Source organism: Hemitrygon akajei, chromosome 14, assembly GCF_048418815.1.
Source record: "Hemitrygon akajei chromosome 14, sHemAka1.3, whole genome shotgun sequence".
Classification (NCBI taxonomy): Eukaryota; Metazoa; Chordata; class Chondrichthyes; order Myliobatiformes; family Dasyatidae; genus Hemitrygon; species Hemitrygon akajei.
This window is the reverse complement of record NC_133137.1, coordinates 88,726,839-89,015,196: the sequence shown is the minus strand read 5'-3', so window position 1 is coordinate 89,015,196 and position 288,358 is coordinate 88,726,839. Positions and strand designations below refer to the sequence as shown.

At 44.4% G+C, this 288,358-nt stretch overlaps 2 protein-coding genes across 8 annotated transcripts in view; one reads left to right on the top strand and one right to left on the bottom strand.

Moving 5' to 3' along the window:
* Positions 1-27,113, top strand: part of pfkfb3 (6-phosphofructo-2-kinase/fructose-2,6-biphosphatase 3) — a 92,961-nt gene extending 65,848 nt beyond the window's left edge. For 2 of the 6 annotated variants that reach the window (XM_073066536.1, XM_073066533.1), the window contains exons 3-17: positions 603-699; positions 2,391-2,457; positions 4,206-4,280; positions 5,846-5,902; positions 6,017-6,141; positions 7,640-7,847; positions 9,137-9,283; positions 10,279-10,383; positions 11,507-11,636; positions 12,788-12,850; positions 12,986-13,050; positions 17,520-17,696; positions 18,781-18,803; positions 21,581-21,631; positions 25,182-27,113. In XM_073066536.1, the coding sequence (XP_072922637.1) occupies positions 603-699; positions 2,391-2,457; positions 4,206-4,280; positions 5,846-5,902; positions 6,017-6,141; positions 7,640-7,847; positions 9,137-9,283; positions 10,279-10,383; positions 11,507-11,636; positions 12,788-12,850; positions 12,986-13,050; positions 17,520-17,696; positions 18,781-18,803; positions 21,581-21,631; positions 25,182-25,188 (1,397 nt within the window). In that variant the 3' untranslated portion in view covers positions 25,189-27,113. Of the gene's footprint in view, positions 1-602; positions 700-2,390; positions 2,458-4,205; positions 4,281-5,845; positions 5,903-6,016; positions 6,142-7,639; positions 7,848-9,136; positions 9,284-10,278; positions 10,384-11,506; positions 11,637-12,787; positions 12,851-12,985; positions 13,051-15,966; positions 16,026-17,519; positions 17,697-18,780; positions 18,804-21,580; positions 21,632-25,181 lie in introns of those variants that run through there. The other 4 variants (XM_073066535.1, XM_073066534.1, XM_073066538.1 and 1 more) reach the window with 4 other exon arrangements.
* Positions 27,114-134,787: 107,674 nt separating this feature from the next.
* On the bottom strand, positions 134,788-258,518 carry prkcq (protein kinase C, theta). 2 transcript variants are annotated; one of them, XM_073066531.1, is made up of 18 exons: positions 258,426-258,518; positions 208,807-208,944; positions 197,231-197,430; positions 190,262-190,322; positions 175,163-175,325; positions 173,808-173,839; positions 173,634-173,719; positions 170,179-170,308; positions 163,295-163,404; positions 161,908-162,007; positions 158,465-158,622; positions 157,091-157,264; positions 150,275-150,366; positions 146,884-146,946; positions 143,614-143,752; positions 142,376-142,564; positions 140,940-141,068; positions 134,788-139,909 (listed from the first exon to the last, which is right to left on the bottom strand). In XM_073066531.1, the coding sequence occupies exons 2-18, from the start codon at positions 208,919-208,921 to the stop codon at positions 139,757-139,759; spliced, it is 2,094 nt and encodes a 697-aa protein (XP_072922632.1). In that variant the 5' UTR covers positions 208,922-208,944; positions 258,426-258,518; the 3' UTR covers positions 134,788-139,756. The 2 variants fall into 2 exon arrangements, with proteins under 2 accessions (XP_072922632.1, XP_072922633.1); XM_073066532.1 differs by lacking the exons at positions 190,262-190,322; positions 197,231-197,430; positions 208,807-208,944; positions 258,426-258,518 and adding an exon at positions 181,524-181,637.
* Positions 258,519-288,358: the final 29,840 nt, after the last annotated feature.

The window sequence follows — 288,358 nt, the reverse complement described above, 5'->3', positions numbered from 1 at the left end:
AATTAAGCAGGTCAGGCAGCATCTGTGGAGGGAAATAAACCGTTGACATTTTGGGCTGAAACCCTTTTCCGGGATTGGTGGTAGAGACAGGTACTGTAGGGACATTTAAGAGATGCTTGCACATGGATAAGAAAAATAGAGGACCTTGTGGGTGACGAGGGTTAGATTGATATTGCAGTTGGTTAAAAGATCTGCACAGCACTGTGAACTGGAGCGCCTGTGCTGTAATGTTCCATGAAACACTTTAAATCGCTGCTGATGGGGTTAATTTTGCGCTGTTGTCTGTAAGGAGTTTGTACATTCTCCCTGTGACACGGGCTTTCTCTCTGGGTGCTTTAGTTTCTTCCCACAGTCCAAAGATGAATGGTTAGAGTAGTAAGTTGTGGGCATGTTCCCAGCACAATCCTTGAACTATGGTCATTGATACAAAGGACACATTTCACTGCTTCCATATATGTGCGACAAATTATCTAATCTCTCTCTTTATCTATGTGCCAATAACCAGGGTCTATAAACTGTCCTTGTGACACACTCAGTGAGCAGGAGATTAAGACCCAGGGTACATTTCTTTGCTTCACTAATAATACTCTTCTGTTGTACAGTTTTCAACGTTGGCGAGTACCGTCGGGAGGCTGTAAAGTGGTATCGGTCATATGACTTCTTCCGCCATGACAACGAAGACGCTATGAAAATTCGGAAGTAAGTAGGCTTGGCGGCCTGGATCTTCAAGCATTGCGTTTGTTGGTAGCTTAACACAACTGAATTAAGCCCAAATGTGAATGGCAGTTGTATTAGATACAGGAAAGCTTTATTTAATAAAAATGTGTTTTGCCAAATTCCCATGGGGAGCCCAGCCTCCTCTTAGTGGACTGCCTATACTTGCTGCCTCAGTAAAGCAGACAGCATAATCAAAGACAATCTCTCTTCTCCTCTCTCCCATTGGGGAGGAGATACAAAAGCCTGAAAGCGCTTACCATCAGGCTCAAAGACAGCTTCTACCCTGTGGTTAATGAGATTACAGAGCAGTTTTCTACTACAGTAGGAATGTACTCTTGACCGTGCAATCTACCTCGTTGTGGCCCCTTTGCACCTTACTGCCTGCCTGCCTGCACTACCATCTCTGTAACTGTAACACTGTTCTGCATTCTGTTGTTGTTTTACTTTGCACTACCCCAATTCACAGTTTGAATAAATTGATTGGCTTTTCTTGAGTGATGCAGCATGGGAGCAGGCCCCTTCGGCCCATTGAATTCATGGCGCCCAGTCACACCCGTGTGACCAATTAACGTACTAATCTGTACGCATTTGAATGTGGGAGGGAGCGAGCCCCTGGACAAAACCTACGTAGTCATGGGCGAACATGCAAGCTCCTTGCATTTAGTGGCAGAATTGAGCCAGGCCACCCGCTCTGTATTAGTGTTACGTTAATCAATGTGCTACCTTGCCACCCCTAAAGCAGGGCAAGCTTTTCCACTGTACATCGGACAGTGGGGAAGGACCACAGTACAGGGTTCATCTGCTACTGGAGACGGGTGAGTGGATTGAGGAATTATTGTAGTGGTGTACCAACCCAGAAGACCACAAGAGTGGCAACAGTCCTATTGGCTTTAAGGAATGTAATAGAACACTATGTAACACATTGAATATGAATGTAAGAAAGAAAGGCATCGCTTGGTTATTTTCGTAATTTTTTAGATTATGAATAAAGTTTATTTGGATTTTAAAAAGCATCTTGTCAAACAGCTAACAAAGATGCAATTTACTTTCAATCCTGCTGTCAAAACCTGTTTCAGTAATTACCCAAGTGAATTTGAGTGTTGAAGATGGCATCCGACCGGATCACTGCAAAATGACAGATTTTTGTGGTGTAGAAGTTGGGGAATTAAACTAACATCCTTGCAGTGGAGTGACTGAATTGTGATAGAAAACTGGCAGAGTAAGCATGTTTCTCGTTTTAAAATTTGTGGAGCCTGTTTGAGTACAGATCCCACATTATCTCCCTCTACACTGTACTTGACTATTGTCCTGTGTTTGAGTTCCTGCCGTTCTTTTTCTTTTGACCCAATATTTAGAGGAAGCTCTCAGATATTTTGTGCAGTTGTTGATCATGCTCGGCAAACAGCCAGAAGTTCCAAATTGACCTTATTAGGGTTGGATCTGCCTTGCACCAACTCTTTCAATAGACATTCGCATCCCGTGGTGTAATGCTAAGGAAGGAAATGGACTTTTTTTTTCCCGTGAAAGGGCCACATTGTTACAATTGTATGTTTGCTAGTACTATAAACCCAAGAGTGATCCTGTGTCTTTTTGTTTGGGAAGGGTCTTTTTGAAATCTGCATTGCTGCTATGTGCGCCATATTGGGTCTGACTTGTCCTTGTTGTTTTTGCAGGCAGTGTGCGTTGGCAGCCTTGAGAGATGTGAAGGCCTATCTAGCAGAGGAAGGTGGCCAAATTGCAGTAAGTCCGTCTCCTTACTTGACAGATTGGGCAGGGTGATGCTGCTTGTAAAATGTAAAGGCTGATTTATACTTGTGCGTCGCATCTACGCAGTAGGTGTTGCGTACCCTATGCCGTAGGGTGACATGCACCCCTCCAGAAAAGTTACTCAGGAGCCGTGACGATGCAGACCGCAACAACTGTGATTGGTCCGCTTGGTAGCATCACATTTCCGGTTGCTGCTTCTCCGCCATGTCTGTAGGCTGTGCGTACACCGATACGAAATAGATGAAGCAAATCGCCAAATCTACCTGCTGACATGCGAAAGTGTTTGAAATGCATTTCCTCGTCCATGTTTCTCACAAAGAAACTCAACACAGTGGCTTAGAAACCCCACCGCCAACTAGCATTTTGGCGCACACCAACACATGCTCGTTACGGCGTAGAGCGACGCAGAAGTGAAAATCAGGACTACAGCATAGGCTGCGGTGTAGCCCGTACGCACGAGTATAAATCAGCCTTTAGAGCCCTCACCATCTAGGACATTCCTGCTTCTCATTACTACTGTAGGGAAGGAGGTACAGGAGCCTGAAGATGACACCCAGAAGTTTAAGCAATGCGTCTTCCCCTCTTGAATCAGATTTCTGAATAGTCAGTGAACCCACAAGCACTAGACTATTTTGCTCTGTTTGCACAAGATTTTTTATATTTCTGTAACTTACAGAATTGTATGTAAATTACAGCATTTTGTGTATTGCCCAGAGCTGACAATGCAATGAATTTCATGACCTGTGTCAGCCACGAGCCTGATTCTATCACCCTACAGGAGGGCATTCCACAGCACCGGATCCCCTCCAACAAGACGACCAAGGTGAAGAGTCAGAATCGGATTTGTCATCGCTGATGTATGTCATGAGGTTTGTTTTGCAGCAGCAGTACACAAAATCACCATGAGTTACATGTGAGGAAGCTTCCCAGCTTCCCCTTTCTGAAGTCCACAATCAACTCCTTGGTATTACTGATGACTGCAAGGTTGTTGTTGGGTTACTAATCAAACATGCTGTCCAGTATGCTTCCTGGACACCGTCTGAGATTCTGCCAAAAGCAGTTCTGTTATCGCCAGATTTATGGTTGGAATTTGAGCTTTGCCTGGTGACACTGAGCATAAAGGAGGGTCATTGCGTGAGTGTAGAGTGGCAGCCTCCTGTTCAATCTGAGATGGAATAAGGATAATTCAAGATGCTGTGTAGAGTGGCTTAAATGTGCTGGTGATGGATATGTCTGGAGCTTAGAATTTATTAATTAGCTCTTTAGTATGAAGTAGTTGAAATTTGGAAGTTTAATCATTGAACTTGATCCATCATTTGGAGCTGAAACATCTGCAAATGTTTAGCTAGGCTCCGTGACCAACCAAACTTCCTAATAGTCAACCCGAGCTACTGACATTCTGCAATATTTCAAACTAGTTGGAATGTTATGGCTAGCTTGCCTTGTAGCTGTTTGGGCTGTTAATATTCATTGGCTTGCGTTACATGTTTGTACCTAATTCCAAAGTAATGATTTGCTCTGTTGTGCTTTAAGTGAAGCAGGTAAAATATGGAACGGATGCCAGCATTTTATTGGATTGATTCAAGGCTTTATGCTTGGTTGGAGTCGTGGGACTCCAGAGTTGCCTTAAGTTCCTTACTAACAATCCTCGCAGGAAAAATCAATATTCTGAGCAAGATGGTAATTGGATGGCTCTAATCAAACTGTCTTAATTTAATCAGGTTTTCGATGCTACAAATACCACCAGAGATAGACGGGCGATGATCCTGAACTTCGCGGAGGAAAACGGATGGAAGGTTAGTGCTGGCCGGAGATGATACCGAATTTCTAAAGCTGACACTGTGGCCAAAGCTCAGGTCTTGGAAATCTGGAGTGTTGGATTTGAAATGAGGGTGCAAATTGTAACTCCTTGCCTGCGTACAAAATTTAGTGTTTCTGCAGCATCTCTTTGAAAGTTAAAGTAGCAAATACGGCAGCCAATTTGCACACAGCAAAATTCCAAAAAGCCAAGAAGTTGATTAGAGCAAGTTTTGGGTGAGGACACTGGTTTTGGGGGGTTGGGGGGGGGGGGGGGGGGGAATTCCACTGCCTTTCATCAGCATTTGGCATCCTTAAGTGAGGAGGCGGGTCTGGGTTTAATACCTGGTCTGAAAGACGTCAGCTGACAGTGTAGAGCTGCACTGAAGGGTGGACCTTTGTGCGGCTTAAAAGCATGGTAGCCTAGTGCTTAGGTTAACGCTGTTTACAGCGGCAGCAACACAGGTTCAGTTCTGCCAGTCTCTGTAAGGACTTCGTGTGTCTCTCACATGACAGTGTGGGTTTACTTTGGGTGCTCCGGTTCCCTCCCGCAGTCTAAAGATGTGCAGATTAGTAAGTTAATTGGTTAGTGTGGGCTTGTTGGACTGGAAGGGCCTGATGCTGTGCTCACTCTGTAAATACAATTGCACAAGGCCCAAATAGTGCCATTCTCCTTCTGCTCCCAGCTGTGGCATGGAGTTCTCCCTCTTGATCATTAAAAAAAAAATCCTTTATTGAAGCTTAATTGTCATTCAACCACACACATGAATACAGCACAATGAAAATGTTCTTCTGGGGCCAAGGCACAAAAGGACATATATAGCCCGTAATTATGAAAGCAGAAAAAATGTCTATTTTAAAAAAACAAATAATCGATCTCTGGCATTCCAGTTGTCTGTGCAAGCTCTGAATGATGGACCCAAGCTGTAGATTTGTAGCCAGTGTTGCTGATCGTATGCTTAGTAACTATAGCCTGTGTGAGGTGCGTATTCTCAGTGTACGCACCTGTTGGTAGGTTGATCAGGGTACAGTATCTAAGAAACACTTGGAATGGTACGTAGAGAGTTGTGGTTTGGAGGGATGTGGGCAGAAAGCAGGAAATGGGGACCAGCACGGATTGGTTGGGTTGAAGGGTGTGCTGTGGTGGTGGGGTGGATTAATGGGTGGAGGTGCTTCGGAAAGAAACAGTCGGTGTGGGTGCTGTATAGCCTCACCCCTGATGGGAGTAGGGCACACAGCCCATAATCAGGGTTGGTGGGGTCCTTCATGATAGTGCTGGTGTTTTTCCAGCACCTTTCTGTATATGCTGTACGTCCTTAATGGATATTCCGATGCCGTTGATGCATCAGGCAGATTTAACTATCCATTAGAGAGCTCTCCTGTCTGCCGCAGCACAGACTCCGTTACCGCACAGTGATGCAGAACGTGAGGGTGCTCTCCACTGCGCATCTGCAGTGACTATCTCTTCTCGGCCCTCTTCAGAAAGTAGAGGCATTGGTGAGCTTTCTTGATTTGATGACAAACTTAAAGGTTGAAGAAATTCAATGTTTTTCTTTTATTGTAGGTGTTTTTTGTTGAGTCTGTCTGTGATGATCCCAGTGTGGTGGCAGCAAACATCATGGTGAGTGGGCGCAGAGATTGCTAGTTAACAGTGATTGTGCAGATGTTGGGTGGGCTTTTGAGGAAGCCTGGTTTTAATGTCTCCCCATCTAAGTTGATGCTTTGCTCGCTACAGGATGTGAAGGTGTCCAGTCCAGATTATATGGATTGTAACAGGGCGGATGCAATGGAAGACTTCCTCAAGAGAATCGAGTGCTACAAAGCAACCTATCAGCCTTTGGACCCAGACAACTATGACAAGTGAGTCCAATGCTGAGTTGGTCCTTTTTAACAGTGTGTCTGTTCTTAAACTTGTGTCCAAGTAAAATCAGAATTGGGTTTCTTATCACTGATATTTTTTCATAGCGGCAATGCAAGGCATAAAAAAAAATTAAGTTACAACAAAAATAAACTGGTGAAAAAGAGGATTAGAATGGTAGTGTTCATGAATTCATGGACTGTTCAGAAGTTTATGGCATCAGGGAAGGAGCTGTTTCTAAAAAGTTGAGTGTGGGTCTTCAGGCTCTTGTACCACCTCCTTGGTGGTGGTAGTGAGAAGAGGACATGTCTGGGATGGAGGAGGTCCTTTATGATGGGTGCTGCCTTCTCTAGGCACTGCCCCTTAAGATGTTCTCAATCATGGTGGAAGTTTGGAAGTTGTACCCACAATGGAGCTGGCCAAGTTTACAATCCTCGGCAGCCTCTTTCCATCCTCTGCATTGGAATCTCCATACGAGCTGATGATGCAACCAGTCAGATTGTTCTCCACAGTACATCTGTAGAGACTTTGACATAGCTAATCTCCCCAAACTCCTAATGAGGTATAACCACTAGCATGCCTTCTATTCTCAAACCTGCATCCAAAGCTGGTTCACAAACGAGAAATCCGCAGATGCTGGAAATCCAAGCAACACGCACACAATGCTGGAGGAACTCAGCAGGCCAGGCAGGTCCTGCTGAAGGGTCTTGGCCCGAAACGTCGACTGTACTTTTTTCCCCCATGCTGTCTGGACTGCTGAGTTCCTCCAGCATTTTGTTCCAAAGTTGGTACTCAGTTGTAGGGGTGGCCTTGGAGTGTTGTTCCATGCATTAAGATGGAGGGAGTACAATTAGTGGAGATGGCTAATGAATGCTGCAAATCCTGCAAGGTTTGCATAAGTCGCATGGTCATGTAGCAATTAGTACAATGCTTCATAGCGCCAGCGATTACTGATCAGGGTTCGATTCCCACTGCTGTCTGCAAGGAGTTCGTGTGTTCTCCCCATGACTGCGTGTTTCCTCCTGATGTACCAGTTTATGGTTAGTGAGTTGTTGGCATGCTACGTTGGTGTCAGAAGTGTGGCATTGTTTCCTGCATTGCTTTCAATGTTTCTATGTTTAGCGTACATGTGACAAAGCTATTGAAGGGTTTGGTAATTAATGCTGAATCAGAAGTATTTCCAAAGTTTAAAGTAAGTGTATTACAAAATACACGTATGTTGCAATATACTCTGAAGATTTATTTTTTGTAGGCATTTGCAGTAAAATAAATACAATAGAATATATGAAATTCTGTGCTGTTAGCTATGTTCAGATGTTTAGTATTCAGTAAATCTCGCTATACTGTGAAGAATTGATCTGGTATGTTTGTTTCAACACTGTAAATGCTGGTAATTAAGTACTTTAATAGTTTAGTAGAGCTGTGGTTAGCGTAATGACAATAAGGAATTGTTTTGTCAATTGTTAACTTTCCTTTCCCTCCCTTGGCATGTCATATTAGGGATCTCTCGTTCATCAAGGTGATTAACGTGGGCAGGCGATTCCTGGTGAACCGGGTTCAGGATCATATTCAGAGCAGGATAGTCTATTACCTGATGAACATTCACGTCCATCCTCGTACAATCTACTTGTGTCGTCATGGGGAGAGTGAATATAACCTTAAGGGCAAGATTGGTGGCGATTCCGGGCTCTCTTACAGAGGGAAGAAGGTATGTGGCTCGACCTTCCTCGTGTATACACGTAGTCGTGGAGCACTGCAGCACAGAAATGTGGTCTTCGGCCCATCTATCCATGCTGAGCTGTTATTCTGCCTAATCCCATCAATATATAACTGGGCCATAGCCCTCCCATCCATGTACTTACCGAAACTTGTGTATTACAAATGAACCCACATCCACCACTTCCACTGGCAGCTTGTTCCATACTCTCACCACCTCTGAGTGAAGTTCCTCCTCGTATTCCCCTTGAATATTTGACCCTTCACCCTTAGCCTGTGACCTCCATTTTTTGTGTTGCCCAACCTTCATGGAAAAAGCTTGCTTGCATCAACCCCTATCTAGACCTTCAATTTTTTAGTACCTCCATCAAATCTCCCCTCATTCTCCTGCGCTCCAGGAGAATGCTGTTCAGATCCACAAGTTAATGTTATTAAAGCGCGCTGGATATTTAATACGTTCTAATAATCAATGTTTCAAATTGTTGAAAAGATTGCTTTGCACAACTTGCTAATAAAATTTACAATAGTAAGTAACACTGTTTTTGTATGCAAGCACTTGCTTTGTCTTTTGTCAAAGATGGGTTGAACATACTTTATATGCCACACACACAATGCTGGAGGAGCTTTGCAGGTCAGGCAGCATTAATAGAAGGGAATAAGCAGTCAGTTTAGGACCAAGACCCTTTATTGGGACTGGAAAGGAAAGTGGGGGGGGGGGGGGGTTGCAGAAGCCAGAGTATGGTGTGATAGGCTAAGCAGTATAAGCTGGCGGGTGGGGGGAGGAGAGGGAGGGGGCTGCTCTGAGAAGCTACATGGTGATCAGTGGGTGAGTTGAAGGGCAGAATAAAGAATCTGGTAGGAGAGGACTGTGGATTACGGGAGGAGAACCAGAGGGGGAGGTGATGGGCAGATGAGAAGAGAAGGGGCAAGAGGATAACCAGAATGGGGGGGGGCGGGGGGGGAACGGGAGAAATAACTGGAAGCTAGAAAAATTGATGATTGTGCCTTCAGGTTGGAGTTAACCCAGATGGGACATGTGGTGTTGCTCCTCCAACCTCATTATGATAGTAGAATTTGCAATTTGTTTACGACTTTAAATTTTGAGATTTCTGTAAGTAGTATTCAAAAAGCATAATTTAGATGTTGGCTACTGTGTTCAGCCAGTTTGTTGCCCAATCTCTCTCTGCAGAGAGATGCATGGTGTTTGTTCACTTTAAAACAAATGAGGGTTTTACGAATTTTCTAGTGACAATGGGAATCTTAACCTTCCCCCGCCCCCAGTTTTCCACAGCGTTAAGAACGTTTTTGGAGGAGCAGAACCTGAAGGATCTGAAGGTGTGGACCAGCCAGTTGCAGAGGACCATCCAGACGGCCGAGGTGTTGGGAAGCCATTATGAGCAGTGGAAAGCACTCAATGAAATAGATGCTGTAAGTTGCATTTAACCTTTAATCTCCTCCCAATTTGTATGGGCCCTTTTGGGGCTTGGATCATTGCTTGGAATTCTTGGAAATTTGACCTGTCCTAGGTGACCTTCACCTTTTTTTTTTACAGATATACTAGAGAAAGCATCATATCTGCATTATGACAATAGTCTGAAATTAGAGCATTGTAGACAGTCCAGTCCATCACAGAAACTAACCTCCCTCATTGACTCCAGCTATACTTTCTGCTGCTGTAAGAAAGTAGCAAGTGTAGTCAAGGACCCTCCTACCCAGTCACCCTCGTCTGCAACTCTTGAATGGATCTTTTATGCAATGTGGATGAGCTCATGATCTGTCTTGGACCTTGCACTTTGTCTATAACTGTAGCTCTAAATTCTGCATTGTTTTATCCTTGTGTATTACTGTGCTGTACTTGTGCATGGAGAGATCTGTCCAGACAGTAAACAAGCAAGTTTTTTTTTTCTACACCCCAGTACATATGACAATACTAAACCACTAACCAATTGATATTGACATACCTCACACTATCGTAGCACCTCTCAGAATTGTAGTTGTGTTGGGGGTTATCTAAGCTGACCTGGTTTTCTTCAGAACAGGTTTAAATGTGCTGTACATGAAAGACAGACAATTTCCTTTCTCAAACCCAAGAACAATCAGTAGATTGTGGAGTCAGTCAAGACTATGCATTGTTTGGTTTATATTTGGCACCAGGCTTGGTGTTGTCCACTGTTTGTGCTTTGGCTTTCATAACTCTTGCATAGCTTCTGATAAAGGCCAATATGCCTTAGTTCTGTCTGCAACTCCTGATTGTAAAGGAGCATCAGAACAGCTTAGTATGTTGGGAAGAGTGAGCAGCAACATATTGTGACGTTTGGTTTTCTGCACTGGGAATGACTCATCTGTGTCCAATGGACATGATTTGGCACAGTCGGGACTTGGGCTTCTAGGGGAGATGTGACTGAATGTATTTCTGATTTCAGGGTGTATGTGAAGATATGACCTATGAAGAAATCAAGGAGCAATATCCTGAGGAATACTCCCTCCGTGAACAAGACAAATATTATTACCGTTACCCAACGGGAGAGGTGAGTCTAGCTAGCAGTAGCATTCTGGAGTTGACTGAGTGGATTAAAGTTGTGCAGTGAAAGAAAATGAGTGGATTCTCCTCCTCCCTTATTCCACTGTCCTCTATCAGGATCCTTCATCCCTTTTTCCCCTTCCATCTATCATCTCCCAGCTCCTCACTGAATACTCATCCCCTCACCCACTCACATTCCCTCTCATCTGGTTTCACCTATCACCTGCTGGTTTGTACATTCTCCCTCCACCCTTCCTTTCCTATCCCGATGAAGGTTCATTCTCCATAGATGCTGCCTGGCCTGCTGAGTTTCTCTAGCATTTTGTATGTGTTACTCTGGATTTCCAGCATCTGCAGGATCCATTGATTTGGAAATGCAGCATGGAACAAACTCTTTTAGCCCAGCGAGCTGCATGGCCCAGCAATCTACTGTTTAACTCTAGCCTAACCACTGGACAATTTGCAAAGACCAATTAATCTACTGACCAGTACATCTTTGGACTGTGGGAAGGAACCAGAATGTCTGGAGGAAACCCACATGGTCACAGGGAGAACAAAAAATCCTTACAGACAGCACCGGAATTGAACTTCAAGCACAGCAATGCCCCAAACTGTAATAGCATTGCACTAACTGCTGCCTTACCATCGTGCCCCTGCTGTGTCACTGTTTTAATGCATTACTACTGAAATACATGGCTTTGCAAGCTTATGTTCTGAACGCTGTTCAAGAGCTGATGTTTGTAATTTCCATGATGAATACATTAAATTTTCCGAATACTCTGCTTGCGTCCCTATCAAAGGTGGTGAAAGGTGCTCCCTCCCTCCCCAAGCCTGCAGATCACCCTTGGGCTAGGTGTGGCACCTGCTTAGCCCCACCCCTGATCAGGCTCACGTGAAGCCATGTGAGCAGCTGGTGCCTATCACAAGTCCTGGCAATGTGACCACTGATGCCAGGCAATTTCTGAAGCGTGTTGATAATCTTATGACATGAGGCATGATGACGATGCACACTCTGCTTAACCCTTAACTAGCTGTAGCTTCAGAAACCTGATCTCTATTTGAGGATGTTCGTTTGAAAGTGGTAACTGGGTCACATTTCTGGTTTTAACTGTGTGGCTTTCTGTTTCCAGTCTTACCAAGACCTGGTGCAACGCCTGGAGCCGGTTATTATGGAACTGGAGAGACAGGGCGATGTTTTAGTCATTTGTCATCAAGCAGTCATGCGCTGCCTTCTCGCGTACTTCCTGGATAAAAGTGCAGGTTGGTGAATAGGGCAGTATTGTACATTGAGGTCCTTCTTAATTCAGAATAATGATTCTGTATCAGGGTTTATTATCACGGGTGTATATTGTGAAATTTGTTTTGTAGCAGTAATATAGTACAAGACCTAAAATTAAGAATTTATCTTAAAAATGGTACCCTCAGGAAGAGCCTCAGCACCCACACCTCAAGTTCATGAATAGATAATTGCCCCTCAACCATCCAAGTCTTGAACCAGTCTTGGACCATTTCACTCGCCTCATCACTGAACTGTTCCTACAGCCTGTGGACTCTTCATCTCATGTTCTTGATATCTATTGCTCGTTTGCTGTATTTGCACAGTTTGTCTTTTGCACGTTGTCTGACCTGTCTTCTTTCATTAGTCTATCGTGTTTCTCGGATTTGCTGTGTATGCCTGAAAGAAAGCAGTTCACAGGGTTGTGTATGTTGACATATATGTACGTTGAAACTTTGAATTTTTGAACTTCTGAATTTGGATTCCATGCTGCCTGTCAAGTACTGATTTGTCCCAACAGGGGTTAGGGTCAAACCCAGATCTCTGGAGCTGTGAGACTGTGGCTGCCCCAGCTGCAACAGTACCATGCCAGGAATCTTGACCTCGCAATCTTCTGTATGGCTTTGCCCCTAATTTCCCTGCACTAAACGTTCTGTACTTGTTACATTATTCTGCATTCTGTTGCTGTTTTACTCTGACCTCGATGCACTGATGTATTGATCGGTATGAGCAACATGCAAGATGCGCTTCCCACTATCCGAGTACACATGGCTGTAGTAAACCAATTCCAGATTAAAGATCAGCTTTGTCATGTGTACATCAAAACGTAGTGAAATGCATCGTCTGTCCGAGGATCTGCTGGCAGTGCAGCAAGTGTTGCTGTGCTTCTGGTGCCAAGGTAGCATGCATGAAACTTGCTACCCTTACCTGTACAAATTTGGAATATGGAAGGAAACCTACACAGTCACGGGGTGAACGTACAAACTCCTTGCATCGGTGGGAATTGAACCCGTCTTGCTGGCACTGTGATGGTGCTATGCCAATCGATGTGCTACCATTGCCACCTTGACTTGAGGGGCATCTGAAAGTGTAAGAGTTTAGCAGTATGTTCACTGTCTGATTGTTCTCATTATAGATGAACTGCCGTACCTCAAGTGTCCTCTTCACACTGTACTGAAATTGACTCCATTTGCATATGGTGAGTTTGGTGCTCTACAAAACATTATAACTCTAATTGCTCGGCACAGACTAGACGGCTGAAGGGCCTGGTACTGTGCTGTATTTTTCTTTGACATTTGTACTGAATCATGGGATTAATTTTCTCTTCAATTAGGTTGCAAGGTTGAGTCTATTTTTCTGAACGTGGAGGCAGTAAACACACACAGAGATCGGCCAGAGGTGAGTGTTCAATTTACTGGGTATACAGCACTCTCTACTAGCGAAGTAACAGATTAGCAAACGCTGGGTGGATTGAACATAATCTGGATTACACCAGCCTGGAGTCAAACCTAGTTCCCCTTATGCAGGTTGATGTTTGTTTGGGATGAGAATGGGGTTTAAAACAAGTTCCGCAAAACTTTCTGTGAAAAGCATCAGCTTTGTCTGCGGCTGGCTTGACTAACTTGGGTAATGCACATGTAATTCAACAGCATTATGATGAACTTTGGAGAAAAGTTTGTAATTTTCCCCCTGGGTGGAATATTAAGGGAGAATGCTTGTCATCGTTTAAAGTTCAAATTAAATTTATGTCACCATACACACCTGAAATTAATTTTCTTGTGGGCATTCAGATACAAATAAACAACAGAATCAATGAAAAACTGCCCAAAAGCAACCAGTGTGCAAAAGATGACAAATTGTACAAATACAGAAAACAAACTTAAAAGTTTAAGAGTTACTTTATTGATGCCAAAGGAAATTAGTGTCACAGTAGCATAACAAGTGCACAGATATAAATATTAGAGAAGTAGAATGAAAAATGAGTTGTTTCGAACAGTCTTAGCAGGAGGGGGTCATCGCTTCCCTGGCTGCTGATAGACCCATTACAGTCTAATGGCCAAGCGTAAGAATGACCTCATGTATCGCTCTTCGGAGCAGCGCTGTTGTCTTAGTCTTTTGCTAAAAGTGCTTCTCTGTTCAGCCAAGCTGGCATGCAGAGGGTGTGAAACTTTGTCCAGAATTGCCAGGATTTTCCGTAGGGTCCAGAAGTTAAGAGTCCTTGAAAATGAGTCTATAGGTTGTGGAGTCAGTTTAGTGCTGGGCTGAATGAAGTTTCCAGGCTAGTTCAGGAGCCCGATGATTGAAGGGTAATGACTGCTCCTGAAACTGGTGGTGTGGGATCTAAGGCTCCTGTACTTCCCAATGGCGGCAGTCAGAAGAGAGCGTGACCTGAATGGAAGGGGGGTGGGGTCCTTGCTGTTTATTCCTCTCGCCTTTCTGACCGACAGCTGGATGGGTAGTTTGTTGAAGAGCCACAGGCTCTGCAGTTCAGCTAGGCCAGCAGTTTCTAGTGGGTGGCGTGGCTTGTACTGAATTAGGAAATGGATAAGGATGGAGAGTACTGCCACTCGTTAGTATTCCCCCTACCCACGGTAGTCTGACTTCCCCACCCCTTGGTTAGGACTTTATTCCCTAGAAGGTATACAGAATTGAGGGTTATAGTTGAGGTAAATGCAAGCTTTTCCACTGAGGTTTGGTGAGATTGGAACTAGAGGTCATGGGTTAAGGGTGAAATGCTAAAGGTGAACATCACACAGGGTGGCGAGTGTGGCACAAGCTGCCAGTGGAAGTGGTGGATATGGCTTCGATTTCAGCATTTAAGAGGAATTTAAATAATGAGTGTGAAGTGTGTGGAGGGCTATGGTCCAGGTGCAGTGGATGGGACTAGGCAGGATATTTTGGCATGGATTAGATGGGCTGAAGGGCCTATTTCTGTGCAGTATGTTCTAGACTTTAAAAAAATATTTATATTTACACATACACGATGGAAGATGTCAGCAGGTCGGGCAGCATCCATGGAGGGGAATGAGCCGTTGATGTTTCAGGTGGAGACCCTTCATTGGAACTGGAAAAGGGAGGCAGAATAATATGTGTGAAAGGAAAGGAGTACAAGCTGGTAGGTGAGACCTGAATAGGGGTTAAAGTGGGTATGTAGGTGCTGGGAGGTATTGGGTGGAAGAGGTAAAGGGTTGAAGGAGAGAACTGGAGGACAGTGGTTGACAGAAGAAAGGGAAGGAGAAAATTGAACAATTTATTTTAGTATTGAATTAAAATTATTGAAAGGCCATGAAAGAGGGAAGGTTAGATTAATCTTGGAATAGGTAAAGTCAGCACAGCATCATGGGCTGAAGGGCCTGTACTATCCTATGTTCTATTAAACTGTTTTGTGCTTAAAGCAGTTGATGTTTTGGGAGGTAATGTAGGATGTATGGTTACTAACAGACTAACATTGATCAGAATAAATGTTCATTTTTTTCAGTATGTGAGTAGGATGCACACTGTTCATTTTTGAATTAAGAGTCCTGTCACTTCTGAAAGTAATTGGTTGGAGTAAAGATCATACTTGAGTACGAAGTCGGCTAGTTTGTTCCCAAAGGCACCCCAAAAGAATTTGCTTTTTTTCCCTCGAGAGTTTTTTGTGTTGCTGCCTTGGTGTGTTTTAATTACAGGCAGGTCCCAGGCAGCCTCCCTGTAGGTAAAATTTACCAGGTATAATCTGTGCTGTGCTACCAAATACACTTGATGGCTCACCTTGTCCTGCCTGCTCCCCTTCTGTATGGGGTTTAGGCCAGTCCAACAGTGTCTCTTCAAAGCACAAGCTCTGATTCTAGGAATGAGTTGTGTTGCTTCCCTGTCCAAGCACTGAAATGTTTACTGCCCAAAACCATGCACATCAAGTGTGTTTTCTCCCCTCTCCAGGGAGATGAGACTGAAGCTGGTGGGAGGTTGCTGAGCTGGAGGAACTCAGCGAGACAGGCAGCATCTGTAAAGGGAAAGTTAATAGTCATTCAACCATACACGTATGTAGCTAAATGAAAGTGTTCCTCTGGGGCCAAGTTGTGAAGCACGTACATCCAGTCACACCTAACCTGTATGGTCACGATTGTACATTTAGTCACAAAAAAGATTAACTGAACTCCTTGAGTGGCGTGGGCTGGAGATTGATGGTGCATGGGATATTGTATTGGAGCCACATTACTGCAAGAACAAGTGCACAGCAGGTAGTTGATACATGGGAATGAGACACTCCCTCGGGGCTGGGTTAGTCACGGTGCAGAGTCTTGCCCCAAACTTATTATCCCTTTTCCTCACTAGATGCTGCCTGACCTGAGTTCTTCCAGTATCTAAGTTTTGTCCTGTAGAAAAACAACAATGTACGTATAATCTACCTGTTTTAAGCTTAAACTTAAGAGTAGATCTTGCACTTTGTGGTAATATTATACACGTTAGTTTAATTTTGTATTGAGTTTTTAAGTTTGATTCTGGACAGTGTTTTGTCTCAGTTGTCAGCAACTATATAAAGCTCGAGTTTCTAGTTTCCCATTATGTAGGGCAGCGAATCAGACGCCAAATTCCCCAGATGCTGGCAGTGTTGGACATAAAAACTGAGGATAGTTTGAGTGAGCTCTCGGACTTTTTTCCTTTGGGGCAAAGGAGGATGGGAGTTAACTTGACTGAGCTGTGTAAGATGAGAGGCACGGACTGCACAGCCAGACTTTTTCCTTGGGCAGAAATAGCTAACACAAGGGGGTATAAAAGTATCGGGGTTTTTAAAAACACAAAGCATGGAATGAGTTGCCAGGGTGGTGGCAGAGGCATATACATTAGGGACTTTTAAGGAACTCTTGGGTGCATAGATGAAAGAAGAATGCAGGGTTATGTAGGAGGAAAGGGTTAGATTGATGTTAAAGTAGCTTAGAATATTGGCACAACATCGTGGGGCAAAGGGCCTGTATTGTGCCGTACTGTTCTGTGAACTCAGCATGTTGGGCAGCATCTACGATCAGGCATAGATACTATCTGATTTGCTGACTTCCAGCATTTTGTGTGTTACTGAATAGTGTAGGTTGGATAACAGCTTAACATGGAGTAAATATAGGTGGTTTGGGCATTGGGCTGTACCTGAGTGAAAAGATTGATCCCAGTTGATCCATTCTTTGCTGCCATAATTGGATTAAGTCACGTCACATTGAATAGAAGAACACTGATCTACTTGCCCGTGACAGGGTAAATGTTTTCACCAGGGAGGAATATTTGGGAAGGGAAAACTAGAACATTTTGAAGCCCAGCCAAAACTGTTAATAGAACTGATTTTTGAACTACAGTTTGCTTTTTGCGAAAGTGCTTCCCAGTGGTTCATTCAGTAACTTTTATCGACCGAAGCTGTGCTCAGGTGGGGGAGCATTGCAGTTGTCCAACTTCTATCCCAGTTGGAATGAAGTCTGTCAGACAAAACTAATGGCCACTCTAGTGAATGGCTCGTGCTGAAATTGTCAATTTTTATCCCACCAGAAAGGCTGTGAGTGACATTGGGGGAGTTTTGGTGGTCATGTGCAGTCTTCATTCTTGAGGTTGTAATGTTTTTAAAAAACAAAAAAACAAAAACCCTTTCCCCAAAAACTCCAGACTGGGCTGCTTTGAGTCGCCATAGCGGTCCATAAATGCAGCTCCCCTTTTGCACTATTTATTTATTTTATTATTGTAGTAATTTTTGTCTTGTACTGTACTGCTGCCGCAAAACAACAAAGTTCACGACATATGTCAGTGATAACAAACCTGTTTCTGGGTTTGTTACACTTGGTTTATGAAATGCTCCTGTTGTAATTCAGCTTTTTTATTTTTTGCGTTTCTCCATTCACTCCGACCAGGACGTTGGTAAGAAGGGATCAAACCCACTCATGCGGCGCAATAGTGTAACTCCTCTAGCCAGCCCAGAGCCCAACAAAAAGCCGAGGATTGAAGGCCTTGAGGACCATGTGGCCTCCTGTTCCTCATCCATGCCCGTCTCTCTGGCATCCGACGGGTCCACACCCCTACCTGGACAAGTTAGTCGACTTCCTTTCCATTCTGCCTGTTGCTGATCCTACCGCTACCTCAATCTGCAGGTTTTTGTGTGTGCCTTTGCATCTAGTGGTGCTATGCTCCATAATCATAACTAATCTTTCAATGGAAGTGCTGTGCTTGCTGCCTTGGCAATTGCAGGGTTAATCTTGTAGTTGTGTTGGCTGGAACTGTGCTTGCTTTGTAGTTTATGCCTGGGACATTCATAATTGTAATATTTTTGTAATTTCAGTTTCAAAATTATATTAACTGGCTTTGTTCTAATTAAGAATGTACTAACAGATTTTCTATTTGTATTAAAACAAGTCACTGAATGTGTATTCCTATAAATAGTGCCATGTGATGTGATTTTTGCAGTTTTTTTATTGCATGTTGGTGTAATTTTAAAACAACTTTTTGGAAAATTGCAAATGTTGCATTTGAATTATGGAACTTTGTGTACTGAAGCTGTCATTGTTTGGATCTCTACAAGCTGTGTCATTGATTATTAGGGGAGTTCCTAGAGGTGAACTGAGCGCCAATGTGTACGGGTTACACCCACAACAGCACCATGAGGAATGGTGGTAGTGAAGAGTAGGGCTACCATTGTCCCAGTAAGGGTACACTGTTCTGATGGGGGTCATTTGCCACAAATTGGTCTTGAACATGGGAGTAGTCAGGCTGACATAGGGGGATATCCTTGTGTTGTGTTTTGACTTCAATCTGCATCTGGCGCAGACCCACCTTTTTGGAAGGTGGAAGAGGAGGGGTGGCTGGTTAATGCTTTCTTTCAAAGTACGCATTGCCTGCATTTCCTAGTTTGAGTGCTGGTCTTTAGAAAGTCTCAAGTTTAATTCAGTCTACGGTAAAATAGAACTGGTTTCACTTCTTAAGCTTTAAGAAGCAAAACCATTTTGAGTGACATCTCAGACTAGTCTGCTTTTCCATTATGCTAATAGCAAGCTGCTTAATGCCTGTAGCAGGTAGATCCAGAGAAAAATGCACCACATTTTGGTTGAGCTGTCTTACTTTGCTTTTTAAATTAAATTTTGTTCTCATTTCTTTTACACCTCCACTTTTTATCTCCAGCTTTTAATACAAAAGGCTTATCTGTAAGTATTTCTCTTTTCTCTCTAAGTGTCAGTGCTACTAATGTATGGGTCTGACTGTCTTACTGCTTGTAAATACTTTTGGAGATGGGAAGTACATTTTGGATCACAACTCATTGGCAAGTTTGCTTTTGAAATAATATTCTTTGCTGCTATTTCAATTCATTTTTGAGCAGGTTTAAGGCATGCTTCATTAGTTACAAAGGGTAATGAATCTCACAGGTAGTCAAAACTGCCAACTTGTCACCAGCAGTAGCCACCACCATCAGGGACATGTATATAGGATACCAGGGAAAAGGTAATCAATATCATGAAGGACCCAACCACTCTGCTCATGGACTACTTGTCCCACCCTCATCAGGGAGGAATCTATGTAGCATCTATGCCAGGAGCAACTCACTCAACTTACTTTCCCCAAGCAGTAAGGCTGATCAACACCCCCAGCCACTAACCCACCCCTCGACATGGCACGAACAGCACTATTTTATAATTTCCTGTGAGTCACCTTATGTACAGACACTACATGCTTAGGGACACATTACATAACCTAAAATCAATATTTATATAAGCCATCTTCTGTTTGTATATTCATTGTTTTTGTGTTGCATCAGATTCGGAGTAACAATTACTTTGTTCCCCTTTACACTTGCTTACTGGAAATGACATTAAACAATCTTGACGCTTAATTTCTACAAGCTTTGAAAAGAATGTTTTGCCATCACACATTTACTGCAGTGAGGGTGAATGACATTGTCTAAAATTTTTCTAACCCGTGCTGCAGTTTGCAAACTTTTTTTAAGGAACTGCTTTGTGATGGGTTGGAGCTAACTAACTTTAAACATTTGAAGTCGCTTTAAAAAGGAAGCTGAGCACTGAAATGAAAGTTGGTAGAAGTTTAGAAAAGCAGGCTTGGGTGATGTGCACTGTCTTCATCAAACTTTAAGAACTTCAGAATGGTACTCTGTTTTTAAAAACTGGAACAACCGATGTTTTCATATAGTACATGAAATACAATTGGATTATTTAATCACATACAGAGTGTAGTTATCAACCAGATTCAATCAAATTCTTAATTTGTGGTCCTACCCCATTTAAATTTAAATTTTTTTTCTAATGTGTATAAAATCTAACAAATTTGTTCCTCTTCAGTCATCTGCTTTATGTCCATTGAGGCATAGTTTTAAAATTGAGTTGGCAAATAATTCACTGCTTACTTTCAGTTAAAATTTGCATTCTTTTTAATGAGCATTTATTTCTACTGCATTTCCAGGACCTTTTTGGGGAAGTGAAGGTGGTAGTGGGGAAATGAAAGTCTTGCTTTTGTGTGTCTGAAAGTTTTCCTGTTCAATCAGAAGGTTCTGGGTTTGAATCCTTGTGTTGGGACTTGAGCAAGTGGAGCTGTCGGGAGTTCAAAGAATACTGCAGTCAGAGGTGCTGTGCTAATAAACCAGGGTCCTTCAATTTTTCTTCTGTCCATTTTAAATTTTGAAGAGCCATCCCTGATCACTTGACCAGACACCATCACAGCAGCAGGAGCTTGCTATGCACATTTGCAAAATGCACTGAAGTGACTCCATGCGGAGTTTCTAATTGACTGCACAAAACTGTCCTGAGTTGTAGAAAATAATAGAAACAGAAGTCCTTTGAAAACTACTTACTAATATCATGTGCTCTAGCTTAAAACTGTCCTTCCAGTCACCCTGCCTTTTGTAACCTTTTCTAATGGAGAGTAGATGGTTGAGATGCAAACTAAGTTTGATGGTCTTTGACCTCAAATACTACTTAACATGTCAGACTTTTAAAATTTTCTGTTCACCTTGACCTTTTATCTAGCATTGTGCCCAGAATGGTCCTTGTATGTAACTGCGTTTCACACTGCTTCAGATCATCACTTAGTTTTCTGATTAGTTACAACTCAGATTGGTTGATTTCCAGATGAGGGCTGAGATGCAAGTTGGCTTTTGTAGATTTGCCCCGATGTTTTAATAATTGGATCGGTCCCTTGATGTGAATGGCCAACGTTACATGACTTCAATCTTTGGTTGGCCAGGATTCCCTAAAGGCTAACTTGCAGGTTGAGTCGAGGGCAAGGAAGGCAATTGCATTATTACCCTTCATTTTGCAAGATGTAATGCTGAGGCATAGAGGCATTGGTCAGACTGCGCTTGGAGGATTGTGAGCAGTTTTGGGTCCTTGTCTAAGAATGTGCTGGTTATGGAGTGTCCAGAGGAGGTTCATGAATGATCTTGGCAATCTGTTGGTGTATGCAAAGTTGTTTAATGGCTCAGGGCCTTCATTTGCCATTTGGAAGAATATGGGGCGTTCTCATTGAAACCTATCAGATATTGAAAGGCCTAGATAGAGTGGATATGGAGAGGATGTTTCCTATAGTGGGGGAGTTTGGGACCTGGGGGCACCACCTCAGAATACAAGGACATCCCTTTAGAACAGGTGAGGAGGAACTTCACAAGCCACAGATTTCGGAATTCATGCACAGATGGCTGTGGAGGCCAAGTCTTCAGTTTAATTTAAAGCCGAAGTTGGTAGGTTTTTGATTAGTGAGGGTATCAAAGGTTGTGGGGGAAAAGATAGAATGGTGTTGAGAGGGGGGAAATGGTGGAGCAAACTCGATGGGCCCAGTGAACTAATTCTGCTCCTATGCTTTGGTCTAACTGCACTTCTGAGAGCTGTATGTTTTATTGCACGCTGACACTTATTTCTGATTTTAAAAGATCTCCCTCTCCTTTTCTCTCTACCCACCTCACAACTTCTGCCTGCAGACGAACTGTATTTCATTATCTCAAAATTTTAGCCTTGCTAATCCTTCAAAGGTAAAGAGCTTTAATCCCTGCTGTCCACACACTCCGTTGCTATAGCGATCTAGCTCTCACTTCAAGGTCGGGTTACTTGAAAATGAAATCCTTCACTGGAAGATGTTTCATTTTTTTTTGCATTGTAGGGGACCAATAGAGGCGCTGCTATCAAACCAGCTAAGCCATGCTGATTATGCTATGCTCATGATACAATGGGTTGCTATGTGCGTGTCTTTGGATCTGAATGTACATAGAACATTGAACACTACAGGTCCGTCAGCCCATGAGGTTCTGATTTTTTTTTAAAAAATCAGTTCTAAAATCAATCTAACCATTCCCTCCAACGTAGTCCTCCAGTTTTCTATCTTCCATCTGCCTATCTAAGGCCCTCACATAACTGCCCCTGCCACACCCCTGGCAGGGCATTCCATGCACCCACCACTGTGTATATTAAAGAAAAATGCCCCTGACATCCCCCCATATTTTCCTCCAATCACCTTAAAGTTAAGCCCCTGATATTAGCAGTTTCCTGGCTATTGTATACTGGAAGGAAATGCCAGGCAGCTGAACCACCCAGGGGCTAATCTTCGTAGTACTGACCCGCTGTCAACTTTCATAAACCGTTGTCCCTATTGAAGCTGTCTGCTATCTGACTACTCCTGTGGAGTTGGTCCGAATCATAAACCCCACACCACTAATAGTTGTGATTAAAGGCCAACTTTATTTATCACGTGCATTGAAACACAGTAAATGCATTTGCATCAGGGAGCAGCACAGTCTGCGAATATGCTTGGGGCAGCCTACTGGTGTCGCCGTGCTTCAGGTGCAAACATATCATGCCTGTGACTTGGTGTTTAGGGTTAACCTGAACTCCAACTTGTGCATCTTTGGATTGGTGGAGGAAACCAGAGCACTTGGAGGATACTTGTGTAGACATAGAAAGAATGTATTGATTCCTTACAGCAACAGGAATTGAACCAGAGTTGCTAGAACTCTAAAGCATTACTCTGACTGCTGTGCTTTTGGGAGTATTTCTTTTACAAATGCATTTCCCTTGGCCAGCTTCTGAAATGTGGTTTCCAGATTGAATTCATCATCAGCTATAGAAATACCCACCGTTGGAGTTCATCCATTTTAACTTCACATTTAAGGTCTACTTTCAGTAGTAAAGAAGCTGTGATGTAATATTAGTCCTGATGAAGGGTCTTGGCCAGAAACATCAACTGTTTATTTCCCTCCCTCCCCCAAATGAATGCTGGCTTACTTGCTGAGTTCCTCCAGCGTTTTGTTTGCTGCTTTGTGATCTTCAGGGCCATGAATCCCAGGCTGAGATCTTTGACCAATATGATAGACTGAATGTTATCTCTTGTGCTGCACGTTCTGTCTCATTCATAGACTCTGCCCTCAAGGGAAAGGAGTTGTGGGTTGTAATAGTGCCGTTTTGACACTGTTTTAAGATTCGTACTTGAATCACATGGTTATTAAATCTTTGCAATGCCATTTCTAGTAATGGGCAGAATTTGTATCCTCTGAGATATCATACTTAGATCTACAGGTGATTCATTTTGGCTTGTAGCAGACATGGTGAGACTGATTTCTGCTGAGTGAAGAGGTGTGATTCATCAGGTGTAAATAGTGAGTTGGTGTGAGGGTTTTAATTTTAGATTTAGAGGTACAGAATGGTAACAGGCCTTTCTAGCCCAAATGAGGCTGTGCCTCAGTTTCTTCTGACCAATTAACCTACTAACCCACATGTCTTTGGAATGTGGAAGGAAATTGCAGCACCTAGATGAAACCCACATGGTCACAGAGTGTACAAACTCCTTGCAGAGAAGTAGAATTGAACCCTGGTTGTTTGTACTGCAAACAGTAAATGCTATGCTACAATGCTGCCCGAATTAATGCCATTTTAGAAATGGACAGAAATGCAGTATTTTTTTTGGCTCATGCAGATGCTATGAGACTTGATTTTTATTTAACAGTCCTGTGAGTGAAGAGGTGTTCCATCAAATGTAAATGGTGAGTTGGTATGAAGGGTAATGTAACCAGTCTCTTGCTGACATTTGTTCTGCTGTTGATTTGGGATTTTTTTGTCTGTCCCTATCACTGGTATGTGAACTCCCCATGCAGGAAGTTGGAGGTGGAACAGAGTTAAATGCAAGTGGGTGTTGTGAGTTTGTAAAGGTAATGCACATCTGCTGACATCAGTGGATGTGTATTTGAGGCTGTGTAGAGAGAGTGGGTGCTGTATTGTGCATCTGGAATAAGTAAATGATGGTCCATTCCTGTGGAGGGTTCAGTAATCAATTAAGCATCTAGAGATGTACAAGATGAGGCATGGATCAAGTGGACAGCCAGAGATGTTTTCCCAAGGGAATATACAAGTGGCCTAATTTTAAGATGATTGGTGGAAAATGTAGAGGGAATGTCAGAAGTAAGTTTTTAAAAAAAAAAATAAAATAAATAAAAATAAATTATTAGTGGTGAGTGCTTGGAATACCCTGCCAGAGAGGTGGTAGAGATAACTACATTAAGGACACTTAAAAAAAAATCTTAAATACGCATATGAATGTTAGAAAAATGGAGGATTGTGAAGGAGTGAAATGTTAGATCTTGGAGCAAGTTAAAAGATCGGCACATAGTGGGCCAAGTGGCCTGTGCAGTGCATATTCAAATTCTATTGTGGTTTCTGGGATAATTCAAAATTAAATCTAGAAGATAAAGTGGGTGCATTAATCCTAACATTGAAGCCACTCAGATCATTTGGTTGAAGAATGGAATCAGTCAGCCTTGTCTGACCTAGATGGCTGGTTGATGCCTAACTTCAGAAGGCAGTAGGAATATGGGTAATGATGTCAGGAGGCATCAAACTGTGGTAATATGAGTATTACTGAACTTGTAGGTTGTGAGAAAGGACGTTTAGCATTGTTGTCCTTCAGTTAAGTCATTATTTTGCAGTCGTACAAGTTGTTGGTGAGGCCCCACTTAGAGTAATATGTACAGTTTTGGTACCCTATTGGTGGAAAGTACAGGAAAGATATTAGGATGTCAGGACTGGAGGGGTTAAGTTATACGGAGAGGTTGACCAGGCTAGGCTCTTGTTTTATTATTTTTGTTTGGAGTGTATGAGAATGAGGGGTTGCCTTACTGGTTTAAAATTGAGTTTAATATTAAGGTTGTTGAAAGTGGAAAGCACCAGGTCTTCCCCAGGACAGGCAAAACTAGAGATTTGGGTTTCTTAAGTCTTTCCCCTTACCCCAAGGGGCAACTCGTCACAGGGTGTTGAGTGTATGGAGCAAGCTGCCTGTGGAAGAGGATAAGTTGGGCTATTCAAGAGGGGCCAGGCTGGAAGGGATACAGAGAGAATGCAGGAAATTGGGACTGACTGAGTTGAGTGACTGTTCCATTGCTTATGGGATTAATCTGCTCTGAATACCATTGCAACAAATATGCTTCATTTCAATAGCTGTCTAGTTGGTTTGCATGCATGCAGCTTTCTATGCATTTTATTTTTTGGATACAAACAAAATGCTTGTATTTCATTCTCAATGTCATCTTGTACCCACAGAATGTAAGTGAGATGCCGAGATCTTCCGAAGCTGTGGTAACCCTCTCTGTCCAAGACTGAAACGCTTGTTTGCTTTTGGAGGTTGCATACTGCTTTAAAACCAAGCCCCTAATGTCAAGAGACACTGGACTCCTTGTTCTGGATATCAGCTGCTTGGATGCGTTGGAGAAGAATTTTGGATTTAACATGAGATCTTTGACCACTCTTAACATTTACTGAATGTCTTGCTACTGTAATAATGTGCAAGTGCTTTTACTGAACAAAAGTTGTTCTTCTGGTTGTAAATAGCTAGGACATCTCGTTGGAGGGATATATTGAGTTGTGTATACATAATGTAAATAGTTACAGGAGGGTTTGACTCTATTTTGCTGTTTGTCATGAAATGTACAGTCTTGTGTGCAGGAACACCTGTTCCTGAAATGTTCACTACAATATCATGGAGGCGTTTGAGAGGCCAGTTTAACTTCAGAATGCTGGAGATCTGGACTTGGCATACAGCTAGTTAAATGAATTATGCACATATTTATGGAAAAGCTAAGGTTGCCATGTGACCAATTCCGTTTTTGCTTGTGTGTAATTTCCTTACCTTTTCGTGTGAAATGTGGATGTTAATTGTTACAAAATGGCTCCAGGCAAGACAGAACCTGGAACTGTTGGGAGTGTGAATGAACACTGATGTGCTGATGTAAAAGTTTACACATACCAGCCGTGGCAGAAATCGGGGATGTGAAACACCTATATGTAAATGGACTTCAGCTTTCTTGGAACTGAAGAGTTCTCATTCCAGAATAATGAAAGTGAAGGCATTGTTCCTACTGACTGAAAAGGAACTAAGATCTGGGCAAGTGGACGGGACAATGATTTTTTTTCTCTCTCTAAGCATATCTGAACTGAACTCTGGCTGTATAATCTGGTAAAAACTTGCATCTATTGCCTGCTGACACCTGGTAATGAAAAAATGTATAAGCTTGATATTCATGTTTTCCCCCGTTACCACCTTGGCACAAGATGTAGGGTTAATAAGCTTTCCTGTTACTCGGCTGGGCTGCACTGAGATTTAGCAAAACCTGAGACTGATGCTGTCCAAACACGTGTTCTTCACTACCAAGAGGGTCACAACCAAATGCTATAGGATGGCAGAGACCAGTTATGTGGATGTGCGCAGTCTGTCAAGTGATAGTGCAATTATTGCAGAGCACCAGAGGATTCTAGCATTACCAAAGGACCTATTTTCCACCCTCTTGTCACCGTGCTGAACTCATTTTTCATTAACTCCGACTGTTTCGTTAGCTGACAAGGGCATGGTGTGACCACAGTGCCTGGTGTGTTTATCTTGCACAGAGGGAGTTGAGCAGTATTGAGGAGATTGAAGGTTTTGAGAGGGTGGGAGATGAAAATGCACTTGATCTAAAGCCTACTGGAGCTCCTTCTGACAAGCCACCAGCAAGCTATTTATGGTTCATTCCTTCAGTGATAGAAGCATTGTTGCACACTTTTATTTATCTGTGTTTTTGAGTTGGGGATGTGGGTAGAAAGAGTTTGGATCAGGATCAAAAAAGCAATGTTAATTCAATTGAGTGCAGCTTTAGTGGATTCTGGGATTAGTATTCACTAAAGTGTCTACAGCAATGTACTCATTCCAGTCAAATGGTGTCATTATTTGGATGAGTGGATAAGAGTGGAAAGTTGGTATGATTTTTTGTTAATTCTGTTAAGTTTTATGTATTCTGTTGTACTGTCCTAACATGCAAATTTATTTAAGTTTCAGAACACAGGGGAACATTTCCCTCTTAACAGCTTGGCATGTTGTATGTGATTTTTTTTCCTTCTGAGGAAGTCGGCTAGATAGCATCATAGTAAAGACAGGGTACAGTTTCTGAATATGCAACATTTTGCATTTGCTGGACCAATAATAAAATAAGTTTAATTAAAGCAGTTTCATGCTTCTTTGGTGCAGAAACAGATTTCACTAGGTCAGTGAATAAAAAGATTTGATTTTATGCTCATAACGCATTGTTCCATTATCCAAATATCTGACTGTCTTCAATAGACAATTGAACCTCTTGGTTGAAGAGTTCCAACAGTCTGCCACTTTGGATGAAGAAACTTCTCTCAGAACCAAACTGGTTGACCCCTTCCTTTCAATCTGTCTCTAACCACCACCCCCCCCCCCCTTCCCCTGCCCAATTCCAGCCATCCTGTGTAGGTTTAGTTCAATCCCTGCATCTACTGTTTTTAAATTTATTGAGATATGGCACAGAGTAGGCCTTTGAGCTGAGCTCAGCAAACCCCAAATTAACCCTAGCCTAATCATGGGACAATTTACAAAGAGCAGCTAGTACATCTTTGGACTGTGGGAGGAAATCGGAGCATCTGGAGGAAACCACATGGTCACAGGGAGAATACACAAGCTCTTAACAGACAGCAGTAGGAAATGAACTGCAGGTGTTGGCACTACAAAGCATTGTGCGAGCCTCTACTCTGACATGTTGTCCTGTGTGAAGCACAGTAAGAGTTTTTAATACTTCAGGAAGTCACATTTCATTCTTCAACTCAAGCACATAACCTTGGTCTGCTTAATCTTTTCACCATCTGATGATTGGATCTGGTGAGCATTGGATGAAATATAGCAACTGCAAATTTATCAGTCTATGCGGTGACTACAAGGTTTATTTATTTTTATTTAGAGATGGTGTGGAGTCAGCCCTTTGAGTCAGCAATTCCATGGCCCTAATCATGGGGCAATTTACAATGACCAATGAACCTACCTGATACGTCTTTGGGCTGCATTCCATGGGGAGGACATACAAAGACTCCTTTCAGATCAGCACTGGAATTTAACCTCTGGAATGCCCTGAGCTATAGAAGTGTCACAGCCTCAGTATAAAGAGATGTCCCTTTAGAACTGAGATGGGTAGGGATTTCTTCAGCCAGAGTGTGGTGAATCTGTGGAATTGTTGCCCCAGACAGCTGAGGAGGTCAAGACATTGGGTGAGATTGAGGGGTTCTTGATTGGTAAGGGAGATGAGAGTTATGGGGAGAACAAAAGAGAATAGGGTTAAAAAAATGAATAACAGCCATGATAGAATGGCAGAGCAAATGCAATGGGCCAAGTGTTCTAGCTCTGATTCTATGGTTGCCATGGTAACAATAATTAGTGTGAGGAGGCTGATGGGGTGGTAGGTGAGGACAAGGGGAACTCTATCCCTAGTGGTTTATTCCTCTTCCCACCCAGACAGTCCTTCCAGATGAGGCAACACTTCACCTGTCAGTCGGCTGGTGTGATGCACTGCATCAGGTGTTGCCGGTGTGGCCTTCCAGTGGTGAGACCTGACGCAGACTGGGAGACCATTACGCTGAACACCTGCGCTCCGTCCGCCAGAGAAGGTGGGATCTCCCAGTGGCCCCACATTTTGATTCCATGTCCCATTCCCATTCTGATACGTCTATCCATGGCCTCTACTGTAAAGATGAAGCCACGCTCAGGTTGGAGGAACAACATCTTATATACCATCTGGGTAGCCTCCAACCTGATGGCATGAACATTGATTTCTCTAACCTCCATTAATGGCCCCTCCCCTTTGTACCCCATCCCTTATTTTCTCTTTTCTCTGTCCCTCTCACAATCACTCCTTGCCTGTTCTCCATCTCCCTCTGGTGCTCCCCTCCCTTTCTTTCTCCCGAGGCCTCCCGTCTCATGATCCTTTCCCTTCTCTAGCCTTGTATCCCTTTTGCCAAACAAATTTCCAGCTCTTAGCTTCACTCCTCCCCCTCCTGTCTTCTATCATTTTGGATTTTCCCCTCCCCCTCCCACATTCAAATCTCCTACTATCTCTTCTTTAGTTAGTCCTGACGAAGGGTCTCAGCCCGAAATGTTGACTGTACTTCCTATGGATGCTGCCTGGCCTGATGCATTCCACCAGCATTGTGTGTTTTGCTTTTATAGAGTAGATTATCTTTATTCATCACACATACACTGAAACATGGTGAAATATGTCAGTTTGCATTAGATCAAATCAGGATTGTGGCTGGGTGCCAACATAGCATGCCTACAGCTCACTAAACCTAATTGTACATCTTTGGATAAAAACACAAAATGCTGGCAGAACTCAGCAGGCCAGACAGCATCTATGGGAGGTGGTAATAATGACGTTAAGGGCCAAAACCCTTCATCAGGACGTTTCGGCCCGAAGCGTTGTTACTACCTCCTCCCATAGATGCTGTCTGGCCTGCTGAGTTCTGCCAGCATTTTGTGTTTTTATTTATTTCCAGCATCTGCAGATTCACTTGAGTTGCCTTTGTACATCTTTGGATTTGGAGCATTCTGCGGAAACCCATGTGGCGACAGGGAGAACGTACAAACTCCTTACAGATAGCAGCAGGAATTGAACCCCAGTCTTACAGCTGGAGCCGTAAAGAAATTGCCCCTACTGCTACGTTACTCAGCTGCAATATAATGTCCCAACAATTACTGTACTCAAAGCCCTGACGCAGGTCGTGTGTGCCAAACACCTTCACTTCCTTGTCTACTCGTTTCACCACTTTCTGGGATCTGTGCCTCCAGGGTAAACTCCTTGAAGCATTAGCAAACTGTGTCCCATGTTCTATTCAATGGACAAGTGACTTCTTTGGAGGAGTTCAGAACACCTGACAGACAAGTTATAGAACATGGGCAACTTCTAATAAAGGTGTTCCAGTTGACTCGGCCTGTGCCTTAACAACAGTAATCATGGGAGCGTGATTTCAATTTGCTTACTGGTTTAGTTCATTGATAAAGGCAGGTCCCTGCTGATCTGACCTTGATTAAGAATACTGAACTAATGATTCATGTCGCGACTGTTTAAATAAGTACTGAGTATTGTAGAACTGAAAGTCATTGAGTATATTGCCTTCAAGATTACACTATATTATAGTTTCAGTCTGTTTTCAGAACCCCAATCTGGTTTACTATCACTGATGTATGTCGTGAAATTTATTGATTAGCAGCAGCAGTACAGTACAAGACACAAAAAAAATACTCTGTTAGGATAATAAATAGTGCTAAAGAGGAATAGTGAGGCAGCGTTCATGAGTTTGCAGACCGTTCAGAAATTTGATGGTGGAGGGGAAGAAGCTGCTTCTGAAAGGTTGGGTGCGTGTCTTCAGGCTCCTGTACCTTCTCCCTGATGGTAGTGATGAGAAGACAGCATGTCCCTGATGGTGAAGATCTGTAATGGTCGAGGCCTCCTCTGGAGGCATTGTCTTTTGAAGATGGGCAGGGTCGTGACTGTGATAGGACTGGCTGAGTTTAAAGCCATTTCAGTTTTTCCTTCATTATTGTGTGGTTTATACATCTGGTTATTTTTGAAATAGTATGAAACCCTTTTATATGAGGTGTCAGTTGACGGGATCTCTGATGACGCAGAACTCCTTTTGGGCCCAGTTTGAGCTCGTGTCCTGTTCTTCTGCTGTGACCCCACTTTAAAGTGGGTTGCTCCTGGATGCTGTGCATCTTCTGCACAGAATTTGGGGATGGAAGGCAGATTAACCTCCTCAGGCTAAGAAGTGAGACATCAGTGAATGGCTCCTTGTTTCATCTGCAGTAAAGCAAGGGAGAGCAAGAACTGCATTTCTGTAGCGCCCTTCTATGACCATTGCAATCAGCGAAGTTCACCCAAAGTTTGGCCACTGCCACCGTGTGCATAGCAAGATCCCACAGTGTTCTGGTCCTGACCGGGTAATTACTGAGGGAGGCTGAGTATTCTGCTCACATCGACATGTCTGTCCACGGCCTCTACGCACCTTAAAGTGATGTCCTGTGGTACTAGCCATTTCTTCCCTGGGGGGAAGGCGCTGACAGTCCACTCCATCTCTGCCTCTTATTATCTTTATACACCTTATTCATGGGACTTCTCACCAATACTTCATTTGCTTCACTGCCCAAGGTCAAATCAATTCACTCTTTCACCCAATCGACTGCAGTCTGCTGCTTTGTAGTGATGTTAACATTCAATTCCTAATTTTATAATTCATGCGCTCCCATCTTTTCAAAACCAGCATCAAAACTTAATGCTTCTGCTTTTCCCAAGTGACTGTCTATCAACTGGAAAATGCATTTCTGCAGCTGTAGTTATGTGTGAGATTCATTCTTGTCTGCTAAACCTGTTCCAGAGTTTCTCAGTTAATAATTTAATCCTAATTAACTTTATCCTGTCTTCAAAGAATCACAGTGATAGTTTTAAAGCAAAACACAGTTCATTGAGAATATTCAGATTCAGTAAATTATCACATGTATGTGGAAACATACAGAGAAATGCGTTGTTTGTGATTATGACCAACACAAACCAAGGATGTGCTGGGGGCAGCCAGCAAATGTTGACACACATTCTGACACCAACACAGCACACCCACCACGTTCAGCAGAACAAAGCAGTGATAGCAATGATGTGAGAAGAGCAGGAAATCAAGCCCCTTTCCTCCCACTCCCTCACACATGCAGACAGGCCTCCAACTCTAGGACAAGACTGCTTCCGGGCCTTCAGCCTCACAGTCACTGGGCCTCTGACTCACAGGCTCGCATTATAGGTTGGGGACAAGCAACGGCAGGTTGTGCGGACTGCACTCTCACACATGCCCCTCTGCATTGAAACATTGATCAATAAATCACTTCCTCCAACAGCTCATTCCTTATGCCCTCTGTCCTGTGCAAGACGTTTCCCCCTCAGGTTGCATTCACATATTTCCCCTCTCACCTTAAAGCTATGCCCTCTAACTTTTGATCCCCGTTCCCTGAGCAAAAGGCTGCGTGCATTCACCGATGGAGCCTGTAAAAGAGTGGTGAGCACTGCCCAGTCTGTCACAGGATGTTGAGCATGGAATAAACCCATAGAGTGTAGGAGCATGAGGGCAGATTTGACAGAGGTATGGCAAATGATGAGGGATATAAATAGGGTAAATGCAAGTGGGCTTTTTCCACCGAGCTTGGGCGAGACTATATAACCATATAACAATTACAGCACGGAAACAAGCCATCTCAGCCCTTCTAGTCCGTGCCGAACGCTTACTCTCACCTAGTCCCACCGACCTGCACTCAGCCCATAACCCTTTATTCCTTTCCTGTCCATATACCTATCCAATTTTACTTTAAATGACAATACCGAACTTGTCTCTACCACTTCTACTGGAAGCTCGTCCCACACGTGGAAGTGGTGGATGCGGGTTCGATTTCACCATTTGGATAGGTACGTGGAGAAGGTAAAAGGGCTGAAGAAGGAGGAATCTGTGAGGAGAGGAGTGTGGACCATGGAAGAAAGGGAAGGAGGAGCAGCTCCTGATACTGCCTGACTCACTGAGTTCCTCCAGCATTTTGTGTGTATCGCTCTGGATTTCCAGCATGTGTTTATAGGTATGGAGCGAGACAATGGCATAGTTGAGGGGCGGGGAATGGCAGGAATGCTTGAGTTTCTCCAATGCCTCCTGTGTAAGTTCTGAAACAAGAAAGGAAGGTTTTTGAGCAAACACTTGGCCAAAGAGGGGTGCTTGCAGGGATATCCAAAAGGAGGGGACTCTGGAGCTGTATATGAAGACAAAGTGATAGTGATGTGCATGAATTAGACATAGGTCAAAGTCATCAGAAATGATGAAAAGAGAGAGATGAGAGATGAAATCACTAAGACCTTATAATCAGTGGAAGGTCACATTCTTTAGTGCATAAGAATGTGACTATAATTACCTGTAATCTAGCATACTAAAATTGTGGACTTGTTTAGTGCCAGATCTTCTGTTAAATTACCACTGTCTGACAGTCTAATTGATAGTCGCAGTTGTGTACACAGCAGCTGTAAAATTGCCTTACACGGTGGAGTCACATTGCAAACCTGCCACTCACCCTGAGATTGAGTCCTGCCCTCTGCCTCAACTCTCTAATTGATGGCTTGCAGTCTGAGGGGCTCTTTAGTACCACGCCGATCTCAGGGTCATGGAGTTGTGAAGTACACGGACAGGGCCATATCCCATTCCCCACAATGTCTGTACCCCTTTATGCCTTGCCTACTTAAGAATCTGCCTGTTACACGTGATTGGATGTGATCCCGCCACCTCCTCTAGCTTCTCCGTGTAAAACTTGACCCTTCAGTTCTGGCGGAGATGGAAATGGACATCTCCTGCGTCGAGGCCATTTATCTGGACTGAAGGAGAGGTGGCGAGATAGCCGGTAAAAGAGATGGAGGGGGGAGTTCTGACAAAGAGTTTCAGCCTGAAACGTAAACCGTTTATTCCTCTCCACATCTGCTGCCTGACTTGCTGAGGTCCTCCCCTAATGAGTAAACAAAGAAATAGATACGGTGAAGAGCAGAATGGTGCAAATATTCAAGACTGTTTCTGTCGTTCTTCAGTACAGGAGTGGAAAGGAGAATGGATCCAGTGAGGCATAAAAAACACACTAAGCATAAAGAACACAATAAAAAACAAAAGAAGGAACACTATGAAACACAATGTGCAAGTATTTGTTATATTGAATAAAATGACACTAGATGATGTGTATGTACTGTTTGATGGGGTTGGTGGGATGGGTTAATGGGTGGAGGTGTTGCTCAGCTTGATGGCTTTGGGGAAGTGACTGTTTTTGAGTCTAATGGTCCTGGCGTGGATTCTGCATAACCTCTTCCCTGATGGGAGTGGGACGTACAGTCCATGAGCAGAGTTGGCAGGATCCTTCAAGATATTGCTGTATTTTTCCCCCTGACATCTTTCTCTATGTATGTCTTTGATGACAAGTAGGCTGGTGCCGGTGTTGCACTCAGCAGTTTTACCCAACCGTTGTAGTGCCCTCCTGTCCGCCGCAGTACAGTTTCCTTACCACGCAGTAAAGCAGCATGTTAGAATGCTCTCCACTGCACCTCTGTAGAAGCTCTGTGTGCATTGACCATCTCTCTTCAGCATCCTTGAATATTATGGAGTAAACTGAAGTAGTACTGAAAGAAATGGTGAAATGACAGCGATGGAGTTACTGAGAGAAGTAAAACTAAGAATCATAAAATGTAGCAGCACCTTCAGGAAGGGGATGTGAAAAAGATGGCTGGTTCAGGAGCTCCAGTAACACTGGGGAAGAGGCTTTTCTCAAGGCTGGTTACCTGGGCTTTCAGGATCCTGTATCTTCTCTCAGAAGGTAGAAGAGAGAAAGGGAATGGTCTGTGTGGCATCCTTGATGAAACTGTCAGCCTTTCTGAAGCAATGCACCATGAAGGTGGACAAGATGAGCTTGTGATGGACTCGGCGATGTTTACTACTCTCTGCAGGTACTCTTTTCCTCACATCCGAACTACTAGAGGCAGAAGGTAGAGGGGGTAGAAGTAGGACTCATATGCAAATGTTTCTTCCTGAAAGAAATTAAAACAATTAAGCATTGAAAGATCAATATTGACTATGTCAATGAGTCAATTAATTATTCAAAGTGCTGGTACATGTCTGATCAAAGGTGAGGTGGTGATCATCGGGCAGGAACGTGGGATTGAGATCACATCAGTTCTAATCTCTGTGAGTTATAGAACAGTCAGAAAGGATTGTATAACCAAATTCTGCCCATATATCATATACACGTACTGGCCATTTACCTCTGTAGGTCCCATTTAAATCCTCACTCACTTCCTCTCACCCATGACCCCTCACTAAATTCACCTCTCAAGGACCCTGCAGTTGTCCAAGGTGTTGGACAAAATTTAGTAACTAACTATTTTAAAAATTCAAGATCAGGACCAGATAACATTTAAATAATTTCAATTATTTGGAAGGTGGCAATTTATTTTAATAATTTAACGATTTGATTGAAGCCCTTAGGAAGAGTGCAAATGTTTGCAATGGCTAATGCTTCCTTGTAATGCTGAGGTGACTAAGCTGTTTACAGTATGTGCTACTTCAAGTGCCTCTGTAGCTGCAAATCTGTAAGCGATGCAAACAGAGTTAGAGTCATTGAGCAATACAGCCCATCTGGAACATGCCAAACTATTACTCTGCCTAGTCCCATTGACCTGCACCTGGGCCATTGCCCTTCATACCCTCCCATCCAAGTTTCTCTTAAATGTTGACATTGAACCTGCATCCCTCACTTCTGCTTGCAGCTCATTCCACACCCTAACCACCATCTGAGTGAAGGAGTTTTCCCTCAATTTCACCTTAAATATTTCATCTTTGACTTCCGGTAAGATGGCGATTGCTTAGCTGCTCCGAACTTTTGTTCCGTTACGGTCGCTATCTTTGCACTAAATGTCTCCATTTTTTAAACCTTAATTAGGAACATTTTCGGTATCTCTTACTTGCCTGTGAACGCATCTAACTTACAATGTCTAGCAAGAGTTCTAAATCTGGGAGAAAGGAAGCTACGGCTCCCTCAGACGAGACCCGGGCTGCGCTCAGTCAGCTCCGAGACGAAATTTTAAAGGAATTCAAAACCGCTTTCAAACAGTTGGAAGACAAACTGGATCGGATCAACGATAAAGTGGACAAACATGCTGAACACTTACCTCGCATCGATTCGACTTCTGAAGATTTAGCAAGCCGTGTTCGATACTTGGAGACTCTCTGTTCCAGCTTAGAGGGAAAATGTAACAAACTCCTTTCCAAAATGGTGGATCTCGAAAATTGCAGCAGACACTGCAATCTTAGAATTCTTGGATTACCAGAGGCCACCGAACAGGGATCAACAGTGAAGTTTTTCGCCAAGTTTCTCTGTGAGATATTCGGGAAAGATTTGCTTCCGAACCCGCCCGAGCTCGAACGGGCACACAGAGTTTACGTTCCCCCCGGAATTCTGGGCTCCCGCCCGCGACCAGTAATTTTGTGCTTCCATCAATACCAAGTAAAACACAGTCTGATTGTGGAGGCACGTCGCAGAGGTTCTATTTCTTTCCAGGATACAACCATTCGCTTTGTGGAAGATTTTGCACCCCAGACCTTAAAGATGCGCACTGAGTTTAAAGGCGCAATGAAAGTGCTTTTTGATCGTGGTTTTAAACCCTCTCTTTGTACTCCTGCTGATCTATGAATCAAGCTTAATACTGGAAAATACAAGTGGTTTAAATCAGCGAAGGAAGCTGAAGCATTTGTGGCAAGTCTTCCGGCTATCCAGTCACCTTCGGAACCCGATCGGACCTCCTAAAACGGTGGATAAGTACTTCTCGTAGTAAAATTATTTTTTCTGGACTCAGACTTTACGTGAATCATTCTGACATTATTCATTGAAACTCTAAGGGCTGTCGACAATCTCTCCCTGGATTTGGTGTGTGTGTAATCTATTTTATTCTTGTATAACTTTATCTACAGAGTTCTACAACTGACTCTAACTTGTTTTGGAGGTTTGAAGTCTTTAGTGAAGGCCTCCCTGTTTGTTGGTTCACAGTTTAATTGCTGATTTATTTTTCCTTTTTGAAATATTTATTTATTTATTTATTTTTCCTTTCTTTTCTTCACCCTTTTTTCTAATCTCTGAATTTTTTTCTCCCCTCTCTGTAAATGGTTGATAAATACTCGTCTTGAATTTATAATTTTCCCTTTCTTCTTTTTTTTAACCTTTTTTTTCCCTTTCTCTTACTTTATTCTTCTATAATTTTTCGCGGGTAGGTTAGTTTTGGTTTTCTCCCGATTTTCTCTGTATTAAGTTTTATATTTCTGCAGAAGGTGTTCTAATCTGTAGTTATGTTTTCTAGTGCGTAAACTAGTTACTATTTGCTATAGTATTTATACGGAACTGCTGTTAATGACACAGATCTGGAAGTTGTATTTGGGTTAATTTTTTTGGTAGAGCTAGTAGGTAGTAGCTAGTAAAACAAGTAGGTTTTGGTAGCCGTCTAGTTTTGGGTTGTGTGGGTGGGGTGGATTTTCCAGTTCCAACATCACTCACTGTATTTATTGTTTCTCTTTATTGCTCAGGACACGTTTATGTTTTGATTTTACGAATCTATGTTTACATCTCTGCTCCCAGACTGCTATTGTACTGCTTGACTTTTTATATGTCTGCTGCCTTTTATGCATTAGTAATTGATAATGGCTAGTGCACTTAAATTCGTGAGCTGGAATGTAAAGGGACTGAACCACCCTGTTAAAAGGAGGAAGGTATTCTCACATATCAAACAACTCAAAGCTGACATTGCTTTCCTTCAAGAAACTCATATTCGTTGTTTTGATAACTCCCGGCTTCTGTCAAAGTGGGCGGGCCAGCATTTTCATTCATCCTTTGCCGCTAAAGCTAGGGGAGTCTCCATTCTTATTAACTCAAATATTCTTTTCGAACTCCATAATAAAACTTCTGATACAAATGCCGTTTTATTATTGTTTCTGGTAAACTATATAACACTAAAGTTGCACTAGCAAACCTGTATGCCCCCAACTTTGATGATGTTAACTTTTTTGAACGGTTTTTTTCCTCACTACCAGACTTAAACTCATACTCTCTTATACTGGGTGGTGACTTCAACTGTTGGTTGGATCCTAATCGGGATCGATCGTCCTCTGTTACCAGATCACCTACTAAATCTGCCTTAGCTATCCAATCGTTTCTCTCTAATTTTGGTATCTCTGATATATGGTGTTTCCTTCATCCTACAGAGAGAGATTATTCTTTTTTCTCACATGTTCACCATACCTTCACTAGAATTGACTATTTCTTACTCGATAACCAACTTATTCCATTTGCCCACTCTTGTGACTATCAGAGTATACTGATTTCTGACCATGCCCCAATTACTCTCTCTCTGAACTTTCCTGGTCTCCCTCAGAGGAATAAACACTGGTGGTTTGATTCAACTTTATTATCGGATGATGATTTTAAAAAATTCATTAAGGATCAGATAACCTTTTATTTTAACACTAATACATCACCTGAAGTGCCATCCCAGATTGTCTGGGATGCCATGAAAGCATATCTGAGGGGTCAAATAATCTCTTACACAGCAAATCTCAACAGAAGATCCCGTGCAGATTGACTAGACCTCATTAACCAGATTAAAGAATTGGATCAAATATATGCCCAAACTAAGAACCCTGAATTATACAAGAAGCGTGTTGAACTCCAAACTAAATTTAACCTTCTGTCCACTCAACCTATCGAACGCCAACTTCTCGAAAGCAAGAGTTGCTTTTACATTCATGGGGATAAGTCTGGTAAACTCCTAGTCAATCAGCTGAGGCGCTCCAAAGCCAAACAACATATTACAAAGATCCGGAAGGAGAACGGAGACTTTACATCGGATCATTTAGAAATTAATGACGCATTTAAAAATTTCTATTCTCGGCTTTATTCCTCTGAATCTCTGAATGACAATATCTCTGTTGATCAATTTTTACAGAATCTGAATATCCCTTCACTTTCATCTGATTTCAAAGCCAAACTCAATGCGCCTATATCATCAGAAGAAATATCTTTTGCAATTTCTGCACTGTCCTCAGGGAAATCTCCTGGACCTGATGGATTCCCTGTAGAATTTTATAAATCATTCTCTTCATTTCTTTCTCCTCAGTTACTTTCAGTATTATCTGACTCGTTTAATTACGGCAAATTGCCACCCTCTTTCAATGAGGCATCTATTATTCTTCTTTTAAAAAAGGGCAAAGACCCAACAGAGTGTTCCTTGTATAGGCCGATCTCTCTGCTCAATGTTGATGTAAAGATCTTAGCTAAAGTTTTGGCTCATAGACTAGAAACCGTTATTCCCTCCATTATCTCTGATGACCAAACAGGCTTTATTAAAAACCGTCTCCCTTTTTTTAACATCCGGCGTTTATTCAATATCTTATACTCACCTTCAACTGGGATTCCTGAATGTGTTATTTCCCTCGATGCGGAGAAAGCATTTGATCGTATAGAGTGGAACTACCTTTTTGCAGTCTTAGAAAAATTTGACCTCGGCCAAAGTTTCATCTCCTGGATCCAATTGCTGTACCTGTGTCCTACTGCTTCTGTTTTAACTAATTTTCAGAAATCCCAAGTATTTAATCTTAAACGTGGCACCCGTCAGGGATGCCCCTTAAGTCCCCTTCTCTTTGATTTGGCTATAGAACCTCTGGCGATAGCATTTCGAAACTGTCCTGAATTGACCGGGATTTGGAGAGGGGGTGTTGAGCATAAAGTTTCTCTCTATGCTGATGACTTATTACTCTTTCTCTCAAATCCGTCTACGTCCTTACCTCTAATGTTTTCACTTCTTGACCAGTTTAGCCAGATCTCTGGCTATAAACTTAATTTACATAAGAGTGAACTTTTCCCAATTAATAAAGAAGCACAAGAACTAACATTTCGTGATCTCCCTTTTAAAGTAGTCCATAATCAATTTACTTATCTTGGAATTACAGTCACAAGGAAGTTTAAAGATCACTTTCGTGAAAACTTTGCCAATCTTTCATATGCTATAAAACAGAATCTGGTACAATGGTCACCTCTATCTATGTCTTTGGTAGGTCGTATTAATGTTGTTAAAATGTATGTTCTCCCCAAATTTTTATACTTATTTCAATCTATCCCAATTTTTATTCCTAAATCTTTTTTTGATTCCTTAGACTATTATTTTGTCATATTTGTGGCAGAATAAGTGTTCTAGAACTAATAAAATACATCTCCAAAAATCTAAAAAAGAGGGTGGCATGGCTTTACCTAACCTTCATTTATATTATTGGGCAGCTAATATACGTTGTGCTACCTTTTGGTCTTTCTTCCACGGCCAACCTGAGTGCCCTAACTGGGTGACAATGGAGTTGGGCTCCACTAAAGAATTATCTATCTCTGCACTTCCTGGCTCTGCACTCCTTAGTAGTCTGCCCAGATCAATAGCTAATCCTCTCGTTAGACACACTTTGCGTATATGGGCTCAGTTCAGGAAATGCTATGGCTTCCAGGGGTTCTCCGTTTCCAGCCCTGTCGCACATAATCACCTTTTTTTACCTACTACGTACGATTCAGCATTCCATGTTTGGTATAGGAAGGGCATTAGACAGTTTGAAGATCTTTTCATTGATAATCGCTTCGCCTCTTTTCAGCAGCTCTCTGTTAAGTTCAATCTGCCTAACGCTCATTTTTTCAGATATCTCCAAATCCGACACTTTATTGCTCCTTTAATTCCTGACTTTCCTGAAATGCCTGCGAAAAATGCTATGGACCTATTTCTTTCCATCAAACCACTAGGTAAAGATTTAATATCAATTATCCGAGATAAACTAGCAGCCTTACGATGGGCCCCTGTGGATAAAATTAAAATGGCCTGGGAGCAGGATTTAAATATCTCCTTATCCGAGGAGATTTGGGACTCAGTTCTCAAATCGGTTAACTCAACCTCTCCTTGTGCTCGCCATTGCCTTTTACAGTTTAAGATTGTTCATAGAGCCCATATGTCTAAATCTAAACTATCTCGATTCTACCCTAGCATTAGTCCGCTCTGTGATAAATGCAAGAGGGGCGTGGCCTCTCTCATCCATATGTACTGGTTCTGTCCTAGTTTGGAGAAATTCTGGAAAGATGTCTTCACTACGTTATCATGTATTCTGAATCAGCGCCTAGAACCAAACCCCTTAATTGCTCTGTTCGGTTTTTGGGGCGAGACAGATTTATGTCTGGGTCCGACCAAATGCCGAATATTTTCCTTTGCCTCTCTCCTGGCTAGACGCTTGATACTCCTTAGATGGTGAGATGTTGCCCCGCCCACTCATGCGCAATGACTTAACGACATTATGGCCTGCTTGGACCTCGAAAAAATTCATTATTCAGTTCTGAATTCGGATCTAAAGTTCCATGAGGTCTGGGGACCTTTTATCGAGTACTTTCATAACCTTCCTCTTGACTAGGGTTTTTTTTTCTTTTTCTTCTTCTTTTCGGTCCCTTGCTTTCAGCTCCCTTTTTTTTTCTGGTAGTGCTTTTTTGTTAATTCTCTTCCTTTGTAGCATATTGTTATTGTATGCTTAATTTTGCACTGTATTAATGTTCCTCATTGGGATTTGGGGTTTTTAATTTGTAAAATGTTTTGAAAAACTAATAAAAAAACTAATAAATAAAAAAAATATTTCATCTTTTACCCCTAACCTGTGATCTCCAGTTCTAGTCTTACCCAACCTCAGTGAAAAATGCCTGCTTGCATTTATCCTATCTATACCACTCATAATTTTATATACCTCTATCAAATCTCTCCTCATTCTCCCATACTCCAGGAAAAATAAAGCTATTCAACCTTTCCCTAAGTTCAGAGATTCAAATGATTTCTTCAGGAACAGAACAAACCTGAAGGCTGTAATGTTACTTGAACATCAGCCCAAATTTCACTTGGACCCTGTACGTCTGTGACTTAGCGCAAGTTTGTAGATGGTACCACTACAGAGGATTGTATCTCAAACAGTGATGAGTCAGAGTACAGAAAGGAGATAAAGAGCATAGTGACCTGGTGTCATGACTATAATCTTCCCCTCAATTTCAGCAAAACTAAAAGACTTCAGGAAGGGGTGGTGCACTTGCTCCTGTCTACATTAATGGCGTTGACGTGCAGAGGGTTGAGAGCTTCATGAGTCTGCTGTGGTCCAATCACGTAGATACCATGATGAATAAAGCTCACAGATGCCTCTACTTCCTCAGGAGGCTAAAGAAATTTGGCAGGTCCCCGTCGACCCTTACCAATCTTTATCAATGCATCATGGTTTGGTATGGTAATTACTCTGCAAGTGACCACAGGAAACTGCGGGAAGTTGTGGCGAGAGACAGCTCAGCTCATCACGGAGACCAGTTTCCTCTCCATGGACTCTGCCTACACTTTTCGTTGTCCCAGTATAACACCCAGTATAATCAAAGACCTCACCCACCCTGGACCTTCTCTCTTCCTCCTCCTTCCAAAGAGCAGAAGATGCAAAAACCTTAAAACATGTACCACCAGGCTCAAGGACAGCTTCTATCCCGCTGTTATAAGACTGTAGTTAGCTATATAAGAAGATGGACACTTGACCTCATAATGACTTACACTTATTTTTTACCTGCACTGCACTTTCTCTGTCACTGTAACACATTATTCCGCATTCTGTTATTGACTCACCTTCTTCTACTTCAAAGACTCACTGTATAATTATTTTCCTTCTGCTCGAACAGTATGCAAGAGAAGCTTTTCAACATGTGACAGTAATAAATCAAACCCGAAACCTAAGTGCTTCACAATAAGTCCTTTCATATTTAATTTCACCATTTCCTTATCACAAGTCCTTGTTGCTTCATTGCTACACACAATGTTCCCTGAGGTCAAGAAGTAGAGAATAGATGTAATTCCAAGCAAGCATAATTCAGCCTGAAGTGAAAATAAGTGTGGCCACTTTCTATTAGCTAATATGAAAGTTTTGTCACAGTCGGTACATATGAGTCAAATTCATAGTGTTACTGATCCCCATTTGGCCTCTTCACGCCTATGCTAGCTCTCGGGACAATCCCATTAACTCCATTCCAACCTCCATCGAGGATGCTCTGAGAGATACAGAACAGTAATAGGCCCTTCTGGCTCAACGAGCCTGCGCACCCAATTACACCGATGTGACCTATTGACCCACTAACTTGTACGTGTGTGGAATGTGGGAGGAAACCGGAGCAGCTGGGGTAAGCTCACATCGCCACAGGGAGAATGTACAGACAGCGGCAGAGTCGTACCCGGGACTCTGGCACCGTAAAACATTACCCTACTGTGTGCCTTGAAAAGGTGACACCCTCGCCACTGGGCACATGCTCTCTCCTTATTACTGAGGCATTCATACTACTATTATTTCCATAAGTATTGCATTATTTCTTCAGTTTGGTTTGAAATGTTTAAAAAATGCTGCAGTTCTTGCTAACTAAGGACCCTCAGCATCCAGGACATGCCTCTTCTCATTACCACTGTCTGGGAGGAGGTACAGGAGCCTTGAGACGCACATTCAACATTTCCAGATCGGCTTCTTCCCCTCTGCCATCAGATTTCTGATGGGTCCATGAACACCACCTCACTATTCTTTTGCACGGTTTACTTATTATTGTAACTTGTAATAATTTGCTAACCCTGCACTGTACCGCTGCCTCAAAATGACAAATTTCATGGCATGTGTCAGCGACAGGAAACCTGATTCTGATTCTAGTTCTGGAGTTAAAGGTAGAGTCATGCAGGATTTATCTCGGTACAGTGAGACCGTGGCAACCATCAAACACCCCATTCACACATATCCTGCACACTGATCCCACTTTGTTCTCCTGCTATCCCCTTCAACTCCCCCCAGATCCCGGAGGAGGAGTAGTTGGAAAGGCACAGAGAACCACGAGTCCAAGTGTGGGAGCACATCAAAGCCAAATCAAATCCACAGGAGGAGCCGCCCCACAGGTCGCAGAGTCCATGAGCCCCACAACGGTCCCATTAAATACAAAAATTAGCTGTATTTGCCACAAGTACGTGGAAACATACAGTGAAATATGTCATGCATATAAAGGACCAACACAATCTGAGGATGTGTTGGGGGCTTCTGGCACCAACATAGCATGGCCATAACTTTAAGCAACACACACAAAATGCTGGTGGAACGCAGCAGGCCAGGCAGCAACTATAGGGAGAAGCACTGTCGACGTTTCGGGCCGAGATCCTTCGTCAGGACTCAGAAGGGTCTCGGCCCGAAACGTCGACAGTGTTTCTCCCTATAGATGCTGCCTGGCCTGCTGCGTTCCACCAGCATTTTGTGTGTGTTGCTTGAATTTCCAGCACCTGCAGATTTCCTTGTGATGGCCATAACTTATACGTCTTTGGAACGTGAGAGGAAACAGGAGCACCCTGAGGAAGTGCACGCGGCCACGGGAAAAACGCACAGACTCCTTACTGAAAGTGGCAGTAATTGAACCCCAATTGGTGAATGCTGGCTCTGTAAAGCGATGCACTAACTGCTACGTGGCTGTGCTGCCTACAGTCAAGAAAAACGAGATGAACTGATGTGAGATACGAACTCATTTCGATGTGAATAAATGTTGTAAAATGTTCACTTTATCACAAGGAGCTTAAATAAATTGATACTCATTGCAAAACCACAATTACAGAGAGCTCTAACCCTTCCAATTTATTTTCTTGCGGTTTGTAGCTTTTTACATGAATATTACAAAATACCCAGGGTTATTTTGAAACATTTTCTTGCAACGTTTTGGCTTTTAGCTTGATTACCCCTGTGTTAAAAGTTTCAAAAGTGAATTAAAGATATGCTTCCTGATTCTTGGTTTCTGTCCATGAGAATCCTCATGAAATCAGGGCTGCTGAGTCATGCAGGACAAACAAGGAAATTCCATCTGTGGTCAGTGTTGGGTTTTTGAAGGGAAATTTCTCCAGACTCGCTGGTGAGTGTGACTGTTTTGTACACAGCCAGCGTACTGTTAATGCAGTTTTCTGATTTAAAGGGCAGGAAGCATCTCGAAGATTAGGTTGTTGATGTAAACACAAACAATTCTGGAAATTTTAAGCTACACACACAAAATGCTGGGGGAAACCCAGCAATTCAGGTAGCATCAATGGTAGGGAATTAATAGCCGACATTTCAGTCCAAGACCCTTCATCAGGACTGGAAAGGAAGGGGGCAAAAGCCGGAATAAGAATGTGGGGCGGAGGTGAGGGTGGAATACAAGCTGGAAGGTAATAGGGGAGACCAGGTGACGAGAGAAGGTGCATGGGTGGGGAAGGGAGGATGAAGTAAGAAGCTGTGAGGAGGTAGGTGGAAGAGGTAAAGAGCTGAAGAAGGAGGAATCTGATAGGAGAAGACCGTGGACTGTGGAAGGAAGGGAAGGAGGAGGAAAACCACAGGGTGAAGATGGGCAGGTGAGGAGAAGATGGTGGGGGGGGGGGGGTGGCGGGGAGAGTGAAACCAGAATGGGGAATAGAAAAAAGAGAGAAAATTGTGTTCGGTTCTGGTCGCCTCATTATAAGAAATATGTAGAGGGTGCAGAGGAGATTTACTAGGATGCTGCCTGGATTAGAGTGTGTGTCTAATAAGGATAGGTTAAGTGAGCTAGGGCCTTTCTTTGGAGCAAAGAAGGATGAGAGGTGATTTGATAGGGGTGCATACGATAATAAAAAGCATTGCTAGAGTGGATAGCCAGAGACTTTTTCCCAGAGTGGAAGTGGCTAATATGAGGGGGCATAATTTTAAGTTGGTGGTAGGAAGATACAGCAGAGTTGTGAGGGGTAGATTTTTTTAATACAGAGAGTGGGAAGTATGTGGAGTGCCCTACCAGAGGTGGTGGTGGATGCAGGTATATTGGGGACAGTTAAGAGACTCTTAGACAGGCAACTGGATGATAGAAAATTGGAGGCCTATGTGGGAGGGAAGAGTTAGATTGATCTTACAGTAGGCTAAAAGGTTGGTGCAACATTCGTGAGCCTGAGGGTCTGTACTATGCTATACCGTTCATTTAAATTTTGAACCAAGTGGAAAGAACAGTGTAATCCTTGTGGAAATAATGATCCCAGAAATGCTTCCAATAAGGTGATTCACCAGTCCTTGCATCCTCCTCTATTTGCAGTCCAGCCACAAGTCGCTACAGGAGACAGAAAAGCAAAGCCATCTGGTTCAACAACAACTACTTTCCTTCAACCACCTGCTTCTTGAACCAACTTCAAAACCCTGATCACTACAGTTCAGCAAAACTATGATCACTTAGCACTACAGTGTGCAGGTTTTTATTCTGAGTGTGTTCTTTCTTGTAAAAATTGTGTATGATTTATGTTTATGCTTTTCTGGAGAATGCTGCTTAAATGATGCTATTCCTACTACAGGTAATCTGTGCTTGCATGAATTTGTGCAGGATCTCCTGGTGGCCACCCATTTCAGTTTGACTTTCCACTCCCATTCTGACGTGTCAGTCCATGGCCTCTACTGCCATGAGGTGGCCAAACTCAGATTGGAGGAGCATCACCTCATATTTCATCTGGGCAGCCTCCAACTTGATGGCATGATCAACAATTTCTCTAACCTCCAGTGATTTCTCCCCTCTCCCCTTCCCTCTTTTTCTATTCCCCTGTCTGACACCCTTCTCACCTCTTATCTTTTCCTCACCTGCCCATCACCTCCCTCTGGTGCCCCTTCTTCCCTTTCTCCCATGGTCTGCTCTCTTCTTCTATCAGATACCTTCTTTTCCAGTTCTTTCCCTCTTCCATCGATCACCTCCAGGTTTCTTACATCATTCCCCTTCCCTCACCCACCTTCCTCATTGCCACCTATCACCTGCCAGCTTGTTCTCCTGACCCTTCACCCACCTTCTTATTCTGGCCTCTTCCTCTTTCCTTTTCAGCCCTGATGAAGGGACTCAGCCTGAAATGTCAAATGTTTATTCCCCTCCATAGATGCTTCCTGACCCGCTGAGTTTCTCCAGCATTTTGTGTCTGTTTCTCTGGATTTCCAGCACCTGAAGGATCTCTTGTGTTTACTGTGTCAGTCCTATAATTTTTTTTTCTTTTAAGCTTATAAAGTAGCAATGCATAATTAAGATTGATTAGCTTTACTTGTCACATGTACCTCGAAACATGCAGTGAAATGCGTCGCTTGCATTGGGGAAGTGCTGGGGGCAGCCCACAAGTGTCGCAGGATTGTGGCTTCTTCCCGCTTCCCTTCCATCCCTGAGAAAACATCTTGGTCAGAAACGTTGACTGTTTATTCCTCTCCATTGATGCTTCTAGACCTGCTGAGTTCCTCCAGAGCTTCGTGTGTGTCCTGCAAGTGTCACCACACTTCCAGCCCCAACAGAGCATGTCCACAATTTACTAACCCTAACCCATACACCTTTGGAAGGTGAGAGAAACTGGGGGAAACCCATGTGGTCACAGGAAGAACGCACAGACAGTGTCGGGAAATGAACCCTGATCTTGCAGCTGGCTCTTCAAAGCATTGCACTAATTGATAACTAAACCCCTGCCTTGGGAACACTGATGCGTCAGATCAAGTGTCAGTAACTGGCTGCCAGACCCCCTGGTGTTAGTTTTCACTCCTGTAGTCCATGTGTCCGCCTCTGCTCTTTACAGAGGGCTGGTTGGTTGCACGTAGCTGTGAAGCAGAGACAGGCTAGAGAGGAACCTGTGCAAAGTCACATAGGCACATAGCAAGGCTGCCAGAGGAAACCACAACGGGTAAGTCAGCTGAGTAGACAAAACAATCTGGCCAAAGACCAACACTTGACTTTCGTGCCTGTGGTGAACTTGGCAATGAAGTCGCACAAGGGAGTAGAAATCTGAATATTCCGTCTTAGCCATTGGGGGTTAGGCTCACAAGCAGAATGATTTTATACCATGCTTTTATTTGGTTATAATTTTAAACATCTAGGAGACTTGGAAAGCAAAGCCTTGCTCAGGCGGTGTTGGTGTGATGAAGGCTCTGGACACAGACTGTTAGTCACGGTTGTTCAGCAGTGAAATCGGAAGAAATAAGCTTAGAGTCATAGAACACCACAGCACAGGAACTGGCCCTTCGTCCCATCTAGTCCATGCCGGTCTGGTCTTTTGCCTAGTCCCATCTACCTGCACCTGCACCATAGCCCTCCAAACCCCTCCCGTCCATGTACTGCAGAGAGAATCATGGGGGTCTCTCTTCCACCCATCTGAAATATTTATCAGGAGTGTTGCATACGCAGGGCACTTAGCATTGTCAAGAATCCCTCCTATCTGTCCCACAATCTCTTTGAACACCCCCTAGCATCAGGCAGGAGGTACCGTAACATCAGGTTAAAGATTGTTAGGATGGGAAAGAGCTTCTTTCCCCAGACCATGAGACCGCTGAACTCATTGCCACCACCCAGATCTCATCACTTATGAAGCACCAGTGGCATTATACTGTTCACTTTTTAACTTGTGTCATAAATGCACCTTCTGCAAAATAGCAGTCTTCTGGAATATTTATTATTTGGTAACTTATTTGTGGAAATATTACTTTATGTGTTGCCTGTGAGTTAGAAGTACTGTGTTGTGCACTTTGGCCTGGAGGAACGTTTTGTTTGGTGGTGTACAGCTGAATGACAGTACACTCGAATTTGAACTTGCGCAAACTTCTGTTAAATGTTGCAATTGAATTTGCATATTCCACTTCCGCTGGCAGCGGTGTTTTCCCGTCAGATTACCCTTCAACGTTTCACCTTTGATCCTAACTATGATCTCCTACACTCCAGGGAATGAAGCCCTAACCTGTTCAACCTTCCCTATAACTCAAGTCCTCAAGTCCCGGCAACATCCCTGTAAATTTTCACTGCACTCATTCAAGCTGATGGTATTAATTAATGTGTACTTATTCTTATTACTACCATTGGGAAGGCGGTACAGGAGCCCGACAACCTACACTCAACAGTTTAGGAACAGCTATTCCCCTCCGCCATTAGATTAGTTTATTTTTGTAATTAATTAGTAATTGGTAAGTTATTAGTAATTTATTAATTGTAAGTAATTTTTATGCCTCGCATAAACATCAAATTTCACGGCATATGTCAGTGATAATAAATTTGATTCTGACTCTGAAGTAGAAGTATCTAAATTGGACAGCTTTAGAGTTTTTATGGTTCTGTTAGGTCAGAATCATCAGGGACCCTCACAACCCAGTTCATGCTCTCTTCTCACTGCTGCCATCAGGAAGAAGGTGCAGGAGCCTCAGGATCCACACCACCAGGTTCAGGAACGGTTATTGCCCCTCAACCATCAGGCTCTGATCCAAAGGGAATAACTTCATTCAACTTTACTTGTTCCATCACTGAATTGTTCCCACAACCAATGGACTCAGTTTCAAGGACTCTTCATCTCATGTTCTCAATATTTATTGCTTATTTATTATTATTCTTTCTGTCTGTATTTGTAAAGTTTATTGTCCTTTGCACTCTGGTTCAACACCCAAGTTGGTGTGATCTTCCATTCATTTTATTCTGATCATTATTCTTTTACGGATTTAGTGAGTATGCCTGCAAGAAAGAAATCTCATGGTTGTAGATGATGACTTAAAAGTACTTAGATAATAAATTTACTTTGAACTTTGAATGTATGGATCAGAAGCTGTACTGTTCATGGATTCATGGACTGCTCCGTAGTCTGATGGGGAGAGGAAGAAATTGTTTCTGAATTGTTGAGTGTCGTCTTTAGGCTCCTGTACCTCCTTTCCAAAGTTAGTAATGAAAAGAGGGCGAAGGCCTTTAATGATTGATGCTGCCTTCTTGGTGTACTGGCTCTTGAAGATGTCCTTGATGCCTGTGATGGATTAGGCTGAGTCTATAACCCTCTGCATCATTTGTGGTCCTGTGCACTGGAGCCTCCATACCGGCCTACGATAAAAGCAGTTAGAATGCTCTCCATTGTATATCTATAGAAATTTGTAAGAATCTTTGGTGGCACGTCAAATCTCCTTAAACTTCTAATGAAGTAGAGCCACTGGCAAGCCTTTCTTTATGATTGCATCAATGTGTTGGGCCCATGATAGATTGTCCGAGATGTTGATGCTCAGGAATGTGACTCTTCTCATCCTTCTCTTTGCTGACCCCTCAATGAGGACTTGTGTGTGTTCTTCCGACTTCTCCTTCGAAACGTCCACCATCAGTCTTGTGGTCTTGCTGATGTTGAATGTGAGGTTGATGTTGTGATTCCGCCCAACCAGCTGATCTACCTCACTCCTGTTCGCCTCCTTGTCACCATCTGAAATTCTGCCAACAATAGTTACGTCGTCAGTGCCTGAGCTGTGTCTCGTCACACAGTCTTGAGTGTAGACAGAGCAGAGCAGCAGGCCAAGCACACATCGTTGAGGTTTTGACAGTCAGTGACGAGGAGACATTAATACCAATCTGCACTGACTGTGGCCGCCTGATAAGGAAGATGAAAGATATGGATACTGATGAGCTCTTTTCAGAGTCTTAATAATAAACTGCTGTTAAACCCTTTAATAGTCCCGATGAAGATTCTCGGCCTGAAATGTTGACGGTTTATTCCTCTCCAAAGATGCTGCCTGATCTGCTGAGCTCCTCTGGCATTTTGTACTTGTTGCTCTGAATTTCCAGCATCTGCAGAACCTCTTTTGTTTGCCTTCACTACTACTTGTGTCATTCAGCTTCTCCTGGTCTCCCTCCTGTAACACACCTTTCCTTCTCTGCAATTTGACACTTGTTAGCAAAGAGAGGGTGAATGATCACTGTTTTTTTTTCCATGGAGGGGGATTAAGAACTAGAGGACATAGGCTTAAGATGAAAGGGGAGGAATTTGATTGGTACATGAGGGGGAGACATTCCACACAGAGGAATATATGGAATATGGAACAGGTTGCCAGAGCAAGTGGTTGGGGAAGATACAATAGTAACATTTATGAGGCATTTGGATAGGCACGTGTGTGGGAAAGGTTCATAGGGCAACAGGTCAAATGTGGGCAAGTTATAAGAGGCCGAGGGGTGAGCTTATAGAGGTTTATAAAATCACGTGAAGCATAGATAAAGTGAATGGACACAGACTTTTTTTGCAGTGGAGTGTAATGCTAGAGAACATTACATGGAGAAGGCAGGAGAATGGGGTTGAGAGGGATAATATATCAGCCATGATCAGAGTGGATTTGATGGGCTGAATGGCCTAATTCTACTCCAATGTCTTATGGTCTAACATAGGATTAAATTAAGAGGGGAAAGATTTAATAGGACCTGAGGTGGCAACATTTTTAAAAGAAAAGTGTGGTAGATATATGAGGCAAGGTGCCAGGGAATGGTATAATTGCATTGTTTGAAAGACATTTGCACAGGTATGTGGACAGGAAAGGTTGAGGCAGAGAGTACACCAAAGACAAAGTCGGACTAGCTCAGGAAGAAATCGTGGCTGGCATGGATGAGTTGGGCTGAAGGGCCCGTTTCTATCCTTTATAACTCTGAATCTGTAACTAATCGCACTTGCATCAGGAATAGAAGCAGGTCCATCAAGCCAGTGCAGACCTTGGCAACATTCACACCGGTGTCTTGGTCCCCAGGGCATAACTTCACACTGTGTAAACCCACTAAGTCATGTCACTGTCTCTTAGCCCTAGCCTCTCCTTTGACACTGTGTAAGAGAGAGAACGTTATCACATGTGTCAGCCGATAGTGCCTTTTCTTTCCATTCCCAGATTGCTGCACATGTAGCATGTACACCTCAGAGAAACATACACTCAGAGGCTACTTTATTAGGTACACCTTAGTTTTGCAAATATCTAATCAGCCAATCATGTAGCAGTAACTCAATGCATAAAAACATGCAGACATGGTCAAGAGGTTCAGTTGTTGTTCAGACCAAACATCGGAGTGGGGAAGAAATGTGCTCTAAATGACTTTAACTGTGGAATGATTGTTGGTGCAGATGGGGTGGTTTGAGTATCTCAGAAACAGCTGATCTCCTGGGATCTCCACGCACAACAGTATCTGGAGTTTACAGAGAATGGTGCAAAAAGCAAAATAGTGAGTGGCAATCCTGTGGGCAAGAATGCCTTGTTAATGACAGAGGTCAGAGGAGAATGACCAGACTGGTTCAAGCTGACAGGAAGGTTACAGTAACTCAAATAACCACGTGCCATAGCACTGGTGTGCAGAAGAGCATCTCTGAATACACAGCAAGTTGACGGGCTGCAGCCGTAGAAGACCACAAAGATAACGCTCAGCAGCCACTTTATTAGGTACAGGAGGTACCTAATGCAGAGGCCACTGAGTGGAGATATGAGTGCAACATGGCAGGTGCAGAATGACTCCAGAGTTTTGTGGAATGCTGTTGCATGAATATTGCTGCAATGAAGGAAGTGAGGCTACCTGAACTGTGGCCAGCGTTCGTGGCAGGAGGATTGATTGTGCAGAAGTCACACTGAGAGGTAATTCATACATTACTTACAGAGTGAATTGTGGTAGTCAGAGGTGTTGCAACTGATTGCTTCAGTTATTAAACAGCACCACTGTGTAATGTGGGCTGATAACTCACCTGTGACATCACAAGCCCAGGTATTAATAACTCAAACGTCTGACCACAGATAATTCCTAAAATAAAACGGTTGAGTAAGCCATGTAAACCAGGACTTGCGGCAGTTTTTGAGGGAAATGGAGCAAGATATAATTGGAATCAGGTTTATTATCACTGACAAATGTCATGAAATTGATGGTTTGCAGCAGCAGCACATTGCAAAATGTTAAAAATTTTGCTAAGTTGCAATAGGTATTCAAGCTTCAAGACTGCTTATCGTCAATCTTCAGTTCATGAGTGTAAAGGAGAACAAAATGATTGTTATTCCGGATCCAATGTAGTATAAGAAACGCAATAAGCCTGAAGACGATAAGAAGAAAACAAAAAAAGCCCACAATAAATATAAATATAAAAACAATCCTATAAACACAAGACACAAGTCAGAATCAGAATCAGAATCAGGTTTATTATCACTGGCATGTGACGTGAAATTTGTTAACATAGCAGCAGCAGTTCAATGCCATATATAATATAGAAGAAAAAATATAAAATAATAACAATAAAGAAATAAGTAAATCAATTACAGTATACATATATTGAATAGATTAAAAATTGTGCAAAAACCAGAAATATTTATTAAAAAAGTGAGGCAGTGTCCAAGGATTCAATGTCCATTTAGGAATCAGATGGCAGAGGGGAAGGAGCTGTTCCTGAATCACTGAGTGTGTGCCTTCAGGCTTCTGTACCTCCTACCTGATGGTAACAGTGAGAAAAGAACATGCCCTTGGCGCTGGAGGTCCTTAATAAAGGACGCTGCATTTCTGAGACACCGCTTCTTGAAGATGTCCTGGGTACTTTGTAGGCTAGTACCCAAGATGGAGCTGACTAGATTTACAATCCTCTGCAGCTTCTTTTGGTCCTGTGCAGTAGCCCCTCCATACCAGACAGTGATGCAGCCTGACAGAAGTAACAGTTGTATAGATAGACTGACCTTATGTACCTAAATTGTTGCTAGGTGATGTGTTTGTAGTGGTGGTGGGGAATGGGTGGGTGTTGATCAGCCTGACAGCTTGTGGGAATTAACTATTTTTATATATTTATTTATTGGCGTACAGCCCAGAATAGGCCCTTCGATCCACGCTGCCCAGCAAATCCCTGATTTAATCCTAACCTAATCACGGGACAATTTACAAAGACCAATCCCGAATCTAGTGGCTTTGGCCTAGATGCAGTGCAACACATACAAAATGTCAGAGGAATGCAGCAGGCCAGGCAATGACTGCGGGAAAGAGTGAACGGTTGATGTTTCAGGCCGAAACCCTTCATCACGACTCAGTCCTGATGTCCTGACTGAACCCAGATGAAGGGTCTCGGCCCTAAACGTCAACTATTTACTGTTTTCCACAAGTGCTGCCTGGCTTGCTGAGTTCCTCCAGAGTTTTGTGTGTGTTGTTCTAGATTTCCAGCATTTTCTCTTGTTTATAGATGCCGGGTAGCCTCTTTCCTGACGGGAGTGAGACGAACAGTCCCGCAGTAGGGTGGTTGGGATCCTTCATGATATTCCTGGCCTTTCTCCGGCACCTTTATATATAAAAAAAATAAATAAGTAGCTCAAAAGAGAGCAAAGATAGAGAGACAGTGTTCGTGGTCCCTTCAGATGGCGGAGGGAAGAAACTGTTCCTTAAACTTTGAGTGTGTTTCTTCAGGATCCTGGACCTCCTCCCTGGGTGGTGGAAGTCCTTAATGTTGAATGCTGCATTTTGAGGCATTGCCTTTTGAAGATGCCTTCGATGGTTGGGAGGCTGGTGCCCACGATGGAGCTGGCTGAGTTCACAACTTCCTGCAGCTTTTTCCGATCCTGTGCAGTTGACCCTCCATACCAAAAGGGATGGGGGCAGAATTAGGCCATTCGGCCCATTGTATCTGCTCTGCCGTTCATTCCATCATGGCTGTTTCATGATCCCTCTCAACCCCATTCTCTTGTTTTCTCCCCATAACCTTTGATGGCCTTACTAATCAACAACCTATCAAACTTTGTTTTAAAGACACCCAATAACTTGGCCTCCACAGTTGTCTGTGGCAATGAATTCCCCAGATTCACCACCCTCTGGCCAAAGAAATTCCTTCTCATCTCTGTTCTAAAGGGATGTCTTGTATACTGAGGCTGTGTCCTCCACTCCTAGGCTCTCCCACTATTGGAGACATCTTCTTCACCTCTGCTTTATCTTGGCCTTTCAATATTCTGTAGATTTCAATGAGATCCCATGCCATTCTTCTAAACTCCAGTGAGTATAAACATAGAGCCTTCAAACACTCCTCATACTCTTTGTTAACCTTTTCATTCCTGGGTTCATTTTCATGAATCACCTCAGGGCACTCTCCGATGTTAGCACATCCAAATTGAAGTTTTAAGTTTAATTATCATTTTACCATACATGAATATAGCCAAAAAAAAATTGTATTCCTTTGGGGCCAAGGTGCAAAACACATTATCAACAAACCACAGCACACTGCGCATTGCACAAATAGCACATGTGGTTATGATTTCAGTCAGAACATACAGTCACAAAGAGAATAAAATAACATAGCCCAAGTTCCTGAGTGGCATGGATTTAGATTGTCCTGGTCTAGTTTGTTCTTCCACTGAGCGAATACTGGAGGCAGCAAAGATGGGAAGGGGGTGAGCCCCCAAACAAGCACAGATTCCAGCACACATGACAGAGACCCCTGCTCTCTTACCAACACTGTGTCTGAGGCTTAGTCCTTGCCACAACCAAAGTAATACATCTCCCCCTGCCATCGGTCTTACCAATGAACCAGTGAATCGGACTTGCACTATTCTATGTTACCAATGTCCAACAGGATCTTATGATCCCAATAAAAATGTTCAATTGCACACAATCTCCGCACAACAGTATGCACCAAGTCCAGGCGGCAGGACAACAGTATGCAGTAAGTGTAGCCCCATCGCTGTTGAATAACCGACTGATCGGATAGATCTGCCGTACTTGACGTTTGATAGATAGATAGATAGATAGATAGATACTTTATTCATCCCCATGGGGAAATTCAACTTTTTTTTCCAATGTCCCATACACTTGTTGTAGCAAAACTAATTACATACAATACTTAACTCAGTAAAAAATATGATATGCATCTAAATCACTATCTCAAAAAGCATTAATAATAGCTTTTAAAAAGTTCTTAAGTCCTGGGTCCTGGAGGTTTGTGACCTGCAATGAATAAAAACACTTACAAGACAATTAAATGCTGCATTGATAGGACCCAGAGTGGCCGCTGCTTCCGAGTGTGTCACCAACTTGTCACCGAGTGTGTCTTAACTGTAATACCACGGGCTCAAATTTTGTTTATCAGCTTAATGTGCAATGCACCTTGTTAAAGGTCTTCTGAGACCTCCATTTAAACAACATGCACTGACTCTTTGTCTATACTGCCTGTTATTTCCGCAATGAATTCCAATTGATCTGTCAGGGAAGATTTCTCCTTAAGCAACACCTTCTCAAAGGCCTTCTGAAAATCCAAGTACACAACATCCACTGATTCTCCTTTGACTATCCTGCTTATTATTTCTTCAAAAAGTTCCAACAGATTTGTCAGGCAAGATTTTCCCTGACGGCAGCTTATCTTATCATGTCTCTCTATGTACCCTGATACCTCATCCCTGACAATCAGCTCCAATATCTTCCCCACCACTGAATTCAAACTAACTAGCCTATACTTTCTTTCCTTCTGCCTCTCTCCCTTCTTGAAGAGTGGAGTGACATTTTCAATTTTCCTTTCCTTCAGAACCATGCCTGAATCAATTGATTCTTGAAAGATCACTACTAATGCTCCCACAATCTCTTCAGCCACCTCTTTCAGAACCCTGGGGTGTACACCGTCTGGTCCAGGAGACTTATCTACCTTCAGTCCTTTCAATTTCTCAAGAATCTTCCCCTTAGTAATGGCAACTTCACCCTCATTCTTCTAAACTCATATTCAGTACAGGCCCAGAGCCATCAAATGTCCCTCATACACTCCTTTTGATCCCAGGATCATTCCAATGAAGCTTTACTGGACCTGCTCCAATGGCAGCATATCCTATCTCAGATAAGGGGCCCAAAACTGCTCACAATACTCCAGGTGTAGTCTGACCAATTCCTTATAAAGCCTCAGTTTTACATCCTTGTTTTTATGTTCTAGTCCCCTCAAAATGAATGCTAGCCTTGCATTTGCCTTCATCACCACTGACTCAACCTGCAGTAAATCTTTAGAGGATCCTGCACAAGGACTCCCAAGTCCCTTTGCTCCTTTGATTTTTGAATTTTATCCCTCTTTAGAAAATAGTTTATACCTTTTTCCATACACTTTCCTACATTATATTCCATCTGCCAATTCGTTGCCCATTCACCCAGTCTGTCTAAGTCCTTCTCCAGAATCCTTGCTTCCTCAACGCTACCTACCCCTCCATCTATCTTTGCATCATCGGCAAATTTGGCCACAAAGCTATCAATTCCATCATCCAAATTATTGACATATGCTCAGTGGCCATTTTATCAGGTACACCTGCTCATTTCTGCAAACATTTAATCAGCCAATCATGTGGTAGCAGCTCCATGCATAAAAGCACACGGACATGGTCAAGAGGTTCAGTTGCTGTTCAGAGAAAGCATCAGAAAGGGGAAGAAATGTGATCTAAGTGACTGACTATGGAATCAGATGGGGTGGTTTGAATATCTCAGAAAATATTGATCCCCCTCCTGGGATTTTCACACACAACAGTCTCTAGAGTTTACAGAGAATGGTGTGAAAAACAAAAAACATTCAGTGAGTAGCTGTTCTGTGAGTGAAAATGCCTTGTTAACGAGAGAGGTCAGAGGAGAAAGGCCAGACTGGTTCAAGCTTACAGGAAGGTGACAGTAACTCAAACATCTGCACATTACAACAGGAGAGCATCTCTGAATGCACAAATCTTGAAGTGGATGGGCTACAGCAGCAGAAGACCATGAACATATGTTCAGTGGCCATTCTATTAGGTACAGGAGTGATGCACCATCAATAACTCACTCTGAGACGTAAAGGCTAGGTATCGGCTTTTATTGACTGGAAGAAGGAACAAGCAGTGATTGACCACCATACTACATCCTGGAGACAGAGAGGCCGGGCTCAGACCTCAATCACCTTTATACAGGGGTCTGTGGGAGGAGCCACAGGAGCAGTCAGCAGGGGGCGTGTCCAGACAGGTATATGTAGTTCACCACATTCACCCCCCCTTTGTTGGAAAAGAGTCCCCATGTGGCGAAGTTTCTTACAAGTATATTTACAGGTTAAGTCTATCAGGTGGTCGAATCTGTCGCTGCGATCTATGTAGCACCGGCTGTGATTGCACAGGTGCCGGTGGTGGTGATTGCACAGGTGCCGGTGGTGGTGATTGCACAGGTGCCGGTGGTGATGGCACAGATGCCGGAGGTGGTGATTGCACAGGTGCCAGTGGTGGTGATTGCACAGATGCCGGTGGTGGTGATTGCACAGGTGCCGGTGGTGGTGATTGCACAGGTGCCAGTGGTGGTGATTGCACAGATGCCGGGGGTGGTGATTGCACAGATGCCGGGGGTGGTGATTGCACAGATGCCGGAGGTGGTGATTGCACAGGTGCCAGTGGTGATTGCACAGGTGCCGGTGGTGGTGATTACACAGGTGCCGGTGGTGGTGATTACACAGATGCCGGTGGTGGTGATTGCACAGGTGCCGGTGGTGGTGATTGCACAGGTGCCGGTGGTGATGGCACAGATGCCGGAGGTGGTGATTGCACAGGTGCCAGTGGTGGTGATTGCACAGATGCCGGTGGTGGTGATTGCACAGGTGCCAGTGGTGGTGATTGCACAGGTGCCAGTGGTGGTGATTGCACAGGTGCCAGTGGTGATTGCACAGGTGCCGGTGGTGGTGATTGCACAGGTGCTGGTGGTGGTGATTGCACAGGTGCTGGTGGCGGTGATTGCACAGGTGCCGGTGGTGATGATTGGACAGGTGCCGGAGGTGGTGATTGCACAGGTGCCGGTGGTGGTGATTGCACAGGTGCCGGTGGAGGTGATTGCACAGTTGCCGGAGGTGGTGATTGCACAGGTGCCGGTGGTGGTGATTGCACAGGTGCCGGTGGTGATGATTGGACAGGTGCCGGTGGTGGTGATTGCACAGGTGCCGGAGGTGGTGATTGCACAGGTGCTGGTGGTGGTGATTGCACAGGTGCCGGTGGTGGTGATTGCACAGGAGCCGGTGGTGGTGATTGCACAGATGCCGGTGGTGGTGATTGCACAGTTGCCGGAGGAGGTGATTGCACAGGTGCCAGTGGTGGTGATTGCACAGGTGCCAGTGGTGGTGATTGCACAGGTGCCAGTGGTGATTGCTCAGATGCCGGAGGTGGTGATTGCACAGGTGCCAGTGGTGGTGATTGCACAGGTGCCGGAGGTGGTGATTGCACAGGTGCTGGTGGTGGTGATTGCACAGGTGCCGGTGGTGGTGATTGCACAGGTGCTGGTGGTGGTGATTGCACAGGTGCCGGAGGTGGTGATTGCACAGGTGCCAGTGGTGGTGATTGCACAGGTGCCGGTGGTGGTGATTGCACAGGTGCCGGAGGTGGTGATTGCACAGATGCCGGAGGTGGTGATTGCACAGGTGCCGGTGGTGGTGATTGCACAGGTGCCGGAGGTGGTGATTGCACAGGTGCTGGTGGTGGTGATTGCACAGGTGCCGGAGGTGGTGATTGCACAGGTGCCGGTGGTGGTGATTGCACAGGTGCCGGTGGTGATGATTGGACAGGTGCCGGTGGTGGTGATTGCACAGGTGCCAGTGGTGGTGATTGCACAGATGCCGGTGGTGGTGATTGCACAGGTGCCGGTGGTGATGATTGGACAGGTGCCAGTGGTGGTGATTGCACAGCTGCCGGAGGTGGTGATTGCACAGGTGCTGGTGGTGGTGATTGCACAGGTGCTGGAGGTGGTGATTGCACAGGTGCTGGTGGTGGTGATTGCACAGATGCCGGAGGTGGTGATTGCACAGGTGCCAGTGGTGGTGATTGCACAGGTGCCGGAGGTGGTGATTGCACAGGTGCTGGTGGTGGTGATTGCACAGGTTCCGGTGGTGGTGATTGCACAGGTGCCGGTGGTGGTGATTGCACAGGTGCCAGTGGTGGTGATTGCACAGGTGCCGGTGGTGGTGATTGCACAGGTGCCGGAGGTGGTGATTGCACAGGTGCCAGTGGTGGTGATTGCACAGGTGCCGGAGGTGGTGATTGCACAGGTGCCGGTGGTGGTGATTGCACAGGTGCCAGTGGTGATTGCACAGATGCCGGAGGTGGTGATTGCACAGGTGCTGGTGGTGATTGCACAGGTGCCGGTGGTGGTGATTGCACAGGTGCCAGTGGTGATTGCACAGGTGCCGGAGGTGGTGATTGCACAGGTGCCAGTGGTGGTGATTGCACAGGTGCCGGAGGTGGTGATTGCACAGGTGCTGGTGGTGCTGATTGCACAGGTGCCAGTGGTGATTGCACAGATGCCGGAGGTGGTGATTGCACCGGAGACGGAGGTTGTGCTGGTTCCGGCCTAACTGGAGGTGTCAGCCCACTAGGCGTCAGTGATCCCTCACGCGTGTGCGAGGTGCCTGGTATATAGGTGTACGAGACGCCCGGTATATGAGTGTCGTGAGGAGTCTCTGTAGGGCTTGGTATGCGCGGTGTCACCTCGGGTACAGGGTTCATAGTTACCGTGGAGTGTTCGGGGTAGTGGTCTGCTGCTCCGGCAGGCGCCAGGTCGCGGACGGAGACCGTGTCCTCTCGCCCATCAGGTAAGGCCACGTAGGCATACTGGGGGTTCGCATGTAGAAGGTGAACCCTCTCGATCAGCGAGGAGTATTTATTACTCCTCACCACCTGGTATATATGCGTCAAGCTGCGTGAACCTATTGATGGTTTGACTATAGTCCACGACCATCCTATTTTTCTGCCTGGTCCGAACAACAACCACCTGGGACCTCCAAGGGCTTGTGCTTGGCTCAATGATCCCCTCCCCGAGCAGCCGCTGCACCTCTGACTGAATGAAGGCCCTGTCCCCCGCGCTGTACCTCCTGCTTTTAGTTGCCACCGGTTTACAGTCGGGGGTCAGGTTGGCGAACAGCGGTGGGGGAGGGATCTTGAGGGTGGAGAGGCTGCAAGTGGTGTCGGTAGCGCAGCTATCGGCATGGTGCTGGGTGGGATGTGTGGGTCGGTGTGTGTGTGTGGTCAGTAGCGGGGTATGTGACGAAGTCCCACCAAACTGAGGATTCCTGACAGTGAGTGGTGGGAGGGGCCCATCATATGCCATAGTCACACTTTCAAGGTGGCTCTAGAAGTCCAGCCCCAATAGCACAGGTGCGCACAGTTGAGGCATGACCAGTAGCGCAAAGTTCTGATATTCTGTGCCCTGCACCACCAATGTCGCTACACAACCGCCCCGGATGTCTGTGGAATGCGACCCAGAAGCCAAGGTGACCCTCTGACTTACCGGCCGTGTCACGAATCTGCAGTGTTGCACTGTGTCCGGGTCAATAAAACTCTCAGTGCTGCCCGTGTCAAACAGGCAGCTAGTCCTGTGTCCCTCCACCAGGATGTCCATCATTGACCTTGCAAGCTGGTGTGGGGCGCTTTGGTTGAGGGTTACGGAGGCCAGAGTTGAGCCGTCTTGATGCCCGGTAAACACCGGTGGGTCGGGGGGGGGGGGGGGTCAGCAGGGAGCGTGTCCAGACAGGTATATGTAGTTCACCACAAGGAGGCCCCTAATGAAGTGACAGTGAGTGTACATGAAGAGATGTGGTCCCAATGCCAACCCCTGTGGAACACCACTAGTCACCAACAGCCAATATGGAAAGGCCCCCTTTATTCCCACTTTTTGCCTTTTGCCCGTCAGCCAAACTTCTATCGATGCTAGTATCTTTCCTGTAATACCACGGGCTCAAATTTTGTTTATCAGCTTAATGTGCAATGCACCTTGTTAAAGGTCTTTTGAGACCTCCATTTAAACAACATGCACTGACTCTTTGTCTATACTGCCTGTTATTTCTGCAATGAATTCCAATTGATCTGTCAGGGAAGATTTCTCCTTAAGGAAACTATGCTGACTTTGGCCTATTTTATCACATGCCCCCAAGTACCCCGAAATCTCATCGTTAATAATGGACTCCAAAAAAGTTCCCTTTCATAGGCTACTAGTTTATAATTTCCTTTCTTTTGCCTCTCTCCCTTCTTAAAGAGTGGAACGCTGTTTTCAATTTTCCATTCCTCTGGAACCATTCCAGAATGTAGTGATTCTTGAAAAATTGTTACTAATGCCTCCTCAAAAATAGACTAATAGACTCAAGGACACCCCTCCAGTCTCGACCCTTCTATCATCTCTCCCATCAAGCAGAACACACAAAAGTTTCAGAGCACATGCTGTCAAGCTCATGGACAGCTTCTACCCTGCTGTTATCAGACTCAACATCTGGTGAGACAATGGAAAACTCCAGCTAGGAATCACCCCACGGACTGAAGATCTCTCCACACCTGAGGTGTCCCAGTGCCAAAGAAGAGACAAAGTGAGTGCCCCCTCTGACACCATAATCCATTTATCAACGGGAAGAGAGAATCTGATGGCCTAGATCATTAGACAATGTATCTTGGAGGCGGTTTGATGATGACCTGGATTGCATCTGGAAGCTACATTGGAGCCCCTTGCTGGAGCTGGAGCAGGCGAGAGGAGTTGAGCTGGCGGTCAGGAGCAGATGGGCAGCGACTTGGCCACCACTGCTGACCCGTCAACTGGAGAGTGTAGTGGTTAAGGTTTGAAACACTCTATGAAGGGCGGGCACCACCTGGCAACATCTGCTGTCGGCTAAAGGCTACAGTTACCTCATCAGGTAACAAGAGAGCACCCTGGTGAAGGATTGCTATACTTGCCCTGGGGCCAGTGCAGAAGGTTCACCAGATTGAGTCCTTGATCGAAGGAACTGATATATCACAGTAAAACTGATCGGAATGTAGATAAACTCTTATCCATAGGATGGCACAATAGTGTAGTGGTTAGCATAACACTGTTACAATGCCAGCCAGCGATCAGCGATTGGGGTTCAATTCCAGCCGCCGTCTGTAAGGAGTTTGTATGTGATGGCGTGGGTTTGCTCCAGGTGCTCCAGCTTTCTCCTACAATCTAAGACGCACAGGTTAGGTTTTAGTAAGCTGAGGGCATGCTATGTTGGCACCAGAAGTGTGGCGACATTTTGCAGGCTGCCTCCAGCACATTCTCAGACTGCGATGGTCGTTGATGCAAATGACGCCTTTCACTGTATGTTTTGGTATTTCGACGTACATGTGGCAAATAAAACTAATCTTTTAATCTTTGAAATGTACACGATTCTGCAGACTTGACAGAAAGTTGCTGAGAGGTTGTTTCCCTTGATACAAAGTCAAAGTTTAAAGTTCAAAGTAAATTTATTATACAGGCAGTCCCCGGGTTACGAACAAGATCCATTCCTAAGTCTGTCTTTAAGTCGAATTTGTGAGTAAGTCAGAACAGGTACATACGGTTCTTATTTAGCGTCGTTAGTCAAATACTTTTTTTCCCTCTTTCGAAATGTACGTCCTTTCAGGCATTTTTTTCCAAAATAAGCCAGTCTCGTCTACATTAAATATTTGGTCTGGCAAATAACCTCCCTCCTCAATAATTTTTTTTCAACATTTCAGGAAAATCACTCGCAGCACTTACGTCAGCACCCACTGCTCTACCTTCCACTTTAATATTATGTAAATTTGCCCTCACTTTGAAACGATTGAACCAACCCCTACTCGCAACAAATTCTTCACCACAATCACCTTCACTTGTTGCATGTGTAGCTTTTAAATCATTGAAAAGGCTTTGAGCCTTTTCTTGCACTAAAGTAAGGCTAATAGGCATATTACGCTGATTTTGATTGTCTAACCAAATTATCAATAGCCTTTCCATGTCAATAATCAAACCACTGCGTTGCTTAGTAATAATTGTAGCTTTCATCGGGGCAGGGCCTTTCACATGCTCCATTATGCTCACTTTATCCTTTAAAATTGTTCTGATCCTTGACCGACTATAGCCTAACCCTTTTCCAATGACTGATGGCGTTTCACCTCTTTCAGATCGCTTTATTATTTCCACCTTATTTTCAACCGTGATCGTTTTCCTTTTCTTTGATGCATCACCAGCACTTGCATCGGATTTACGCTTTGAAGCATAGTTACAAGGGTAAATAAGAATTTTTTAAAATATTATAGGCTTTATGGCAGTCCATTCGTAAGTACGAGTTGTCCGTAAGTTGGACATTCTTAACCAGGGGACTTACTGTAAACGTAACCATATATAACCCTGAGATTCATTTCCTTGCAGGTAATTACAGGAAAATAATGAAATACAATAGAATTTATGAAAAACTATACATGTTTTCTGTACTAATTCAAACATCAGGAATACATGTATAAGTATAGAAAAACTTTGCATATATGTATTAGAAAGTTATTATGGCATGTCGTGCCAACACATCACTGCAAATTCCTAATATAAGTAAATGTATATGGTGAATAAAGTTGATCCTTGATCCTCAATAAAGACTGACTAACAGCCAATGTGCAATAAGAAGAGAATAGTTTAATAATAATAATAGTTTAAGATGGGGTTGAGTACAGCTCTGCTTTCAATGCAATAATTCCAAGCAAACTCATCACCGAACTCTGAGACAGTTCTCCCTGCAGCTGTCTTCTGCTTGGAACTCTCTACCCAAGAATGCAGTGCAGAGTTCTTGAATGTACTCAAGGCTGAGACTGACAGAAATTTGGAATTTAAGGGAGTGGGGAAGTCGTGTAGGAGCTGAGAATACATTAGGCATGATCCAATTGAATGGGCAGAGTTGGACTGAGGGGTCAATTATCATGCTCCTGATCCCGAGTCTTGGTTTTCCCCAAGTGCTCACGTCCTAATGAGTCCTGAGGGGCTGAGAGTTTAATTCAGATGAGTGCGAGGTTTTACATTTTGTGGAGACTAGGACATTTATAGTGTAAGGGCCCAGAACAGAGAGATCTTGGAGTTCAGGTATGTGGTTGACCCCAAAATGGAGTCACAAATAAACAGGGTTGTGAAGAACTATTTTTTCATGTCAGCTTTCATAGTCAGGACACAGAGTGCAGGAATTAAGAGTATCATGTTACAGTTGTATAAGATCTGCATTTGGAACACTGTGTTCCCGTTTGGTTACCCTGATAGAGGAAATATGCTGCTAACCTGGAAGGAGTGCAGAGATTTATCTGCATGTTGCCAGGACTCAAAGGACTGAGTTATAGGGAGAGGTTGAGCAGGTTGGGACTTTTCCATTGGAGAGTGGGAAAATGAGGAATGATCTTACAGAGGTGCATAAAATCATGAGGGGCATAGGTTGGAAATGGAATTGATTAATTTTTGTCACATGTACAGTGACAAGCTTGTCTTGTATACTGTTCATACAGATCGAATCATTACACAGTACATTGAAGTAAAACAAGGTTAATTAATAATAACGCAGAATAAAGTTGTAACAGCTTCAGAAAAAGTGCAGTGCAGGTAAACAATAAGGTGAACAGTCTTAATGTGATGGACTGTGAGGTCAAGAGCCCATCTTACCGTACCAGGCAGCCATTGGAGGCAGTCTAGTAAAAGTGGGGTCGAAGCTGTTGTTGAGCCTTTTGTACCTTCTGCCTGATGGGAGGAGGAAGAAAAGCGAATGTTCAGGGTGGGTGAAGTCTTGGATTATGTTGGCTGCTTTACTGAGGTAAACGGAGCCCGTGGAGAAGAGACTGTATCCATGGTGACCTTTGCACTATACAACATTGTGGATCTTGAAAGTTATTGTTATTGTTCTTTTTTAGTATTTGCACATTGGCAGCTTGTCAGTCTTTGTGTGTAGATTTTCACTGATTCTATTGTAATTCTTTGTTCTACTGTGACTGCCCTGCAAGTAAATGAATGGCAGGGTAGCGCGTGGTGTAGAAGGTTGGAAAGAATACTGCTCAATGTACATCAGTTGTAGGTATGGGCTGAGAAATGGCAGATGGAGTTTAACCCAAATAAATATGAGGTGTTGCACCTTGGTAGGGCAAATGCGCAAGGAGACTTTTGAGGGCAAGATCCTTAACAGTGTTACTGAGCAGAGGGACCTTGGGATCCAAGTTCATAGCTCCTTGAAAGGGGCTACACAGGTCGATGAGGTGGTTAAGAAGCCTTTTAGAATGCTTGCTTTTATTAGTCTAGGCATTGAGTTCAAAAGTCCAGAGGTTATGTTGCAACTTTATAAAACTCTGGTTAGGCCACTTCTAGAGCATCACATACAGTTCTGATTGCCCCATTATAGGAAGGATGTTGCAGCTTTGGAGAGGGTGCAGAAGGGCTTTACCAGGATGGTGCCTGGTTTAGAGGGCATGTGCTATCACGAAAGGCTGGATAAACAGAGAGTACCTGTTTCCCAGAGCTGAACTGTCTAATACTAGAGGGCATGCATTGGAGGTGAGAGGGGGTAGGTTCAGAGGGAACGTGAGTTGTAAGTTTTTTACTCAGAGAGTGGTGGATGCCAGGAATGCACTGCCTGGTGTAGTGGTAAAGGCAAATATATTAGAGGCTTTTAAGAGATGTTTGGATAGACACATGGATGTAAGGAAGATGGAGGGATACGGACATGGTGTAGGCAGGAGGGATTTGTGGTTGGGTGTTTTTTGATTTGCTTTTTAGGTGGTTTGGCATAACATTGTGGGCTGAATGGCCTGTTCCTGTGCTGTACTGTTCTATGTTCTATGACATATACAGTATGTACCTTGTTAATAAATTTACTTTGAACTTTGAGGAATCATATCCTTAAAGCAGATTCAGTGTACAGTGTACCCCTCGACCCCACCCTGCCGTTTCTGCACTATATTACTCCATAACTCTAGTTGAGTCATCTTGTGATTCCACTACTGATACTTTATTTTGGTGTAACCATTGGAGCTGGTTTTGTATCAAAAGCATCTGACTCAGAGACAAGCTGCACTTAATTTTAGCCCGCACCAGCAGGAAAAACAACACATAAAAATTATTTCCTGCAAGCATTTCCATTTTGCACTGTAAAAGCTATTTAAAATGATGTGTGTGGCATTACGCAGTCTGCCCCCTGACCTGTTGTACTGGGAGATCCGATCCCTGCTGCTCTCCACATAGGTGCCTTCAAATCATTTCACCTGCCACTCAGCTTGGGATTGGCTCTGGGGCCACGTGATTTTCAGTTGCGATCAGAAGCCATTCTTTCTGGGAAATGTATCTAAAAACCACAGTGTCCGTTTGATAACATTACGTGCCTGCTTTTAACTGAAGTTTAAGAAGTTTCCTGTCTCAGACTAATTCCGTGGAACTTAATGGACTGTGTTTCAAAATTATGTGTAAAATAGAAAATGCATGAAACCTGTCAGCTATTGTAGGTCAAATATGATGGCAGAATATATTATTAATGGTAAGACTCTTGGCAGTGTGGAGGATCAGAAGGATCTTGGGGTCCGAGTCCATAGCAGACTAATGTTGCAGCTATATAGGACCCTGGTCAGACCCCACTTGGAGTACTGTGCTCAGTTCTGATCACCTCACTACAGGAAGGATGTGGAAGCCATAGAAAGGGTGCAGAGGAGACTTACAAGGATGTTGCCTGGATTGGGGAGTATGCCTTATGAGAATAGGTTGAGTGAACTCGGCCTTTTCTCCTTGGAGCGACGAAGGATGAGAGGTGACCTGATAGGGGTGTATAAGATGATGAGAGGCATTGATCGTGTGGATAGTCGGAGGCTTTTTCCCCAGGGCTGAAATGGTTGTCACAAGAGGACACAGGTTTAAGGTGCTGGGGAGTAGGATGATGTCAGGGGTAAGTTTTTTACTCAGAGAGTGGTGAGTGTGTGGAATGGGCTGCCGGCAATGGTGGTGGAGGCGGATACGATAGGGTCTTTTAAGAGACTTTTGGATAGGTACATGGAGCTTAGAAAAATAGAGGGCTATGGGTAAGCCTAGTAATTTCTAAGGTAGGAATATGTTCGGCACAATTTTGTGGGCCAAAGGGCCTGTATTGTGCTGTAGGTTTTCTATGTTTCTGGGATTTGGTGCATTTGAACCTCCCTTACAAGGGAAAGAATATGAGACCATGAGACATAAGAGCAGAATCAGGCCATTCGGCCCATTGAGTCTGCTAGGCCATTTCAGTATGACTAATTTGTTTCCCCCTGAACCCCATTTTCCTGCCTTCTCCCTGAAACCTTTGACATCCTTACTAATCAAGAACCTGTCAACCTCCACTATAAATATACCCAGTGATTTGGCCTTCACAGCTGTCTGTGGCAACAAACTCCAGCAATTCACCACCCTCTGGCTAAAGAAATTTCTACTCATCTCTGTTCTAAAGGACATCCTTATTTTCCGAGGCTGTGCCTTCTGGTCCTAGACTCGCCCACTACAGAAAACATCCTCTCCACATCCACTTTATCTAGGCCTTTCAGTATTCCATATATTTCAACGAGATCCCTTTCATTTTTCTAAACTTCAGAGAGCATAGGCCTAAGAGCCTTCAAACTTTCTTTATACATTAACCCCTTCATTCCTGGGATTATTCTCGTGAACCTCCTCTGGACCCTCTCCAATGCTAGCACATAGATATGGTGCCCAAAACTGCAAGTGCATATAACTAATGCCTTATAAAGCCTCAACATTACATCCTTGCTTTTATATTCTAGTCCTCTTGAAATGAATGCTAACATTGCATTTGCCTTTCTTAACACCAACTCGATCTGTAAGTTAACCTTGAGGGAATCCTGCACAAGGACTCCCAAGTCCCTCTGCAGGATTCATTTGAAGCCATTCCATGGTTGCTCTGGCAGAGTGCTCTGGGTCATTGTCCTGCTGAAAGGTGAATTTCCTCCCCAGTTTAAGCTTTCTGGTAGAGGCTAACAGGATCTCTCTGTATTTAGCAGCATTCATCTTCCCATCAATCCTGACCAGATTTCCATTCCTTGCTGCTGAAAAGCATCCCCAGAGCATGATGCTCCTCCCTCCACCACACCTTACAGTATGGATGGTATTACCCGGCTGATGCACAGAATTAGATTCATGCCACAGGTACCACTTAGTGATGAGGCAAAAATGTTCCACTTTACTCTCATCCAACCATAAAACTCTTCCATATCTTTACAGGAGCTTCCAAGTGATGCTTTGAAAACTCTTTACGGACAAAGGTATGCTTTTTTTTTTAGCCAGGGCTTCTTTCTTGCCACTCCTCCATAAATACCCTTTTTGTGCAAGGCCGTGGAGTTTGTGCAGCCATGAACTCAATCTCCAGTTGCAGCCACTGACCTCTGCAGCTCCCTCAGAGTGACTGTTGGTGTCACAGTAGCCTCTCTTACAGGTTCCATTCTTCTTCGGTGACAAAGTTTAGAGGGGGGCCTGACCAAGACAGTGTGGCTGTGGTTTCATAATTTTCCACTTTTTCAAAGTCTGCACTGAGCTCTGAGGTATGATCAGTGCCTTTGACATGGTCTTATATCTTCCCCAGATCTGTGCTCCTCTATTACAATTTCTCTGACTTGTCTTGAATGCTTTTTTTCTTCATTTTGGTTTGGTCTGTTGAAATTCTACCATACTGTTGGATCTTAAGGGACAGGGGGTATTTACAGTATTCTTATGAATTCATTAAAAACAGGTGATCCTCCAATTTTCTACATCAACAAATTGGGTGAGTTGGTGAGGTAAAATTTTGAGGAAAGTTAGCGTAGTAATTACAAAGGGGATGAATACATTATCAGCCTCACAATTCTGGCTTTTAATTTTTAGTAAATTGTTGACAGATTTTGCAATTTTTCTTTCGATTTGACATGATGCACAATTTTTCGTAGATTAGCTAAAAAAAAAAATCCTCCTTCAATATATGTTAAATTTAGACAATGAGACCGTCAGAAGTGAAAAGGTTGTGGGGGCACTGGAGAAGAGGCTGTGTGCTTAGCCTCTAATCTGCTTGCTTTACACCTATGATGGTGTAGCACCGCTCCAATTCCAGATTTTGGTTATTGTCTTTTGCACACTGATTGTCCGCCCTTTTAGGTGGTCTTTCGTTGATTCTAATATGGTTATTGGATTTATTGAGGATGCCCACAAGAAAACGAATCTCAGGGTTGCTTACGGTGACATATATGTACTTCGATAATAAATGTACTTTAAACTTTGAAGAGGAACAGGTCCTTCTGCCCACAATGTTGTGCTGTACCAGTTAAATTAGCAAATGGCTAACTAAACTACTTCCTTCTGCCTACACAATAACCATATCCCTCCACTTTCCTCACGTGCCTATCTCAGGAGGTTAAGGCATTGGCATGCCTTTTTCTCCATTATGTCTACGTGCTGTGCCCAGGACAGCTCATCTGAGATGTTGATGTCCGAGAATTAGGATCTGCTATCTCTCCTCAGCTCTGAGCCACTAAAGAGAACTGGCACTTGGTGTCCCAACTTTCCCTTCCAGAAGGAAATGATTAACTCCTTGGCTTTGTTGACAGTGAGCACTAAGGCTTCACTCAACCAGATGTCTATCTCACTACTGTAGGCAGACTCACAGGCAAACCTGTGACTTGGCCAACAATTCTAGTGTCATCGGCGAATTTATACATTCAAAACTCAAGATTGTTATACTTCAGCACACGAGTGTAAAGGAGAATGAAACGATTGTTACTCCAGATCCAATGCAGCATAAAAAATACAAAAATGCGGAAAGAACACAACCCCCCCCAAAAAAAACACAATAAATATAAAAGCAATCCTATAAAAGAGAGTGTACAAGTAACTGTTATATACATAGAATGATTGAATGTACATAGTGATGCTAAGTGAGGAATATGTGGTGGTGGTGGTGGGTTGGGTTAGTGGGTGAATGTGTTGATCAGCCCGATGGCTTGGGGGAAGTAGCAGGTTTCAAGACTAGTGATCCTGGCGTGGATGCTGCGTAGAATCTTCCCGGAAGGGAGTGTGGCAAACAGTCCATGAGTAGGATGTGTAGGATCCTCGTTGATATTGCTGGCCTTAATCCGGCACTTTTCCGGATCAGGTTTTATTATCACTGGCACGCGTCATGCAATTTGATAACTTAGCACCTTCCTGTACATCCCGTACGTCCTTGATGGTGGACAGGCTGGGGCCGGTGATCCGTTGGGCAGTTTTAACTACCCGTTGTAGCGCCCTCCTGTCCGCTGCACTGCAGTTTCCACCGATGACAGGGCGCTCTCCACTGTGCACTTTGTTTTACGTGCTGCGTGTGATACATGTTTCGTGGGTGCCCAGAGGAACACTGTTTTCGTTCGGTTGTATATCTGAAAAGTCTGATGACAGTAAACTTGAACTTGAATCCGTAGAAGGTCTGGAGTGTTGCTGTGCATTGTCTAACTCTCTTCAGACTCCTCAGAAAGCAGAGGCATTGGTGAGCTTTCTTGATAGTTCAGGTTGTATTCTGGGACCACGAGAAGTTGTGTGTGACGGGAGCTCCCGGGAGTTTGAAACTGGTGAACGTTCCCGCTGCAGTGCCATGGTATTGCAGCTGCACTTAGTTGCACCGTTGTGGCTGTAAAGAGGTTGGGGGGGGGGGCGGTTGCAAATCATGCACCTCTGAGGTGTACATGCGTTAGAGAAGATGCGTTACTGATCTGTACTGGTTCAGGTCTGTCAATGTTTCCAAGATGGTGCTAAGTTGTACGGGGGGGGGGGGGGTATTCTCTGTCGAGGTCATGGCTCAGAATTTGTTGCTTTTTTAAAATGTTCATAGTGATAGTTTTAATACAGAGAAGGGAATTAGGGGTCAGGTTAGGACTTAGGGACAGGGAGGTGGGGGTTTAGAGGTCAGGCTGGAGTCTAGGCCTCCGCTCTGCACTCCGTATCTGAAAGCCAGTGACGTTGATGTGCGACAAAGAACATCCATCGATGGATGTTGGGCCAGCAAATATTGTGGACGAGGGCTGGTTACCACCCCACCCCCCCCAAGTCAGAATGTCACTCTAGGTCAGCAGGTCCTGGGATTGGAGGTCCCTGTGGGCAGGAGGCATGAGGGCCAGAGACCCCATAGATATACAAGTTGGCGAGTCCGAAGTATGAGGCCTAGAGTACAGTGTCCTGCCATTGGTGACTCCTGGTTGTTGATTCCCAAGACTGAATGCCAACTGGAAATCCAGAAGTTGGGGCCTGATCAAAACCCTGAGTCTGTGAGTTCACCGGGGACGTCAGAAGCCTGATGAATACAATTCAGTGAGTAACCTGGAGGCTAGAGGCCCAGGGACCGTCTAGCTTGGGTTTGAAGGGAAGGGGCCTGGTTTGGTTTTGCTGTTCTGTTGCTGTTGTTGTTACTTGTGTTGTTCTGCTGAACGTTGTGACTCTGCTGACGCCCCTGGCACATCCTTAGGTTGTGTTGGTTGTTGATGCAAATGACACATTTCACTGAATGTCCTTGTGTAACTTGTGATAAATAAACGAATCTGGTTCTGAGAAAGTCAAGAAAATAGCAGCAAAGGGAGATACGGAGACTCAGGACCAGGAGCTTGGTAATAGATTTGGAGAGGATGATAACATTGAATGCCAAACGGTAGTCGATGGATGCAGTTATCCAGATAGTCCAGAACAGAGCAGAGAGCCAGTGAAATAGAACCTGGTGTTGACTCGTTGGTGAGATAGGCAGAGGAATCGATCGGGCCATAAGACCATACAACATTAGGTTATTTGGCCCATCGAGTCTGCTCTGCCATTTATTTGATCATGGTGGATCCATTTCCCTCTCAGCCGCATTCTTCTGCCTTCTCCCCGTAACCCTTCACACACAGACTTATCACAAATCTGTTAACTTCTGTCTTAAATACACACAATGATTTGGCCTCCACAGCAGTATGTGGCAATGAATTCCACAGATTCACCACCCTTTGACTAAAGAAATTCCTCCTCATCTCTGTTCTGAATGGGTAACACCCTGTTCTGAGGTTGTGTCCTTTGTCTGAGACTCCCCCACTATAGGAAACTCCCTCTCCACATTCACTTTATTGAGGCCTTTCAACATTAATTAGCTTTCAATGAGATCACCCCACCTCATTCTTCTAAGGAGCGTAACGACATTTGCAATTTTCCAGTCCTCTGGAACCATGCCAGAATTTAGTGATTCTTGAAAGATCAGTACTATTGCCTCTCACAATCTCTTCAGCTGATTCTTTCAGAACCCTGCAATGTAGTCCATCTGGTCCGGGTGACTTACCCACCTTCAGACCTTTGAGCCTTCCAAGCACGTTCCCCCTAGTAGTAACAACCGCACTCGTCTCTGCCCCCTGATGCTCTCAAACCTCCGGCATTGGCATGCTGCTAGTGTCTTCCACAGCAAAGACTGTCACAAAATATTTATCCCGTTTGTCCGCCATTTCTTTGTACCGTATTTCTACCGCTCCAGCATCATTTTCCAACAGTACAATATCCACTCGCCTCTCTCTTTTCTCTTTATACATACGAAAAAGATTTTGGTATCCTCTTTGATATTATTGGCTAGCTAACTTTTTCCTCCTTATGGCCTTTTAATTGTCTTCTGTTGGTTTTTAAAAGCTTCACAATTCCCTAACCTCCCAATTTTTTTTATTACATGCCCTCTCTTTTGCTTTTACATTGGCTTTGATTTCCCTTGTCAGCCACAGTTGTGTCATCCTTCCTCTAGAATACTTCTTCTAATTTGGGATGTATCTATCCTGCACCTTCTGAATTGCTCCCAGAAACTCCAGCTATCGCTGCCCTGTTGTCATCCCTGCAAATATCTCCTTCCAATCATTAAACACAAAGTACACTGCAGATGCTGCGGTCAAAGCAACACGTAAAACACGCTGGAGGACCTCAGCAGGTCGGGCAGCATCCGTGGAAATGAGCAGTCCATATGTCGGATATGTCCATACATGGCCTCCTCTACTGCCATGATGAGGCCAAACTCAGATTGGAGGAGCAACACCTCACATACCGTCTGGGTAGTCTCTAGCCCCTTGGCATGAACATTGAATTCTTCAACTTCTGGTAATTACCTTCCTCCCCCTTCCCCCATCCCAGTTTCACTCTGCCTCCTCCTCCAGCTGCCTATCACCTCTCTCATGATTCTGCCTTCTAATACACATAGTGCTTTCCCCTTACATTCCTTCTTCACCTTTCCTGCCTATCCCCTCTCTGCTTCCCCTCCCCCACCCCTTGATCTTTCCTCTGATTGGTTTTTCACCTGGCACCTACCAGCCTTCTCCTCCCCACCCTCCCCCCACCTTCTTTATAGGGCCCCTGCCCCCCTCCCTCTTCAGTCCTGACGAAGGGTCTCGGCCCGAAACGCTGACTGCTCGTTTCCACAGATGCTGCCCGACCTGCTGAGTTCCTCCAGCGTGTTGTACCTGTTGCCCTTCCAATCATTGTTGGCCAGCTCCTCACTGATACCTCTGTAACTCCCTTTACTCCACTGTAATGCTGATACGTTTGACTTCAGCTTCTCCCTCTCAAATTGCATGGTGAATTCTACCATGTTATGATCACTGCCTCCTAAAGGTTTCTTTACCTTAAGCTCCCTAATCAAATTCGGTTCATTATGCAACACCCAATCCAGAATAGCTGCTCCCCTATTGGGTTCAACCGCAACCTTCTCATAGGCACTATATAAATCCTCTCTTGTGAGACCAAGAACTGGCACCAGCCTGATTTTCCCCATCTGCTTGCATACTGAAGTGCCCCATGATTATTGTAACTTTGCCCTTTTGACATGCATTTTCTATCTCCTGTTGTAATTTGTAGCCCACATCCTGGATACTGTCCTATATATAACTCTGATCAGAGTCTTCTTACCCTTGCAGTTTCTTAACTCTATCCACAACAATTCTACATCTCCAATCCTGTATCACTTCTTTCTAAGGATTTGATTTAATTTTTTTTTTTAGCAGCAGAGCCACCCCAACCCTTCTGCCTGCCTGCCTGCCTGTCATTTCAACACGATGTGTGTCCTTGGACGTTAAGCTCCCAACTATAATCTTCTTTCAGCCACAACTCAGTGATTGCCCACAACGTCACACCTACCAATCTCTAATTGTGCTAAAAGATCATCTACCTTATTCTGTATACTGCGTGCATTCAAATATAACACCTTCAGTCCTGTATTCATCACCCTTTTCAATTTTGTCCCCCTATTTCACTGCAACTCATCTCACTGACTGCTTGTCCAACCTGACAGTCTCACTACACACTGCCTCTGCTTGTGTACCAGCTGCCCTCTCCTCAGCCCTGTCACTCGGTTTCCCGCCAAATTAGTTTAAACTGGACCTAACTATACTAGCAAACATGCCTGCAAGGATATTGATAAGAACACAAAATGCTGGCAGAACTCAGCAGGCCAGACAGCATCTATGGGAGGAGGTAGTGATGACGACGTCACTACCTCCTCCCATAGATGCTGTCTGGCCTGCTGAGTTCTGCCAGCATTTTGTGTTTTTATTTATTTCCAGCATCTGCAGATTCACTCGTGCTGCAAGGATATTGGTCCCCGCTGGGTTCAGGTGTAACCCATCCCTATTGTACATGTCATACCTTCCCCAGAAAAGATCCCAATAATCCAGAAATCTGAAACCCAGTCCCTTGCACCAGTTTCGCAGCCACACATTCATCTTCCAAATCATCCTATTCTAACCCTCACTGGCACGTGGCACAGGCAGCACTCCAGAGATTGCTACCCTGGAGGCCCTGCTTTTTAGCTTTCTACCTACCTTAAGTTCCTTCTTTAGGACCTCCTCCATTTTTCTACTTATGTCATTTCTCCATGTCTTCGTGAAACACAGAACAGTTTTTTTCTGCCTTCTCCCTACTACCTTTGACACCTTTACTAATTAAGAATCTATCAACCTCCACTTTAAATATACCCAATGAGTTGACCTCCTCAGCTGTGTGTGGCAATGAATTCCACCAGCTCACCACCCTGTGGCTGAAGAAATTCCTCCTCATCTCTGTTCTAAAGGGATGTCCTCGTCCTTGAATCTCAATCCAGGTAATTTCTGAGGTTAGAGTTGATGCACATCACAACTAAGCTCTCAAAGCTCATTACCACAGTGGGTCTGGCTCCACCATCTGCCCCAATAAACACCATTATCATCTATAATTGTTGACACCTTCTAAATGTGATGTCACCACCAGAGATGCTTTACCTTCCCTCTTCAGCCTCTTAAGGCCTTTTTCCCCTCTACTACTCTGGTTTTCTCATCCACCTCCACCCATCAATATCCTTCTCGTAGCAAGTTCCCACGCAACTGGATCATGCTAACAGTATCAGAGGCACAGGTAGGTAGATAGAGTGTTTTTCACAGGATGGAAATGTCCAAAGACTTGTGGGTTTGTAAGTTGTGGACATGCTGTTTTGCTGCTGGAATCATGCCCACGCTTGTGGGCTGTCCCCAGCACGTGTTTGGACTGTGTTGGTCATTGACGCAAGTGACGCATTTCACTGTATGCCTCAATGTGGCAAATAAAGCCAATCTTTAAATACTAGAATGCAGAGGTTTTGGGTGGAATGGGAAAGTTTAAAGGAATTTACTGCGCAAGTGTTTTTACGGGAAGCATGTGAAGGCTTTGCAGGGCACGTTCAACAGGATACTGCCTGGATTACAGGACATTAGATATGAGGAGAGCACAGAACATACTGTAGAACATAGAATATTGAACATAGAATGTGGAACCTGGAACATAGAACACAGAACAGAACAGTTCAGGCTTTTCATTCCGTGATGTTGAGCCAGCCTTTTCCAAGTTCAATCTAATTCTTCCCTCCCACATAGCCCTCCATTTTTCTATCATCCATGTGCCTATCTAAGAGACCCTCAAATGTCCCTAATGTATCTGCCTCTGCCGCCACCCGGTCAGCAGTGTTCCACACACCCACTGTAGGCGGCGCGGCACGCGGCCTTTCAGATCTGGTGCTACTTTAATGTAGTTTTTAAATTTAATTTTAAGGCACAATTAGGGTTTAGGGCAATGGACAACAGAGCCACTATCTACCATCGCCAGATACTGCTACAATACAGAGGTCGCCCAAAAACAAACCTTCATGAAAATCCGCTGGTTGGATTGCGTGACCTCGGCTTGCTGAGGGAATCGGGCCTGCAGTCCTGGGAGTCGCCTGACGCCGGGGGCCGGAGGTGGGGACATCGTGAGCGGTGTGCGAGGAAGCGGAAGCGAGGCGAGCGGGCAGGAGTCCGTGCCAGGAGAAAAGCAAGCCCTAGCTGGCCAGCTCTCCCATCCATTCTGCTCTCCAATGGACATTAGATTGGACTACATCTGTGGCAACGAAATACTCGGTGCGAGGACAGAAACGGATGGAATCCCAGACGCCGCCATTCGGCTGTTTATTTATGTAACAGAATTTCCCCCGAGCCATCGGACTACCAACCTACTGCCCTCTGCTGTGCTTGTTGACTTGTTTATTATTTATTGTAACACGCACAACACGCTGGAGGAACTCGGCAGGTCGGGCAGCATCCATGGAAATGAGCAGTCAACGTTTCGGGCCAAGAGCTGAAACATTGACTGCTCGTTTCCACGGATGCCGCCCCACCTGCTGAGCTCCTGCAGCGTGTTGTGCGTGTTGTTTTGACCCCAGCATCTGCAGTGTACTTTGTGTTTGTTATTATTTATTGTAATGCCTGCACTGTTCTGTGTACTTTATGCAGTCCTGGGTAGGTCTGTAGTCTAGTGTAGTTTTTGTGTTGGTTTACGTAGTTCAGTGTAGTTTTTGTATTGTTCATGTAGCACCATGGTCCTGAAAAACGTTGTCTCATTTTTACTGTGTACTGTACCAGCAGTTATGGTCAAAATGACAATAAAATGTGACTTGACTTGACTTGACTTGACTTTGTGTACAAAACCTACCTCTGACATCCCCCCCTATAATTTTCCTCCAATCACCTTAAAATTAAGCCCTCCCCCTCTTGTATTAGCTACTTGGGGTGGGGGGAATAAGAGTCTCTGGCTGTTTACCCTATCTATTCTTCTTTCAATTTCAATTTCAAGTTTAATTGTCATTCAACCATACATGAATACTAACAAAAACATCTAAATGATAAAGTGTTACTCTTGCGGTCAAGGTGCTAGAACACATTATCGGAATGAAGAGTTGTGATGCCGCCCTCCTCCCTTGACACCACGGCTTGATGCCTAGTCAAGTCGATAAACCCGTGCAGAATATCAGTAAAATATAGCGATGCAGAATATGCATGTATATAGTCCTGACCCTCCCCCTCCCCCAGCCCACCAGTATCAGCTGTCGACCTGCCCCAATGCCCCAACATCCGCTAGGCAACAACGCGGCTTTGAGGTCTAGTCTTCGCATACAGAATATTAGTAAAAACACAACCAAACAAAATTATATGTACATACAGAATACATGTATATGTAATTAGATCTTATAATCTTATTCTCTTCTAGCAAGTAGATTCAGATTTTTATCACATACACATCGAAACATAGAGTGAAATGTGTTGTTTGTGTTAACAACCTAATGACCCAAGGACGCGCTGGGGGCAGCCCGCAAATGTCACCACACCTTCTGGCGCAAATGTAGCATGTCACAGTGCACTTTGTATTAGCGCTAAGCGTCTGAATCCCGGTCTGAGCATGTTGCTGAAGCCTGAAACGAAAAGGGAGGGTTCAGAATGCCCAGCAAATCAGTCGGCGTCTGTGGAGAGAGATTGACTGAGTTTAAATAGCAGATGCATAACCTTACAGCAGAACTGATGTGTTCTGAAGCAAACAGAAAAGGAAAAAGATCTGAATGTGTTGAATTCATTATGGAGTCCCAAATGCTTCAGGGTGCCCAGATGAGATGTTCCTCAGGGTTAGGTTGGGCTTCAGGGGGCCACAGAGACAGAGAGGTCAGAGTGAGAGTGGGCTGGGGCATTAAGGTGACAGGCATTGAAAGAGTCACTGTGATATGGCAGTGAAACTGGTCTTTCAGCCCAACTGACCATGGTACTAGTCCCATGCTAGTCTCATTTGTTTGGCCTGTATCCCTGTAAACCCCTCCTATCCATGTACTTATCCAAATATCTTTTGTACATTATTATATCTGCCTCAACCACTTTCTCTGGGAGTTCATTCCATATATGCACCACCCCTTATGTGAACAAGTTGCTCCCTTACGTCCCTTTTAGATCTTTCACCTCTCTTCTTAAGTCCCACTTGGTGGTGCGATAATATCGGTGCCGGACTCCGGAGCGAAGGTTCCCGAGTTTGAATGCAAGTTGGGCTGAGTGTTGAGCTAGCAGCTCGGCCTCGCAAAAAGAAGAATAGCTTGCTGTGGAAACAACGCCATGATGGTGCCCCGATAACTCCACTGCCGAGTTAAGGCCTATTCTTCTTCTCACATCTGAAGCCTGTGCTGTCTAGTTTTCAGTTCTCCTTCCCTGTGTGTTCAGCTTAATGTGGACTGCACAGGGCTGCTCTGCAAAGCAATCACACAATTTGCATTTGGTTTTTGTTTTGTGCAGAGGAGGCCGCAAACGCAATACCTGGGACTGGCGGAAATGCAAGTGAACGGTTGCTTCACCTGGAAGGACTGTCTGGATGGTTGGTCGTGGGGAGGGGGGAAGCAAATTAATGCGTGCTGTATCCTCCGTGGTTGCACTGGGACCACAAGGTGCATGCTTTAAGACCGAAATAGAAGCCAAAAATGCTGGAAGCACTCAGGCCAAGACAGCATCTGTGGTGAAGGAAATAGCCAATGTGGTTGAGAATTTTCGGTTTCCCTTCTCTGTTCTTATTTTTTTCATGAACCTTTGATTTATTTACTAAGATAAAGTGCAGAGTTGGGCCCTTCTGGTCCTTCGAGCCTGTCATGGTCTGGTCCGTTGACTCCGAGTCCGAGTCCAGGCTCCGTGTCCAAGTCCTGGTCCTGGTTCCATGTCGAAGTCTGAGTCCAAACTCTGTGTCCAAGTCCGAGTCCTGGTTCCGTGTCCAAGTCCGAGTCCCGGCTCCGTGTCCAAGTCCGAGTCCTGGTTCCGTGTCCAAGTCCTAGTCCTGGTTCCGTGTCCAAGTCCTAGTCCAGGCTCTGTGTCCAAGTCCGAGTCCTGGTTCCGTGTCCAAGTCCGAGTCCTGGTTCCGTGTCCAAGTCCGAGTCCTGGTTCCGTGTCCGAGTCCCGGCTCCGTGTCCAAGTCCGAGTCCCGGCTCCGTGTCCAAGTCCGAGTCCCGGCTCCGTGTCCAAGTCCGAGTCCTGGTTCCGTGTCCGAGTCCCGGCTCCGTGTCCAAGTCCGAGTCCCGGTTCCGTGTCCGAGTCCCGGCTCCGTGTCCAAGTCCGAGTCCAGGTTCCGTGTCCAAGTCCGAGTCCAGGCTCCGTGTCCAAGTCCGAGTCCCGGCTCCGTGTCCGAGTCCCGGCTCCGTGTCCAAGTCCTAGTCCTGGTTCCGTGTCCAAGTCCGAGTCCCGGCTCCGTGTCCAAGTCCGAGTCCTGGTTCCGTGTCCAAGTCCTAGTCCTGGTTCCGTGTCCAAGTCCTAGTCCAGGCTCTGTGTCCAAGTCCGAGTCCTGGTTCCGTGTCCAAGTCCTAGTCCTGGTTCCGTGTCCAAGTCCTAGTCCAGGCTCTGTGTCCAAGTCCGAGTCCTGGTTCCGTGTCCAAGTCCGAGTCCAGGTTCCGTGTCCAAGTCCGAGTCCAGGCTCTGTGTCCAAGTCCTGGTCCTGGTTCCATGTCCAAGTCCGAGTCCAGGCTCCGTGTCCAAGTCCGAGTCCAGGCTCCGTGTCCAAGTCCGAGTCCAGGCTCCGTGTCCAAGTCCGAGTCCCGGCTCCGTGTCCGAGTCCTGGTTCCGTGTCCAAGTCCGAGTCCTGGTTCCGTGTCCAAGTCCGAGTCCCGGCTCCGTGTCCGAGTCCTGGTTCCGTGTCCAAGTCCGAGTCCTGGTTCCATGTCCAAGTCCGAGTCCTGGTTCCGTGTCCAAGTCCGAGTCCTGGTTCCGTGTCCAAGTCCTAGTCCTGGTTCCGTGTCCAAGTCCGAGTCCTGGTTCCGTGTCCAAGTCCGAGTCCAGGCTCCGTGTCCAAGTCCGAGTCCAGGCTCCGTGTCCAAGTCCGAGTCCCGGCTCCGTGTCCAAGTCCGAGTCCCGGCTCCGTGTCCAAGTCCGAGTCCTGGTTCCGTGTCCAAGTCCTAGTCCTGGTTCCGTGTCCAAGTCTGAGTCCAAACTCTGTGTCCAAGTCCGAGTCCTGGTTCCGTGTCCAAGTCCGAGTCCCGGTTCCGTGTCCAAGTCCTAGTCCTGGTTCCGTGTCCAAGTCCGAGTCCAGGCTCCGTGTCCAAGTCCGAGTCCAGGCTCCGTGTCCAAGTCCGAGTCCCGGCTCCGTGTCCAAGTCCGAGTCCTGGTTCCGTGTCCGAGTCCTGGTTCCGTGTCCAAGTCCGAGTCCCGGCTCCGTGTCCGAGTCCTGGTTCCGTGTCCAAGTCCGAGTCCCGGCTCCGTGTCCGAGTCCTGGTTCCGTGTCCAAGTCCGAGTCCTGGTTCCGTGTCCAAGTCCGAGTCCTGGTTCCGTGTCCAAGTCCGAGTCCTGGCTCCGTGTCCGAGTCCCGGCTCCGTGTCCGAGTCCGAGTCCTGGTTCCGTGTCCAAGTCCGAGTCCCGGCTCCGTGTCCAAGTCCGAGTCCTGGTTCCGTGTCCAAGTCCGAGTCCCGGCTCCGTGTCCGAGTCCTGGTTCCGTGTCCAAGTCCGAGTCCCGGCTCCGTGTCCGAGTCCTAGTCCTGGTTCCGTGTCCAAGTCCGAGTCCTGGCTCCGTGTCCAAGTCCGAGTCCTGGTTCCGTGTCCAAGTCCAAACTCTGTGTTCAAGCCCAAGTCCAAACTACATGTTCAAATCCGAGTCCCGGCTTCGTGTCCAAGTCCAAGTCCAGATTCCGTGTTCTAGCCCAAGTCCAGGCTCCATGACCAAGCTTCGGGTCCAGGCTCCCCTAGGTTGTTTCCAACGTTCACGTAAGCATCTAATCCTCGCTTCCCGGCCTTCCTTGCAACTATTAATAAACTCTCTTCTGTAAATGCTACCTACGTGTCGGAGTCCGCTTGCAACATCCAGGCAACAGAACGGTCCAGCCAAACACGGACCCAGCGGACACAAACACTGTCTTACAACCTCTCACTAACCAGAGCCTCCTACTGGAATTCCGTCCAGCAAGCAACCTGTAGGTTTGATGAGAGTGACTAAGAGCTCCCAGGTATCAAATGAGAAAATTGTGCAATTACACCATCAATTAGAAGAAGCCAATGTGTTGTTAAGAACTAAATTATACCCTTGAGCTGGGATTAAGGAACTGTCACCAATTGAGCAAGAAAAGCATTCACTGACTTTCACAAATGAGGGACCTGTGTCTATCAGTCGTTGTGGCCTCCTCCAAACCCCTTCCACCCGCCCGGGTCGTTGACAATCCAGCCAAGCCTGTTGGATTGCCTGGAGGCTCCCATTGGGGGGGGGGGTACTGTCACGGTCCGGTCTGTTGACTCTGCGTCCAAGTCCAGATTCCGTGTTCAAGTTCAAGTCCAGGCTCCATGACCAAGCTTCGGGTCCAGGCTCCCCCAGGTTGTTTCCAACGTTCACGTAAGCATCTAATCCTCGCTTCCCGGCCTTCCTTGCAACTATTAATAAACTCTCTTCTGTAAATGCTACCTACGTGTTGGAGTCCTGCACTTGGGCCTGCTTTCAACGTCCAGGCAACAAAGCCACCCAGCAACCCCTAGATTTAATCTCAGCCCAATCAGGGGACAATTTACAATGACCAATTAACCTACCTACCAGTACGTCTTTGGACTATGGAGGAAACCGGAGCACCTGGAGGAAACCCAGGCAGACACGGGGAGGGCGTACAAACTTCTTACAGGCAGTGGTGGGAATTGAACCCTGGTCATTGGTGCCATAAAGCATGATGCTATTGTGCCACCTAATTGTCCTTATAGAGTGCTGTGGGTGACTTTCTCCCATGGTCCACTTCCCTCTCCAATCAGGTTCCCTCTTCTTCAGGCCAGTTTCATCTCTCAGCTTCTCACTTCATTCCCCCGTCCCCCCACCCCCTCACCTGCCACCTTGTATTCAATCCCCTCCCCCCCCCACCTTTTACTAGCTTCTTTCCCCTTGCTTTCCAGTCCCGATGGAGGGCCTCAGCCTGAAATGTCTATTGACGCTGCCCGACCTGCTGAGTTCCTCCAGCACTTTGCATGTGTTGCTGTGGATTTCCAGCATCAGCAGAATCTCTTATGTTTTTGTTGGTGACTGTAGGGTAGAAAGAGAAGTTTGGCTTGCTGTGTGTTGGATATGCTGTGTCTATCAGACTTCACCATCTAGTTTGCTTTGTCTATAAGACGTTGTGCCCATTTGATATCCTTGGACTGACTACCAATTACTGAAATACTATCACATTCTACTGGAATAAATCACGTAGATATTCTGTATTTTTGAGAATAATTTCAACAAGCGATAAATTTACAGCAATAATATTGTAAGGTGCCCGCAGCGCTGGCATTCATAGAAAGTCTGGATGCTTAAGGCCGCAGCGTGGAAGGTGAACCGTGTTCTGCAGTGTGAGCGTTCAAAGTGATAAGATGATTGAGATTCTGAAGGTCATCAATCTCTCTGGCCACCATAAACACCAACACAAGAGATTTTGCAGATGCTGGAAATCCAGAATAGCACACACAAAATACTGGAAGAACGCAGCAGGTCAGGCAGCATTTATAAAAATGAGTAAACAGCTACGTTGAGGGCTGAGAACCTTCCTCATGTCAAGCAAAACACAGCTAGCTCTCTGTAACCTTTGTCCTGTCAGAAGTAGCCACCGGGGCTCGGCGTTAAGGATTCGCTCACTCATTTATTGCTAGCATTCATCTCCCATCCCAAAGTCCTTTTTCAACAGTAAATTTTAATAATAGTAATAATAAACGATTACCTGTGAACCCGGGGTCGACTGCTCCGTGCAAGATTAAAATTAAACGAGGACGAGAGTGGATAACGAATGGGTGTTGAGTGCCATCTGCCTGCTCTTGACCAACCTCTCCCTCCCGCTGCTGTCTCGGGTCCCACTCAGTAAGGTTTGATCCCCCTCAGCGGCATGTGGCTGTGGGCTCATTTTCACGGGACGTTTAATGTTTAACGCGGCTGTGGACTTGCTTTCGTCCACGCTCCACGTGCTTTTGTTTACTCTTTATTACTTGCGCGATCTGACTGAGGCGCTCCGGCGTGGAATTGGCTCTGTGGCTGTAGCCTGGAGCCACACTCGGTGACTCTGCGTGCCCCTGCATTCTGAGGATGTTTAATGTTTGCCGCGCTATTTGCTCGCATTTTGTATGCACGATTCATTCTTTTTTTTTGCATTGGGTGTTTGATGCTCTCTGTTGTGTGGAGTTTTACTTCAGGCGGGTTCTATGCGGTTTCTTTGATTCGTGGCTGCCTGTGAGGAAACGGATCTCAGGGTTGTATACTGCATAAATACAGTGCCCGCAAAATGTTTTCACCCCCCCGCGGAACTTTTCATGTTTTACGACACTAAATCACAGTGGATTTCATTTGGCTTTTTTGATGCTGATCAACAGGAAAAGACTCTTTCATGACAAAGTGAAAACAGATCGCTACCAAATGATCTAAGTTAATTGTGTTTTATATTTGTAATTAATTTAGATCGCTTTATAGAGATCTGTTTTCACTTTGACAAGGAAAAGTCTGTTTTTTTTTGTTGATCAGTGTCAAAAAAGCCAAATTAAACCCACTCTGGTTCAATGTTATAAAACAATAAAATATGAAAACAATGAGAGGGTGGGTGAATACTTTTTATAACTTTTTATAAACACTGCACTTTGATAATAAATGTAGGTTGAAGCTTTGAAAAATATACAAAAGAGTAAACACGGTGCAAGCATATTTTATATTCTCAATATCATATGGAAATGCATTCAGTTTCATTTTAAACCATAGCACCGTTACCACTCATGTCAAATAGCTCATTAACCCATACGGCTGGCGGGGAGTCAGCAACATTCCCCACTCATGAACGGAGAAGAAACTGGTGGTCTTGATTATTTTGGGGCAAATTTGAACAGGTGGCAGTGAAGTGCCTTGATTTAAGATTAAGAGTCAATATTGGCTTTATTTGTCACATGTATTTTGAAACATCAAAACATACAGTGAAATGCATCATTTGCATCGACAACCAACACAGTCCGAGCATCTATTGGGTGCAGACTGCAAGTGTGCCAACAAAACATGTCCACAACTCATTAACCCTACTCTTTACACCGTAAAGAATCATGTTAATTTAAAAAGAAAGCCCTCGGATAGAAACTTCCTCCGTTTCACCATCCTTTTACTTAAGTGATTGACCCCTTACGTTGAGGCTGTAACCCTTAGTTTAAGACGGCCCAGGCAGGGAATAATCATCAGTACACTATCGAGTTTATGAAACCCAGTAAGAATTTTGTCAACAACCATAGTCCTTCCATATTTATAGGAACGTAATCATCTCTTTATAGCAGGACAAGATGGTAATGTAGCGATCGGTGTAACACTTCACAGTGTCAGTAATCGGGGGGTTGTTACTTCCTCTGCCTGTAAGGAGTCTGTACTTTATCCCCGTGACCTCTGTGTTCTCCAGTTTCCCCTTACGTTCCAAAAGACAAGGGGCTAGTAAGTTGTTGGCTTGCAGTGATGGCGCTGGAAGCATGGGGACGCTTGTGAGTTGCCCCCAGCACAATCCTCAGGTCATTGACGCAAACAACGTTTCTTCACTGTATGTTTCGATGTACATGCAACAAATAAAGCTAAAGATGAAATTAAAAACTTGCTTTATTTAACACCTGTGCATCAGCATATGCAGTGAAATGCGTTGCTTGTGTCAAATCCAATCTGTGAGTACTGCGCGGGAGGCAGCCTGCAAGTGTTGTCATGCTTCGAGCTTGCCCACAACTTAACCGTACGTCTTTGGACTGTAGGAGGAAACCGAAGCACCCAGAGGAAACCCACGCGGTCATGGGGAGAAGGTACAAACTCTTTATAAAGAGCAGAGGGGGATCGAACCCTGGTCTTACAGCAGGTGCTGTAAGGCTTTGTAATAACCACTACGTTACCACGTCACCCGACTTTAAGAATTAGCTAATCATTACCTTTAAGAATTTACCTGTCTTATTTAAAATCCTTCCATTCTAATACAGGATTCTGACACAGTTTGCAAACTATGTTTGCCCCAGGCGAGACTGACAATTAATACCCACTTCTACATCTGAAAATGGAAGCAGTTAGTCAATGAAGGAAATGCTTGGACTTGGCACTGATTTGAAGCAAGTCAGCATGCCTTTCAATAAAACAGACGGTAGGGACTAACATATGTCAGGCACAAAGGACCCATTCAGGGCTGCTCTGCTGTGAATGCTAATGGAAAGCAAGCCCCACAAGGCAGTCCTCTGAACGGCTGTCACTTTGTTTTAGTTATAAGTAATTTCATTTATGTGACTTGTCATTCCATAGCAGCTCAACAGACTCAAGCCCAAGTGCCATCTTGGATCTTGTCTGTTGGCATCAAGTTGTATACGACATAAGACATAGTAGCAAAATTAGACCATATTCAGCCTACTGATTCTGCTCCAATATTTAATCATGGCTGATTTATTTTCCCTCTCAACCCCATTCTCTTTCCCATATCCTTTGCGGCCCTTACTAATCAAGAACCTAAAAAACTGCTTTAAATATGACCCGTCTGTGGCAGAGAAAGCAACAGATCCACGTCCCTCTGGCTACAGAAATCCCTCCGCATCTCTGTTCTAAAGGGATGTCCTTGTATTTGGAGTCTGGGTCCTCTGGTTCCAGACTCCCCCACTGCTGGAAACATCTTTTCTCTGTCCATAGAGTCTGGGCCTTTCAATGTTCAGCACATTACCACAAGATCTCAAATTTCACGTCACATGCCGGCGATAATAAACCTGATTCTGATTCATTCTTCTAAAACTCCAGTGAGTGTGTGCCAAGAGTCATCACATGCTCCTTATGCATTAACCCTTTCATTCCTAGGATCATTGGACCCCCCTCCAATGACACCCTTCCTTAGGTATGGGGCCCAGAACTGCTCACAATACTCTGAACGCGGTCAAACCAATGCTTTATAAAGCCTCAGCCTTACATCCTTGCTTTCATGCTCTAGTCCTTTTGGAATGAGCTCCAACAAGGTGAGCTGCTATTAGTCATTTCTCTTCTTTCAGCTACGTTCCTTGGGTGACACTGATGACAAGTGCTAAAGGGAGGTGCAGAGTGCTTCACAACTTCATTGGGAAGAAGATACTGGAGCCTTGGGTTCCACACCACCAGGTTCAGGAACAGTGATTACCTTTCAACCATTAGACAACTGAACCAGTATGGATAACTTCGCTCACCTCAGCACTGAATTGATCACTAAAAAGAACCAGTGAACTCACCTTCAAGGACTCTACGACTCATCTTCTCAGTATTATTTATGTACTTATTTATTTATTATTGCTTTTTTTGTATTTTCGCAGTTTGTGTTCCTTTGCACATTGCCTGTGTGTAATTTTTCACTGATTCTATTGTATTTGTTTGTTCTTTGGTGAATGCAGGAGAATGAATCTCAGGCTGGTACAGTACACGGTGACGTATTCATACCTTGATAATAAATTTATTGTGAATTTTGAACTTTGAAGATCATTTTGGCCAGAGTTAGATACTGTTTCAACGTGCCCTAGACCTGAGTTGATTGGTGACTTCCAAGACCTTCCTACTCCTGTCTGGTTTGCCAGGAATCACACAGGAGCTACAGCAGGCACGACGGAGTCCGAACATTTTGAGTTCACGATGCGCTCCAGAGATTTTAGCTCAATAAACTCGATGAACCCTCCCATGTAATACCAAGAAAATGCTGCACTGGTGGAGGTGCTGTCTTCTAGAAGAAACATTAAACCAGAGCTTTGTGTGGATACAAAGGATCGCAAGACACAGCTTTGAATAATGGGGGGTGGGGTGGATATCTCTGGCCTGTACTTAAAGTCCAATCAGCACCTTTGAGATCAGATTATTTAAACATAAGCGTGTTTTTAGATTGTAGGATCTTCTGTCTGTCTCATTGTACATTGGCTGTGTGCCCTTCTGAACGTTGTGGGCATGCTACTGTTTTTATTTGGATAGAGGTAAAGTGCAAAACAGGCCCCTCCAGCCCAATGAGCCGCAGCACCTAGCAACCCCCCTATAGCCTAATCACAGGACAATTTACACAGACCAATTAACCTACAAACCAAGTACGTCTTTGGACTGTGGAAGGAAGCTAGAGTACCCAGAGGAAACCCATGGGAGAACTCGTTACAGACAGTGCTGGAATTAAACACCCCCCCTCCTGAGCTGTAATGACATCGTGCTAATCGCTATGCTACCATGGCAACACTTACAAGTTGGCCCCAGCCCACCCTCAGACTGTGTTGGTTGTTAATGCAAAAGGCTCATTTCACCACATATTTTGATGTACATGTAACTAATAAATCTTATCTTGTATTTACTTCCCATCCAGATTTCCTATGTATGAAGTCACCACACTCTGTCTCACATCCAACTAGTTCCTTGATGGAAAGACTGTTGCGGAAATTATTCACCCTCTAAGATCAGCAGTCCCTGAGTTACTCGAATCTCAGTCGTCGAGTTGTGGTAGACATGTTGATGCGCCATAGAAACCATCCTATCCATCCATCCTATCACGGCTTGGTATGGCAGCTGCTCTGCCTGTGACAGCAAGAAGCTGCAGAAAATTGTGGATAGCTCTGCATGTCACAGGAACCAGCCTCCCCTCTGTGGACTCTGTCTACATTTCTCCCTGCCTCGGTAAAGAAACCAGCATAATTAAAGCCCCCTCCCACCCTGGACATTCTCTCTTCTCCTCCTCCCATCGGACGAGAAGATACAAAGGCCTGAAGGCACGTATCTCCAGGCTCAGGGAGTTGCTATTCCACTATTATCAGACTCTTGAACAGACCCCTTATATGATAAGATGGACTCTTAGCCTCACAGGCTACCTCGTTACAGTCTTTCACTTTAATGTCTACCTGCACTGCACTTTCTCTGTAGCTGTCACACTCTATTCTGCTTTGTTATTGCTTTACCTTGTTCCACCTCTAAGCATTGTGTAATGATTTGATCTGTACAGACACTATGCAGGCCAAGCTTTTCAATGTATCTTATTACATGTGACAGTAATAAACCAATTGTAATACCCATGATTCAGAGGAATGGTTATCAGGGAGAGGGATTTCACAAGGTTAGCCAGGAGAAGCCAAGGTTGTTGTTCTTGGGATAGAGAAACTGGAGAGGAGATTTGAGAGAGGCACCTGCCCTGATGAAGGGCCTCAGCCCGAAACATCGACCGTTTACTCTTTTCTGTAGATGCTGCCTGCCTGACCTGCTGAGTTCCTCCAGCATTCTGTGTGTGTTGCATCTGCAGATTGTCTCATGAGTTGGTGGTTGGTGTGGACTGGATGCCCCAGAGGGCCTGTCCCCCTGCTGTGTTTCTCTCCGTGACCCTGTATGTGAGAGCTGGTCTCTATGTGAGACCATGTATGTGAGACATGTATGTGAGAGGGACGCCTCACGTCTTAATAAGCTGGTAAGGAAGGCGGGCTCTGTCGTGGGCAAAGTACTGGAGAGTTTAACATCGGTAGCTGAGCGAAGGGCGCTGAGTAGGCTACGGTCAATTATGGAAAACTCTGAACATCCTCTACATAGCACCATCCAGAGACAGAGAAGCAGTTTCAGCGACAGGTTACTATCGATGCAATGCTCCTCAGACAGGATGAAGAGGTCAATACTCCCCAATGCCATTAGGCTTTACAATTCAACCGCCAGGACTTAAGAACTTTTTAAAAGCTATTATTAATGCTTTTTGAGATAGTGATTTAGATGCATATCATATTTTTTTACTGAGTTAAGTATTGTATGTAATTAGTTTTGCTACAACAAGTGTATGGGACATTGGAAAAAAAAGTTGAATTTCCCCATGGGGATGAATAAAGTATCTATCTACACATTGCAAGAGACCACAGATAAGGTGAAAGAAAGACTATGAGGGATACTATCTAAAGATAATTTCAATTATACTGAGTCAGCTCAAACTTACTGTTACGTACACAGATACAGTAAGTTATGGGTATGATGAAATACTTGCTTACAGCATGGACATAGGCACAGACAACACACAGAACATAAAAATGTACAAGTTATACATAGATCATACCAAACTATCAAGAAAAAGACTGTGCAAAACAAGACGCTACTGCAAAAAGAAACTCAGAGATGTCCATTGGAGTGCAAGAGGTGGTCTGTAGTGTTTCGTTGCCGAGGTAGGGTAAGGGTTTTATGAGAGGTATAGATAGGGTAAACACAAGCAGGCTTTTCCCACTGAGGTTAGGAGACCATGGGTTAAAAGTAAAAGGTGAAAGGTTTAAGGGGATCCATTTCACTCAGAGGGTGGTGGGATGGTGGAACGAGCTGCCAGCAGATGTGGGTTTGATATCAATATTTAAGAGAAGTTTGCATAGGTACGTAGATGTGAGGGATATGGAGGACTATGGTCCAGGTGCAGGTGCAGGTCAATGGGACTATGCAGACTAGTAGTTCAGCAGATGTCTAGATGGACCAAAGGGCCTGTTTCTGTGCTAGGGTGTTCTATGACATTATGACGATGTTTGGGTTTTATCATGAACGAAATTTGCCAATAAAGAGTTAAAGGTGCTTCATTCATGCAAATAAGAATCTGCTTTTCCCTTGGCAACACACTGAGCATGTGCGGAGAGTACAGCTGAGCGCAGCAGAAAGCCCCCTGAGGCTCCCCAGTCCAGTCCTGCCTTCACTGGGGTGCACCTGAGCAACTCAAAGGCTGTGAACCCTTACAGAAATTCTAGGCAGCTCCAATGCTTTCAAAATCCTGTTAGGCAGGAAGAGAAGCCTGAAATAATACGCAGGGATACCAATCACATCCGAGGCACCTTACAGAATTTAACCCATTTAAAATAACTCACCCCATTTAAGTAGAGCCAGGGTGAGGGAAACCCTGGAAGCATGTTAAGCTTTTGCTTGTTCGTTGCCTTGGAGTAAGATTGGGAGTTCTTGGGCAATACGTGTCTCCTGGACACTGTACGAAGAACATAGAACACAGAATATAGAACAGTACAACACCGCACAGGCCCTTCGGACCACAAAGTTGTGCCAGCCTACAGTGTATAAACCTATGATAAATCTAACTTTTCCCTCCTACACATTCCATAACCCTCCATTTTTCTTACATCCATGTGCTAATCAAAGAGCCTCTTAAATGCTCCTATTGCATCAGCCCCTAGCACCAGGCCCTGCAGTGTCTTCCTTCCTTTACCATTCCTATCTCTGACATATATGTATCTTGACAATAAATTTTACTTTGACTTTGAACTCATCTCCCCTCAACTTGAGTGCGCGTCCTCCAGTATTAGAAAATGGTACCAGCTGTCTGCTCTATCTACTCCTCTCATAACGTTGTAATCTTCCAGCAGATCTTCCCTCAGCTTCCACTGCTAGAGAGAAAACAACACAAACTGGTCCAGCCTCTCCTTAAAGCACACACTCTCTAATCCAGACAGCATCCTTGTAAACCTCTCCTGCACCCTCTCCAAAAACTTCAACAGAGCACAGGGAAAGAAGTGATGGTGGGAGTGGTTGCAGTCCTGAGGGCTGGCATTGACTCGATAGGCTGAATGGCTTCCTTCTTTGTCGGAAGAAAATACGATTTCCCCCACAACGCATTCCAAAATTTAGGGATGTGCTCTGAAGGTTCCCTCCTGCAGAGAACTCTCTCTAGATCAAGCTCTCTGTGTTTAAAACATAAGGGATGTAAGTTTTTGTAGGGTAAAAAATAGTTTATCTAATCCATTGAGAAAGATTTTACACTTCACTGAGTGGCAGTGAATTAAAGGCGGGATTGTTATAGCATCCTGCCTTCAGTCACCCAGAGCTTGGTATGTGGTTACAGTTCCTATTGAAGGTAATGTCTGTCTGCTTTCTCTGACAAATCCTCTGCTCAGTCTGCTTAATCACCTAAGTACACAGCCACAGACATTTCCAGTTCAGCAGTAAGGTGTACGTGTGGTTGATCACATCGCACTGGAGGCCGGCCTCTGCGTTATTCAGACCACACTGCTTCCAGTTGGAAACGAGAAACCACTCCTTTCCTCTTAACCTCTCGTGTGCTGAGCTCCTGTGCAGCCAGCCTGCTCCGCACTCTGCCCCGAGGATGCACCGAGATGAGCTCAAAGACGAACAATGTGCTTTATATGTTTCTTGCGGGTACAGCAAAACATACAGGGGGATGCACCGTTCGCGTCTGAGGGCGCGCAACACAGTTGTGAGGGGTAGGGAGAGCTATGGTCCGGGAGTGAGTCGATGGGACGAGGCAGAGTCACAGTTTAGCACGGGTTAGAAGGGCTGAAGGGCCTGTTTCTGCGCTGCCGTGCTCTGTTGCTGTAAGCAGCATGCAAGCGGCGCCATGCTTCTGACACCAATGCAGCGCACTCACAACTCACCAACCCTAGCCTGTACATCTTTGGAACGTGGGAGGTAACAGGGAGAAAACCCACGTGGTCGCGGGTGAACGCACAAACTCCTTACGAACAGCGGTGAGCGTCATGGGTGAACGCACAAACTCCTTACGAACAGCGGTGAGCACCAAAGGCTGAGTCACCGGCACTGTGAGGTGCTGGGCTAACCACTACACAACCATGCCACCCACATACTGTATTCAGTCAGACCAGCAGAAAAACACATTCAGCTAATTCCTTTGAGTCGGGTAAGACTCCCGGAAGCGACGGCTTACCGGTCGAGTTGTATTCGGCTCTGTGGAAGCGGATGGGCCCCGACCTGCTGGAAGTGTACAACGTTACGCTCCTGGCAGGCAGCATGTCAGAATCCATGCGGAAGGGCATCATCACCCTCATCTACAAGCAGAAGGGGGAGAGGGAAGACATTAGAAATTGGAGGCCCATCTCACTCCTGAATGTGGACTACAAGATCCTGTCCAAGGCTATCACCAACAGGGTCAAGTCTGCACTGGAGCAGGTGATCCACCCGGACCAAACCTGTGCTGTACCGGGCAGGAAGATCTCAGACAGCCTCGCGCTGCTGGGGGACACCATCGCCTACGTGCAGGACAGGGGGGTGGACGCCTGCCTGGTCAGCTTGGACCAGGAGAAAGCCTTCGACAGGATATCGCACACGTACATGGCGGATGTACTCTCCAAAATGGGATTTGGGGCTGGAATCCGGAATTGGATCAAACTGCTCTACACGGACATCTGTAGTGCAGTCCAGGTCAACGGGTGGGAAACAGACAGCTTCCCCATCAGGTCTGGAGTCAGGCAGGGCTGCCCTTCCTCCCGTCTTGTTCATGTGCTGCATAGAACCCTTTGCCGAAGCCATCAGGAGGGATGGGGGCATAAGAGGGGTGACGCTGCCAGGCAGTAGAGGGACCCAAGTCAAAACCTCCCTGTACATGGATGACGTCACCGTCTTCTGCTCCGATCCGAGGTCAGTTCGCAGGCTGATCAACATCTGCGAACAGTTCGAGCAGGCGTCGGGGGCCAGGGTCAACCGCACGAAGCGCAAAGCCATGCTCTTCAGCAACTGGCCCGACCGATCCAGTGTCCCCTTCACCATCACGTCTGATCACGTGAAGGTGTTGGGGATCTGGTTCGGAGGGGCCGAGGGATGCAACAAGAACTGGCAGGAGCGGACTGCCAAGGTGAAACAGAAACTGGGACTGTGCGGAGGGCGCTCCCTATCAATAGCGGGCAGGAACCTGGTCATCAGGTGTGAGGTGCTGTCAGGGCTGCTGTACTTGGCTCAGGTGTGGCCAGTCCCCCGCTCCTTCAGCTCGGAAATCACCCAAGCCGTCTTCAGATTCATCTGGGGATCCAAGATGGAGTGGGTCAGACGGACCACCATGCACAAGTCATATAACCATATAACCATATAACAATCACAGCACGGAAACAGGCCATTCCGGCCCTCCTAGTCCGTGCCGAACTCTTAATCTCACCTAGTCCCACCTACCCGCACTCAGCCCATAACCCTCCACTCCTTTCCTATCCATATACCTATCCAATTTTACCTTAAATGACACAACTGAACTGGCCTCTACTACTTCTACAGGAAGCTCATTCCACACAGCTATCACTCTCTGAGTAAAGAAATACCCCCTCATGTTTCCCTTAAACTTTTGCCCCCTAACTCTCAAATCATGTCCTCTCGTTTGAATCTCCCCTACTCTCAATGGAAACAGCCTATTCACGTCAACTCTATCTATCCCTCTCAACATTTTAAATACCTCGATCAAATCCCCCCTCAACCTTCTACGCTCCAATGAATAGAGACCTAACTTGTTCAACCTTTCTCTGTAACTTAAGTGCTGAAACCCAGGTAACATCCTAGTAAATCGTCTCTGCACTCTCTCTAATTTATTGATATCTTTCCTATAATTCGGTGACCAGAACTGTACACAATATTCCAAATTTGGCCTTACCAATGCCTTGTACAATTTTAACATTACATCCCAACTTCTGTACTCAATGCTCTGATTTATAAAGGCCAGCGTTCCAAAAGCCTTCTTCACCACCCTATCTACATGAGACTCCACCTTCAGGGAACTATGCACTGTTATTCCTAGATCTCTCTGTTCCACTGCATTCCTCAATGCCCTACCATTTACCCTGTATGTTCTATTTGGATTATTCCTGCCAAAATGTAGAACCTCACACTTCTCAGCATTAAACTCCATCTGCCAACGTTCAGCCCATTCTTCTAACCGGCATAAATCTCCCTGCAAGCTTTGAAAACCCACCTCATTATCCACACCTCCTACCTTAGTATCATCAGCATACTTACTAATCCAATTTACCACCCCATCATCCAGATCATTTATGTATATTACAAACAACATTGGGCCCAAAACAGATCCCTGAGGCACCCCGCTAGTCACCGGCCTCCATCCCGATAAACAATTATCCACCACTACTCTCTGGCATCTCCCATCTAGCCACTGTTGAATCCATTTTATTACTCCAGCATTAATACCTAACGACTGAACCTTCTTAACTAACCTTCCATGTGGAACTTTGTCAAAGGCCTTGCTGAAGTCCATATAGACTACATCCACTGCCTTACCCTCGTCAACATTCTTCGTAACTACTTCAAAAGTGCACTTTCCAGTACACTTACCATGTTACGACTTGCCTCCTCTTGCTGAAAAGTTTTTTTATGAAATTTATGGTAATTTTTCGAGGAGAGTGACGGGCGGTGTGTGCGCGCTCCAGAGCCGAGTCCCTGGACAACGGGGGCAAAAACGTCCCCAATGTCGCCCTCACCCTGATGGCTAGCTTCGTGTGTGGCTGCATCAGGTTGTGTGTGGATCCCAGGTACGTGGGCACCAAGTACCACTATGTGCCCAGGTTCTACCTGTTGCCCTGGCTACGAAGGATGGGTCTGGCCCCTTTCCCGCGCAACACCCCTGTCAGCTGGTCGTTGCCGCCATACCTGTCCTTCGTAGTGAAGTTCTTTCAGGCCAACGCCTTTGACCACAGGGCCATCAGGCAGTGGTCAGCACGTAAGGTCCTGCAGGCACTGCAGGAGAAGGACGTGATGGACACAGTGGAGTGATTCCCTGAGCAGACCGTCCAGTTCATCTGGCAAAATGCCTCATCGCCAGACCTCACCAACAGGCACCAAGACCTCGCCTGGCTGGCGGTGAGAGGGGCCCTCCCAGTCTGATCCCTCCTGTACGCCCGGAACATCGTCTCCACACCCCTCTGCCCACGGGAGGACTGCAGTGAGGGGGAGTCGGTGACCCACCTCTTTGCACACTGTGGGTTCGCGGAGAAGGTGTGGAGGAGGATGGAAGGGGCAGTGTCGAGGTTCATCCCTAGCAGCTGCGTAACAGAGGACTCTCTGATCTACGGGCTGTTGCCGGGGACGCACACGGAGACCAACATCCGGTGCCGCTGGATCATCAACTCGGTGAAAGACGCTCTTTGGTCGGCCTGAAACTTGATGGTCTACCAGCACACGGAGATGTCCGTGGGAGAATGCTGCTGACTGGAATTTAGAAGATTGAGGGGGGATCTTATTGAAATGTATAAAATTCTAAAGGGATTGGACAGGCTAGATGCAGGAAGATTGTTTCCGATATTGGGGAAGTCCAGAACGAGGGGTCACAGTTTAAGGATAAAGGGGAAGCCTTTTAGGACCGAGATGAGGAAAAACTTCTTCACACAGAGAGTGGTGAATCTGTGGAATTCTCTGCCACAGGAAACAGTTGAGGCCGGTTCATTGGCTATATTTAAGAGGCAGTTAGACATGGCCCTTGTGGCTAAAGGGATCAGGGGGTATGGAGAGAAAGCAGGTCCAGGGTTCTGAGTTGGATGATCAGCCATGATCATACTGAATGGTGGTGCAGGCTTGAAGGGCCGAATGGCCTACTCCAGCAACTATTTTCTATGTTTCTATGACTGGCACATTCTCGGCTGCAGGAGTACGTGCTGAGGGACGCAGTGAAACTTGGTGCATCACCGCAAGGGCCCAGTGGGGAAGGACCACAGTCTAGGGTTCTTCTCCCGCGGGAGTTGAGGGGTGGGGGGATGGGGTGTATACCCCTAAACAAGTGTATGTAAATATGAGGTAACAGAGTGCCACCTGGGTGGCAAAAGTGTGGAGATGTAAAGACCATAATGGAAACACTTGTAAAGAACTGAGAGTCATTGAATGGTTTATTGTACATAATTTTATTTTTGAATAAAGTATATTTTGTTTAATAAAAAAAAATTCAGCTATTTGTGGAAAGGCTATTGAAATGCAGATTCTGTCGGACTGAACTGTGCGGCCCATTCTTTTATTTAGGGTGTTGTTCCATGCAATCCTGATATCAGGGTTCTGGGAGGGGTTGTCAGGGTGTGAACTACTGAAAAGTTTTGAACACAGTCTCAGTGCATAGGGCTGGTCTCCTGCAGGAGGTATATTTCCTGACCCTGGGCCCTGCAAATGCTTGAAGCTCTCTCGCTCTCTCCCCAGAAAGCTGTGGATGTCAGTACTGAACGTGTTCATCGCTGTGATTTGAATATGGGCGGTCAGACAGCAAAGTGGATTAGTTTTCATCTTGCCCCGGGTGTGTGTGTGTGTGTGTGTGTGTGTGTGTGTGTGTGTGTGTGTGTGTGTGTGTGTGTGTGTGTGTGTGTGTGTGTGTGTGTGTGTGTGTGTGTGTGTGTGTGTGTGTGTGTGTGTGTGTGTGTGTGTGTGTGTATGGTCAGTGTTTCAGCCTGTAGCTGTGTGTGATTTCTCATCTGCGTGTGAGTATGTATTTAAAGATCCTGTCACTTCTGTTTTATGCTCCTGTTTACAGGATGAGTTCTTCGAGCTGTCAGAAGGAGGCTTCGTTGATGCACAAGGAGGTCAGAAATCTCAGATCGCAGTCTGATGGTTTTGTTATGCCTAACAGATCATATTGATTGTAGCGCAGGAGAAGGCCGCTCTCGGTGGTGAGAGCATTCCAGACCTGTGACCTCTAACCCCCAGAAGAACAAAGATGGTGGGTGCAGAGTGCCCCAATCTACAGATTCCCCCCCAAACCTGGAAACACATGATCCAGACTCTCCATCGCTGGTACCCCCTCCCCAACACCACTGAAGGCAGTGCCAGTTTGAGGAAGATCACTCCCTCCTTTTCAAGAGTAATTGGGGATGGGCAACAAATGCTGGCCTCATCGGTACTGCATGTGCCTGTATGTGGAGTATTAGGCACTATACCAAAGCCAGTTTTTCAGACAATGCCTCTTCTACACCTAATCCAGTTTAGGGCAAGTCCCTTCAAACGTAGACTGACTGAGACAGACCCAAGTGTTCCCCTCACCCCCAGTGTGACAGGCAACGCACAGTAGTACAGGTTTAATGTGTAGCGGCAAAGTCAGAAGGGTGACGGATACAGGACTGAAGCTGTTATATTTGAATGCACGCAGTACACAGAATAAGGTAGAGACGATCTTGTAGTGAAGTTACGGATTGGCAGGTATGACTTTGTGGGCATCACTGAGTCATGGCTGAAAGAAGATTATAGTTGAGAGCTTCATATCCAAGGATACACACTGCAGGTAGGCAAAGGGGGTGGGTGACTTGGTAAAATATGAAATCAAATCTTTAGAAAGAGTTGACATAGGATTAGATGATATAGAATCCTTGTGGGTAGAGTTAAGAAACTGCAATGTTAAAAGACTCTGATGGGAGTTATACACAGGCTTCTGAACAGTAGCCAGGATGTGGGCTACAAATTACACCGGGATAAAGAAAAGGCATGTCAAAAGGGTAATGTTAGGGAGATTTCAAGATGCAGCTAGATTGGAAAAATCAGGTTAGTGTTGGATCCCAAGAGAGAATTTGTAGAGTACCTCCAAGGTGGCTGTTTAGAGCAGTTTGTGGTTGAGCCCACTAGGCGATCAGCTATTCTGAATTGTGTGTTGTGTAATGAACTGGATTTGGTTAGGGAGTTTAAGGTAAAGGAACCCTTAGGAGGCAGTGACCATATGCTAGAATTCACTCTGCAATTTGAGACGGAGAAGCCAAAGTCAAATGTATCAATATTACAGTGGAGTAAAGGGAATTACAGAGGCATGAGAGGGCAGCTAGCTAAAGTTGATTGGAAGCTGACACTAGCAGGGATGATGGCAGAGCAGCAGCGGATGGAGTTTTTGGGAGCAATTCAGAAGGTCCATCCCAAAGAAGAATAAGTATTCTAAAGGAAGGATGACACAATCGTGGCTGACAAGGGAGGTCAAAGCCAATATAATAGCAAAAGAGAGGACATATATTAGAGCAAAAATTAGTGAGAAGATTGAGAAACTTTTAAAAACCAGCAGAAGGCAACTAAAAAAGCCATAAGGAGGGAAAAGGAGGGGGTAAGTTATCCAACATTATCAAAGAGGATGGCTCCAGAGGACTGGAAAATTGTAAATGTCATTTCACTCTTCAAGAAAGGAGGGAGGTGGAAGAAAGGAATTATAGGCCAGTTAGTCTGACCTTCGTGGTTGGGAAGATGCTGGAGTCGATTGTTAAGGATGTGGTTTTGGATATTTGGAGGCATACGCTAAAATAGGCCAAAGTCAGCGTGGTTTCCTTAAGGGAAAATCTTGCCTGGCACATCTGTTAGAAATCTTTGAGTAAATAATAAGCAGGATAGAATTGGTGGATTTTGTGAACTTGGATTTTCAGAAGGCCTTTGACAAGATGCCACACGTAAGGCTGCTAACAAGATAAGAGCCCATGGCATTATAAGACAGATTCTGTTACAGATAGAACCCAGGATGTTACCTGGGTTTCAGCACTTAAGTTACAGAGAAAGGTTGAATAAGTTAGGTCTCTATTCATTGGAGCGTAGAAGGTTGAGGGGGGATTTGATCGAGGTATTTAAAATGTTGAGAGGGATAGATAGAGTTGACGTGAATAGGCTGTTTCCATTGAGAGTAGGGGAGATTCAAACGAGAGGACATGATTTGAGAGTTAGGGGGCAAAAGTTTAAGGGAAACACGAGGGGGTATTTCTTTACTCAGAGAGTGATAGCTGTGTGGAATGAGCTTCCTGTAGAAGTAGTAGAGGCCAGTTCAGTTGTGTCATTTAAGGTAAAATTGGATAGGTATATGGACAGGAAAGGAGTGGAGGGTTATGGGCTGAGTGCGGGTAGGTGGGACTAGGTGAGATTAAGAGTTCGGCACGGACTAGGAGGGCCGGAATGGCCTGTTTCCGTGCTGTGATTGTTATATGGTTATATGGTTAACCTTGGCTGATTGGCAGGAGGCAAAGAATGCGAATAAAGGAGTCTTTTCTGGTTGGCTGCTGGTGACTAGTGGTGTTCCTCAGGGGTTGGTGTTGGGACTGCTCCTTTTTACATGGTATGTCAATGATCTGGATGATGGAATTGATGGCTTTGTGGCCAAGTTTGTGGATGATATGAAGTTAGGTGGAAGGGCAGGTAATGACAAGGAAGCAAAGAGGCTGCAGAAGGACTTAGACAGATTAGAAGAATGGGCAAAGAGGTGGCAGATGGCACACAGTGTTGGGCAGTGTATGGTCATGCGCTTTGGTAGAAAGAATAAAAGCATGGACTATTTTCTAAGTGAGCAGAAAATTCAAAAATTCAAGGTGTAAAGGGGCTTGGGAGTCCTCATGCAGGATCCCCTAAAGGTTAATTTGTAGGTTGAGTCGGTGGTGAGGAAGGCAAATGCAATGTTATCATTCATTTCAAGGGACGAGAATATAAAAGCAAGGATGTAATGCTGAGCCTCTATAAGGCACAGACGGGGCCTCACTTGGAGTATTGTGAGCAGTTTTGGGTCCCTTATCTAAGAAAGGATGTGCTGACATTGGAGAGGGTTCAATGGAGGTTCACGAAAACAATTCCAGAAATGAAAGGCTTATCATATGAAGAATGATTGATTCCTCTGGGCTTTTACTTGATGGAATTTAGAAGAACGAGGGGGGATCTCATTGAAACCTATTGAATGTTGAAATGACTAGACAGAGTGGACATGGAGAGGATGTTTCCTATAGTGGGGGAGTCTAGGACCAAAGGGCCCTCAGAATAGAGGGACGTCCATTTAGAACAGAGGTGAAGAGGAATTTCTTTAGCCAGACAGTGGTGATTGTGTGGAATGTGTTGCCACAAGGCAGCAATGGAGGCCAGGTCATTTGGTGTACTTATGGCAGAGGTTGATAGGTTCTTGCCTAGTCAGGGTGGGAAATGTTATGGGAAGATGTCAGGAGGATGAGGTTGAAAGGGATATGGATCAGCCATGATGAAATAGCAGAGCAGGCTCAATGGGCTGAATGGCCTAATTCAGAATCTGAGTTTTATGGTCTAACACTTGAGCAGTTTTGGGCTCCTTATCTAAGAAAGGATGTGCTGGCATTGCAGAGGGTCCAGAGGAGGTTCACAAGAATAATCCTGGGAATTAAAGGCTTAATGTATGAGGAGTGTTTGATGGCTCTGGGCCTGAACTCACTGGACTTTAGAAGAAGAATCAGCGATCTCTTTGAAACTTACTGGATAGTGGAGAGGGTATTTCCAGTAGTGGGGAAGTCTAGGACCAGAAGGCACAGCCTATTATATAAAATACACTTCATTGTGACTTTGTGATGGTATGGTCTTGATGAACAGTAAACAGAAATGTTCATATAGTATTTCCCAAACCTTGTGATCTTTACTACCCAAAAGGACAGGTATTTGGGGGCAGGGTTATACTGCCACTTGCAGGTCCCCCAGTATTTACGTGGAGCGCTGCCACAGGAAAGCAGAATCCATCATCAAGAATGCCCACAACTCCGAACTGATTCTGCAACCTACAGACTTATTTTCATGGACTCTATACAACTCATGTTCTCAATATTATTACATATTTTATTTGCACACTTTGTCTTCATAGGCACATTGGTTGGTTGTCAGTCTTTGTGAATATACATATTTTTTATTATTATATTCTATTATACTTTGTTTTCCTGTAAATTCCTGCAAGAAATGCAGGACCTTCCCCAGCAACCTGGACGTCTTCAAGGAGCGATGCTGCAAGAAGGTGGCATCCATCATTAAGGAGTCCCATCACCCAGACATGCCCTCTTCTCGTTGCTCCCATCAGGGAGGAGGTACTGGAGTCTGAAGGCACACACTCAATGCTTCCCCTCTGCCATCAGATTCCTGAATGGACATCGAACCCGTGAGCAGTACTGTATCTCACTACTTTTATTTTCAGTTTTGCACTACTTATTTCGACATAGCAACACAGTTCGCAACTTATGTTATTGATATTAAAACCAATTCTCATTCTGAAAATGAATCTCAAGCTAGCATATGGCAACAAGTGAGTACTTTGATCATAAGTTTTACTTTGACTTTTACTGCTTTGACTTTGAAGTCACGCAGTCACTTGATACAGCCTCACCCTTTGTCATAGACTCATAGAGTCACAGTGTAGTACAGTGCAGAAACAGGCCCTTCCGCCCAATTGTCCAAGATGATCACCCAAGCTAGAGTAACACACAAAATGCTGGAGTAGCTCTGCAGGTCAGGCACCATCTATGGAGAGGAATAAGACAGACAGACAGACATACTTTATTGATCCCGAGGGAAATTGGGTTTCGTTACAGTCGCACCAACCAAGAATAGTGTAGAAATATAGCAAAATAAAACCATAAATAATAAAATAGTAATAAGTTAATCATGCCAAGTGGAAATAAGTCCAGGACCAACCTATTGGCTCAGGGTGTCTGACACTCCGAGGGAGGAGCTGTAAAGTTTGATGGCCACAGTTAGGAATGACTTCCTATGACGCTCAGTGTTACATCTCGGTGGAATGAGTCTCTGGCTGAATGTACTCCTGTACCTAACCAGTACATTATGGAGTGGATGGGAGTCATTGTCCAAGATGGCATGCAACTTGGACAGCATCCTCTTTTCAGACACCACCGTCAGACAGTCCAGTTCCACCCCCCACAACATCACTGGCCTTACGAATGAGTTTGTTGGTTCTGTTGGTGTCTGCTACCCTCAGCCTGCTGCCCCAGTACACAACAGCAAACATGATAGCACTGACCACCACAGACTCATAGAACATCATCAGCATCGTCCGGCAGATGTTAAAGGACCTCAGTCTCCTCAGGAAATAGAGGTGGCTCTGACCCTTCTTGTAGACAGCCTCAGTGTTCTTTGACCAGTCCAGTTTATTGTCCATTCGTATCCCCAGGTGTTTGTAATCCTCCACTATGTCCACACTGACCCCTTGGATGGAAACAGGGGTCACCGGCGCCTTAGCCCTCCTCAGGTCCACCACCTGCTCCTTAGTCTTAATAATAAATAGTTAACATTTCAGATCGAGAATCTTCATCGGGAATGGGGCAGAAGCCAGAATAAGAAGGTGGGGGCGAGGAGTACGAGCCGGCAAGTGACAGGCGAGACCAGGTGAGGGAGAAGCTGGATGGGTGGAGGGGGGGGGGGGGCGGATGAAGTAAGAAGCTGAGAGGTGATAGGTGGAAGAGTAAAGGACTGAAGAAAACACAACCTGATGGGAGAGGAGAGTGGACCATGGGAGAAATGGAAGGACGAGGGACACCAGAGAGAGGTAATGGACAGGTGAGAAGAAGGGAAGGGATGAAGAGAGCCAGAATGGGGAATGGAAGAAGAGAGAAAAGGCATTTTGCTCCTATCCTTCTAAATCTTTCCTATCAATGTACTTATCTGAATATCTTTAACTGTTTTGTTGTATCTACCTTAGACTCTGACAGCTTGTTCCATATGCACACCACTCCAAATTAGAAGTTGTTCAATAGTGATTTGTATCTGATCTCTTTGTAACTATTCCTGAAGATGGTGAATTGCTGCTACAGAAACCCAACCTTTGATGCTTTCAAGATGACTGTCATCAGACCCTCCCCTATGGACTCATCACCTCTTTTCAGAGTGTCAAGGTGTTCCAGACCTTGGAACCCTGACAACTGAAGACATGGCTTCTAATCTAGAGAAGTCCTTGGCTCCAGTGTTGTGAAGCTACACAAATAATGGTGATTCTATTCAATAGTGAATTCCAGAGTTTAGAACAAAAAGACCATAAGACATAGGAGCAGAATTAGGCCATTTGGCCCATTGACTCCACTTTACCATTTATTTTCCCTCAACTCCATTCCCCTGCCTTCTCCCCATAACCTTTGACACCCTTACTAATTAAGAACCCATCAGCTTCTGCTTTAAATATAACTAATGACTTGGCCTGCACAGCTATCTGTGGCAATGAATTCCACAGATTCACCACCCTCTGGCTAAAGAAACTCTTCCTCATCTCTGTTTTAAAGAGCATCCTTGTACTCTGAGGCTGTGTGCCCTCTGGTCCTAGACAGCCCCACTATAGGAAATATCCTCTCCGCATCCATTTTATATACGCCTTTCAACATTCGATAGGTTTCAAAGAGATCTCTCCCTCATTCTTCTAAATTCCAGTGAGTTCAGGCCCAAAGCCATCAAACGCTCCTTATACATTAACTCTTTCTTTCCTGGGATCATTCTCATGAACTTCCTCTGGACCCTCTCCAATGCCAACACATTCTTTCTTAGATATAGGACCCAAAACTGCTCACAATATTCCACCAATGCCTTAGTGCCTTGACACTAAGATTCCCACCTCCCTTTGCTCCCCATTTAGAAAATAGTCTATGCATTATTCCCTCTACCGAAGTGCAGTTTACCTTCATATTTCATCTCTCTCCCCCCCCCCCCCCTGCCTTATGTTTTTTTTTTAGTTGTCTTCTGTTGGTTTTAAAACCATACAGGTTAGGTGGAGGGGCAGTTAGTGTTGAAGAAGCATGAAGTCTGCAGAAAGTCTTAGACAGATTGGGAGAATGGACAAAGAAGTGGCAGCTGCAATATAGTGCAGGGAAGTGTATGGTCATGCACTTTGATAGAAGGAATAAAACCTAAAACTATTTTCTAACCAGGGAGAAAAGTTTTAAAAAATGAGGTACAAAGCATTTTGTGCAGGATTCTCTAAAGGTTAATTTGCAGATTGAATTGGTGGTGAGGAAGGCAAACGCAAGGTTAGCATTCATTTCAAGAGGACTAGAATATAAAAGCAAGGATGTGATGCTGAGCAAACACGAGGAAATCTGCAGATGCTGGAAATTCAAACAACAACACACACAAAATGCTGGTGGAACACAGCAGGCCAGGCAGCATCTATAAGGAGAAGTGCTGTCGACGTTTCGGGCCGAGACCCTTCATGAGTGTTGACGAAGGGTCTTGGCTCAAAAATTCGACAGTGCTTCTCCTTATAGATGCTGCCTGGCCTGCTGTGTTCCACCAGCATTTTGTGTGTGTTGATGTAGTGCTGAGGTTGTAAAGGCTCTGGTTGGGTTTCACCTGGTGTATTTTCAGCAGGTTTGAGCCCCTGATTTAAGAAAGGGTGTACTGACACTGGAGAGCGTTCAGTGGAGGTTCACAAGAATGATTCCAGGAATGAAAGCATTAAAAGCTATTAAACGCTGAAATGCCTGGACAGATTGGATGTGAACAGGTTGTTTCCTTTGGTGGAAGAGTCTAGGATCAGAGGGCACATCCTCAAAATAGAGGGACTTTCATTTAGATGAGGAGAAATTTCTTTAGTCAGAGGGTGGTGTGTCTATGGAATTTATTGCCAAAGGTACCTGTGGAGGCCAGGTCACTGGGTGCATTTAACACGAGGTTGATAGCTTCTTGATTAGACATGGTGTGAAAGGTTATGGTGCGAAGACAGGAGTACGGAGTTGAAAGGGAAGTGGATCAGCTGTGATGAAATGCGGGAGCAGGTACAATGAGGCAAATGGTCTAACTCTGCTTCTATTTCTTGTGGACTCATGGTCTATCTTTGTGTCGTCCATAAACGGCCACAAAGCCGTCAATAAAGTGAAAAGAAGCAGTCGCTGACAACTGAAAGCATGTCTTTGAATTCAGAGATGTCCTAAGCACCAGGGTTGTTGAGGTCACAATCAGAATCAGGCTTATTATCACCGGCATGTGGTGTGAAATTTGTTAACTTAGCAACAACAGTTCAATGCAATAATATGCAAGAAAAAACTAAGTAAATCTATTACAGTATAAGTATATTGAATAGATTAAAAATTGTGTAAAAAAACAGAAATACTGTATATTAAAAAAAGTGAGGCAGTGTCCAAGGATTCAATGTCCATTTAGGAATCAGATGGCAGAGGGGAAGAAGCTGTTTCTGAATCACTGAGTGTGTGTCTTCAGGCTTCTGTACCTCCTAACTGATGGTAACAGTGAGAAAAGGGCATGTTCTGGGTGCTGGAGGTCCTTCATAATGGACACTGCCTTTCTGAGACACTGATCCTTAAAGATGTCCTGGGTACTTTGTCCCTGGGTCACAATCAATTACGATTTTATTCAACAGTGGAGTAGGAGTAGGAGAGGGGAGCCTTAGTGACATGAGTAATTTGCTCCTTCCTGTATTTTATGAAATTGAACATATCCTACGACAGATATGACAAATACTTGGGGTTTCGTGGCTGGCCTTTATCCGACGTGCCAAGGATGCGGCCTAAGGCTCAGCTCGCCTTCAGAGGCCTGGGATCTCGTGGCTCTGGAGACGGGCGGATCAAAGATCAGTGTCCCGGCAGGAAATCGGTGTGTTGTGGGAGTCGCTAGATCTCCAGCCGTGTGCCCAGACACCCGAGATCTTTGGGCACAGAGCTCAGAAAAAGCGATGCAACGGACTTTAAACATCGTAAACCAGCGAGTTGTTTTGTTATGTCTCCCCGCTCGCTGTGAAATGGAGACATCTCCTTCTCCCTTATTAGGGAGAGAGAGAGAGAGAGAGCCTGTGGTATGTCGAATACCGGGTGAACGAGTAGTTTTGGGGTACTGCAAGTCTGTGTCTTTGCTGTTGCTTTGCTGCACACTTGAGTACTCTATGGGGGGGTGCCGATGCTATTTTTTTTGCTGGTGGGGGGGAGGGGGATCGTTGCTTGCTGCTGCTTACCCGTGGGGGGGGAGCTGGGGGAGTGAATTTAGGGTTCTAGCATTTAACTGTCATTCATTCTTTGGGGGCACTCCTCTGTTTTCGTGGATGGCTGTGAAGAAAAAGCATTTCAGGATGTATATTGTATACATTTCTCTGACACTAAATGTACCCTTGAAACCTTTGAAATTAAGCATGCATGCTGGAGGATCGTAATTCCTTCTGCTCAGGCTGAAGCAGTACTGAGCGGAGCTGGAGTCCATGGGCTGCGAGCGAGACAGCACCCAGTGCACGGGCACAGCCTGTAGAGACCATGTCAGGTGCCGGGAAATGGAGTGTAATGAATCTGTGATGATAACGTGATATACTTCATTGAGAAGGAAGCTGTAAACCCTGGGGTCACTGTCTCACACTTTCTATTTTAATTTGCTATGCACTGGATAAATCCCTTTTCTTACACTTATAGATATCAGAAATGAAGAGATTAGCTTTATTTGCGACGTGTACATTGAAAAATTCAGCCGAATGTGTTGCTTGCATCAATGACCAACGCAGCCCGAAGAGGCAGCCTGCAAGTGTTGCCACGCTTCCGGCAGCAAAGAACACACCATGTCTGCAACTTCAAACACGAGAAAATCGGCAGACGCTGGAAATCCGAGCAACACACACAAAATGCTGGAGGAACTCAGCAGGCCTGGCAGAGTCTACGGAAAAGAGTCGACGATTCGGGCCGAAATCCTCCGGCAGGACTGGAGAAAAAATGCTGAGGAGTAGATTTAAAAGGTTTGTTTGTGATTGTTCTCTTGTCTGTGATTGGATTACTACTCTGGGAAGTCTCTTCCAGGGATGCCCACCCTGAAGAAGTTTAAATCTTCCACCTTCTAAATCTACTCCTCAGCTTTTTTTCCTCCAGTCTTGCAGAAGGGTTTCAGCCCGAAACGTCGACTGTACTCTTTTCCGTAGATGCTGCCTGGCCTGCTGAGTTCCTCCAGCATTTTGTGTGTGTGTCTACAACTTACTGACTCCAACCCGTATGTCTTTGGAATGTGGGATCCAGTGGAAACCCACATGGGTACTGGGAGAACGTACAAACTCCTTACCGACAGCGTCAGGAATTGAACCCCTGTCACTGATTACTGGCGATGTAAAGTGTTACGCTAGCCACTACACTGCCTTGCCACTGACTTTTGTCGCATGTATTGAAATATAGTGAAAATCTTCACATTTGTTTATTTATTTATTTAAAGTTGTGACATGGGACAGGCCCATCCAGCCCACCGAGTCAAACCACCCAGCAACCCACCTATTTAAGCTTAGCCTACCTGTGTGCTTGCTATCCAGACAGATAACGCGGACGACGAAATGGAAGTCCGGAGGTTGAGGCCTGTTGGCCAGAGTCCTGGGCCTGCGATTCTCTGCGAGTCCACTGTGGCTAGACGCGGGTCTGCATGTCTGAATCTGGATCCATGTCTTCTGGAGGCTGGAGTCCAAGGAAGATGGCCTTTCTTGGGGTTAGAGGACTGTGTTTGTGTGTGGGTGGGCGTGAGCTTGTTTTGCTTGTTATGCTCTGTGCCGTGCGGCTGAGTGTGCCTTGTTGGTGCCGGAATGTGTGGTGACACTTGGGTGTGCTGGTCGGTACAGCCAGTGACACATTCCACTGCATATTCTGATGTACACATGATAAATAAGCTTACATCTTGAATTTATGAATATGGAAGCTGGGACCTCATGCTACAGCTCTGTAAAACATCAGTTAGGCCACACCAGGAGTACTGTGTGCATTTCCAGCCACGGCACTATAGGGAGGGGATGCTATTGCACTGGAGAGGGTGCAGAGCTGACTCGTGGGCAGTACCATATAAACACACTCCAAGGGTCGTCACCTTGTCGTGGTAGAGAGGCCCGTGAGTTCTTGAGATCCTGAGAGCAGCGCTACCAGCCGTTTAACCATCCGGAGCTTAGCTTCTGTTAGGGTCAGTAAGGTCAAAGGGGAGATTCCAGTCAAAGGGCGTTCCAACCAAGGCTGTCAGAAGATAATGATACGTCGCAACTGTGGTGAAGGTGGAGGAAGGCTGCAGCAGTGCAGGGCCCACAGTCATCACACGTTCCACGCCACAGGATCCTGACCCTGATCTGTCAAGACTGTGTGGTGGGAACTTAAAGCAAAGTCACGCAGAGGATTCTCTGCTAAGGGAATGCACCCTAACATCCCAGAAAGAGCCCCTTGGGAGAATCTCTAATACAACAGCAGGCACCTGGAAGCCCTAGAACATTGCCACGGGGGATCCTTACGAAAGATCATCCGGAAGGACAGATGCAGTAACTCCAACGTACTGGTGGAGGCCAACGTGAACAGCGTCTCCACCGCGATAAAGCAATACCAGCTCCAACGGATGGGTCACGTCTTCCGGATGTCCGACTCAGACAGATCCTTTCCTCCCAGTTGAGGGAAGGCCAGTGAGCCTCTGGTGGGCAAAGGAAACGCTTCAAAGCAAACATCAATATCAGCCTGAAGATATCCAACACTGCATCTGAGAGCTGGGAAGACATTGCACTCACTAGATACACCAGGAGGAGATCTGTTCAGCAGGGAGATGTGCCTAATGAGAGTGACCCCTGTTACGTTGCAGAGAACAAGCAGTGGCTGCGAAAGGAGGGGCTGAACCCAGACGCTCACCACAGCCACCACTTACACTTGCACACACTGCACCAGAGGACGTGGATCCCGGACTGCTCTCTACAGACACCCGGGGACCCAGCAGTAGGCAACCCCTTCGGGAGAACCTGGTACTCGACTCGAGTGATTGCACTAATCCTTACACCATATTAAAAAAAAGGCCAGCTCGTGAGCCAAAGCTCTCAGCTGTAATCTGCTAAGCTCGTCCCTCTATAAAAGGGAGCTTGATTCAAGTAGTCGCTCTAATAAACAGGCAGTGGTTCATCGTTTATTTATCAGATTAGTGCTTAGAGTGCATTAAGAAGAAAAAAATAAAACCCTAATGCTACTGTCCTCAGATTTCCTTCTTCCTGAAGCCATTAAATCATCTGCAAAGCCTTTGCCGTTCTTAGTAAATGTTCTCTTAAAATGACCAAGGATGAAGGATCAGCTTTATTCACTATATACCGTACATTTACACGTGTTAGGAGTTTGCTGTCAGGGCTGTCATGCAACAGGAAGCAACAACGTTCAACAATTATAAAGCTATCTGAATCAGAAGCAGGTTTATCATCACTGACATATGTTATGAAATTTGTTGTTTTCCCGGCTGTAAGACAGCACAATACATTAAATATATTATAAATTATATTAGACCATAAGGCATTAGGTCATAGGAGCAGAATTAAGCCATTCAGCCCATCGTTTTCTCCGCCATTTTATCATGTCTGATCCTGGATCCCATTCAACCCCATCTTCTTGTCATATCCTTTGATGCCCTGACTGATCAAGAAACGATCAACTTCTGCTTAAATGTACCCGTTGACTTGGCCTCCACCACAGTCTGTGGCAGAGCATTCCACAGATTCACTACCCTCTGGCTAAAAAAAATTACTCTTTACCTCTGTTCTAAAGGGTTGCCCCTCAGTTTTGAGGCTATGCCCTCTAGTTCTGGATACCCCCACCATATTAAGAAATATATATAATCAATTAAATAAGTATTGCAAAAGGAATAATAACTTCAAGGTAAGTTCATTATCATTGAGGTCACCATATACAACCCTGAGATTAATTTTCTTGCAGGCATTCACGGTAAATGCAAGAAACACCATAGAATCAATGAAAGACCAAACAACCAATGTGCAAAAGACAACACTGTACAAATACAAAAAAAAATGTAATAATAATAAATAAATAAGCAATAAATATTGAGAACATGAGATGAAGAGTTCTTGAAAATGAGACCATAGGTTCTGGGAAGAGTTTAGTGATGGGACGAGTGAAGTTATCACCTTTGGTTCAATAGCCTGATGATTGAGGGGAAGTAACTCTTCCTGAACCTGGTGGTGTGGGTCCTGAGGCTCCTGTACCTTCTTCCTGACGACAGCAGCAAGATGAGAGCATGTCCTGGAAGGTGGGGGTCCTTGATGATGGATGCTGCTTTCTTGTGATGACGTTCCAATGGTGGGGAGGGTTTTGCCCATGATGGACTGGGCCGTATCCACTACTTTTTGTAGACTTTTATGTTCAAGGGCATTGATGTTTCTATACCAGGCTGTGATGTAATCAGTCAATATGCTCTATAGAAGTCTATAGAAGTTAGAAGTATGGATATAGAATAAAATGTTCATAAATACAGCATGTATTTGCAATGTAAAGAACATCATAAGATGTGGTTTAAAGTGTTTACAGTGCAGTGCAGTGATGAGGGTTGTAGATAGAGGGATGGGAGGGAGCTAACCCGAATGATTGATCTAATCAACTGTCTGGCTGAAGAAACTTTTAAGATGACGTGAAGTTTTTGTTGTAATAACCCCATAGCACTTTCCAAAAGGGAGCTTTTGGAAGATTTCCTGAAAGTAAATGAGAAGTTGTCTGAAATAGCTTCAATTATCTAAAAGATGAAATGTCCTTGCGGGCACTGTTATCCCCCACAAATACTTAAGGCAATGTTTGTGCTCTGCTTGGGTTTTTAATCACGTTGTTTTGGCTTCATCTCAGACATTCGACTTGCGTTTAAACAGAGCCTGTCGTGTGATCAGGGAATTGCAAAATTAATGATCTTTCTCCCTTAGAAAATAGATAGTGCAGGCTAGATCAGTAATTACCGCTCATTGAGAAAATGTTGAGAAGATGGAGGTAAGCCACCTTGAACCACTGTCGTCCTATATTGTTATTGCTGAGGAGAAAAGGGTTAAAAGGGACTTGAGGGCCAACTTATTCACATGGAGGGTGCCGAGTGTATGGAACAAGCTGTCATATGGTTGACTTAGGTTAATATCTATCTATGTGTCTATCTATTTATTATCTACCTATCTATTCATTTATTTATCACAACATATAGTGTAATGAGTTGTTTGCATTAACAACCAACACCCAAGGTTGTATAGAGGGCAACCCACAAGCGTCGCTACACTCTCTGACTAGCATATGCACTGCACTGAAACCACGCTCCGTTAAATATGATGTTGGAAAGGCAATAAAGAACATCTTGTTGCGTTCAGATGTCTTTCTGCAACCAAAAGTCTTGATATGAGTTTTTGAATGTGGGCTTCAGCTGAAAGCCATTTTGCAGCGAGATCAGATCATTACAAGTGTTCAGGAATGGATTTATTACCCAATCTGGAATTTGGATTGAGAGAAGATCCCGGAATCTCCCTGGCTTGTCTTTATGCAGCTCACCGAGATGAGCACAGTATCCTTGAAGATCATCATCTGGTATTCTTTCTTTATCTTCAAAATCAGGGAGGCTCGGAAACTGGAAAAGGTCGTGACAGCCAATGTTGCACTTAAATGTGGAGATGACTGATTTGACTTTGGTAAGATTTACACCATTTCCTTGCAATTGAAGATTGATTTAATTAAACTTTGCAAGTAACTCTGACAAATATGCAATGTCATGCCTAATATTCTTGGGCTGAGTGCTAATGTAGGATTCAAGTCTTCAAATAATTTTATCACAGTTTCAAAAAGAGCATAAAAGCATTTCAGGAAGTTTCCCTTGACAGCTATCTGTGTCTAACAGCAAACTCTTCACCATTCTCAGTACAAAGTTCTTGAAATAGTCGAGAATTGGGAAGCAAGGGGCTTGATTTGATTTGCTGCTGTGATAACAGTATTTAATGATTTGTGCAGCTGATCACTTGGGTTTTTTGCAGCAAGATGTTGAAACAACACCGAAACCCTCTCGGCAGGACTGTTGAAGGGTTTCCCCCCGAAGCGTCGACTGGTACTCTTTTCCGAGATGCTGCCTGGCCTGCTGAGTCCCTCCAGCATTTTGTGTGTGTTGCTGCACCTCAGGCCGGCTGTCGCTGCTTCCCCTGGTGGCCACCCATCTCCCCATAGCTTTGGCATGACCACTCCTAAGTATAACATCGACCACATTTTCCACACGGCAGATTCCCCAGCTGTTGTTCCAGCTGTTCAGTATGGTAGACAGAAGCTGCAGCCAAACATACTCCCTGCAGATATAGTCAGCAGGGACTTTGGGAATGTGTCTGATCGCCGGCATGCGACAGCAGGACTACTGTCCCAGCTCTCATATTCCTTATCCCTAATCCCTTCTACTAAGAAAGAAGGAGAAAGATTTATTTATCACACGTACATTGAAATGTGTCATTTGCATTAATGACCAACACTGTCTGGGGATGTGTTGGGGGCAGCCTGTAGGTGTGACCATACTTCTGGTGCCAACATAGTATGCTCACAACTTACTAAGCCTTACTAACATATATGTTTTTTTGAAACGTGATAACAAGTTGGAGGAAACCCAAGCAGTCACAGGGAGAAGGTACAAATTCCTCACAAGACAGCATGGGAATTGAACCCCACTCGCTGGTGCTGTAAACCATTTAGCTAGTTACAATGTCACCACCTGTCACTTCACGCCCTCCTCACAAGCCACAAGGGTTTGGGGCAATGAAGTCAAAGTGCGGCCACTGTTGAGAATTAGCCTTCAGTGAGGAGATCGGGAGTTTATCATAAGGCCATAAGACGTAAGGGCAGAATTAGGCCATTTGGCCCATCAAGTCTGCTCCGCCATTTACTTTCCCTCTCGACCCCATTCTCCTGCCTTCTCCCCGTAACCTTTGATGCCCTTACTAATCAAGAAGCTATTAACCTAAGCTTTAAATATGCGAACAATATATGTCTTTCATGGCTGGCTGCGGCAATGTTTTCCATAAAACCACTTCCCCCCAGCTAAAGAAACTTCTCCTCACCTCTGTTCTGAAGGGACACCCTTCAACTCTGAGGCAGTGGATGCTGTCTGCATGGATTTTAATGAGGCACTTGTCGAAGTCCCACACGTGAAGCTAATCCAGATTAGGATGCATGGGAACCATGGTGAGTTGGCTGTTTAGATTCAGAGCTGGCTTGATAATAAAAGATGGAGGGTAGTGCTTAAAGGGACTCCTTTCGCTGGAGATCTGTAACCCTTGCTTGCTCAACCTACTCTCTAATCTAGGCAGCTTCCTGGTAAATCTTCTCTGCATCCTCATCCTTCCTATAATGAGGTGATCAGAAATGAACACAATATTCCAAATGTGGTCGAACCAGGGTTTGATAGAACTGCAATATTAATTTGTTTTGGTGTTTCTTTGGAGTTTATCTTGGTGAATGGTACAGTCTATCCCCAGATTATGAATGCTCTTACATACAAATGAGCTCCCATAATGATACTCCATTTAAAACTCCAACGCGTGTACAAACATTCATTGCTGCAAACAGAACTAGTTTCCTCTCTTCCTCCACTTTTAGTAATTATTCCTTTCTTATCAGTGTTAGATCAGATTAGATTAGATTCAACTTTACTGTTATTGTGCCGAGTACAGATAACAAAGCCAATGAAATGCAGTTAACATCTAACCAGAAACGCAAAGAATAGTGTTATTTACAAAATAACTGCGAATAAAAAGTAAGTGCTACAGCACACAAATATAAAAGTACTGATTCAGTACAATGTGGGTGCAATACTGCTTAGCGCTGTGATGTGAGGTTCAGCAGGGTCACAGCCTCAGGGAAGAAGCTCTTCCTGTGCCTGCTGGTGCGGGAGCGGAGGTTCCTGTAGCACCTACCCAATGGGAGGAGAGTAAAAGGTCCATGGTTAGGGTGAGATGAATCTTTGATAATGCTTTTCACCCTGCCCAGGCAGCGTTTATGGTAGATGTTTTCAATGGTGGGCAATTGGGTGCCGATAATCCACTGGGCAGTTTTCACTACATGCTGGAGTGCTTTGCGGTCCGATACGGGACAATTGCCATACCACACTGAGATGCAGTTGGCGAGTATGCTCTCAATGGTACAGCGGTAAAAGTCCGTCAGTATCCTGGGACAGAGGTGAGCTTTCTTGATGCTCTGCAGGAAATAAAGACACTATTGCGCCTTTTTGTCAGGATGGAGGAGTTCAGGGACCAGGTGAGATCCTTAGAAATGTGGACACCAAGGAATTTGAAGCTTGATACACACTCCACTTTAAGATAGTGCACAGGGCCCATATGTCAAAAGATAAATTAGTGTATATTTTTTCTAATATAAGCCCTATTTGTGACAGATGCAACGCAGAGGTGGCTACTCTAACTCATATGTTTTGGTCCTTTGTAAACTTGAATAATTTTTGGAAGGATGTGTTTAGAATATTATCAAAAGTTATAGGTGTGGATTTACAACCCAATTCACTCACGGCAATTTTTGGGATTATTCCAGAGGAAACAGGTTGAGTTTCTGTTTCCACTCAACATGTGATAGCCTTTTCAACTTTACTGGCTAGGAGAGCTATCTTGTTATACTGGAAAGATTCTAATCCACCTACTGTTTTTAACTGGCTCTATTATGTCCTGTTCAAATTTGGAGAAAATTAGAAGCCGGACGTTTGATATATCTTTTAATTTTGAGCAAGACTGGTGACCCTATATTCAATACTTCCATGTTATTTAATTTTTTATTTTTATTATTTTTTAAATTTTATTTTGTATAAGGAAATTTTTTTCCTTATCCGTGAAAGTTTGGAGGTGACTGGAAGGATGTTTTTTTTTCCTTCTTTTTTCTTCTAATTTTATCCTCAAATGGACTGCCCAATTTTTCTTTTTTAGATTAGTTTAGCGGTTTAAAAAAAATTTCCAATCTTTTTTTGATATGATTTGTCAAGAGAAGTTGTGGTTTCTTGTTTATATTATATATACAACAGCGTAATACTATATCTAATTGACTTTGACAATATATACTTTTTTGCTGTTTATACGTCCTTTGTATTATGTGTTTGTTTAAACTTCTCCTCTGATTTCTAATTTTTTTTACTGGAAAATCAATAAAAAAAGATTGAAAATGAATGATACACACTCCACTACAGCTCCGTTGATGTAGATGGGGATGTGAGTGTGGCTCCTAGCATGCCTGAAGTCCACAATGATCTCCTTGGTCTTCTGGGTGTTAAGGGCCAGGTTGTTATCGGCACACCATGTGGCCAAGTACTGGACCTCGTCCCTGTAGGCCATCTCATCATCCCCTTTGATCAGGCCAACCACCGTGGTGTCGTCTGTGAACTTGATTATGGAGTTAGAACCATGTACAGGAACACAGTCATGGGTGAAAAGGGAGTGCAGAAGAGGGTTCAGCACACAGCCTTGAGGCACGCCGGTATTCAGCGTGAGAATGGAAAAGGAGAGGTTATCTACTTAACAGATTGGGGTCTGTTAGTCAGAAAGTCCAAGGTCCAGTTACAGAGGGATGAGCGGATACAAATCTGGCTAAGTTTGATGATCAGCTTGGAGGGAGCTTTTAATGCAAAATTATGAGGGCTATAAATAGGGTCAATGCAAGCCGGCTTTTTCCATTTAGGTTGGGTGCGACTAGAGCTAGAGGTCATGGGTTAAGGGTGAAAGGTGAGATGTTTGAGGGCAAGATGAAGGGGAACTTCTTCACCCAGAAGGGTGATGAGAGTGCAGAACGAGCTGCCAGTGGAATGCAAGTTTGATTTCAACATTTACAAGAAGTTTGGAGAAATACATGGATGAGAGGAGTATGGAGGACCATGCTCCAAGTGTGGGCCGACGGGACTAAACAGTTCAGCGCAGATTAGCTGCACTAAAGGACCTGTTTCTGTGTTGTTCTGCTCTATGATTCGAAATCAGAAATAAACAAGTAAATAAGAAATAAACAAGTAAATAAGAAATAAACAAGTAAGGCTTGGTCATAAAGGCTGGTTTAAAGAAAATCCTTAAAAGAAGGTGGAGAGGTGTAAGGAGTAAATTCTGTGAGGGATGTAGATGGGAAGAGTGAAGGGCAAGAGAAAGTTATAAAATAATGGGAGGCATAGCTAGGATAGACGGTCAGAGTCTTTTTTCTGGGTGGAGATATCAAATACTACAGCATGTGTTTAAGAGGGGGATTATTTAAAGGAGATGGGGTTTTCACACTGAGAGTGGTGGCTGCTCAGAGTGGCTGTGGATGCAGACAGAATGGTGGTGTTTAAGGGGCTGACAGATACGTGAACGTGCAGGGACATGGATTATGTGTGCAAAGACTGATGCAATAACTGCCTGACGTAAACTGGAAAAGCTGGTTGTCTGAAATGGTTGAAATTGGCGTTAAGTCCGAAGGTTGACAACCTGCATGATGATGAGCTGCTTTGTCTCGAGCTTCGAGGCGAACACACTCTAGGTTGGAGTCATTCCTTACACAGAGGAAGATGGTTGCTGTTGTTGTTGGGGAGACGATCGTCTCTGCTCTAAACCACAGCTGCTCCTCAGGGCAGCACCCTGGGTCCAAATATCTTTAGGTGCAATCATGAACGTTGTGGCCCTACTTCATCAGGAAATTCCGTATGTCATCAAAGACCCTTCACGTTTCCAGGGAACAGTCTGACTGGCTGCATTACCATCTAGTCTGGAGGCTCCAATGCACAGGGTGACAAGAAGGGTATGGACTCAACCAGCTCCATCGTGGGCTCAGCCTCTCCACCATCAAGGACATCTTCAACAGACGATGCCTCAGAAAGCCGAAATCCATCACTAAGAACCCTCGCCATCCAGGAAGTGCTCTCTTCTCATTACTACCGTCGAGGAGGAGGTACAGGAGTCTGAAGACCCACAGTCAATGACTTATGAACAGCTTCTTCCTCTCTGCCATCAGATTTCTGAACAGTTCACGAATCCACAAGCACTTTTTATTTGTGTTTCGCTTTATTTACTAATTTATTGTAACTTTAAAAAATGTTTTGCAATGTACTGCTGCGATAAAACAACAGATTGCACTCCATGTTTCAGAGATAATAAGCCTGATTCTGATTCTGACGCGCACAGACTGCAATATTTTGTTCTGCTTGTCATCCATAACGATTATTTCATCACATCGGACCATTGAGGTATTACAAGGGAAAACGATAACAGAGTACAGAATCTACACTCCGTGGCCACTTTACTAGGTACACCTGCTCATTAATGCTAATATCGAATCAGCCAATCATGTGGCAGCAACTCAGTGCATAAAAGCACGCAGACATGGTCAAGAGATTCAGTTGTTGTTCAGACCAAACATCACAATGGGGAAGAAATGGGATCTAAGTGACTTCGACCTCGGAATGATTGTTGGTGATTGAAGGTGGTGTGACTGTCTCAAACATTAATGACCTCCTGGCATTTTCATGCACAACAGTCTCTAGACTTTACAGAGAAACAAAAACAACAAATAAACATGCACTGAGTGGAAGTTCCATGGTTGAAAATGCCTTGTAAAATAAGAGAGGTCAGAGGAGAATGGCCAGACTGGTTGAAGCTGACAGCAAGGCGACAGTAACTCAAATATCAAGCAGTGGTGTGCAGAAGAGCATTTCTGAGCCCATAATGTTGAATCTCGAGGTGTATGGGCTCCGGCAGCGGAAGATCACTGGGTCCCACTCCTGTGGCCACTTTATTAGGTACAGGAGGCTACTGCGTGCTCAGTGTACAATGGTTTTGCAATTACAGTGGAAGTGCAGTTTAGGCAGACACTAAAGAGAGAGGGCCACGGTGAGGTTTGATCGAATCGCAGGTTTAACAGAATAAGGGTCGCAATGTAGTCATTATCTCGGTGGTTATCTGCATCTGCTCTAATGACAGCCATTGCCATTCCAGGGACCGTATGGATGAACCACGGGCAGACAGCACCACCTACTGTCCATTACATTGACACGCAGGTTTGTGTAATTCGGAAACAAAATGCAGAGGGTTGTCGACATCAGGCACACAAGCCTTCCCATCATCGAGGACATCAAGAAGGCAGCATCCATCATAAAGGATCCTCACCACCTGAGGATACTACCCCGTCCATCACTGGTAAAACCCTCCCCAACACTGAGCACATCTATAAGGAGCAGTGTTGCAGGAAATTAGCAGATATCAAGAATCCCCGCCATCCAGGCCTTGCTGGTTTCTCACTTGTCATCAGCAAGGAGGTACAGGAGCATCAGGACTCGAATCAACAGGTTCAGGAACAGTTAATACCCCTCAACTATCAGGGTCTTGAAACAGAGGGGATAACTGCACTCACCCCAACACCCCACAATTTATGGACTAACTTTCAATGAATCTTCATTTCATGTTCTCTATATTTATGGCTTATTAATTAATTATTATTATGATCTAATATTTGCACAGTTTGTTGTCTTTTGCATATTGGTTGTTTTTCCATCTTGTTGTATGTTTTATCCATTGAGTCCATTGTCTTTCTTTGTACTTACTGTGAATGCCCAACAGAAACTGAATCTCAGGGTTGTATATGGTGACATATATGCACTTTGATAATAAATTTACTTTGTACTTTGAGGACTTTTTGAGACCCCAAAGGTGATAACCTTCTACAAAAAATTCTCTCATGTGCCACGATAATTTTGAGTAGAGATTATCATTGATTAATGAATTAGTAACTTTTTAAAGGTAAAAGGATAAGTATGTTCCCTTTTTATGTGTATTCATTGTTTTATTATTAATACAAGAATAACAAAGACAGCTTGAAATAAATGAAGCATTTCAGAAACGTTAAAAATTTTAAATTATTTTTTTAATATTAAAAAATTTAAGAAGGCATTTGAAAAATAACATTATTCCTAAATATTGTTGGTATTTGTACCTCATATAAACCATAAGAAATGTGAAGGTAAAATCATAGGCTTTGGTGTATATTCATATTGATATGAAGATTCATATTCGCATTCATAAAAGATCAAGGAAATGAAAATAAACACATTTTCCTCTCAGCGAGGCTCTGGTTGCTGCACTAACGATGACAAATATTTTACATGGGGCTTGCATTTGGTTGTTCTCAGAGCACTAGTTTCATCAGCAGCTCTACTCCTATACGGGGAAGACATGGCCCACCTGGAGGAAGTCCGTGCTGCGTGAGATCGCCCCCTGCTGTCTCACAGCGAACAAGCGGCAGCTGCGAAAGGAGAGGCCGAACAACCAACAGACCCAAACACTCACCACAGCCACCACTTACTCTTGCCCACACTGCACCATAATATCTGGATCCTGGACCCACCTACAACCTCCTGAAGACCCACCAATAGACAATCTCCCAGGAGACATTATACTCAACTCAATACTATATCCATATCCGCTCCTATAATTAGACTGGACCAGGTTTTCACTGAAAACCATGATGCCCAAGAACATGTTGAGGAAAATACTGTTAATATTGCCATGCAAGATTTTTATGACAGTTATGGCAGAAATTATATGCGGTATTTACCGACGTTATCACTGAATATCCAGTGTTCACTCATAAATGCTAGAAGAAAAAAATATAACAGAGCAAAGGCGATGTTAACTGGCCCGACCATTTTACCATCCAAATCCTGATGTGCACACTAGGTACGTGAGGATTTCAAAACGCGTCGTCCAATGTCACATGTTCTCACAATCGTCCAGCTGGCGTGGGATGTCCCCTCCGAAAATATCTTACTGCTCTCAGGTTGTAAAAATCATTCACTGCTACATTTACAGGAAAAGATAATCATTATTTATCTTTTTATTAAAAAATCCAGGGGCGGCACTGTCTGCTCACGTCGACAGAAGATTTGCACATCACCTCGGGCACGTGTGCCGCAGATTCGCCACCCCAGACAGACCGCGCGGGTCCTTTAAGAAACGCTGCTTGTAGTACCCAGAACTGCCACAGTATGGCGATCAAGTAATATCTTTGCTCTATGATCTGACATACTGTGGACATGTTCACAGATCATGATAAGGCAGAAAGAAAGTTTAAATAAGTAATTTAATGAGATATAATTCTATTGGGCCATGAGGTCTAAAAATAAATGAAGAGCTTATTATCCAATTACGAGAATTGGTGACATTTTAAATCTGGAGTATTTAATTATTGTAATAGAATGCCACTTCAAAAGAGCTCTGTCACCCTTTGTCGCAGGAGTATGCTGGCAGAATCCAATTTGGCCCTGCTGTTAGAAGTGCACAGTGGTAGAGCCAATGCCTCACATCTCCAGAGATCTGCGTTCGATTCTGACCTCCGGCGCTGTCTGGGTGGGGCTTGCATGTTCTTCTTGTGAATGTGTGGGTCTCCCCACGTGTCCCATGATGATGTGCGGCACCCGTGCTGTAGGATAACTGGCCACTGTAATATTGCCCCTATTGTGTAGAATCCGGGGGGGGGGGGCGCATGGCAGGGTTTTGATAAGGATGTGGGGAGATTAAAGTAAGATTAGTATAGTATTAATGTAAACTGGCAAGCTCTGAATGGGCTGAAGGGCCCTTTTCCTCACTGTGTCACTTGACGACAGAAACTCCTTCAATCCTAAGCCTCACTTGGAACCTAAACTTCGTCTAGAGCCTGTATCTTGTAGGAAGAGAGGTGTTCAAAGTACAATATTAATTAAATTAAATCTAAGATGGTTTATTATAGTCATGTGTATTAAAATACAGTGTAAAACTTTAGCATGCTGTCTGTGCAGATCATTTCATCCCATCAGTGCAAGGAGGTAGTGCAAGGGCCACAGCTAGAGAGAACGTACAGATAGAAACTACATAGATAGAAGCTAAGCTGCTGGTCTGTAAAGAGGTAGGTTGTGAGGTCTGGACTCCATTTTATCACACTTGGGATCCATTCAGTAGTCTTGTAATGGCGCTGTCCTTAAGCCGGGTGTTACATGCTTTTGCATCTTCTGTCTGACGGGTTGGGTCTTTGATGAAGTTTGGCTGCTTTACTGAGGCAACGAGAAGTTTGGGCAGTCAACTGCAGCTATTCCCGGTGAAGGTATATCTGCTGCAGGTGCTTCTCTGTTTGTTCAAGGTGCTGGTTTGATCTTTTGTACCGCGCAGGAAATTGCTTGGGAACCAGTCGATCAGACAGATGGCTTCCCGAGGCAGGGCCTGCTGCAGGTACAGCCGACGGTGAGGAGGGATGTGCCCATGATGAACCGCTCTCTGCAGCTTGCATCGAAATTGCCGGACTGGACCGCCATGCAACCAGTCAGGATACTTTCACCGGAGTTTGGTGACAAGCCGAACCAGGAAGTAAAGGTGCTTGTATCTATTAACAGGCCACATCGATGGGGCCTGAATGGCAACTTCATGGACTGGGCAGTCAGAGCAAGCTGCTGCAGAAAGTGGTAGGTACATTAACAACATTAAAAAAAACATCTGGACAGGTACAGTATGTGGGTAGGAAAAGTTTTGAAGGTTATGGACAAATGGGACTAGGAGAAATGGGAATCATGGTTAGCATTGACCAGATGGGCCAAAGAGCCTCACAATTAACCTTGATATGATCTTGCACTTTATCATTTTCCTGTACTGCACTTTTTCAAAAACTTCTACACTTTTTTCTGCATTGTTATTGTGTTAACTTACTCTAGCTCAATGCCCCGTGTAATGATTTGATCTGTATAAAAAATATGCAAGAGACGTTTTTCACTGTATCTCAGTACATGTGACAATAATGCCAATACCCTCAATCAGGGAGGAGATAAAAAAGCCTGAAGGCAGGTACCACCGGGCTGAAGAACTGCTTCTACCCTGCTGTTATAAAATTCTTAAATGGCTCCCCATTATGATAAGATGAACCTTTGATCTCCATGCTGGATAACTCCAAGTGGCTGAACCATGTGGCCTAGTTTGGAGTTCACAAAACACTGAGCTTGGCAAAGTCTGTCTGATTGCGAGCTCACTCTCGAGGACACCTCATCTCATATTCTCGATATTTATTGTTGTTTTATTTATTAATTTTGTTTGTTTGATTTTCTTTTTGCTATTGCACAGCTCGTTGTCTGTTCCACATCTGTCTTGTGTGCGGTTACTCATTGATTCAGAATCAGAATCAGACTTTAATCGCCAAGTACCTATGCACATACAAGGAATTTACTTCCGGCAGATGTTGTCTCTCTGATCATAACAATAATAATGATAAATATAAATGAAAATATAGATTATACATACAGGTAGTGCAATCCAAGTAATAGTTAGCTGACAGTTAACCGGCAGTTAAATGTTCAGCAAAGTGACCGCAGTAGGGAAAAAACTTCTCCAGTGCCTATTAGTCTTAGTCTGGAGGGATCTGAAGCGGCTACCAGACGGAAGCAGATCAAACAGTCCGTGCGCAGGATGGGAGGAGTCCTTTATGATGTTCCCCGCCCTCTTCTTCAACCTGGAAGAGTACAGGTCCACAATAGAGGGCAGGGAGGCTCCAATGATGCGCTCGGCAGTCCTCACTGTGCGCTGTAGTCTGGTTCTATCCTGCTTGGTGGCGGCTCCAAACCACACAATAATGGAGGTGCACAGGACAGACTCAATGACTGCAGTGTAGAACTGCAGCAGCAATTCCTGAGGCAGACCGTATTTCCTCAAGAGTCGCAGGAAATACATCCGCTGCTGGGCCTTCTTCAGGATGGAGCTGATGTTCTGCTCCCACTTCAGATCCTGAGAGATGGTGGTTCCCAGGAACCTGAAGTTCTCCACAGTGGACACAGGGCTGCTGAGGATTGTGAGGGGAGACATAGCGGGGGGATGTCTCCTGAAATCCACTATCATCTCCTTTGTCTTGAGCATGTTCAGCTCCAGATTGTTCCGACTGCACCAGAGTGCCAGTTGGTCCACCTGCTGTCGATATGCAGACTCATCACTATTCTGGATGAGTCCGATGACGGTAGTGTCGTCTGCAAACTTCAAAAGCTTCACATAGGGGTTGGAGGAGGTGCAGTCATTGGTGTAGAGGGAGAACAGCAGTGGAGAGAGGACACACCCCTGGGGGGCGCTGGTGTTGGTGATTCGAATATCCGAGGTGACCTGTCCCATCCTTACCTGCTAACTTCTGTTGGTCAGGAAGCTGTAAATCCAATCGCAGAGGTCAGGTGGCACAGTAAGGTGAGACAATTTGGAGCAGAGGGTATGAGGGACGATGGTGTTAAACGCCGAACTGAAATCCACAAACAACATCCGCGCATAGGTCCCAGGACGATCCAGATGTTGCAGGATATAGTGCAGTCCCAGGTTGACTGCATCGTCTACTGACCTATTTGCCCGGTAGGCAAACTGCAGGGGATCCAGCAGGCTGCTGGTGAGGGTCTTCAGGTGGTTCAACACCAAGCGTTCAAAGGATTTCATGACTACAGATGTCAGTGCGACAGGTCTGTAGTCGTTCAGTCCTGTGATGGTGGGTTTCTTGGGGACCGGGATGATGGTAGAGCGCTTGAAGCAAGTCGGAACCTCACTCAGCTCCAGAGATCTGTTAAGGAGCTGAGTGAAGATGGGAGCCAGCTGATCAGCACAGGCTCGTAGACAGGAGGGGGAAACCCCATCTGGGCCTGGAGATTTTCGGGTCTTAAGTCGCTGGAACAGTCAACATACTTCTCCTTCGCTGATTCTAAGCTGTGATCCAGGGGGGCTGGGCAGAGATGATGGGGAGGTGATTGCAGAGATTGGGGGATGAGTGCCAGTGAGTGATGGTCAAGGGAAGGCAGGAAGAGAGACCGAAGAGGGGGGAGGGACAGGTGTAAGATGGACCCTCTCAAATCTACAGTAAAAGGTATTAAGGTCGTCAGCCAAAGCTTTGTTAACCTCAGCAGGGGGGGCAGGGCGTCTCCTGTAGCCAGTGACCTCCTGCAGGCCTCTCCACAGCGACAATGAGTCGTTAGCTGAGAAATTATTCCTCAACTTTTCGGAGTAGAACCGCTTGGCCACTCTGATTTCTACCGTGTTTCTTTGTGTTTACTGTGAATGCCCGCAAGAAAATGAATCTCAGGGTAGCATATGGTGACATGTATGTAGTTTGATCATAAATTTGCTTTGATCTTCGAACTTTGGTGTGGTTATTTTGATAGCTTTACCTTCATCTCTACTGATTAAAATCCCTCTATTGTATTATTACCGGTAATTTTAATTTAATTAATAGTATTTTTTTATGTACTGCACTGCCATAAATCAACAAATTTCATTCCATAAGTCGGTAACAGTACTCCTGATTCGGAAGGAGCCTCTGGTGTGTGTTGTTGGTGGAGGCTGTCCACTAGTGTCTGTTTTATTGCAGGGCCCACAGCACGGCCAGAAAAATATTATTGAATGAGGCAGCCACAAGCAGCAAGGATCATGAGGATCATTTCTGTGATCCTCTTTGTTGAGAGCGAGTCACATTCTGGGGCTGGGATTCCGCTGAGTCGCATGTTACACAAGCTCTAGAGTGCTGAATCAGCGGGATTCCGGCACGTGGCGCATTGTTTCCCTGACCTTCCCTGTACTGCTGAATTTTGCCTTGGCATTGCCTTGCCTTGGAGCGGGAGTAAGGAGTGCTCGTGATCGACAGACGACTGGAGATCGGAGGGTCAGCCGTTGTAGGTAGGCCGAGACCCTCGGACCTACCTGGAGAGTACCTGAGGAGGAAGGTAAAGCTGCGCAGGCGCGGGTGACGTCAGCGGTGAGCGTGGGCTTTAAAAAGCGACCCACTTTCCGGAGCGGGCAGCGGAGTGCGCAGGAGCAGAGTGCTGGGCTTTGGCTCAGCGGGCTTCGGCAAGAAGAAATCAGTGAGCCTGAGTACGTGCTTTTCATTTATCGTGACTAATCTGGGATCAGGTAATGGGGGAGACAGTTAGAGCAGTGGTGTGCTCCGTATGCAGTATGTGGGAGGTCAGGGTCAACACAGTTGTCCCTGATGACCACACCTGCAAAAGGTGCATCCAGCTGCAGCTCCTATCAGACCGAGTTAGGGAATTGGAGCAGGAGCTGGATGAACTACGGATCATTCGGGAGGCAGAGGCAGAGATAGATAAGAGTTATCGGGAGGTAGTCACACCGAAAAGACAGGAGGTAGGCAAATGGGTGACAGTCAAGAGAGGCAGGGGGAGCAGACAGAGAGAGAAGAGCACCCCTGTGGCCGTTCCCATCAAAAATAAGTATACCGTTTTGGATACTGTTGGTGGGGATGACCTACCAGGAACAAGCTGCAGTGGTCCTGTCTCTGGCACTGAGGTTGGACCCTCGACTAGGAAGGGGAGGAGGGAAGAGAAGAGAGCGGTATTAATAGGGGATTCTATAGTCAGGGGGGCGGATAGGAGATTTTGTGGGAAGATCGGGAGTCTCGGATGGTATGTTGCTTCCCTGGTGCCAGGGTCCGAGACATCTCAGATCGGGTACAGGTTATTCTCGAGAGGGAGGGCAAGAATCCAGATGTTGTGGTCCATGTAGGGACCAATGACGTGGGTAGGATGAGTGAGGGGGTCCTGTGTAGGGAGTTCAGGGAGTTAGGTGCGAAGCTGAAGAGCAGGACTTCCAGGGTAACAATCTCAGGATTGTTACCTGTGCCACGTGCGAGTGAGGCGAGGAACAGAAAGATTATAAAGACTAATACGTGGCTGAGAGGATGGTGCAGGAGGGAGGGCTTCAGGTTTGTAGATAATTGGGCTTTGTTCCAGGGAAGGTGGGATCTGTTCCGAAGGGACAGTTTACACCTGAACTGGAGCAGTACTAACATTCTTGCAGGGAAGTTTGCTAGTGCTTCTTGGGGGGGTTTAAACTAAATTTGCAGGGGGCGGGGATCCAGAATGTGAGAGAGGATAGTGAGAGGAAGAATAAAGGACAGGTGGGGACTACACGGTTCCGGAATATTAAGTGTGTAGTAGAGAAAGGTGAGGCGGAACAAGTGATAAGGAGGACACATGTACAGAGGGATGGTCTGACGGAACATGGAGTTAAATGTGTTGAAAGAATAAGTAAATTTAAGAAGGACAACAAAATTCTAGGGGCGTATAGCCTGATGGGAGTTCGGGGAGCTGGGTTAAGCACAATAGGCAGCGATTCAAACAGAGAGAGGAGAAATGGGCTAAAAATTCTATATCTGAATGCACGAAGTGTCAGAAATAAGGTGGATGAGCTTGAAGCCCAGGTGCGAATGGGTAACTATGATGTTGTTGGGATAACGGAGACATGGCTGCAGGGAGATCAGACCTGGGAAATGAATGTACAAGGGTATACGTGCTATCGTAGGGACAGAAATGTGGGCAGAGGGGGTGGGGTGGCCCTGTTGGTGAGGAATGAGATTCAGTCCTTTGCAAGGGGGGACATAGGGTCAGGAGAAGTAGAGTCTGTGTGGATAGAACTGAGGAACAGCAAGGGCAAAAGGACCCAAATGGGTGTTGTCTACATGCCACCAAACAGTAGCATGGATATTGGGTGCAAGTTGAATAGGGAGTTAACATTGGCATGTGGCAAAGGTAATGTCGCAGTAGTTATGGGGGATTTCAACATGCAGGTGAACTGGGAGAATCAGATTGGTGCTGGACCACAGGATAGGGAGTTTGTAGAGTGCCTACGGGACGCATTCTTGGAACAGCTTGTACGAGAGCCGACCAGGGACAAGACTATTCTGGATTTAGAGTTATGTAATGAACAGGATTTGATAAGCGATCTTGCAGTAAAGGAGCCATTAGGAGGTAGTGATCACAATATGATAAGTTTTTATCTGCAATTTGAGAAGGATAAGGGCAGCTCGGAGGTGTCAGTGTTGCAGTTGAACAGGGGAAACTATGGAGCCATGAGGGAGGAGCTGGCCAAAGTTGACTGGACGGATATCCTAGCAGAAAAGACAGTGGAACAGCAATGGCAGGTATTCTTGGGAATAATGCACAAGGTGCAAAATCAGTTCATCCCCCAGAGAAGGAAGGATTCAAAGGGGGGAAAGGGGCCTCAGTGGTTGACAAAGGAAGTCAGAGATGGCATAGCATTAAAAAAAGGAAATATGACAGAGCTAAGGTGAGTGGGAGGACAGATGATTGGGAAGTTTTTAAGGAACAACAGAACTTAACTAAAAAGACAATACGGGGAGAAAAAATGAGGTACGAACGCAAGCTAGCCAGGAATATAAAGGAATATAGCAAAAGCTTTTTTAGGTATGTGAAGAGAAAGAAGATGTTTAGGAACAATGTTGGGCCCTTGAAGAATGAATTGGGTGAAATTGTTATGGGAAACAGAGAAATGGCAGAAGAATTTAATGAGTACTTTAGATCTGTTTTCACTAAGGAAGACACAAGCAATCTCCCAGATGTATGGATGGGCCAAGGACATAGGGTAACAGAGGAAATGAAACAGATTGACATTAGGAAGGAAACGGTGATGAGAAGACTGATGGGACTGAAGGCTGACAAATCCCCAGGTCCGGATGATCTGCATCCTAGGGTACTAAAGGAGGTGGCCCTGGAAATTGCGGATGCATTGGTAATCATTTTCCAATGTTCCATAGATTCAGAATCAGTTCCTGAGGATTGGAGAATGGCTAATGTTATCCCACTTTTTAAGAAAGGAGGGAGGGAGAAAACAGAGAACTATTGACCTGTCAGCCTGACATCGGTGGTGGGGAAGATGCTAGAGTCCATTATTAAGGATGAAATAGTGGCATATCTAGATAGCAGTGATAGGATTGGGCCAAGCCAGCATGGATTTACCAAGGGTAAATCATGCTTGACTAATCTGTTGGAGTTTTTCGAGGATGTAACCAGGAAGTTAGACGGGGGAGATCCAGTGGATGTAGTGTACCTCGATTTTCAGAAGGCATTTGATAAGGTCCCACATAGGAGATTGGTGGGTAAAATCAAAGATCAGGGCATCGGGGGGAAGACATTGACATGGATAGAAAACTGGTTGGCAGATAGAAAGCAAAGGGTAGCGGTGAATGGGTGTTTCTCGGAATGGCAGGTGGTGACTAGTGGGGTGCCACAGGGCTTGCTATTGGGACCACAGCTGTTTACAATTTACGTCAACGATTTGGATGAATTTGCTGATGATACTAAGCTGGGTGGCAGGGTGACATGTGATGAGGATGTTAGGAGAATTCAGGGTGACTTGGATAGGCTGGGTGAGTGGGCAGATACTTGGCAGATGGCGTTTAATGTGAATAAGTGTGAGGTTATCCACTTTGGGAGTAAGAACAGGAAGGCAGATTATTATCTGAACGGTGTAGAGTTAGGTAAGGGAGAAATACAAAGAGATCTAGGAGTCCTTGTTCATCAGTCACTGAAGGTGAATGAGCAAGTGCAGCAGGCAATGAAGAAGGCTAATGGAATGTTGGCCTTTATTACAAAGGGAATTGAGTACAAGAGCAAGGAAATCCTCTTGCATTTGTACAGAGCCCTGGAGAGACCACACCTGGAGTATTGTGTACAGTTTTGGTCTGCAGGGTTAAGGAAGGACATCCTGGCTGTAGAGGAAGTGCAGCGTAGATTCACGAGGTTAATTCCTGGGATGTCTGGACTGTCTTACGCAGAGAGGTTAGAGAGACTGGGCTTGAACATGCTGGAATTAAGGAGATTGAGAGGGGATCTGATTGAAACATATAAGATTATTAAGGGATTGGACAAGATAGAGGCAGGAAATATGTTCCAGATGCTGGGAGAGTCCAGTACCAGAGGGCATGGTTTGAGAATAAGGGGTAGGTCATTTAGGACAGAGTTAAGGAAAAACTTCTTCTCCCAGAGAGTTGTGGGGGTCTGGAATGCACTGCCTCGGAAGGTAGTGGAGGCCAATTCTCTGGATGCTTTCAAGAAGGAGCTAGATAGGTATCTTATGGATAGGGGAATCAAGGGATATGGGGACAAGGCAGGAACCGGGTATTGATAGTAGTTGATCAGCCATGATCTCAAAATGGCGGTGCAGGCTCGAAGGGCCGAATGGTCTACTTCTGCACCTATTGTCTATTCCTCTCCCTGCTCTGCCAGGAGCAGTAGCGTCAATCTCAAAATGTGAATAAGGCTATTCTGCCCATTATATCTGTGCTAGCACCCTAGCCTAATCCCATTCCTACACTTATGCACCCATCTTACATACTGTACATCTGTCAGTTCACCCCTCAGTCCCCTGGGTGGTGGTGGGGGGGGGGGGGGATCTTATTGAAACCTACCAAATATTGAAAGGTCTAGATAGAGTGGACATGGAGAAGATATTTCCAATAGTGAAATAGTCTTGGACCAGAGAGCATAGCTTCAGAATGCAAGGATGCCCCTTGAGAAAGATGAGGAGTAACTTCTTTAGCCAGAGGGGAGGGTGGTGATCTGTGGAACTCATTGCTTCAGGTGGCTGTGAAGGCCAAGTCATTCAGTACATTTGAAGTGGAGGGTGAAAGGTTCTTCATTAGTAAGGGCACCAAAGGTTATGGGAGAAGACAGGAGAATGGGGTAGAAGGAAAATAAATCAGCCATGGTGAAATAGTGGACTCAATGGGCCAAATAGCCTAATTCTGATCCTATATCTTGTGTTTCAGGGAAAATAAATCCAGCCTAGTTTGCACAAGAACGCAATACTGACCACTGATCTCCATGTGGAATACTCTCCACCTACTACCACCCTAGCTGGCCAGTGGCGTAGTGACATCCACACCGGACTTTGAGGCATAAGGTCCTGGGTTTGAATCCGGCCGGCTCCTTGCAGACTTACCTTCCGTGCTGGGTTGAGCGTTGAGCTGGCAACTCGGCCTCATGAAAAACAGTCAAAATCTGAAGAAACAACAAGGTTGCCGCCCGAGGCACCACAAGGGGTGGAAAGGATCAACAACAACTACTACCCTCTGCCTTCTGTGGACATACTTTGTCAAATGCCTTACTAAAATCTATATACATCACATCCACCACATGCATTCATTAATTTGTCTCATCATCTCCTCTGCAGCACCCTCATAAAGTCATAAAGCCATACTGATCATACTGATCCCTCATCGTCGAACCTAGGGCCAAGGCTTGGGCCTACTCTGACTGCTTTGGGAGTGGATCTGGGCCTCACTCTGGTTCGGAATACTGTTGGCTTGCTTTTATTGTCTGCATGATTTGTGTTTTTTTTCCCCCTCTTTCTCTTTACAGAGGCTTTTAGATTTTTTTTATTTGGGGGTTTCTTGCTTTGTGGCTGCCTGTGACAAATCTCAAGGTGTATAATTGATACATTCTTTGATAATAAATTTGCTTTGAATCTTTTGGATGGATCTAGAAGCTTTAGAGAGTATGCAGTGGAAATTTACCGGGATACTGCCTGGAGATGGCAAATATAGAGAAATGTGTTAGGAAAGCGACAGTAACATCATGAAGGATCCCCAACTCTGCTCATGGACTGTCTGTCCCATTCCCATCAGGGAGGAGGCTACGAAGCATCCACACCCTGGACCACCAGACTCAAACACAGTTACTTCCTCTAAGCATCAACCCCTCCAGCCGCTAACCCACCCCGCCACACCCCAACCACCACTACTTAATCTTTCCTGTTGGTCATCGAATCAATCTATGTATGTAACCTATCTTGTGTATTTATTGTTTTTTAAATTATTGTGTTCTTTATCTTAATGGTTTTTTTGTGCATCATCAGTGCCAGAGGAACAATTATCTTGTTCTCTTTTATACTTGTGAACTGGAAATGACGTTAAATAATCTTGAAAGCCTCTCTGAGGGTTTCTGAAATGCTCCTAATGTATCTGCCTCTACCACTGTCCCTGGCATTGCGTTCTATGCACCCACCACTCTCTCTGTAAATCATTTTCCTCCGACAAACCCGTATACGTTCTTCCAATCACCTCAAAAAGTTGTGCCCCGTCATATTAGCCATTTCCGGCCTGGGAAAACGGTGGCGGCTGTCCTCACTACACAGACCTCTTATCACCTTGTACACCTCTATCAAGTCACCTCTCATCCTCCTTTGCTCTAAAGAATCATGCATGTGTCCAAACTGAGTGTGGTGGAACGTGACAGAGGTCTCCCCATCTCCGCAGCGGCTTGGATTTCAGAGTCCCGTTGATCGGCAAGTCCTGCTGCTTAGTGTAATGTAAACTCTTTTTATAATGATTGCCGAAGCCTGGATGGAAGAGCAGTCAAAAGCAGAGGGGTCACAAGTAAAGGGTGATAGAATTAAAAATGTAAAGGTAGGGTGGAAATGAGGAGAGGGTTCCTTTTCCCCTCAGAGGGTGGTTGAGCCCACAACTCGTTATCTGAAAGTGTGACAGAGGCAGAAATCACCCTCTGATCAGTACATTGTATGTACTTGGAGAGCTGTGATCTGTAGGGGCTCTGGTCCAGTGTGGAAACAGGGATGAGGCTGTGGGAGCCTTTGTCAACTGGCACCGGCACGAAGGACTGAATGTCTCCCTACTGTGTTGTGGATTGTCTGTAGTTCTATAAAACACCATTGACAGCTCAAACTATTGGCCAACATGCACAACATTCTGGTGGAACTCATCAAGCCGTGCAGCGTTCAACAGAGCGGACTGGACAGTCAATTTTTCGGGCTAAGACCCTTCATCACTCACCTGTATAGATTCTGCCTGACCTGCTGAGCTCAGCCAGCACTTTGTGTGTGCTGCTCAAGATTTCCAGTGTCGGCAGAATCTCGTGTTCAAACAGTCGGTGGTTCTTCACTGTGGTTCACACCGCTGACCGACACTTTTGTTAGGAACCCGGGCTTGGAAAGAGAGAGTGAGGAGCAGAGGATCGGAGGGGATGAAAGGTGTGTGTGTGTGTGTGTGTGTGTGTGTGTGTGTGTGTGTGTGTGTGTGTGTGTGTGTGTGTGTGTGTGTGTGTGTGTGTGTGTGTGTGTGTGTGTGTGTGTGTGTGTGTGTGTGTGTGTGTGTGTGTGTACGCCTAATATTGGATAACTCGATTTTCATGCCACTGGGTCCCATTTTTGTTCCCCTTCCCACCCATCTGCAGCCCACCCCCTTCACCCCTTTTTGTTCCTCACAACCCCCCCCCCCCCCATCCAGCTTCATACTCAGCTTGCACTCCCACTACCTCCCCACCCATCTCCTTTCTGGTTTGAAATGTCATTCACCTCTCCTCTCCCCTCTAATGGTTCCCAGTCTCACCTCCTTTACTCTTCTGTATCCTGCCCTGGTACTCCTGTCCCTCTTCCTCCAGCAGCTGCCTCCATCCTCACACTCCTCTTCACCTGTCTGTTTATGTTTATTTTCCTCTTCCCCCTCTCTTGCTCTCCTGCCACCATCTCCCGACTTCACCCCGCTCCCCTCCCCGACCTCACACCCCTCCTCGATCCACCAATCACCTCAGGATCCTGTCTCACCCCATCCCCTTCTTTTCCTGGCCATTGCCCCACTCCACTCTCAGCCCCGATGCAGGGTTTCAGGCCAAAACGTCGACAGTTCCTTTCTCGATGCTCGACCCGCTCGGTTCCTCCAGCCTTCCCGCACTGTTCTGGCACTCCTGCCACTCTGGGGTTTTATATTAAAAAATACAACAATGGAGGGGCACCCGTCCCCTCCCTCTCCAGTGGAGGAGAACCTTATGCCATGGTCTTTCCCCACCGAGCCCTTGTGGTGGCTGCACCAAGCTTCAGTGCATCCCTCAGCACGGACTCCTGCAGCAAGGAAAGGCGACACAGGCCCTCTTATCTTTCCCCACACCCTCTTTATAAAGCCGCAGTCTGCAAAGAGGGGACAGTCATCCAGCAGGCAGCTGACTCTGGGGATGATGCTCCGGGCATGCAGGAAGGATTTGACTGGGAGGGCCCCTCTCACTGCCAGCCGGGTGAGGCCTAGGTGCCTGCTGGTGAGGCCTAGCCTTGAGGTAATCTGCCAGCTGGTCTGGACAGCCTGCTCGGGAAACCACCCTACTGTGTCTGCAGGACATTCCATGCTGATGGCCTTGTGGCCAACTTTGTCGGTCCGGAAGAACTTTTCAATGAAGGACAGGTAGTGCGGCGCCATCCAGCTGTCTGGAAAGTTGTGTGGCAATGGGGTGGGGTCACACCCATCTTTTGCAAACACCGGGGACAGCACGTAGTGGTACTTGGTGCCCACGCACTTACGTTCTACACACAGCCCGATGAATCCACACACAAAGGTGGTCATCAGGGTGAGGGCAACATTGGGAACGTTTTTTGCCCCCATTGTCCAGGTACTTGTGCATTGTGACCCATCTAACCTGCCCCAGCTGGGATCCCCAGATGAAGCTGAAGACAGGTTGGGGGATTCCCAGGCTGGAGGTGTTGGGCCTCAGCCTGAAAGCACCTTACACCCGATGACCAGGATTTTCCCAGTTCCCAGATGAGAGCACTCTCCCCTCAGTCCCAATTTCTGTCTTACCTTCCCAGCCCACTCTTATTGCATGCCTCAGCCCCTCTGAACCAGATCCCCAGCACCTGCATGTAATCAGGCACGATGCCCAAGGGGGCACTGGGCCGGTCAGGCCCGTCGCCGAAGAGCATGCCCGCACCCTTGGTGCTGTTGACCCTGACCCCTGACGCCAACTCAAACTGGTCACAGATGCTGATCAGTCTGCAAACTGACCTCAGATCCGAGCAGAAGGATCTGCTCATCCATGTACAGGGAGGTTTTCAGCTGGGTCACTCCACTGCCTGGCAGTGTCACCTCTCATCCTTCCTGATGGCTTTGCAAAAGGTTCTACACAGCACAGGACGGGGGAGAGTGGGCGACTCCAGACTTGACGAGGAAGCTGTCTGTTTCCCACCCTTTGATGGGACAGCACTACGGATGTCTGTGTAGAGCAGTTGGATCCAGTTCTTGATTCCCTCCCCAAAGCCTATTTTGGAGAGTGTGCCCATCATGTCAATGTGTGATATCCTGTCAAAGGCTTCCTCCTGGTTCAAGCTGACCCAGACAGGCATCCACCCCACCCCTCTGTACATAGGAAATGGTGTTCCCTAGCAACACGAGGCTGTCAAAGGTCTTCCCGCCAGGTCCAGGTGGGTCACCTCACAACAGAACAGACTTGACCCTGTCGGCGATGGCCTTGGACAGGATCTTGTAGTCCACATTCCAGAGCAAAATGGGTCTCCAATTCCTGATGTCATCCCTTTCCCCCCTTCTGCTTGTAGATGAGGGTAATGATGTGCTTCCCCATGGAGTCTGACATGCTGCCTGTTCAAAGGTTAGCATTGTACACTTCCAAGAGGTCTGGGCCCATCCAGTCCCACAGAGCCAAGTCCAACTCAGCTGGTAGAATCCTCATATATTAAACCTTCCATTCCTGGTAACATTCTTGCGAACCTCCTCTGGACCCTCTCCAGGGCCAGCATAAACTTTCTGACATATCGGGGCCAGAATTGCTCACAATATTCCGAATGTGGTCTGACCAACATCATATAAAGCCTCAGCTGTACATCCTTATTTTTATATTCTAGTTCTCAAAATGAATGCTATCTCAAACAATAATGAGGTGGCCTACAGGGGAGAAGTCATCCCTCTGACACAGTGGTGTCAAGGAAACAGCCTCTCCCTCAATGTCACAAAATCAAAGGAGCTGGTTGTGGACTACAGGAGGAATGGAGACGGGCTAAACCTTATTGACATCAATGGATCTGGTGTTGAGAGGGTAAACAGCTTCAAGTTCCTCGGCATCCACATCACCGAGGACCTCACGTGGTCTGTACCCACCAGCTGTGTGGTGAAAAAGGCACAATAGCACGCCCTTCACCTCAGACAGCTGAGGAAGCTTGGTATGGGCCGCAAAATCCTAACAACTTCCTACAGGGGCACAATTGAGAGCATCCTGACTGGCTGCATCACTACCTGGTATGGGAACTGTACCTCCCTTAATCGCAGGACTCTGCAGAGAGTGGTGTGGACAGCCCAATTCAGGACATTTACAAGGACAGGTGTCTAAAAAGGGCCCGTAGGATCACTGGGGACCCAAGTCACCCCGACCACTATCTATTCCAGCTGCTACCATCCAGGAAGTGGTACCGCAGCATAAAAGCCAGGACCAACAGGCTCTGGGACAGCTTCTTCCACCAGGCCATCAGACCGATGAACTCATGCTGATCTGACTGTACTCTATATTACATTGACTGTTCTGTTTATTATAAATTACTATAAATTGCACATTTAGACAGAGACGTAACATAAAGATTTCTACTCCTCATGTATGTGAAGGATGTAAGAGATAAAGTCAATTCAATTCAAAACCAGGACAAATATACAAATCAAGAAACACAGGTAGGCATTATTATCATTTTCCAACACAATTTTAGTTTGTACAAGTCTATTGAGGTAATTATACACCTGATGTAATTATATCATACAACATCGACACTTCACTGTTAGGGGTGAATGCAAGTGCAAGATATGAGCATGCAGGATGCCAGTGATGGAGGCTGGAATGCTCTTTTATATATTAAAGACCAAGTGTCCGTAACAAATAACCCTAGACAAAGAAGAAAATAGTTTCAGATGGAGAATTTAACTGCAGATATACTTACACAAAAATATACGCAGCTTTGTGTTATGAGATTTTTTTAAAAGTTATAAATTGAATTGAGATTTCCAAAATGTTATTTCTTAGGTTATTAGAGTGAGCAGTCAGCGGTGGCTCATGATTTTATTGAAACCCCTGACCTTTGCTTTTCCCCTCCAGAGAGCACGGAAACGGTTACAATTCACAGTCTAACTAGATTCTGCTATACTGTATTTTGAAGTGTGACTTCGACCTTGGTGTGTAATGCTTTCAGCACTGCACATTAACATCTCATAACCCATCTAAAAATTTCTACTTTGTTTCAGAACAAACTGAATTGTGGCACATTATAATACCTTCATTTAATACCTCAGACCTATTCAATCCCATGGTGCACCTCTTATATTGACCAAGGCAATATAACGCCAGGGACGTTAATATCTACCCAATATATTTAAAAAGATAGCTTCCGAATCCACAAGTAGAATATATGACCCAATAAAGTCCTTTAATATTCCTTTTGTTGGCCTAATGGAACAACAGAGATAACCTCCAAAATCACATAATGTCTCATAACTTGCTGCATTTCCATTCTAATCAAATCCAAATGGATTCAAAACAGATGGTCTCGGAAAAAGTTATGACTTGCACCCATGTTGAAATTTTGTGTTAATAGAAATCAAGTATATTAGTATTTCAAAGGTGTCAAATGTCCAAAAAAAACATTAACAGAGGAAATTTCCTTTCTGCAACTTTTTGCAGATTTAGTGACACAAACAATAATTACTTTGCACAGTTTGTTCATTAAGGTATCTGAATCTTTTTTACTCTCTCCAGGTTAATACAATCAGACCACTGAAAGCTTCCAACATTGGTGCATCGCTTGGAGACCCTTGGTATCGCAGTACACAGAACATTGCATCTTCCCTCTTTGACAAAGATCTCCAATTAGCCCTATCCCATCTGATTCACCCTCATACTCCTGTAAGTTTTCCCATTACATTATCCAACTTTCTTTGCACATTGGAATTCTAATTCCAGAACAAGATAACACATCTCAGTTGCTCGAAGTGAACCTTTCTCTTTATTACAAGTTGACGTCGACAGGTTAGTCACTTGACCTGATACGAATGCTCCCACAAACCAAAGCTTTCATTACTGTAATACCATTTCTTACTGTCAGCATCAGCTTGTCATAAAGATGAAGGTTGCTCTGAAGATAAACCAGACTTCTTGCAAATTCATTCTGTCTACAGAAGGCTCAGTCAACATTGATCCAAGAATGATACGTGCCAACAATAGCAGTCTTTCCTGACTTAGCCTGCCCAAGTTCAGTTCTGGTTGACTCACTAGAGGAAGAATGTGAAAGCTTTAAGCAGGGTGCAGAGGAGATTTTCCAGGATGCTGCCTGATTTAGAGAGTATGCCTTATAAGGACAATCTTAATAAGCTGGAACTTTTCTCTTTGGAGTGAAGGAGGTGGTGACTTGATAGAGTCAGAGAGTGGACAACCAGTGCCTTTTTCCCAGGGCAGAGATGCCTGATACAAGAGGGCATAATTTTGTCATTAGAGGAAAGTAAAGCTGGATGTCAGAGGTAGTTTGTTTTTACACAGAGAGGGGTGGGCAAATGGAACATGCTGCACGGGGTGGGGGCAAAGGCAGATACATGACGGACATTTAAGAGACTCTTAGATAGGCACATGGATGAAAGAACAATGGAGGGCTAAATGGAAAGGAAAGCTTAGATTTATCTTAGAGTAGGGTCAACTCAACATCGTGAAGCGAAGGGCCTGCACTGTGCTGTCATTTCTTTGTACTAAGCTGAGGGTATTCCTTTAAACTAATGCAGATCTGGTGGTGTAGAACCTTTAGCCAGAGGATGGTGGATCACTGAAATTCATGGCCAAGGATGGCTGTGGAAGACGAGTCAATGAGTTGATAGGTTCTTGATTAGTTAGGGTTTCAAAGGTTACAGAAGAAGGCAGGGGAATGGAGTTGAGAGGATACTAAATCAGCTATGATAGAATGGCACAGACTCGATGGGCCAAATGGCCCAATTCTGCTCCTATATCTCATGGTCTTTTTAAGCAATGCCTCCTTGAAAAGAGCCTTTACTTTTCTTGAATATCCTAAAGTTGAGATCTGTAATAAGAGTGGAAAGAAGGGGAGGAGGAGAATTGAGAAAAACCAAGCAGTTTGTTTGTCTTCTGAATACCCATAGATCGGAAAAAGGAAAAAAATACATAAATAAGGATTTGCATTAATCTCTGCTGGCACTGAATTAAGCTCGACTTTGATTGTAAAATTCTCAGCTTTGCTTTCAAATCCCTCCACAGAGTTAGTTGATCCCATCTCACCACCTCAATCTCTGAAATCTCACCCAGTTGTTATTATTTAGAGATACAGTGCAGAACAGCACCTTCCAGCCCATCGAGCCTCACCGCCCAACAACCCACCTAGTTAACCCTAGTCTAATTGCAGGACTATTTACAATGGCCAATCAACCTACTAACCAGTATGTCTTTCAGCTGCTGGAGGATACTGGAGCACCCGGAGGAAACCAACATGGTTCACGGGGAGAACGTACAAACTTCTTACAGACAGTGCTGGAATTGAACTCTGAACTCCGGAATGCCCTGAGTCCTGTCATGCTCCAAGATCTCTGCACCCTGTAAATTCTGTCCTCTAGATCATCCTTGATTTCGCTTGCTCCACAACAACTGGCCATGCCTTTAGCCATCTGCCTCAAGATCTAGAGTTACCTCCCTCCACCTCTCCACTATCAACACGTGTCTCGACCAGGATCCTGATCTTATGCTTGATGACAAATTTACGATTACAGTCCTCCTGGGACACTCTGGGTAGTGATGCCAGTGGGTTATTTGACGTGGGGCAGAAGAGGGCTGTGTGTGGAAGGTGAGCTCAGCACTGTGGCAAGTGAGGCGGAATGTCCGGGCCTGGAGTTTGGGGGACAATTCAGCAAAAGATTATTGAAACTAACAAAAGAAAATTTGCAGTATAATGATGAAGTTATGACCTAAATAACTCTCACCAGAGTAAGACTGAGTCTGTAAGAAAACTTGATTGAACTATTGTCCATGACCCTTTTTTATAGGGTGCCTGAAACTCAAGTTCATGGAAAGCCAGACCCCTACACAGGATGATCCCAATTACATCCCCCTCTTCAAGCTAATGCTCAGTACATACGTTTCTCTTTTTACCTAACTCCGTATATATTTCCAGTGCTTGACTCATTGGAAAAGCCGACCACAGAATGTCAACACGCTTGGACTTCTTTTCAAACTTTCGGACTCCATCCAATCTCGATTGCTAGAATGGCCCCCGTGAATTTTCCTGTTCTATTGCCATTGACAGGGCAGTGTTGAAGGAAGTTAACAGAACCATGCCAGCCACAGCTCATCATAACTAACTGATTAACCACCCCACTGGTAGAATACACATGAAACACTGAGACTTCACGTGTACAGGGCACACCAACACAACCCATGCAAATAATACCCCAAACACTTCAACAACAAACACCACCCCCATGAGTTTCTATAACACAGACTTATAGATACCCGCAGTTACTTCTACACTAGACACACACATCTCTTACACCATATCACACAGAGCAACACACTCCACACAAACACACACAAATCCAATTGTCCCCCCCCCCCACTACACCATACACATGTGGAAATACCTGCACAACCCCCCACACAGACATACAATCACGCACACACACCTCACACATCAACACACTCTCCCTCACAGTCACATACACACACACACACACACTTCTACACCACATAAACACATACATCTGCATCACAAACAAGCACACATCATGCACGCATACATGCACGAATTCCCACACGCATGTAACACACACGTGCACACGTAGATCTCCAAACTACGTAAACACATTCTGTACCTCTGCATCTCATACACTCGCACAAACAAAGCCAGCTGAAGGACAGATCCTGACACAAACATTTGGTTGAACGGGATACCAGTGGGGATGGAGGTTGAGTTACTGGAAACAGATCTGGTGTGTTGAGGTCAGGGTGGTAAATGTTGCCAAGCTTTTCATTTTGCTGACTCAGCAAGGACAATCACTGTGACACGTAGTGGGTCCACCCACACCAATTAGGAACTCCCGCTCCAGTTCACTGAGACCTGTGCACAGCTCGTATTGTTGGTCTGCCAGCTCAGACACAACCTTGTGAACTATGTTGATGACTTTGGCATAAGTTCAGCATAACACTTGGGAGGAAGCATTGCCACATGCCCACAGCTCAAGAATGAGGAAACACCTTCCAAGAAACAGCAGTCCTGCCTCATCGCGTGTCCACATGAATACTTTTAAACACAAAATCAAAAACTAAACATTTCTACATGCAGTGATAGCCCAGTCCTTCAATAACTGTGCTTGAAGATTATAGACACCATGATTAGATACAAGTATCTTGTAGGTTTAGTCTAACAAACAGTTAGCTTGTCTTCTCGGATACTAGGGATGATGTGCTCACAAAATGGGTTCCAATGCACGTGTCCAGGTACACTTGGGTATATTTAACAAATGTGATACCACTAATTCATGCCACATGTTCAACACAGAACCTTGCAACAACTGATTCCAAGAGCATGCTGTCTTCAAGTGTGAACAGAGAACTTCAAACTCTTCAGTGTTACAGAAGTAAGATATTCTATGAGATCATTTAATCTTCATCAAAGCATTCTCTCCATCTTGGGGTTGGTGAAGGAGAAATTGTTGAACATGTTTTGATCCATACTGTTGATGAGGGTCCTGTCTGCACACGACAGTCTTGGCTTCTCGTTCAAGAATTCCTTGTCAAAGTTGCTGCAGTCACTTGTTGATTTCTGTCAAGGGGACAATGAAAGCATGGAGATCTGAAAATCCTCATTTCAATAACTAATCAGAATCAGACTTTAATCGCCAAGTACCTATGCACATACAAGGAATTTACTTCCGGCAGATGTTGTCTCTCTGCTCATAACAATAATAATGATAAATATAAATGAAAATATAGATTATACATACAGGTAGTGCAATCCAAGTAATAGTTAGCCGACAGTTAACCGGCAGTTAAATGTTCAGCAAAGTGACCGCAGTAGGGAAAAAACTTCTCCAGTGCCTATTAGTCTTAGTCTGGAGGGATCTGAAGCGCCTACCAGACGGAAGCAGATCAAACAGTCCGTGCGCAGGATGGGAGGAGTCCTTTATAATGTTCCCAGAATTAGGGCAATAACTGGTAGTACAACATGTTAGGACTAGAATTCTGGAAAGCAGGATTGAGCATAGGAAGGATATAGGTTACAATGGAACAATGATAAGATGCAGAGCTGGGTTGAGACATGGCAGATGGACTTCAACCTGGAAAACTGTGAAGTGATTCACTTTGGAAAGTCGAATCTGAAGGCAGATACAGGACTAACGGCAAGAATTTTAACAGTGTATTAAAACAGAAGGAACTTGGGGTGCACGTTCTCAAAGCTGCAGTGCAAACTGAGAGAGTAGTTAAGAATTTGGATGGTGCATTGGCCTTCATGGTAAAGGCAGCTGCATTAGGAACATTTAAGAGACTCTTAGATGCATGGAAGAAAAATTGTAGGGCTAGGTGGGAGGGAAGGGTTAGATTGATCTTAGAGTAGGTTAAAATGTTGGCACAACAGTGTGGGCCAAAAGGCCTGTACTGTGCTGTAGTGTTCTATGCTTAGAGAAATAAAGAGTTTCTTATGTTTTGGGGAATAATTGTGAACCTTATATAAAACCGTAGTTTCTATGTCCTGTTTAAACTTACTAAAGTCATGATGTGGGGTGGGAGTAATAACTGTGGAAGGGGGATAAAATTATGTGCCAAAGGTAGGCACAATTGAAGACTGCACTTACCACAGTAGGTTTGAATGGTGGTTCCACTTCCCTGTTTTCCAGCGCCTGCCAGTTAATATCCCGGAAAAAGGAATGTTGACGAATATTCCCCTTTATTCCCAATCTTCTCTCAGGCTCCCTGACAAAGAGCTGAAAGAAGCAAACTGGTCACTGATCATGTAGCTTCTCACCATGAACCAAGGTACATTCAGGCAAACATGTTTTCCTCTCAATTTACTGAAAATTTCTGCTTCATCATTTGACCGTTCATGTGCGTAATAATCTGTTTCAATGGTTTTTACTGTAACTCTGTTCATAATAATGGGCAACATGCTTTACAGAACCAGCGACTGGGGTACAGTTCTTGCTGCTGTCTGTACGGACTTCATACCTTCTCCCCGTGATTGTGTGGGTTTCCTCTAAGTGCTCTGGTTTCCTCCCAGATTCCAACTGTTTAGGTTTAGTGAGTTGCCGGCATGTGCTATGTTGGAAGATGAAGTGTGGTGACACATGTGTGCTGCCCAGCACATCCTGAAACCCTGTTCATTGTTGACACAAACAGTGCATTTCATTGCATGTTTTGATGTACATTTGAAAAAAACCTGATCTCTTTAATTCCCTTTACCTATTACTGAAGGCCAGAAGAAGGCATCTAATCTGATCTTGGCTTCATCCCAGAACTCCACAGTCCAAAAATCCACCTCAGCTTTGAATATATTCTGGTCTTTGGTTAGAAAATTCCCTAGAGTCACCATCCTCTGAGAGAAGTAAGTCCTCTTGCCTTTCAGTTTTAAATGGGTTCCTCTTGTGTGCCTACACGAGGGGAAACATCCATGCAGTATCGAGACCAGAGTTGAATTGTTGGTTCACTTCTGTCACCTCATTGTAGGAGGGAAATGGAAGCTTTAGAGTGAAAGAGAAGGAAAATAAATCAGCCATGATCAAATGGCAGATTCTTAAGGGCTAAAGAAGGCCATGAAGATCAAAGAAGCTCTTCTTCTTCAAGAAAGAACAGGGGTAATGTTCATCTGCTGGATATTACTTCCTCCTCCAATAGCCAAAACTCTACTTTGTTCATTATCTATCTCTGTTTATGGGTACTTACTAAGCACAAATTGGTTGCTATTTCCACATCAAGAACACCTACTTCCCTTCAGCCACTTGGTGCTTGAACCAATCATTTGGTTTTGAACCCACTGGCAAAATGCTAATCACCACTCCAGGTAGCAACATTATGTCCACTCTCATTTATTTTGCACTAAACTGGACAATTCTTTGGTTCTAATCGCTTTTCATTTCCTGTAAAAATTGTGTATGTTTAATTTGTTTCTCTTGCGAATTCCATTTATCTGATTTTACGTACCTATGATGTTGCTAAGTTTTTCACTGCACCTCTGCATACGTGTACTTGTGCATATGACAATCAACTCAGCTTCAAAATTTAAAAACATTCTTACCCTGACTAGGATGTCCTTGGCTTCCTTGCCCATACTGCGTGGGTAGATGGGATCATCTGTGCGGATGGATTGGAAAAGTTCATCTTCATCCCCACCGTGGAATGGTGACTGGCCAATCAGCATCTCGTAGAGAAGAACCCCAAAAGACCACCAATCCACTGACATGCTATACTTCTGTCCAAGTAGGATCTGCACAGTGAGAACAGACGGACGCACTCAGAACCAGGAAGAACATGCTATGCTTCACTGCAGCGTTATCAATTCCTGGGACTCAAAACGCTAAGCAGGGGTTCTATCTGAAGCATTTAAGCTCTATGTCTTGGATTTGGCCCCGCGGGTTGGGCATTGTCTGCGAGTCAAACCAGACCTTAACAAAGCCAATCTGAATATAGCCAACACAAATCCAATATGACCACAACTGTAAGACTCTAAGATATAGGAGGAATTTTTGGGCGATTTGGCCAATCGAGTCTGCATTACCATTCTATGATTTATTATCTCTCTTAACCTCATTCTCGCCGAAACCTTTGGTGCTCTTACTAATCAACCTCCAATTTACCAGTGTGGCACGGTAGCGTAGAGGTTAGTACAAATCTTTACGGTATCAGTGACTAAATTGAACCATTGACTCTACTGACACCCATCACCTAATCTCTTTCTCCTCCCCCACCCCCTTTATTCCATGCTCCACCTTCCTCATCTTCAGTTCTTCAACTCAATCATTGCACAACCCCCTCCATGCCCCACTCATCAGGCTCACCCATGTCATCTGGACCCAGCCCCTTTCTGACTGCCTCTTGCTGCACCCCTTCCCACCATCATTCCTCTAACTTTCAGTACAGACAAAGGTCTCAACCATAAACATCAACAGTCCCTTTCTCTCTGTTTCAGGCCGAGGCCTTTTGTCAGGACAATTTATTCCTCTCCATAGATGCTGCCTGACCTGCTGAGTTCCTCCAGCATTTTGTGTGTGTTCCTCAAGATTTCCAACATCTACAGAATCTCTTGTGCTTTTGATTTGCTGGCAAAATACTGTACGTCTTCATTATGCAATGAGTAATTTATACGCAGATTTCACAGAGAATTTCTCTGCATTTCTCTTTTGTACCCACACCTTCTGGTTCATTCAGCCTTTCTTCAGCAGCAATCTTTTCCATATTTATTCTGATAAACTATAATACCTTTTGGGAAGAATGTCGCTAGTTGTAGCCAAAATGACTGCATGGTAAGAGACTGACCTCCGGTGCTATATAGTCAGGTGTTCCACAGAACGTGCTGGTCCGTGCATCGTTGAGAATGTTCTCTTTACACATGCCAAAATCTGCGATTTTAATGTGGCCGTCCCCGTCCAGCAGAACGTTGTCCAACTTCAGGTCCCTGGAAGTGAATTGGGAAGTTTTGTGCTGAGCAAGTAAGATGGATATCTGCACACCAGTGGATATGGACATGCGTACACGAGAATGTCTTTTGCTCCAAACATACGAACTTCGTAGGTTCATGATCATATACCCTGTAGTCAGGGGTGTACATAGACATATACTTAAAAAATCATCTTGCATTTATATACTCCTTGATCTTCCAGTTTATCTTTTCATGGATCTTGCACTTTCTTTACCAGAACTGCACCTTTTCTGTCCCTGTTACATTATACCCTGCATTCTGTTTTCTTTTTAACATGGAACACTACAGCACAGTACAGATCCTTTAGCCCACAATGTTGTGCTAACCTTTTAACCTACTCTAAGATCAATCTAATTCTTTCCTCCCACATAGCCCTCCCTTTTTTTAATCCTCCATGTGCCTATGGGCCGGCTGGTGGCACAATGGGATCAGTGCCGGACTCCGGAGCGAAGGCTCCTGAGTTTGAATCTAAGTCGGGCCACCCCCGAGCACGCTTTCCATCCGTGCCGGGTTGAGCGTCGAGCTAGGCACTCGGCCTCGTAAAAAAAAAAGAGTCGAGTCAGGAACGTTCCTATCCTGACCCGGTTAATCCGAAAGGAGACCAATCCTGACGCCATGCGCCAGTCAAGAATGGCTGACTGTCTGGTGCGACACGCTAAACAAAAATCCAAGGGTTTCTTAAATATTCCTAATGCATCTGCCCCCACCAGCACATCGGCAGGGCTTTCTACACACCCACCACTCTCTGTGTAAAAAAAAAACCCTACCTCTGACATCCCGCCTATATTTTCCTCCAATCACATTAAAATTATGCCCCCTCACTTGGGAAATAGCCCCTGGCATTCCACTCGCTCTATGTCTCTCATCATCTTGTACATCTCTATTGCTATATTGCTACTTCATGTACTTATGTGTGGTATGATCTGTCTGGGTTGCACACAAAATAAATCTACCCGAGTCACTTCAGTAAGCAGATCCATTTCAAGGTGAGCACTGCGGGGCGGTGCTCCAAATTCCCATATAATAACAGCAAGACCTCCCTACACCTGTAATCAAATCCTTCTGTAATAAAGGACAGCCTACGGTTTGCCTCCCTAACTGCCTAGTGCATCGGAAGATGAAAGATTGGCTTTATTTGTCACATGGACATCGGAACATACAGTGAACCATGTCGTTTGCGCCAAATCAAATCATTGAGGATTGTGTAGAGGTGTGCTGATAGTGCTAAGCCACACTTCGGACACCAACATCGCATGCCAGCAACTCAATAACCCCAATCCATACGTGTTTGGAATATGGGAGGAAACCAGAGCATGTGGAGGTAATCCACACGGTCACAGGGAGAATGTACAAACTCCTATAATCCCTACGTTGGCTTGTGTGGAATGATACCAAGTTGGAAACAAGATAATATTCCTGGAACATTGACGTTTTCTAATCCGACAACGTTTCAAACATACTCTGCTTGCTGTTCTGTTTTGTGCACTCCAGTTTTGGCATATTATATTTCAGCTGCACAACCTTGCACGCTGATTTGGCTTATCCAGATCTCCCCTGATGCCCCTCTGCACAATCCTCTGTGCTCACGATCCCACCCTAGTTTAGCATCGTCAACAGACTTGAAAATCAGTCTGCTCGGACAAATAATGGATGTCGGTTCCTGATAGCTGGGGCCCAGGCACCAATCCCTATGCTGGTCAGATCTTGCTCACTGAAACATGACCCATATAGTCCCTCTATAGTTGGGATGTTATGTCAAAGTTGTATAAGATGTTGGTAAAGTTGAACTGAGAATACTGTGTGCAGTTTTGGTCACTTACACAGAAGAAAGATATCAATAAGATTGAAAGATGGCGGAGAAAATTTACAAGGATGTTGTCAGGACTTGAAGACCTGAGTTATAGAGAAGGTTGGATCGTTTAGGATTTTATGCCTTGGAGCACAAGAGAATGATGGGAAATTTTATAAAGGTATACAAAATTCTGAGGTGCATAGATAAGGTAAATGCAAGCAGGCTTTTTCCCTTAGTGTGGGTGAGACTAGATTCAAGGCAATAGGTTTAGAGTGAAAGGTGGAATGTTTGAGGGGAATTTGTGAGGGGAATTTGTGGGGGGACATCTTCACTCAGAATGGTGTGCAAGTGTGGAATGAGCTGCCAGTGGAGATGGTGGATATAGGTTCGATTGTGAAGAGAAGTGTAGATATTACGTGGATGAGAGAGGTATGGAGGACTATGGTCTGGGGGAAGTAGGTGGTTCCAGGCAGAAGACCAGACTGGCAGACCAGATGGGCCAAAGGGCCTGTTTCTGTGCTGTCACGCTGTATGACTCTTAAGTTATATGTTTATATATTTTCTGCAGGGACCTCATCAAAAATCTTCTGAAAATCTAAGTAGACAACATCCCTTTTGTATTTTACATCACATGACCTTTAAGACCACTAACAAATTCATTTGATTGGTTCCCCTTTATCTATTATATTTGACGTGTCCTTGACAAACAGCAACAAATTAATTAAATATGACCTCCCTTTCATAAATCCATGCTGACTCTTTCATCTTCTTCACTGTGCGTTCTGATACCATATCCTTTATAAATTATCTAATTCAATGAACACTTTTAACATAATTTTAACTCTAACATAGAACATAGACCAATAAGGCAAAATACATGCCCTTTGGTCCATGATGTTTGCTGACCTTTTAGCCTATTAAAGATCAATCTAACTTTTCCCTCTATTTTTCTTTCATCCATGTGCCTATCTAAGGGTCTTTTAACTGTTGCTAATGTATCTGTTTTTATCACCACTCCTGGTAGGGCGTTCCACACATCTACCAGTCCCTGTGTAAGAAACCCACTGAGTTTTCCCCCTGTACTTTCCTCCAATCACCATAAAGTTATGCCTGCTGGTATTAGTCATTTCTTCCCTAGAAAGGAGTTGCTGGGTGCCCACTCAATCTATGCCTTTTATCTTCTCATTCATACTCTTGGTCTATGGTTAGCAATAGCTTTGCATAAACAAGTTTCTCAGCTCAGGGTGCTTGACTGAATCTACAACTAAAATTCAGAACTTATGCAGAAAAATGTGCGTCCTTGGGCCTCAATTACCTGTATATGATGCCCCTGGAATGAAGAAACTGGAGACCACAGATGATTTCAGCTGCATAAAACCTGCAATGAGATTGGGAGTACAGTTAGACGAGAAGCTAGACTGGACTGCCAACACAGATGCCTTGTGCAGGAAGGCACAGAGTCAAATGTACTTCCTAAGAAGGTTGGCGTCATTCAATGTCTGTAGTGAGATGCTGAAGATGTTCTATAGGTCAGTTGTGGAGAGCACCCTCTTCTTTGTGGTGGCATGTTGGGGAGGAAGCATTAAGAAGAGGGACGCCTCACGTCTTAATAAGCTGGTAAGGAAGGCGGGCTCTGTCGTGGGCAAAGTACTGGAGAGTTTAACATCGGTAGCTGAGCGAAGGGCGCTGAGTAGGCTACGGTCAATTATGGATAACTCTGAACATCCTCTATATAGCACCATCCAGAGACAGAGAAGCAGTTTCAGCGACAGGTTACTATCGATGCAATGCTCCTCAGACAGGATGAAGAGGTCAATACTCCCCAATGCCATTAGGCTTTACAATTCTACCGCCAGGACTTAAGAACTTTTTAAAGCTATTATTAATGCTTTTTGAGATGGTGATTTAGATGCATATCATATTTTTTTTACTGAGTTAAGTATTGTATGTAATTAGTTTTGCTACAACAAGTGTATGGGACATTGGAAAAAAGTTGAATTTCCCCATGGGGATGAATAAAGTATCTATCTATCTATCTATCTATCTATCTAATTCCATGAAAACATTTCACGTAAACAATTTCTGAATTTAAAGAGCAAACATGAGGAAATCTGCAGATGCTGGAAATTCAAACAACACACACAAAATGCTGGTGGAACGTAGCAGGCCAGGCAGCATCTATAGGAGAAGGACTGTTGACGTTTCAGGCCGAGACCCTTCGTCAGGACTAACTGAAAGGCTCAGTTAGTCCTGACGAAGGGTCTCGGTCCGAAACGTCGACGGTGCTTTTCCTATAGGTGCTGCCTAGCCTGCTGTGTTCCACCAGCATTTTGTGTGAATTTCTGAATTAATATGTTTTATTCAATCATCAGATCCTCTGCAACTGATCTTCAACAGCCACTGGTGACTGTTATCTCTGACTGCAGATGGTAATTTACTTTATAATTTACTTAATCCCTGGGGTTCAAACCAAAGAGAGTCAGAGAAAATGTTACCCATGGTTTCTGAGATAGAGAGAGATTAAATATTAGCTTTTGTGTCACAGGTACATCGAAACATGTCGTATGTGTCAAAACAAATCTGCGTGTATTGTGTGGGCCTGCAGCTGTTGCCATGCCCACAAGTTACTAACCCGAACCCGAATGTTTCTGGAGTGTGGGAGGACACCAGAGCACCTGGAGGGAACCCACACAATCACAGGGAAAGAGTACAGACTCCTCACGGACTACGGTGGGAATTGAAACGCCATCGGTGACCTCTGGAACTGCAGTAATGTTATACTGACCACTACACTATCGTGTGGCTCTATTGGCGCCAATCTCCCTTCTGAGTTTGAAGGTCACTGAACCATTAATCTGGTCATGCAGCACTGAAGGAGAGTGGCAACATCAGTGATACTGTCTTTTGGAATAAGATGTTACACCAAGGCTCCATATTCAGTGGGTCTAAAAAATAATCAGCAGGCTAAGTTTGCAGAAAAGCTAAGGAGTTATCCCTCGTGCCTGAGCCTATGTTTATCACTGATTGATCATAATTTAGTATTTACTGTATACAACTTCCTGTTCATTTCCAAACTGATAACAGTGATTCCATTTCCAGAAGCACACTTTAAACCCCTCTGGTCTTTGTAAAAAAAAAAATGTGGAAGAAATACAAAACATGTGCACGGGAAGCGGTTGAGAGAACATTTGCTAAACCGTTTCTGTCTTCCCAAGCAGCTTATTGGTTGGTTACATAATACCACAAACCTCCTTGCTATTGAGGAAGAGCGCCTCAGGAAAGGAGGCATCCATTCAGAACATGCCCCTTCTTGTTACCACTATCAGAGGGGAGGTACAGCAGCCTGAAGACACACATTCCACACTTTAAGAACAGATTTTTCCCCTCCATCAGATTTCCGAGAACGGCCCATTAACCTACCTTGTTATTTTAGACTATTTATTTATTTTGTAACTTAAAGCAATTTTTATGTCCTATACTGTACTGCTGCCACAAAGCAACAAATTGCACTGACTTTTTACAATGTACGTCTATAATAATAAACCTGATTCTGATTTTTATCACAATACAGGCCCTTCAGCCCACGATGCTGTATCTACCTTTTAACCTACTCCATGATCAATCTAACCCTTCCCTCCCACATAGCCTGGATTTTCTATCATTCATGTGCCTATCTAAGAGTCTCTTAAATGTCCATAATGTATCTGCCTCTACCACCACCTCTGGCAGTGCATTCCATTCACTCTGTGTAAGGCCAGCCCCTAATGTTCTGCCTATGCTTTCCTTCAATCACCTTAAAATTATGCCCTTGTGTATTAGCTATTTCAGCCCTGGGAAAAAGGCGCTGGCTGTCCACTCGATCAATGCCTCTTGTCATCTTATATATCTCTATGAAGTTATCTCTCATTCTCCTTCACTCCAAACAGAAAAGCCCTAGGTCGCTCAATCTTTCCTCATCACACATGCTTTCTAATCCTGGCAGTATCCTGGTAAATCTCTTCTGCACCCTCTCTAAAGTTTCCACATCATTCCTATGAGTTAACCAGAAACAACAGTCCAAGCAGAATTTTATAGAGCAGCAGCATTACCTCATGGCTCTTGAAATCAATCCCTCAACTACTGAATGCCAACACATTTACCTTCTTAACCACCTTATCAACTTGCACAATAACGGATCCATGGAACTTTACGTTTGTTGAGTTCCCTCTCACTGGTGAATACCGAAGCAAAGTATTCCTTAAGGACCTCCTGTTCCAACTCCAGCTACATGTCTTACTGATGAGAAACTGGTGTGTATAAAACAAGTGAAATCTGGGAGTATTTGATGCACCTTAGTGCTGAGTTTCATTGTTTCAAGGTTTTCTGTTGCCAAGAGTGATAAGGCTGTTCAAGTATGTACTGGGTTTGTAAATTCCTTCAAGAATTCAAGCAAGGCCTTAGGATAATGATCTGGGTGTGGTAGAACAGTGGATGGGTTACTGGATTTTTTTGCAGCCAGGGATGGAACCCACTTTGGAAACTGAGGAATTTCGTTAACCCTGGAATGAAATATTACTTGCAAACAATAGTTTCACACCCACTCAGGTCCTTTATAGAAGGTCTAAATGTGACTCCAGACCACCACAAGGTTGACACTTATCTGCCAGCCCAATGGACAGACACACCGGCATAGTCAGAAATGACATCAGAATGAAGATCTAACTCACGTTGCCCTTGGCACCTCAAACTTCTGGCAGCTTTGGATGTGAAACATCAGGTCCCCACCATTCAGATACTCCATTACGAAGAACAGGTTCTCCTGTGAAGAGGGAAGATCAGAGATCGATACACCATTCCAAAACAGGAGGAGTACAAAACGTTCCGATCAAAACGCAGAGGTTCCATTAATCTCATAGTCACAGAATCATACAGCAGTACAGCATGGATACAGGCCATTTAGCCCGACCAGTCGATGCCAACCACAGTGCCCATCCAGCTAGACCTAATCTCCTGAGTTCAGTCCATACCTTTTAAGCCTAGCCCCTCCATGTGCTTCTTAAATACTATTGTACCTGACTTATCTTGATCTGGATCTGACAACTCATTACAGAGATGCAGAGAGGTGCAGTATGAAGCAGCCCCTTTATCAAAAGGATCTGTACCAACCACCGGCCACCCACTTACAATAATCCTACATGAATCCCATTTTATTCTCCCTGCATTCCCATCAACTCCCCCCAGATTCTATCCCTCACCTACACACTAGGAACCTTTTACAGCAGGAAATTATTCTCCCAACCTGCACCCACTTGGAACGCGATTAGAAAGGTGTAGGGAGCTCTTGCGATCACAGGACGATTGTTCAAACTCCACACAGACCATGCTGTGGGATTTAGGGATATGTGGTCTCAGATCCAACTGGAGTTGTCTGCCTTGGCCAAGGTGATTCAAGTGTGTGTTAACCATTGCTCTTAATGGGTGAAGATTAGGGTCTGTTTCTGTCCCATAGGGAGTCAATGCTGAGACGTTACTCACCTGGAATTGGCACAGGTTCGTTGTGTGGCAGCAGTACAGTGCAAAGACATAACATTGCTCTAAGTTACGGAAGTAAATAATAGTCCAAAATAAGGAATAATAAAGGAAGTGTTCATAGACCATTCAGACATCTAATGGCGGAGGAGGAGAAGCTGTTTCCTAATTGTTCACATTCCCGTACCTCCTCCTTGAAGGGGGCATGTTCTGGATGGTGAGGGTCCCTAGGGATGGACGGCATCTTTGTGAGCTTCCACCTCTCAGGCCATCTCGATGGTGGGGAAGGTTGTGGCCATGGTGGAGCTGGCTGAACCTGCAACCCTCTGCAGCCTTTTCCAGTCCGGTGCACTGGAGCCTCCCTACCAGGCTGTGATGCAACCAGTCGAAACGACCTTCACTGTACATCTATAGAAATTTGGTTGAGCCTTTGGTGACATGCACAATCTCTTCAAGCAGAGCCACTGGTGTGCCTTCATCATGACTGCATCAATGTGTGGGGCCCAGGATGGATCTTCTGACATGCTGATGCCCAGGAACTTGTAGCTGCTCAACCTTTCCACCGCTGATTCCTTCAAAGAGGACTTTGGTGTGATCTCCTGACACCTCCTTCTGGAAGACCACAATCAGTTCAGAGAGAGTGTGGAGGAACCAAGTATTCCTCACCTGCTGGAGCAGTGTGCCTTGTTGGGGCCATTTCACAGAAAGAGACCCTTCACCCCAACATAACCATGTACACTGTACATGTACTTATATTCCATCAAGTACATGAAATATAAGAGTCAACTACATCCCTCTGAGATGGTGGACTATTTTGCCGTACCACTGAGCTGAACTTTGACAACAACATGGCAATTTCTACATTCATTTAACCTGTAGAATTTAAATTCCCCACAGCAAGATCTGAACACCGGACTCCTAATGAATTTCTCAGGGTTCTGATAGTGGCTCAGAATCCCAGCCTTTACAGAGTTGTGTCCTCAGTGATAAAGTCATTTTATACATCAAAATGATAAGAAATGATGAACAGTGAAACAACACAGAGATGAGGAGGAATTTCTATATCTAGAGAGTGATGAATCTGTAGAATTCATTGCCATAGAAAGCTGTGGGGGCTGAGTCATAGGGTATATTTAAAATGGAGGTTCTTGATTAGTAAGGATGCTAAAGGTTAAGGGGAGAAGGCCGGAGACAATAAATTGGCCACAATAGAATGGGAGAGCAGACTCGATGGACCAAATGGCCTAATTCTGCTCCTATGTCTTAAGGTCGTAGCTGATCAAAAAGAGTAGCTCATCCATCCAATGAAAGGGAAGTCAGCTGCACTTTTACATGTCATGCAAGAAAACAAAGTTTACCAAACAGTGCCAGGTATCCTGCAAGATCTGGACAGTTTGTGAGGTTGTGTTGAACAAATAAAATCTACTTTGCAATTACGGTCAGATTTCCTTTATTTCCCCACAAATTCAACATAATTATCCATTATTCAATCACTCCCATGTTTCTAGTGATCCCTACATAACTGCTCTGTAGGTTCTTATTGTACTTTATGTCACAATTTTCACTTATCTCATGTTGCTCATGCTCATGCTGTTATATACGTGCTTCATTACTCCCTACATAATCATTCACATAAAACTCTGTTCCAGTGACGAAAACTAGTGTTCAGATTCACCGTGGCATCAAGCTTTGTGTCACTTATCCGTCTGGGCTATATATTAGATAAACCAATGAACATAGCACTATCATCTCTGAATCAAGCTATGGTTCGAATGCAGTCAGAATCTACAAGGAGCGCTGGTACAAGAAACCAGCATCTATGAAGGACCCACACCACCCAGCCCATGCTCTTTTCTCACTGCTGCCATTGGGGCAGGAGGTACAGGACTCAGGTCCCGCACCACCAAGTTCCAGACCCGTTATTACTCCTCAACCATCAGGCTCCTGAAACAGCATGGACAACTTCAACTCAACTCTGAAATGATTTCACAGCCCGTGGACTCCCGCTCAAGGTCACTGCTGCTCACATTCTCAGTATTATCTACCCTTTGTACTCGCACAGAGCGTCTTGCTTTGCACACTGGTGGCTTTGTCAGTCTTCGTGTGCAGCTTTCCATTGATTCTACTGAGTTTCTTTGTTCTACTGTGAATGGCTGCAAGAAAAAATAATCTCGGGGTAGTGTATGGTGAGACATACGTACTTTGTTGCTGTTCTGCTGAACGCTGTGGACATGCCATGTTGGCACTGGAATGTGTGCTGGCACTTGCAGGATGCCCCCAGCACATCCTTAGGTTATGTGGGTTGTTGGCGCAAGTGGCACATTTCACTGTATGCTTTGTATCACGTGTGATAAAGAAATGAATCTGAATCTGCGGTCTGCACTTGAGGTGCATGTGACAAGAAAGGGGACGCCAAGCGGGGGCTGGGGGTTAGTGGAATCCAGTGACTGGCAGTGCCACGGGCAAAAAGGTTAATGGGAGAGGTCAGAGAAGCAAGGCCAGACTAGTTCAAGCTGACAGGAAAGTGACAGTAACTCAAATAACCATGTGTTACAACAACGGAATGCTGAAGAGCATCTCTGAATGCACAAAACGTTGAATCTTGAAGTGGAACCAGAAGATCATGGATTTACATGTAGTGGCCACTTTATTAGGTAAAGGAGGTACCTAATAACGTGGCCACTGAGTGTGTGATATAAATGACAGCACCCTGTAGAATCTTATGTGGAAATGGAACGGGCAGTGCACAGACGGAGCAGATGTAATCAAATAGGTAGAAAGTGCTTCGTTGTTTGAAAAATGTCCTCGTCTATAGAGGATAGAATCCAAATAGATTGCGTTGGTTATTGTTTTAAAGTGTTACTATAAGTAAGCAGCTTCATTTTATTACAAACTGATTCCACTTGCACGTTTCTCTCCATCACAGCGCAGGGAAATTTTGGTATTATCACTTTGACCTTTGATTGTTATCGTGGATGGCAATTAAGTCATTTCTGTGGGTGTGAGTTATCTGAGAAAGCAACTGCTGTCTGTCTCTTTGCCCTTCTTTATGCACAGGTGTGCAAGCCGAGCAACAGGATCAAGGGGGCGACTCGCTCGCTGCGGCTACTCGGGCTCTGATCAGCCCTTTCAGCCACAGGCTATTCACAGGTCGTAGTCTTACAGCACGGGAATAGGCCCTTTGGGCCAACTGGTCCATGCTGGCGAAGATTCCCAAATACACTCAGACCCCTGATTCCTTACAACGAGGTCATTCAATTCTTCAGTGAAATTTTTAAAAAAACGGCAAAAATCCTTTCCAAGCAAGAGTTAAAACTTTTCAAGAGCAGCCACCATTACAGTAAATGTTCAATCAGCCAACGAGAGTGCTTTACGTACGCTCAGAGCCACTCACAGCCAATCACATATTAGTTCACGCTCTGCCTCCCCAGCGTGTGTAAGCGTTCTTGCTCCCTCGCCAAGTTATTGCATTTTCTTCACCCATCATGTCTGGAAGACGGCCTGCAATTTCCGGCGGGGGCTGTACATCGAAGGTGTCTAGGAAAAGCATCGGCATGGACGTGAAACTGCGAGTGATTCAGCGTTTGGAAGCTGGTGAGCGTCAGGTTGATGTTGGCGCCTCTTTGCAATGGGCTGCATTGACGATCAGAACAATTATAACAAAATGCAGACAAGATAAAAGCTTCTGCGACGATGACTTCTAAGTTGTCACCAATGAAGATTCCAGGAGCTATTTGTTTGAAAAAAATGGAAAATAGAGCTAAATATATGGGTGGATGACCAAACACAATGAAACGTGCCCCTAAGCCAGCAACTTCCTCTGGTGCTGCTCCACTGATGTACAGGTTAGGCCTATCTGCGTGTTTGTCACTCCATGAGTTACTGTGTATAAATAATATATCATGTATCTCAGGTTTGATTTTTTAAAAATCAGGTGCATGTGTCCAATTACATAACGTTATAATGACCCCGCACAGCACTGCCTTACATAGCGCTCCAACTCCGCGGAGTGTGTCCTCAGCATTAAGCAGGTCTGGCTGTATGCTGGTCCCATTTGCCAGCAATTTTCATAGAGGGCATACTTAAAAAGAGTTGCCTCAAGAAGACAGCATCCATCACTAAGGACTCTTACCACTGAGGACGTGCCCTCTTCTCATTATTACCATCGGGGAGGAGGTACAACAACCAAAGGACCCACACTCAATATTTTAGGAGCTTTCGGTTTCACCAGGACCACTCAGTTCCAGGTGGGGACCAAGGGCTGAAGTTCAGAGAACATCATCAAGGCAAGAACATCATCAAGGATGCTTCGTCAAGGAAACATCAAGGCAACATTTTAAGTAGAGAGACTAGGTCTACGTACAAAGAGCATCGAACATTGCAGCCTAGGTCTACATAGACAGAACATAACATCACAGTAAGGTCCTTCAGCCCACTCTAAGATCAACCTAAGCCTTCCCCTTGACGTAGCCCTCCATTTTTCTATCATCCATGTGTCTATCCAAGAGTTTCTAAAATGTCCCAAAAGATCTGCCTCGCTTAATGCTTGTCAGAGCATTCTGCACACCTACCAGTCTCTGTTTAAAAATACTACCTCTCACACCCCACTATACTTTCCTCCAATCACCTTAATGTTATGCCCCTGGTTAGAAACATTACAAGGCAAGGTACAGAGAACGTTTAGAGGGTGAAATGTGGCCACGCGTGCCAAACCACTACCAGGAAAATACCAATTATCAGTTAGAAAATCAAACTAGCTACCTTTGATATTTATAAAGATAACGATTAGCTTTACTTGTCACATGTACATCGAAACACAATGAAATGCGTTGTTTTGTCAATGACCAACACAGTTCGAGGATGTTCTGAGGACAGCCCACAAGCATCACCACACTTCCATCACCAACATAGCATAACCTAACTTACTAACCTTTATGCCATTATATTTAACACTCTTCCCATCACTGAGTCTCCTACCATCAATGTACTGGGGAGTGGGGTTACTGACCTGGGAGACTCACCAAGTTGAAGTCCACCAGCCCTTGCCCACGGGACTCACTGACCTCAATCATTGACCCCGGGGATTCGCTGGCCTTCATCCTCAGCGCCTGTCACCATGCCTTTAATCCTCAGTGATCACTGGCCTTTGAACACACATCACTCTGATTCCTACCTCTGACTCCTGTCCCTAACTCTTCAACACTTCATTTACTGCCTGCAACTTCTAACTTTCCTCCATCTGTGTCGCTCGACCTTAACCTGACCCATAACTCCCAGCACTGCCTCCAAAATCTTCCCCACGAATCTAAACTAAGTCTGAGCCATGACTTCAATGGACATTGCAGCTTAGCACTATTCTGACTGGATGTTCACTCCAACTCTGGCGCATGGTTACTGCAGTGAGCAGTAAAATTTTACTACAATTCACTGCAGTTACCCCACCTAGTCTGACAGCACCCCCCATACCTGGGACCTAACCACACAGAAGGACCAGGCAACAGATGTATAGGAACACCACCTCCTTCGGTTTCTTTACCAATTCACACACCCTCTTGATCTGTAAATATATCTCTATTCCTCTAGTGAAACTGAATCATTAGGTGAGCTTAGGGGGCAAGCGTAATGCTCCACCACACCAGCAGTCAGGGTTCAAATCCCATCGCTGACATTCTCCCCATGACTGTGCAAGTTTCCTCCGGGTGCTCTGGTTTCCTCCCACATTCCACAGATGTATGGGTTAGGTTTAGTGGCTCATAGAAGGCTACGCTGGCACTGGAGGCATGATGCCACTTGTGGGCTGCCCCCAGCACGTTCTGGGATTATGCTGGTCGCCGACACAAGCAACCTGTTTCACTGTACGTTTTGTTGTAAGTGACAAATTAAGCTAATCTTCAATGTCTCTTTAATCCTGGAAGTGCCTTCCCCAATGCACCGTAGAAGCCATTTACCGGAAGGACAGCAGGCGTTCCAGAAGGCTGAGCAACTTTAAGAACGAATTAGTAAGGGAATCCTACCTTCGTTTGGAATGTGCAGTAGAGATGTGTGAGAAACGGGTGTTCCCAAGCAAGAGACAGAACCCGTTTCTCGACCATGGTGCACTCCACGTCGTCGTCCATCAGCACCACGTCCTTCTTTAGCGCCTTGATGGCAAAGAACTGATTCTTGCCCTTTAGCTCTGCGAGAAAGACCTGTCAGGATCACGACAGGTACAAGAAACATTATGAGTTTGAACAGAGAAGATAGAACATCACAGAACAGTACCGTCCCTTTGGCTCACAATGTTGTCTCGACCTTTTAACCTACTCCAAGATCAATCTCCCCCTTCCCTCCTACATAGCCCTCCACTTTTCTTTCATCCATTCTTTCAAGAAAAAGATTCTTGCTAAGAGTCTCTTAAATGTCTCTAATGCATCTGGCTCTACCATTACTCCTGGCTGTGCCTTCTTTGTGTGAAAACACTTAACTCTGTCATCCCACAATACTTTTCTCCAATCACCTTAAGTTTATGCCCCCTTGTAGTAGCCATTTCTGCTTTTGGAAAAAGTCTCTGGCTACCCACTCAATCTATACCTTTTATCATCTTGTACACCTCTACAAAGACACGTCTCATCCCCCCTCACTCCACAGAGAAAAGCCCTAACTTGCTCAACTTCTCATAAGACATGCTTTTCAATCCAGGCCCCGTCCTGGTAAATCTGCTCGGCATCTTCTCTAAAGCTTCCACATCGTTCCTCTAATGAGGTGACCAGAACTGATTGGGGAGGGCTACTTCTCAATTCTTTTGTGGATGAGAATGGTTCAGCACAGGAATAGGCCCTTCATCTCACTGTCTATAGTCTAGGAGCAGAGGACAAAGCCCCAGAATGGAAACACATTGCTTCAGAACAGAGATGAGGAGGAATTTCTTTAGCCAGAGGATGGTGAATCTGTGGACTTTTTACAGCTGCGGTTGATACGTTCTTGATTAGCGAGGGTGTCGAAGATATCAAGGAGAAGGCAGGAAATGAGGTCGAGATGAATAATAAATCAGCCATGATGAAATGGCAGCACAGGATTGATGGGCTGAATAGCCTAATTCTGCTCCTATGTCTTATGGTTTTATCTGTGTTGATCATGATGGTAAGCTAAACTAGTCCCACCTGCCTGCACACAGTCTATATCCCTCTGTTCCCTGCCTGTTCATCTGTCTGTCTAAATCACTCCTAAAAATTGCTGTCGTATCTGCTTCTATCACCTTCCTTGGTAGCGAATTCCAAGTTTCCGTTAGAGATGTGACCAAGGATAGAATTGGACAGCAGACTCGATGGGCTGAGTGGCACACTAGTTCTTATACCTGTGAATCCTTTGTAGGCTGCGACTGACGGAATGAAGTACTTTTATTTTCTTACCTTTCCAAAGCTGCCTTTCCCCAACATTTTGTGCAGGGTGAAGTCATCGATGGCAAACTTTCGCTGGTCGGCCCCGGGTGGTTCTTCGTAGATGGGAGAGTCCGGGGGACTGCTCTCTCCCTCTTCTGTTGGTGTTTCCCAGCTGATACCTTGCACCTCTGGGGTCAGGAGTGAGGAAAGGGGAAAGATTAGCTTTATTTGTCACAGGTATACGAGTGGTGGGTGCGTGGAAAGCCCTGTCAGGAGTGGCAATGGAGGCAGACACACTCGGGGGATTTAAGAAACTCTTAGGTAGGCACGTGGATGAAATAAGAGTGGAGGGCTATGTAGGAGGAAAGAGTTAGATTTATCTTAGAGTAGGTTAAAAGGTCAGCACAACATCCTGGGATGAAGGGACTGCACTGATTGGCAATGTTGTATATTCTATGAATCATTGAAATATACAGTAGAAGGTTTTGTTTGCATCGAGGACAAACACAGTCAGGAATGTGCAGGGGGTAGACTGCAAGTGTTGCCATGCTTCTGGTGTGAACACAGCATGTCCAGAACTTACTAACCCTAACCTGTATGTCTTTGAAATGTGGGAGAAGAACGGAGCGCCTGGAGGAAACCCTTGCGGTCATGGGGAAAGCAAATTCCTTACAGTCAGTGGCAGAGACTGAACCCTGAACACTAATGCTGGAAGGTGTTATGCTAACATGCACAAGGATCAGAATTAGCTCGCTATGCAGGGAGCTGCGTTCAGATTCTTGTTCCGTCTCAGAGAGCTGGTCAAGGGCACATCTTCTTAAGGCATATCATGTCAACAACCGTACACTTGGAGTTGTTAGGAGGAGTAAAATACTCCAAACAATGAATTCTCTAACTTCCGTTAATGCCCCTCCTCCCCCATCCCTAATTTTTCTCTCTCTTTCCCCTCTCACAATAACTCCTTGCCTGTTCTCCATCTTCCTCTGGTGCTCCCCTCCCCCTTTCTTTCTTCTAAGGCCTTCCATCCCATGATACTCCCTCTTCTCCAGCCTTGTATCCCTTTTGCCAATCAACTTCCCAGCTCTTAGCTTCATCCCTCCCCCTCCTGTCTTCTCCTATCATTTTGGATCTGCCCCTCCCCCTCACAAATCTCTTACTATCTCTTTTTTCAGTTAGTCCTGACGAAGGGTCTCGGCCCGAAACGTCGACAGTGCTTCTTCCTAGATGCTGCCTGGCCTGCTGCGTTCCACCAGCATTTTGTGTGTGTTGCTTGTATGGAAACATGATGTTTTAAGTTTTCATTGTTCTTCCTGAGACAGCCACTCGAGGGAGACAAAGGACGGTAACTCAGTGGAGAGAATGCATCCCCTCACAGGAGACAGTCAACCCAGAACGTCCTCTCCACCCACCCCCATCATCGGCAACGAGAGAAGACGCTGTCCCAAAGCAGCCGGCCGCACTAACGCACACCTATAGGGAAGGAGACCCGTCAGGAGGTGGCTGCTATTAAGCTACGTGATTTGAAGATCGGCCAGTGACCCACTATCAAAATTAGAATCAGGTTTAATGTTACTGACGTGGCACGCATTGCTTCGTGGCAGCAGTACAGTGCAAGACATCAAAGATTTAAGACTCTTAAAAATTAGTTTCATGTACATTGAAACGCATAGTTTGCGTCAGTGATTAACACGGATCGAGGATGTGCTGTCTTCTGGCAGCAATGTGGGATGCCCAAAACTTACCAACCTTATCCGTGCATCTTTGGAACGTGGGCGGAAACCGGACTATCCAGAGGAAACCATGTGTCACAGGGAGAATGTGTGAAGTTCTCAAAGGCAGCAGCTGGACTACTCCGCCACCCTTGAACTTAAAGGTGTAAAAGTTACACAGGAGGAACAGTGAGCCGGTGTTCTCTTGTGCACAATTGTTTTGTAACTTAGTATGTTCAATGTACTGCGGCCCCAAAACAGCAAATTTCACAATGTACGTCAGTGACAACAAACCTGATTCGGATTCCGAATTCGTGGACGGTTCAGAGCCTGACTGCTGGAGGGGAAGAAGCTGTTCTTAAAATGTTGAGTGTGGGTCTTGAGGCTCCTGTACCTCCTTCTCTGATGGTAGTAGTGAGAAGAGGACATGTCCCACGTGGTGACGGTCCTTCACGGTGACTCAAGGTAATTGCAGATAGTAATGAAAACTCGGGAAGTGATTTAGGAAGGTTGCTGCTAAAGCAGACATGATGTTGTGTTGACCTTTTAAACTACTTGAAGACCAATATAGCTCTTTCCTCCCACATGGTCATCCCTTTTAATTTCATCCGTGTCCACGTAAGAGCCTCTTAAATGCCCCTAATGTATCTGCCTCCACCACCACCCCTGGCAGGGTGCAGCACAGACCCACCACACTCTGTATAATTAAACTACCTCTAATATCCCTCTTATACTTTCCTTAAGTCACTTTAAATTTATGCCCTTTTGCATTAGCCATTTCCGCTCTGGGGAATAAAGGTGCTCCACTTATGCCTTTTATCATTTTATTCACCTCTAACAAGTCACTTCTCAATCTCTTTCACTTTAATGAAAAAAAAAAGCCCTAGTTCGCACAGCCTTTCCTCATGAGGCACGTTTTCTAATCCAGGCAGCATCTTGGTAAATCTCCTTGGCACCCTCTCCACATCCTACCTGTAATGAGGCCACCTGAACTGAATAACCATGTTATTCCTTTTGTCTGTACTATTTATTCATGTTATTTAATTAATGTATTTTTGCAATTTACAGTAATTTTATGCCGTTGCACAGTATAGCCGCCACAAATTTCACATCATATAAGTCAGCGATTATAAATCTAATGGTATACATTTGTGTTATCAAGGTGTATGTGCCTCATGTGTTTCTCTAAGACTGTTATAGCTAGGGGTTGATAATCCCACTACTTATTAAGTGCTCCCAATGGTGTACATCTCAAACAGCCTCTGATAACCAAATCCAGTTTCTATTTTATCACGTGTGGATTAGCTACTAAATCAAACAGAACCCTTTCTACTGACAGGAGAAGGGGCAAAGGCAGGTTTTCTGGTGCCTTAAAACCGTGGTTGGCAGCTCTTCCAGGATGAGGAAAACTCTAATCTCAAGCTTCTGCTGTCTCGTGGATATACCCATCATGGGGAAGGCTTTGGGAGTAAACCCTGAGGAAAGTCCCTAAGGTAGTCCTACTTTGAGTTCAATGCTGACTGGTAACTCCTGGGAGGTCGTTGGTGCCAAACCGTATCGGCCTCTGCCGTTCCTTTGGATTCTTCAGTTATGTGGAGGGGGGGTGCCTGTTGCATGGGCAATTGCTTGTTCCTCATATCGTACTGCGCTAGCTTCCGTATTGACTGAACATAGACATCCATTGTCAACCCCTCTCTCCTCTCTTACAAGTAACGTTGGTTCCAGACCCACCACACAGAGAGTGACAAGGCCCAATTACATTACCTTTCACAGAAGTTACAGTCTGCTGAGTGTCCGCTGGTTTTTTGAAAACACTAATAGGTCCTTCTCGACTTATGTACTCGTTGTCACGCAGAGTGCGGGCCTGCATTTAAGAGACACAGAAACGGGACATTAAAAGTTCAGTGGTTTGGTCACTTGGATTGGAATGTTCCTTGAAACTTTGATTTCCTGCGCCTGGTATCTGCAGTCCCCGATGTGTCATTTCCAACCAAAATGGCAACTTTAAAACATGCGAAGGAGATGTATGGGATCCCTAATACCCCCAGTGGCCAGCTTTTACTGAAACCACCCCATCTGGGACCAACAATCACTTGGTCAACATGGTCAAAGTCACTCAGATCACATTTCTTCCGGTCTGATGTTTGATCTGAACAACAACCGAACCTCTTGACCGTGTCTGCATGCTTGAGCTATGCAAGTGCACAGACAGGTGTACCTAATAAAGTGGCCACTGAGAATAAACCCCTTATTTCTCAGGAAGAACTACTTTCTCACCCAGTCTCAATAACCTGTCCATTCACCCAGTCTCAGATTGAATCCCAAAGCTGGATTTGTCTCTGCAGCCCTGACCGGGGCAAGGAACTTTGAGACCAACAGGCCTGGGAGAAAATGGTCAACCATTCTCCGTGAATCAAACAGATCACACAAAATGCTGGAGGGACGCAGCAGGTTAGGCAGCATCTATGGAGGGGAATAAACAGTCAATATTTCAGGGTGAGACCTTTCATCAGTCCTGCATACAGCAGGCAGGACATTAACTCTAACTAAATGCTTAGAATTCCTCCCCTGCTGTCATCACTAACCATGTGATAAGGGATCCTGACCCGGAATATTGTCCGTCCATTCCTGTCCACAGATGCTGCCTGACCTGCTGAGTCCCTCCAGCATTTTGTGGATATATCAGCCGGAGCTGTTCCCTTCTCCGCAGATGCCGCCTGACCTGTTGAGCATCTACCACATATTTCCGATTTACTTAAGCTGCCTTCGTTTTAATGCGCTCTCGGGATTTACAAAACACCAGCTGGAGAAATTGGTTTCTCATCTTCGCTCTACCTCTTTTTGACCTGCTTTCAGTTTTGCTATTATGGAAGGAGCTGTTCTTTTGTAAACGACCTTTCGCTCGCAGAGCAATAATCAACTGAACTTAGTTTTGATGGTCCTGGTGAAGGGTCTCAGTCCAAAATGGTGGCTCTTTATAGCTCTCCATAGGTGCTGCCCGACCTGCTGAGTTCTTCCAGCATTTTGTGTGCCTTCTGAAGATTTGCAGCATCTACAGAATCTCGAGCTTTCGACGGGACTTGCTTTGCATTTGCTGACCTTCTATTTGGCACAGAGTTGAGAAGCCGAGAAACAAGCAGCGATTCCGTACCTGTTGTTCACTCTCTATCTGGGCCAAGGCCTCAGCCATCATCTTCTGATTCACCCCGCACAGGTTGGCCACTTTGTTCTGACACTTGTGGTGGACGTTCATTCCACATTCTGACAGAGAGAAGAGCAAACGTCAGGGCTGTTGTGTTAATAACACTGGTACAGGGCAAGGGCTGCTTTCTAAGATACTCTGTTCTGCTGGAACTTTCAGACAATCCACAGGAGTTAGAAGCAACTGTTGGATGTCTATTGCCACACTGCTCTTTAGCTGTATCAAGAGCCTCTACTTCCTCAGAGGCTAAAGAAGTTGAGCATGCCCCCATTGGCCCACACTAATTTTAATCAACGCCCATAAACTCTACCATCCCTGGATACACCACAGCCTGGTATGGAAACAGCTGTGCAAGTGACTGTAAGAAACTGCACAGAACCGCGTACACAACCCAGTCCATCAGGGAAATCAGTCTATGGACTCTGTCTATGCTACTCCCTATGTTGGGAAAGCTGCCGATATAATTAAAGACCCTATCCACCCCAGATATTTTCTGTTCTCCCTTTCTTATCGGGCAGAAGATACAAAAGCCTGAAAGCATTTATCACGAAGCTCAAGAACGACATCTGTCCCGCTGCTATAAGCCTTTTGAATGATCCTCTAGTACAAAGAGATGGACTCTTGACCTCACAATCTACCTCGTCATAATCTTGCACCTTATGGTCTGCCTTTGCACTGCACTTTCTCTGTAACACCTCACTCTGCATCCTGTTACTACTTTACCCTTGTACTACCTCGATGTGCTGATGTGACGAGGTGATCTGCAAGGACGGCATGCAAAACAAAGATTTTCACCGTATCTCAGAGCATGTCAGAATCGGATTTATCACCGTCATGCCATGAAATTCATTACTGAACGGCAGCAATACAATGACAAACATGATAAATAAATATAAAAAAACTGAATTACAGTATATATATTAAATCGTTAAGTTAAAATAAATTGTTCCAAAAAAAAAAAAACAGAAATCAGTAAGTAGTGAGGTTGTATTCATGGGTTTAATGTCCATTTCGAAATCAGATAGCAGAGGGAAAGAAGCTGTTCCTGAATCGCTGAGTGTGTGCCTTCAGGCTGCTGTAATAATTCAAGCAACCAAATACCCATCTCCCAATGTTCTGTTTGGTTAACTTCTATGGACTTGCATTTCCAAGTTCATAATAAAGAGAGGACACATTCACACTCCATTAGTGCTGGTGATAAAAGACCGAGTTTCCCATTTTCCATAAACCTTAAACTTGAACATGATGTGAACTGGAGCTTGCTTATTTTTGCTCCATGCACTGAGATGTAGTGAAAAGCTCTTGGCTGTATACATTCAGATTACGTCACTTGTTCATTCCTAAAGCTGATATAGATCAGTGGCAGATATGGGTGGAGAAATGGAAGACGGGGATTAATCCAGGCAAGTGCGAAGTGTACATTGGGAGATCAAATACACACCATTTATGGCAAAACTCCAAACATGTAGTCATGTACAGAAAGATCTTAGGGTCCATATCCATAGCTCTGTGAAAGCGCCTGAACAGGAGGCAAAGGTGGTGTTTGGCATGCTTGATTTTATTAGTCAAGGCACTGAGTTCAAGAACCAGCTTTATAAAACTCTGCTTAGGTTGCATTTTGAGTATTGTATTCAATTTTGATGGCTCAGAAGCATGTGGAGGCCTTGGAAAGGGTGTGGAAGTGTTTTATTGGGATGCTGCTGATATGTACTATAACAGGAGGTTGGACAAACTTGTTTGATTTCTCTGGAGCGGCAGAGGCCCAGGGGAAATCTGATAAAAGTTTGCAAGATTATGAGACGCATACACAAAAGTTGATAGCCCGTATTTTTTCCCCGGGTGGAAATGTCCAAGACTAAAGGGTATGCATTTAAGGTAAGGGGGGAAAATTCAAAGAAAACAATAGTGATTCTTGAAAGATCATTACTAATGCCTCCACAATCCCTTTAGCTACCCTGGGGCATAGTTCATTTGTCCTAGGTGACATATCTACCTGTAGACCTTCCAGCTTCTCAAGCACCTTCTCCATAGTAACAGCAGCTGCACTCACTTCTGCACCCAGACACTTTCAAATTTCTGGCATACTGCTAGAATCTTCCACAGTGAAGTCTGATGCAAAATACTCATTATGTTTATTCACTATTTCTTTATCTCCCAGTACTACCTCTCCAGCGTCATTTTCCAGTGGTCTAATATCCAAATCTCGCCTCTCTTTTACTCTTTATACATCTGAAAAAGCTTTTGATATTCTTCCTGGGATTTTTGGCTCGCTTACCTTCATTTTTAATCTTTTCTCTTCTTATGCTTACTTTAGTTGCCTTCTGATGGTTCTTAAAAGCTTCCCAATCTTCTAACTCCCCACTAATTTGTGCTCTATTGTATGCCCCCTCTTTTGCTTTTATGGTGTCTTTGGCTTCCCTTGTTGGCCATGGTGGCATCATCCTCCCTTCATCTTTGGGATGCATCTATCCTGTGCCTTCCAAGTTGCCTCCAGAAACCCCAGTAATTGCTCTTCTTCCATCGTCCCTGCTGGTATCCCCTTCCAATTAACTCTGGCCAACTCCTCTCTCACGCATCTGTAATTCACTTCACACCGCTGTAATACTGATACATCTGTCTTTATCTTCTCCCTCTCAAACAGCAGGTTGAATTCTATCATATTATGATCACTGCCTACCAAGGGTTCTTTTACCTCAATCTCCCTAATCAAATCTGGTTCATTACACAATACCTAACCCCGAATTACTTTTCCCTTAGTGGGGGTAACCAGGGGTTGCTCTAAAAAGCCACCTTGTAGGCATTCTACAAATTCCCTCTCTTGGGATCCAGCTCCAACCTACCTGCATTCTGAAATCTCCCATGACTGTCGTAACATTGCCCTTTTGCCATGCATTTTCTATCTCCCATTGTAATCTGTAGCCCACACCCTGGCTACTGTTCCGGGGTCTGTATATAACCCCCACCAGGGTCTTTTTACCTTTGCTGCTTCTTAAATCTACACACAATGCTTCTACATCTTCCAATCCTTTATCACCTCTAAGAATTTGACTTCATTTTTTTTAACCAACAGACCTACCCCACCCCCTCTGCCTACCTGCCTGTCCTTTCGATACAGTGTGCACCCTTGGATGTTAAGCTCCCAACTATGATCTTCTTTCAGCCACGTCTTAGTGATGCCCACAATGTCAAACCTGCCAATCTCTAACTGTGCTACAAAATCATCTACCTTATTCCGTATACTGTGTGCATTCAAATATAACACTTCCAGTCCAGAATCCATCACCCTTTTCTATTTTGCACCTATGTTACACTTCATCTCATCCCACTGACTGCAATGTCACCCTTTCATCGTCCTGTCCTTCCTAACAATCTCACCAGACACTTCATCTACTTGTATACCAACTGCCCTTTCCTCAGCCCTATCACTCCGATTCCCATTTCCCTGCCAACTTAGCTTAAACCCTCCCCAACACTCTAGCAAGCCTGCCCACAAGAACATTGGTCCCCATCGGGTTCAGCTGTAACCCGTCCTTTTTTAAAAAAAAAAGACAGGTCATACCTTCCTTAGACGAGATCCTAATGATCCAGAAATCTGAAACCCTGCCCCCTGCACCACCTCCTCAGCCACTCATTCATCCATCCCATCATCCTATTCTTGCCCTGACTAGCACGTTGCACTGGGAGTAATCCAGAGATAACTACTTTGGAGGGTCTGTTTTCAGCCTTTTCCCAATGATGAAATAGAGGCTGACAGAATTTGGAACATAGAACATTATAGCTCAAAATAGGTCCTTTGGCCCACGATGTTGTGCCAACCTTTTAACATACTCTAAGATCAATTTAACTCTTCCCTCCTACATAGCCCTCCATTTTTCTACCATTCATATGCCTACCTAAGAGTTTCTTAAATATTGATAATGGATCTGCCTCTACTATCATCTCTGGTAGCAAGCTCTACACACTTACAACTCTCTGTGTAAAAAACTTACCCTTGACATCTCTAAACTTCTCTAATTACCTTAAAACTATGTTGTCTTGGTACCGCTGGACAGATCATCTACAACTGAGCTCCACCCGGAGTAGATGCATCTCTGTGACGCGGCTACACCTGTCCTGTGTTTTACTCTCCCTGAACCTGAGGTAATCCAGAAGTCTGAACTTGTCCCAAGTCCGTCACTCATACAGCCCTCCCCATCACAGGCAGCATCGACAGGAGGGGCTACCATCAAGGATCCCCAGCATCTGGGCCATGCCATCCTCTCACAGCTGCCTTTGGCCACGAGGTACCTTTGATTAGCAAGGCTGTCCTTTGGTTACAGGGAGAAGGGGTTTGAGAGGGACTGAACGGCGAACAGACTCGATAGGCTGAACGGCCTGAGTGGGCTCCTATGTCTTATGGTTTTACAGCCATCAGATTCTTGACCTCACCTGCACAACCTTAACTCTACCTCAGTAACAATACCTCTTGTACTAGCGTGGACTTGCCTCTGATTAGGGCTTGTTTTGCATACTTTATTCTTCACTGTCCCGTAAGTGTATCAGTTAGGTTCTGTATACTGTCTAAACCTGTATGTCTGAGATGCATCTGCAAGTTTGTCACTGTAACTGTACTTGTGCACACAACAATGAACTGGAGCTCGCCACTGGCATTGTTCAGTGACCTATGCTGCCTCCCAGCTAAGCAGGGGCTCAATTTAAAGATCTTCAGCCATCTTTTCAAATCTTTGACTGGCTTGTCAACGCTTACCTCCATGCCTACAGAAGCCCGGGCATTTGTGGATCAGGGGTAAAATTTTCACGTTCTATATGGGAGACTCGAGTTCAATTCCCAGCCAATGCGATAGGATCTCTTTTGAACTTGCACTTTGTTGACCTGTACTGCACTTTCTCTGTAGCTATTACACTTCATTCTACATTGTCAGTTTTACCTTTTCTAGCTCAATGCAGAGTGTAATCAGCTAATCTGTATGAACAATATGCAAGACAAGCTTTTCACTGTATCTTGGGACATGTGTGACAATAAGACCATAAGACATAGGAGCAGAATTAGGCCATTCAGCCCGTCAAGTCTGCTCTGCCATACCATCATGGCTGATCCTAGATCACACTCAACCCCACACACCTGCCTTCTCCCCATATCCTTTGAAGCCCTGACCGATCAGGAAACGATCAATTTCCACCTTAAATATACCCATGGACTTGGCTTCCACTGCGGTCTGTGGCAGAGCATTCCACAGATTTACTACTCTCTGGCTAAAAAAAAATCTTCCTTACCTCTGCTCTAAAGGGGTATCCCTCAATTTTGAGGCTCTGCCTTCTAGTTCTGGATACCCCCACAATAGGAAAACATCCCTTCCACATTCACCCTATCTAGTCATTTCAACACGGTAGGTTTCAATGAGATCCCCATGCATTCTTCTAAATTTCAGTGAGTACAGGTCCAAAGCTGCCAAATGCTCCTCATATGTTAACCCCCTTCACTCCTGAAATCATCCTCATGAACCTCCTCTGGACTGTCTCCAACGACAACACATCCTTTCTGAGATATGAGGCCTAAAGCTGTTGACAATACTCCAAGTGCGGCCTGACTAGGGTCTTATAAAGGCTCAGCGTTACAGAATGCCTCTCCAGAGCTTGCTGCTCCCAACCACTTACCACTCTCAGTCAACAACACAGAACCATATCAGAATCAGATTTATCACTCATGTAAGTTATGATTTTTTTTTTGCAGCAATTGCTATTGTACTGAGCAAGAGCCTTTGGCTCTCTTGCACAGATGAACCAGTAGGCATAATAAACCAATACCAATAGCTTCCATCACGCAGAAGGTATAAAAGCCTGAAAGCATGTTATCACCAGGCTCAAGGACAGAGTCTATCACTGTGTAAGATTATTGAACAATCCCCTGGCATGGCAAGATGGACCCTTGACCTCACAATCTACCTCATTGTGATCTTGCACCTGACTGTTTACATGTACTGCACTTTCTCTGTAGTTGTTACACTTTATTATTTTAGAACATAGAGCACTAAAGCACAGTAAAGGCTTTTCAACCCACGATATTGAAATAGGTTAAAAGGTCAGCACAATAAGGCCTCCTACATTGCCCTGCATTTTTCTATCACCCACGTGCCTGAGTTTCTTAAATGTTCCTAATTTATCAGCCTCTACCATCACACCTGGCAGGGCATTCCAAACACCCACTATTCTCTGTGTAAAACCCTACCTCTGATATCCCCTCTATGCGTTCCTTCAATCACCTTGAAATTATGCCCCCCCCCACCCCCGGTATTAGCTATTTCCACTCTGAGAAAGAGTCTGGCTATCCACTCAATCTATGCCTCTTATCAACTTGTACATCTCTATCACATCACCTGTCATCCTCCTTCACTCCAAAGAAAAAGCCCTAGCTTTCTTTTACCTTGTTTGACCTCAGTGTACAGTGTAATGATCTGACCTGTATCACCAATATACAAGACAAGCTATTCCACAGTTCCTTGATACACGTGATGATGAAAAACCAATTCCAATTTCAACTCTTTTAGGGTATCTATCTAATTCTGGCTTCATTATTTCTTTAATATCCATGGTTTGCCACCTGTGCCCGAGTCTTAAGCTCTGAATTCTCTCCCTAAACCTTTCCACTTCTCTTTCTGCATCTTGGCAACCTTCTGCCACAATAATGTCACCTTGCCTTGCCGTTAGCTCCATTATATCACGTCAAGTTCCTGTTAAAGGGAGCTGTGAAGGAGAGGCTGGGAGCAGCAGAGGAAAAATTCCCAGTGGATTGCAGACAGGAAGTGAGGTGTTCAAGGCGTGACCTGTGCATTTACCTTCGCACTTTAACCCTTGCCTTGCAAGGCCCCACAGTAGCGTTCCACAGTGCTCACAGAAAGTTGGGCTCTTGTAGTTGTAGACTTTAAACCTGTGCGGCATATCAATTTTAAACCTCTCCTTGTGAAACTGGAAGGCAAAGGAAAATATTGGTGGTTAGTGCAAAGCCCTGATGAAGAGAGAACATGAGTTGAACATAAAGTGGAACGTTTCACAGATAGATAAGGACAAGATAATATTTGGGCTTCTACGGCTGACTCAAGCAGTTGTGTTAGCTACCGAAAACACGGTAGAGTCATTGGAAACACTGAGCTGTCTTATTAAGCTTGATTTGAGAATCCTAACACGAGTTAAAGCTTCCACTGCCAAATGTCACGGACTGTTGATTGAGAAAATACTTTCCAACCACTCGAACAATCTAGTTCCACTCCCACAAGCTAAACACTGCCATCTCAATCGCTGCAGAAAGAAGACACCAAGTGTAATGAAAATCTGCAGAGAGGGAGAAAGTCTTGAGAACCCTTAGTGGGTCAAGTCAGCATCAATGGAGACAGAAGTGCAGACAATACTTCAAGCTGATGAACTTAACCTCCCTTGTTTATAAATGCAGTGACCCTCCAATGCTGCCTATTAATCTGTTAACTGTGAGTTAAAGTTTACTGACTTGGAACAATGCGCCTGTCTACGTCAATGGTGTTGACGTTGAGATGGCTAAGAACTTTAAGTTCCCTGGAATGAACTTCACTGTTAGTCTAAGATGACCAAGAGAGCTCACTAATGTCTCTAAAAAAGAAATTCAGTGTGTCCCCATTGATCCTTACCAATGTTTACCAGTTCACCAGAGAAAAGCCTGCTATCTGAATGCACAAGTCACCTAGTTGTAAATGAATCTGAAGAGTGTTGTGGACACGGCTCAGCGCGTCTTAGGAACCAACCTCCACTCTATGGACTCTGCCTATACTTCTTGCTGCCTCAGAAAAGCAGCCGGCATAATCAAAAATCCCATCCACCCCGGACATTCCCTCATCTCCCCTGTCCCATCGGGCAGAAGATACAGAAGCTTGAAAGCACGTACCACTAGACTCAAGGATGCCTTCTATCTCACTGCTTTAGACCCTTGAATGGACCTGTTGTACGATGAGATGAACTCTTGTCCTCGCGATCTTGCACTTAATTGTTAACCTGCACTGCACTTTCTCTGAAGCTGTTACACTTGATTCTGCATTGTTAATTTTATCTTGCTCTACCTCAATGTGTAATGATGGGATCTTCTGAATAATATACAAGACAAACTTTTCACTGTATCTTGGCACAGGCAACAATAATAAAACAATACCAGTACCAACAGCATCCCTGACAGTGTGTTCCAGTCACCCACCACTCCCTGTTTTAAAAACCTACCCCCGTCATCTTCCCTAAACTTTCCTCCACCCAGCTTGAAAGGATATCTTCTGGTATTAGCCATTGTCTGCCTGGCAGTCCAACCTATCGATACATGTCTAACAAGTCAACTCCCTCCTCCTTCACTCCAAAAAGCTCTCTCAACCTTTTCTTTTGTTTCTTTGTTTGTTTTGTATTACATAAAGTGCAGTGACCATAACACAAAGGAGCAGAATTAGGCCATTTAGCCCATTGAGTCTGCTCTACCATTTCACCTCCTCATCTTTGTTTCAAAGCAGGGGTTCGCAACTTTTTTAATGCCGTGGACCAAGGGGTCCATGGATTTCAGGTTGGAAACCCCTGTTCCAAAGGGATGTCCTCGTTCTGTACTGGAACTGTGAGGTGAAGGCTTCCAGTTCAATTGCATTTTGCTGGATCAGTGTGGAGACCGAGTCGGAATGTGCATGATAAAGGAGCACCCTTTCGAACAGACTCATTCAGCCCCACGGTCACAAGGATCGTTACAGGCAATCTTCCCTACCAAATGCAATAAGCATATATAACAGTTCATCTCTGTGTGACTTGAGAACACATAAGGCTCTGCCTTATTATTTCATACATTATTATTGCATATTGGTAAATTATTATTGTGTATGTTATTATTTGTTCTTTATTAGTTAATATTGTTATTATTATATTTACTATTATTAAATTTATTATTTTTCCTAATTGTGTTTTTAAATGTTGCTGCTTGGGGTCCTACTTGGGATGAATAAAGTATTTATTATTATTAATTCACATCACCTTTGAGAAATAATTGCTGGTTAACATGTAGGGTGGGTGTGTGCGTGTGTGCGTGCGTGTAGTTTACATGCTCTCCTCATGGGTGCCCCCTATTGGGCATGCTATGTTAGTGCCAGAATGTGTGTGCTGCCCCCGGCAAATAGAACCATAGAACACTACAGAACAGAAACCAGGCCCTTCGGCCCTTCTAGTATATGCCGAAATCTTATTCCACTAGTCCCATTGACCCGCACCCAGTCCATAACCCTCCAGACCTCTTCCATCCATGTGTCTATACAATTTATTCTTAAAACTTAAGAGTGAGCCTGCATTTACGATGCCAGATGGCAACTTGCTCCACACTCCCACCACTCTCTGAGTGAAGAAGTTCCCTCTAATGTTCCCCCGAAACCTTTCCATTTTCAGCCTAAAGCCACGTCCTCTCATATTTATCTCTCCTAATCTAAGTGCTGTGCTGTGGAGTTCATATACATCTCTGGTCAAAGACCAATATATTCTTGCCTCTGAATGGGTTCAGTATTCTGGAGTTTAGGAGAAAGATGAGCGGTTTCTTTAAAATATATGAAATTCCTGAAATACAGAGTAAATGCAATAGGAGTGACTTCCCAGGCTGGGTTATCTAGACCTCGGGTCACAATCTCAAAATCAGGGCTCGGATATTCAGAGCAAAGGTCAGAGGAAATATCTTCACCCAGAAAATAATGAGTATTTAAAATTCTGCACCAAGAGGGCTATACAGGCTGAGTCATGACAGAGAGGTGGATATATTGTTGGATATTAAAGGAAAGAGTGTGGCACTGGGTAAATGATAAGCCGTGAGAGTTTTGAACTGTGTTGCAGGCACAGCAGGTCAAATGAGCAGCTCCTGCTCCCACATCTTATGTTACAGAACAGACTGCTAGAGATCATCACATCAGATCATTAATGCAAAGGACGCATCTCACCCAATGCGCTAATGTACATGTGATCAATAAATGAACTCAAATTTGAGTCTGGGTCCTCCAGTTTCATCTCACATCTCAAAAGCATACCAGTTAATCAGCTAACAGGCTGCTTGAAATTGTTCCTAGTGTGTAAGAGAGCGGTAGAATCTGAGGGGACAGGAGCGCGGACAGATCAGTGTAGGACTAGAGCAAGTGGCGATCAATAGTTAGTGGTTCATTCCTCAATGACTCTGTTTAGTTTAAACTCCAGGTGAAAAACATCCCATCATTATGCCTTACTAATTCTAACACACAAGACTTTCTCACAGCTGGGTTTGAATACGTACAATTGTCTCCCTGCTGTTCACAGCAGACCCTGTGCACTTGGCGATGATCTTATCAATACACTTCTTGTGAATCGCAGCATTGCACTCTGGAAGGTGGAAGGACAGTGGAATTAGACCATCAGAAACACTATCCAAACCTTTCCTGGAAATACTCAGAAGCTGAAAGCAACTTACGTCTGCACTGGTATCCTTGTTTATTCAGCCCCCTAAAAGAAACAAGAATAGGTAGATTTTAACTTGTCGGTACATAAACCACAAGAAGTTAGGACCAGGAATAAATGGGGTTGGTTCTTCAAGCCTATCCCACCATTTGATACCAATCACAATCTAGTCCAGGCCTCAGTTCTCAATTGCCACCAACCCACTGATCTTTCAAAAGAAGAGCAGGTCAAAGGAGCAGAATTAGACCATTCAGCCCATCGAGTCTGCTCTGCCATTTCATCATGGCTTGTTTATTAAACCCTTCAACCTCATTCTCCTACTTTTTTCCTGTCACCTTTGACACTTGCTGATCAAAAAATAAACCAATATACCAATGACCTGGCCTCCAGAGCCAATGAATTCCACAGATTCACCACCCTTTGGCTAAAGAAACATCATCTACCTCTTCTTTAAATCCCTCTCATGATCTAGACTCCGCAACCCTCCGGGGTAAACAGTTCCAGAGATTCACCACCCTTCACGAGTAAACGCATAGAACTGAATAATAGACCACAGGACCAGGCACTTCTGCCCACAATATAAATGGTAAACTAAGCAAATCTCTTGTGCCTGCACAATGTCCACATCGCTCCATTCTAAAATTCATGGTGGCATGGTAGCGTAATGGTTAGAGTAAGGCCATCACAACACCAGCGACCCGGGCTCAATTCTGCTGCTCTCTGGAAGGAGTCTGTACGTTCTCCCCATGACAACATGGGTTTCCTCTGGGTGCTCTGGTTTCCTCCACATTCCAAAGGGTTAGTAGATCAATTGGTCACGATTGTAATTGGGCAACTCTGTCTTATTGGGCCGGAAGGGCCTGCTACCATACTCTCTCTCTCTCTAAAATAGAAAGAAAATTAAATTAATCATGCCTATCTAAGAACTCCTTCAACGCCTCAATTATATTTGCTTTCATTACCATCCCAGGTACTCACCCTTCTCTGTGTAAAAAGCAACTTGCCCTGCACACCTTTGAATGTATCCCCTCTCACATTCAAAGCATGCCTTCCAGTATAAATATTTTGATCCTGTGGAACAGATCCTGGCTATCTTCTACACCAACACCTCTCATATCTTATAAACTTCTATAATGTTTCCCTATGAGTTCTTGTTGTCCTTAGTTTTAAATGACTCCCTCCGTAACATGCAGCAGTGTCCCCTCCTCTGAGACTTACACTAGTGAAAGCATGTCAAGATCCACCCTGCCAAGCCCCCGCTCTCTTCAGCTGACCCCGTGAACTTAAACCAACCTCTGCCCCTTTACACCGATCAACCGGAAGGTTCATCACCGCGTTTACGATGTAGTGCAAGTGAAAGAGGTGTACCAAACAAACTCGTGGCAGACGGAACAGAAGGTGGGCTGTGGGAAGAAGGTGGCGATGAACTCGTGACACTTGACATTGTGAACTTTGGCCTGTTTGATGGCTCCTCTTCGTTGGCGCAGAGCGAACAAGCCTTCAGTTTCACTTTCCCCATTCTCCTTGTTTTCTGTTGGGAGAAACAGACACAGCGTCACACCACCAGCTTCAGGATCAGATATTACCCCTCAACCAGAACCAGAGGGGATAACTTCACTCAACCCAACACTGAACTAGTTCCACAACTTATGGACAACCTATGGACTCACTTTTATGGACTCTACAAGGAAACAGCATTATGAAGGACCCTTTGCACCCCTCATACAATCTCTTCTCCCTCCTGCCGTCTGGGAAAAGGCTCTGAAGCATTCGGGCTCTCATGACCAGACTACTTAACAGTTTCTTCCCCCAAGCTATCAGACTGCTCAATACAGGAAGCCTGGACTGACACCTTGCCCTACTGTCCTGTTTATTAATTATTGTAATGCCTGCACTGTTTTTGTGCACTTTATGCAGTCCAGTGTAGGTCTGTAGTCTAGTGTCGCTTTCTCTGTGTTTTTTTTAATTACGTAGTTCAGTCTAGTTTTTTGTACTGTGTCATGTAAACCATGGTCCTGAAAAATGCTGTCTCATTTTTACTATGCACTGTACCAGCAGTTATGGTCGAAATGACAATAAAAGTTGACTTGACTTGACTTGATGTTCTCAATATTTATTACTTTAAAATTATTTATTCATTATTAGGTTCCTTATGGTTGTCAAGGTTGTCTTAGCCGGGGGGGGGGGGGGAGGGGTGAGCGGGTAAATGAGTTCCCACTACCTTTTTAGATGCTTCCAATGGCGTGCGTCTCAATAGCCTCTGATAACCAAATCCAGCTCTTGACTTCATGTGTGGCTTAGTTACTAAGCCCGGTGGAATCGTTTCTACTGACAGGAGAAGAGGCAAAGGCAGATTACTGGAGTCTTAACACCAGCCGCTCTGGATAGATGGGGCTCATCAGCTGAGGTTACCATCTACAGAAAGGAAGACTTTGATCTCAAACCTCCAATGCTTTGCAGCTGCACCTACTCATGGGGAAGGCTTTGGGAGTAAACCTCGAGGAAAATCCGGTGCTGGAGTCTCTAAAAGTTCTACGTTGAGTTCAATGATGACTGGCAAATCCTGCGATGCCACTGGTGCCAAACTATACTGGTGTTTCGTTAAATTCATCAGCGACATGGAGAGGGTGCATGGGCAACAGCTTGTTCTTTATACCCTACTGCCCTGGCTCGCCTATACAGAGACAACCAGGATACACCATTCAATGGTCGGCCTTGACCAATGGAAGCTTCTTCTATTATTATTTTTTTCTTGCTTTTGCATTTGCGTAGTTTGCTGTCTTTTGCACAATGATTATTTCTCTGTATTTGTTTGGTGTGCTTTCATTGATCCTATCGATTTTTTTTTCACATTTACTGTGATCACCCACACACAAAAGAAGAGAGAATCAGGGTGACATATATGCACTTTGATAACACATTTACTTTGAACTTTGAGAGCTGGAGCTTAGGTTTTGGAGGCAACTGTGTAGCGTAAGACTATAACCACAAAGGAGCAGAACTAGGCCATCCAGAACACCGAGTCACTTCCACCATCATGGTTGATATTTTATTCCTTTCAACCCCATTCTCCCCACAACCTCTGACTAATCAAGAACCTATCAATTTCTGCTTTAAGTATACCCAATGACTCAGCCTCCACAGCGTCTGTAGCAACGTATTCCACAGATTCACCACCCACTGGCTAAATAAATCCCTTCTGATCTCTGTTCTAAAGTGATGCCCTTCTATTCTCTGGTTTTAGACTCTCCCACCATACGAAGCATCTCCTCCATGTCCACTCTATCTAGAGGGTGATATTGCGAGCCAACCTCCCCCTCAGTGATAATCACACACAGCCAACTGCGGGAATCAGGCCACTGGGAAAGCTGGTACTCAAAAGCAAGAAGTGCAATGTTCAAAGTAAAACTTTATCGAAGTACCTGTATGTTATCATATACTACCTTGAGATTCATCTTCTTGCAGACAAATAAAGAGAAACAACACAACTTACGAAAAACTAAAGACCAATAAACAGCGTTCTGCCATTACACACAAAGCTGGGAGAACACAGTGAGTCAGGCAGCATCAATGGAGGGAAATGAACAGTCGACACTTCATTCCATGCCATCTTTTTGCAGTTACTATAGGGCAGGGGTGTCAAACTCATTTTAGGTCACGGGCCGGATTGAGCAAAATGCAGCTTCATGCGGGCCGGATCAGTCGGACGCGTGCGAACGCAGCTTTCGTTGCCTCCGTTTTTTCAGCCTGCTCTCATGTGTCTCAGTCTCTGCTATAACTACAAAGTGTTTCACTTTACAAATTCCGTTTCTTATGAAGAAGACTGCCGAATAAACACTAAAAACCCTGAAAACCTGGTACCTGAATAAACTCAGCATTAGCCATATCATACGCCATAGGCGCTTCGATTACTGGGGCCAGCTTTCATAGTAATTAGATATTATCTCACGGGCCAAAGATAATTCCACCGCGGGCCGGATTTGGCCCGCGGGCCTTGAGTTTGACATATATGCTATAGGGCCAGGAGGTACAGAAGCCCAAAGTCCCACACTACCAGGTTCAACAACAGCTACTTCCCTTCAACCATTCTCTTTTTGAACCAACTGGTACAACTTTAGTCACTACAGTTTCACAACACTTTGATCGCTTGGAACTAAAATGGACTGTTTTCTCTTTGTCTAATTGCTTTCTTGTGTAGAGATTTTGTTTTATTTTTGTTCTGAATGCTGCCTGTATGTCCTTGTAATAATGCTGTATACAAGGTTTCAATTGAACCTGTGCAGACATGTGCTTGTGCACGTGACAAGGGTGGCTCTGTAGCGTAGGGGTTAGTGACACACTCTACAGCACCAGCTGTAAGATCGGGATTCAACTTCCACTGCCGTCTGTAAGGAGTTTGTATGTTCTCCCCATGACTGTCTGGGTTTCCACTGGGTGCTCAGGTTTCCACCCACAGGTTCCTTTTAATTCTTTCCCACTACCAAAACCTAAACCTCATTGTTTTGGTCTCCCCCATCCTGGGTAAAAATAGTTACCGCTCACCTTGTCTGTGGGTAAGATGAATTTCAGGGTTGCATACTTGCATACGCAGTTTGATAATAAAAGTATTTTGAATCTTTAAATCTATGCTCATCATATTTTAAAACATTTCTACAATATCTCCCCTCATTCTCTGAAATTCCGAGGAAGAAAAACCCAGCCTGGTCAACCTCTTTGTATAACTCAGGCCTTCGAGTCCCAGAAACATCCTCGTAAATCTTCTCTGCAGTCTTTCCAGTTTAACCACATCTTTCCTATAAAAGAGTGACGAAAATACTCCATAGTATTCTGTGTACATACAACTTTACAAGTCACATAGAACATAGAACAGTGCAGCATAGGAACAGGCTCTTTGGCCCACAATGTTGTGCTGAAATTGCTAAAAAAAAATTAAATCAAACACACCCAAAAATGAATCCCACCCTACCTATACAATGTCCCTATCCCTCCATCTTCCTCACATTCACGTGTCGATCTATAAGACCATAAGACAAAGGAGAAGTCGGCCATTCGGCCCATCGAGTCTGCTCCGCCATTTCATCATGAGCTGCTCCAATCTCCCCTTTAGTCCCATTCCCCCACCTTCTCACCATAACCTTTGATGCCCTGACTACTCAGATACCTATCAACCTCTGCCTTAAATACACCCAATGTCTTAGCCTCCACTGCCGCCCGTGGCAAAAATTCCATAGATTCATCACCCTCTGGCTAAAAAAAATTTTTTGCATCTCTGTTCTGAATGAGCGCCCTGCAATCTTCAAGTCATGTCCTCTCGTACAAGACTCCCCCACCATGGGAAACAACTTTGCCACATCCACTCTGTCCATGCCTTTCAACATTCAAAATGTTTCTATGAGGTCCCCCCTCATTCTTCTAAACTCCAAGGAGTACAGTCTAAGAGCGGTCAAACATTCCTCATATGTTAACCCTCTCATTCCCGGAATCATTCTAGTGAATCTTCTCTGAACCCTCTCCACTGTCAGCACATCCTTTCTTAAATAAGGAGCCTAAATGTCTCTTAAAAGCCTCTAACGTATTTGCCTCTACCACCATACCAACACATTCCAGGTATCCACCTTTCTAGGGTTGCCAGCATAGTGGATGCCTGAGAGTTGATCCACCTGCCAAGTGTCGGAGAATGAGGTTGAAGGGTTTAATAAACAAGCCATGATGAAATGGCAGAACAGATTCGATGGGTCGAATTGGTCTAATTCTGCTCCTTTGACTTATGCTCTCTTATAGACGAGGGATTTCACTGGCAAGTAAATGCAAATCAGAAATAAATGCAGATGCTGGAAATCTAAAATATAAGCCGAAAATGCTGGACATACTCAGGGGATGATGATGTGCCTGTGGCAAGATGTGGCCTGGTTTGGTCAGCGCTTTTATTTCAGCTATAAGATTAGAACGGGGACACAGGGGCTTGTTCTTCTTGGAGGAAAGAAGAAGTGACCCCATGGGTCCTATTGCCCCGCTCTACCTCCATAACCTGTAACTCCTCATCTCTCCCATTTGTTTGAGAGAAGCAGAGGTTTATAGTTTTGGGCAAAAGATATCAAGGATAAACTTCATTCACCATATACATGTTTTAGCAGTTTGCTAGGTGTGTTGGTCAGGGCAGGACATGCAACATTAAACAAAAACAAGAACATTAAACAATTATAAAGAAAGTTGGAGGTTAAACTACAAATTTGGAATAAAATGTGCATAAATACATAAATCCCAGCATGTATTTGCATTGTAAACAGCATTATAACAAGAGCTTAAGGTGTTTATTGTGCAATGACAGGGGCAGTAGACAGAGCGGGTGGGAGCTAACTAGAATGGAAGATTAGATTAACTGCCCGAGAATAGAAAATTATAAAATGGTGTTAAGCTTTTGTTTTAACAGACCTGTAGCACTTTGGAAAAAGACCGTTTGCAGAATGGGTAGTGCCCACAATGACTTCCATGTCCTGGACACATACAAGTCCCTGCAGTGATGGTTGACTGCAGCCAATGATCTGTGCTGCTGGCCTGACTGTTCGCTGGTATTTTTGCATATTGTGGGAGGACAGCAATGGCTGGTGTGAGGGTGCTCTCTGTGACGGCACCAGGACGGTCCGGGGAAGACCGAATTTTACCAGCTGCCAAGGATATCAGTTGGGAATGAGAAATTCACTGCAGACTCTGAGAAGCAATCAGAAGGAAAGTGGAGAGGTAATAAGTTCTGGGTCTCTACGGATAGATCGAGGAAAGGGATTGTTCTTCCAGGAGTAACACACAGAATCCTGGAGGAACTCAGCAGGCCAGGAAAGAAATGGACAGTCAATGTTTTGGGTTGAGACCATTCATCTAGACTGAAAGACAGGGGAGATAGTCAGTATAAAGAAATAAATTGGTTTATTATTTTCACGTGACCCAAGGTACAGTGAAAATCTTGTCCTGCATACCATTCATACAAATCAATTCAATATAATGGTGCCTCAAGGCAGTACGAAGCAAAGCAATAACAGAATCTCAGAACCAGAATCCGAATCAGCCTTATTAACACTGGCCTATGTCGTGAAGCTTGTTGCTTGGAGGCAGGAGTACAGTACAATACAGAAATATTACTGTGAGTGACAATAAGCAATATATATTTTAAAAAGTAGAGCAAAAAGAGAGGTAGTGTTCATGGATTCATGAACCATTCAGAAATCAGATGGCGGCGAGAAAGAAGCTGTCTCTAAAACATTAAATGCAGGAGGAAGTGTCAGAGTTACAGGGACAATTAGCTGCAAGGTCACAACCAAGGGAGACCCTGAGGTCAAAGTCCGTCTTATCATATTAGGTGGAGGAAGAGCTGGCAGGTGAAAGGTGGATCTGGGTCGGTATGTGAGTGGGAATGGCGTCAGAGCTGGGAGATGATAAGAGGTGTAGAGTGAACCTGGATCACTGGCACTGCAAGGCATCAGCTCCACTAACGGCACCAGCGTGTGGCAGTGCTTAGCAATTAAATTACCCCCCCCCCCCAGCGCAAAATGCATCCAAGTATTCCAGGAATCTCATTGAAAGTAGATAGTTCGTGGCGGGGGTAGGAAACATTTAGAACCACTCCTTCCACAGCCACAGACAGAGAGCCATACCACTCTGATCCCACTTTCCAGCTGATGAAACGTTAACACTCTGCTTGAGGCACGCGCACGCGGAAAATCCCTGTCATTCTCACCCATTCTGCTCCGGGCCAACTTCGGATCCAGCACCATTTTCCCTCGGATCTCACTGGATTTAATTCCAATGTCCACTCTGCTGGTGTGCTTTCATCCCGAGGCTTGGCTTGCTAAGATTCATTTGCGTTACATCAGACATCTAAATGGCAATTTTTCCTTTTGAAGCATAATTGCCTCTCTTTGTTTGTATAAGGGAGGAAGCAAGGATTCTAGAATTATTGAATACAGGACTGTGGAGGTATGCACAGATTGTGGCTCTGTTACCATAGCAACCAGATGGCTTAAATTACTTAAAATGTTGGCAATTTAAGGGAGTTTCCTGGCATACACTTAAAACAAATGGCACACTGGGTATTTTGTGATGTTTTGAAGGGACAAGGCTGCTTTACTTGGTAAATTAAATACTGCTTCTGTTTGGTTTAGAGGCCTCAGTGCTGATCTTCCACCCCGTAACTGCAAACCACAGGTTGATTCAGCACTCCTGGGCTGAGAAAGGTGATATTGCTGATATTGGCCCTAGGAAGGAGCCAAGTTGTTAAGTACGGCCATTGTTAGAATGGGAGCGTTTATGGTTCAAAGGCTCCAGCTGAGAGGATTCAGGAGATCACAAAGATCTCACTTAGAAGTAGTAGTTCAAAGTGCAAAGCAATTTTATTATCAAGATACGTATGCCACCATGAGATTCATTTTCTTGCAGGCATTCACAGAATAAAGGAATACAACAGACTCAATGAAAAACCGCACACAAAGACTGACAAACAACCAATATGCGAAAGAAGACCTTTTGTGCAAATACAAACAAACAAACAATACCGAGAATGAGTTTTGGAGTCCTTGAAATTGAGTCCGCGCGTCTGTAGGTTGTGGGGTCAGTTCAGAGTTGAGGCAAGCGAAGTTATCCACCCTGGTTCAAGAACCTGACGGCTGGAAGCTAATACCTGCTCCTGAACTTGATGGTGCGTGGGACCCAAGGCTCCCGGTGCTCTTCCAGTGTGCAGCAGTGAGAAAAGGGCATGGTCCTAACAGCATGGGTCCTGGGTGATGGATGCTGCTTTCCTGAGTCAGTGTTCTCTGTAAATGAGCTCAAGCAGAGCAGGCGAGCCAGAGATTATCAGCCACGATCATAGTAAAGAACAGAGCAACCTCAAGCACTCTGTTCTTACTTCCGACAGAGTGCTGTGATGCTGTTGAACTTTTGTTGCCATAGTCCCACGTACGTACAAGAAGAAAAAAAAAATACCTGAAAATTAATTCCTAGTCAGCAAAGAACCTGTACATCATAGCCCATCTGTGACATTTACCTCGCGGTCTTTTATTGTCACAGGTGGCTGTGGAGGGGAAGTAATCGGGTTGACAGGTTCTTGATTAGTAAGGGTGTCAAATGCTATGGGGTTGAGAAAACAAATCAGTTATGATGGAACAGCAGAGCAGATTTGATGGGCTAAATGGCCCAATTCTGCTCCAACAGTACTGTGTAAAAGTCTTAGGCACATACAGTATGTATGCATACAAATATGCTCCATATTTGTCAATGTGGAGCAGAGAGAAAGAGTTTGCAAATCTGCGGGAGCAAAGCTTGCTGGGAATGGTGAGGGTGGAGCATTGTGGGAGATATGTGGGACAGATGGCAGATGGAGTGCCAGGGCAGGAGATAGCAAGGATGCAGACACACCCAGCCTTGTGACACCAGGCAAGGGCACTCGATTCCAAAACAACTGGTTTATTGATCATTTCATCCCTTCCCCTTTTCCCAACCATGATTCCGCTCTCCCTGCTCTCTTCCCATTCTCAGTCCACAACAGAGACCCATATCAGAATTAGGTTCATCATCACTCACATATGTCATGAAATTTGTATTTTTTTGTGGCAGCAGTACAGCGCAATACATAAAATTACTTCAGCACTGTGCAAAAGTCTTAGACACCCGAGGTGGAGAAGGGGAGAATGCTATTACCGAAGGGTGGGAGGTGCGGGAGTCTTGGGACCCATGCCACCAGGTTCAAGAGCAATCCTTGCCCTGCAGACATCGGGCTCCTGGACTGGCCTCACTCACCTCAGCTCAGAACTGACTCCGCAGCCGTGGACTCACTTTCAGAGATGCTGCAGTTCACGTTCTGTGTACTATTTGTTTATTTTTTTTTTAAGTTTTTGCATTATTTGTCCTCTTTTTCTTGCTGGTCTTCGTTGTTGTGTGTGTGTGTTTTTTATGTATTCTATTGTGTTTCATTGTGTTGTGAGTGACTGCAAGAAGGCGAATCTCAAGCTTGTATATGGTATACATACTTTGATAAGAAGTTTGAACTTCGAATGTTCTCGGAGAGAGTTTTCAGCAGTTTTAGGTTGAAGGCGGGATTAGCCCAAGCTAACAGAGTTTGAGATGGATAAATATCGAGACAGTACAAGAAGGGGCAAATAACAGAGCAGAAAATAATTGGAAACAAACAGTGAGCTGGTTACCAATCTGTTAAGTGGAAAAAAAGGTGTTAATGAAGGGCTCTAATAAAACAGAAATGTCAAGTACGACCGTGTGCGTGGACCAACGTGTAAAGACAAAAATTTCACAATCTGAAGGAAACTTTCATAGGCAAATTCTCAGAAAGGTGCATGGAACTATTTGAAATGCATCAATAACACTCTCAGAACAGAGCAATTCAAAACATGTTTTTATGGACAAAGCTTTACCAAAGTGTGGAGACAGGTCATTCAATGCTCTAAGTAAATTTACTATCAAAGTACGCAAATGTCATAATATACCAAACTGAGATCCATTTTCTTGCAGGCATTCATAGTAGAACAAAGAAACAAAGTAGAATCGGTTCAAAGAAAAATGTATTATCAGAGTACGTACAACCCTGATTTATTTTTCTGCCAGCATACTTAGCAAATCTATAGAGCAGTAACTGTAAACAGTAAACCTCAAGAAATTTAAACTGTAAACAAACTGTGCAAATGCAGAAATAAATAAATAGCAATAAATAATGAGCATGAAATAGCAATATAACAGAATCCTTAAATGAGTGTAGCTATCCCCTTTTGTTCAAGAGCCTGATGGTTGAGGGGTAGTCACTATTCTTGAAGCTGGTGGTGCAAATCCTGAGGCTCACGTGCCTCTACCCGTTGGCAGCAGTGAGAAAGGAGCATGGCCTGGGTGGTGAGGATCTTTGATGATGGATGCTGCTTTTCTACAGCAATGTTTCATGTAGACGTGCTCAGTGGCTGGCAGGGTTTACCCATGATGCACTGGGCCAAGTTCACTAACTTTTCCGTTCAAAGGCGTTGGTGTTCCGATGCCAGGCCGTAATGCAGCCAGTCAGTACACTTTCCACCACACATCTATAGAAGTTTGCCAAGGTTTTCGATGACATGCCGAGCCCCCACAGACTCCTGAGGAAGTAGAGGCGCTGTTGTACTTTCTTTGCAATTACATTTATATGCTGGGTCCAGGGCAGGTCTTCTGAGATGGTGACTCTCAGGAATTTAAAGTTACTGACCCTCTCCATCTCTGATCTTCCAATGAGTACTGCCTCTTGGACCTCTGGTTTCCCTCTCCTGAAGTCTAAAATCAGTTCTTTGGTCTTATTGACATTGACTGAGATGTTGTTGTTATTTCACCACACAGCCAAGTTTTCAATCTCCATCCTGTATGCTGATTCATCACCTCCTCTGATACAGTCCACAACAGTGTTGTCGTCAGTAAACTTGTATATGGTGTTGGAGCTGTACTTAGCCACACAGTCATAGGTATAAAATAAATGAAAATCTATATACAACAGGACAAACAACCAGTGTGCAAAAGACAAGGAACTGTGCAAATACAAAAAGAAAAAAAAAACACAAACAAAATAATAATAAATAAATATCGAGAACATGAGATGAGTCCTTGAAAGTGAGTCCATAGGCTGTTGTAATAGTTCAGCGTTGCGATGAGAGAAGTCGAGGGAAGTCATTGACAAATGCAGTCACTTAGAACCACAGAACATTACAGCACAGAAACAGGCCCTTCAGCCCTTCTTGGCTGTGCCAAACCATTTTTCTGTCCAGTCCCACTGACCTCCACCTGGACCATATCCCTCCATATACCTCTCATCCATGTACCTGTCCAAGTTTTTCTTAAATGTTAAAAGTGAGCCTGCATTCACCACTTCAACTGGCAGCTCATTCCACACTCCCACTACTCTCTGTGTGAAGAAGCTCCCCCTAATGTTCCCTTTAAACTTTTCCCCCTTCACCCTTAACCCACGTCCTCTGTTTTTTTTCTCCCCTAGCCTCAGTGGAAAAAGAATGCTTGAATTCAGTCTATCTATACCCATCATAATTTTATACACCTCTATCAAATCACCCCTCATTCTCCTACGCTTCAGGGAATAAAGTCCTAACCTATTCAACCTTTCTCTGTAACTCAGTTTCTCAAGTCCCAGCAACATCCTTGTAAACCTTCTCTGCAATCTTTTAACCTTACTAATATCCTTCCTGTAATTAGGTGACCAAAACTGCACACAATACTCCAAATTCGGCCTCACCAATGTCTTATACAACCTCACCATAACATTCCAACTCTTATACTCAATACTTTGATTTATAAAGGCCAATGTACCAAAAGCTCTCTTTAAGACCCTATCTACCTGTGACGCCACTTGTAGGGAATTATGTATCTGTATTCCCAGATCCCTCTGTTCTACTGCACTCCTCAGTGCCCTACCATTTACCTTGTATGTTCTACCTTGGTTTGTCCTTCCAAGGTGCAATACCTCACATTTGTCTGCATTAAACTCCATCTGTCATTTTTCAGCCCATTTTTCTAGCTGATCAAAATCCCTCTGCAAGCTTTGAAAACCTTTCTCACTGTCCACTACACCTCCAATCTTTGTATCATCAGCAAATTTGCTGATCCATAACTTCATAACTAAGTTTCACTGCTGGGTGAAAGGGACATACCTGTACCAAATGCATCTTCTCCAGGAACCTCCGCACCCTGGAGAGGATGACACACAGTGAATGAACAGAGATGAGGAGGAATTTCTTTAGCCAGAGGATGGTGAATCTGTGGAATTCATTGCCACAGATGGCTGTTGAGGCCAAGTCATCGGTGATACTTAAAGCAGAGGGTGATAGGTTCTTGATTAGTAAGGGTGTCGAAGGTGGGAGAATGGGGTTGAGAGGGATAATAAATGAAATGGCTGAGCAGACTCGATGAGCGGAATGGCCTAATATTGCTCCTATGTCTAATGGACAAATGAACTTCCCTGGTTCTCTGTGTCAGCTGAGTTAGAGCATCTGCCAATGTTATATTGGAGAACAGGCATCGAAAGCATCAATGGAATGACCATTCAGTCTGATATCTCATCCCAGTCTCAGCTGTCCTTGCCGTGTGACTGAACAGATGCACATCAGTTAAATTGGTAGTTTGGATATCAAGGATTCCATTCAGGGCCTGGGGCTGTAGAAAAGTCGGCAGCCTTCATCCCAAGACGGCGCTGGTGATATACGGTGATGTCTTTCACAAAACCACTATATATTCTACCAGGAACATTTCTTCTGGACTACGATCACTGCAATCCGCAGCCTGTAATTTCCCTCTAAGTGACATATTTCTGAACCATGTACACAAACCGGTGATCTTATGATCTTCTAATACTTTTTATTTGCATGGTTTGTCCTCATTTGCACATTGGATATTTGTCAGTCTTGGTTGTTTGTTTTTTGTGGATTCTGTTGTGCTTCTTTGTTTTGTGAGTGCCTGCAAGGAAATGATTCTCCAGGTTGTACATACTTTGATAATAAATTTACTTTGTGCACTGGCACGTTTTATGAGATGATTGTTAAAGTCCAAAGTACATTTGCCCCAAAATATTGTGGATCCTGCCTGACCTGTTGAGTTCCTCAAGCTTCTACTATATTGCTTTAAATAACAGCTGGACCATGTCTCTGCTCAATCTGGAAACCAATTCTTATGACTCATTTTGACATTTCAACTGTGGTGTGGCTTCCTGCACTTTTACAACTGCACCCTAGGCAACCTTGTGAAACAGCAATTCCTTCTCCATTGCTACACTCTGGCCTTGATACTTAATTCTCCAACTTCAGGCATCACTTCTGTGTCAGAACTGGGCATTTCTGCTAGTATATTGTGAGCAATTTTGGGCTCAGTGTCTAGGGAAAGATGTGTTGGTCTTGGAGAGGGTCCTGAGGAGGTACTCAAGAATTATTCAATGAATGAAAGCTTTTGGTGTCTTTGTTCCTGGACTAGATGTGGTTCAGAAGAAAAAGCTCGAAGTAAATTTATTAGATTCATTTTCTTACAGGCATTTACAAGACAAAAATATATGCAATAGAATTTACAAAAAGCTACATATATAAACAGACAAAGACCGACAAACAACCAAGGTACAAACTATGCAAATTAAACATAATTTTATTGCGGAATTTTATTGAAAACTAACAGATACTGGAAGTCCGAGATAGAGTGGATGAGGTGAGGTTGAGTTCATTAATAGGTGAATGAATTTGTGGAATTCATTGCTGCAGACGGCTGTGGAGGCCAAGTCACAGTTTGAAAGGTTCTTGATTAGAAAGGGGGTGGGGGGGGTTAAGGTTCCACCAGCTGTGCTAACCCTGCCCTTCTTCGGGGTGAAATTATTCTTGGAGTTCCTTTCAGTACACAGGCCTCCAATATGTAGCTTGGTCTGCAATTATTTGCTTTCACAATGCCTCATGTATCTAGTTGAGGTCAGAATCACAGAGGGGAACACCAGGGAGGAAATGAATCCATTCTCTTAAGGGGAAGCAAATAATTTCCCCAGCATTCCAAAGTTCTGCCCGGCAGCCACATTGAACTCAACTGGGTTGCTGTGAGCACTTTAAACCCTCTTCGGAATGGAAACTAGTGTGGCCACTTCGGAATGGAAACTAGTGTGGTCTTCTGCTGCTGTAGTCCAGCCACTTCAAGGTTCGATGCGTTGTGCATTCAGAGATGCTCTTCGGTACACCATTGTTGCAATGTGTGGCTATTTGAGTTACTGTTGCACTCCTGTCAGCTGGAACCAGTCTGACCATTCCCGTCTTCTTTCATCAACAAGGCATTTTCGCTCACAGAACTGTCACTCACTGGATGTTTTGTGTTTTATTTTTGCACTATTCTCTGTAAATTCTAGAAACTGTTGCGCGTGAAAATCCCAGGAGATCAGCAGTTTCTGAGATACTCAAACCACCCCGTCTGGCAACAAAAACCATTCCACAGTAAGAGTCACTTAGATCACATTTCGTCCACATTCTGGTGTTTGGTCTGAACAACAACAACTGAACCTCTTGACCACGTCTGCAAGTTTTTATGCACTGAGTTGCTGCCACATGATTGGCTTACTAAATATTTGCATTAACGAGCAGGTGTACAGGTGTACCTGATGAAGTGGTCACTGTGTACAATACACCCGGCGGTGAGATTTGGATTGTGAACTTCCTCTCTTATTCTCACTTCATCCTTTTGCCTCTGGAATGCAGCCCCAGACCTCGCCTGTTCGGGAACTCCCCCCCCCCCCCCCCGCTTCTAACTGCACCACCCATTCTCGCAGCCTACAGGCCGACTCTATATTTACACCTTCCCTAAACGCTCGCGCAGAGCTCCCCTCAACCCCTGCCTTACACAATGTCAAAATCAAACTTAACCGTTTCTCGATTTATGGTAATACGCACAAGTATCAGAACTAGAACTACAGGTGATAGGTTGAGGGTGAAATGTTCAAGGGGAATCTGAGGGGGAACTTACTCACTCAGAGTGTGGTGCAAGCGCAGATTTAATTGACAGAAGTTTGGATAAGTCCTGGGATTTTGTGCTGTCATGCACTGTGACACTAAGTGCATCTTTCCACAGATACAGTGTTCAAACTTACCTGTCGCAGCATCACAGGCACACAGCATTGGAGACACAACATCCACAAAACATGTTAAATATAAATTATTCAAAACTCATACAAGAAAGAACACGATCACAAAAGGAAACATCAAAGTGCACTGCGGTGCAAGGTGGTCATAGTCTTGCTCTGCTGAGGTAGTGATTCGTGTTTTGCTGGTTGGTTTATAAACCACATTTGAAGGGAAGTATCTGCTGTTGAACGTGGTGATGTGGGACTTCAGGCTTCTGAACCTCCTGTCCAACGGTAGCTGGAGAAGAGGGCACGGTCCAGATGGTGGTGATCTTTGATAGTCGACATTGCCATCTTGAGGCAGCACCTCATGTAGATACTTCTGATGGTGGGGAGGGATAAGATTGAGAGAGTCTAGAGAAAACTTAGAAGGAAGTCGCTGGGACTTCATGGCCTCACTTGTTGGGAAAGGTTGAATAGGTCAAGACTTTATTCCCCGGAGTGCAGGAGAATAAGGGGGCACTTGATGGGAACTTCTTCACTCAGAGGGTGATGAGAGTGTGGAATGAGCTGCCAGAGGAAGTGGTAGGCGCAGGTTTGATTTCAACGTTAAGTTTGGATAAGTACATGGATGGGAGGTGGATGAAGGATTATGGTCGGGGTGTGGGTAAATGGGACCAGTCAGCATAACAGTTTGCCATGGACTGGATACTGAAGGGCACGTTTCTGTGCTGTAGTGGGCTATGACTCTACTTGAAGATGTCTCTTTGACCCACTCTGCTTTCAGAGTCCAAGTAAGCAGCAGGGAGCCTTGATGTTTCAGGTTGTGATGTGACACGTCTTGCCCAGTACAAGTAACAACAGCAGCAGTCACTTACCACTTTGCTCCAGGAAGTACTTCACGGTCATTAGCATCCGGCCCCGCGGCTTCAAATCCAACTATATTACCAAAAAAAAACAGAGTGAGAAGATTCAATGTGGGAAGGAAAAGATGATTAAAATATTAAGCGCTTTTCGCATATTTCTGCAGATTTAAAAATACCAGAGGGTAGAGAAAGGGAGGAAAGTTGAATTCTTAGCTGCTTAGGAATCTCCAAGTCCAGCCAGTTGGCCTAATATCCCCTTTTGTGCCCTGTTTGCCAGAGTTTTGATCTGATAAAGTGCCTCAATATACTTGAAATTACAAAGGCTGCTATATTAATAAAATAATTGAAAAGTAAAAGACCGCAGATGATGCAAATCTGAAACAGAAACCAAATATGTTGGAAATACTCAGTGAGTCAGGCAGTGTTTGTGGAGAGAGGAGCTGTGTTAGGTCAAATGTAAGGAGACAGTACACTGTTAATGGCAAGACCCTTAAGCAGAGGGATCTTGTGGTCCAAGCCCAAGCTCCCTGAAAGGGTGGTTAAAAAGGCATATTGCAAAATTGCCATATGCTTTCTTAACTACTTGTTGAGCCACTGAGCTCAAAAGTCAGGAAGTTATGTTACAGACTTATATAACTCTAGTTAGGCCACATCTGGAGTATTGCATACATTATAGGAAGGATGTCAAGGCTTTGAAGAGGATGCAGAAGAGGTTTACCAGGATGCTGCCTGGATTAGAGGGCATGTGCTATAACGAGAGATTGGACACATTTCGATTGTTTTCTCTGGCAGAGGCTGAGGGAAGATTTGATAGAGGTTTATAAGCTCATGAGAAGAATAGATAAAGTAGACAGACGGTATCTTTTTCACAGGGTTGAAATGCCTAATACTAGAGGGCATGAATTTAAGTGAGGGGGTAATTTTAAGAGAGATATGAGGGGCAAGTTTTTTGTTTTTAACACAGTGAGTGGCGGGTGCCTGGGTACTGGCAGAGGCAGATACATTAGGGACTTTTAATTAGGTCGGCACTGAATGTGAGGGAATAGAGGGATATGGACATTATGTAGGCAGAAGAGATGAGGTTAATTAGACATTTGATTGCTAATTTAATTGGTTTGGCACAACATTGTGGGCTGAAGGGCCTGTTCCTGTGCTATACTGTTCTACATTCTAACATTTCAGGTTGGTGACTTTTCATCAGAAATAGGAAAAGTTACAAGACATTGGGGTCACAGAAACAAACGGGTCTGTATTTGCTGGAGCAACACAAACTTGCTGGAGGGACTCAGTAGGCCAGACAGCATCCGTGGAGGGAAATGGACAGCTGACATTCTGGATTGCGACCCTTCATCAGGACTGGAAAGAAGGGAGACAGTCGCAATAAAAAGGTGGAGAGATGGGGTGCAGCAAGAGCCGGCAAGTGATGGGTGGATGCAGGGAGGGGTGTAATAGGGTCCGAATCAGGTTTAGTATCACCGGCACGTGCTGTGAAATTTGTTAACTTAGCAGCAGCTGTACAATGCAATACTTGATAATATAGCAAAAAGTAAAAGAATATATATTTATGTTAAATAGTTAAATTAAAAATAGTGCAAAAACAGAAATAACATAAAAACAGCAAGGTCGTGTTCATGGGTGCAATGTCCCTTCAGAAATTGGGTGACAGAGGGGAAGAAGCTGTTCCTGAATCGCTGAGTGTGTGCCTTCAGGCTTCTGTACCTCCTACCTGATGGTAACAATGAGAAGAGGGCATGCCCTGGGCAATGGTGCTCCTTAATAATGGTCACTACTTTTCTGAGGCACTGCTCCTTGAAGATGTCTTGGATACTACAGGGGCTAGTACCCAAGATGAAGCAGACTAATTCTTCAAGTTCTTGTAGCTTCTCTCCATCCTGTGTAGTAGCACACCCCCCCCCCCCCCCACTGTACCAGACACTGATGCAGCCTGTCAGAATGCTCTGCATGGCACATCTGCAGAAGTTTGAGTGTTTTCAGAGAAAAGCCAAATCTCCTCAAACTCCAAATGAAATATAGCTATTGTCCTGCCTTCTCTATAGCTGCACTGATATTTATTTATTTTTAATTTATTGGGACCAGGTTAGATCCTCAGAGATCTTAACACTTGAAAGTGCTCACTCTCTCCACTTCTGATCCCTCTATGAGAATTGGTTCGTGTACCGTCGTCTTAACCTTCCTGAAATTCACAACCAGCTCTGAGGTCTTACTGACATTGAGTGCCAGGTTGTTGCAGCAACACCACTCCACTAGCTGGCATATCTCGCTCCTGCACGCCCCCTCATCACCACCTGAGATTCTGCCATCAATGGTTGTATCATCAGCATGTTGAAGGATGGCATTTGAGCTATACCTAGCCACACAATCATGGGCAGAGGGAGAGTAGAGCAGTGGGCTAAGCACATATCCCCGAGGTGCGCTGGTGTTGATCGTCAGTGAGGAGGAGATATTTTTACCAATTTACATAGATTGTGGTCTTTTGGTTAGGAAGTTGAGGATCCAATTGCACAGGAAGGTACAGGGCCCAGGTTCTGTAGCTCATCAAACAGGACTATGGGAATAATGGTGTTAAATGCTGAACTATAGTCAACGAACAGCATCCTGACATGGGTGTTTATATTGTCCGTGTGATCTAGGGCTGTATGAAGAGCCATTGAGATTGCATCTGCTGTTGACCTTTTGCAGTGATAGGCAAATTGCGATGGATCCAGTAGGCAGGAGGAAGGCGAGGGATGGGAGGAAGTGGGAAAAATGCAAGGAGCTGGGAGGTCATTGAAGGAAGTGATAAAGGACTGAAGAAGATGGAAAATGATAGGAGAGGACGGTGGACCATGGAATTAAAGGAAGGAGTTGAGGAAAGGAACTGGAGAGGGTATGTGGGTGATGGGTAGATTGAGAGGGCAAGGGAGGAGAATGAGACAGGGATAATGGGGGCTGTTGGAATAAGCGGGGAGGAAAAGAGAGACAGAGAGGTGTGGTTACCAGAAGTTAGAGAAACCGATGTTCAAGCTGTCACATTGGAGACTATCTGCTTTGCTTAACAACAAATACAAAATGATGGAGCAACTCAGCGGGTCTCGCAGCATCTTTGGAAAAATTCAAGATTCAAGATTGTTTAATGTCATTTCCAATACTCAAATGTAAAGGAAAATGAAATAATTGTTACTAAGGATCCGATGAAGCACAATATGATAAAGAACACAATAATAAAAAACCCACTATAAATATAAATAAGATAGCATATATGCATAGATTTATTGTGCATCTACCAAGCGATGCTAGGCACGGGAGTGCCCATACATAAGATGACTGACAGGAAATGATAAAGTAGTTGTGGTTGGGCTGTGGAGGGGTGGATTCGTGGGTGGAGCTGTTGATCAGTCAGTCTGCTTGGTGAGAGGAATTGTTTTTGAGTCTGGTGTCATAAAGGAGTAAAGAGTCGACACTGAGGCCTGACACACTCGATCAGGACTTCCGCATCTGCAGAATCTCCTGTTTCTGATTGTCGAACATTGTTTAGTCAATGATGATGACCTTGAACTTCTGGTTTTCTATCATGCTAATTCCCCATTTCATCTCCCAGCGTTTAGCTTTCAATAATATTCCAGTCAAGCTGAACATAAGCTTCAGGTCACAGCCCTCTCTGGGATGAAGAGCCTGTTGTATACTCTATGAAAGTATGAACCCATGTGTCAGAATTGGCCTGTTCCGATCCAAGGCTATCAACTTGCAAAGGTAGCTCACTTATTCTCTCCCCACAGCCATGATCAAATGGCAGAGCAGACTTGATGGACCAAATGGTCTTATTTCCAGTGCCGGCTGTTATTTCGGATTTCACACAAGTGCAGTGCTTTGCATCTCCCTGTTCCAGCAAGACTTTCTTTTTGTTCCCGTGCTCTTTCTGCACTAACACCTCCTCCAGCTCTGATTCAACAGCCTTCACAGTCCTTACTCATCCAGTATCTTCTGGTCTCCACCCTGCTCCCCAGAGACCCATGTGTTCTCTCCACCCCTCCCTATTCGGTATTAGGATTCCTAACAGTCCCTTGTCCTGATGAAAACCTTATTCCTTTCTCCACGGATGTTGCCTGCTGAGCATTTGCCATTTATATAAATATATTTATTGCCTAATCACCTTCCTCCCACAAACAGTTGTTCCGATGGAAGGAGAAGGGAATAGCTGTCTTGGAGCAGCTGAATGACGTGTCTGGGACAGTCACTCTCTTGCTGATTTATAAACAAAGTAGAATTTATCAGACCAAAACTTCAGTTTGTTTAAAGCCCAAACTGCCATCTAAAAAGAGTCAAAAACCATACATAAGCTTTAATGGAATACATTTTTTCTGAAAACCACCTTACAGATGGCCATAAATTGACTGTTACAATAAACAATATTGGCTACTTCATTCACTGTGAGAGAGCACTGGCTCCATGCTATATCAACTAGTATTAATTGTTAACACTCTGCTCAGTGTAACTGGCACGGCGTTATTGATTCATACTGGCCAGTATAAGCTCCAAATATAATGGTCCATATCTGTGGTTACAATATACACACACATACCCCATCCCCCAATTCTCTCGCCCTCCCTCCCTCTATGTATGGTTACTATATACACATATATCCAGTCTCTCTCCCTCCCGGTCCTTAACTCACGCGTGTGTGTACACACACACACACACACACACACACACACACACACACACACACACACACACACACACACACACACACACACACACACACACACACACACACACACACACACACACACACACACACACACACACACACACACTTTACAGAAACTGGAGGTAGGAGCCTCTCTATTACCTTCTCTGTCTGTGAACTAACACTCAGGAGTAGCTCTTTCTGCCAATTAATTGAGTTTTACAGATTCTATTGTGTACAGTATTCTAACACATTTAAATTATACTGAAAACAGCAGCGGACTCCTGATTCATACAGTACACTGTCGCGTCCTAGTTGATTTAAACAGGCCACAAGCATTCACACTCTTCATTCATATATTTTACCTTCCTGCCTCTGTTCACTCACACTGCGTGTGTTTCATGATCTACGCTGGCTTATGGCTAAGCAATGCCTTGATTTTCAAATTCCCATCATAGTTTTCAAATCCTCCTCTTGAACTTTGCTCCCACTGACCACTTTGTGCATCTTCAGCATGTTGCTGGGGGATATTGTTGGCTCTAACATTTATTCCTTACTGAGTCATGAGGTCATAAGAGATAGGAACAGAATTAAGCCATTTGGCCGATCGAGTCTGCTCTACCATTCCATCAAGGCTGAATTATTATCCCTCTCAACCCCATTCTCCTGCCTTCTCCCCACAACATAAGAACATAAGGAATAGGAGCAGGAGTAGGCCATCTGGCCCATCGAGCCTGCTCTGTCATTCGATAAGATCATGGCTGATCTGGCCACGGACTCATCTCACCTACCCGCCTTTTCCCTACAACCTTTAATTCCTCTACTATGCAAAAACCTATCCAACCTTGTCTTAAATATATTTACTGAGGTAGCCTCCACTGCTTCATTGGGCAGAGAATTCAACAGATTCACCACTCTCTGGGAAAAGCAGTTCCTCCTCACCTCCATCCTAAATCTACTCCCCTGAATATTGAGGCTATGTTCCCTTGTTCTTATCTACCTACCACTGGAAACAACTTTCCTGCCTTATCTTATCTATCCCTTTCATAACTTTATATGTTTCTATAAGATCCTCTTTCATTCTTCTGAATTCCAGTGAGTACAGAACCAGGAGACTCAGTCTCTCCTCATAGTCTAACCCCCTCATCTCTGTAATCAACCTGGTGAACCTCCTCTGCATCGCCTCCAAAGCAAATATATCCTTCCTCGAGTAAGGAAACCAGAACCGTACACAGTACTCCAGGAGCGGCAACCTTTGGTGCCTTTGCTAATTAAGAACCTATCAACCTCCACTTTAAATTTATCCAACTACTTGGCCTCCACGGTTGTCCGTGGCTATAAATTTCACAAATTTCACCAACTTCTGGCTGAAGAAATTCCTCATGTCTGTTCTAAAGGGATGTTCTTCTATTCTGAGGCTGTGCCCTCTGGTCCTAGACTCCCCCACTGGATCCGCTCCACATCCATTCTACCTCGGCCTTTCAATATTCCACAGGTTTCAATGAGATCCCCCCCCCACCCCCCACATTCTTCTAAACTCCAGTGAGTACAGGCCCAGAGTCATCAAACACTCATCACACTGTACGTTAACCCTCTTATTCCTGGGATGATTCTCATGAACCTCCTCTGGAGTATCTCCCACTCCAGCACATCCTCTCATAGTTAAGAGGCTGGAAAAACTGCTCACAGTGCAAACAGTGCATTCTGACCAAACCCTTATAAAGCCCTGGCATTACAGAAAGACACAATTTGTAAACAGCCTATCAGCCACCCATTTACGCTCATCCTACATTAATTCCATTTTATTATATTCTCCCCACATCCCCATCAACTCCTCTCAGACTCTAACCCTCACCTCACTAGGTAGGGCCAATATACAGTGGCCAATTAACCTCCCAAAGCCACACCATCAGGATGTGGGAGGAAATTGGAGCACCCAGAGGAAACCCATGCGGTCAGTGGGAGAACGTGCAAACTCCACACGGAAAGGACCTTGAGGTCAGCATTGAACGTGGGTCTCTAGCGCTGTGAGAAGACAACAGTCCATTAGCTGAGCCACTGTGCTGTCCCAACGACTGCCCCATCTAGCTTCAGACTTAAGCTTCCCAATTTGTAAATGCGCTCTTGGAAAAGGTCAAGACTCCTATGAGTTTTGTAGCATTACCCTGCTCTCAGTAAAGGCCTCTCCTCACCTCACCCGACCTGTCCTTCTCATTTGGAAGATGAGCGAAAAGCACTGATCTACTATCAATAAATTTTTGCAATAATTGTAAAGCAAATCATTGAAATGTTACCCAGACATCAGCTTTTCCTTGGTTGCGTTTACATTTCTCGGCCAGGGAATTCAGTTCCACTGTGGTCTCAGAGATCAGCTCCACTGTTTTGTCCTTGATGACAATGTGCATGACGCGGCCCTTGTTGATGTGGGCATCGAAGGTGCTGTTCCAGGTGGGGTACATGGTGGGCTTCTTCTGCATGAAGATCTGACCCTTCTCTGTGGAGAGATTGGTACACATTAAGAGTGAGCAAAGCGTCAGGTGCACAGCCCAGGCAGGGGACTGACTATAGTCTTTAAACCAGAGGAATGTTTAAGGAAGATTTATGAGGCAAACTTTATTCACATAGTTTTTTGGCTTATTGTAGTCTCCTGGAGTTGCACAGAATGGAAACAGGTCCTTTGGCCTAACTGGTCTCCATGATGACTATGATTCCCATCAATGGCGGCATGGTAGCATAGCGCTTAGCCTAATCCTCTAGAGCACCAGTGATCCGGGTTTGTTTTCGCTGTCTGTCTGTAAAGAGTTTGTTCATTTTCCCTGTGACTGCACCGGTTTCCTTCGGATTCTCTGGTTTCCTCCCCCAGAGACGTACGAGTTAGTAAGCTAGTTGGTCACGTGGATGTAATTGAATGGCAGGGACTCGTTGGGCTGGAAGGGTCTGGTACTCTGCTGAATCTCTGAAATTAAAAAATAAATTCATCTGAGCTAGTCCCATTTGCCTGCATTTGGCCCACACCCCTCTAAACCTTTCCTATCCATGTGCTTTTGAAGTGCTGTTAGTTTATCTACCTCAACCATGTCCTCTGGCAGCTGATTCTAAATACAGATCACCCTCTGGGTTAAAAAGTCACCCCCCCCACCATCATGTTTCTTTTAAATCTCTCCTCTTTTCTCTCTGTTCTCTAGCTCTTGATTCCCCAAACCTGGAAAAAAGGACCGAGTTCTCCCACCCCATCTATGTCCCACATGATTTCCCAGACTTCTATAATATAACCCCACATTCTCCCACGCGCCAGTGAATGACGTCCCAACCTGCTCAAACTTCCTCCATAACTCAGACCCTCGAGACACAGAAACACTTTTGTGAATCCCCCATCCTCCTTCCAGCTTACTGCAACTGTTCCTATAGCAAGGTGACCAATGTCGAATGCAGCCTCACCAATGTCTTGTTCAACTGCAATATAACTTATCCACCTGCTTGTCTATCTGTGATGCCACTCTTAGAAAACCATATACTTGTGCAGCTATATCTCTCTGTTCTAAAAAGCATCCAAGAGCCCAGCCATTACTGTGAAAGTCTGGCCCTTATCTGTCGTCCCGAAAATGCAACGTCTCGCACTTATTCAATGCCAGTGTCACAATTGTACTAAAATACTTTTGCTTGTATACCATCTAGTTAGATCATGCCATATAGGAGTACACGTAGGGTAAAAAGGAAAATGGAATACAGTATATACAGCTGAAGGGTCTCGGCCCAAAACATTGACTGTTTACTCTTTTCAATAGATGCTGCGTGGCCTGCTGAGTTCCTCCGTATTTTGTGTGTGTTGCTATAGAACATAGTGTTACAGTGGCAGAGGAAGCAGAGTTCAGGTAGACAAATACAGTGCAAGGACCATGAAGAGGTAGATTGGGATTAGCATATGAAGGGTTTGTTCAAGTGTCTGATAAATCAGCATAGAAACTGTCCTTGAGCTGGGTGGGGCGTCAGAGAGAGGTGGGGGCATGGTATGTGCTGCCAGAGGAGGTGGTGTAAACAGATATGTTAGCAATGTTAAGGAAGGCATATGAACAGGTAGGGGAATAAAGGGATATAGACCCTATATAGGCAGATGGTACTGACATCATGGTTGCTACAGACATCATAGACCAAAAGGCCTCTTTCTCTGCTCCACTGTTCCATGGTCCTTGTTTATTTCAAGCATAGACCTTATTCATGATAAAAAATATATACAAAAGGAAGAAACAATGCAAAAGCATTAACATACATTAGTGTAAACATTAAAGAGAGAGAAAGCAAAATTTCAAACAAACATTGCACCATTGCCATGACATGGAGCACTGACATGATACCCCCTTCATTGTCTGAGGGGCTTCCCCACCCAGCTCCTGCCTCTCCATGTTTAACTGCAGAAGGAGTCCAGACTGTGCCTTTGCATTGACTCCCCTGAACCTCAGTGTTTCTCAGCATGAACGCCTGCAGCCTGGGTTGTGCCAGCATCCCTCTTCTCTCCTCTCACATTGGTCAGTAGATAGAAAAGCTTGAAAGCATTTACCACCAGGTTCAAGGACAGCTTCTACCCCTGTGTTATTGGCCTATCAAAATGAACAGGAGGGCTCTGGGGAGTGTTTTAGTACAGAGTGACCTAACAGTATAAATACATGGTCAGACTCATACCACTGTGGAAAAAGCTCCCCTTTAGATCCTTTCTAAGCCTCCTATCCCTCAACAAATCTTTGCCTCTTTTCTTAGATACCCCTACTATGAGAACTAGCATTTTACTATCTACCCCATTCATTCCCTTCATAGTTGTATATACTTCCATCAAATCACTCTTCAGTCTCTTCCATTCCAGGGAAACACACCTAGCCTATCCGGTCCTTTTTTTAAAAAAAAAAGCTGAACTGCTCCGATTCAAACAACACGCTGGTAAATCTCCTCTCTGCTCTCTCCACCACCTTAAGAGCAAAGAGACAGTGTAGCAGTTGGCATAACGCTTTACCTCACCAGTGATCACCGGTCAGGCTTCGAGTCTTGCCGCTGCCTCTGAAGAAATTTATATGATTTCCCAAAGACCGCGTTGGTTTCCTCCGCGTGCTCCTGTTCCCTCCCGCATTCCGAAGACGTGTGGTTAGTGTGAGGGTCAATGAGCTGTGGGCATGCTATTATGACATTGGAAGTGAGGTGACACTTCTTTAGACTGTGTTGGTCTTGTGACGCATATCCATGCAGGAGTTAGTGCAAAGCTTTACATTAGTGCAAAGTGATGGGTGGACCAAATAAACCGGCTACCGAGTGTGGAATTTGAAAGCATTTTGGAACCACGATCAATTGGGAAAGAGCTGTGAGGCAGTGGCAGGTAGGTGATAAATGGAGGCAGACAGAGCCTCCATTTGGCCAAATCAGCATATAAGAGGGAGATTGAAAATCTGGCTGAGTGGTGCCAGAGCAACAACCTCTCACTCAATGTCAGCAAGACCAAGGAGAAGGAAACCAGAGATTCATAAGCCAGGCCTCACTGGAGGTGGATCAGAGATGGAGCTGGTCGGCAACTTTAAATTCCTTGGTGTTATCATTTCAAACGACCTGTCCTGGGCTCAGCATACAAGTGCAATTACGGAGGAAGCACAGTAGCGCCTCTACTTCCTTAGGAGAATTGGCACGACATCTAAACCTTCGACAAACTTCTACAGATGTATGATGGCGAGTATATCAATTGGCTGCATCACAGCCAGGTATGGAAACGCCAATACCCTTGAATAGAAAGTCCTATAAAAAGAAATGGATAGAGCCCATTCCATCATGGGTAAAGCCCTCCCCAGCACTGAGCACACCTGCATGAAGTGTTGTCACAGGAAAGCAGCATCCATTATTGGGGACTCTCACCACCCAGGTCATGCTCTTTTCAGGCTGTTGCCATCAGGAAGAATATACAGCACCAGGTTCTGGAAGAGTTATTACCCCTCGACCATCAGGCTCTTGAAGCAAGGGGGATAACTTCACCCAACTTTACTTGCCCCATCATTGAAATGTTCCCACAACCAATGGGCCCACTTTCAAGGACTTTTCACCTCATGATCTTAATATTTATTGCTTATTTATTTATTTATTATTATTTGTATTTGCACAGTTTGTTGTCTTTCGCACACTAGTTGAACACCCAAGTTGGTGTAGTCTTTCACTGATGCTGTTATGGTTATTATTCTATATATTTATTGAGTATGCCTGCAAGAAAATGAATCTCATGTTTGTATATGGTGACTTGGATAATAAATTTACTTTGAGCTTTGAATGAAAAAGATACTTCACCGTTAAATTTGTCCTGGCTGTCTTAGATACTTAAGGGGAACAGGGAGGATGGGTTTCCTTGGAAGCCGGACAAGAGGATGTGGTTTGTGACAGACTAATTATAGGAACTGCTGACTTTTTTTTTCCCAAATTAATTTGCTGTCATTCGCAGGCTGTGTGGAGGGGATGGTGAATGGGTGGGGCAAGAAATACGTGGGAGAAATGTGTTTTCAGCAAATTTCATCCATATAAGTGTCACAATTGGGCAATAGGTCTTGGTGCATAATTCACCAAAACTGAAAAAAATTCACTAAATAACCACGGAATATTTTCTGCACTGGTTTAACGGCCCAGAAATTAATTCCCAGGGTACTTGCACCGAATACCCTAATTAGTTACACCAGTACCATCTACATTTTTGCTGAAATACATGAATTTTAGAAGCATGGATGGTTTTGCTATTGAACAGAGGGAAACCTTTAAGCAAACATGAAAATAAAACCCCAGATGTGTGAAATCTAAAATAAAAACCAGACTGTCTTCAACCTGAAATGTTATCTCCGTTTCTCTTTCTGCTACTATCTCCCGATTCTCTGTTTTAGATGAGCTCACTACTCTACTCTCTCATACACATGACAGTGTGGCCAGACACAGCTCAAACACCACATATAAATTTGCTGATGACACCACTGCTCTTGGCAGAATCTCATATGGCAGCAAGGAGGTGTATAGCAGTGAATTAGATCGCCTAAACTTCATTAGGAGTTTGAGGAGATTTGGTATGTCCCTAAATCTCCATAGATGTACTGTGGAGAACATTCTGAGTGACCGCCTGGTATGGTGATGCCAATCCACGGGTTTGAAAGAGGCTGCAGAGTGTCGTAGGCTCAGCCAGCTCCATCACGGGCACAACCCTCCCCACCAAGGATCATGTTTTTCGATTTCTCAAGTGCCTTCAATACTATACAGCCCTCATCGCTGAGAGAGAAGCTCCACTCAATGCAGATTGGCACTTCCGTTGTATCCTGGATAATGGACTTCCTGACTTGACAGACCACAGTTTATACGGCTTCAGAGCTGTGAGTCAGACATTGCTATAAGCTGCACTGATGTCCCACAAGGGACTGTATTGACTCCCTTCCTATTTACCCTGTATACTTCAGACTTTAGATACAACACTGAGTCATGTCATCTGCAGAAATTCTCCGATGACCCAGCAATAATTTGGTGTATAAAGGGAGGATGGGAGGATGAATACAGGGTCCTGGTGGAGGACTTTGTCAAATGGTGCAAGCTGAATCACCTGCAGCTCAACATCAGTAAGACAAAGGAGATGGTGATGGACTTTTTAAGAAGACTAAGCCTGCACTGCTCCCTGTTACTGTTGATGGTGAGGATGTGGATGCGGTGAGGGCCTACAAGCACCTGGATGACAGATTTTAGTGGAGCACCAACACAGAGGCTGTGTAGAAGAAGGGCCAGAGTTGCCTCTACTTCCTGAGGAGATTGAGGTCCTTTGGAGTATGCAGGCCTCTCCTTCACATGTTCTACCAGTCTGTTATCACCAGTACAATCTTCTATGTGACGGTTTGCTGGGGCAATGGCATCAACATGGGTGATGCCAACAGGCTCAAAAAACTGATTAGAAATTTTGGCTCTGTTATAGGAGTCAAACTGGACACACGGGAGGCTGTGGTAGAACAAAGGACCCTACAGAAAATCCTGGCAGTTCTGGACAATGTTTCTCACCCTCTGCATGCCACCTTGGCTGAACAGAGAAACACTTTTAGTAACAGACTAAGACAACTTTGCTGTTCCACAGAGTGCTATACAAGGATATGAGGTCATTCTTACCCTCAGCCATTAGGCTCTATAATGAGTCAATCTATTGGTTGGAATGTTAGACTGTTTGAGGTAACTTATTTTTTATTCTTTCTTACTTCTCTTCTAATATTTGTATATCTGTGCACTTGCAATGCAACTGTGACATGTAATTTCCTTTGGGATCAATAAATTATCTATCTTTAAAAGGTAGTGCCTCAAGAAGTCACCATCCATCATCAAGGACCCTCACCAACTGGGAGAAGCCCTCTTCTCATTACTATCATCAGAGAATAGTTTCTTCCCCTCTGCCATCAGAATTCTGATCTGTTCATGAATTCAAACACACTTCAGTATTCCTCCTTAGCACCATTTATTGTTTTATTGTAACTTATAGCAATTTTTAAAAAAAATTCTTGTACCATTGAGGCCCACCTTTGGTTAGGGTTGACCATGGATATTGTGTCCTAGCAGTCTATGTAATATGCAAGCCAGGGCAGTTCAATATGGAGAGCAGGCGGATGCTCATGCAACAGGCTCCCCCTCTCCATGCGGTTGATGAATTCAAAGGAACGGCAGAGACCAATACAGCTTGGCACCTGCGGTGTTGCAGGAGTTGACACTCAGGACTGCCTTAGGGAGTCCAGCTTCAGATTTTTCCTTGGGGTTTACTCCCAAAGCCTTCTCCATGAGTGGGTATAGCTAAAAGGCAGCGGAGGTTTGAGATCAGATTTTTCTTTCTCCGAGATGAGTTGTCAAGCTCGGCTGATGAACCCCATCCGCCTGAAGTGACTGGTTTTAAGGCACCAGTAACCCACCTTTGCCCCTTTTCCTATTAGAAGAGTTCCACTGGGCTTAGTAGCAAAGCCACACATGAAGGCAAGGAGCTGGACTTGGTTGTCAGAGGCTATTTGAGACTCATGTCATTGGGAACATCTAATAGGTAGTGGGAGCTTATCTTCACTGCCATCCCCAGCTATACCAACCTCGGAGAGCTTCTTGCACTGTACAGCTACCACAAAACAACCAAACTTATAACTTAGATCAGAGATAATGAACCTGATTCTGAGCTTCTGCACTAACGTGGTGTTCTGCTTTTGCATGCTGACATCTAATAATTTATTAATGCAATAAGATAGCACATTTAGAAAACAAGAGAAAATCTGCACATGTTGGAAACCCATAAAGTGCTGGAGGACATCAGCAGGCCCAGCAGCATCTGTGGAAAAGAAGTCAATCGACGTTTCGGGCTGAGACGCTTCAGCAGGACTAGAGAGAAAAAAAAAGATGAAGAGAAGATTTAAAACGTGGGAGGAGGGGAGAGAAACACAAGATGTTCAGTGAAACCACGGCGGGGGTGGGGTGAAGTAAAGAGCTGGGAAGTTGAGTGGTGAAAGAGATACAGGACTGGGGAAGGGGGAATCTAATAGGAGAGGACAGAAGGCCACGAATGAAAGAAAAGGGAGGGAGGAGCGCCAGAAGGAGGTGATGGGCGGGCAAGGAGATAAGGTGAGGGGGGTAAAGGGGATTGGGAATGGTGAAGGAGGGGAGGCATTACATTCAGAACACTGCTGCTTTGCAGTGAATTCAAGACTTCACTGTATCAAGAGCGCCCCATCTTCAATTAATATGCCATCAGTTCAACCTTAAACTTACACGCAGTGGCCATTTTATGAGGTATCTCCTATACCTAATAAAGAGGTCACTGAGTGCATGTCTGTGACCCTCTGCTGCTGTAGTCCATCCACTTCAAGGTTCAACGTGTTGTTCATTCAGTGTTTCTCTTCTGCACACCATTGTCGTTACACATGATTATTTGAGTTGACTGTCACCTTCCTGTCAGCTTGAACCAATCTGGTTATTCTCCTCCGAACTCTCTCATTAACAAGGCACTTCCCCCCCCACAGAACTGTCACTCCTTGGATGCTTTTTGTTCTTCACACAGTCCTCTGTGAACACCAGGGTCTGTTGTGAGTGAAAATCCCAAGGGTTCAGCAGCTTCTGAGACACTCAAACCACCTGTCTGGCACCAACCATTCCACTCAGTTCACACTTCTTCCCCATTCTGATATTTGGTGTAAACAACAAATTAACCTCTTGAGCATGCTTTTATGCATAGAGTTGCTGCCACATGACTGGCTGATATTTGCATTAACGAAGTGTACCTAATAAAGTGGCCCCTAAGAGTATGTCAATAAAGAGAAGTATGTAATTGAAAACAGGTATAATAAAATGATACAGAACATCTTGTACAACTGCATTTTAACTCTTATACTCAATGCCCTGACTGATGAAAGCTAGCCATGTCTTCTTCACCACCTGTGATGTAACTTTCCAGTTAATGAATATATTGAAGATGGAGACTGCCAGAGGTTTCAATATTAACAGGAATCGAAGGATATGGGGTTTGTGAAGCAGAGTGACGCAGTGGTGATAATTATTAGCCATGATCTTACTGAATTTTCACAGGGTGCTGCACGACCAGCTCCTGTTTCTAGATCCTATACTCCTACGGGTTAGATGCCTCAAAGAACAGACCTTGCTGTGTGGTTTATCGAAAAAAATAACAAACACCCACTGAAAGGTGAACAGTTGAGCTCCAAACATGAACGGAAGTAAAATCACGTAGATGCAGGAAGGGTGAACATTTTACAGGAGATGATGGCAGTTTTGGCTATCACATGCTGTGTGATTCATTACTTACGGCTTCCTAATGCAAAATTATTTATTTTTTATACATACTATTCCTGCAGAGTATGAATGCTTTTGAAAGAATATAAATTATTGTATTTTTGGCAAAATCTTTGGAATAATTGAAGCTGAGATATAGCCCAGGATGCGCTGGGACACATTATCAGTGAATTAAGCTGGGGTCATCGGGTGTTTCAACATCAGACACCCTCACCCAGGTGGCCCAGCTGGGGTGGACCAGGCCCCGGGTTTTGTCCCAGCAGCACTGGACCACGGATCCCACCTGTTGATCCATAGCGATCTGCAGGCACGCTCAGCAGCCTCTGTGGTTGTTCTGATGGCTTTTCTCTTTACACCCCCTCTCCAGCCAAGGAGAGAGTAGGGTCTGCAGCCACCACTACACCCCACCTCTATAAGCTCCGCCCGTCTCTGGAACTGCAATACCAGCCCCTGGTACACTCTAACATCTCCTCGATCCAGTCTTCCCAAGACACTGTCAGCTCTACTATGACCACCTGCTTTGAAATTTCTGACAGAATGGCCACGTCAGGCCTCAGTAATGACGATGCAATAAAGACAGACATCTTACTTTGTTTGCAAGTATAATCTTTCTGCAAGGAAAGGAATATTTGCTTTGACAGAGGCCTCCCCTTGGTGCACTTCCTCTGCCTTGAGAAAATATACAACATAACAAGACCATAAGGCATAGGAGCAGAATTAGGCCATTCAGCCCATCAAGTCTGCTCCACTATTCAATCATGTTTAATTTATTTTCCCTCTCAACCTTTTTCTCCCTGTAACCTTTGATGCCCTAATTAAGAATGTATCATGCTCCGCTTTGAAAATACACAATGCTAGCTTCCACAGCCATCTGTGGTAATGAATTCCACAGATACAACAAGCTCTGGGTATAGGAATTCTTCATCTCTTTTCTAGATGGACGGCTTTGTCTTCTGAGGCTGTAACCCCAGTTCTACTATAGGAAAAATCCTCCCTATGTCCACTCTGTCTAGCTTTACAATATTCAGTAGATTTCAAATGAAATCCCCCCCCCCCCCCCATTCTTCTAAACTCCAGCAAGTACAGACTCAGAGGCATCAAACACTCCTCACATGTTAACCTCTTTATTCCTGGGATCATTCTTGTGAATCTCCTCTGGACCCTCTCCAATGCCAGCAAATCCTTAGATATGGGGCTTAAAGCTGCTCACAATACTCCGAGTGACGTCTGACCAATGCCTGATAAAGCTTCAGTATTACATCCTTGCTCTTATATTCTGGTCCTCTCAAGATGAATGCTAAACATTGCATTACCTCCTTTACTAATGACTCAACCTGCAAGTTAACCTTTAGGGAATCTTACACTAAATTTGCTCCCCATTTAGAAAATACTCTACACCTTCATTCCTATGACCATACACTTCCCTACACTATATTCCATCTGTCCCTTATCTATCCGTTCTCCAAATCCTTCTTCAGACTTCCTGCATCCCCACTGCTAACTGTCTTGGCACTGTCCACAAACTTGGCCACAAAGCCATCAATTCCATCAACCAGATTATTAAACATAACGTGAAAAGTAGCGGACCCAGCACAGACCCCTGCGGAACATCACTAGTTGCTGGTAGCCAACCAATAATGAAAGACTCCTTCCACTCTGGACGTTCTCTCTTCTACCTCCTTCCATCAGGCAGATACAAAAGCTTGAGAACACAGAGCACCAGGCTCAAGATGAACTTCAATCTCAATGTTATCAGTGACTTGAATGGACCTCTAGTATGATGAAGGCAAACTCTCAACCTCTCACTCTCTCTACCTTGACAGGGCCTTGTACCCTATTGTCTACCTACACTTCATTCTGCATTCTGTTACTATTTTTTTGTGTTAGCTCAACATACCGTTGTTTTGAAATGCTGAGCCTGGATCTCACGCCAAAACGGAGCTTTTCAGTCTATGGTAGTACATGTGACAATAATAAACCAATTTCCAGGTTACTTTGCCAAATGTGGTCCTGAGGGATTCCGGGAACGATCCTATCATGGAAAAAATGATGGGTCCAAAGAGGTTGCCATGGCAACTGACTGAGCAGGGACACTCTGAGGATCTACACTGGCAGCTGGCGTATAGAACTGGCCTCTGATAACAAAGGGTGCTTTTTCTGCAGCCATTTTAAGCAAGGTACCAAAAGTGGAGATTCCACGAATTTCATGGATGCTCAGTTCAGTGCTTAAGTTTTATTTGTCGATTTTATTTTGAGATAGAGCATGGCAATAGGCCCTTCCAGCCCAATGGGCCCGAGCTGCCCAATTGCACCCATGTGGCCAATTACAGTATCGTAGCTGTTAGCACAACAGTTCCCAATTTCAGCCATTGCAATTCAATCCTGCCTGTGTGTGTAAGGGGTGTGTAACCCAGTATGTTCTGGGTGAGCCTCCTCCCACGTTCCAAAGATGTATGGGTTAGGGTTAGTAAAGTGCAGGCGTGCAATGCTAGCACTGGAAGCATGGCGGCACGTGCAGACTGCCCCCAGCACGTCCTCAGAATGTGTCTGTTGTTGACGCAAACGATGCACTTCACTGTACACTTGGTGGCCACTTAATTAGGAACTGGGGTGGAACCCAGTGTGGTCTTCCCATTCACTGCGAAGTTCGGCATGGTGTGCGTTCAGAGATGCTCTTCTGCACACCACCGTTGGTTATTTGAGTTACTGTCGCCTTCCTGTCAGCTTGAACCAGTCTGAACATTCTCCTCTCACCTCTCTCGTTAACAGGGCATTTCCCCCCAACAGAACTCAGTGTATGTTTCGATGTTCCAATGTACATGTGATAAATAAAGATAATCTTTATCTTTGATTAACTTATTAACTCATACGTCTTTGTGCAAGGAAACTGAAGCACCCGGAGGAAACCCATGTGGTCACAGGGAGAGTGAACACAGATGGCGACGGGATTTGAACCTGAGTCACTCATACTGTAATAGGATTAAGCCCTCTACTATGCTACCATACCACTGAGTTTGAAAACAATTGCACGGTGATGATTCAGTGTGAGTGGAGGAAAGGAGATTCCTACCCGTGTCCACTATTTCTTTCACAATCACTGCACAGTAAGGGTTCTGGATGTCTTCGGCCGGCTGTGGAGGTCCGATGTCAAAACTGGAGAAACCGATGCGGAGGAAGGGAGACATTTCGGCGATCTTCACCGTCAGACCTTGAGAATGAACAAAAAGAGGAACACTTAAAACATAGAAAAGAGAACAATATTGCACAGGACAGGCCATTCAGTCCACAACATATGTGCTGACCATGATATCAAATCAAACTAATCTCCTCTGCCTGCACGTGATCCATATCCCTCGATTCCCTGCATATTCATGGGTCAGCCGAAAAGCTTCTTAAACATCACTGTTGTGTCTGCTTCGATCACTGTTTGGACTAGTAAATGAGAGATCTTGTAGGGCAGGAGCCATTTGAAAACTGCAGGTCTTGTCGGGAGTGAGCCGTTGTTTGAGCCAAAAGAAAGAAAGAAAGGAGGTGTAAGCGGAGCGGCCAGTGCGTGAGTGGGGCAGTGTTAGAGTGCTCTGGGCTTGGCGCAACAGGCTTCAGGGAGAGCAGGCTTGAGCAAGAACAGACACAGGCTTCAAGTAAGTTTTTTTTGTTAGTCCATACCTGGTGTGTTGAGAATGGGTCCAGGGTTAGTGATAGGAGCTACAGGGAAGTACAGTAGTCACCCCCAAGTTGCAGGAGGCAGGTACCTGGGTGATTGTCTGGAGAGGGAAAGGCAATTGGCATCCAGTGCAAAGTACCCCTATGGCCATTGCCCTCAATAATAAGTATACTGCTTTGGATACTGTTGGGGGTAGGGAAGACATTCTACCAGGGAGGAGCCACAGTGAGCAGGTCTCTGGCACCGAGTCTGACTCTGCAGCTCAGACGGGAAGAGGGGGGGAAGAGGCAAGCTGTAGTAATAGGGGATTCATTGATTAGGGAAACAGAAAGGAGGTTCTTTGGACGAGAATGAGATTCCCAGATTGTATGTTGCTTCCTGGGTGCCAGGACATCTCAGATCAAGTTCACAGCATTCTAAAGGGTGAGGGTGAACAGTCAGAGGCCGTGGTCCACATTGATACCAATGATATAGGTAGTATGGGCGATGAGGCCCTGCAAAGAGAGCTTCAGGGACTTAGGTGCCAAGTTAAAGGACAGGTCCTCCAGGGTCGTGATCTCACGATTGTCTCCCATGCCACATGTTAGTGAGACTAGAAATAGGAAGATCATACAGCTTAACGCGTGACTAAGGAGTTGGTGCAGGAGGGAGGGCCTCAGGACTGTGTGTGTGTGTGTGTGTGTGTGAGTGTGTGTGGGGAGAGAACTTTGCGTAAATGCAGTGTGATGAAACACAGATGGTCGGATGCATTTCAGAGGAGTGACGTTACATGGGTACCAAAAACTGCATAACAAATATTCACTAAGACGAGTTGGAAATGTCACCGTCTGTGATTGCACGTGGAGAAATCCTCAGTGCATAATCAGAACAACAATGCTGCTTCATTCTTGCTAGGATATGTGATCATTTCTTTTAAACATCATTTTAATAATAAGGTTTATAATCATAGTCTGAATGGAAATAAGCGGCTCAGTGGACTAGTGATGAACTTCATGACCAAGACACCAACTCAAATCCCTCACCACATAGGGAAAAGGGACCTGGGAGGAGGGGGGGGCAACCTCTTCCAGCAGAGGGTGGTGAGTATATGGAATAATGAGCTGCCAGAGAAAGAAGCTGAGGCAGGTACAATTGAGGCCCAAGGACAGCTTCTATCCTGCTGTTTTAAAGCTACTGAATGGTCCCCAGTACTGCTCTCTCAGTCTATGTCGTCACGGCCCTTGCACCTTATTGTCTGCCTGCACTGCACTTTCACTGAAATTCAGCACCTCCCCATTGACCCTCACCGATCTTTGTCAACGCACCATAGACCTCATCCTATCCAGAAGCATCTCGGCAACTGCTCCGTCCATGACGGAAACCAGCCTCCCCTCCATAGACTCTGTCTGTACCTCTTCAATCCCTAGGTAACGCAACCTATACGGTCAAAGACCCACCCATCCTGGAATCCTCACCTCATCCTCCTTCCATCCAGCAGAATATACAAAAGCCTGAAAGCAGATACCACAAGTCTCAAGAACAGCCTCTAACCCAGTTATAGGACTATCGACCTGCTCCCCAGGACGACAAGTGGCCTCTTGAGCTCACAGTCTATACATTTCTTATTGTAATTTACTTTAGGTCTCGCGTGGTACTGCTGCCACAAAACATCAAATTTCACAACACACGTCAGTGACAATCAAATTGATTCTGATTCAGATTCCAATTTAGCAGGTGAAGTCTTATCAATGGGTAACATGATCACTAAGCAAGCCCAAAGCTATAGCAGTGAATCTTTGCTGGAGTTAACACATACAAGATGCTGGAGGACTTCAGCAGGTCAGGCAGCATCTATGGAAAGGAATACACAGTTGACGTTTTATGCCAAGACTTCATCAGAACCAGAAAAGTGGGGGAAGAAGCCAGAATAAGGTGAGGGAGGGGAAGGAGTACAAACTAGAAGGTGAAGCCCACTGGGGGTAAGTATTTGGGAGGGGGAGGGTGGATAAAGTGAGAAGCTGGGAGGTAATAGCCCCTACCTTCTTATTCTAAATCTCCCTCCTACCCCCGCCTTCCAGTCCTGATTCTAGGTCTCAGCCGGGAACATCGACTCTTTATGCCTTTCCATAGATGCTGCCTGACCTGCTGAGTTCCTCCAGCATTTTGTAAGTGTTACTCTGGCTTTCCAGCATCTGCAGAATCTCTTATGTTTGCGATAATGGATCTTCGCTTGTTGGCGAAGCTCCTCATGCAGTGCTGTGTAGTGTCTACGGTGCGGGGTAGTGTCTCTTTGTGACACCTCTGTGGGTTGAATTTGCACAGTAAGTTTTCAGCATCAAAGTAGGAGATCTCTCTAACAACTGAGCTGCTGTTTAAATAAACACGTTGACACCTTTATCCAAGAAGCTGATAAAAAACAATTCTGCATTCATTCAGGAGCAGAGTTATTCCAAGCAACATGCAGTGGAGCGAAAGGGTGTAAGCTACTGTATGAGACTGTAATCCGTGATGACCGACAGTTTATTTCACAACATGTTCTGATTTATATTTCCGCTGGAGCCAAAGAGCAAACTAATCATGGCTGAATCTCCAACACAACAACTGATAGGGAGCGGCATTGTCAAAGATGCTTCATTTAGACAAAACATCAAAACTGAGGTTTACTGACGTAATGGGCCCGTTTTCTGTCATTCATATAAAGGATGATATCTTTGCAGGCTGAGCCAGCATTTAATTGGCTATCCCTAGTTGCCCGAGAGGTGGTGGTGAGCCACCTTTTTATACCATTGTAGTCCTTGAGATGTGGGCAGACCCACAATGGTGTTAAGTATGGGTGTCCAGGATCTTGACCCAACAGCAGTGAAGGAACAGGAATATACACTCAGTGGCCACTGTTTTTCGGCCTCCTGAACCTAGAAAGAGATCACTGAGTGTATGTTAACGGTGTTCTGCTGCTGAAGCCCATCCACTTCAAGGTTCGACATGTTGAGCATAAAGAGATGCTCTTTTGCACAATTCTGTTGTAACACATGGCTATCTGAGTTACTGTTGCCTTCCTGTCAGCTTGAACCAGTTTGACCTCTCACGTTAAGGCATTTGCTCCCACAGAACTACCGCTTACTGAATGTTTTTTTTCCCTTTTTTGCACCATTCTCTGTAAACTCTAGAGTTTCTGAGATACTCTAACCACCCTGTCTGGCACCAACAGTAACTCCAGTAACTTCGGGTCATATTTCTTTCCCATTCTGATAGTTGGTCTGAACAACATCTGACCCTCTTGACCATGTCTGCATGCTTTTATGCATTGAGTTGTTGCCAAATGATCAGCTAATTAGATGTTTGCATTGACGAGTGGATGGACTGGTGTACGTAATGATGTGGTATTTCTGTGCTCTATGGCCTTGAGGGCCATATCCAGGCTGTGGAGTTCCCCAGCCTTTTGGTGCCCTTGTCCTTCCAGCTGGTCGAAGTGGTGGCTCCTGAGGAGTCTGGGCCAGTTTCTGCAGAGCGCCCAGTAGATGGTACAAAACTGCCGCAGTGTGCCCGTAGGGGAGTGAGTGAATGGGTGTGGATGGTGTCTCTATCAAGCAGGCTGTTGTGTCAAGGTTCTTGAGTTTTATTGAAGTTGCACTCATCCAGGCAAGTGGACAGTGTTCCATCACACTGCTGGGGTGGCATGTCAGTGTAACACCATCACAGTACCAGCAACCCAGGCTCAATTCCATCACAGTCTCTACAGAGTTTGTACTCTCTGCCCATGACCGCGTGGCTTTCCTCCGGACGCTCCAGCTTCTAAAGGGTTGTAGGTTAATTGATCACATGATGGTGGGGAATTGGATGACGGTGGGGGGTTTGGTGACATGGGGGGGGGGGGGTCGGGGGAATGGCAATGCCACTGAATGAGAGAGGGCGAGAGCGGGTTGTTTCCTTGTTTGACATCGCCATTGCCTGGCACTGAGGCTTCCTAAGGCATTGGTCAGGCCCCTTTGGAGTATTATGTGTAGTATTGGGCCCCTTATTTAAGAAAGGACGTGTTGGCATTGGAGAGGATCAAGAGGACATTCATGAGAATGATCCCAGGAATGAAAATATTAACATACGAGGAACAACTGATGGCTCCAGGCCTATGCTCACTGGAGTTTAAAAGAATGGGGGGGGGGGGGGGGCGGGGGAGTGCGAGGTACACAATTTTGAAAGGCCTAGATCAAGAGGCTGTTTCCAGTTGTGGGGGTGTCTAGGAGCAGAGGGAAAAACCCCAGAATAGAACGGAGATGAGGAGGAATTCTTTCAGCTAGAATCGGTGGAATTCATTGCCACAGTCGGTTGTGGAAGCCAAATCATTGGGTATACTTAAAGAAGAGACTGATAGACTGTTGGTTAGAAAGGTCATCAAAGATTAGAGGGTGAAGGCAGGAGAATGGTGTTGAGAGGGAAAATAAGTTAACCATCACCGAATGGTGGAGCAGGCTTGATGGGCTAAATGGCATAATTCTAATCCTATGTCTTATAGGTGTGTAGTTCAAAGTTAGTTGTTTACCACTAGTCCAGGCCTTTTTGTGCACTGTTCTGTTATACAATGATATAATGCTGATGAAGGGATTAGTGCCTTGGTCAGTATCTGTCCCTCAGAACAATAAATAAATCCTCCTTGACCATTTTGTCATTATCACAACCTTGCATCACCACACTGCAATCACGGAGTGTGCTGGGGCTGTGTACGGTGCTATAGAAATGAAAGCCTTTTCACAACTCACCTGAGATCAAGAAATTGTGAAATTGGATGGCTTTTGGGAGGAGAACTATGTGTGTCTTTAATGTTAAGAGATAGATGTCTGTGCATGAACCCATAATTTAATTCTTGGTCAATTATTGGGGAACCATTTACCTACTTCCCAAGATTGTTAACGTCCTGATTCGCAGACACAAGGAGAAGAAAATTAAAAATAAATGAACTGAAGATTTGCCACAGTTGCGTATTCACCCTACCTACAGTATGGGTGCAGACACAAGAGATTGCAGATGCTGGAACCTGGAGCACAAAAGATCAAATGGCTGGAAGACCTGAGAGGGTTGGGCAGCATCTGTGGAGGGAAAGGGACAGCCGATGTTCCGTATTGAGTACCTGCATCACGGTCAGGTGAAGTGCTTCATGAGATTGCGATATCATTGGGCCGGCACCAGTACGGCGCCAGTAATAACTGATCGGGGTTTAATTACTGCTGCTGCCTGTAAGGAGTTTGTACGATCTCCATGTGGGTTTCCTCCCACGTTCCAAACACGTATGGGTTAGGGTCACTGAGTTGCGGGCATGCTACGTTGGTGCAGGAAGCGCTGTGGCACTTGCAGGCTGCCTCCAACGCAATCCTCACTGATTTGATTTGGCACAAATGATGCATTTCACTGTATGTTTTGATGCACGTGTGACAAATAAGATAACCTTTATCAGCTCGTCACTGAAAAGCCATTTGTCAGTGGGACATTTTTAAGCAGCTGATGAACTGATCTCTGACATTTCAGGTATATTTTCAAATTCTCATTGAGAGGCAGCTGCCATTGAAGGTTTTGGATGGAACTCTATTTGATGTTCAAAGGAGAGAAGCGTTCTCTGATGAACAAAGACATTCTTTGCCCTTTCATTAGAATTTGACATGAGAGAAGGACTGCTGCTTTTTTCAGGAAACACTTTGATTGGCTTCACAGCATAATTATGCCTCATTTTACAGGAAGTCCTGGTTAAGCATAGAAATGGTCACATTGGCAAAATGCAATTTAAAAATTGCAATGCACATATACAAAAGTATGAGACATGCAGTGAAGTGTATGTGCACACTTGCCTTTAGATGGCTTCCAAGCAAGAATAATGTGTTGCACTTGCAATGATAGACTCTTGTGTAGGTTCAAGCATTTTAATTTTACCCCAAGTTAGGAATTTAAGTAAAACTTCAAATTCTCTAATTAAATGCGGTTGGAAAAGTTACCCACAGATATCTACCCCACTTCAATAAACAGGTTTATTGCAGGTAAAGCAACATATATCAATAAACATAAATCCTATTCTCAAATGTTAAGGCTTTTTCATTTTGAAAACCAATTAAGTGGATCTCAGAACAAGTGATTTCCACCCAAATATCAAAACTTTCTCTGTACAGATGCGGAAGATTACTCTCAATTTTAGAATGATTTCTCAGTTCTGCAAATGAGGAGCATATATTTTATATTAATGTATATATAATAGAACCAGAAAATTCTAGAAGCATTCAGCAGGTCAGGCAGCACCCATGGAGGAAGATTTTTAAATCAGTATTTCAGGTCAAATGCTCACAAATGATCTTCAACCTGAAATGTTAATTCTATTCCTCTCTCCACAGATGATGCCTGACTTGCTGAGTTCTTCTCACATCTTCTGCCTTCATTTCAAATTTGCAGAATCTGTTTTTTTTGACGTATTATTTATACGATCAGAAATTTATTTAGCAAGGTATGGATTTTGCTAAGCAAGTTTTAATATGAAGTTATTATTTACAGATTACAATCTTTTCCATGAACACTGGAATCCACGCCTTCAGATTGACAGCTGCCCTTAAGTGTTGTCACACTTTAGCACATTTTTTGATGTGTTAACTGCAGTAAGAGGTTGGAAGGAAGTGTCTCCAGACCAACAATAACAACTTGTGTTAATGTGGTACCCTTCAATGCACACTAAAACTGTTTTCCTTTAACTTGCGAAGGAAGTTGGTGCTCAGGACTTTAGACGTGACATAGCTAGAGGAAGAAACTCAGTAAGGGCAAGAGCCAATGTTATTTCAGATGGAGAAAAAGCCCAAGCATTATTATTATGTTATTAGTGCTATCTTTATTACTGCTAGGTTATGAGCTGAAACGGTTTGCATTTTATGCATCAGTGTGCCATGGATTTAATGCAGTGATTATTTTGTTAGTAAGTGGTTAAGGATAGTTTTTAAAGAAGATTAATTGCTCAAAGGCCTAGATAGAATGGATGTGGCGAGGATGTGGAGAGGACATTTCCAATAGTGGGATTCTCTTGGATTAGAGGCACAGCTTCTGAATGGAAGGACCCTTTATCTAAGAAAGGCTGTATTGCCATTGGAGAGAGTCTAGAGTAGGTTCAGGAGAATGATCCCAGGAATGAAAGGGTCAGCGTACAGTTTAAAAAGCATTTGATAGCTCTGGGTCTGTACTCACTGATGTTTAGAAGAATGGGGGGGAATCTCACTGAAACCTATGGAATATTGAAAGGCCTAGTTAGAATGGATGTGTAGAGGATGTCTCCTATAATGGGAGAGTCTAGGAGCAGAGGGCACAGCCTCAGAATACAAGAACATCACTTTAGAACAGAGCTGAGGAGGAATTTCTTTAGCCAGAGGGTGGTGCTCTGTGGAATTCATTGTCACAGACAGCTGTGGAGGCCAAATCACTGGGTATATTTAAAGTGCAGGTTGATAGGTTCTCAATTAGTAAGGGCATCAGGGGTTATGAGAAAACAGAAGAATGGGCTTGAGAGGGGGGAAAATCAGGCATAGTCAAATGGCAAAGCAGACATGATGGGACAAATGGTCTAGTTCTTCTTCTATATCTTACGGTCTTGTAAAAGACCAGAAAATTCAGAATCAGTCTCATCAATATTAGATAACATGAAGTTTTCTCTTTCGCAACAGCAGTACCGTTCAAAGACATAAAGCAAATACCGGTACATAGTACAAAAATAAGGAATAACAAGGTCGTGTTCATGGATCACACAGAAATGTGATGGCGGAGGGCAAGAAGGTGTTTCTAAAATGTTGAGTGTGGATCTTCAGGTTCCTGTACCTCCTCCCTGATGGTAGCAATGAGAAGAGGGCCTGTCCTGGGTGGTGGGGCTCTTTCATGAAGGATGGTGCCTTCATGAAGCACTGTCTCGTGAAGCTGTCTTCAACAGTGGGGAGGGCTGTGGCCACTTTGCAGCTGTATCATCTTGTGATCTTGTGCATCGGCACCTCCCTAATAGTTCGTGATGCAAACTGTCTGAATGCATACCACCGTGTATCTATGGGGAACTGAGCTGTGCACTTCCCTCCTGTATAATACCCAACCTTCCACTATCATTCACCGTTTCTGTTCCTAGAACATGTTACGACTATTTTTAATCCACGGGCTTTGGTTTTCATGACACACAGATTTTGTGGCCTTTTGGAAGTTCACATAAACCGTGACTGCATTTTACCCATCAACCCGCTCTGCTAGTTCATCAATATACTCCCAGTTTGTTTGGTGTGAGTTGTCTTTAACAACTCTATGCTGGTTCTCTCCAATCAATACGCACTTGTGCAAATTGCAAACAATTTGGTTTGCTTCAGACGGTTGCTAGGGAGATTGAGAGGATGGACAGATGGTGAACAGTGAAAGCCAGATAGTGTGTGAAAGCATTACCTACACCTACTGAAAACTCACCTGGTATAACTCTCAGCTGTAACAGCATAGGAATGAGCCATTCAGCCCATTAGGTACATACTGACACATATCAGTAACTATGCTAATTCCCACTCACATCCTTTGACCGGAACATCATCAGCCTCTACAACAAGCTCACTTCTCATCACTACCATTGGGGGAGGAAGTACAGGAGCCTGAAAAACCCAGACTGAATGATTCCCAAAGAGCTTTTCCCTCTGAACAGTCGATGAACATGACCTCATTATTCCTCTTTTGCATATTTATTTACATGTTATTGCAATTTATAGTAATATTTTATGCCTTGAACTGTACTGCTGCCACAAAACATATGTCAATGATAATTAAAAATGGCTCAGAGGTTTCTTCATTTTCATATTAATGATTTTATTGAATTTACATGTTTTTTAATGAATGCATTTAAAAATCATTAATTTCAATAAACTTTTTCAGTTTTTTAATGAATTTATTCAATTCATCTGGAAGTCTCTGACCATAGGAGATGTAGGAAACAGAGTGAGGTCCCTGATAGTGCAAGCTGTCAACAGGTCACTACAGGGATAGTAGTGCTCCCCCTCTCTCTCTCCCCCCATCTATCTATCCGTGCATTTATTAACTTTTGGAACCTATACTAAATTTTTTATGTCTTCCACTGTACAGCTGCCACAAAGCAACACCTCATGACGTATGTTAAGTGAGAATAAATTTGGTTCTGATTTTGATGTATCCCTGCCAGCTTCTCTCCCACTTGCACCCAACATCTGTCCTTTGACTCATTAACTTACATCAGCCAGCCAGCTCACTAGTACGCCTTTGAAATGTGGGAGGAGACAGGAGGGAGCCAGCAGAGACCCACGAGGTCACCGAGAGCACATGCGTCCTCCACACAGACAACACCTCAAAGTCAGACTCGAACCAGGGTCCCTGGAGCTGCAAAGCAGCAGTATTGTCTGCAGCGAGGACAGAGATGAAGGTGGAACGATGTGGGGAAGCTGTACCTTGTTGCCGTGTGACCAGACTGAGACTTACCCAGAGGTGTCTGGGCCACGAGGGAGTGCTGAAACTTCCCGTCGGTTCCATCTTTTGAACAATGGCTACCAGCAATTAAAGATTAGCTTTACTTGTCACACGTACATCGAAATGTAGAGTGAAATGCATCGCTTGTGAGATTTTCTGGGGGAAGCCCTCAGGTGTCTCCATGTTTTACACCAACATAACATCCCCACAATTTACTAACCCTTTTGGAACGTGGGAGGAAGCTGGACCACTGGGAGGAAACCCATGCGGCCACGGGGAGAATGTATAAACTCCTTACAGGCATTGCCGAAAATTGAATCCCAATTGCTGGGACCATAAAACGTTATTCTAGTTGCTATGCTACCGGACTGTCCTAGAGATGAGTGGGTTTCATAGAACAGTACAATACAGGATAGGCCCTTCGGCCCATGATGTTGTGCTGACCTAATGAAACTGGGAATTAAACACCTAGCTAAACTAGTCCCTTCCGCTTATACAAGGTCCGTATCCCTCCATTTTATTCAAATTCATTTGCCTGCCTAAGAGCCTCTTAAGCACCTGGCTCGTATCTGCCTCCACTCCCATCCCTGGCAGGGCATTCAAGGGGCTGTGTTAAAAAAAAACTTGCCCCTCTCCTTTGAATATACCCCCTCTTACCTTAAATCAAGCTCTGATGTATTATGTGCTTTGACCCTGGGAAAAAGAAACCGTCTATCAATGCCTCTCATAATCTTATAAACCTCTATCAGGTCTCACCTCAGCCTCCGCCACCTCACAGAAAACAACCCACGTTTGTCCAACCTTTCGATAAAGCAAATTCCCTCTAGTCCGGGCAGCATCCTGCTAAACCTCCTCTGCGCACTCTCCACAGCTTCCACATCCTTCCTGTCATGGAGCAAGCAGGACTGAACGCAGTACCCCAGATACGATGGTTTTATAAAGCTGCAACATAATTTCTGGACCCTTGATCTCAGTGCCCCAACGAATAAAGGCAATCATGCCATAGGTCTCCTTTACCATCCTATCAAACTGCGGAGAATGGCTACGTAGACCATTCATAAAGATTTATTTAAGCAAGTTCAAATTCTAAACACAACAGATTCTGCAGATGCTGGAAACCTTGAGCAATATGCACTAAATGTTGGAGAGACTCAGCAGGTCAGGGAGCACCGATTGAAGGGAATAAACAACCGAGGTTTCGGGCTGGGCCCTTTCATGATGACTGGAAAGGAAGGAGGAAGAAAGCAGATTAAGTAGTGAGGCAAAGGGGAGGAATTCAAACTGGCAGGGGTGATTGGTGACACCAGGTAAGGGGGAAGGGAGCTGTCGACGTTTTGGGTCGAGACCCGTGATCATTCCGGAGAATCCGGAGGCCCAATCAGCAGCGGGAGCAGAGCACAGTGACAAGGCCTCTCGCAAGTCAGCGATGCTTGTTTAAAAGGAGACCTTCATGGGCGTTTGGACATTCCAAAGGCCCCATCAGCAGCGGGAGCACAGCATAGCAACAAGGTTTCTTTTAAAAGGAGATCTTTGCGGGTGTTTGGATATTCCAGAGGTCCAATCAGCAGCGGGAGCAGAGCACAGCGAATTAAATACAAGTACAGAAGGTACAAGTGGGGCGGCCATTGTTGGGAGTAGGCTAGCGGTGAGGTAGGAGTGTCAGGCTTTGGCTCAAGGGAGGCTTCGGCTCAGAAGAGGCATTGGCTCTGGTTAAGTTTCTGCTACGGTTCCCTTTTTTTCTCTCCCTTGCTGTACTTGGTGTAGTAAATGGGTGTTGTGTGTTCTTTAAGCCGGATGTCGGAGTCCAGGCAGACCCAGAGTCTCCCGGGGAACTACATCTGCATGGCGCATCCAGCTGCAGCTCCTTGAAGACCGTGTTGGGGATCTGGAGCAGCAGCTGGATCACCTTCAGCTTGTACGGGAGAGTGAGGAGATCATCGATCAGAGTAACAGGGAAGTAGTCACCCTGAAGTTGCAGGAAGCGAGTAGCTGGATGACTGGAGAAATGGAAATGTGAATGGCCAGTTAGCACAGAGCACCCTGTGGCCATTCCCCTCAATAATAAGTACACAGTTTTGGACACTGTTGTGGGGGATGACTTCCCAGAGGAACACCACAGAGACCAGGTAACTGGCACTGAGCATGGGTCCATGGTGCAGAAGGTGAAGAGGGAGAAGGGGAAGCGGTAGTGACAAGGGCCTCAATAGTCAGAGGAACAGACAGGAGATTCTGTGGACGTGAACGGGACACCTGAATGGTATGTTGCCTCCCAGGTGCCAGGGTCAGGGACGTCTTGGATCGCATCCACAGCATTTTAGAGATGGAGGGAGAGCAGCCAGATGCCTTGGTACATATTGGTACCAATGACATAAGAAGGAACAGCAACGAGGTCCTGAAGAGAGAATTTAGAGAGCTAGGCAGAAAACTGAGAAGCAGGACTTGCAGAATAGTAATTTCTGGATTGCTGCCTGCGCCACACGCTAGTGAGGGTAGAAACAGGATGATCTGGCAGATAATGTGTGGCTAAGAAGCTGGTGGAGGGGGCAGGGCTTCAGGTTCTTAGTCATTGGGATCTCTTCTGGGGGAAGTATGACCTGTACAAAAGGGACGGGTTGCACCTGAACCCGAAGGGGACCAATATCCCCATGGACAAGTTTGATACAGCTGTTGTGGAGGGTTTAACTAATTTGGCAGGGGGGTGGGAACTGGAATAATGGACTCAGGATAGGACAAATGGTAAAAAAAAAAGCTAAGATAGCATGCAGTCAGACTGTCAGGAAGGGCAGGCAGATGATCGGATAAAATTGCAGCCAGTAGGGCGAGTATCAGTGCATTAGGGATGCTGAATCAAAAACAGTAGCAAATGCAGTACTCAAAGTGTTATATCTCAGTGCACAGAGTACAAGAAATAAGGTGGGTGATCTTGTTGCACTTTTACAGATTGTTGGGTATGATGTTGTGGTCATCTCTGAATCGTGGCTGAAGGATGTTTGGAGTTGGGAGCTGAATGTTCAAGGTTACGCATTGCATCGGAGGGATAGGAAGGAAGGCAGAAGGGGTGGCATGGCTCTGCTGGTAAAGAATAGCATCAAATCAATGGAAAGATGTGACATGGGATTGGAAGATGTTGGATCTTTGTGGGTTAAGTTAAGAAACTGCAAGGGAAAAAAGGACCCTGATGGCAGTTATATACAGGCCTCCCAACAGTAGCTGGGATGTGGACCACAGGTTACAACAGGAAGTAGAAAAGGCGTGTCAAAAGAGCAATGTTATGATAGTCATGGGAGATTTTAACATGCAGGGCGATTGGGAGCCAGTGATCGCAGTACGATTGAGTTCAACTTGAAATTTGATAGGGAGAAGGTAAAGTCTGACGTAGCAGTATTTCAGTGGGGTAAATGAAATTACAGTGGTATGAGAGAGGAGATGGCCAAAGTGAATTGGAAGGAGCTGCTGGCAGGGATGACAGCAGAGCAGCACTGGTGTGAGTTTCTGGGGAAAACGAGGAAGGTGTTTTCCATGGTGGGGGAGTCTAGGACAAGAGGGCACAGCCTCAGGTCAGAGGGGGGTCCATTTAAAATAGACATGTCAAGAAATTTCTTTAGCCCGAGGGTGGTGAATTTGTGGAATATGTTACCAGGCGGCTGAGTATATTTAAGGCAGAGATTGATAGTTTCGTAATTGGACACAGCACGAAAGGGTACAGGGAGAAGGCTGAAAATAGGGTTGAGGAGGGGGAGAAAGGATCAACTATCTCAAGGTGCTCAGTAAAGCTGGAATCCTGACAAACAATTAGTCTAAGTGACAGTCACTATGAAACTACTGGCCTTTGATGAAAACTCTGATTTCCACTACTTACTTATTTTTTATATTTTTTGTTGTAACATTGAACTTTTCACTATATCGCACAGTATTGCTGCTGCAAAACTACACATTTCACAATACGTGTCAGTGATAATAAACCTGATTCTGAATTTGTCTCACTAACATTAATTGAGGAGAGGCAATCTATCATTTTTGCCTGTACCTATAGATGTGTGACTCCAGATCCACTTTTGGGGTTCAGGGGCAACTAGAAATGGATGCTGCAAACTCATCTATGTCGGAGGATGGATTAAATAAAACAATGCCATCACTTGAGATTCTTGAGATTAAATTCCAAAAACCCAGTCATGATAAGGCCATAAGACATAGGACCAGAATTAGGCCATTTGGCCCAACAAGTCTGCTTCGCCATTCAATCACAGCTGATCCTTTTTCTCCCCTCCTCAACCCTATTTTTGGCCTTCTCCCTGTAACCTTTGATGCTGTGTCCAATTAAGAAACTATCAATCTCTGCCTTAACCTTGAAGGAGGCTGCAGAGGATTATGGATCTAGTCAGCTCCATCTTGGGTACTAGCCTACAATGTGCCCAAGACATCTTCAGGGAGTGGTGTCTCAGAAAGGCAACATCCATTCTTAAGGACTCAGGGCGTGTCCTTTTCTCAGGGTTGCCATCGGGTAGGAGGTACAGAAGCCTGAAGGCACGCACTCAGCAATTCAGGAACAGCTCCTTTCCCTCTGCCATCCGATTCCTGAATGGACGTTGAACCCTTGGACTCACTTTTTTATTATATAGTATTTCTGTTTTTTGTACTTCTTTTAGTCTATTCAACGCACATATACTGCGATTGATTGATTTATTTTATATATATATATTCTGTATTATGTATTGCATTGAACTGCTGCTGCTAAGTTAACAAATTTTACATCACACGCCAGTGATAATAAACCTGATTCTGATTCTGAGGTGACTGGAGGCAAAGTAACCAATCTGAGGATGCCTCACACTTCGGGATCAAATAATGAAAGTATTAGTTCAGATGGAGAGAACATTGAAAATGTAGATATTTACATTTTTACAAAGGTACTGGCAACTCTAGCTTTAATATCCCGTATCATTTGTGAAGTGATTCACAGAGTCAGGCAGCACAGAAACAGGCCCTTTGCCCAAATGGCCCATGCTGACCAAGATGCCTATCGAAGCTGACCCCATTTGGCCATCAACCCACTGTTACTTCATCAAAATACTTCCAGTTTATTTGCCAGGAATTGCCTTTAAAAAGAATCCATGCTAGTTCTCTCTCTACTTGTGTGAATTGCAAACAGTTTGGTTCTGCTTTAGACGGTTGCTAAGGAAACGGAGAGCCAGCAATTAACAGCACAGCCCTGGATCTGGAGTTAAATATGAAGAATGGGAGGTAGTTTTCCCTCCCTCCTTCTTCCCCATCAAATTCATGAATAGTTCATGAATGCTACCTCATTACTTCACTTCTGCATCACTGAATTTTGTAATTTATGGTAATTTTTATGTACCGCAGTGACAAATCAACAAATTTCATGTCATATTTTAGTTACAATAAACCTAGTTCTTCTGATGTTGATCCATTGACTTCACTACTGCACTTGTACTTCACATTTATTTAAGCAACCAAGTTCAAATTCTAAACACAAGAGATTCTGCAGATTCCAGAAATCCTGAGCAACACGCACAAAATGGTGGAGGATCTCAGCAGGCCAGGAGTGTTTAGGTAGAATGGCCCATTTCTTTGCAGTATTCCATGTATAATCCTTCCAATAACTGAAGGATTATATAGCATCTTTAGGAGTGGAATAAACAGTCGATGTTTTGGGTCAAGACCCTTCATCAGGACTGAAAAGGAAGGTGGCAGAAGCCAGGGTTATCATGGTGGGATTTAAACCCACAACTCCAAATCACTAACTCAGTCTCACTTACACACAGTAAACGCTGTGTGACCATCTCCCTGTGTCTGTTGAATACATGGAATAAGATAACCCAGGAAGGTGATGGAAACAGGTAGTGTGAAGAAGTTTTTTTTTGGGGGGGCGCTTTGCATTCTTATTTGAGATGTGAGTACGTGAAGTGTAAGCAACACAAACAAAATGCTGGAGGAAATCAGCAGGCCAGGCAGCACCAATGGAAATGAATACAGTCGACACCTTGGGCTGAGAGTTGCTGAGTTCCTCCAGCATTTTGTGTATGTTGCTTGGACTTCCAGCATTTGCAGACTTTCTTTTGCTAGCAAGTAAAGTCTGGTAGTCTTTGGAAGGATATCATATGGAATGCAGCAAAGAAATGGGGCATACTGTCCAAGCACTCTGTTAGTCTTTATGTTCCACTTATGCTTTCTCCATTTTTTCATCTAAATCCAACAGTGTGATCCTCTGTATTCTTGCCACTCCTTGAGATAAGATCCTTCATCTGAAATTTTCTTGGACTTCATGGTGACCATTTTCCATCATGAAGAACTCTTCACCATCCAAGACATGCCCTCTTCTCATTACTATCATCAGGGAGGAAGTACAGGAGCCTCAACTGTTTAGGAACAGCTTTGTCCCCTCCGCCGTCAGATTTTTGAACAATCCATGTTGTTTTTTTTTTGTCATCCTCACAAGCAGATTTTCAAACCTTAATTTTAAAAACTTAAAAGCTTTAATTGTGAAAAATTCTGTTAGGTCACTGCCAAAATACTAGATCAATGAGTTTGAAGAGATTTGGCATGTCATCAAAGACTAGCAACTTTCTACAGAATGTACGTTGGAGAGCATTCTGACTGGCTGCATCAATGTCTGGCGCAGAGGCGCCAATCAGTAAAGAGCTGCAGAGGATTGTAAACTTAGCCAGCTCCATCATGGAATCGAGCCTCCCCACCATCGAGGATATCTTCAAAAGGCAGTGGCTCGATCATGAAGGACCCTCGCCATCCAGAACATGCCCTCTCCTCATTACTATAATCAGGGAGAAGCTACAAGAGCCTGAAGGTGCATGCTCAATCTTTTACACACAGCTTCGCCCCCTCTTCCATCAGATTTAAAGTTGGAAGTAAATTTATTGTCAAAGTACATATATGTCACTATATGCAACACTTGAAATTTATTCTTCTTGCAGGCATACACAGCAAATCCAAGAAGCACAATAGAGTCAATGAAAGACCACACACAACCGGATGGACAAAAGACAACAAACTGTGCAAATACAAAAGAAAAATAAATAAGCAAAACATATAGAGAACATGAGACGAAGAGTCCTTGAAAGCAAGTCCATAGGTTGTGGGAAGAGTTCAGTGATGGGACAAGGGAAGTTGAGTGAAGCTAACGCCTCTAGTTCAGGAGCCTCATGGTTGAGGGGTAGTAATTGTTCCTAAACCTGGTGGTGTGGGTCCTGAGGCTACTGTACCTTCTTCCTGGTGACAGCAGCGAGGAGCGTAACCTGGGTGGTGGGGATCCTTGATGATGGATGCTGCTTTCCTGCAACAGCGCTCTGTGTTGATGTGCCCAAGGCTGGGGGTGGCTTTACCCATGATGGATTGGGGTGTATCCACTACATTTGGTAGGCTTGTTCTTTCAGGGGCATTGGTGTTTTCATATCAGGCTGTGATGCAACCTGTCAATATACTCTCCACCACACATCCAGAGAAGTTTGTCAAAGTTTTAGAAGTCATGCCAAACATTCACAAACTTCAAATGAAGAAGAGGTGCTGCTGTGCATTCTTTGTAATGGAATTTATGTGCTGGGCCCAGGACAGGTCCTTTCAAATAATAACACTGAGGAGTTTCAAGTTGCTGACCTCTCCAATCTGATGACATAGACACCATAGAAACTGCATAGAGTTGTGGTCACAGCTCAGCACAATCAAGGAAACCAACCTCCCTTCTATGGGCTCAGTCTACACTTCTCACTGTCATGATAAAGCAGCTAACATAATCAAAGACCCCACTATTTCCAGACATTCTCTCTTCTCCCCCCTCCCAGAAGACTGAATCACCTACCACCAGGCTCGAGGTCAGCTTCCTTTCCACTGCTATAACATTATTGAACTGTCCTCTAGTATGACAAAATGGACACTTGACTGCACAATCTACCTCATTATGGCCTGGCACCTTGCCAGCCTGCACAGCACTTTCTCAATACACTGTGTCATGATTTGATCTGATCTGCATGCTTTTCACTTAATAATAATAAACAAATATATTATCCTTTTATCCTGCCCTGCTGTGATTTCCTCTAAGGAAGTCACCAGGAACATACGTAGCACTGCAAATGTAGTCGAATAAAGGCTCACTACAGATTTGAAGAGATGAGATGCTAGAATTTGGTGTGAAAATTGAGCTGCTGGAGGAAATCTATGGGTTGTGCAGCGTCTGGGGAAGGAAATGGCCAGTTGACATTTTGGCCAAGACGCTTCATCTGGACTGGAGGAAGTGTTTTGACCCAAAACACTGACTGTCCATTTTCTTCCAAAGACGCTGTCTGACCTACTGAGATTCTCCAGTAGCTCTTTTTTTTTAAACTTCAGTGCAGGTTAGACAGAACTTTGCTAATTGCATTCCATCCCTCTGGATGTATTCCCAACGCTAGACTCTTTTTAAGGTTTAAAATAAGCTTAGCTTTATTTGTCATTTGTCACCGAAACTTACTGTGAGGTGTTCATTTGTTTAAATGACCAACGCAATCTGAGGATGTGCTGGAGACTGCCTGTAATTGTTCCTGTGCTTCTGGCACCAACGTAGCATACCCACACGTCTCTGGAATCTGTACGGCAGGAAACCAGAGTACCCAGAGGAAACGTGGGGAGGGGTAGGCAGAAGATTACTGACGCTGTAAAGCATTTTGCTAACCGCTACATTATGATAGGTGTGTGGAATATTCAGATGACCAATCTATTCCTTTGCTCGAGGTTAGTAAGGTGATTGATTCCACTGTGCACCATCTTCACAAAGACGAATATGAAATATTTCAGACACCAGCTGCTTGTGTTGCCTCTATCCTACCATCCCAAGGACTCTCTCATCGTTAACCACGTTCACAAAAATCACAATGCAACCTTTGCATAAAAATACCGTAATTCATGCTCTACAATTCATCGATTTCAAACAAAAGACAAATAAACATTAACTTATCAGTAAATTTCTAACAGGGACAATGGATCTCTAATAAAGTGAATCCATAAGGATAAAAAAAAAATGCCCGTCTCTATGGATAGAAACAGAACACTGACAAACTCACTGGAAGTAGATGTTGTATTTATGAAAATGCAGATTCTCCAATTGAGATGTCAACATGCTCCTAAGAGGGAAGAATCACAGAGCACTCCAGCACTGAAATAGGGTTTTCAACCCATTCAGTCCATCCTGACCTGGTCTTCTGCCTAGTCTCATCTATCTGCACTGGGACCATAGTCTTCCATCTACGTACCCATCCAAACTTCTCTTAAAGTCACAATTGAACCCACATGCACCACTTGCACTGGCCGCTCGTTCCACATTCTGAGTGGAGAAGCTCCCCCTCAGGTTCCTCTTAAATATTTCACCTTCCACTCTTAACCTATCACCTCTAGTTCGAGTCTCGCCCAACCTGAGGGGAAAAATCTGCATGCATTCACTCCAGCTATACACCTATATAATCTCCCCTAATTTTCCTACGCTCCAGGTGATAAAGTCCTAACTTATTCAACCTAACTCAGGTCTACAAGTCCTGGCAAATATCATTTTAAATTTTCTCTGTACTCTTTCAATCTTTCCTGTTGGTCAGTGACCAGAACTCCACACAATTCTCCAAATTAAGCCTCCACAATGTCTTACACAATTTCAACACAACATCCAAACACTCCTAACTCATTACTTTGATTTAAGAAGAGCAATGTGCTAAAACTGTCTTTATGACCCTATCTACCTGTAACTCCACTCTCAAGGAATTTTGGGTCTGTATGCCCAGATCTACAAGCAGAATCACGTTCCAGACTTGTAAGTGACTTTGGGGCATCAGGAAATAAGACACTCAGCACAGGATTCACGCCCTTTGATTTTGGTAGATCATCTAATTGACTCTCTGGTCAGTGGTGGCAATCATAGTGATATCACTGGTTGTCTGGGAGAAGCAATTAGACCCACTCTGGTTAGAAGTACGTAGACAGCCTACAGAATAGATTCCCTTCCTCTCCTACCGGACTCTACCATCTGCAGCCCTCTGTTGCCTTCACCTAACACCTGACAGCCTCTGTCACTATCCCCACTCCCCTCTCCTCTACCTGCATCCACTCATCACCCGCCAGCTCTCGGCCCACCCCCTCCCTCCACCTCCTTATACTGGCTACATGTTGCCAGCACAGTGTTGTTGTGGTTAGCGTAATGCTCTGACCATGCCAGCAGCCCTGGTTTAATTCCCCCTGCTGTCTGTTTCCCCCACGGCCACGTGTGTATCCTCTGGGTGCCCCAGTCCTCGCGCTCACATTCCAAACGCGTTTGGGTTAGTAGGTTAATTGGTCACATAGGTGGGCTGGGCTGGAAGGGCTTTTACAGTGCCTTACAAGAAGAAACAGACTCCGCGCTAATGGTCTTAATAACAGAAGGATCACATCTTCAGTATGTACAAATGTTATATGTTTTGCAGCATCTGAGTACAGTTCTATTTTTTTTAAAAATGCAAGATATGGTGGTAAACTTCTGGATTCTGTTACTGCTCCAGCACAGACTATTAGAAATCGGTAGTTGTGTTGCCATCAAGTATCAAACACACCCACTCATTTCTAAAAATAGGACTCACCTAATCCCTGCCATTTTCCATTCAAGAGAGAGAGTTCCAGTCTGCTGTCTGAAACATTTCACATTTATCTTTATGTCTGATTGTGCAAGTGGTACAGAGTCTAACGATTCATCTTACTATTCTCAAGCAAAAGAGCAGTTTGATCCTCTGAATGCTGCACACCCCCTTGGCAAGACGAGGATCAGTACAATGCTTTATAGATCCAGTGGCCGAGTTCAATTCCCACCACTCTCAGTAAGGAGTTTATACTTTCTACCGGTGGCTGTGGGGAGAAAGTACAAACTCTGGCTACCCTACCTCCACCCCACCAATGTGCCAAAGGCGTACAGGTGGGCACGCTATGTTGGCACCACCATTGTGGGCTGCCCCCAGTTCAACCTCGGACTGCAGACCTTGTACCATCCACGACAAAGGATCGTGCGGGAAAAGTTATTGTGGATGCTACCCTCCCTGCAAACTGCCTTTTCCAAAAGCTCCCGTCTGGAAAGTGCTGTAGGGCTATTAAAACAAAAACATCACACCAACTTAAAAGTTTCTTGCCCTCCCTCCAGCAGTTAATCTGCTCAACTATTCTAGTTAGCCATCCTCAAAACTCATTATTATCCCAGTCACTGTACTGAAAACAGTTTAAACCACTTTATATAATGTTTGCATTGTAAATACATGCTAGTACTTATGTCCATTTTAATATATACACACACACACTTCAACCTCCAACTTTATTTTAATATATTGATACATTCTTTATAATTCTTGAATAATGTTTTTGTTGCATGTCGTGCCCTAACCACATTTGGATTCCAGATTAATGGATCTATTGGTTAATCGGGGAATCTGCTTATTTGGTTTAACTCTTAAAGCACAAAAACTAATTGAAAATATAGCCGGTATTCCCTTTGTCTATTTGGGACACTATGCTCCTTAAATGGGACAGGAGACTGCTGACAAAGCTTTGAATTAGAGTCAGTTGGGTGCACACTACACTGTGCTTAGAACGAAAATCACGCCAGTTGCATGCGTTTGTGTTCAAAAACCAGTGATTTTTGTTACTGATAGGAGGTAAGAAATAAGCAGTTAGATCATTCGAAACTGTTTCCGCTAAACGCTACACCGTGCTTAGAGCAGTTTTTAAAATCGCGCTAATTGCGTACGTTTGTGTTCAAAAACCAGTGATTTTTGTCTCTGATAGTGAGCAAGAAATAAGCAGTAAGACAATTCAGAACTGTTTTGCTCACTACAGTTTCAAACATTCAGGCTTAGCGATGTCAGAAATGGCCAGGAGTGAAAATGAATCAATTTCACTACTTCAATAAGTTAGGAACTAGGAAGAATTTGAAGATATCGACAATCATCTTGAATACTGCAATGAAAATGAAGGTTTTGAGAGGAAGCAATCGTCAAAAGCAACGCATGGAGCCAGTCCATTATCTGCACTAGGCGTCTGTGCTGATTTTGTTCCCAGTTAATCAAAAGAACACAGCAGCATATACTGCAGATGAACTTCTCCGTCAATAACTATTAGGAACAATAACTTTATAGTGCTGTAGTTTTTAAATTTGCTCTGTATTTCATTTAAATTCGTAATTTGTTACTCAGTTAAATGGAAGTTTTGTCTTTTTTATACTTTTTAACTATTTCCTTGAAACTTCAACAAATTAGGGCAGTCGCTTTTAATTGGACCAAAATGTACCAGGTGTGGTACCAAATGTTCCAGATGTGTCCAAATTGGCTGAATAGTGTACATGTAAATGTAGGTGGTGAATGAAGTTGATTTTAAATGTATCGCCCTGCACATCTTTGGGATGTGGGAGGAGGCTGTAGCGTTCCAGGGGACACCCAGGTGGCTGCACATGCAGACTCCACAAAGTCAGCACTGGAGGCCAGAGGAGCAGGGAAGCAGCAGCACTACGCGCAGCAGGGAAGTGCCTGCGAACTTCATTCCAAGTTCGCTGAAATGATTCCCAGAAGCACGCAGTAGCAACTGCTCTCCCAGAAGAGTGGGAAGCTGCTTTAGGTCTGAAAGCCATGCATAAAAATCCAGCAGTAACAGCAAGCAGCTCGTCCGTTGCATTAAAGTCCTCTGCTGTGCCTCTGAAATCCATTAACCTGTGATCATTGCAACAGAATCCCCAGGGTAGAACACAGCCTCTAAAAGGCAGCGTCCATTTTGAAAGACCGCACTACCCAAGAATGCCCTCTCCTCAGTACAACCATCAGGGAAGAGGTACAGGCTCCTGAAGACATACGTTCGACATTTTAGGAACAGCTTCTTCCCCTTCGTCATCAGATTTGTGAATGGACAGTGAATCCATATATCATTCTTATATATATTCCTTATTATAATTTGTAGTATATTTTAAGTATTGATGCAAAACAGCGAGCCTCACGGCAAATGTCAGCGATAATAAACCTGATTCTGAGCTAGCTAGCACAACTGTCCGGCACTTTTAGCACCACCGATCTCTAGGCTTGTTTCAGGACTCACTCCTCTCCCACGATTCCCCTCTACCCTCCCCAGCTCCCTCCCTTTATTTCATGCTTCATCATCTTCTCCTACCAGCTTCCGCTGCCTGCAGCCTCCTATCACCTGCCGGCCTCTGTCACTATTCCCATCACCCCCCTCCTCCATCTGCCTATCAGGCCTCCTTACCTGGATCCATCAATCACCTCCCAGCCTCCGTCACTATTCCCATTGCCCCTCCTCCTCCATCTGCCCACTACCCCTCCTTAATTGGAGCCACCTGTCACCTGCCAGATCTTGCCCTCCATCACTTCCTTCCACCTCCTTGCGTAGGCGGGAAGCACGACAGCATAGGAGTTAGCGGAACGATAATGCAGCGTTAGCAACCTGGATTCAATTCTCACCTCTGTCTGTAATGAGTTTATATGTACTCCCTGTGACCACGTGCGTTTCCTCCGGCTGTTCCAGTTTTCCTCCAACATTCCAAACACCTACAGGCTTGTAGGTTAATTGGTCACATGGGTACAATTGGTAATGGCCTGCTGCTGTGATCTAAAATTTAATTCAAAATCTCCCCTCCACAGATGCTGCCTGACCTGTTGAAAAACCTCCAGCATTTTGTGTCCTGAATAAGCTTCAAGCAATCTAACTCAAACACAGCTCACTGAGCATGCATAACACACGACAACTTACAACGGCAGAACAGTAAACTCAAACTGCTGGAGGAACTCAGCAAGTCAGGCAGCATCTACAGAGGGCAATAAATATTTCAAGCAGAGAACCTTCATCGGGACGCGAGAGGAAGGGGGAAAAAGACAGAATAAGGTCGAGGGAGAAGGAGGATTAAAAGCTGGTGATAGGTGAAGGGGGGAAAGGGGGAACCTAGGTAGGTAGTGAAGTGGGGGGGGGGAATGAAGTAAGAAGCTGGTAGGGGATAGATTCTCTCTCATATTCTGTTGGGTAGCTTCCAATCTGACAGCACAAACATTGCTTCCCCAACTTCTGGTAATTTCTCCCCCCCCCTCCCCATTCTCTCTTTCTCAATTCTCCATTTTGAATCCCCTCTTCCCCCTTCTCATCACCTGCCCATTACCTCCTCTGGTGCCTCTTGTACTTCCTTTTTCCCCCCCCACTGTCCACTCTCCTCTCCCATCACATTCCTTCTTCAGCCCTTTACTTCTTCCACCTATCACCTCCCACTTTCTCACTTCATCTCCCCTCCCTTCCCCTCACCCGGTTTCACCTGTCACCTCCCAGCTTGTGCACCATCCCTTCCCCCACCTTCTTATGCTGGCTTTACACCCCCCCTTCCTTTCCAATCCTGAGGAAGGACCCCGGCCTAAAACCTTTATGCTTATTTCTCCCCAGAGATGCTGCCTGGCCAGCTCTGGATTTCCAGCATCTGCAGAATCTCTCGAATTCATGACTTGTGATGATATTAGAAGATGTTCGCTTTTTAATGCAGCCCCTACGACTGTGAAAATCTGTCACAGAATACATGGAACTCTTCCAACAGCATAAAGTGAATAAAAGCTTAGTATCAGTGTAATGACTTTAATGCCTAGTGTTTAACTCACATCTTAAGCCAACGTATTAGCAGGAAACCGAAAACACTTGTGTTGGGGGAGACAGCCATTTGAACAAACCTTGGCATATAGGCTGATGTCAATGGTTAATATTAAATCCTTTTTCTTTTGAGAACAGAAGTTTATGACGTGCCTAGTCGAGCTTGTAAAGATGATTATCGAGTGGATTCAGAGGGGCAATTTCCTCTTGTGAAGAGCGTAACTAGAGGCCACCATTGTAGGTAGTCACCTCGTGGGAACTGAGAAAAAAAATTCTACTCCCAAAGAGCTGTAAGGACGTGGAGATCCCTCTGACAGGGAGTGACAGAGGGGAATAGGAGGCCGGACAAACAATTGAGGGAAAAGTAACAATAGGGTCACATTGGGAGAAAGAAAAGAGGAGGTGTGAGTGAAACACAAACACTGGCGCAGACTTGCCAAGATAAAGATTTACTTTGCTAGTTGCATGTGCAAAGCATACAGTGAACTGCACCATTTGTGTCAAATCAAATCCGCAAAGACTGCGCCGGATACAAGTGTCGGCATGCTTCCAGCATCACTGTGGTATACTAACCCTAAATCTTCGGAGTGTGGGAAACGCAGCACAGAAACTGGCCCTTCAACCCACTGAGTCTGTACTGACCAGCCACTAATCTGGCTCGAATCCCATTTTTATTCTCCTCACAGTCTCAGCAACTACCCCTGGATTCTACGATTTACCTCCACACCAGGGGCAATTATTATTTTTATTTAGAGATGCAACACAACAACAGGCCCTCCCATCCCAAACAAAAAACCCACGCCATCCAGTTACGCCCATGTGACCAATTAACTTACCAACCCATACGTCTTTGGAACGTGGGATGAAACCAGAGCACCCGGAGGAAACCCACATAAACATACAAACTCTTTACAGACAGCGGCAGAATTGAACCAGATCACTGGAACGATAATAGCATATGCTAAATGCCACACTAAGGTGCTACCCCAATTTACAGCAGCCAGCTAACCTCTCAAGACAGGTAACTTTGGGACGTGGGAGGAAACTGGAGCGGCCCCAGAGGAGAGAGGACACGCGAACACCACACAGGCAGCACCCGAGGTCAGGATTGAACCTGTATCTCTGGAGTTGCGATGCCGTGAATTTACCAAATAAACCACTGTCTCACCCATATTTGTGCTTGCATTTTAGATTTCTGTTAACCAAACTTACTAAGAGATAGGAGAAATGTGTGGAGTTTGGGCTCCTACTGTAACCGTACACGTCATTGGTGACGCCACGCTTGATGTACTGTATATAATTCTGGTCACCCAGCGGCAGGAAGGGTGGCATTAAGCTGGAAAGGATGTAGTAAAGATTCACAAAGGCGTTAGTGGGACTGTAAGGCTTGAGTGATGAGGAGAGGCTGCATAGGCCAGCACTTTTCTGGGAGGCTGAGGGGTGATCTTATAGAGTTAGCAACTCTAGAATGGAGTTATCAACTCTAGAATGGCAATGAATCATTTTGGATCCCCTCTCATCCCTTTTCTTCTCTTTACCTCCCTCTGGTGCCCCTCCTTCTTCCCTTCCTCCCATCCCCTCTCCTATCAGAGTCTTTCTTCAGCATTCTTTCATCATCTACACAAGCCTGGGCAGAAGGTATGGAGATCCTGAGATGCCCAGTCATCAAGATCCCCCTCTCGATCTCACCAGTGTCGTCTAAAGGAAAGCTTATGTTTGGCACCAGCTTAGCTGCAGGAACAGCTGGAAGGACGTTCAATAATGTCCAGCCGCTTTAGGGGCTCCTCTCTGGATTTTCTGTCTAGATTTACTCCTGTAGCCTTCGTCTCTCCCAAGGCTGCCCACAAGACAGTGGGGTTATTTACCCATGGTATAAAATTATAAGGAACATAGATAAGGAGTCAGTCTTTTTCTCCAGGGTAGGGGAGTCTAAGAGTAGAGGGCACGGGTTTCAGGTGAGAGGAAAAAGATAGGAGAAAGGTACTTGAGGAGTAACTTTTTCAGACTGAGGGCGGTGAGTATACACAGTATAATGAGCTACCAGAGGAAACTATAGAGATAGGCACAATTAAATTGTTTAAATCACATTTGGTCAGGTAGATGGATTGGAAAGGTTCAATGGGATATGGGCCAAATACAGACAAATGGGACAAACTCGGATAGATATCTTGGTCAGCATGGATGAGCTGGGCCAAAGGGCCTGTTTATGTTGAATGAGTCTGTGACTGTAATCACCGTGTGGCAGCAGAGGGCTAAACGTGCTCAAAGTTATCATAACGACCAGTGAGAGATGCAGAACAATGAATGAGGGAATACAGGAACAACAGCGACCAGGGTGGTGAATCCATGGAATTCATTGCTACAGATGGCTGTGGTGGCCAAGTCACTTGGTATACTTCAAGTGGAAGTTGGTAAGTCCTTGGTTGGTAAGGGCATCAAAGGTTGTGGGGAGAAGGAGGAGAATGGGGTTGGGAGGGAAAATAAATCAGCCATGATCGACTTGGCGGAGCACACTCCAGGCCAAATGGTTTAATTCTGCTCCTATGTCTTAAGGTCTTATTAGTTGGAAGCATTTTAAAATAAGGAAGGTGTTAAATATAATTTAATGACCAAGGTTTCCTCGGCAGAGCACCAAGAGTGAATAGTGATTGAAATCCACCCACTGCATGGTAGCGTAGGGGTTAGTGGAATGTTATCACAGTGCAAGTGACTCAGGTTCAATTCCCGCAGCTGCCTGTGACAGTGTGGGCTTCCTCGAGGTGCTCCCACATTCCAACGACCGATGGGTTGGAAGGTTAATTGGTCACATGGGTACTATTGGGTTGTATGGGCACAGTGGGCCAAAAGGGCCTGATACTCCACTGTAGCTCTAAATAAAAATAATAAATAGAGACTGCAAATCCAGTGAAAAACTACAGGCTAGAGGCTGAGCATATTATCATGGTAATAACCTGGCAGTCATTCAAACTAAAGGCTTTCAAATTAGTACTAACAGGGACCTGCAAATAGATTAATGGGAATCAGAAATATCGAATGCAATCAGGCACACTTAAAGCAAATTTCTGGAAAGAAATGCATGCTATCAGTAAGTGCTAAGCCATTGTTATTTATTATTAAACAAAGAAGTGCGATTCATATTTGTAAAGATGCTGTGAACAACATGTCGGTTGTTGAGAGTCTCAAGACCTTTTTCACTGGAGCGAAAGGGGCTGAAGGGTGGTCTTTCAGAGGTTTACAACACCATGAGGGACATGATTAAGGGGAGTGGTCGCAGTCTTTTCCCCAGGGCGGGGGGAGTCCAAAGCTAAAGGGCACGGGTTGAAAGTAAGAGGGGAAAGAATTTCACACTGAGGGTGGTACGCATATGGAACAAGCTGCCAAAGGAACTGCTGGACATGGGTACAATTATGACACTTAAAATAAAGTTGGGCAAGTACACGGATAGGAAAGGTTCAGAGGGATACGGGCCTATCTTCGATGGTAATCTTAGAATGCAGAACAACACAGCACTGAACAGGCCCTTTGGCCCACAATGACCTTTTAACCCATTTTAAAATCAATCTAGCCCCTCCTTTCTACAGAGCCCTCTATTTTTCTATCATCAATGAGCCTATTTAAAATCGCTAATGTGTCAGACTCTACCACCACCCCCTTATTCACTAATCGGGGAGAAAATTCAAAAATCAAAGGTACAAAGGGACTTGGCAGCCCTCGTGCAGGATCCCTTAAGGGTTAACTTCTGTAGGTTGTATTGGTGGTAAGGAAGGCAAAGGCAGTATTAGCATTCATTTCGAGAGGACTAGAATACAAAAGCAACGATGTAATGCTGAGATTTTATAAGGCATTTGTCAGACCACACTTGGAGTATTGTAAGCAATTCTGGGCCCCTTATCTAAGAAAGAGATGTGCTGGCATTGGAGAGGGCCTAGAGGAGGTTCACAAGAATGACTCCGGGAATGAAAGGGTTAATGTACGTACAAGGAAAGTTTGATGGCTTTTGGCCTGTACGGAGCTTAGAAGAATGTTGTGGGGGCAGGTGGGGTGCGCATTTCATTGAAACCTATCGAATACTGAAAGGCAGAGATAGTGTGGATGTGGAGAGGATGTTTCCTGAAGTGGGCGATTCTATGACCAGGGGGCACAGTCTCAGAATAGAGGATATCCATTTAAAACAGAGATGAGGAGGTTCAGCCAGAGGGTAGTAAATCTGTGGAATTCATTGCTACAAATGACTGTGGAGGCCAAGTCATTGGGTATGTTTAAAGAGGAAGTCGATAGGTTCTTGATTAGTAAGGGCGTCAAATGTTATGGAATGGGATTGAGAGGGTTAATAAATCAGCTCTGATGGAATGGTGGAGCAGACTCGATGGGCCAAATGGTGTAATTCTGGTCCTTTGTACTATGGCAATGTGCTTCATGCACCTGTCACTCTGAGTAATAATCTTACCTCTGACATCACCGCTATACTTCCCTCCAATTTCCTTAAAATTATGCCTCCTTGTTTTAGCCATTTCTGCTTTGGGAATAAAGCCTCTGACTATCCACTCAACCAATGCCTCATCACTTTATGTACCTCTATCAAGCCACCTCTCATCCAAAGAGAAAAGCATCAACTTGCTCAAACTTTTTGCTCTAATCCAGGTAGCATTCTGATAAATCTCCTCTGCAACTTCTCTAAAACTTCCTTCTGGGTTGGGCTGCAGGCCTGTTTGGGTGCCATATTTCCCTAGGCTCTCAAGTAGGATGCTTGAGTGGCACCTCACCCACCTCCTTGAACATTCCTTCCTTCCTCGCTACCAGTGCATCGAGGTCATAGTGTGCTTCATCTACCAAATGCCACGTAGTTATTCCTCTCTGTCCACACCTGTGACCTCTACCACTGAGGACAAAGTTAACACAGGCAGGGCACCACCATCACCTAATCAAGTCTAGCACTATCCCAAGTTAGAAATATATGTGTTGCCATTTCTTCATTGCCCCTGGGTCTAAATCTCGGAAGTCTCTCCCCAGCAGGGCTGCAGGACCCTCTTCACCAGAAGGACTGGAGCTGTCTAAGAAGGCAGCTCCTTCTCCAAGTCAGGAGTGGGACTGAATACTGGCCAATGTCCATGTTCCTAGATCCTAAACAGAAAAGATTCTGCACATGCTGGAAATCCAGAGCAACACACATAAAATGCTGGAGGAACTCAGCAGGTCAGGCGGCATCAACGGTTATCTGGATGCAATTCCTATCTACTTAACACAGAAAGAATCCATTTTCATTTCTGTCAATAGTGGGGAATGCCCACATTCCGTTGGAACATATCCAAAGTATTTTGCGCACTAATTTAACGGATTGAAAGCCGTGTGGGTTTTACTTCACCATATTCTGAGTAGCTGGCGATAATGGAAAATGATTCGGTTCTCTATCCCACGCACTGTTTACAGGAGAGTCATTATGACATTAACGCCAGCACCACTAATATCCCAATTATGACACCAACACGGCAGAGAACGATCTTGCTCTTGAACTAAAAGCACACAAAAGTGGCTCAAACATTTGCATTAAAATACGGCCTCATCCAAGGCTGGAGACTGCAATGTATAAATCACAGAGAGGCGTGGGATTGAAGATAATTGTAAAAGGGATTGAGGGAACCTCATCTGCCTGTCAGTGCCCAATTTGGGGATGTTTCCTTCTGAGAACAGATCATAAACTAAAACACGTATAAAATTGGCATGAATAAACATCAAAATAATGTTTCCAAAAACACTATGACATAGAACAGTACAGCACAGTACGGTCCTTTGATCTTAGAATTTACTCCAACTTCAATCTAACCCTTCCCTCCTACATAGCCCTCCATTTTTCTTTCATCCACGTGCCTAACTAAGAGTTTCTTAAATGCCCCTAATGTATCCACTGTGTAAAAAATAAACCTACCTCTGACCGTACCCCCCTCACCATCTCCTCCAATCACCTTAAAACGATGCCCTCCTGCATTAGCAATTTCTGCCCTGGATAAAATATGTTGGCTATCCACTTTATCTATGCATCTTCTCTTATACACCTCTGTCAAGTCACCTCTCATCCTCTTTGATCCAAAGAGAAAAGCTCCAGCTCACTCAACCTCTCTTCATAAGACATGCTCTCTAATCCAGACAGCATCCTAGTAAATCTCCTCTGCACCTGTCTAAAGCTTTCACATTCTTCCTATAATGAGGTGAGCAGAAACGAACACTGTGTTCCAAGTCTGGTCTCACCAGAGCTGCATATTACCTCATGACTCTCGACATGCTTCATAACAACACAGGAACTAGGAACAGGTCCAACCATGCAATCTTCTAGCAGTTACCATCTGGCAGGAGGTAGAGAAGCCTGAATTCCCACATCAGAAGGTTCAAGAACAGCTATTTCCCTTTAACAATTTGAACCAACCAACGCAACCAATTTGATTGCAACATTTGAGAGAAGTATGGATAAGTATATGGATGGGAAGGGTCTAGTGAGTTATGGTCCAGGTGCGGGTTGATGGGACTAAGCAGAATAAGAGTTCAGTATGTACTAGATGGGCCAAAGAGTACTACAGCAGGTAAACAGTTTCTATGACTAAAATAGCTGGTCGTTAAGCCTGCTTCATCATTCACTGACATCATGGTTGATCTTCCACCACAGTTCTATTTTCCTGACCACCTCTGTATGTTGCAGAAACAGACACATCCCTCTCTACCTGTGGTGAACTACATATACCTATCTGGACACGCCCCCCCCCCCACTGACTGCTCTTGTGGCTCCTCCCGCTGACCGTGGCTCCTCCCCCGGACCCCGGTATAAAGGCGTTTGGGGACTCCGCCCGGTCTCAGTCTCCAGGATGCAGTGTGGTGGTCAATTGCTGCTTGTTCTTTCTTCCAGCCAATAAAAGCCGATATCTCGCCTCACGTCTCAGAGAGTTATTGATGGTGCATCACTACCATAGGTAGTATCTGCATGTAATGATCTCTCAAGAAAGCAATGACCATCCAGGCCATGCCATTTCTCAGAGCTCCCATTGGGCAGAAGCCCGAAGTCCCACACTACCCGATTCAAGAACTGCTACGTCACCTCAACCATTCAGTTGCTGAACCAACCTGCACAACCATATTCACTATTTCAGTATAGAAACGCTATGACCACTTTGACCTACAACAGACTTTAAAGATAAATACTTTTGTCACATGTACATTGAAATATCAAAATATATAGTGAAAGGCGCCATTTGCATCAGTGACAAGCGCAGTTCGAGTATATGCCAGAGGGAGCCACAAATGTCGCCAACACGGCATGCCCACAACTTACTAACTACTAACCTGTACATTTTTGGAATGTGGGAAAAAACTGAAGCAACCAGATTCGATTTTGTTCTAACTGTATTCTTCATTGTAAAAAAAAAGTGCATATATTATCTTTAATCTATGTTTATCTTGTGAATGCTGCTTATCTGATGCTATTTGCTTGTGACGCTGTTGCAAATAAGTTTTTCATTGCACCTGTGCCCACATGCACTTGCACATATAAAAGGTAAAGATCCAAGATTCGTTTTATTTGTCACATGTACTTTGAAACATAGAAACGTGCAGGGAAATGCATCATTTGAACCTAATCAAATCAGAAAGGATTGTGCTGAGGACAGCCTAGAAGTGTCACCATACTTCTGGTACCAACTTTATTAAAAAAAAAGATAAAATGACAATAAACTTGACTTTGATTTTGATTCCTTTTTTGCCCAGATACCTATCAATCAGTTTCAAAGGAGCGCAATGTCTTGGCCACAGAGAATTCCAAGAATTCACATTTTCTGTGTGAAGAGATTTTTCCTCATTGCGTCCACATACGGCCTTTCCCCTTTTTCTGAAACTGTGATCACAGGCTGTCAATTACTCTGTTGGAGAAAATCTCCTCCAGCCTGTCAAGTCCCTTTGGAGTTTTGTAACTTTAAAAGTGTTCTTGCTACTCTGGGGCTTACATTTATTCCTCAGCTCATGAAGTCAAGTGAAACCGACTTTATCGCCGTGTGCACAAGTACAGTGAGGTACAATGAAAAACTCACTTGCAGCAGAACACAGGCACGTCAGTTGAGACAACACACAGATTTATGTCAACGCTGAGGTGACCTTCAGGCTGTGCAAGGTATTACAAGAATGCAATTCGTAGTTTCTTTTCATATGTTATGACAACCTTTTAACCTACTTTAAGATCAATCTAACCCTTCCCTCCCCACATAGCTCATTATTCTTTCACCTATGTCCTTAATGTATCTACTTCTACCAGCACCCCTGGCTGGGCGCCCCACATACTTTCCACTCTCTGTGTAAAAAAACCCTCTGACATTCCACCTATACTTTACTCCAATCACCTTAAAATCACTGTAAATTATCTTTATATTGCTCCCAAAGTTCTGCCTTTCTAATCCATTCCCAAGCCTTTCATTGACCATAGAACACTACAGTACAGTAGAGGACCTTTGACCCATGATGTTGTGCCAGTATTTTAACCTATTCTAAAATCAATCTAATCTCTCCCTTCACCATGGGCTTCTTTCATCCATGTGCCTATTTAAGAGTCTGAAATGTCCTCATTGTATCTGCCTTTACAAACAACCCTGGCAACAAATTCTATGCATCTACCACTCTGTGTAAAAAAAAACCTACTCTTGATAGCTACCCTGTACTCTCCTTCCATCACCTTAAAATTGTGCCCTCTTGTATTAGACATTTCTGCCCTGGGAAAAAGGTGGTGACTATCCACTGTCTATAAACACAAGTGATTCTGCAGCTCTCCGAAATCAACACACATAAATGCTGGAGGAACTCAGCAGGTCAGGCAGCACCTATGGAGAGGAATAAAGAGTTGACGTTTCTGGCCAAGGCCATCTATGTGTCTCATTATTGTGACCGGTGTAAAAAGACTGAGGAATTAATAGCTGACAGAAAACAATTGGTGGAATGGAGCACTGCAAATGTGAGCAGCTTGCAAAACGGAGAGCTTTGGCACCTGTTACTGGGACAGCTCACAGACCCTGTACTCACAGAGTTCACAACCTACATGTAATCAACTGAGGCTTCCTGTATACAAGCTTGTGTGTGGTTAGTTCACATCCTGCGTGACGTCTGAAATAGCTGTGTTTACTTTTCAAAGAGGCTGCACATGTGCACTCTCCCAGAATTGTCCATTTTGCAGGAAAAACAGAGAATGCTGGGAATACTCAGCGGGTCAGGCGGCCGATATGGAGAGAGAAGATTCCGGATTCAAAATTCAAGATTGTTTATTGTCATCCTTCAGTACACAAGTGTAAAGTAGAATGAAATAACTCCAGAACTAATGCTGCATAAAAAAACCCAAAATGACAATAAATATAAATTATAGAAGTAATCCTATAAAACCCAATGTACAAGTAATTGCTCTATACATAGGCTGATTGTATGTACATAAAGTCAAACTGTGTGATGTTTATGTAGTGTGGTGGGGGATGGGATGGTGTGTAAATGGGTGGAGGTGTTGGTCAGCCTGAAAGCTTCGGGGAAGTCACTGGTTTGAGAAGTGGTGCCCCTGGAAACAGTTAATATTTCAGGTCTGGGATTCTTCATCAGACTAGCAATAAGCGATGTTAGTTTTGGGCAGCAGAGAGGGAGGGGGGAGGGTGATGGGTAGAACAAAGTGAACATCACTGATAAGGTAAAACCAGATGACTTAAATGTGCGATTTAAGTGGAAGTAAATGAACTATACTGAAATATGCCTTTTAATTTTGTGTTTTATATTCTTTTGCTTTTTGCTCTTTTATTGTTGCCGCTTGCATGATTTCTTTTCGCACGCAGGGAGGGGGGTTTTGATGTTTTTCTTTGAATGGGTTGGTTCTATGGTTTTTAGTTTTGTGACTGTGGGGAAGATGAATTTCAGGGTTGTAAAATGCATGCATACTTTGATAATAAAGTACTTTGAATCCTTGAATCTTTTGAAGTTATGATAATATTAAATTTCTTTGTTCATCAAATCCAATCCTATCTTGTGTTGATTATTGAACCAATGGTTACTGAAGAACTGGCTAATCAGGCCAACTGGAAGGATCCACTGCTGAATCCCTCAAATGACTTTGAGAGGATATCCTCTTCAGATCTCATCTCCTCAAACTCTGCTGGGAAACTGCACGTGGCCGCTCTGCCAACCGGGTGTCCAATGCGACCCTGGACGCCGAGAGTTGGCTGTATTAGTGATAGATAAGATCAACAGTATCGTTGGACGACATGAGTGCACTGCCTGTCCTCAAAGGTTATTGGATCCACAGGGCAAGTTGGAGGCGAGGTTGAGTTGGCAAGGGACTCGCTTTTGCCTTTTAGCCTCATGTTGGGAGTGACTTCATCTTGCATGGTTTACTGTTAAGTACGCCCCTGATGGAGACAGATGGACAGCGATCGTGTTCTACAGGAGATTGTCACTACTGGATGAGTTACAGTGACTGCTACTCTGACCAAAGCATAGTGTGCTAAACGTTGCTGCTTCCCAATACTCCTATTTGGTGCTGCAGTTCCTACCTAGCTATCCATTAAAGATTTTTCTGTTAAGGAAGCTTTCCTGCTTTTCCATAACACATTGGGGCAGAATTAGGGCATTCAGCCCACTGAGTCTGCAATATCATTCCATCATGGCTAGCCTATTATCCCTCTCAGCCCCTTTCTCCTGTCTTCTCCCCATACCCTTTGACACCATTAGTAATTAAGAACCCATCAACCTCTGCTTTAAATGTACCTGATGACTTGGCCTCCACAGCCATCTGGGGCAATGAATTCCACAGATTCATCATGGTCTGACTAAAGAAGTGCCTCCTTATCAAAAGGGATGTGTTTTTATTCTGGTCCTAGACTTCCACACACTCTACGCCCATTCTATCTAGTCCTATCAATATTCTATAGGCTTCAAAGAGATCCCCACCCATTCTTCTACTCCAGTGACTACAGGCCCAGAGCCATCAAACTCTCCTCAAATGTTAACCCTTTCATTCCTGTGATCATTCTTGTGAATCTCCTCTGGGTCCTCTCCAACATCCTCTCTTAGATAAGGGGCCTTAAACTGTTCACGGTATTCCAAGTGTGTTTGATCGATGCCTTATAAAGCTTCAGCATTAAGTCTCTGCTTTTCTCTTGCCTTTCAAAAGTCCATTGGTACACAGAAAAGGATGGTTTGCCACATCAAGTCTATTCTATCTCTTGGAGCAATTCAATTTGCTCACTAATTTTCCCTGCTAACATTGGTGTCAGCATTCTGTTAAACTCACCTTGCCCAGTCAACCAGAGTCCTGGAGACCCACGAGAGCTGCACTAGCTGGTTATCAGATTATGAGCATCTGGACAGCTGCTTAAATGTAACATCTGTCCAATAATAAACCCCCAGTGCAATAGATTGGGACAATGAAATGGACTAAAACAAAAAAAAATGACACTAAAGTTTTCCCCTCGCATCTTAATCCAATGCCCTAGAGTCTTTGATTCCCAAAATCTGGGAAAAGGACTGAGTCTATTCACTCCATTATCTTCTATAAGAGCACCTCTCAGTTTCCTGCTCTGCAAGGAATATAGAACTAGCTTATCCAACCTCTCTCTATAACTCAGTACCTCAAATCCTGGCAACATCCTCGTTATTGTACTGGAAAGAGCCTAAAAAAGCTCCACACCTTTCATATAGAAGGGTAAGCAAGATTGAACACATTCTCTAAATGTTGCCTCAACAGTGTCCCAAACAACCTCACCATGATCTCCCTACTTTTGCTCTGACTTATGAAAGCCAGTGTGCTACAACCATTTCTCTCCATCCTTTCTAGCTGTGATTCCACTCTCAGAAAACCATGGACATGTACTCCAGGGTCTCGCTGTTCTACAACACTCCCCAATGTTCCGCTGTTCACTGTGCAAGTCCCACCTTAGTTTGACTTTCCACGATCCAATGCCTCACACTTGGCTTAATCTGCATTTTCTAATCCTTGGCCCTCTTACTCAGCTGATTGAGACTCCCCTATAATTTTGATAACCTTCATTGTCTACTGTTCCATCTATTTTAGTGTTACTAAGACAATACGACATAGGAGCAGAATTAGGTCATTTGGCCCATCGAGTCTGCTCTCCCATTCCATCATGGCTGATTTATTACCCCCTTCAAGGTCATTCTTCTATCTTTTCCCCATCGCCTTTGACACCCTTATTAAGAACCTATCAACTTCTGCTTTAAATATACCCGAGCAACACACACAAAATGTTGGAGGAACTCAGCAGGCCAGGCAACATTTTGTGTGTGTTGCTCAGATTTCCAGCATCTGCAGATTTTCTCTTGTTTGTGCTTTAAATATACCCAATGAGTTGTCCTCCACAGCCGTCTGTAGCAATGAATTCCACAGATTCACCACCCTCTGGCTAAAGAAATGCCTCCTCATCTCTGTTCTAAAGGGTTGTCCTCCTATTCTGAGGCTGTGCCCTCTGGTCCTGGACTCCCACACAAAAGGAAACATCCCTGCCACATCCATTCTATCTTAGGCCTTTCAATATTCGATAGGTTTCAATGAGATGCCCCTTCATTCATCTAAATGTGAACGAGTAAAGGTCTAAAGTGTTTTGAATTCTCATCATACAAGAACCCTTTCATTCCCAGGATCATAGTCGCTAACCTCCTCTGGAAGCTCTGCAATGCTAGCACATCCTTTCTTATACAAAGGGCCCAAAACTGCTCACTACTTCTAAATTCAGCATTAAAGAATAAACCAGTCAGCATAGAGAATGTAAAAATGACAGTTACATTTCACCATGGTGATAAAAAAAACCTTTAAAAATAAGCGCAATTAATTCTTTTGGGAGGAGGCGGTAGGGGGTGGGGGAAGGTGTGGTTCTGACAGCAAAATGCTACCGAGTGAGATAACTAAATAAATCATATCATCACAGATGTCTAAAGATCACATGATTCCTCACACTTCCAGATATCTCCTTTCCAATTCAGGTTTATTTATCAAATGTACCTTGTTGAAACATAGACAAATGCACCGTTTGCATTGACAACCAACCCACCCAATGATGTGCTGGGGGCAACGTAGCGTGCCTACAATACTTGGCAGAACACAGCAAAACTGAGCGTAACAAACAAAAACAGCAAAAACAAGCCACGTTCCTCCCACCCATCCGTGCTCACATACAGCCCTCTGACCCCAAGACAGTCCATATTCTTCGGCCTGCTGCCTCCCGTGGACCTGGACTCGGACACACAGTTCAGTGAGACCCACTCTTACTGCTCCCCCTCTGTGATCTCTGCAGCTCTTCGACTCTTTGGCCACGTGCTCACCCAACAGCCTCAAGTCCTTCCTAGCAACTTGTCTCCGCTGCCATTTTGTTCTACGTGGGTACCCGCTTCATTTTGAAGCGTCCCAGTTTGGATCCCACCGACTCATCAGGTATCTGCATTTGATTGTTTATTCATCTGCATAGATGCTGCTTGACGTACTGAGTTCCTCGATCATTTTTTATCTGTTACGCAGACATTGGGCCTATGATACAAAATGGACGAACACAAATTGACAAAACACTGTGTTCCAGTGGGTCCTCTCATACAATGACTAACTTTTTTTTCTACTGTGCTTTGCATTTACTGACTTTTTTCAGAAATTGTTTTGATGGAAAGTTTGCTCTAATTGGCCCATATTTCATGGTGGAACTACTGGGGTTTGCCACTGTTTCTGTGTGAAACTGACAATGACAGTGGGATTTCCACGGTGAACTACAGTTGCAGAAATCCCAGGTACTATAACTGGCCAGGTTGCATTCTTTGTAAAATAATCCACTGTAATCAAGGGAAATCACTTGAACTGACGTAAAGTTAAACCATTTACAGATCGGTCTCACCTTTCAAATGTTATATATAGCTGTAGGGTTTTGCTGCATAATTATTGCATAGCGAATTATCTGCTGCTAAAGAAATCATTTTATATTTGTGGAGATCTTTCAAAATGCATGGTACTTTGAAATGAAAATTAACACGTTATTTCATGTGTGTGCTGCAATATTTAATCAGTGAAATGTTTTGCTCTAATTATTTAATTTTATATATTTTTAAAATGCAATTTATAGAATTTTTGTATTTGTAGTGTACTGCTGCCGCAAAACAATGAATTTTACAAAGTAAGTCAGTGATTAGACCTGAGCAACACACACAAAATGCTAGGGCAGGCAGCATCCATGGAGATGAATAAGCAGGTGATTTTTCAGGCCGAGACCTTTCAGTGGGACTAGAAAAGAAGGGGCGAGAAGCCAGAACAAGAAGGTGGGAAAAGGGCAAGGAGTACAAGCTGGAAGGTGATAGGTGAAGCCAGGTGGGTGGGGGAGAGGCGTTGAAGTAAGAAGCTGGGACGTGATAGGTGGAAAAGGGCTAGAAGAGAGGTCTGATAGGGAGACTGGATGTTGGGAGAAAGTGAAGGAAGAGGGGCACTGGTGATAGGCAGGTGAGAAGAGAAGAGGTAGAGGGGGAAGAAAACAGTGGAAGTTTGAGAAATCAATGTTCATACCACCAGATTGGAGTCTACCCAGATGGAATAGGAGGTGTTGTTCCTCCAATCTGGGAGTGGCCTCACTGTGGCAGTAGAGGAGATCAAGGACCCAGATGTTGGAATGGGAATGGGACTGGGTATTAAAATTAAAATGGTTGGTCACTGGGCAATCCTTGTTTTTTGTAGGTGTACAGCGAAGACGTACAACAAAGGGCTCCGCCAATTTATGTCGGGTCTCATCAATGCAGAGGAGGTGACATGAGGAGTACCAGGTACAGCAGATGACCCCAACAGATACACAGCTAAAGTGTTGCCTCGCCTGGAAGGACCGTTTACAGCCCTCAATATGCTCCTCCTCCTTTCCGTTTTCTCATGGTGCATTCTCCTCTCCCATCAGATTCCCTCTTCTCTAGCCCTTTGCCATTTCCACCTACCACCTCGCGGGTTCTTACTTCATGCCCCCCCCCACCTCCACCCACCTGGCTTCACCCATCACCTGCTAGCTTGAATTCCTTGCCCTCCCTCCACCTTCTTATTCTGGCTTCTTCCTCCTTCCTTTCCCAGTCCTGATGAAGAGCCTCGGCATGAAACGCTCATTTTCATAGATGCCAGAGATGCCTAGCCTGTTGACTTCCTCCAGCGTTCTCAGTATAAACGGAGTTTTGAACATTTTTAAGGTAAAACAGATGCATTCTTGATAAGCAAGGGGGTGAAAGATTACCAAAGGGGTACAAATACTCAATGGTCTAATTCTGCTCCAGGGTCATCTCTTTAAGGAAGAAAGTTGAGGGAAATGACAGAGGTGGTGTTTGTCTTTTTAAACACAGTTGTGTGCGCCTGGAACGCATTGCCAGGTTGGAGGTGGAGACAGATACAATAGAGACATTTAAGAAACTCTTAAATAAGCACATAGATGTAAGAAAAATGAAGGATTATGTTATTTGTAGGAGGGACATCTGGACTGATAGCAGAGTAGGTTTATTAAGATTGGCAGAACATTGTGGATGATATAAACTGTGCTATCTTCTATGTCTTATGGTCTTACTGAATCCAGAGCTGGCTTGAGGTGCTTCTGCTCCCATTTCTTATGGCTCAGTGGCCACATTAGCAACAGGAGTGGAACCCAGTGCGGTCTTCTGCCGCTGTAGCCTATTCACTTCATGTTGTGTACTTAGAGATGCTCCTCTGCACACCACGGTTACTTGAGTTACATTCCCCTTCCTGTCAGCTTGAACGAGTCTGGGCATTCTCCTCTGTCCTCTCTCATTAACAAGGCATTTTCACCCACAGAACTGACACCCACTGAATATTTTGTTTTTCACTCCATTCTCTGTAAACACTATAGATCGGTGTGCGTGAAAATCTCAGGATATCAGCAATTTCAGAAATAGTCAAACCACCTCATTGAGCACAATCAGTCCACTGTCAAAGTCACTTAGATCACATTTCTTCCCCGTTCTCCTGTTTGGTCTGAACTACAACTGAACCTCTTGACCATGTCTGCATGCTTTTATGCATTGAGCTGCTGCCACATGATTGCCTGATTAGTTCTTTGCATTATCAGGGCATGCAGGTGTACCTAATAAAGTGCCTACTGAATTTATATGGCCCGTCACTGATTTATGCTCAACTTAAGAACACCTCTACATACAAACAAGCTCTTACAACATTATTAAATGTAAAACTCTGATGTAGGTACATATACACGAGGAAATCTGCAGATGCTGGAAATTCAAGCAACACACACACAAAATGCTGGTGGAACGCAGCAGGCCAGGCAGCATCTATAGGAAGAAGCACTGTCGACGTTTCAGGCCAAGACCCTTCATCAGGACTAACTGAAAGAAAAGATAGTAAGAGATTTGAAAGTAGGAGGGGGAGGGGGAAATCCGAAATGATAGGAGAAGACCGGAGGGGGTGGGGTGAAGCTAAGAGCTGGAAAGTTGATTGGCAAAAGGGATACAGAGCTGGAGAAGGGAAAGGATCATGGGACGGGAGGCCTAGGGAGAAAGAAAGGAGGAGGGGAGCACCAAAGGGATAAGGGATATGGAGAACAGGCAAGGAGTGATTGTGAGAGGGACAGAGAGAGAAAAAAGGAGAGGAAAAAGGGGGGGGGGATAAATAAATAAATAAGGGATGGGGTAAGAGGGGGAGGAGGGGCATTAACAGAAGTTACAGAAATCAATGTTCAAAACATATGTAGGTACATATGTTTGTTCCTATGAACAGCAGGATTAATTTTCACTCTCCACTTTTGATAAGTGTCCTTTCGTATAGTCTGATGTGCTTTTTATTCCATTCACTCCAGTGCTGTAGAGGCGTGGTTACCAGATCAAGCAAATATTGTGTAAAAGGGTGTTGGGTGCGTGGAATGCACTGCCAGCAAAAGTGGTAAAGATGAGAACAATAGGGTCTTTTAAGAGAATCTTAGGTACACAGAGCTTACAAAAACAGAGGGCTATTCAGTAGGGCAATTCTAGATACCTTCTAGAGTAGGTTACTTGGTCAGCACAACATTGTGGGCTGAAGGGCGTGTAACATGCTGAAGATTTCTATGTTCTATGTCCTAAAAGCGGAACTGTTTGCTACCCACTGATGGCTGTATGTGTTTGTATTTTCATTGGAAAATGTAGTGGGAGAAGACAATGAGATGTATTTTTAAGAAGGTTTTGCAGAAAGTACTTGTGAAAAGTATTGGCTGATGAAGACAATCTTAAATACATTCAGGCAGATTAAAAGCATGTGATTATTTCACAGTTCTTAAATAGTATTTTAACTAATCTCTAAACCAGCACAAGATTACCTCACCATTTTGCTCTCCTTTTAGCCTGTTTATTGTTTTTATATCTTCTTACCGTAATTTATAGTATTTTATATATTGCTGCTGCAAAACAACAAATTTCATGGCGTGTCAGTGATAATGATTCTGATGATATTCTTGGATTCCTTAGCTGAAAGTTAACACAGCAGAGTGGTAAATTACTGGCCAGTAAATCAAATGTGCCATCATCAAATTCAATGCCAGGATAATTCAGGATATTATTGGAAATTACTTCCCAACCATCCTTCTTCCATTGAGGAGTTTAGATCTGAGGGAAGTGGCTGAAAATTGGAAGCCAAGGCTTGGGAGTGAAGTTAAGGAACACTCTGAAACAGAGAAACTCTGGAACTCTCTTCTGTAAATAGCTTTCGATGAATTCAAATTTTAATTTTGAATCTGAGGTGGAAAGATCTTTATCAAAGATATGAAGTAATATGGAGCGTACCGCAGGTCACAGCAAAGTGACAGAGAAACATCGCATTTAGTGCTCGGACTGACCAACCTTCTCCTGCCCTTGCAGAGGCTTGACTCTTCGCTTCACAATTGGGAACCACATTTCATTCTGTTGGCAGCAATCTGAAACCTGTCCAGAACTTGGGAGTTCCAGATACTAGAGCTCCGAACTTTCAAATACAATTGCGACATGCACAGTGACTACAAAGCTGTGGTGAGTATGCAAAGACCCCTTCCCAGCCTGGTTATCCTCGCTTCCCCCCTCTCCCATCGGTATCAAAGCTAGAGAACGCACACCACCAGGTTTAAGGGCAGCTTCCGCTTCACTGTTATAACACTCTTGAGTGGACCATTTGTACAATAACACCGGATTCTTGATTTCTCAATCCATCTTGTCGTGGCCTTGCACCTTATTGTCTATCTGCACTGCCCTCTCTCTGTAACGGTAGCACTCTATTTTGCATTCTGCCCTTGCGATTACCTGGATGTACTTTCATGTAAAACAAAGTTTTTCACTGGATCTTAATACATGTGACAATAATAAACCAATTTCAATTAGACTAGAGGAAAATGATGCGGAAAAGTTGTGATCTCACTGGTGGGTTTGATCGAGAGCACATATTTTCCTCTCAAGAGGGTTTACCAGTAATTAGGAAAATCAGGTTTGCCAAACCAGAGGTTTAACAAAGTCAGCTTCATTCAGGTCTGATGAAAGGTCATTGGCCTGAAACATTAACTTTGTTTCTCTCATATTTAGATCTATTTATCACATGTACATCTAAACATACAGCGGAATGTGTCATTTGTGTTAACAGCCAACATACCAAAGGATGTGATGGGGGCAGCCCATGTGTCTGTACACATTCTGGCACCAAAATAGCCAGAATGCCCACGTTACTCAGCAGAACAGAACAAAGCACAACAAAACAACAACAGCAAAACAAGCCTCACCCACCCACACACACAGGGGCAGTATTCCAACCTCAGGACAAGCCCCCGGGCCTCCAGTCTCCAACTTCAGAACTTCCAATCGCCTTTGGGTTTCGTACTTTAGTATCGACTTGCTTGCCTTGCTGAGTACTTGCAACATTTTCTGTTTCTAATTCAGTTTTCCAACATCAGTATAGTTTTATTTTTGTTTCTCTAGATTGAAAAGTGTAAAGTCTGCCCAAAACACTTGTCCGTTATAACGTCAATGGCATCCTCAATGTCAGTGACAGGTATTAAAGCCATGGATTCATAGACAGACACAACACTGGCCCTTCAGGCCAACAAGTCCATGCCAAGCAATAAATATCCAATCATATTTACACAGGGTAGGTTTAGAGGGATCTGGCCCAAATGGAAGCAAATTATATTATTGTAAATTAGCATCCTAGTTGGCGTGGATGAGTTGTGTCAAAAGCCCTGTTTCCATGCTGTATATAATAACACACAGGAGCAGAATTAGCTCACTCAGCCCACTGAATCTGCTCTGCCATTTGATCATGGCTAATTTATTAACCCTCTCAATCCCATTCTCCTGCCTTCTCCCTGTAACTTTTGATACCCTTACAAATCAAGAACATATAAATCTCCACTTTAATTATACCCAGTTACCTGGCCTCCACAGCCGTCTGTGGCATTGAATTCCATAGATTCACCACCCTCTGGCTAAAGAAATACTTCCTCACCTGTTCTAAAGGGACATCTTTGTATTGTTAAGCTGTGCCCTTTGGATCTAGACTCATCCACTAAAGGAAATATCCTCTGTACATCCACTCTTATGGATACACTCAATCCACACACACTCTTATGAATTGATTCAACCCAACACATTCTCTGGCTTCCTGCCCCTTCCTTTCCAGTCCTGATGAAGGGTTTCAAGTCGAAATGTCAGCTCCCTATGCCTCTCCACAGATGCTGCCCAGTTCCTCCTTCGTTTTGTTTGTGTTGCTCTAAACTCATTTTATTCTCCCCAGTTTCATCGACTCATTCTACCACTCATTTACACACTGTGGACAACTTATAGGGGCAATTAACCTATAAACCCCAGTAGGTCTTGGGATGTAGGAGAAATCCAGAGGACCCCGAGGAGGCTCACGCAGGTGGTCACGGGGAGAATGTGCAAACTCCGCACGGCCAGTACTCAAGGTCATACTGAGCTTTGGTCATTACAATTCTACCAGCTGTCTCACTGTACTGCCCTCTTTTATCTATGGACAGCGGCAACATAAGTCACACCCTGGTTGCACTAGGTCAGGGTAGAGTCATAGACTGGATGTAATACAGTTTTCATCAGAACTATATCAGTGATTCAATGAAGACACAGCAGCCGACAAAAGGTCCTCACACTTCGGCCAGGACAGCTTCCACTCTGCTGTTAGCAGACTTTTGAATGGGCCTCTTGTATGTTACGAGGGTACATGAGACAATAATAAACCAATACCAATCACCACTGCGTCATTGGCCAGGGTCGGCACAGCAGCCTAATGATTTACAGTGCCAGCTTTATGATTGGGGTTTAATTCCTGCCGCTGTCTAAAAGGAATTTGTATGTTCTCCTCATGACTGCATACTTCAGTTTCCTGCGAGTGCTCCGCCTCCTCCTACATTCCAAAGACAGATGGGTCAGAGTTTGTACGCTGTGTGGATGCTATGTTGGGCCCAAAAGGATTGTGGCACTTGTGGGAGGCTCCCAGCACATCCTGAAACTGTGTTGATCATTGGCGCAAGCCACACATTTTCAAATGTTCAAAGGTCAAGTTTAATGTCAGAGGAATGTATACAATATACATCCTGAAATGCTTTTGCTGTATTTTTCAGTGTTTATGTGACAAATAAAGCTAATATTTAATCTTTCCTCTATCTCTGAGCTTGCATCTTAATCCATTTTTAGTTTCCTTGTGCCCAGCGAAGGAGCAACTTGCATTTGTATATCACCTGCCACAACCCTACCAATTCCTCACTGTCAATGAAGTCGAAAGTGCAACAAACTCCATAATGTGTAAGTCAGAGGAAACATAATGGACTTCAGCAATCTCTCGTCAGGACGAAGGGTCTTGGCCCGAAAAGTCGACAGCGCTTCTCCCTGTAGATGCTGCCTGGCCTGCTGCATTCCACCAGCATTTTGTGTGTGTTCCATTAAATGGTACCTGGATCACAGCCCTCCCAAGGTCTGTCTGTGATCTTCAGAGATGCTCTTCTGCATACCCCGGTGTAACTTGAGGTTATTTGAATTACTGTCGCCTTCCCATCAGCTTGAATCAGCCAAGCCATTCTCCTTTGACCTCTCTCATTAACAAAGTGTTTTCACCCATTCTCTGGATAATATTCTCTGTAAATTCTAAATACTGCTGGGCATGAAAACCCCGGGAGATCAGCAGTTTCTGAGATACTCAAACCACCCCGCCTGAAACTAATAAACAATCCACAGTCAAAATCACTTGGATCGTATCTCTTCCTCATTCTGATGTTTGGTCTGAACCTCTTGACCATGTCCACATGCTTTTATGCCACGAAGTGCTGCCTCATGATTGACTGATTAGATATTTGCATCAACGAGCAGGTGTACGGATGTACCTAATAAAGTAGCTACCAAGCATATGCTGTGTCTTTGTACGTGTGACAATGATAAACCAATCCCAATATTCTTGGCTAATTTGTTGTCTGCAACTCTGGAGGAGACAAGATTGAGTTTGCCTGAAAGGCCGCTATCCTTCAGAAAGAAGAGGTTTATTTTTCTGCACAAACTAGACAAGGATTAGCCAGCGCTGCCAATAAAGTTGAAGTTGAGTTTACTGTGAAATGCACCATATGACATAGGAGCATGGCCCATCAATTCTGCTCTGCCATTCAATCATTGCTGATTTGTTTTCCCTCTCAACACCATTCTCCTGCCTTCTCCCCATAACTTTTGACACCCTTACTAATCAATAACCTATCAACCTCCACTTTGGACTTTCCACAGCAATCTGTGGTAATGAATTCCACAGATTCACTACCCCCTGACTAAAGAAATTCCTCCTCATCTCTGTTCTAAAGTTAACGTCCTTGTATTCAGAAGCTGTGCCCCCAGTCCTACACTCTACCACTACTGGAAACATCCTCTCCACATCCACTCTATCTACACCTTCCAATATTTAGATTTTTGCATATATGCACGAGCTCGCGCGTGCACAGATGCTAACGAAAAACTCAGTTGCAGCAGCATTCACAAGAAGAACAAATTAAATATTAAACTATACGCAAATTTTTTTACAATAAAGAACATAATTAGAACAAAATAAAAGTCCATTTTATTGCAAAGTGATCATGGTGTTGCTAAACTGTAGTGATTAGAATTGTAAAGACACAAAATGCTGGCAGAACTCAGCAGGGCAGACAGCATCTATGGGAGGAGGTAGTGACGACGTTTCGGGCCGAAACCCTTCATCAGGAGTGAAGTAACATGAGTGATGGAGGGTTTCGGCCCGAAACATCGTCACTACCTCCTCCCATAGATGCTGTCTGGCCTGCTGAGTTCTGCCAGCATTTTGTGTTTTTATTTATTTCCAGCATCTGCAGATTCACTTGTGATTAGGGTTGTGCTGTTTAATTCGAAAGCTGAAATGTTGAAGGGAAGTAGTTGTTGCTGAACCTGGTGGTGTGACACCTCAGGCTTCTGTACCTCCTCCTCAATGGGAACAGCAAAACATTTTCATTCTCAAAGGGAGTTTTAAACAGCAGTCTTTATTTGGGAGCCCAGAGGGTTGCCGGGCTTGGATCTGCTTGTTATAGGTTCTTGATTAGCAAGGGTGTCAAAAGTTGCAAGGGGAAGGCAGGAGAACGGGGTCGACAGGGAAGATAAATCAGCCGTGATGGAATGGCAGAGCAGACAATGAGCAAAATGGCTAGCTCTTCACTTGTGCTCTATGGTCTTGTATTGTGATCCTGATGTTCTCGAGTTAAATACTACACAAATTATGAGAAATCAAAGCAGGAGTTGGCCAGGTGATGGTCCAAGCTGCTGAATATGAACATGGCTGATCTAAGCCTGGCTTAGGATCCTCTTTCCTTCTTCTGTCTTATAACCCTTTACTGCTTGCATATCAGAAATCCATCTGCCTTGGCCATGAGTGCTTCCCAAGATCCTCGAAGCAGAGAAGTCCAAAGATTCTTTGGACATGCTTCGGGGGAAGAGGGTCTGCCTTAACTCTGTCTTAAATGAACAATGTTTTATTCTGAAATTATGCCCCCTAGTTCTGGATTGTCTTAAGGTTCTGAACTCCTCTCTGTACCTAGATCAATTGTTTCCGACCTGGGGTCCACAGATGCCTTGGTTAATGGTTCATGGCATAAAGAAGCTCGGGAACGCCTGATCAAGGGTAAGACTTATACAGTGAAGGGTAGGGCACTGAGGAGTACAGTGGGGAACGGATCTGGGAATACAGGTACATAATTCTTTGAAAGTGGCACCACTGGTAAATAAGATTGTAAAGAAAGCTCTTGGCACATTGGCCTTCACTCATCAGAGTACTGAGTACAGGAGTTGCAATGTTATGTTGAAGTTGCATAATACATTGGTGAGGCCAAATTTGGAGTATTTTATGTGGTTTTGGTCAACTGTCTACAGAAAAGACATCAATAAGATCAAAAGAGTACAGAGTGAATTTACAAGGCTGTTGCTGGGTCTTGAAGACCTGAGTCACAGGGAAAGGTTGAATAAGTAACGTAATTCTCGGCAGTTTCTAGAGTAGGTTACGTGGTCGGCACAACGTTGTGGGCCTGTGATGTGCTGTAGATTTCAATGATTTTATGAAGTTGGGACTTTTTCTCTGGAACGTAGGAGAATGAGGGGAGATCTGATTGGGGTATACACAGTTCTAAGAGGTATAGATGGGGTAAATGCTAGCAGGCTTTTTCCACTAAGGTTGGGTGAAATTCGAACTAGACGTCATACGTTAAGGGTGAAGGGTGAAATCTTTAAGAACTTCTTCACTCAGAGGGGCTGAGAGCATGGAATGAGCTGCCAACAAAAGTGGTTGATGTGGGTTTGATTGCAATCTCTTCACACCTCCACTTCTGGCCCTTTGAGGCAGAGTGAAAATATGCTGGGGATGGTCAAGGGGCCAGAGTCCACAGAGTCTTGACCAGAGTCATGGATGGGAGGGGTATGGACGGCTTTGATCCAGGTGTGTTCTCCCCGTCAAAGCACGGACCAGCAAGCTCAAAGACAGCTTCTCACCCACCGTTATAAGAAGGGTCACCTAATACCAGCAGATTGACTCTTGACCTCACAATCTTCATCTTTACAGCCTTGCACGTTATTGTCCACCTGCACTGCACGTTCTCCATAACCTACTCTGCATTCTGTTTACCATTACCTTCTACTAGCTCAATGCACTGATGAAATGAATTGATCTGTATGAACTGCAAGGAAGACCCTTTTTTCCCCCCCCTGTGTATTTTGGTACACGTGACCAATTTACCTGATTTCTCCTACCACAGGCGCTGCTCTGAGAACTAAACAGGCTCTGTTTAGGATTTTCAGCATCAGCAGTATCTTGCTTCACGATTTTTTCTGCCCTATGCCCCGAGGTGACTGCGGTTCGGCGCCCAGCCACCCGAAATCATTGACCGGTCACTGGGACCTCAGTTGCCCGTTTACAAAGCAATATGGCTCAAAGCCATTCAGCCGCCGTGAAGCGCCCATCAGTAAAGGGCAGGTGTCCTCAACTTGACAGGAATTTTATTAGTACCATCAATCAGTCATACAGAGAAAACTTGGGCTAAAGTAGCAGTTGACGGTGAAACAATGAGCTTGCAGGAATTTTGACTTCAACAACTCGACATTGAGCGTATAGGTACTGAGACCGTTCAACTCCTTTGGCTTCAACATTTTTTCCTTACAAATCATACACAACTCTGTTAGTAATTCCAATAACATTTTCCATCAAAACACACTACCATGTTTGTGTATTAACAATTGTTTACACATTACACATATTAGAGAAACACTACGCTATACATGGCAGGAACTTAGAATTTCGCTCCACGCAATTCACATACTGTATTTGGTTTACAAATTCGTGAAAGAAACAGCCATCTGGATATTTCCAGCGAAATAACATTTGAAAAAAAAAGGCGAAAGCAGTTCCGAAAAAGAGATCGAGTGCAAGGTCTCACCAGTGCTGGAAGCGAGTCGGAAGAAAAGCACGAATCTGCAGAGACTCCCCTCTTGCGGTCCGCTGGGTTTCGAGTTAACTCTCGTAACATGTGTCCAAGTGCAACTACAGCTAACACCCGAAACCCACTTCTCCCGCACCGATTGGTTCCCCGGAGGACGCTGGGGAGCCTGTTTGAACCGTGCCTTTTCGCGATTGGGCGACGGAGCTGCCAATCAGGCGATGTCACGCTCGACCACCGACTTGAAATTGATACTGAAATGTGCAAGTGTCCTCTCTCTCGGTGTCTTGCAGTCTCAAGTCTTTTTACAGGGACCTCCTCGAGAAGTGGATTTCATTTTGAGTTTTAATTAACTTTTCCACAGCACCAAATGCAGCAAGTACAGGGATATAGAGAGACAGAGTCAAATCCCAAACATCGGATATGTGAGATTCCAACATAGGATATATATTTAAGAGCACTGTCATATATATTAGAAAATAATCCTAATATCTATCTATTTATCAATGAGATTTACAGGAAGAAGGTGTTTCCCTCTTGGCATTGCTGTCAGCCGCACCTCTAAGAGTGGCCTTTAGATCAGCTGCAGGGTAAATATGTACATCGACTTGAAACCTTTACTCGTAGTTGCTCCCCCCCCCCCCCTCGGTTCTGGAGTTCGTAATCTTAAATTAAATTCATTGGGATATTATATAAATAATATTTGGAGGTCATAATGTAAACATCTCTACAATATTTTAAAGCGGCAATCTAAAATGTTTATATGCTTAAAGTTCAAAGTAAATTTATTATCGAAGTATGTATATGTCACCATATACCCCCCTGATATGCGATATTTAGTAACCCATGCTATAGTCTAAAATGGTATCAAGGAATGTTACGGGGGAGGGGAGATTCTGCAATGTGAAATATTACATTGCTATATCGGACCTTTTCTCCCGGAGCGAGTACACTCGCTTCAGCGTGGTTTACAGCTTTATAAAGTGCAGTCGGCGTTTCCTGTTGTGCCAGTGCAACGCCGGGCACCGTTTCCCCCTCAAACTCTGCGGCGCAGATTAAAAAAGAGACACAGAGTGGGTTTGCACTTGTAAGATGCTCTCCAAACGGAGCATCTGTCTTCGCGAGAAAGCCCACGCACGGGGGCGAAGGAACTGGATCGAAGGCGAGCCGCCTGCCAGAACCCCGCCTCCACACGCCGTGATGCACCTGGAGTCCGCGATTTCGGAGAGGGGCTGCAGGAGACTGAAGTGTCGAGCTTAGAGTGCGGGTTAACACATGATCCATCACTTTGCTGCAAGGGATGGCGAAAAATGTAAAATAAACGGGAACATAAGGCGTTGAGAACACCCAGTGGGTCAGGCAGCATCTGCGGCGAAAGAGTCAATGACATCACTTCAAACGCTGACTTTGCAGATTTCCATTTCTGCACGTTTGAGTGCCGCATCCGCACTATACGTTAATACGATCAATTTAAAATAAAGTATAAACACATTCAGCACCTTCGAATCGGTGTCGGTTTCCCACAACCGGACTAACAGTTGATACGATGCAGTTAAGTTCATTTGATAATTCGTTTGGGGTGTAGAACTCCCGACTGGAAACTCGATGAATTTTGGGGTTGGAAGGGCTCCTGACAATGTTTAGAGTTTTTCTTAAACTGTGCAGCATAAAAACACTGTGGCTACAAATCTGGAAAATTGTAGCCGTAGTTATTGCAGTTGAAAAGTTACGATATCTTTGTTGGAAAATATGACTTGAGTTTACCAGCCGGCTGCGTGTGCTAAGTTTCCGGTGTTTGTATTTCACTCTGAAGTTAACGTGAGTTTGCCTTGAGATTCTCGGGTCTGTGGTGCTGACGGTGATAAATTCGATGGAAAAAGAGCCAATCACCAGCCTAGCAGGGGGTGGCGAGGAAATTGACTTGGTGGGCAAAGTTTTCAGGAGCCGTGGGTTGGGAAAAGGGGACTTTTTAAACCAAAAAGAAATCAAAGGATTCTTCAGAGACACAAGAGGTTCTGTAGATGCTGGAAACCTTGAACAAAACAAACAACATGCTGGAGGAACTCAGCAGGTTAGGCAGCTTCTCTGGAGGGCAGCGGTCTATGTTTCAGACTAGGACCCCTTCATCAGGACTGGAAAGGAAGGGGGGCAGAATCCAGTATAGGAGGGTGGGATCTCCTTCTCCTCCTACTGCCCCCTTCCTTTCCAGTTCTGATGGAGGATCTTGGCCCGAAACGCTGACTCCTTATCTTCTCCATAGATGCTGCCCGACCTGCTGAGTAGCTCCAGCATTTTGTGTGTGTTGCTTGGGAAGGTATTCTTGCACTGTCTGCAGAAACCCTGGAGTTGCTCCCAGAGCCGTGTGCGGGAAGGGCCGCAGACATGGGAGACCAATTGGCCCTTCAGTTCTGTCCCGCTATTCAATGAGATGATCTGTGAGCCAGAGTAAAAAGCAAACTAGGAGGAATCCAGCAGGGACAAGAGAGACTGAGATGGACAGCCGACATTTCGGGCCAAGACCCTCCACTTGAAAGTCCTTGCCTTCTGCCCCACCTTCTCTGACAGTCTGTCTCTCCTATCACCTTCCAGCGTGTACTCTCCCCACCATCTCGTTCTGACTTCCGCTCCCTTCCTTTTCAGTCCTGAATTATGGTCTGGGCCAGAAACATTGACTGTTTCTTCATTTCCATAGGTGCTACCTGACCTGTTGAGTTGCTCCAGCATTTTGTGTGTTTTCCTTTGAATTTACAGCATCTGAAGAATTTTTTGTTCCCTGATTGCTATTCGCCGAGAACAATTCCAAAATTTCCAGCGTGCTCTTGATGTAACAGTGGTTCTAAACTTCCAGCTGGAGCCCCTGTCTCTAGTTTTTTAGGCTGCATGCCCTGGTGCCAGATTCTCCATGGCAACACCCTCCATGGATCCACCATTAATATCTCAAAATCTTCAGAAGTCCCAAGTTCATCCCAAATCCATTTCACAGTATCTGTAGAGGGAACAGTCTTAAAGGCTGGGTAAACTGTGGCGAACAGGAACACTAGAAGCAGTGATGGACCATTTGGTATTTGGCACCTGGTCCACCAGAGACCAGCTTCAGCCTTCACTGCTGTCTCTTTGTGCCAACACCACATCCTTCAGTTGCCTCTAATGTACAAAAATCTATTGGTTTTATTGGATATATATATCTATTGGCACCATATTTAGCATCCAAGCCTGCAATATCCTCTTGTATAAGGAATACCAAAGATTCAGGAATCTTGGAGTCAGTCTCAGAGCTCTCTGAAAGTGGCCTCTCTAGTAGATATGGTGGCAAAGAAGGTGTATGGCATGCTTGCTTTCATTGGTGGGGCATTGAGTACAAGAGCCAGGAAATCAGGTTGCAGCTGTTTCAAACTTTGGTTAGACTCCTCTGGAGTACTGTGTGCAGTTCTTGTTGTCCCGTTACAGGAAGGGTGTGGAGACTTTGGACAGAGTGAACAAGGGATTTACCAGGAAGCTTTCTAGATGAGCTATAAGGAGAGGTTGGACATGCAGGACTTGGTTGGGGGAAGGCAGCACATTTCTGCTTCAAAGCCTTGAAGAAAGAGAAGAAAGCCGTGGTTGTGGAGGAGGTGTCAGGGACAGAGCAGGAGCACTACAGGGTGAAAGCAGTGGCATGGGGCCATCAGGGAAGCTGGACAACATGGGAAGGCACCATCAACAGGTGATTCAGCTGGTCTGACCTGTGGAAGGACTCACAAGCCAGACTCAGCTTCCTCATCAGGGCAACCTGTCCCCAAAATCTTGGGCAGTGAAGATAGCTGCCCCCTGTATGATACCACCAGTGCCAACCTCCAACACATCCTAGCAGGAGGCAAGACTGCGTTGTCCCAAGGGCAGTACAGAGGGCGACACAACCAGGTCCTAAAATTGCGGGTGGGGATCCTAGAGACCTGCAGGTGGGATGTGAGAAGAGACCTTTCCCCAGTGGGACGAGAACTCATCACATTTGTTAAGGCATCTGCCCAGACATAGTACTGTGGTCCACGGCTGGCAGGACTGTCCTCCTCATTGAGCCAACCATCACATGGGAGGAAGGAGTGGAGGCTGCCAATGAGCGGAAGAGGCTAAAGCACTCAGATCTGGCAACTGAGTGTAAGGAAGTTGACTGGAGGACCACCATCTACGCTGTGGAGGTACAATGCCCAGGGCAGTGACTGGAGTGAGGCTCGGCAGGGGTGCACCAGAGAGTTGGCTGAAGAGGCAGAGTAGGGCAGCTTTTGGCTGTGGCTGAGGAGGAAGGACAGAAATTTAAGGACTGACTAACCCCACTGAAAGCTGCAGGGGTGGCAGAGAGATGCCCTCCCACTGCTGCCCCACCAGGAGGTGTACCAGAGCTAAGGGAGCGAAACACCAATGAATGGTGGTCCCTGGCTGATGACCCCGCAGCTGAAGCAAGGGCCCTGTTGGAGGTCCGCCAGGCAGCAACGCTGAAGATGAAACATCTTCCTGTAAGTCTCACTGAGAGGCAGAGTTTGAGTAGTAGTAGTCTTGTAAGCTGCTGACAAAGGTCTCAAACAGCCAGGTTCACGAACAGTTATTACCCTTCAATCATCAGGCTACCGAACCAGAATGGATAACTTCACTCACCTCTAAACCAAACTGATTACAGAATCCATGGACAGCCTTTGAGGGACTGTACAGCTCATGTTTTCAGTATTATTATTTCTATTTGTATAATTTGTCTTCTTTTGCAGGTTGGTTGTTTGTCCGTCTTAGTGTGTAATTTTACATTAATTCTATTATAATTCTTTGTTTTACTGTGAATAAAGAAAATTAAGCTCAGGGTAGTGTATTGGGACATGTACATACTTTGATAATAAATTTACTTTGAACTTTGGGTAGACAGAATCTTTCTCCCAGGGTAGGGAGAAATGCAAGACACTATTGGACATTGATAATGTAGAATACTGCAAGTCCAGTTCACTGGTTCATTGGCGGGGGAGCTGTGTGGCCTCTGTTGTTGTGTGTACCGTTCCCTCGTACCGTGGGATTGCCTTTTCAGCCGCCCGGGGAGGGGGCAGAGACGTGGAGGACGCGCCAGAGTCCTTGTGGGGTGGCACCTCCTGTCGGTGCTGTCCTCTGGTGCTTGCTCGGTGGAGGACCAGCTGGATCGTGTTCGTCTGCGGCTGCACGGGCACGTGATGAGCAACTGCTGCGTGCTGGCTCTTGCAGAAACATGGCTGCGGGACAACACTCCGCTCACCATCAATCGACAAACTCAGGGATTTAGGATGTAGTGTTTTTTTTGTTTGTGACTGTATGTTCATCTGCTATTGTAATCGTGCTGAGTGTGACTGTTGGTACTGTACTTTGGTGCACAGCGGGAACAACAGCCCTAGAGGAACGCTGTTTCGTTTGGCTGTATTCATGTGTATGATTGATTGACAATCAAACTTGAACTTGAATGATATTCCAAATGCTAAGAGGGACGTATTTAAGGTAAAAGAGGGAAAATATGAAGGAGATGTGCGGGACAAGTTTTTTACCCAGAGAGTGGTGGGTGCCTGGAACGGACTGTGGGGATAGTGGTAGACCCAGACATTAATTCAGATTCATTTGTTCATCACCTGTATATCGAAATGGATTGTACTAACAACCAACACAACTTAAGGGCAGCCCGTAAATGTCACCGCACATTCCAGCACTAACACAACAAGTCCACAGTGTTTATGAGGCTATTAGCTGGTTCCATGTATATGCAGGGAATGGAGTGCTATGCAGGCAGAAGAGATTTAGTTCATTTTATCATGACGTTCAGCATAGACTTTGTGGGCTGAATGGCCTGTTCTTGTGCTGCACTCTTCTATTCAGCATCCTCTGGATGAATTTTTTTCTCTCATCTCCTGAATGATGCTTTCTTATTCTGACACTGCAATCTCTATTCTTGTTGTCAAGACCCAGGGAAACATTATCCCTCCTCCTACCCTTTTGACTCCCTAAGAGTTTTGTCTGTTCCAGTCAGGTCATCTTGTATGCTTCTCTAAGAAGGCTGCTGCCTGGATTACTAAGTATGAGCTCAGCAGAAAAGATTTGGTTTAATCTGACACTGCGGTTGGCAAAGGGCCTGTTACTGTGTTGCTTAAATATCTCCCCATGGGGCAGTCCCACCCCTATTGCAGAAATAGGAAGAGCGAAGAGATGGATTGGTTGTTGGCTTGAGAGGAGAGCTGTGACTGGTTAACCTACATTTGGCTTATTGTTTCATCTCCGATGGGAATTGTCTGCTTTGTTTCAATTAAAAGGGGAATATTACATTAATTTTTATTGTTAATGAGTTTGAGATGTCAGTTGATTATTTGTTATTGAATGCCCAATATGTGAATGAGTTTGCCTTCCAGTCCTGCTATACTGAATGTGTCAACATCTTGGGCCAAGACCCTTCATCAGCATTTGATTGCGGGAGACACAGAGAGAATAGATGGTTTCTTCTCTCCAGGGTGGAGATGTCTGATTCTAGTGTGCATGCATTTAAGGTGAAAGGTGATAAATCCAAATAAGATGTGTATGGACATTTAAGGGTCTCTTAGACAGGCCATGAATGAGCAGAAATGGAGGGATATAGAGATTGTGTAGGAAGGAGGGATTATTTTAATTGAGCATTTGATGACTAATTTAATTAGTTCATCACAACATTGTGAGCCAAAGGGCACGTTCCTATGCTGTAGTGTTCTATGTTTGATGTTCATTTAGGAGAGACTAGATAAGCTCAGTTTGTTTTCCCTGGAAATGATGAGGCTGAGGGTGGACCTGACAGTGGAATCTTCAATTCCATCATGGGGATGCCCTGTTGGTTGCCATTAGGAATTAGTTCAAGATAACATGGTGCTTACGATACCATCAAACTGGGTGAACAGCCAATCACATTTACAAATTCTTACAGAGCCAATCAGAAAGCAAAAGAGCACTATTTAAAATTCATTAAATACTATGCAGAGTGTTAAATAAACATTGGAATATGCTCATATTATTAAGACAGAGGCAACAGCATCAATAAACATGCTTTATAAAAATAAATCTGTTAGGTTTTGAAATACTTATTTGGGAAATCTAGAATCCGCACACAGTTATCCTTAACGCCAAACATTTTGTTAAGTTGTAATTATAGATACACACACATCATTCAACAAAGTGGAAGATTTTCAGAGTATTTTACAGTGAGTTTATTTCATAAATGCTATAGGGGCAGTGCACAAGCTCCCGTCTATATCAACGGTGTCGTAGTTGAGTGGGAGAGAGCTTTACATTCTTAGTAGTGAACATCACCAATAACCTGTTCTACTCTAACTGTAAGAAAGCTCAGTAATACCTCTACTTCCTCAACAGGCTAAAGAAATTTGTCATGTCCCCATTAATCCCCATTACACACCTATCTGAATGCATAATGGATTGCTGTGACAACTACTCCGCACAACTATCAGGCGGAAGACACAAAAGCCTGAAAGCAGGCACCACCAGGATCAAGGACGACTTCTATCCCATTGTTATCAGACACTTGAACAGACCTCTTGTATATTAAAGTTGAACTCCTGATCCCGCAATCTATCTTGTCATGGCCCGTGCACATTAATGACTGCCTGCATTACACTTTCCCTGTAACTCTGAAAACAATATTCTACATTCTGTTGTTGTTTTCCTTTGTACAACCTCAATTTGAGATGACCTGTGTGGATGACATGCAAACCTATGTGTTTCACTATATTTCAGTACATGTGACAACAAGAAGTGAGCTCCAAATCCATTTCCAAAAGGTGGTAAAGTGATAACCCACTGACAGCAGCTTGGACTTCTGACCTTATACTCTGGATGCACAAAAAGGGGTGAAGCAGTTGCCAATTTCATAGTGTGAAGCTTATAGATTTTCTGTCATTATTAATGCAAAATCCAAGTCAGTGTTGCTAATGTTCACCGTGACCATGTTAAGTACAGGCAGTGGAGGGTTAATGGTCAGTACAATTGCTTCCTTTGTGCTGATCTAACTCTGTAATAATTTGGAAGGTTAACAGTGATAATTTAATTCAGGTATACCATATATTCTTGTTTACAGTTTCTTTAGTGTAATACATTACAAAAGAAAATGCCAGGAACTGCTGATCTCTTGGGAGTTCCACACACAACAGTCTCTAGAGTTTACTGAGAATACTGCAAAAACAAAAATCCGGCGAGAGGCATTTTTGTGGGTGAAGATACTTCTTTATGAAAGAGGTCAGAGGAGAATGGCCAGACTGGTTCCAGCTGACAGGAAAGCGTCAGTAACTCAAATAACCACACATTAGAACAGCGGTGTATGGAAGAGCAACTTTGAACAGCCAACACTCAAACCTTGAAGTGGATGGGCTACAGCAGCAGAAGACCATGAACATACGCTCAGTGAGCGTATACTCTTCTTTGCAGTTTCTTGAATCACAAAAAAGCAGCTTGCACGTGGGAATGTTTCACACAAGAAGATATATAGAATTCAAGAACATAAGAATGAAAAAACCATAAGAGGAGCAGAATCCACCTTCAGGCACCCTCACTCCATTATTCAATAAGGGCATGGTTACTCCGAACTTGACCTTGCCATTACTTTCACAGGACAAACATAGAGCATTACAGCACAGCACAGACTCTTCTGCTCATGATGTTGTGCCAACCATTTAACCTATTCTAAAATTAATCTTTGCTTCTACAGAGCCTCCAATTTTCAATCATCCATGTGCCTATCTAAGATTTTCTTACACCACCACTAGCAGTGTGTTCCACACACCTACCCCTCTCTGTGTAAAATCATTATTAGCCCATAACTTTTGACTACCCTGTAGGTCAAAAACCTACCTTGGATTTGAATGTGCTCAATGATTCAGCCACATCAACGCTCTGACAAGCATCGTGTCAAACCACAAGTATTAACAAGTATCACCCTTGACTAAAATTTAACTGTTTAAAGTCTGCCATCTCTCAGATTGGTAACACTGTGTGTCATTCCATAGACTCAGCCTGAGTGTTAGTCATAGTGCCATAGACTTATACAGGGAGACAGACCTTTCTGCACATCCCAGTCATTGTGTCTGAGATGTTTATCTGAGCTAGTCCATTTTGCCTGCATTTGGACCATAACACTCTAAATCTTTCTGAGCTGCGAACCTGTCCAAATAACTTTTAAAGATGGTAATTGTATTTGCCTTTAAAGTTTCCTCTGCCAGCTCGTTCCATATACCCACAACTTTCTGTGTGAAAAAGTTCTCTCTGGGATGTCCTTTAAATCTTCCCCTTCTCACTTTAAATCAGTGCCCTCTAGTTTTAGACTGCCAGACCCCGAGGAAAAAGGAATCAAGATTCAAGTTTATTTATAATTCTGTTCTGGCTAGCACCGTCGGGCGGAAGGTGCAGGAGTCTTGGGCCCCACTCTGTCGGGTTCAGGAGCAGTTGTTGCTCCTGGACCGGCTTCACTCGCCTCAGCCAAGGACAGCTGTGGACTCACTTTTGGGGACTCTGCAGTTCATGTTCCGTGTGTTTTTGTTTACTTTTGTTTTACTATTTGCATGATTTGTTCTTTCTTCACACCTTGGGTGTTTGATGTGTGGGCTTTTTTAAAATGGGTTCTATTGTGTTTCTTTGTTTCATGGCTGCCTGTAAGAAGACGAAACTCAAGGTTGTATAGCGTGTACGTACTTTGATAATAACTGTACAGTACTTTGAACTACATCGAAACATACAGTGAAATGTGCCATTAGCGATAAAAACCAACAAACCCTAGGGTACGTTGGAGGCAGCCTGCAAGTGTCACCACATGTTCCAGTGCCCACTGTGACCTTCACCTTATCTATACACCTCATGATTTTGAAAAGCTCTTGAAGGCCACCCCTCAGTCCCCTGCCATCCAGGATAAGCAGTCCCAGTCTTACTGGCCTCTCCTTTTTACACAGTTGTTTCTTGGTAGGGCACTGGGGAGTGTTGTAGAACACAAAAGAGCCTTTGAGTACAAGTCCAGGGGTCACTGAAAGAGGGTGTCACAGGGACACGGGGCAGTGAAGTTCGCTTTTGGCACACTGGCCTTCATCAGTCAGGGCAATGAGTGGAGCAGTTGAGTTGTAATATTGCAGTTGGACAAGACTTTGGTGTACAGTTTTGCTCACCCTGATATGGGAAGGATTTGATGAAGCTGGAAGGAGTGCAGAGGGGATCTACAAGGATGTGGAAAGGTGTAATAATAACAGGGTTGTCATGGTGGGAGATTTTAATTTCCCAAATATCGATTGGCATGTCCCTAGAGCATATATGTCAAACTCAAGGCCCGCGGGCCAAATCCGGCCCGCGGTGGAATTATCTTTGGCCCGTGAGATAATATCTAATTACTATTAAAGCTGGCCCCAGTAATCGAAGCGCCTATGGCGTATGATATGGCTAATGCTGAGTTTATTCAGGTACCAGGTTTTCAGGGTTTTTAGTGTTTATTCGGCAGTCTTGCTCGGCAGTCTTCTTCATAAGAAACGGAATTTGTAAAGTGAAACACTTTGTAGTTATAGCAGAGACTGAGACACATGAGAGCAGGCTGAAAAAACGGAGGCAACGAAAGCTGCGTTCGCACGCGTCCGACTGATCCGGCCCGCATGAAGCTGCATTTTGCTCAATCCGGCCCGTGACCTAAAATGAGTTTGACACCCCTGCCCTAGAGTGAGGGGTTTAGATGGGGTAGAGTTTCCTGACACAATATTTAGATAAACCTACAAGAGGAGAGGCTGTACTTGATCTGGTATTGGGAAATGAACCTGGTCAGGTGTCAGATCTCTTGGTAGGAGAGCACTTTGGAGATAATGAACACAATTCTATCTCCTTTACCAGAGCATTGGAGAGGGATAGGAACAGACAAGTTAGGAAAGCGTTTAATTGGAGTAAGGGGAAATATGAGGCTTTCAGTCAGGAGCTTGGAAACACAAATTGGGAACAGATGTTCTCAGGGAAATGTACGGAAGAAATGTGGCAAATGCTCAGGGGATATTTGCATGGAGTTCTGCGTATGTACGTTCCAATGAGAGGGAAAGGATGGTAGAGTACAGGAAGTGTGGTGTACAAAGGCTGTTGTAAATCTAGTCAAGAAGAAAAGAAAAGCTTACGAATGGTTCAAAAAGCTAGGTAATAATAGAGATCTAGAAGGTTATAAGGCTAGCAGGAAAGAGCATAAGAAAGAAATTAGGAGAGCCAGAAGGGGCCATGAGAAGGCCTTGGTGAACAGTATTAAGAAAAACCCCAAGGCATTCTACAAGTATATGAAGAGCAAGAGGATAAGACATGAGCGTATAGGACCAACAAGTGTAACAGTGGAAAAGTGTGTATGGATCTGGAGGAAATAGCAGAGGTACTTAATGAGTACATTGCTTCAGTATTCACTATGGAAAAAGATCTTGGTGATTGTAGGGATGACTTACAGCGGACTGAAAAGCTTGAGCATGTAGATATTAAGAAAGAGGATGTGCTGGAGCTTTTGGAAAGCATCAAGTTGGATAAGTCGCCAGGACCGGATGGGATGTACAACAGGCTACTGTGGGAGGTAAGGGAGGAGATTACTGAGCCTCTGACATTGATCTTTGCATCATCAGTGGGGATGGGAGAGGTTCCGGTGGATTGGAGGGTTGTGGATGTTGTTCCCTTTTTCAAGAAAGGGAGTAGAGATAGCCCAGGAAATTATAGACCAGTGAGTCTTACTTCAGTGATCGGTAAGTTGATGGAGAAGATCCTGAGAGGTGGGATTTATGAACATTTGGAGAGGCATAATATGATTAGGAATAGTCAGCATGGCTTTGTCAAAGGCAGGTCATGCCTTACGAGCCTGATTGAATTTTTTGAGGATGTGGCTAAACACATTGATGAGGGTAGAGCAGTAGATGTAGTGTATATGGATTTCAGCAAGGCATTGAACAAGGTACCCTATGCAAGGCTTATTGAGAAAGTAAGGAGGAATGGGATCCAAGGGGACATTGCTTCGTGGATCCAGAACTGGCTTGCCCACAGAAGGCAAAGACTGGTTGTAGACGGGTCATATTCTGCATGGAGGTCGGTCACCAGTGGAGTGCCTCAGAGATCTGTTATGGGACCCTTACTCTTTGTGATTTTTATAAATGACCTGGATGAGGAAGTGGAGGGATGGGTTAGTAAGTTTGCTGATGACACAAAGGGTGGAGGTGTTGTGGATAGTGTGGGGGGCTGTCAGAGGTTACAGCGGGACATTGATAGGATGCAAAACTGGGCTGAGAAGTGGCAGATGGAGTTCAAGCCAGTTAAGTGTGAGGCGGTTCATTTTGGTAGGTCAAATATGATGACAGAGTATAGTATTAATGGTAAGACTCTTGGCAGTGTGGAGGATCAGAGGGATCTTGGGGTCTGAGTCCATAGGACACTCAAAGCTGCTGCGCAGATTGACTCTGTGGTTAAGAAGGTGCATTGGCCTTCATCAACCGTGGGATTAAGTTTAGGAGCCAAGAGGTAATGTTGCAGCTGTATAGGACGCTGGTCAGACCCCACTTGGAGTACTGTGCTCAGTTCTGGTTGCCTCTCTATAGGAAGGATGTGAAAACCATAGAAAGGGTGGAGAGGATGTTTACAAGGATGTTGCCTGGATTGGGGAGCATGCCTTATGAGAAGAGGTTGAGTGAACTCAGCCATTTTTTCTTGGAGCGACGGAGGATGAGAGGTGACCTGATAGAGGTGTATAAGATGAAGAGAGGCATTGATCATGTGGATAGTCAGAGGCTTTTCCCCAGGGCTGAAATGGCTAGCACGAGAGGGCACAGTTTTAAGCTGCTTGGAAGTAGGCACCGTGAAGATGTCAAGGGTAAGTTTTTTACGAAGAGAGTGGTGAGTGCGTGGAATGGGCTGCCGTCGGGTGGAGTCGGATACGACAGGGTCTTTTAAGAGACTCCTGGATAGGTATACGGAGCTCAGAAAAATAGAGGACTATGGGTAACCCTAGGTAATTTCTCAGGTAAGGACATGTTTGGCCCAGCTTTGTGGGCTGAAGGGCCTGTATTGTGCTGTAGGTTTTCTGTGTTCTATGTTCTATGATGTTGCTGGGACCTGAAGGACTGACTAATGGAGGAAAGTTGATCAGGTTGAGATTTTATTTATTGGAGTCGAGAGAAATGAGGGGTTTATATATAGAGGTGTGTACTGTCATGAAGGACAGAGATAGAGTCAATGTGTAATCCTTTCCTCAGGGTTAAGGAATCAAGAACTAGAGGACAAAGGTTTAGGGTGAGAAAGGAGAGATTAAAAGGAACCCTAGGTGCAACCTTTACACCCAGACAATGGTCAGTATATGGAATGAGCAACCAGAGGAAGTGGTCGAGGCAGGTACATTAACTTTTTTTAAAAAACACATGAATAGAAAAGGTTTTAGGGATATGGGCCAAATGCAGGCAAATGGGACTGCCTCATTTGGGAATCTTGTTCGGCATGGTTCATTTACATGCGATATCTGAATTTAACTTACCTACGTATGACAAAGCTTATCTTAAAAGTTCAGGTTCAAATTCAAGTTCATTGTCATTCAACCATACACATGTATACAACTAAATGAAACATTCCAATGGGGCCAAGGTGCAAAGCACAGTACATATGGTTACACAAACACCACACACGTAGTTTTCTTAACAGGCCATATAGTTATGATAAATCATAATACAGTCACAAAGTAATATTATCACATGTCCCTGAGTGGCATGGCCTAAAGGTTGATGGTGCATTGGATGTTGTCCTGGAGCCACGTTTCTGTAAGATTAAGGATGTAGCAGTTCCTCAACTCACACTGAGTCACACCGGGTAATCCAGTTTGACCTCAGGTGCTGTCTGTGGTGAGAAATTTGTACTTTCTCCCTGTGGATGTGTGGCTTTCTTCAAAGTGTTCCTGTTTCCTCCCACATCTCCAAGATGTGTGGTTTAATTTTCAACAGTAAGTTGCCTCTGGATTGGAGGTGAGTGGTGGAAATTGAGGTTGGGGGAGTTGATGAGTAGTGGACACAGTCCAGTTGGGCTGAAGGGCCGGTTTCTGTGCTCTGTGACTCTGCGTCAAGCATTTTTCATAATTTTCTGCTTTTATTTCAGAGTTCCACCATCTCCAATTTTTTAATCTGTCTTTTGCTCAATCACTTCCACTGATAAAAAGAAATTGTACAGAAAGAATTGGTTATTGGAGCTGCAAAATTCATGTGTTTTACAGCCTCTATAATTTACTCATCTCCTGATGTAATTAAAATCAAGTCACTCTCCACTGCTAAAACACATGGCCTTTTACTTCAGTGAAGGATTTACTTATGTGACTCACCTCTATCTCTCGAAGTTATGAATTCAATTTTCTTGTCTGCTCTGTAAATTATTCCATATTCACACAGCTAAAATGGCATTGAGTTATGGAAATAGCAAATATAATTATTCCACAGTAGTGGTGCTGTGATAAGGCAATTATGTCATCACTTGAGGGTTTAATTCTTTCTATGGTTTGTATTTCCCTTTTAGTGTGCCTGTGGCTCAGTCATTTTAATGCAGTTGTTAACTCGTTCCTTTTATGCCTTTACAGGATGTGGGTTTAAGTGGCAAAGTGGGCTTTTATGGACTAATCCAAATTAGTACGAACGGCTTCTTAGGGTCTGCTTCAGAGTAAATTGCGTTCTTGGGAGCGGATTGGGACGGTGAAATTTAGGGCATTAGGTTAACCAGCCTTATTCCTGGCATGGTAGAGTGGTGCAGCAGGTAAGGCAGCCACCTCAACTCCCACCTCCAGAGACCCGGGTTTGACCTTGACCTCGGGTGCCATCTGTGTGTTATTTCTGTTTTCTCCCTGTGGACGTGTGGCTTTCCTCAAGGTGCTCCTGTTTGCTCCTACATCTCAAAGTCGTGTGGATTAATTTTCTGCTGTGAGTTGCCCCTGGAGTGGAGGCGAGTGGTGGAAACTTGGGGTGGGGAGGGTTGTTGGGGAGTCAATGAGGCGAGGACACAGGCCAGTCTATCACAGGGACAGCCCTCCCCACCATTGACAGCTTCTACAAGAGCTGCTGCCTCAACGTATATCTACACTATCAGGGCCGTGGCATCTTCTTACAGCTACTATCAGGCAGGAGGTACAGAAGCCTGATGTACAACGCCATCATGTTCAGGAAAAGCTACTTTCCTTCAGCCATCGGGTTCTCGAACTGACCTGCAAAACCTTAATCATTACCTCAGCAGCGCCTTCTGTTCTACAGTGGACTTCTCTCTGATTGTGTTTGCTTTGCACCATCTTGCTTTGCACAGTAATTCTTTTTCACGATCTTGCATAATTTATGGATGATCTGTGCTCTGTGATTTGTCTGTGCCTTCGTGCCTGTGATGCTGCTGCAAGCAAGATTTTCATTGGACACGTACCTCAGTTCTCTTGTGCGCAAGACAACAAAATGATATAGAACATAGAATGTTACAGCGCAGTACAGGCCCTTCAGCCCACAATATCTGCTGACCTTTTAACCTACTCTAAGATCAATCTAACCATTCCGTATTACATAACCCTCCATTTTCTTATCATTCATGTGCCTGTTCAAGAGTTTCTTAAATGCCCCTAATGTACCTGCCTCTACCACCACCCCTGGCAGGGTGTTCCATGCACCCACCACTCTCTGTGTGAAAAAAAAACTTACCTTCAACATGGCCCCCTATATCTTCCTGTAATCTCCATAAAATTATACACCCTGGTATTAGCCCTTTCCACCCTGGGAAAAAATCTCTGCCTGTTCACTTGATCTGGCTTCTTATCATCTTGTACACCTCTATCAAGTCATCTTTCTTCTTCCTTTGGTGCACAGAGAAAAACCTTAGCTTGTCCAAACTATCCTCAGAAGAAAGAAAGCATCCTGGTAAATCAGCTCTCCACCCTTTCTAAAGCTTCCACACCCTTTCTATAATCAGGCGACCAGAACTGAACACAATACTTCAGGTGTGGTCTTATCAGGGCTTTATCGAGCAGCAACATTACATCATAACTTTTAAACAAAATCCTCCAGCTAATGAAGCCAACACACCCCTGTGAGCAATAAAATGGCAGTAGTTTAGAGTTAATGTAAATGAGTGTTTAGTAGTTGGCATGGACTCCACAGGTCAAAGAGCTTGTTTCCAAGCTGTGTGTCTTTGTGAATCTATGCCCTGCATGAGGAGAGATTAGGTCATCTGGTTTGGTATTCACAAGAGGATTGAAGAAGGAGAGCGGATGTAACTGAGTGGGGAATCTAATACAAAATCTGACAGATCCAAGCAGACTGGATGTGTGACTGATGTCTCTTCAGCTTCGGGGTCTCGAACTATGGTAACAAAGTCAGGATAAAGGACTGGCGATTTAGGACTGTGATGGGGAGAAATTCTTCACCTGGAAGTGGTGAATCTATAGAATTCCCTGCACCTACAGAGTTGTAGGGGCCAAGTTACTGAATAGTATCATGGAGACGCCATGGGCAAGAAGACACACCAGTGCCTCTGCTTCGAGAGGCTAAAGAAATCTGTCAGTTCCCCATTGACCTTCATCAGTTATTAATGATGTCCCAAAGAAAGCATCCTGTTTGGATGCATCATGGCTTGATATGGGGACCTCTCTGCCCGTGATCACAAGAAACTGCTGAGAGATGTGGACACAGCTCAGCACATCATGGAAACCAGCCGTCTCTTTACGGACTTGGTCCATTCTTCTCACTGCCTCAGTAAAGCATCCAATATAATCAAAGATTCCACCCACCCCTGACGTTCTCTCTTCCTCCCCCTCCAATCGAGCGTAAGTTTCAAAAGCCTGAAAGAACATACCACCAGGATCTTCTATCCGCTGTTATAAGACAATTGAATGATTCCCTGTAGTTAAGATGGACTCTTGACCTCACAATCTACCTTGTTTTGACCTTGCACCTTATTGTCTGCCTGCACTGCATTTTCTCTGCAGCTGTAACAGGAGGAGCAACACCTCATATTCCGTCTGGGTAGCCTCCAGCCTGATGGCATGAACATCGATTTCTCTAGCGTCTGGTAGTTTCTCCCCTACCCATTCTCTCTTTTTCTATTTCCTATTCTGGTTATCCTTTCACTTCCCACAATCCATTCTACAATCAGTTTGCCCTACCATCTGGCAGAAGGTACTGCAGCATAAAAATAAAGGTGGGTAACGGCTTCTTCCCCCAGGCTGTGTATACCCTGCCAACACCCAGCATGTACTATTTATGACAGTGCCAGTGGCGGTACACTGTTGTGCAGTATATTTAACTATATATCATATATGCACTCTTTATCTTCTTGCACATCTACAGAATAGTTTTTATCTGTTAATATTATTTTATGTGCTGTATGTAATATATGTACTGTGTTTTGCACCTGGAGGAACATTGTTTCGCTTAGCTGTATACAGGTGTACAGTTGAACTTGAACTTTCACCCCTTCTCTTCCCCTTGTTTGCCCCTCCTCCTTCCCTTTCTTCCCTGCGCCACTGTCTTCTCCAATCAGATTCCTTCTTCGGTGCCCTTCCACTTCCACCTATCACCTTGTGGGTTCTTACTTCACCCACCCTTTCCCCTTCACCTAGTCTCACCTAGCACCTGCCAGCTTGTGAGACCGTCACCTTCTGACTTCTACTCCCCCTTCCCCCTTCTTTTCCAGTTCTGACAAAGGTCTCGTCCTGAAACAGTGACTGTTTAACCCCCTCCATTGATGCTGCCTGACCAGCTGAATCCTTCCAACATTTCGTGTGTGTTGCTCGGGAATATTTTAGAGTTTTGGCAATAACTGGGTCAATCCTGAATGAATTCATCCAGAATTAATCACTTCAGACCGACAGCAACGTGATTGACTCTTAACAGCCCTGTGAAATGGCCTAGCAAGCCATTCAGTTGTAATATCAATGTGTATCATGATATATGTTCTTTAAGGTTGTCATAGCTGGGGAAGATAGTGGGGATAAGCTCCCACTACATATTAAATGTTCAGAGTGGTGTGCGTCTCAAATAGCTTCTGACAACCAAGTACAGCTCCTGGCCTCATGAGTGGCTTAGTTTCTAAGCCAGGTGGAACCTCTTCTACTGACAGGAGAAGGGTTAAAGGTGGGTTACTGGCATCTTAAAGCCACTTGTAAAATGATGATGAATTCTTGATTCCTCAGTTATGGTCTTTTTATCTTATTGTCGACCTGCACTAGACTTTCCCTGCTAATGCTTTTCATTTCGTACCACCTTGACGTACTGATGTCTGGATTTCATGCAAAAGAAAGCTTTTCACTGTATCTCAGCACACATAATTATTTAACAGTAATAAGCAATTACCCATAGACCACTAGGGAGGCACAAGTATCTACCCTTCAAAGGTTGCAATAGGTTAGGAAGGCAGCTCACCTTCTCGAAAGCAGCTCGGGACAGGCAGTTAAATGTCTGCTCAGCCTGTGAAACCGACATCCCTTCAATTAATACATAAATATTTCTATAGCACCCTTCATGACACAGGACATTACAAAGCTCTTAAGGGAGAATGAAATATTTTTGAAGTGCAGTCAATGTAGGAAGGGGAACATCTATTTTGCATAGAGGAGGATTTCATAAACAGCAAGATGATAATGACTAAATGACGTATTGATTGACAGAAACCCTCTCTGCTTTACAACAAAGGCAGCGAGCCAATGATTTAGCACCTCGTGGCAGAGACAGTGCGCCTGATGTTCCCGTTACCACAGGCTGACTACTTCTGCGTGAATATTGAGTGAGACTTGAACCCACAACCTCTTGACTCATCGATAAGAGTGGTACTCACTCTAGTACTGCTAACAATGCTGTACAGCTTCACTTCTGAAACCTCGGTGTGCTTTTTATATAAATATGAATGCTAATAGAGAAAAATAATTATTTGAAACTAAAGGGAGAGCGTGTGACTTTGACGTGTTCCTCCTTGGAACCCGGAGCAAACTGGGGTGGCGCGGGGCATAGCGTAACACTATCACAGCATGAGTGATCAATGATCAGGATTCAATGTCGGTAAGGAGTTTGTGCATTCTCCCTGTGACTGTGTGGGTTCTCTCTAGACACTCTGGTTTCCTTCCACATCCCAAAAGGTTTACAGGTCAGGCTCAATGAAGTGTGGGCATGCTACGTTGGCACCAAAAGCACAGCAATGCTTGCTGGCTGCCTCCAGCACATCCTCGGACTGTGTTGGTTGTTGACACAAAATGGTGCATTTCGCTGTATGTTTTGACGTACGTGTGACAAATAAAACTAATCATAATCTTTAAGCAATTAAACTGTTCCCCCCCCTAACTGTGCTTGTGCAGAGGCCTCTTCAAGAAGAAACTCCTCCCAACTACTGTCACTGGAAATCAGTTTGTATTCACCGTTACGGTGACGGTGAGTATAGCAGGCTCACTGTATATTGGAGTGACTGCCATCTGCAGTGAAATTAGCCTGACTAGTCTTTAGTCTTCCAACGTGTTTCTCCTTTTGTGCAATGAGTCACTGCAAGGTTCAGTCTGAGCTCAGTCATCACACACTACTTCATTAGGAGTTTGAGGAAGTTTGTTAGGTCATTAAGGATTCGTGCGAATTTCTATAGATGTACAATGGAGAGCACTGACTGGTTGTATCACAGCCAGGAATGAAGGCTCCGATATACAGGATAGCGAGAGGCTGCAGCGAGCTATAGACTCAGCCAGTTCCATCGCATGCACAACCCTCCCCACTGTCGAGAACCCCTTCTAAAGGTGGTGCTTCAGTAAGGTAGCATCCATCATTACTGACCCTCGCCATCTGGGGCATGCTTTCTTTACATCACTACCATTGGGAAGGAGGGACAAAGTTCAAAGTAAATTTATTATTAAAGTAAATTTACAGTGTGTTACTATGTACTACCTTGAGAGGTATTATTCAGCGATTTACATGGAAAAATAGCAACAGAATTTTAGGAAAAAACTATATATAAACAGACAGATCAACCATAACTAGTGTGCAAAAGATGACTAATTCTGCAAGTAAAAAATATTACTGAGAGTATGAACTGTAAAGTTGTAAACAGGAGGCTGGAGACCCACACTCAATGATTCAGGAACAGCTTCTTCTCCTCTGCTATCAGATTTATGAACAGTTGTTATTCATCTTTTGCTGGGCAGTACTGTAGTGTAGTGGGTAGTACAATGCTTTACAGAGCCAATGATAGGTCAATTTTTGCCGCTGTCTGTAAGGAGTTCTCCCCATGATGGTGGGACTCCTGCAGGTGCTCTAGTTTCCTCCCACATCTGGGTTAGTAAGGGTTAGTAGGCTATGGGCATGCTGTGTTGATGTCGGAAGCATATGACACTTACGGGCTGCCCCAGCACATCCTTGTTGACGCAAATCATACATTCCATTGTGTGATTTGGTGCTTTGATGCACATCTGACCCATAAAGCTAACCTATAATCTTCTGCACTATGTCTTTATTTTTGTGACTTACGGTAATTTTTATGTCTTGCACTTTTACTGCTGCTGTAAAAACAAATTTCAGGTCATTACAGGTCAGTGATAATAAATAACGGATTTCATTTCTGATTCAGACCCACGCTTGACAAAGTGCTGGTTAAAAACATTTAATATCACTCAAGAAAGTGGGAAAGGAACTCCATAATATCCTTTTCAGTACTGAATAAAATACTAGCATATACCAACATCCTCATGAGATCTGCAAAGTAACTCCAGGAGGAAGAAAGTATTAGCCGAATAAGTTGCTCTGCCCTAGATAAAGTTCTCTAGAGATCAAGAGCATATTAGGTTAATGAATAGGAAGGGAGAAACACTTCCATTTCAGCTACAATAAGTAGGATGTAGAAACTCATTACTGTAATGCACCAACAGTTATATTTGCACGTTGAACATTGTGAGCAGTTCCACGCCCCATATCTAAGAAAGGATGTGCAGGCATTGGAAAAGTTTCCGGGGAGGTTTACAAGAATGATTCCAGGACTGCAAGGGTTAATGTATGAGGAGCATTTGATGGCTCTGTGCTTGTACTTGCTGGAGCTTAGAAGAATGAGGGTTGACCTCATTGGACTTGACCAAATATTGAAAGGCCAAGATAGAGCGTGTGTGGAGAGGATGTTTCCAGTAGTGAGCAAGCCTAGGATCAGAGGACTCGGTCTCAGAATAGAAGGACATCCCTTTAGATGAGGAGGAATTTCTTTAGCCAGAGAGTGGTGAATCTGTGGAATTTATTGTCACAGACAGTGGTGGAGGCTAAGTCATTGGGTACATTTAAAGCAGAGGTTGATAGGTTCTTGATTAGTAAGGTTGTTAAAGGTTAGGGGGGGAGAAAGCAGGAGAATGTGGTTGAGATGGAAAAAAAAACCTGCCATAATCAAATAGCAGAGCATTTTCAATGGGCCAAATAGTTTCACTCTTCTATGTCTTATGGTCTAATGGCCAATAGGAATAGTCATCTCAATCGCCCAATCCATTTGGGCATGTCTGATTTATTTATTTGCAAAATATTAAAGCTGTTTGCTTTCCTGACAACATGCTCGCAGCCAAATGGGGTGTCAACTGAAGGCTACAAATGTTCCATTGAGTCTTCCTTAACCACAAGCCCTGGAAGAACCATGAGATCCACAATCTGCTGAGGGCTAAATCAGAGGCGTTCAAGTTTGGTAACCAAGGAAGCTACAAGAGGTCTAGGTACGACTTTTAGAAAGCCATCATGGGTGAAGAGGCAATTCCAGATTAAATGTGAATCAGCAAAGGATGGTTGTGGCAGGACTTGGATTCTGTCACCTCTTATCAAGTTAAATCAAGCGACATAGGTGACAACAGGGCTTCACTTCCAGATGAGCTCAATGCCTGCTATGCTTACTTTAATTGTCAAAATTTAGAGGGACCATCACAAACCCCCACAGCCCACGGTGATCCTGTGATTTCAGTCTCTTGAGGCCGATGTGCAAGCATCATTCACGAGGGTGAACCCACGAAAAACATCTGACCCAGACAGGATACCTGGCCAAGTGCTGAAAACCTGCGCTGATCAACTGGCTGGGGAGTTCACTGAGATCTTTAACCTCTGGCTTCGGCACTCTGAGGTACCCACCTGCTTCAAGCAGGCTTCAATTATACTGGTGCCTACGAAGAATGGGGTAACCTGCCTCAATGACTATCATCCTGTAGCTCTTACATCCACAGTGGTGAAGTGTTTTGAGATGTTGGTGATAAAACATCTCAACTTCTGTCTGAGAAGCAACTTGGACCTTCTTCAGTTTGCCTACTGGAGCAACAGGTCCACAGCAGATGCCATCCCATTGACACTTCTAGATAGCAAAGATGCATACATTGGGATGCTCTTTACTGATTAAGCTCAGCATTCAATATCATCATCCCCTCAAAACTAATCAATAAGCTTCAAGACTTTAGCCTCCGTTGGATTCTGGATATCCTCACTTGTAGACCCCAGTCGGTATGCATTGGCAACAACATCTCCTCTATGGTCTCTATCAGCACTGGTGCATCACAGGGCTGTGTGTTTAACACCCTGCTCTACTCACTTTACACTTATGAATGTAAGCATAACTCCAATGCCATACTCAAATTTGCTGATGACACCACTGACATAGACCAAATCAAAGGTGGTGACAAATCAGCATATAGGAGGGAAACAGAAAATCTGACTGAGAGGTGCCACAATAACAACCTCTTACGCAATGTCAGCAAGACCAAGGAGCTGATTGTTGACTTCAGGAGAAGGAAACCAGAGGCCCATGATCAGTCCTCATTGGAGGATCAAAGGTGGACTGGGTCAGCAACTTTAAATTCTTTGATGTTATTATTTCCTGGTCCCAGCACATGTCCAATTACAAAAAAAAGCACGATGCCACCTCTACTTCCTTAGGAGTTTGCAAAGATTTGGCAAGGCATACAAAATGTTGACAAATTTCTACGTGTGTGTGGTGGAGAATACGTTGACTGGCTGTATCACAGCCTGGTGTGGAAACAGCAATGTCCTTGAACAGAAAATTCTATAAAAAGCAGTGGATATGGCTTTGTCCATCTGGGTAAAGCCTTCCCCACCACTGAGCACATCTACATAAAACGTTGACACAGGAAAGCAGTATCCATCATCAGGGACTCCCACTACCTAGGACATGCTCTCTTCTCACTGCTGCCATCAGGAAGAAGGTACAGGAGCATCAGAACTCTCACCAGCAGGTTCAGGAATAATTATTTCCTGTCAACCTTCAGGCTCTTGAACCAAAGGGGATAATTTCAGTCAACTTTATTTCATCATTGAAACGTTCTCACAACCCATGGACTTAATTTCAAGGACTCTTCATCGCGTGTTCTTGATATTTATTGCTTATTTATAAATTATTATTATTTCTTTCTTTTTGTATTTGCTCAGTTTGTGTCTTTTGCACATTGGTTGAATGCTCAAGTTGGTGCGGTCTTTCGTTTATTCTATTATGGATTTGTGAGTATGCCCGCAAAGAAATGACTCTCAGGGTTGTATGTGATGACATATATACATTTTGATAATACATTTACTTTGAACTTCGATATTTCATTATTAGTCTATGGTTTAATCGGTGCAAAGTCGAAGTTCAACCATGGCTTCTATGGATGGAAGATTTTTGACCCAAAATGTCAGCAATTCCCTCCAGAGATACTGCCTGACCTGCTGAGTTTTTCCAGCATCTTGTTTTGTGCGCCAGCTTCCAGCATCTTCAGAATCTCTTGTGAGATTCTTGAGAATCCCTCTTCAGACTGCTTCAATAATTGTGCTCACATATGTCCTCTGCTGGATGGATGGAGGAAAGACAGGAGCCTTTGATTCAGAATCATCCATTTATTCATTGCATCGAAGCATACAGTGAACTACGTCGTCTTAACAACCAACACAAGCTAAGGGTGTGTTGCGGGTATTCTGATGCCCACATAGATTGCCCTGGTTTTCTTCACTATAGGGACACAGGACAGAAACAACCCCTTTGGCCCAGCTGCTTTATGCCGAACTATTATTCTGTCTAGTTCCGGCAACCAGCACCTGGGCATAGTCCTCTCCCTCTCAGATCTATGTACTTATCAAAATTTCTCTTAAATGTTGAAATCAAAACTGCATCCCCCATTTCTGCTGGCAGCTTGTTCCACACTCTGATCACCCTCTGAGTGAGAAGTTCCCCTCTATGTTCCCCCCTTAAATAATTCACCTTTCACCCTTAACCCATGATCTCTATTTCTAGTCTCACCCAACTTCAGCGGAAAAAGCCTGCTTGCGTTTACTCTATCTATACCCTCATAATTTTGTATACCTCTATCAATTCTGCCTTCATTCTCCTATCCTCCAGGGAATAAAGTCCTAACCTAGTCAAACTTTCCATATAACTCAGGTCCTTAAGTCCTGTCATCAGCCTTGTAAATTTTTTTTAATGCTTTCAATCTTAATGATATATTTCCTTTTAAACAGAACACCAACAAAACAAAATAACAAGCCAACTAATCTGTTGTGTATGAGTTGCAGACACGGGGGTGGTGAATCTGTGGAATTCATTGCCACACACAGCTGTGGGGCCCAAGTGATTGGGTATTTTTAAAGTGGAGGTTGATAGGTTCTTGATTAGTAAGGAGGTCAAAGGTAACAGGGAGAAAAGAGGAGAAAAGGGTTTAGAGGGATAATAAATCAGCCATGATGGAATGGTGGAGAAGACTTGATGGGCTGAATGGCCTGGTTCTGGTGTGTGTGTGTGTGTGTGTGTGTGTGTGTGTGTGTGTGTGTGTGTGTGTGTGTGTGTGTGTGTGTGTGTGTGTGTGTGTGTGTGTGTGTGTGTGTGTGTGAGAGAGAGAGAGAGAGAGAACTAGAGAGCGGGTGTGGGGGAAGAAGACAGTTTGTATGAGGAAATATTGTGTGATTTTGTTGGGAAATATAAGGGGGTACGAGTGAATGTCAATGTGGGTGTGTATGTGGGAAGCAGCTTCAGAGGGACTGTAGTAATGCAAATCTACCATTTATTTATGATTTAATTCAATCGCAGAATCTAGATTCTTTTAAGTAGGTGAATAAATTTAATTAAAGAATGTCATGGTGAGGTGTTTTCAGAACCGTCTCAGCTGGTGTGTGGGAGTGGAAACTCAAGCTACCACCTAAAGTCGAAGATAAGGACGGCTGGGGTCAGAATATTCCACAACATGTAAAGATTTTTCCTTTCTAGCTCAGTTAGTCTGTAGGCTTTACTCTCAACCATCAGACAACTACAAAATGAATGACACCATCTCCCATGTCATTGTCAGAGATAGGTGTATGCCATCTCCTTTCTGGAATGCCCATGCCTTGTTTGAGCTTTTTCCTGTGCCATGAGACTATAAGACATACGAGAAGAATTACTTTATTCTGCCCATATAGTCTTGTGGGAAATACTGGTACTTTTCAGCAAAAGTGTTTCAGATTACAGAAAAAAGTACCGATAAAACCTCTCAACCCTAATTTGCATTCCAATGGAACAAATGAGTTTTTGACACTCTAAGTGATTATAATCAAAGATCATGAACTGAAATTAAGTTGCTGACAGAAACAAAGAACTTTGTAGCATGCTTAGTCAAAAATTTGATCTGAGTTTGATAAATTTTGCCTTCTTTCTCTTCCAGAGAAATAATCTAATGAGCAACCCAAAACGATGGAGAACCATTTTGTGTGTGTTGCTCTGGATTTCCAGCATCTGCAAAATCTCTTGTGTTTATTAAACTAATGAGATTTTATTATGGTTTCAAACCATCTATCTTTCACAATCCAGTCCATGCTATGAATATGCTTCATTATTTTAGAAATAGCACCACTAAATTTGACTTTAAACTTCTCTGCTGACACAGCTTCAGTACCGATACTTTCCCATCGCAGTGACACATTGGAATAAGCAACTTGTGTAGGTATAGTATTAATGTCTTTTCAAGATAGGGATTGCAAAATTTCTTAGTACATATTTAATTTTTTTAAATTAAAATTATGAAAAACAGTTCAAATCTGTGCTCAAAATGTGCTTTCAATTTGAAATTATTATTGTGTCATTTATAAATAGAAGTTATTTAAAATGAACTTTATTCATAAAATATATGCAAAGCTAAAAGAAAAACATACTGTAAAACTTTAAATTCTCAATTTAATTTGGTCAATATGATTACAATTCATTTGGCCTTCAATGATTCATTGACTGAGTAGCTTCCCCACTAGTCTGAGGCCCACAATGAACAGAAGTGGAAGGAGCCTAAACTGTGGTAAAAACACAAAATGCTGGCAGAACTCAGCAGGCCAGACAGCATCTATGGGAGGAGGTAGTGACGACGTTTCGGCCCAAAACGTCGTCACTCCTGATGAAGGGTTTCGGCCCGAAACGTCGACGCTACCTCCTCCCATAGATGCTGTCTGGCCTGCTGAGTTCTGCCAGCATTTTGTGTTTTTATTTATTTCCAGCATCTGCAGATTCACTCGTGTTGCCCTAGTCTGTGGTACTTGCCTACAGAGCTTTTGCATTGGCTACACCAAGCTTCAGTGGAAGATCTTGGGAGGGCTTGATAGGGTAGAAACTTGAGGTGAATCCAGCACTAGGGAGCACTGTTTTAATATAAGGAGTTAGTTATCTCTTTAAATCTGAAGTTTAAGATTATCATTAGCTTTATTTGTCAGATGTACAGTGAAACATCGAAACGTACAGTGCTTTGTTTGTGTTAATATCCAGATCAATCTAAGGCTGTCCTGGGGCCAGACGGCAAGTGTCACCAAGCTTCTGGCACCATCATAATATGCCCACAAGTTACTAACTCTAACCTGTACGTCTTTGCAATGTGGGAGGAAATCCAAGCAGTCACAGGGAGGACTTGCAGGCTCCTTGCAGACAGCAGTGGGAATTAAACCCCAAATTTTGCGCTGTAAAGCATTATGTAGAATGCTGTGCTACCGCGCTGCCCTAGGGTCAGAGATGAAAAGGAATTTCTTATCCCAGTTGGTTGACAAGCTTTGCAATTCTTTACTCTTGAGGGGTGTGGAGGGAGTGTCATTGAATATATTAAAGGCAGAGACAGACTGTTGATCATATGCTCCATTAGTCAATGTTAAAATTGAATCTATTGTCATATGCACAAGTGCATGTACCATGAAAAATGTACTTGTAGCAGTATTATACACAAAATACCGGAGGAACTCAGCAAGTCAGGCAAAATCCACAAAAGGGAATTGTGTATTTAATATTTCTGAAATATTTGTGTAATATCATAAATATATTGTTTGATTAAGTTTTCTTTGTTCAAATAATTCATTGTGGGTTATATGTAAAAGTACACAAATGGCATACGTCATTATGACACGACATCATAAATGCACAGCTTGCTAAAAGCAAAAACAAAGAGTACACGTTTGTCCTGTGTTTTTCTTTCAATTAGTTTTATGTTTTAGAGTTACAAAGCATAACAGTGGCGGCTAGGAAGTTTGAAACGAACCTGAGACGACTACCTACCTGTCGAAGTGCTGCGAGAAACGGTCAATTAAAAAAAAACCAGGTAGCATGTGGTTCTTCGGGAAGGGACAGAGGTGATGGGGTTAAAATAGATGATGGACAAATCCACTGGTTCATGAACAGTGAGAATGGGGTGATCAACAATCATAAATTTAAAAAAAGATGGCTGGCTACATCAGAAAGATAAACGTGTTCAATTGCACAAAAGATAACTGACTGATGTACACTGATCAAATTAAGCAGTATTTTAAAGCAAATGGAATAGCCAATGAGAAATGAGTGCCAGTTTTGCTGAGGACATTGGGTGTAAACAGTTTGTTTAGAAGGTTGACTGGTCCAACCAAACCAGCTGAAATGAACTTTGCTGATATTGTGAAAGTAATGCAGGAACATTTAGAAATGAAAACATTGTTGATCGTAGATTGCTGTAGTTTTCATAAGTGGAATCAAAGGGAAAGAGAGTCCATTTCAGCGTACATGGCTGAATTGAAGACATTGTTTGAGCTTTGTTAGTTCAGTAATGGTTTTAATGATGCTCTGAGAGATTGCTTAGTTTGTGGAATCTTACAAGAACCATTCAAAAATGGCTCCTAACCGAAGCACAACTCACATTTAAAAGAGCAGTTGAAATTGCGCTATCCATGGGATCAGCAGACAGAGACACAATTGAGTGGTAGTCAAGAATGAACAAAATGATAATGTCTGAACAAAAATCAGCCTAGCCAAATAAATTGTGGTACTGTTGTGCCAGGGGCCCATATACACCAGACCAACGCAGGTTTAAAGGTGAAACTTGCAGAAAATGCAATAAAATAGGGCACATACAAAGGGCATGTTGGACAAACCTGAATACATGTCTACATGGCCACCCAAAATGGATAGAATGTGCAGCAGAAATCCAAGTTCCTACATTTTACCAGTGCCGGGATGAACTTGCTCTTGATGGGGATTGCCTTATGTGGGGATTGAGAGTTGTACCATCCAAGGTGAGAGCTAAAGTGTTGGGGGATCTACATGCTGGTCATCTAGGCATGGTCAAAATGAAAGCATTGGCTTGAAACTTGGTCTGGTGGCCGGTGATAGATCAGCAGATCAAGCAGCTTCCTCAAGCCTACACCGGAAAACACTGGAGACACAAAAAGGTCAAGGACAATGAGTTCAAAATAGGAATTGAGTGGATGAGTAAACAGAAAGATAACTGGAAGCTCAGAGTTGTCCTTGCAGAGTGAACAAAGGTGAACTCCAAATTAGCTACCCCACTGGCGATTGCTGTGTCCTTTCTAAAGAAAGCATTCAGTTATCAAGTGAATTATATGGGAGGGGGAGAAGTGCAGGTGAATCACTGCTTGGATCTCTGGTTGACGGGAAGGCAAGGTGTAAAACGACAGTTACTGCATCTTCCATAGTGTCCAATTATTATTCTACAACCATCAGGCTCCTGAACCAGTGAGGATAATTTCACTCAGCGCTGAGCTGAGTTGATTCTACGACCTACAGGCTCGCTTCCAAGGACGCTTTACAACTCACGTTCTCAGTATTATTATTTTTTAAAATTGCAAAATGTGTCTTCTTTTGCACATTTATTGTTTGTCAGTCTTTGTTTATGTATAGTTATTCATGGATTCTATTGTATTTCTTTATTTTCCTGTAAATGCCTGCAAGGAAACGAATCTCAAGGTAATATATGGTGACGTATGCATACATACTTTAATATTAAATTTACTCTGAATTTGATAGCTGAGTAGGGAAAGTGAGTCTTAAGAAGTGGAGGGATTGGTGGAGATGCAGGAGCTAGTATAAAAGGGTGGGGTGGGGGGGGGGAAGTGGTAAAGCTAGAGCTGGCAAGTGATAGGTGGATCCAGCTGAAGGGGAGGATGACGTGGGAGGGAGGAGAGTGGGAAAGATGCACGAAGCCAGAAGCTGGTAGGTGGAAAAGGCTGAAGGAGATGGAATCTGAAAGGAGAGGACAGTGGGTTTTGAAATAAAGGGAAGGCGGTGAGGAGGGGAACCTGAGGGAGGAATGTGTGAGCGATGGGTGGACAGAAAAAGGTGAGGGAGGGGAAGGAGATGGAGTTATGGAGCCCAGATGTAAGGGAAAGAAAATGAACCAGAGGGGAATGGTTACTCCACTCTGTAGTTACAGATAATGATGTTGGTGATCATTTTCAGTTTACTTATTTCCGATTTCTAGTGATTTTATTTTGCCCCAACTTTATAACATTCAGTTTTTCCATTTCACATTTGTCTTTCCATTTTTCCATTCTTTGGTGTTATTAGGAAGGCCGCCTTGCAGCAGGCATGGCCTGAGCTGACTCCGGCAGTGTTATGATGCTGATTGAGCTCGTTAGGTTGAAATGAGATGCTGATATTATCATTCTTCTGGGTTAGGCAGAGTTATTTGTGGTAGTTAATGTGAGCAATTATCAAGCCTT

Excerpts from the sequence above, each read along its gene's own strand:
- prkcq (XM_073066531.1), bottom strand. The coding sequence starts at position 208,921 with ATGTCTCCCTTCCTCCGCATCGGTTTCTCCAGTTTTGACATCGGACCT. Across the intron at positions 173,840-175,162 it reads GTCTGCCACGAGTTTGTTTG|GGGGCTGAATAAACAAGGAT; the intron begins GTACACCTCTTT and ends TGTTTCTTTTAG. Across the intron at positions 163,405-170,178 it reads GCAAGGGTTAAAGTGCGAAG|AATGTGGAATGAACGTCCAC; the intron begins GTAAATGCACAG and ends TCTCTCTGTCAG.